The sequence below is a fragment of the Hyperoodon ampullatus genome (assembly GCF_949752795.1).
Source record: "Hyperoodon ampullatus genome assembly, chromosome: 9".
Taxonomy (NCBI): domain Eukaryota; kingdom Metazoa; phylum Chordata; class Mammalia; order Artiodactyla; family Ziphiidae; genus Hyperoodon; species Hyperoodon ampullatus.
Genome location: NC_136922.1, coordinates 60,057,366 through 60,345,723, shown reverse-complemented (window position 1 = coordinate 60,345,723; position 288,358 = coordinate 60,057,366). Strand labels below are relative to the sequence as shown.

The following is a 288,358-nucleotide window of genomic DNA, read 5'->3' as shown; positions in this document are numbered from 1 at the left end:
ATATCCTGTTGTCCAGGATTTGCTTTAAAAACTCCAGGGGAGGGCTTCCCTGGTGGCGCAGTGGTTGAGAGTCTGCCTGCTAATGCAGGGGACACGGGTTCGAGCCCTGGGCTGGGAGGATCCCACATGCCGCGGAGCAACTAGGCCCGTGAGCCACAACTGCTGAGCCTGCGCGTCTGGAGCCTGTGCTCCACAACAAGAGAGGCCGCGACGGTGAGAGGCCCGCGCACTGTGATGAAGAGTGGTCCCCACTTGCCGCAACTAGAGAAAGCCCTCGCACAAAAACGAAGACCCAACACAGCAAAAAAAAAAAAAAAATAATTAATTAATTAATTAATAAACTCCTATCCCCAACATCTTTAAAAAAAAAAATTTAAAAAAAAAAAAAAAAACTCCAGGGGAAAAAATAAATGTGCTGACAGTGTAATAAACCAAGATTAGCAAAATAGTGGTTCCTTTAACTGTCTGTTCTCCTTCTGGGTATTTTGAAAATTTCCATAATAAAAGTTAGTAAAACCAAAGTAGACAAAAATTAGTAATAAAAACTCACATATGACCTTCTGAAATAGAAACACATTACACATAGTGGTTGACAAACTTAGTGAAAGTTTTTAAAAATATTCAGTTAAAACTATATGAACTTTTAAATTAATCTCCGAACTTCAGTCCTGGAGGAAACTGAACATCTGAAGGGAAAAAATACATCTGATATTTTAATAGCTTCCAATTATTTATACTTCAGCTCAAATAAAGACTATCAGCTGGTTTACAGACCAGAAAAATATTATCAGCAATCTTTCCCGGAGGCAGAAGCAAATCCACCAATCTGTCAATTTGCACTCTTACAGTCCTCCCAATCTCCAGAATGCTTTACAGCTGAGTACCACTACACTCTGCCCAGGTGTCACTCACACCACTTTAATTTTTAGATTGTTTTAAAAGTTGGTTTCTAAAAACCTATGATCTTGGCTTTTTATTATATTAGAGGGGAAGGTATCTTTACCTTCTTGTAAGAGTTTATTTGGGGCAAAATAAACTTTAAAAGGCTAGAAGTGGATATAGCCAAAATTTTACTTAGTAACATACAAATTCCAAAAGAATGCAATCCAATAAACTTCACATGTGAGGCAATTCCCCCAAAGCAGTAAAAAAAGGAGCATAGTTACGATCCTTCATAAATATTTAACACCATTAAAAAGGTTGAAATTTTAATTCCAAAATACCTGTTATTTTTGTTAAGGAAAATATATTTACTATTTACTGGTTAAGTCTACACAAATGTCTGCAGCCATAATTGTAAACAGGTGTGTGCAATTTAACAATGTGATGACTAGAAAACGTAATCAAGTAATCCTTCAAGAAATCAAGTTTATCCTTGATAAGAACGAAAGGAAGGCCTGGCCTCAGCCCCTTTTCCATACCCAATTAGCACTCTGAGGGTAATCAGCCCATTTTTTTTGATTAACATGTTACTCAAATGATCTCTTTAAACACTTTGGGAATTGAGCTCCAAAACTATAATTAGTAATTGTTGCATGCAGCTTGTAGAAATTCTACAATTAGCGGAATGCAGAATCGAAAACAAGATTTATTTTCCCATCCCTGACACAATAGCAATTCATAACTACTTTGTGAAACCTAAAAATATATGTAGAGACGCAAGAGGGAAGAGATATGGGGACATATGCATAACTGATTCAGTTTGTTATAAAGCAGAAACTAACACACCATTCTAAAGCAATTATACTCCAATAAAGATGTTAAAAAATCAAAATCAAAAAATATATATGTAGAAAGTCAAATCTCACAGCGTTCTCAAACGAAATTATGACCAATAAGGTAATATATGTTTATCAGTACACACACACGCACACTAATCTCTTAACAAAGATTCCCCGAAACGACAAGCGCCTGTCGGGACTTGTCCACAACCTGCGGACCTCCGGGGGTGTTGGGAGGGAGAGTTGTGAAATCAAGAAAAATTGCCTAAGCAAAGACAAACGTGACTCTCCTCGGAATATTTAAGATCCCCCTTCGAGCACTAGGCGTAAGGCCATTTATAAGCAGACAAGAAAGCGTTCACTAATTCTGCAGCCCAGGTGAAGTCGGAGAGCCGGCCCAAACCGCTAACTCCGCCCCCAGCCCGCAGTCAGTCTCCGCCTCCTAATCCACTGGCGACTCAAACCAAAACACTTGGGCTTCACTCCGCACAGGCAAACCCGAGCGTCCCATCCCGACACGACCTAGATGTTTTCCCAAGCTTACCTGCCCCGGCAGCACACACGCTGCCCTCCAAACACTCACCCCAGAGTGGAGCCTCGGGCAAGACACTTTCTTCTCCGGGGGTCCCCCGCGTCACTCGCCCCCCCCCCCCCGCCAAAGGGCCCACGTCCCACACGGCTCCCCCAAATAGCGAAAGCCTACCCAGGGCCTCCCCGCCGTGTGGGGCGGCCACCCGTCGCTTTTTCCAACTCCACTGCTAACCGAAGTTGCCCACACCACCGTCACAATCGCAGTCCGGGAGGAAAGGTTTGTCTTCGGGAAGGAAAGCATCGTCATTCGGCAGCACCGTCACCACGGAGACCGTTCCCGAGACCGACCAGGCCCCTAGACGCTAGAGCAGAGGGACGTATCGAGCCCCCAAAGAGCTCCAGCGGGCGTCCGCCCCGCGCAAGGCGCTGGGGCGGGCCGGGGAAGGCGCTTACCGAGTGAGGAACTCCTGAGCAGAGGGGAATGTTAGAGAAGCTTCCGAGCCTGAGCCGCCATCAGCCGCCGAGCCTCTTCCGCCAACACAGTCTCCCTCTACCGACCTGCTACACCTCCCCACAAGGCCAAAAGCCGGCGTTATGTCACTTCCGTCCACGGCCCGGCCCCTTCCGCCGCCGCCGCCGAGCTGCGTCGGTCTGGGCCAATCGCTGAAACGCCAAGTTGGTCGCACCGTCTTTTAACCACCCTAGCTCCTGACGCCCTGCCATTGGACCCGAACAGATCCGAACCGGCCTTCCTCTTCGCCGTTTTCGCTCAGAGACCTTGTGGCAACCAAACAGGGTCCGTTTAGATAATGCATTTTTGACTTTTTAATTATTACTGTGACCGAAAGTTAAGTAACTTACCAGTTAAGTGGAAAGGGTAGCCCTGAGTTGTATGAATTAGTACCATGTCATTCCCTGGATCTTTAAAAATCTATCTAAGCGAATCCATTTATTTTGTGGATCGGAAAGTAGAGAACCATAGAAGCAAAGGAGGATCACGCGGCTGGGGCGGCGACCGCTCACTCCTGGGCTCTTTCCCAAGTCCTGGTCCAGTCCGGTGCTTACTTAACTACGAGGTTTTGTTCTCTGTAAATCCTCGGTTTCTCCTAGGAGATTTTTCAGTTCTAATGCTCTATGATTCTATTTCCGCTTGCTCCAGCACTGACCTCGTTCTATGAGTTGTTAACTGCTTTTGTTATCTGTTATTTTGTGTGCATGAATTTAGCCTTGTATTCTCTGTTCAATGATAATTGCTAAAGTCACTTTTTTATACATCTTACCATCCTAGAGTATGCATTCAGTTTAAATTCTAACTCCTCGGAAGCAAGTGTGTTCTGTTCTAATTCACTATGTTCCTGTGTTGCCGTAAAGCCCTGATCAAATTTGCAACATCACCAATGAAGGAAGGATAATAAATTAGATGAAGTTAAATGTTGAAGCATCTTCTAAATTCAGAACATACAAAATCCTCTTCAATATAATTTTCTTCCACATATTTTAAGATTACAATGCCTTTGATAATATAGGTTCTTAATATCTGCAGACTGATTTGTTCCCTATATATTGAAATCTTTGAACTTGGTATTGTTCTGTATATCATATTTGATCATAGATTTCAGAAGACTCTTTACAGATCATTTAGTACCAATCTCCATATTTTACCGATGAAGAAAATGGTGTGATAATATCAGTAATCACTCGTGTTACTGGTAGCAACCTAGTAGTAGTCTGTGTCTCTTAGGAAAAGTAAATATAGGGCCCTAGTGGTGCAGTGGTTAAAAATCTGCTTGCCAATGCAGGAGCTATGGGTTTGAGCCCTGGTCTGGGTGAGCAATGAAGACCCAGCGCAGCCAAAAATTAATTAATTTTTTTTAATTAAAAAAAATGTAAACACAGCAGTGAACTTTATAAGCACAGTTTTTCAGAAGTGTCACTCTTTGTATTTTTTAATCACATGACTAATTTGCATGTAATAAATTTCTCATTACCACCAATTTTCAGTTAATGAAATGAAAACAGTATGCTTAATAAAAGCCATAATTGGAAAATATTTTTTGTGCAGGTATTTTTACTTTATTTTGTTATTTTTAGTAATTTCTTGAATTTTTAGACTTTATTTTCCCCATGAAGGTATTAGTTCAGGAACTTTAACTTGCTTTAATCCCTTTAATAATGATCCCATGAATTTTAGACGGTGTTTCTCCCAGCAAGGTAAATATATATCCCTTAAGTACTTAATTGAATTTTTTAAATTAGCCTATTATATGTACAACAGTGTACTAGGAGTATAAGGGATATGGATCCACAATTCCTTATATGAAAGATCTGGGCCAGAGAGGATTTCAGAATTCAGAATTTTTCAGATTTTAGAGAAGTGTACTTGTGTTACATAATATCCCACAAGTCTGGGGCAGCACTCCATAATCAAGTTAATATTTTTTTCAGGACAAATTATGAATATGACACCACTAAGTAGGATAAATAAGAGCATATAATTTTCAGCTCAGAGCAGGTTTTTCAGATCAGGTTTTGCCAGTTTGCCCTCATGGGTTCAGGTCAAGTTTTATTGACAACTGAGTTCAGGTCAGGACAGGTTTTGCCACCAAATGTTAAGAAAACATTTGATTTTCAAAGTTTTTTGGATTACGAAATAGTGAATGAGGGATTGTAGACCTGATCAAAGAACTATTGGAAAGAAACTCCCTCAGCATCCCATGATATTTCTGGAGCAATCACAATTTCAAGCAGTTTTGAAGCAGTTGTCCTAACCTAGCTCAAACTATCTCACCTGTGTTTTGACTGGGAAAATATCTAAAAGACACCCTCTATTAGAAGAACTTATGACAGCAAAGGGAGGAAAATAAATAAATCCATGAAAAATGTGGGTGACAAAAGTATAAAATATAGTATAAAAATAAAGTATAGAATAAGATATTCGGAGATGGGAGAACTCATTATAAGCTTGTGTGAACAATACACTTCTCTTGGTGGAGGTAGGCCTAGACCGTTAAGTAGGGTTTTGATGAAGACATGGAAGAAGACTTCAAGTCAGGATATAAGAGCCTGGGCAAAGGAGGCATGTAGGGAGAGGATTGTTAACAAACAATAATAATTCCCATCTGTGGAGTACACAGTGCTTTCCAGTCACTGTGTAGATACTTAAGGTTGTCTCCACTCCTCACAGCAAAACCCTGTAAGGTTTTATCCTCGTTTTGCAGGGGAATGTGGGTTCAGAAAAGTTAAATAACTTGCCCATAATCCCAAAAAGGGCAAACCAGACTTGAACTCAAATTTATCACTCCCAAAGTTCCTGCATTTTCCACCAAGCCGTGCTGCTTCTTGATAAGTGCTTTTTTGGTCATTTACTATGTGCTCTGGGTTATACTAGGTTTATACTAGATACTCTGGGGAAAACAAAGAATAAACCACAGTTTCTTCCCTAAAGCTGCTTTAAATCTAGTTGAGATAGTACAAGATGGGACAGTGAAGTGTTAGATTTTGTAGGAAATGGACTCTGAGAAGTAAAGTGGAAAGAAGGATTGATACAGAATTATTATTATTATTATTTACTAAGGAAACTGGACTCAGCTTTGAAAGAGTAACAGGATCTGAAAAGGTATAGAAAGGGCTTATGTAGAGAGAATAATTAAAAGGGCACAAATGGGACAATTAGGTGATACAACATGGGTTGAAAATCAGAAAAAAATAAGTTCACATAGGCACGTTATAGAAGTATCATTACAGGTTTTGAAAGCATATAAAATGAGTTGTCCTCATCTTTTGAAACAGTGGCTTTCTTTAGAGTTTGTAGTAAAGGTTCCTATTGCTAGAAATGATTCTTTCCTTAAAAAATAACAGATATGTAAATGTTTGTTTAAAAAAGAGTGCTTTTAAAGACAAGATTTGAATAATGGTATGTTTTGGATAAACAGAGAAAGAGAAGATTCAGAACACTCTAAAGTAGGGTGGTTTATTTCCTCTTACCCTATGTTGGAAGATAGTCGATGTACTCTTTGATCCTTATAGCTTGCCTACCATTACTCTCCCAAATGTTTGAATAAAACTTTGCTCCTTTGAGTTGCATGCCAACCAGTTAAACCCCCTTTTCCCTTCTTGTTGCTGTCATCTGTTGATCTTCAGGTCACTCTTCCTCATTCATTGAAGACTGTTACCAAGTGCATAGTCTTCCTCTCCATTCCAAGCCCCTCAGAGTCTACTTGGATGAGATTAAAATTAAAAGGCTAACATCCTGGCCTTTTAATTTCTTGAATCCCTCATCTCCAATAATCTCCTCCACTCTAGTCCATATATTTCCATGTTCGTACCTTGCACCTTATCATCACCCAAAGTTGTTTCACTTTCAAAATCAAGTATCCTGCTCTGGGGACAACCTCTTGTTCCTCTAACTTGCTTATACAAATATGGCCACTGTAACTATTTCTCAAACTCATCAGGATCTCTAATCCATTAAGCTTTCTCCTTTTAATACTTCCCTCATTATCCAACTCAGAGTCCATGGACTATCATTTTATTAACATTATTTCGAATACCCCAAACTCCCTTTATTTTTCATCATGCAGATTAAGTACAATTTCCCATAACAAACACATCTACAGACTCTGGTCATCATATGCTTTATCACTAAAGGTTTTGTCTGGGATGCTAAGCAAAAACTTTGAAGTTAAAATCGAGTGCTTGGGGAAGTTTTCTGCACTATTGAAGCTGAATCTGGCCTCTGTACCCCGACACCGAATTGAATCTCAGAGACAGAGGTTTGGGTGAAGTAGAAAAGAATAGCTTTATTGCTTTGCCAAGCAAAGGGGGCCACAGCTGGCTAATGCCCTCAAAACTGTGTCCCACCTTGGAGAGGGTAGTGAGAAGTTTTATAGTAATGGTTCACACAGGGCATGATCAGTTTGTGGACATTCTCCTGATTGGTTGGTGGTGAGCTAAGTGGGAGTCAGCGTCATCAACCTTCTGATTCCAACTGGTCTGGGGTCTACATGCTTGTGGGCAGCACACCGTCATTAACCGTTAACTTCTCCCACCTGGTGGGATTTTCCATCTCTGCAAAACAGCTCAAAGACGTTGTGTGTATCCCTTGATGAGGAACCAGGACCTTGTCCCAAGGCTGCACTACTGTTTCTCTTGACTGTTTCTCCCTTGTCTCGCATCCCCTCCCTCCTTCCCCTGATGAACAACTGCCTGAATCTGCCCGTTGGAACTCTGGGTAGGTCATGGAGGCTGAATGAAGCCTATTCCCTGTAATCAAAGAAATGGGGAACACAGAAAGGCTTTTGTGCCCAGGAGCCCCACAGGGCCCTGCTCGGTATCACTATCAAAGAGAGAAACTATATAATTTATGATATTAAGAAACAGAGCCTGCAGTGGTTTATACTTTAGGAAGACCTTTGCCCCACCTGGCTCCTAACAGTATTCTTTGTTCCTTGTGCAATGAGGTCACTGGTATGTAAATATTCTCTAACCTTTCTTCCTTATCTTACTGAGAAGAGGAATAGCCAGCACAGTACTTTGAATTCTTAAAGTACTTATGTCAACAAGGTCCATTCCTCTGCATTTCTCATCACATACCTTTATTTGTTGAGTCACTTGCATAACAATGATACTTAAAATTAATAAAAGTTATTTTAAGAAAATGTTACTAAAATAATCTTTTAAAGTTTTAATTTTAATAAGCTTTGAATCAAAGTTTTAGGCTGAAATGTGTTTTTATTTCCATAGATCCTGTCCCCTCCCACCTTCTCAGGAAGTCTACATTATCTCTCTTATAGTCAAGCCCTCTATCTCCACTGAATCTTTCCCATTGTCTTTTCCACATGCTCAAGGTTCTATCATTTATTTTGTTTTTAATTCCCCAGCTTCATGTTGCCCTCCAGCTACTACTGCCTTTTTGTCTTCACCTTCACAACCAAACTTCTCACTAAAAAGAATTGTTTATATTTCACTCCATCATTTCCCACCCTTCCCCTACCCCACTTATTCTGGATGCTGCCCCCATCACACTAAAAGTAGTTGCATTAATATCATAACGTGCATATTGTGCTCTAGACAGGCAAATCCATCTTAATATTCATGCACATCCCACCAATGCTAACCTGGTATCTGGTCACATCCCATGATTTGGCTACATCTCAAGAGATCCATGAAAAGGAATTTGAATTTTGCCCGTGATTGGACAGTTCAACTGTTTACCTGATTGATACCCAGCTTGCTTCATACGACATTAAAACATTTTTGAGGGGTCCAGAAATTGGGAGGGGATGGAATTTGGAGATTATTATTGTGTAAATTATCAATGAATTGCCTCTCAGTTCTAAATTCACCCTTTTTTTTTTTTTTGTGGTACACGGGCCTCTCACTGTTGTGGCCTCTCCCGTTGCGGAGCACAGGCTCCGGACACACAGGCTCAGCGGCCATGGCTCACGGGCCCAGCCGCTCCGCAGCATTTGGGATCTTCCCAGACCGGGGCACGAACCCGTGTCCCCTGCAGCGGCAGACGGACTCTCAACCACTGCGCCACCAGGGAAGCCCTAAATTCACCCTTTTTACCTGCTCCGTGAACATGCACTAAGTCCTTTCAATATTTTTCCGTTGCCACCTGGAATGATTTAAGCCTTGTCAGAAGGAAGTGCTAGAGGGACATGAGGAAAGGATTCTGGGACTTCCCTGGCAGTCCAGTGGTTGACTCCGTACTCCCAATGCAGGGGGCATGGGTTCAATCCCTGGTCGGGGAACTAAGATCCCACATGCCGCGTGGCACAGCCAAAAAAAGAAGGAAAGAGGAGAGGATTCTGCTTCCTCATTCCTATGTACCCACTCAACAGACTCTTGCAGAGCCTACGACTTCAGTGTCCTGCTTCTGCAGCCCACTCAGCTTTCCCAGTGTCCAGCTCCTGTGGTGCAGGGGATTTTTTCTGTTGCTGATTCCTGCAGTGCATGGAAGCTGGCAGCAGCCAGCACCCAGTGTTCCCCTTTGGGCAATTTAGTGGTGGAGTGCCTGCAGTGAAATACTTCTTCATGAACAACTTTCCCCAGACCCTACAGGGCAGATTTCTGACAAGTTCCAAAACCCAGATTTCCAGGAAGATGCAGAATGCAGATTTTCAGCAAGTTCCACGTATATGTCCAGAAGGAAAATTTCAAGGTAAATTTCTGGCAAGTTCCAGAGGGTTTCACCACCTCAGCAACACCGGGACTTCTCTGTAAGATTGTCTGTGGGACTTCCTCATTCAGTGACCCATAGCCATGCCCTCTCCAAGGTCCGGATTTCAGCCCTGAAGGTGCTCTTATTGGGCATGTATCTCAGTCATGGGGTAGTGTCTGCTCCTTATATCTGCTATTCTTAGTCTTTACAGTTCTTTTCACTCCTTACTAGCTTAGTTACTCCAATCCCCTGTTATAGATAATAATTCTTTACAGTAAACTTTCTCTATTCAAATCATTGTATGGGAGGCATCCCTGGTGACGCAGTGGTTAAGAATCCGCCTGCCAATGCAGGGGATGCAGGTTCGGGCCCTGGTCCGGGAAGATCCCGCATGCCGTGGAGCAAGTAAGCCCATGCACCACAACTACTGAGCCTGTGCTCTAGAGCCCGCAAGCCACAACTACTGAGCCCACGTGCCACAACTGCTGAAGCCAGCGTGCCTAGAGCCTGTGCTCTGCAACAAGGGAAGCCACCACAATGAGAAGCTCATGCACCACGGCGAAGACCCAACACAGCCAAAAATAAATAAATAAATTAATTAATTAATTAATTTTACAAAAAAACACAAATCACTGTGTGGTTTCTCTCTACTGATTGGACCCAGACTAATGCAACCATTATAACCTTTCCTTTAGTTTCATCAGCCTAGATTATTTTTCCTTCTCCTTAAGTAATTCCTTGGTGAGTTAATTTAGTTCTGACCAGCTAGGGCTATTGCCATGTATCTCTTTGTTATACTGCAATTTTGGACTGCTACTTGATGATAATTATGATGCACAGGAGTTAGAATTTCTTCTGTAACATATTAGGTTGTAGAATTCAATGAATGATGATTTTTTAAAAATTTATTTTATTTATTTATTTTTGACTGTGTTGGGTCTTCGTTGCTGCTTGCGGGCTTTCTCTAGTTGTGGCAAGTGGAGGCTACCCTTTGTTGCGGTGCACAGGTTTCTTATTGCAGTGGCTTCTCTTGTTGCAGAGCACAGGCTCTAGGTGCATGAGCTTCAGTAGTTGCAGCACGCAGGCTCAGTAGTTGTGGCTCGCAGGCTCTAGAGCACAGGCTCAGTAGTTGTGGCACAGGGGCTTAGTTGCTCCGCGGCAGGCATGTGGGATCTTCCCAGACAAGGGCTCGAACCCGTGTCCCCTACATTGGCAGGCAGATTCTTAACAACTGCACCACCAGGGAAGTCCAATGAATGATGATTTATTGCTATTTAGCATTGGGTTTCCTAGATAAAAGAAATGACTTTATTCCCAGAAGAGATCATGGCCATGCTGATCCTGCCATGAGGACAAAAGGAAAAAATGAAATTATTACGAAGTACTGAATGTTGAGCATCTTTAGAAAGTGATTTATAATATATTTTATTAGTAAATTGTGAAAATTTACTTTTGTGATTGGTTTGTGTGATATAGCAAGTTCTAAGAAGCTGATAGTAGACAAAATTCCCCTTCCTAAATCCTTCTTTTTTAATACTTTCCCCACCCTTCCCAGGCTCAATAACCCCCACCCCTCAGGCAACAAACAGTCTAGTCCAAGGAAAACAAAAGAACTGATTGTCAATAAATTAATCTCTGTGACTATGAGGGACTTAATCCAAGTATGAGATTCTCAAAATAAAACTTGTGAGCATGAAGCAATGAGCATGTTATGGTAGGTTTTCTTGCATCCGTGGGGAAGATTTCTTTAGATACGGGACCCTCCTTGTGCTTTTAAAATCACAATTGCAGTCATTCCAGGAGAACCTTCTTTTACCCCATATCTTCTTTCAACTATCACCCTATTTTTTTCTTCCCTTCCCAACTTAGCTTCTTTAAAGACGAATCTATATGACAAGATAATATATTTGAGATATTAACCCATTTTTTTTCTTGGTATTTTCTCGTTCTATAGCTTGCCACTTTCCCAGATCTTGCTTCCTATCAAATCTACTAAGTTTGTTGCCTTGGGGAGGGATAGAGAAGGAAAATCTTTCTGCCATTTATTTTCAAAATTTCAAGCCTTCAGATGGGGAGAGAACTTAGGCCACAGAGAAAATGGCTTGAAGAGGAGCAAGGGGCAGGGAGAAAAAGATGGAGGGAGAACAGGTGGCATCGTCCTCCCCAACTCTAGAAATAGGTTTCTCTGGGCTGGAGAAAGGTGGAAGGGTATATCTAGGTGGACAAAATCACCCAGCCCGTCTAACCTTCCTGAGTCTCCAAATATCCCCTCCCCTATCTTTGTTCTGAGTAATCTCCCAAAATCCTGACAAAACTGAAATTGGGGGATTCAAAATAGAAATTGAATTTGTGGAATGTATCAATATGAAAACAGAGGGAAGGGGGCAGGGCACAACCTTTGAAAGAATGACATAGCCAGAGGACATGACATAAACTGATTAGAACCAAATGGGTCCAAGATAGCAGACAAGTCGACTTCCACTAGACCTTGAGCCTCAGCATACACTCATTGTAACACATCAGCAAGCTAAATGACACACTCACAGGCACCATAGCAGTTCCAAGGTTGACCATAACGTTCAAAGAGTGATTCTTATGATCAAAAAAGTGATTCAGTTCCTGGAAATCCCTGCCCCTTCCCAAAATAGCTAGAATCCTCCTCCCACTCATTAGCCTATGAAATTACCCACCCCTATAAAAACTGACAACCCCATACCCTGGTGCCGCTCTCACCTTCTGAGATAGCCCACACTCGGTCTGTGGAGTGTGTTTCTCTCTAAATAAATCCACTTCTTACCTATCACTTTGACTCTCACTGAATTCTTTCTGTGATGAGACGTCAAGAACCTGAGCTTCACTAAGTCCCAAAACCGGGTGTGTGATCTCAATTGGAAGACCATGGGTTTTGGCCGGGTTCGAGTCCTGGCTGCATGGATTCGAGTCCCAATCTGAGTTAGGGTGAGTTTGAGTCCTGACACATGGGTTCAAGTCCCAATCTGAGGTGCACAGTTTCAAACACATTTTTTTACAGACTTGAGTTTTGAGCAAATATTTATACTCTATGTGTTCCTTAACCCTGCATGTCCAACTTCTTCACTGACCATTCATTCCTCACACCATGGAGTATGCTCAAACCCTACCAGTCCACTGAAACTTCCCATGATAAGCTCATCCATAACCCTGAGATTTCCCAGCCTAATTTTCAATTCTCAGAACTTTTCAATCAAGAGGTTGATATTCTTTCTTTTTTTGGGTTGATATTCTTGATATTACTGTTCACTCTTTCCTTCTTAAAACTTTTTCCTACCTCTCCTCTATGACAGGATTGCATCCTCATCTTTCTTTTCTTTCTCTGAACGTTCCTTCTCAATTTCATTTGTAAGCTTCTCATTTTGCAGTTTCCTCCTTAAATACTGATCTTTCCCTGAGTCTAGGCTTCTGTCCCTTGAGCTTTAACTTATTTCCTATTATTAGTACTTATTTTCAACTGCCAAATATACTAATACTTTTATTAATGGCTACCAGATCTATATCCCAGTCCAGGCTTTCCTCCTGGCATTAGTTCGATATAGACATTGACACTCGGATGTCACACAAACACCTTAAACTCAATGTTCTTATTTTTTTATTTATTTAAAAAAATTTTTTAATTAAAAAAAATTTTTTGGCCATGCCATGTGGCATGCAGGATCTTAGTTCCCAGACAAGGGATTGCCCCTGTGCCCCCTGTAGTGGAAGCTTGGAGTCCTAAACACTGGACTGCCAGGGAAAGGAATTCCCTTAAACTCAGTGTTTCTTAAAGTGAATTTGTAATCCTTTCCTCACTTCACCCCACCTTCCCCTTTATTCACCTTCCGTACCAATCAAGGTCCTGGCAGGAAACAGATAATATGCTCAAGAAGTCACTGAAGAGAGTTTAGTGAAGGGTTTAAGAGATTATTCAATAAGGGTTCTCTAGCAACAGAAACTGTTATCCCTGCTATGCGCTCAAGGGGCCAGAGGAGAGAGATGTTACCTGCCTGTGGAGGAAGGGCTGCTTAACAGAAGCTGTGGCCAAATCCAACCTGATTTGATTTCAGGTTGGTTTTGTTTTTTCAGGCAGGGACCACAAGTTTATTAGGGGTCTGTACACACACACTGACAGTATCACACAATGACAGCACAGTTACTCAGTACACACAAAGGTGGCCTCTAAGGGCATCTGGGGCCTGGAGGCAGTAGGGTGTGGTCTCCTCTCTTGAGACCCAGATCCAGCTGGGTGCCTTCCTCCTGGGCACTTGAGGGAGGGGCTGTCAGAGATGGTGCTCAGGCATGGACTCCAGGGACTGCAGCCTCAGCCACCGTTTCAGCACCTTCATCTGGCTGGTCTCACAGATCTTGCTAGTCACCAACGACAGGTCTGTCACCGAATAAACCTTGGCTGTAAAAGCAGACAATTCACAAACATTGTCGCAATATTTGTTTAAGATCTCCACAAAGTGGTGGATAGCTGGGTTGTTGTCATGGACATCCACCCAGATGCAGAAGTAGAGACTGGCATAGTTTCAGTAAATGATGTTAAAATTCCAGAACTCCACAAAGTTGGTGTTTTGGCATCTCCAACAGTGACTCTGGTGGCATGCACCTCCTCTATCAACTTTGGTTTCTCATTGTCATCAAACTGCATGTACCACTTGACCAGATGTGTCTTGCCCACCAAGTTCTGGATGAGGATGAAGCAGATCATTGAGACCCCATGAAACCAGAAGTCAAAGTTCCCAGGTGATTTAGTCCACAAAGGTCAGCTTTCTGGGGCACAAAGCAGTGGCTAAAGGGTGGAGAATAGCTTGGTGGGGCACTTGGAGAATCACCAACACATTGTGTCAGTGAACGGCATCGCAACCATCCAGGCTCTCTAGCCAGAAACCTGGGAGTTTTTCTCAACTTTTCTCTCTGACTTGCTCTGTGATATCCAACCAGTCACCAAATCCTGTACATGTTACTTTCTGAATGTTTCTCACATTTATACCTTCCTTGCCGTTCCCTACCTGTGTGCCAGCTCAGGTCTCTTCTTACCTTGATAAATGCACACATCTCCATTGAGTCTCTCAGCTTCTAGCTTCAAACCATCCTTTCACATCAAGTTAAAACGAGGTCATCCTGGATTAGGGTGGGCCTTAATCCAATGACGGATGTCCTTATAAGAAGAGGGAAAGTTGGACACAGACACAGACACAACAAGAACACCATGTGCCAATGGAGGCAGACATGGGAGTGATGTTATCTACAAGCCCAAGAATGCCAGGAATTGCTGGCAAACCACTAAAAGCAACAGAAGAGGCAAGGAAGCAATCTTTTCTAGAGCATTCAGAGAGAGCATGGCCTTGGTAACATCCCGATTTTGGAATTCTAGCCTCCAGAAATGTAAGAGAGTAAATGTCTGTTGTTTTAAGTCACTTAGTTTGTAGTGATTTATTACAGCATCTCTAGGAAACTCAACATTCCACTTCCCCCAACGGTAATATTTAATTTAACAATAGCAAGGAAACTGACATTAGCACAATACTGTTTAGCTAGACTACAGGCCTCATTCAGATTTCATCCCAGATTATTATTATTATTTTTTTGGTCGAACCTCACGGCTTGCGGGATCTTAGTTCCCCAACTGGGGATTGAACCCGTGCCCATAGCAGTGAAAGCACAAAGTCCTAACCACTGGACCGCCAGGGAATTCCCCTGAGATTGATTTTTAATCATAGAGAAGTGTGCATGTGTGCATGCTCACACACACACGTAACACACTTTCATTGCTTTTAAATTCTTCAGTTTTCAGTTTAAAGTTTAACAATTGATAACATATATGACAGACAAAGAATTTTTATATAAGCACACCCTCAAATCAAGAAAAAGATTATCCAATGGAGAAAACAAGGTAAAAATGTAAATGGGCAATTCATAGAGGGTAAAATATAAAGAGCCAATGAACACACAAAAGGTGCTGAGTTTTACTATGATCAAGGAAATATAAACTAAAATCACAATGAAACATTTTTCACTATTAAATTGTCACAAATGTAGAAAACAGTTAAGAGAGAGAGATACTCATACTCTGTTAGAGAGGTGGGATGTAAATTGGTACAAAAGTTTTTAGAAGGCAATCTGGCAATATCTATAAATTTTAAGATGCTTGTACAATTTGACCCAGCAATTGCACTTCTAGGTCTCTTGGAAATACTTATACATATGCACAAAGAAAATGTCTAAGAGGACATTTATTGAAATATTGTTTTAATTAGGGACAAATCAGACAATCTGAACGTTTATCAGTAGGGGAATGATTAGATTAATTGCAATTGCCCTTATTACTCAGCCATTAACAGAATGAAGTGGACAATCATATACTGAAAAGTGAATGAAGAAAATAATGAAACAATGATACCAGAGAGGCTGTGTTTCATGAGCATAGGCATTATCTGGATTCATAATCCTGGCTCCACCGCTTACTACGTCTGGGAACTGGGATAGTTTAAATATACTTAACCTTGGAACTTTCGTTTCCTCAAAGGGAAATAAAAATAATAATGTTAGTCTCTATATCATAGGGTCGTTGGGGTCGCTGTGGGCATTAAATTAGTTAATTCATATAAACATATATTAAAGTGGTATCTGGTACACGGCAATTGTCAGTAAATGTTATTATTGTTTATGTAAAAAAGTCTGTGTACGTTATCAATACTTGAGATAGATGGAGAGATAGATAGATAGACAGATACATACATACATATTAAATTGTGACTTCCTCTGGGAAGGAGTGTAACTTTCACCTTTAATAACATCGACTTCTATATCAGTTGCAGAAGCAGTTGGCTTTTGTTACTGTTCTTCACCAATCAATATCTGAACCACCTTGCTATTTCTGGAGAATCCCCTACCTAATGAAGCAGGCCAAGCATTCCACTATAGAAACTGAAATGCGAGATTCGTGCTTTCTCAGACTCCCTTGTGGTCAGGGCATGGGCTACCCCAGTCAGATGCTTACAAAATCCATTCTGGCCCAGGAGAGGCAGCAGTTCGATGGCAGCTATATTCTGTCTCCAGAGGAAGACAAGGCAGCCATTGCAGCATCAGTGGCAGAACAAGCTGTGAGGTCGATGGGGACAGTGAGGAGTTCTCAGGACGTGGGGGGTAGTATGATTCTCAAGCTGTCCCCAAATCTGTGAGCTACCCATTACCTTTTTAATAAAAACCTTTTTCCTAAATTAGCCAGAGTTGGTTACTTTACTAGAAACTAACAACGCTGACTGATGAAGTATATTTGTGTGTGTGTGATTTTTTTTTAAATAAATTCACTTATTTTTTTGTTTTTGGCTGTGTTGGGTCTTCGTTGCTGTGCGCCGGCTTTCTCTAGTTGCAGCCAGCGGGGGCTACTCTTCGTCGTGCTGCATGGGCTTCTCACTGCAGTGGCTTCTCTCGTTGCGGAGCATGGGCTCTAGGCGCGCGGGCTTCAGTAGTTGTGGTGCACGGGCTTAATTGCTCCGCGGCATGTGGGAATCTTCCCGGGCCAGGGATCAAACCCGTGTCCCCTACATTGGCAGGTGGATTCTCAACCATTGCACCACCAGGGAAGCCCGTGTGTGATTTTTTTAATTGAGATATAGTTGATATAAGATTATATTAATTTCAGGTGTTGGTGGAATATATCTTTGGGATTTAAATCCTTCCCAACTTTTTATTATGAACAATTTCAAACATATAGTAAAGTTAAAAGAATATTAAAATGAACACTTGCATATCATTCACCCAGATCTAACAATTTGTAATGTTTTGGTATATTTGCTTTATCTGTGTATGTGTGTGTGTATATACATATATATATATATATATATATATTTTTTTTTTTTTTTTTTTTTTTTTTTTTTTTGTGGTACGCAGGCCTCTCACTGCTGTGGCCTCTCCCGTTGCGGAGCACAGGCTCCAGACACGCAGGCTCAGCGGCCATGGCTCACGGGCCTAGCCACTCTGTGACATGTGCAATCTTCCCAAACCAGGGCACGAACCCGTGTCCCCTGCATCGGCAGGCAGACTCTCAACCACTGTGCCACCAGGGAAGCCCTATATGTATTTTTTTGCTGAATATTTGAAAGTTAGTTGCAAGCACCTAGGAAAATGAACAATAATTCCACAGTATCCTCATGTATTTGGCCACAGCCAAATTTCCCCAAATGTCCCAAGAATGCCTTTTTCACCTGTTTTTTTTTTTCAAGCCAAGGCCCAATACAGTACATTGCATTTGATTATGTCTGTTCAGATTTTTTAAATGTAATTTTAAAAATATAAGGGAATATTATCGTCTTTGGTCCTTCTTTTATTGGTTTCTACCTAATGATTGAGAAGATAAATACAGGAACTAACAGTGATTAAACGCTAATCTCAGGTCAAGCTTATGTGACGTACTAGACATAACAGTATGAATAGGACTAGGTTCCTGACTCAAAGACTCAAGCCCTTCGGGTTTCTCCAAATGCATACAAGTAGTTGGTCTCTGTTTTAATCAGCTTAAGGAACAGATAGAGACAGGGGATGTGAGAGTTTATCATTTCCTAGACTCAGAGCTACATTATGAAGTGGGAGAGCTGAGCAGGGCTGGTTGCACGCGTCCAATAATTTATCTTCTGCTACTTTCTGAGTCTTGTACAAACCTCAGCATAGCAATCAAGAGCTGTCACAGCCCGATTCAAATCTAACTTTCCGGCCTCAACTCTCACCACTTCTTCTTACAGATCTCAAACTGGACCCACAATTTCTAGAATATGTTTCATGTTTTCCCACTTGTACATTTAACTGAAATGCTTTTTCTCTCATGTCTATCTTCAAATTCCCACCTATAATGCAAGGCTCAAAGTATATGCCGCACAGTCAGTGAAAATATTTTAGAGTCTACTAACTAGAAGAAAGTTTTTCTTCTGTGCTTTTGCTTGTATATCACTTATTTTGCTTATCAAGTGTTGTTTTATATTGTTGTATTGTGCTTTTCTCCCTACTCAGTAAACTCCCTGAAGGCAAGAACGTTCATTATTTTAGTTCTTTTCCATGCTACCTGTCACAAAGTAATCAATTTTTGTGGATTTGATTAAAATTAATCTTATATATTTGAGAGTGAGTCTATCAAAACACCAGGCATTAAAAGGAATTCTAGTGAAAATAAGATACAAATCCTTGATTTTATATATCTGGGCTTCCTCACATCAAACATCACATCCTGGGGAAAGCCTTCTGAGATCCTTTCTAAATAAGGTGTATTCACCCTATTATAATCTTTAAGCACCATATACCTTTTCTTTATCCACATTTTGTAAGTTTCTTTTTGTGATATCTCATTAACATCTTTCTCCATCACTAAGTAGAAAGTTCTGTGAGGTAAAGGATTCTCTTTAATCATTATCACAGCAAAATGCCTGGCATTTTATAAATATTTGTTGAATGAATGGATGGACAGATATTGTATTATCATGATGTCTAAAAATCAAAAGTTTATAAAGGACAATACTAATAACAATGTAAGAAATAGTCCCAGGAAAGTGACCAGATCCTTAACATCCTAAAATAACACCTGTATATCATGTTCTATGCAATGTGTCATTTTTGGATGACCATAATTTTTTAAAATTACATGTGAATTAATTTACTAGAAAATCAGTTTGCTATTTTTATAAACCTGTTGCTACTTATTCTAAGAATAGTGGGCAGTTTAAAAATACATTTTTCATATATATGTATGTGTATATTATATATGTGGTGTATATATATATATAATATTATGCATACACACACAGCCTTCTTTAATTGGTTTATTAAAAACTATTTTTAAATAGATTTTTATTGGAGTATAATTGCTTCACAATACAGTGTTAGTTTCTGTTGCACAGCAAAGCGAATCAGCCATATGCACACCCATGTCCCCATATCCCCTCCATCTTGAGCTTCCCTCCCACCCTCCCTATCCCACCCCTCTAGGTCATCAAAAAGCACTGAGCTGATCTCTCTGTGCTATGCTGCTGCTTCCCACTAAAAAGCTATTTTTAATTTTGTAAGAAAATTGCCTTGTAGCCTAGATCAATGATTGACACTGTGTCTTGTCTGAAGAAAGTAAGGTAAAGATTTAGCAATTACCTGGTTCATGTGATAAAGACACTTTCATTGACAATATAAAGCAAAAAATAAATGTATCTAAATGACCAGCTTATTTACATTGATCATATCTTCTGGGTGATTTATAAATCATCATCTTCATTATGAAGAAAGTAAGCCTAGTTATAGATTTTTCTTGTCTAAAACTTATCATGAAAAATAATGAAGAAATTTCCTTTTCAGAGCACTTTTAATACTCTCCACAAGAGTCTGACACCATAGACTGCAGTACAAGTATTGTCTTTGTCACACAGCTAAGGTCACGTGTTGTTAACATTCCTTATCAAGGGAAAAGTCTTAATGTGTGTTTTTGATTTTCATTCCTGACACTTAATTAGAATTAATGAAGTTACCCCATTTATAGATTGCAAGAGCTTCCAGGACTCCTGAAACTGCTAGAAAGCGTGATGAAATCAGTGACTTTTCTCACATGACGCAAGTGTTATCAGACACATTAATTCCACATATGTAGTTGAGAGTTTGTGTGCCTCCCTGTATGTGGAGAAGAGTCCAAGTGAATCTAAGGCATGATCTTTGGCAGCTTTATACAACACGATGGGCATGAAGAAAAATGTTTATAAAAGAACACATTTGAGGGCTTCCCTGGTGGTGCAGTGGTTAAGAATCTGCCTGCCAATGCAGGGGACACGGGTTCAAGCCCTGGTCCGGGAAGATCCCACATGCTGCAGAGCAACTAAGCCCGTGCGCCATGACTACTGAGCCTGTGCTCTAGAGCCCGCGAGCCACAACTACTGAGCCCGCGTCCCACAACTATTGAAGCCCGTGCGTCTAGAGACCGTGCTCCGCAACAAGAGAAGCCACTACAATGATAAGCCACTGCAATGAGAAGCCCGCGAACCACATCGAAGAGTAGCCCCCGCTCGCCGCGACTAGAGAAAGCCCACGTGCAGCAACGAAGACCCAATGCAGCCAAAAATAAATAAATAAAATAAATAAATTTATTTAAAAAAAAAAAGAACACATTTGAATCCCTGGTACCTCTCGGTGGGATCTCCACATTGTCAAACAGTAAAGGAATGTTTAGATACAAATAAATTATTCTTTCCCTGAATGAAGTCTCCTCTCTGGTGCATAATTACTAGATGTGTACTTAGGAGTTCCAAGTTTGAGTGTTTCATTTCTCACTTATGGGGTTCAGCTCACCTCTTGGCACCAATGATGCAGTAAACAACAGCTTCCAGATGCCCAAAGTATACTCCTGACAGCAGCCAGCAGATGTCTATGCGGATGACAGACATAGTGCCTTCACACACAGCTCCATCCTGGGCTGGCTGGCTTGATTTATGCACTTATTTGATAGCCGATACATATAAAAGAAGTCAATTAGTTTATATCTAAGATTTGAGGCATTTTATAGCTTTTTTTTTTTTTTTTTTGGCTGTATGTGGGCCTCTCACTGTTGTGGCCTCTCAAGTTGCGGAGCACAGGCTCTGGACGCGCAGGCTCAGCGGCCATGGCTCACGGGCCCAGCCGCTCCGAGGCATGTGGGATCTTCCCGGACTGGGGCACGAACCCATGTCCCCTGCATCGGCAGGCGGACTCTCAACCACTGCGCCACCAGGGAAGCCCCTTGAGGCATTTTAATAAGCAGCCATGAACACACCACCCAAACTTAAGAACTAAACATTATTGGGGTTTTTTTGCATCTACTTATAGGTTCTTCTCCTACCTCTTTCCTCTGCCTCTTTTTCAGTGGTAGCCACAATCTTCAATTTTTGTGTTTATTTTTCCAATGCTTAAAAAGTAGTTGTGGCACATAGGTATATATCTTTAAACTTTGTACTGTTTCATTTTCCTTGTTTTGTGCTTTATTAAAATATCATATTGAATTAGTCTTCTGCCACTTCATTTGTTTTTTTTAACCCAAAGCTATGTTTCTAAGATTTATCTGTGTTGTTGCTTGATGATAGCAAAACTTATGAACTCACTCTAAAGTCCTTGGATATTTGGGTTGCTTAGCGGGTTTTTATTTTTTATTTTAATTTTTTTGCCGTTATGAACAATGCTGCTGCAAATGTGTCACCTGGTGAACAGTTACAAGTTCTCTACGAATAAGGTCTAGGAATGCAAGGGTGGAGGTCAGAATTGCTGAGCCTCAGACTATGAGCAAGTTCAATTTTAGAAGCTAGTACGAAGCTTTTTCAAAGTGATTGTATCAATTCACACTCCCACCAGTGGCATGTAAGAATTCCTGTTAATGCATATCCTCACTAACGCTTGATATTTTCAGACCTTGTTTTTTACCAATCTAGTAGGTGTAAAATAGTATTGCATTTGGGATCAGTCCTGAGCTTTCTTCACCTTGCCCCACCCTGATGACATTCCAAGCCATCCCAGAGCTATGGATCTAGAAGGAATTGAAGAAGGTAGAGAGAAGGTGGAAAGTCTCATACTGAGCCATGAAGGCTCTGAAATTTGTGGAGATGATCCTTGCAAAAGCATTTCCTGTGAGACTCAAGTATATAACATGTACATTTACTTATTGAATTAATATTTTTAATTTCTCCTATGTGCCAGGTACTTTATCTAGGTCTGAATGAAACAGACAAGATCCTTGCCCCTGTGGAGCTTATATTCTGGTGGTGGTGGGGGAACAAACAATAAACAAATGCATATATAATACATAGTATCAGGAAGTGAAGACCAGCTTTGGGGTCACATAGGCCAGTGCTCAGTTCTGTTCTCTGCACCGTACCAGACACCTGACCTCTCTGAGCCTCAGTTTCATGTTTTATAAATAAGAATTAGTATCTTGCAGGGTTATTGTGAGAATGAAGAGCTCGTGTATAAAGGTTCCCAGTTTAGTGCTGAGCAGAAATGTTGGTATTCTCTCCTGCCTGGCCACTTTGAGGAGTGTCTGAGAGCAAAAAATTCAAGGACCTCAGGAGTGGGGCAATCTTATCTCCTAGATGGCTCCTTCTGGAGGCTGGGCAAACAGACCAATACTCCCCACAAATGCAAACAGAAGCTTGTGTATCTCTGCCGGCCAGCACCAGCCTGTTCATTTTCTCCTCATAACCTCTGATCACCTTCTTTCACTTACTTTAACTGGCTGTGAGACATAGTATTGAGTTCTATTCTTTCCAGCCACACTATACTCCTTGACATTTTTTCAGACACTCCAGATAACCGCATTTAAAAATTGATTTTAACAAACCAGTTAGTAAAAATATATATAAGCCAATATGGGAAAGTTGAACACTAATGAATATCGGATGATATCAAGGAATTGTTGATAATTTTTATGTGATAATGATATAGTGTCAAGTCAAAGAAAAGTATTTGTACCTTTGTAAATACATACTGAATATTTATCTGATGTCTTGGATTTGCTTTCAAATAATCCAATATGCGGGGGGAGGCTGGTGAATTGGCTGGAAGTATAGAAGCAGAGTGATGGTTACATGGGGTTCATTATACAATTCCATCTACTTTTGTATATGTTTAAATGTTTCCATAATAAAAAGTAAAAAATGAGGTAAATGTACCTCTGCCTCAGAATATGCTATGCACGTGCTGTTACCTCTGCCAGGAATGTTGTTCTTCCAGACAGCCACATAGCATACTTCCTTGATTTATGCTGGTCTCTGCTCAAATATTATCTCCTTAGAAGTGTTTTCTCTGACTACTTTACACAAGACAGCATCCCTCTTCTCCTGCTTTACTTTTCTAGCCCTTTATCCTCCTATGTTTTTCTTCAGAGTACTTCTCACTAACTGGTATTTGCCATATATATATATATTTCATAATTTGGCTGTACTGGGTCTTAGTTGCAGCATGCAGGATCTTCGTTGTGGCATGAGGGCTCTTAGCTGCGGCATGTGGAATCAAGTTCCCCAACCAGGGATCGAACCCAGGCCCCTTGCATTGGGAGCGTGCAGTCCTAACTGCTGGACCACCAGGGAAGTCCTTGCCATATTTTCTTTTGCAAAAATGTAGGCTCCATTAGGACAGGAATTCTGTTTCATTTTTTGCAATGTCTCCATGCCTTGAACAGCACCTGGTATGTAACATAAACAGCAACTGGCATGTAACATAAACAAATATAACCACTGAATGAATGTACATGTTACACAGCTTACAGTCTGCATCAAAGCCAGATCAGAATTCTTGCTATGCAGAGTTCCTTTATATGCTACCAATTGATCCTCTGTCCAGAGTTCTACTCCTGCTTTTAAGGATGGGAGAAAGCACTTCGTAAATGCTAAGGTGCTATATAGGTTTGTTATCATCATTCCCAATACAGTCTGGAGGCACTAAAAAGGAATAATTAGATCACTATGCTGAAGTCACCAGGTCTGCAATGTCTTAGAAAACCTTCTGCTGTAGAAATCAGCTCTTATCAAGGTAACTGCCTCCAAGCAAATGTATTCTGGCTAATTTAACCCTTAGAAACAGACCATTAGGATATTCTACAACTGGACACTGGAGTCTCCTTTTGCGGAAGATATGTAATCACTCCCATGCTTTGAAGAGCATAATTTTGGATTGCTTTTCTAATAGCAGTGAATTTACTCTGGGCTCCTTACAGCTGTAGACTGGTCCTTCTCAGGACCAGGTGTGCACATTCACGTGAAACTGACCCTGGTCACTGTCCATGGAACTGAGAAAACCAGGGTCCTGGCTTCACTCCCCAAATCACAGAGACTTGCAGGGTCCATGCCCCTAGTTCTCTTTCCTTTACCCTATTTAATGGACACTCTTAGCAGCCTTTGACTTCTTGCTCTTCTTTGGTTCCCCTCCTGGTTGTTCCCCACACCTCTTTTGGGAGGTTAATAGCAGAGACACCTACTGAGCCAGCAGGCCTTAAAGCTGCCCGTTCCACAAAGACCAGCCCACAGGCAGAAGGTAAACGTCACCAGCAAAACCTAGATGTCCTCTTTATGAAGCAAGAAATTTTGAAAAGCATGAGTTTATTTGAGGATTTCAAATTTAGCATATTTTCCTTCAGGAAAATAAACATATTTCTCCAAGATTCTAAGAACAATCTTATTGCAAGCATTATACATAACACATATGTACGTGATATCAAAGACCTTTCTTATCCGAACTACATTCATAATGGGATGTTATATAACTGTTGGGATGATATCTAAAAGGAAAACAAAATTTTAATCAGAGAAATTGTTAAATATAGTAAAGTTTGTGTAAATAGTGCTAACTAAGCACTTTCATAATGCTTGTTTAGCATTTGCTTTCAAGAAGATTTTTCTGCCTATCAGATAGATCCAGGATTAGATTCCCACATCTTGTTAAGGCTGACTAATGTGGACTCTGGCATTTTTTACATGTAAACTTTTATGGGAAAAAGACTGGGATTCTGAGAAAAACCTCTCCCATGTAATAATGATGCCTTATTTTCAATAGTTTCCATGAGAAAGGAAACACAAAACCAAAAATGCAGAGAGCATGACAAATGACCAACTTCTGTTCATGCAAAGGTAAGTCTAGGAGGAGACATGCAAGAGATGACTGAGGGGACAGGAATGTGATCGCAGTGGCCTTGGAGGAGGCCAGGAGTTCCTCCAGTGCTTTCAATCTCCCTCTAAGACTAAAATGTCACACTTCACATTCAAAATGGAATCATAGGGGACTTCCCTGGTGGTCCAGTGGTTAAGACTCCGTGCTTCCAACGTAGGAGGTGCAGGTTCCATCCCTGGTCTGGGAACTGGGACACTGCATGTTGCACGGCGCTGCCAAAAAAAAAAAAAAAAAAAAAATGGTATCGTTTCCCACAGGCACGTTGTCTGCAAGCCTTCCTCTTTACCTGCCAACTAATTCCTACAAAGAATTCTGAGCATGAAGGGCACTCAATGATCAAGAAACATCAAAGGACACAAGAAGCTAATCCACAGAAGGATGGCTGAATAGTAAACAGTTCATCATTCTCAAGATATTTGACATAGAAGTGTATTTTGTGCTTCTCTGTCCCTAGCTTAGATGAATTAATGCAAACTGTACAGGTATATCTAATGTATCATGAAATATTTCAGGCATTAAATGTATAAAGAATAATAAACACCCATTTACCCTTAATCCAGTTCAAAGAATAAAATTTTATCATTACAGGTGTAAGCTCCTATGTACCCCTTCAAAGATTGCATTCCCTTTCCTGCAAGGATAACTACTGTTCTGAATTGAACGTTTAACATCCGGTGTATTTCTTGAAAATTATATTTCATGCCAACCTGTGGAAGTTACAAACATACTCTTTCAATTCTAAAGCCCTAGGGCACTTTTGACATTGTGCTAAAAATATCTCTTATTGCTCTATTAAGTTAATACTAAAAATATTTTTAGCATAACATGAAGCTTTCTACACTGTATTATTTTAAATAAGTCAATTAATTGATAGTAAATATCTCAAGCTCAAGAATAAATGTAAGAAAACTGAGGACTCTAGATTAAATTTATAGTTTTTATTCTACCTTTATTTAAACTTAAAAAAAAAACAGCCATTCAATAGTAGAAGGAGCTTGGCCAAAGTCCATGACATGTATAATCAACTGACAGTAGCCAGAATGTAATACTTTAAAGGGACTAATAACTAAGGGGTGTACTCTATACTCTTTAAGGTGGATAAAATCTCCAATGAACTCAGCCTTATGCCTGACACTCCCTGGTTATAATTAGGCATGTTTCAGAGTTGTATGAATGCTTGTTAACTAGAGGGGCACCATTTAATAAATCTCTGCACTGTTATAGTCATCTAAGAGGCCTGTCTGCTAGACACCAAGTACTTTTGCCAAAGTGGTAGAACAATTGATGCACTTAGAAAGGGCATTGTTTTCAGCTAGCTCAGTAAAACATGAATGGGTCAAATGAAGCACAGTTTATTTTGTAAAGGGTCAGATCAATGATGCATTGTTGGGAGTCGGCAGTGAGGATAGCTAGAGTCTAGAGACTCGGTTTGTTGGTTTTCAGTTCCCAGGGCAAAGACCTTGTATTTTTAATTCAAGTCCACAACGTTTTCTTCAGAAACTGAAATCTAAGGAACTCTGAAAGCTGGCAATTTGTTCACAACTCATTTGATGCCAAAACCTCATACTGATCTGGACTCATTTAGTGGCGAATCATCACCTGCACGACATTAATTTATTTAAAGTCTTTATATAAACCAGTTACTGTGACTATTTATATGTTTTAGGGCAGAAATATTAATGTACTTGATTAGAGGGTTTTGCTCCAGACCCCCTGGGGGTACTATATAATACATAGAAGTACCATTTTATGTTATTTTATTTTAGAATTACCATTTTAAAACCCTAAATCTTATGAATTCTGGAACATAATTGGCCCTACAGGTTTCAAATTTGGGGTTGCTGAATTATAGTGGCTGTCACTGATTTAATAGCCACTGTGGGCTGGGCTGTCAGCCCTTTTGCTATTTCATTTTAGTCCCACATTGACCTATGATTGCAATAAGCATAGTTCTGCACCCTGGTTGTTGCATTAAAGCACATAATCAAATGTTTAATAAGATTTTTCCTGCTGCCTCTGATTTCTGGGAAAACCTCAATGCTGACAACATTAGGTGCTAAAACTGAGGAAAACAGGTGCTTGTACTTTCCACCTTCAATTCTGAAAAAAGGTGTGTGCCCTCGAACTTGCTAAAGACAAAGTTAGATTTGCTTCTCTAGCTATCACCCCATCACCAGCAGCTTGTATACAAAAACCAAAAAGTCTAAAAGAAATATCAGGATTGTGAGTTCCTTCTCTCTACCATGTTTTCCTCATGCTTCTTCCTTTCCCATCCCCTACCCACAACAAGTGAGGAGGACACTAAGAGAACGACGGGTAGATTCATACGTTTGAGAAGTGCCTGCAAGAAGAAGAGAGACATTTTCCAGCTGAAGTTATGATTATGCCCTGGAATTGCTGATCTGCCCTCTGTACCATTTGGGCAGAGGGAAAAGGCACTGGGGAGTGAGGACAAGGAGGACCGAAGGGACAGTCGAGGAGCAACCTGCTTCTTTGCTAAAGTAGCACAACCAATGTACTCAGACAAAGCACTCTCTTAGGCTTAGACGGTACAACATCAATTAAACTGCAGTCATTTTTTTAATTAGTCAGATTCCCAACAGGCATGGCATGGACGTGGGATTTTTCTCTGGCCAAGTGCACAATGAAAAAGATAGGCAGGCTTGAGCTATCTTGTGGGTATGCTACTCGAGAAGGCTGCCTTTGGGGCAAGAGGACCCCAGCATCAAGTAGGGTCATATGGGAGAGAAGAAGGAGTTGATGGACTTCAACATACATCAGGCTAGTTTATCCCAGATCAAAGGAACAAACAGCGGAGAGGTCAACGATAGAGACCCCCCACGAAAGAACCCCTATATATGTTCCATTGAACACCTGTTTCACAGAGAGCAGCCACAGTCAAGAGAGGACAACAGCCTAAGTAAGTAAAAAGGCATTTGCCCCCTTTCCCTGCTCTCCCTTTTGTCCTGGAGTAAAGGACTCAGGAGTCTGTGTGTACGTGGGGCTCACTTTCAGGCTTCTCTCATCTTGATATTCACTGTTATCCCCATGCTTCCCTCCAGCCCATCCCATCCTTTCCTCCACCCCTGACAGAGAAGTGTTTTTCCCTGCTGTGCGGCTCAAGCACGAACAAAAGAACATTGTCTCTCTCAGCACAGCAAAGCAGGCTGGAACTTTCCAGGGGAGCCTGGCTGAAGACAAAGAGACATAAACAAAGAAAACACAAAGTCCGTAAGTACAGTCAGGCTAACAAAGTACAGATTTCCAACCCCACAATAGCTAAACAGTGACAGGCGCTCAAGTGTTGTGCACACCCCCACTCTCCGAGAATCCTGTCCAGAGAAACTCGCTTCAGATCACCCACAAACCTTCTCTGCAGACCCTTCTTTGTCTCCATACCTTCTTAGAGGAGGGTTCGAAAGACATCCCGGCTGAACCATGGGTGATGCATACATGGGTTAAGAAATGGTACACTTCCTTAGCTTTTTTTTTTTTTTTTGGCTGTGTTGGGTCTTCGTTTCTGTGCGAGGGCTTTCTCTAGTTGCGGCAAGCTCTTCATCGCGCTGCGCGGGCCTCTCACTGTTGCGGCCTCTTGTTGCGGAGCACAAGCTCCAGATGCGCAGGCTCAGTAGTTGTGGCTCACAGGCCTAATTGCTCTGCGGCATGTGGGACCTTCCCAGACCAGGGCTCGAACCCATGTCTCCTGCATTGGCAGGCAGATTCTCAACCACTGGGCCACCAGGGAAGCCCCCTTCCTTAGCTTTTGAGTCAGACAGACATGAGTGACTTCATGAGAGTTACTTCACCTCTCTGAGCTTTATTTTTTTCATCTATATTGCACCTATTTTGTAGAGCTGTGAAATGCTCACGCAAATGCTTGTGTATGGTAAGAACTCAGAAAATGTTTGCTATTTACCAATATTCAGTGTAGGAAGACAATGCTGGACAGTTTCAAAACCACACGTCGTTGTCTTCCTTCTTCTCCTATATTTATGTTTCCTGCTCCCCTTTCTTTCTCACATTCCTCCTGCTCTCACAGAGAGGTAAAGTTTATTTCCTCATACCTGAATGCATGTAACAGTTTTCCCTATTAATTTGAACAAACCATATCAAACTCATCAATCCACTCTTAGATGAAGCTTGGCTTCTTAAAGTTGTAGCCTGGCATCTAGACCATAAGACCTTAGTACCACAACACATTATTACATCCTAGGACTAGACGAATATTTCCATCTGTTTCTTCTCTGAAGGACATCTTCATTTCCAAAACCCTGGTGGTGGACCTGATCAAGGTCAGCCACTCATCACACTTTCCCTGACTCATATGGCTCATGTTTGAGCAAGTAAACTGCACCCTTCTCATCCCCATCCAGGCAGACCCAGGCTCAAACCTTGGCTCAGTACTAAATGGCTAACAGCAAGTACTTAATCTTTCCAAGCTTCAGTTCACTCTTTGTGGAATAGTAATTAGGACATCACCCTAACAGTCTTTGAAGATTAAATAAGAAAATGTATGTCAAGCACTCAAGGTGGAGGCTGGCTCACAGTACCATGGGTGTAATAAATGGTGGCTGACAGCATCACTACATGTTTATAATATCACAATTACCTTACATGAACAATTAAGTGGACAATTTATATCAAAAGATCAAAACGGACTTTCTTTTACGTAGTCTTTCACCCACATAGAACCTAGTCTGTAAACCGGTGGTTCTCAACCTTGTGATTCATTTAGAGTCACCCGTTTACCTCTGAACCCTGATAAATGTCCTACTCATTTTAGATAGAAGTCCAAGTGGCACATTTATCGACCTGGGTACTATCGGTTTCCTAATTATGGTCCATCTTTATTGCCAACTCCAATCACATGATTAAGCAGAGTTTATTGCATTTAGTGTTCTTGGAAGCCTGTCAGTTAAGGGTAAAGAATTCGAATGACTATTAATAGATTTACGCTTCACACTCACATATTAGAGCTGGAGCCCCATGTTCCAGGCTGCCCTTCATTTCTAACCAAAGTCCCTATTGCAAAATAAAGCCATTTCTCCTCCATAGTAGGAACTAAAATGTTTGTTAAATAAGTGAATCCACTGGCAGAGGATGGATAAATGCCCCTCATGCTGCCATCTTGTCTGAACAATGAGTGGTTCGTGAATAGCAGACATAGCAGACTTTGTTTAAAATATACCAGTGGGAGGCAGTGCATTGAGCTTCTGAGTCTGACACACCTGGATTCGAGGTTTAGCTCTGTGTGACCCTGGGTAGGTCAGTTAATCTCTCTGAGCCTCTGTACCTGCTTGGTTGTAGGGAGGATCAAATGAGTTAATCAATGAGAAGTGTAGAGATTTTTTTTTAATATTTATTTATTTGGCTGCACTGGGTCTTAGTTGCAGCCAGCGGGATCTTTAGTTTCGGCATGTGGGCTCTTTTAGTTGGGGCATGTGGGATCTAGTTCCCTGACCAGGGATTGAACCCAGGCCCCCTGCTTTGGGAGCACGGAGTTTTAACCACTGGACCACCAGGGAAGTCCCGAGAAGTGTAGAGCTTTTAAAAGACAATCTTCTGTGGTGGTAGGATGAATTGGGAGATTGCGATTGATATATATACACTAATATGTATAAAATAGATAACTAATAAGAACCTGCTGTATAAAAAATATATACAATAAAATTCAAAAAAAAAAAAAAAGACAACCTTCTGGCTGTTGACCCTACATCTGTCCTTGGGGTTGCCCCACCCTCCTTTTCTTATTTTTGTTCACTATCTAGTTTCTCACCAGAGATTGCTCTGACTAGATCATATGTGGAGAATCATGCTTATTTCTGGGCATTTAAAAAGGACTTCGACCAGGATTATAAAGGCCAGAAAACTGGCATGTGAAAAATGGACTTTCAAAGTCCATTAGGTAAAAACGAAGGAAATATGAGTAAAGTGTGGACTTTAGTTAATAATATTGGATCATTAGCTATGAGAAATGTATCACAATAATATTAACAATAGGAGAAACTAGGTGTGGAGTAAGTGAGATTGCAACTTTCCTATGGATATAATACTATTCAAAACTAAAAGGTTTATTAACTGTTAAAAAATCTAACAATATCAAAATGATAAAAAGTAAAAAATTATATGCATGTTTATAATTTATTCCTATAGGTATATAGTAAGAACATGTCAGAATAAAAATGAAAAGAAAAGTTTTAAATAGATTTTAACCAGGAATAAGGAACACTTTGATGAGAGGATAAAATTGATCACTTTTCTTCAAAAATTTGCAGGTCTCTTTTTTTTTTTTTGCGGTATGTGGGCCTCGCGCTGTTGTGGCCTCTCCCGTTGTGGAGCACAGGCTCTGGACGCGCAGGCCCAACGGCCATGGCTCACGGGCCCAGCCGCTCCGCGGCACGTGGGATCCTCCCAGACCGGGGCACGAACCCGCGTCCCCTGCATCGGCAGGCGGGCTCTCAACCACTGCGCCACCAGGGAAGCCCTGCAGGTCTCTTTTGTGTGGAAGATAAGATACGGACTGTCTAGTACACAAGGCAGAAAAAATAAGTGGAAACTACAGATGATCCAGTTTTACCTCAGGCAATGATTAAAACTGTCCAAATACACACACACACACACACACACACACAAATGGACACATTCTGAAGTAGTATATGACCTCTTTGAAAGTTGTTCATGGAGATGGTTGATGAACACCCATCAAGTGGATGCTGCAATGAGTGTGTAAGAAGTTGTCCTTGATAACATTTTATGTATTTTATGACCGCTCCCTTTTCCTTATATCCATACATTTCCTTATGTTCTCCCTGGCCCTTTTCTACCTTTATCTTTTTGGTACATTAAGTTTCAGATTTGGAAAGGACTTTGGGGACCATCTAGTTCTTACCTGGTGTGTGAATTTTCAACAAACTTCTTGGCCTCTGGTATTATATGAAAACACATCACAAAGACTACCACTTGTTCAGCTTAAACCTTATTCTTTGTTCTTTCTTACACTGGTTCAAGATCCTCATCTCAGGCTTTCCCTGCTTTGACAACCTTTTTGGACACAATTCTCCGCCTCTGACATCAGGAGGCTCACAGTTTTGTTCCTGCCTCCCGCCACACACTGAAGCCATGGCTGGTCCTGCTGCCAGTAAAGTCCCAGGGACCTACTAGGCAATGAGGAAAAGAAAAACATTTATCACTGCCTGGCCCTAGGACTGACATCCAATCTCAGTAATTACTTTCATGCAACACTTATAATCTGGCCATGGCCTTTCATGTCCTTGTACATTTGCACAAATGGATCCTGAGAAATAAAACAGAAATGCAAGTTGAAAAATGCATCATGACTCACAAAACAGATCAACTGCACTGAACCATAATGTATCACACACACTGTCTAAGCTCAAACTGGCTGAACCCTAATTCCTCCTGATTCACATATTCCAAGTAAAACCGTAGATAAACTAACAACTAACTTTGCTGACTCATGTGTTCTATAGATAGGACCACTGGCTCTTCCAACAGCTCATCTCATTTACAAATTCTGCCCAGACCACACTTTAACTGCCACCTAAGACCATCTGATGATTAACTGCAGCCTCTAGCTAAGTAAATTTCCCTCCCAATCAAAAAATGGAGAGAAGGGCTTCCCTGGTGGCGCAGTGGTTGAGAGTCCACCTGCCGATGCAGGGGACACGGATTTGTGCCCCGGTCCGGGAAGATCCCACATGCCGCAGAGCGGCTAGGCTCGTGAGCATTGGCTGCTGAACCTGTACGTCCGGAGCCTGTGCTCCGCAACGGGAGAGGCCACAACAGTGAGAGGCCCATGTACCACAAAAAAAAAAAAAAAAAAAAAAAAAAAAAAATGGAGAGAAGACCTAAATAGACATCTCTCCAAAGAAGATATACAGATGGCCAACAGGCACATGAAAAAATGCTCAACATCACTAATTATTACAGAAATGACAATAAAAACTACAAATGAGATATCACCTCACACCAGTCAGAATGGCTATCATCAAACAGTATGCAAATAATAAATGCTGGAGAGGGTAAGGAGAAAAAGGAACCCTCCTACACTGTTGGTGGAAATGTAAACTGGTGCAGCCACTATGGAGAACAGTATGGAGGTTCCTTTAAAAACTAAAAATAGAGTTACCATATGATTCAGCAATCCCACTCCTGGATATATACCCAAAAAAGACAAAAACTCTAATTCAAAAAGATCCATGTACCACAGTGTTCATTGCAGCACTATTTACAATAGTCAGGACATGGAAGCAACCTAAATGTCCATCAATAGATGAATGGATAAAGAAGATGTGACACATATATACAATGCAATATTACTCAGCCATGAAAAGGAATGAAACTGAGTCATTTGTAGAGACGTGGATGGACCTAGAGACTGCCATACAGAGTGAAGTACTGCAGAAAGGGAAAAATATCGTATATTAACGCATATATGTGGAATCTAGAAAAATGGTACAGATGAACTGGTTTCCAAGGCAGAAATAGAGACACAGTTGTAGAGAACAAACGTATGGATACCCAAGGGGGAAAGCAGGGAGTGGGGTTGGGGAGTGGGATTGACATATATATACTAATATGTATAAAATAGATAACTAATAAGAACCTGCTGTATAGCACAGGGGACTCCACTTCGCTGTACAGTAGAATCTAACACAACATTGTAAAACAACTATACCTCAACAAAAAAAGAATAAGAAATAAAAGGTACATGCACCCCAATGTTCACAGCAGCACAATTTACAATAGTGAAGATATGGAAACAACCTAAGTGCCCATTGACAGACAATTGGTTTAAGAAGATGTGGTATATATAATATATACGATGGAATACTACTCAGCCTTAAAAAAGAATGAAATATTGCCATTTACAGCAACATGGATGGACCTAGAGAATATCATACTAAGTGAAGTCAGAGAAAGACAAATATTTTGTAATATCACTTACATGTGGAATCTAAAAAATAATACAACTGAATCTATATACAGAACAGAAACAGAATCCACAGACATAGCAAACAAACTTATGGTTACCAAAGGGGAAAGGGAGGGGGTGAGGGAAAAATTAAGAGTATGGGGTTAACAGATACAAACTACTATATATAAAACAGATAAGCAACAAGGATTTACTGTATAGCACAGGAAACTATATTCAATGTCTTGTAATAAACTATAATGGAAAAGAACCTGAAAAAAAAAAGTGTGCATGTATAACTGAATCACTTTTCTATACACCTGAAACTAACAAAACACTGTAAATCAACTATACTTCCATTTTTAAAAAGTAACCTTACCTATCACCTCCCTTTTGAGACACCATAACGATTGTGCTCTGCTTTGCTCAGTATGTACAAACCCAGCTTTGGATGATCAACAGGGTCCACTAGTGATTTTTGATGCAGAAGTTTAACAGTTCTTTTGCCTGGTCATGCCAGTTTCTTCTTGTTTCCCTAGCACACACCTACTCGTGCTTCAGGAATCCATTTAAACTAACACACCATTGTAAAGCAATTATACCCCAATAAAGATGTAAAAGAATTAAAAAAAAGAAAAAAAAAGTGTAAGTACACAATATCTTCCAAAATAAAAATCACTTCAGGAAATTCCCTGGCGGTCAAGTGGTTAGGACTCAGCACTTTCACTGCAGAGGACCTGGGTTAAATTCCTGGTTGGGGAACTAAGAGCCCCCAAGCCACGTGGTGCAGCCAAAAAAAATAAAAAGTAAAAAAAAAAAGTCACACACACAAAAAGAATCCATTTAAATATCACTAGTCTTCCCTGATTCCTTCTTTACCTTAGTCCTCAGCACCATTTGTTACCCCATACTGTGCATTCCCCATGCACTAGGCTCAGACTTCCATTCACTTTTCTCTCACTATATTTTCATTGTCTTATTTGTGTCTGCCCACTCTCTCCACCTTTCCTTAAGGTCAAGATCATTTCCATGCATCTTTGTATGTCAGCGTCTGCTCTGATCCTGGGCACAGAATAGGCACTGAATAAATAACTCTCAAACCCAGATTATTGTTCATAACAAAACTTGCAAACAGAGCTTTAAGGGATACCTGTGTTAGTTGTTCTTTCTTGGTCATTATCTATGTGTGAGGGAACATAATGTAGAAAAAATCTCTATAATGCCTATTCCTTTGTGGTGGGAAAAGTCTATATAAATCATGTACTGGTGGCAAGGGTCACAAGCACTGATGTAGGATTACAGGGACCCAGGTGACGGTCCTGGCAAATACTGTTAACAGTCCTCTTTGGCAAAGAGGAAAATCAATTGCATTAAACATTTTCATTAAAAAAACTATTTTAATTATTAAAATTATAAATGATATAAGTATTCAATACCACAGATAAAGCTTAAGTCCTCTTAGAAAACCATCTCCATCCCTATCCCGGCCCTACTTCTCCAGAGGTATTCATTGTTATTAATTAAGCATGCATCCTTCCAGATTATTTCTATTCATTTATATATATACATAGGAAAAATATAGTACTGCTTTGTGTATGTTGTTAATATAAATTTAATCATCAGTGTCTTTAGACCTTCATAAACATGAAGTTTCACACATGAGACACTAATGGCAAAAATTGCTTAAATTATCCTCATTTACTTGGCTCTGTTACTTAGCATACGTCTAAGAAAAAATGTTAAGAATTTAGCATACTCAGAGTATGTGTGTATTTTACACATAACATTTGAATACTTATATTAATAAATATAAATATGTTACATTAACCTTACATTCCCCAAAGATTATGACTGATTTCCAGTATAGTTTGGGGGAGTGTTGTGAAGATTTATGAGGTAATTCATTAAACTACTTCAGCTATTGAGAATGCGAACGCTAAAAGTAAAGCAGCAAGCTTTAAGTGATCAAAAACACCTTAAATGCATAAAAGCCATATATTGTCTTTAGTGGAAAATTGATTATTACTTAATAACCAGAAGGCCTGCATATAATCACAAAGTACTTATTCAGCACTAGAGAAATAATATATGGAGATATCACTTCTTTCTCAGTCACCTACATAAAACTTTAGTTTACCTATGTAAATGGGCCATCATTTCATGTAGAATTTTATGTTTTATGATAGGAAGATCACATTCATGCTCAATAATTTTATTTTAGCAGCTTCTTCAAGTTTTTCTAACCACCAAACACTGAGAATGCACTTCTTTTTTTTGTTGTTGTTGTTGTTGTACGTGGGCCTCTCACTGCTGTGGCCTCTCCCGTTGCGGAGCACAGGCTCCGGACACACAGGCTCAGCAGCCATGGCTCACGGGCCCAGCCGCTCCTCAGCATGTGGGATCTTCCCGGACCGGGGCACGAACCCATGTCCCCTGCGTCGGCAGGCGGAGTCTCAACCACTGTGCCACCAGGGGAGCCCAAATGCACTTCTGAGATGTATGATGAAAAAGTATCAAGGAATGATGAATTGATATGTTCACAGCTGGAAAGTATTAAGTGTTTGTGGTTGTGGACTGTATTTGCTAATAAACTGTTTTAAAATCTGCAAAGTTTTTAGAAATGCAATTAATATGCACATGAATAAGCATTCCAGGAAATCACCAGCGCAATATTGAAAAGTGATATGAATAAAATACATAGTCAGTGTAACTATTTATATAGCCCCTACCTTATGTGTGAAGGCATCGTCTGCCCTAAACATGTCTGGAATAGGCAAGGCACATTTATACCCAGCTGAGAGTTCATTCTTTCCCCACTTAACCATCCCAGTTAGTGAGCAGGCCATTGGAGATCATTCCAAGATCCAGGAGAATCAGTTAGCTTTTGCTTTCCACGTGAAGTCTGCTGGTTCTGAGAAGCCCTTCTAAGTAGACCTCACCTCTGGATGTCCTCTTTTAAAATGACTTTTCAGCAGATGGCAGTGCTTGAGTCCCTGATGACTTTGTGAAGTCATTACACCAGCCCTAAACTGCCATGTCTAGACTTTATAAGGTAATTAATATACAGGGACTTCCCTGGTGGTGAGTGTTTAAGAATCTGCCTACCAATGCAGGGAACACGGGTTCGAGCCCTGGTCCAGGAAAACCTCACATGCCGCAGAGCAACTAAGCACGTGTGCCACAACTACTGAGCCTGCGCTCTAGAGCCCACGAGCCTCAACTACTGAGCCCGTGTGCCACAACTACTGAAGCCCGCGCACCTAGAGCCCATGCTCTGCAACAAGAGAAGCCACTGCAATGAGAAGACTGCACACTGCAACGAAGAGTAGCCCCTACTCACCACAGCTAGAGAAACCCCATGTGCAGCAACAAAGACCCAGCACAGCCAAAAATAAATTTAAAAAAAATTTTTTTAATAAATAAATTAAATTAAGTTAAATTAAAAAATAATTAATATACAACTGACAACATAGCATTGTGTAAGTTTAAGGTGTACAAGGGTGTTGATTTGATCATTTATATATTGCAATATAATTACTACCATAGCTTTAGCTAACACCTGTATCCCTTTACAGAATTATCATTTCTTTTTTGTGATGAGAACATTGAAGACCTAGGCTCTTAGCAATTTTGAAGTATATCATATAGTATTGTTGACTATAATCACTATGCTGTGCATTAAATCTCCAGAACTTACTCATCTTCTAGTTGCAAATGTGTTCACTTAGTACCTTATTTTGTACCTTATTTTATGAGAGATAATAAACAATGAATATGTTTTAGTCTCTATACTTGAGTCCCTGTTACCCACAGCTGAGCCTAAGTCTAACTGATATAAGATTATAGATTGCTTGGGGTTAACTCAAATTTTCCAAGCTCACAGAGAGATTCAGTACTGTCGATAGTATTCTCCATATTAAAGAACAGGTTGTGAGGAGAGAGACTAAAAGACAAGGTGATTTAGTCAAGTCACTCCAGATTAATTCACTGATGGCCTCAGGATAGACAGATCTGACTCTGAAGACAATCCCCAAACATGTGTAACATCCTTTCTACATTTTGTCCTCCTGCCTAAACAAATAATTGTGATGCTTGTGAGAAACAGTAGGCTTTTTGCCAATTTTTCTAGCTGAGAATAGATGCAAAAGATTCCTTTTGCTAATCTTCCTGAGATGAACTCAAAACCCCAGGTTTAAATCCTTATATTTTTATTTCTTGTATTTTGTGATTATATGAGAATGAATTGCATGAACAAAATACGGAAGTCAATTTTGTTTTTCTTTTTGAATTCTTATCACTACTTTTGGTTCTTAATAACTATGAATCTCATCTTTTCATATTTTGCATTCCACAAACTATTTTATCCACAACGATAAAAAATATACATATATCTTTCCTGAGAAACACATTTTTATGTCCACAGACATTCTACTTTATGTTCATAAATGTATCAAGGACAAAACTTGCACTTTTCTACTTAAATTTTACTTAAATCTTGACAAATGGCACGTACACCTTTGGCTGAAGACTGCTTTTCTGTACCATCAAAGGAACTGGGTTGAGAAATAACCAAGTAGATACTATATGCTGTCTGAAACGCAACTTGAATCTTCTCAGGGTCAGTCTGTTTATGTTGGAAAACTATATGTGATTTTGAGTAAATATTAGCTAAGATGCTTTGGGATGGAAGTAAAAAAATGAATAAAAGTTAAAAGTGGCTTTAAAAATAACTTATTTTTGTCACACAACAAAAGTCCAGAAAGCTCGAAGATGACTTTTCTGCCATTTCTTGATCTTTATCCTCATTGTCCCAAGATGGTCTCCTGGGCTCCAAGCATCACACTTTCACACAATCACATTAAAAACAAAAAAGATGGGATGGGAGGTGGGGAGAAGAAACTTTTCTTTCTTTTCTTCTTTCCCAGAAATTCCCAGCAGACTTCCCCTTACATCACAGGCCAGAATTGAGGTCACAAGAGAGGTTGAGAATGCAAGTACTTGGTATTTTCTGCCTCTGCTGTGGGAGACATTTCTGCCAGCCGGGAAGACAAGGGAGAGGAGGTTGACCTTGGGAAGGCAGCCAACAGTGTCTGCCCAGGGGCTTTGTAGCTATGGTCACTGCATGTGCCTTGCTGGTTTCTAATGGCCAATGAGCAAAAATATGGAGTGTGCCATGTCACAGGGAGTAGGAGGAAGAGGAGAGTGGGAAACATCTGGCTGGTATAGAAAGGCAGGCTGATGAATTGGTAGCCTGCAAGAGTCAGAAAAGTTGTAAACTCTCCATAATCCACAAAGCCACTCAAGTCAGTAGGACAAATCAGCCAGGGTAATCAGCTGAATACTGAATACTTAATACTAAGCACTGAGTGTTCCCCAGGAAGACCTTACTGGATCTTTTCCCCACTCTCTGAAGCCTCACGCATATTGAAAGTGATCTTTCTGTTGAGATTTCCCCTCTTAATGGTTTGCCTGGAAGTTTACTCTGTATTTGTTTGTTCACATATTTTTATTTATGAGTTCTCATGCAATGCCGGAGGATCAAGGTCAGTAGGTACTTAGGAATTCACAGTTAGAAATCCAGAAGCCAATGGACAGAGCATGGTTTACTCTGTTATTAAAGATAATATGATTTCTCATTTGCTTTTATTAATGAGGACACCTTTCCTTACAGAATGCAAAGAATGGACACCATGCCAGATTTTTGTTTAATTCAGTAGAATTCCATCTTCCCAGCAGCCTCAAAAGAGCTATTCTCAGTATTTCCATTAAACCAGAACACAGCAGTGCAAGAGGGGGTTGACTGGTCATTGTACATTATAAATTGTAGACCAACATCTTTTGTTGTTGCTGTTAACAAAGGCATGATAATAAACATCCTAATCAAATTTAAAAGGCAAGCATTTGAATATTTTTAATTAGAAGGAATAGTACATAGTGCCACATTTAGTCAAATCTAGAGTTCCCTTTTCAAGCTTAAATCATAAATGTGGGCATTATTGCTTTTTACAATACACCATTGACAGAACACCAACTTTAAAGCCAATTAAAGGTTGGCAATCTTCCTACCATCGGCAAAGTAACACTTGTTAACCATTCCCCTTGTGACGCGTTTCGACATAATCACTGATTTCTGGAAAACGTATTTAGCACTTACGGATATTTTGAAATCTCTAATGAATTTCTTTTTATAGACATTTTTACATTTTACACTAATTTTTAAAGGTGTTCAGGTAGTTTAATTTTATACACTCAGATGGTGCATGTACCGAGATATTTATATGTGAATGACAAAATGTTAAGAGTTTGTAGAACTCTATAAATAATGGTTTGCTCAGATTTTAATGGTTCCATTTCTGAAATCTAATTGTACCCAAGTTCATTCAGGAAAAACTTCACATTAGACTCTGAATATGCAGGTATTGTTCTGCTTAATAAATTACAAGTTCTTGTCATTTAAGAACTGGTTAAAAAACAGAATAAGTAAATTCTTTCACAGTTGTTTACTGCAAATAAAAGTGTTTTGGAGACTTGTAAAACCTTTTTTTCATTTCATATGGAAATCATTTGATAAGCTTGGCAAGGATGTGACAAACAAATGAGCTAAGAACATTCAAGTTATTTTAGTCCTGAGTTACTAGCACTGAACAAAGAACTAGTTTTCACCAATTAAAGAACAGCTTGATTATATGCTATGCAAATGCTAATGGGAAAATGAACAACAGCTAGTTCTCACCTAGGTGTATTCTGGCAAGCTTCAAGTAGATAATATTAATTCAAGATGACACAATGCATCCAGATACTCAATATCAGAGATGTGATAACATTAAAACAAGATTATAGAACACATCTTGATATTCAATATTAGAAACAGGTAATATTAACACAAGATGATGCAATGCATCCAGATACTCAATATCAGAGATTTGATAACATTAAAACAAGATTATAGAAGACATCTTGACAGTCAATATTAGAAACAGATAATATTAACACAAGATAATACAATGTATCTAGATATTGACAGTAGATTGATTCTGGTCAAAGTAGGTGATCTTCACAAAATCAACAACCTTCAGATGTTACTTATATTATTTTTGCTTTTTGTCATCTAGTCACACACAAATTAGCAATACTGTACAGGATCAGAGGGTCATAAAAGGCACATAATTTAACACGTCTTTATCTTTAGCTATCTATTCCTTGCCCCACACAGTGTTTATGTCAGGACTACATATCAGTATAAACGTTTAATTGCCCCCCCCACTGCGTTTTTGTAAAAAACAAAACCCAAAAAACTCTACTGTTGTTATCATTACATGTTTCATTAAGTACCTATTGTTCATTTTGACTTTATAAATGGAAAAATTCTTCCACAGAAATGTGCTAGTTGTTTAGGAATACTTTTTTGGGGGGGGTGCTGCGCCACGTGGCATGCGGGATCTCAGTTCCTTGACCAGTGTTCGAACCCAGCCCCCTGCACTGGGAGCACTGAGTCTTAACCACTGAACCGTCAGGGAAGTCCCATAGGAATACTTTTTTAAAAATTAGAGTAAGTTTAAAATTTAAACTTAAATTGTAATTTAAATGTTTTTAAATGATGTTGATAATAGTGAAAAATCAGAAACAACCCACGTAAATAAATATTAAGGTTTGGGTTTCCCTGGTGGCCCAGTGGTTGAGAGTCTGCCTGCCGATGCAGGGGACACGGGTTTGTGCCCCGGTCCAGGAAGATCCCACATGCTGCGGAGCGGCTGGGCCCGTGAGCCATGGCCGCTGAGCCTGCGCGTCCGGAGCCTGTGCTCCGCAACGGGAGAGGCCACAACAGTAAGAGGCCCGCGTACCGCAAAAAAAATAAAAAAAAAAAATAAGGTTTGATTAAATATATTATCTTTTGGCATGGCAGGAACAATTAGTTGCCCATCCATGTCAATTAACCTTTATTTTTTAATAACAGCCTGATTTCATTCCGGGTATTTAGGGTGGCAATGCATCCAGCAAAAAGATTACATTTCCAGCCGACCTGAGAGTTAAATGTAGACTCATGACTAAGTCTTGATTAGTGAGATGGAAGCAGAGCTGGGCTTCTGAAAGGCTCCTTCAAAGCACTGATTCAGCCTGGAAGAGTTGGTCCTTTTGCACTTCTCCCTTTCTCCTTTCTGCTGATGTTGAACTCCAGCAGCCAACTTGGATCATGAAGTGACCTTGAGGATGGAAGCCCCTACACAGAAGATGAAGGAGCAAAAAGAGAAAAGAAGTCTTGCAGATTTGGTGGAGCATGGCAGCTCCATGGGCATGCAAGCTATGCTATCACACGAGGACCCTGCTCAGAAGGGCTCTGCATTGGCGGTTTCTACTGTGGCTATCTTGAAATTCTTAATAATTTTGTCTTTTTAAATGAAGTCTGATAGAATGACGGAGCATGTGTGTGAGAAGAGGGTTACATGCAATATGCTTGGTTGCTGTACCTTGTTGCCCCATTTGCATGAGCCCCATGAGCTCAGAATTCCCGTGGTCCCACAATGATCCAGAGTTCAGCAAGACTCAAAGTGAGTCCAAGGAAACCGCGTTACATCTACAGCTGATTAAGCCGGGGCCCTGAGAGCCCTGAGAGGACACACTTTTTGTTTGAACCAGAACTTGCTACTCGGTAAGAAGGCAATGGCGTTCCTAGAAATACGACAACCAAGGAACCCTGTTATATCGCTCCTTACTCATGTTATGTTACTTCCCTGTAATAGTCAACAACTTATCATGCAAAGGATGACATAGAAGGAAAAGAGAAGATAACCCAAAGATCCTTTTCCTTTCAGTCCTTTTTACTCAACAGTATGCTGAAGGTAGAGTGTTGGTAGAAGGTGTGTGTGTCAAGAACTGAAATAAAAACAATTGATTTCCTTTTGTGCAACATTGTTCTGGTAAGAACGGGGTACAAATGTTTGTACATGCTATGAATTATGAATGAATGTGATTTTAGTGATTCCACATACAATTTAAATGTTCCTCTATTTACTGGGTTTTTTTTTTTTTTTTTTTGGGTGGGGCCACATCATGCAGCTTGTGGGATCTTAGTTCCTGGACCAGGGATGGAACCTGGGCCCACGGCGGTGAAAGCACCAAGCCCTAATCACTGGACCACCAGGAAAGTCCCTTATATTTGCATTTAAATTGGCATTACTCAATATAAACATGAAGGGTACAACACATACTAATAACTTAAAATTTTATCTTTTTGTTACCTAGAATGACATTAAATGGAAAATAAAAAACACCATAACAAATCAAGAAAGAGATCTCAAAAGGAAAGAATCTTCTTTCTTTTTGGCCATGCCCCGCGGCTTGCAGGATCTTAGTTCCCCAACCAAGGATCAAACCCATGCAGTGGAAATGCAGAGTCTTAACCACCGGACTGCCAGGGAAGTCCCCCCTGTATTTTAGTACTTTTAACGTTTGCCCAACGAGCAGCAAGTTCATGCTGAGACACCAAGATTTGCAGCAGAGAAAGAGTTTATTCACAAGGCAGACAAGTCAGAAGACAACAGAACAAATCTCAAATCCGAAGCATCCAAGTTACATGCTTCTTCATGGGATACATGTTTGAAAATGGAGGTATTTAGCATGATTCGAAGGTGGGGTTTTGGGCCCTCTGACATCAGAAGGTCATTCATCAGACACCTGAGCAGGTCCAGTTTTAGGGTCGATGGTGCCAACCAGTCTTAGCTGGCTTGAACTGGACAAGAGCTGTCCAAGTTTCTGAAAAACAAATTAAGCCCCCCGTTACAATAGCAAGGTGTTATCTATAGGGTAGTTAAGGAGTCAAAAATAATTAAAACAGTTCAGAGAAGCAGGTTACAAGCAGAGGGATTTTTAACAAGCTGTTCCCTTACCTGCTGTTCTGTAGGACAAGCTCAAGAATTTCTGTTAGTCATCAGTTTCTGTTAACCCTGTGGGGCATGGTTTCAGAACTCTCTACTTCTTTTATTTTATTTTATTTTTTTTTGCGGTACGCGAGCCTCTCACTGTTGTGGCCTCTGCCGTTGCGGAGCACAGGCTCAGGACGCACAGGCTCAGGACGCACAGGCTCAGCGGCCATGGCTCACGGGTCCAGCCGCTCCGCGGCATGTGGGATCTTCCTGGACCAGGGCACGAACCCGTGTCCCCTGCATCGGCAGGCGGACTCTCAACCACTGCGCCACCAGGGAAGCCCAGAACTCTCTACTTTTTAAACGAGAAGACCCACATTCTCATTTTGCACTGGACTCCACAATTATGTAGCCAGCCTTGACTTCTTGGAGCCAACATACCATCTGTGATCTGCCTACTTTTGTGTTTAAATCACTGTTATTTTTTTATAGCTAAATCTAATCCTAAATGACACTTATAGTATACAGGGTAACCACTAACTTACTGCTAAAGAAGGATATTTGATTATTGGGAAAACTTAACTTTGATAGGTTTTTAAAAATGGGATACGCACAGTATGCAACTTAAAAAAAAAATCACAAACACATAAACACACATAGAAATAAAAGACCAAAAATAATTACACTGAAATGTTCATAGTGTTTCTCTTTAAGAATTGCGATTGTTGATGATATTTATTCTCTTATTGTGTGTGTGGTTTTCTGCATTTTTCAATCTTCCTAAAATAAATATTGATTATTTTACAGGTAGATAAAATTTAGAAAATTTACTAATGAATCCTGAACCAGTATAAAATTTACCATTAAATCTAGAAACTATGTAAAACTCAGCCTCATGTAGTTTTTTACAGTTTCCTTAATTTGGGACTTTTCAGATTATAAAAGTGATCCAGACTGGTTGTAACAACTGAAACAAAACAAAGTTACATAAAGTAAAACTGATTTCATCTCTCCATTCTATCCCTGCCATCTATCTAAGGTAAACATGTTAAAAGATTGACATGTATCTTTTCACAAATTATATAGTGGAATTAAGCCTATGTGATTTGTTCATCACACAGACACACACACATAGACAGAAAAAAAAAAGAGAGAGAGAGAGAGTGTGATTAATTTTGGGGTTTACTTGTTTTCCGTGAAATAGAATCCTATTATACACATTACTCCACAACTTACTATTTTTATTTACTGTGTCATAAACTTCTCTACAAGTCAAAAGATATAAATTTAACTTTATCATTTTTCTTATTTCACCATGCATACATGGAGACACATTTTACCCATTTCATTTTGGAGCATGGAGGTGTCTTTTAAATGTAATTTCTTCAACATTCTGTCTATAATGCTGTGGAGGCAGGAGGTAGTTTTGGTGGGTGGGATATTGCTTCTGAGTGAATTCCCTCTGCCAGTCTTGATCAGAAGTTCATGAAATAAATTTGTGTTTCCAAACGAAATACGTTATATTATCGTATTTCGATATGTTATCAAAATCTGATATGTTATCGTATTAAGTTATACTATCGTATTTCGATATGTTATCTCCTCGCCTCTACTTTCACATTCCATATTTCATCTTGTATCATACTACAATGTTCAGTCAGTCCCCTGGTTTGCAATTTGCTTTTTGGTGCATCCTCTTCTTACTCTTTAGAGGGAAACTAGATTTTGTGCCTTGAAGAAGTAAGACAATTTATAATTTAATATTTATCAGTTTAACCTTAGAAGCCTAGGCAAACCAGAAGTTTTCAATCTAGCTGTACCTGCTGAGGAATTCAGGGAGTTTTTTTAGGGCTGTGAAAGAATTAAAAAATAGATCATGTTGTTATTAAAATTTAAGGTCATTCCTACAAAACAGACTTGTAAGGCTTGTCTCAAAACTGACCAATTTGGGAATTTGGGTAGACAAAGTCTTGGTGAATTCTCAGTGACCTCAGTGTGTTTATTAGTATGAGTTCAAAGAAGAATCTGCCTGTCCTCAAGTGCATGTGCATGTGCTTACCTGCACTTAAATCTTCATTTAATCTGAACTGGCCAAGAGTTACTCTATAAACCAATGGTTTGTTAAAAATTTTTAAATATATTACATAAATAATTAAGTCTTTTCTTCTCGGTAACAAGTTCACAACTGCAATCATCTATTGATAATGAATTCACACCTTCTTGATTTTGCTTATTTATGGCTTTCTCATCATTAACAATTATTCACTGTTCTCTGACTTGCTCTGCAGTGTCTGCTGATGAGACTAGAAAATGTTCCTATCACCACAGGGAACACATAATTACCCTTTGGGGATTATTTTCTGAAAAATAAAATTGGTGGAGTTTTTACTCCCCAAACATTGGATAGAAAAAATCTTTACAGGATATAAATGCAAAATATAGATGAAACAACCATAACATTGAAAATATTGTGAAAACAAGAGAAATCCCTCAAAATCTATAGCTATAGTATTTTTAGAAAGCTAGATTTTTTTTTTTTTTTTACCCAAAGATATAGTTGGGCCACTTTGTTATTTTAAGGGCTGTGCCCACAATGCAGATAGAAAATTAAAATTCAGCAAAGAAAAATGAAATTAAAATGAACCCTCTATTCCAAATGCATATCAAGAAATTATTATTTCTCTCCAAGCCAAGGTTATGCCATGCTAAATGTGGTGACTAAAGAGGGCCTTGTCCTCAAGGACTGGGCTGGCCAGAGGCAAACTTGTGCAATAGGAAGTTTGTCCCTGGTACACTCTCCAAACAGCTCCCTTTGCCCTTGGTGGCCACCTCTTCTCTTTCCCTCTTGCTCTCAGAGGTCTCTCTGTCCCTGGCTAAATTTTGCTCTCAATTGACAGCTAATTAATCGGTAAGAGGGTACATTTGTGGAGAAAACTGTGCTTCTAAGTATTTACAACTTCTTTATATGTTTCAACATTTTTCAGTTATTAGAAACAGGGAGGAAAATTTTGGTAGCAGAAAAACCAGTTTGGCTCTGGGCCAGTAAACCTGTCTGGCAATTTAATAGAATCAAACCTTAGTAATGAATTTTGCATCTTATCGTGGTAAAAGACCCTAAAGATATCTAAGCAGCAGAGGTGGAAGGTAAGAGTTAGTAGTGCTTTTGTAATTTTGTTTTTCATAGAGTTGATTTGAAACAGTCATGGGATCCACCAGAGTCTGGAAAAATGGCTACTTTCTTCTTTGATATTTAGTGGAGGAGGGAAAAACCACCACCAGAAGAACTGTAATCAGAAAGTTTTGGTCTTGTGGGGATGCAAATATAGACTTCATTGGCTTAAATATGGGGAAAATGGAGTTTAAACACAAACCGCTTCCCACCTACAGCATAAACAAACAGGCTGAAAGACCCGGATAGAAAGCTTTAGTATGTCCTCAGGTCAAATTCTATATTTAACAGGGAGAAACCCACAGTTGATTAGACTCAAGAGTAATTAAATCAACAGAAGAAAAATGTTAGCTCAGTTAAGTATGAATTTTTACTAAGATGTTATGTTCTTTTACAACCTTCTTTTAAATGGGATGTTTTTCATAGTTAATTATAGCTGTAAGTTGTATGTATAGTTGTGTTTCCCTAATGAAGAGTTTAATTTGCTTTAGGTGGTTTGTCGGTTCTTACATGGGGATCTTCAAAATTCTTTGCATATGTAATCCTGAAAGAATTTTGAAAAACATAAGGCCCCTTGAACATTTTACATTGACATCTAAAAATGTTTTATAACATCTTAAGTTTTATAACATCTTAACTTTAAGTCATTGCAAAGTACTTTCAGGTGTATTGTAATTTGAACATATATTTTAACTTTGTTTTCATCAAATCCTTGGAGGTGTAGGTTTAGCTCATTCAGTTTATAGAATAAGTCCAATATATGAATATAACACTTTTGAAGCCAGTCTTCATTGTCAAATCAATCAGTTAAATCAGACTCACTGTCTATCATTTTAAAATTTAAACAATTGAGATGATATCCTTCTGAAGCCTAATTCCACGTAACAGAGACAGGAGATAGAGAAGGCATGGAGACTTGCCAAGAGTTGTTACCTAGATAAAATAAGACTTTAGTACTTTTTACTGAGGCTTTCTTTGCTTTTTTGGGGGGGAAGGTAGGGAATGGGAGGATGCCCCCTCAAGTGCAGTGCATGTCTAATTTTCCCCTTTTGAGTTGCCTTCGAAATTTTTATAGCCTGGAGCAATGCACCAAGGTAAGATTCAGGTAGGGAGAGAGATGTGTCCATCTTCTCTGAGGGGGGAGAAGGGTGAATGTGTAAAAGGAGACATTGGCAAGCCTAGGGAGGGGGCTCTCAGGAAAGGGACCTGTGGAAATTGAGAACTGGAGATTGGTTGCATTAAAACTATCCAGTCACGATGTGTTTTGGGAAAGTCTTCTCGTACCCTAGGAGCATGAGTACCCAGTTTGAAGTTGGCTTCTCTAAACCCTATTTGGAAGAGTACATGTGGTACAAAGATTCAAGATACAAGATAGCCTTCCAATGGTGAGACACTCAGACGGCAACAGGCATACCAGAAACTCAGTAGGACAAAGGGAACTACTTTGTTAATGCTTCCTATCATCAGAACAGCTCACATTCCAATCATATTTTGATACAGAATACAATCATATTTTATTTTATTTTATTTTTTTAATTTATTTTTTTTATTAGTTTCTGCTTTATAACAAAGTGAATCAGTCATACATACACATCTGTTCCCACATCCCTTCCCTATTGCGTCTCCCTCCCTCCCACCCTCCCTATCCCACCCCTCCAGGCGGTCACAAAGCACCGAGCTGATCTCCCTGTGCTCTGCGGCTGCTTCCCACTATCTATCTACCTTACGTTTGGTAGTGTATATATGTCCATGCCTCTCTTTCGCTTTGTCACAGCTTACCCTTCACCCTCCCCATATCCTCAAGTCCGTTCTCAAGTAGGTCTGTGTCTTTATTCCCGTTTTACCCCTAGGTTCTTCATGACATTTTTTTTTTTTAAATTCCATATATATGTGTTAGCATACGGTATTTGTCTTTCTCTTTCTGACTTACTTCACTCTGTATGACAGACTCTAGGTCTATCCACCTCATTACAAATAGCTCAGTTTCGTTCCTTTTTATGGCTGAGTAATATTCCATTGTATATATGTGCCACATCTTCTTTATCCATTCATCCGATGATGGACACTTAGGTTGTTTCCAGCTCCGGGCTATTGTGAATAGAGCTGCAGTGAACATTTTGGTACATGTCTCTTTTTGAATTATGGTTTTCTCAGGGTATATGCCTAGTAGTGGTATTGCTGGGTCATATGGTAGTTCTATTTGTAGTTTTTTAAGGAACCTCCATACTGTTCTCCATAGTGGCTGTACCAATTCACATTCCCACCAGCAGTGCAAGAGTGTTCCCTTTTCTCCACACCCTCTCCAGCATTTATTGTTTCTAGATTTCTTGATGATGGCCATTCTGACTGGTGTGAGATGATATCTCATTGTAGTTTTGATTTGCATTTCTCTAATGATTAATGATGTTGAGCATTCTTTCATGTGTTTGTTGGCAGTCTGTATATCTTCTTTGGAGAAATGCCTATTTAAGTCTTCTGCCCATTTTTGGATACAATCATATTTTAATACAGAACATTTAAGAGATGAAAAATCCTATAAGATACAAAATCATAAACCTAGAATCGTGGTGAATAAATAGCAGTGAGATTATTTACCTTTTTTGCCTCTAAGTAGCATAAGGCATCTTCTGACTTCATGTTACCACTGAAGGTTCTAAATTACTGTGTCACATTAAGTGAAAATTTAAAGTAATTCCACACATCAGAGAGTTGGAAAGCATGCAAACTTGTGCCCCACTGTGAGAACACCAATAATATAAAAATCTAAACTTCATAATAGAGAAGCTAGTATTTCAAAGGAATGCTTCAAAGGACATCCTTCAGCATTGCTTTGTGTTAAATATGTTTTCATTTTACAGTTGTTTCCTACAAAGAATATCTTTCCCTGTTGTTCTCTAGGAATTGTTAAAACACCCCAAAAAGGAAAAACTAGCCACGAGGAAGGGTCGAATCTCTACCAGGAGTGGATGTTTGGTGTTTTTGTTCTTTCAGCATTTCTGTCTTTCATCTTCAGGTAAGATTTCTCCATTTCCTTTGGAGTGTTCTCCTTTCCTCACTCCAAGCAGTTCTGGGCTGCCACTTATACTGCCCCCATCATAGAAGCTGGCATGTGATACAGGTCTGGTCGGTCATACTATCCCAACCTCCTGACCAAACACTGGCCCAGTGGTAGGCACATGACCCAAGCCGGGCCAATTAGAGTCCCTCCCTGGGATAGTTACATGAAATTGGGGCAATTCACCCAAACACAAAAATGCTGAGTTTTGTTGAATTTCTTATGGAAGATGATAAATAATGGAGCTTTTCCATTGGAGTTTAATGTGAAATGAAACCTAGCAGACCATGTAGATACAGTGGACAGCAAAAGACAGAAAGATGGGGGCTTCCCTGGTGGCGCAGTGGTTGAGAATCTGCCTGCTAATGCAGGGGACACGGGTTCGAGCCCTGGGCTGGGAGGATCCCACATGCCGCGGAGCAACTAGGCCCGTGAGCCACAACTACTGAGCCTGCGCGTCTGGAGCCTGTGCTCCGCAACGAGAGGCCGCGATAGTGAAAGGCCCGCGCACTGCGATGAAGAGTGGCCCCCGCTTGCCACAGCTAGAGAAAGCCCTCGCACAGAAACGAAGACCCAACACAGCCATAAATAAATAAATTAATAAACTCCTACCCCCAACAAAAAAAAAAAAAAAAAAAAAAAAAAAGACAGAAAGATGCAAATAAGTTAAGGACAGATACATTATAAAAAGGGCTTGAGCTTCCCCAGGCCCTGAACTGGTAGTCAAAGATTTACCTGCATCACGGGTAAATCTGAGACAGGGCGGCTCCCAGTGACATATGGATGACAGGGTCTAAAAACCAGAGGTCAACAAGTAGAACTTGCTGGGACAGATGCCACCAGAAAGTCCTGTTATATAACATTTAACAAGCAGAATGTGCATCAGCTTGTTTGCATTGATGGAATTTCCTGCATGAAAGGAGCTGTGTGTGAAAGGGGAGAGGGATGCTAGGTTTTCAGAGGAGGTGTAGGCTGGTGCGCTGTAAAGCTTTGCATAACTGGGAGCAAGCTGAGGTGAGGGTGATGTGTGGAGGGGTACTGAGGCAGTTGCAATACCTATGTTTCAACAGTGCCACCATGTGGTTGTGACACCAGCAACAGCTTAGCCCCAGCCTAATATGCCACCTTGGTTGAACAGCTGAATTTCTAGTTTTCTCCTCCGTAGGTGACCTAAGTGGGGCTAACCTCTCAGTCACTGAAGTGTATGGATTTCATATGGTGGGAGATGAGGAAAGGTTAGAGAGTGGGGATTACTGAGAAGAAGGATGTTTTCATGATATCAGAGAAGTATTGTTTGGATAACAAAAATAGGTGGGTCCTCATTTTGATCCCCCAAAGGGGAGTTTATAGATGTCCTGGTGTTCGTTTGTGCCAGTTTGCCAGAGCTGATTATTAAATTTTTAGGAATTTTGCAAGCTCGTTGTTAAGCAAAAATGTCGTGAAAAATTGACTACATATGTCAGATTTAATGACAATAGATTTATCAGGAAAAGAGTTAGCAGACTGGGATGCAACTCCATTTGTCAAATCATAATTCAATTGCAACCATATTTTGGCCACAGATACAAAAGTTTGGCAAGAGCAGTGTGTAAGAATCCATTGGCTATGTGGCAGTTACAATAAAAGTATATTGTATATTCTATTATTATTTGTAAATTTATGCTACACATTCTTTATTTTATAAAAATTTACAATAAACATATATATATATGCACACTCTTTTTCCCTGAAGAGTTGACTATTATTTACTAGCACACTACTGCTTATAGGTTATGTGTTTATAATGAATTGCTAATAATTACAAAATATAAATAATGCATCACGTCATTCCACTCACACCCACTTAGTTCCAGAGCAATACGATTCCATCCTGAGTCATACTCCATCAATGCTACAAAAAAGTTCAGGCTGTTACCAATACTTAATAGGAATACCCATTCAGTTTCCCTAAGTACTTTGTTGGTAAAGAGACAAGTGAATTCCTATGACATCTATGGTGCTACTTTAAAACCATCCTGAAGTGCTAAGTGACTAATATTTCTGGAAGTTCAAATTTATACAATTATATAAGAGGTTTGATCTCATCATGAGCTACTTTTTCCTTTTTCATGGAAAAAGTAGACAGGCAAATTCTTATGTATGATGACAACCGAAAAAATTAGTTTGAGACTCTGAAAAATAAGAAGGACTAGGGAGAGGCTTCCCACTTGAATGGCAAACTGTACACATGTATTTTGGTCTGGATGCAATTAAAATGATAGTAAAGGAACAAAAATCAGAAAAGGAAATAAAATTACATGAATGAAGAGAATCACCAAGAGATGAAAGATTTTAAAAATTTTATGGAAGTCAGAAAAGAGATGGAATCATGTGATGGATTAAACAGAGAGAAAGAAGCCACAACCCAGATACAATCAGGAGGGGCTGCAGTGGCAGTAGGAGTGAATTTGTCCAGTAAAACCTCAGAGATTTTCTGAGGTTGGAAACTTAGAGTCAAACTGTCAAGTAAGCAATAGAACAAGATACAGTCATCCCTCGGTTTTCAGAGAATTCATTCCAGGACCCCAGTGGATACCAAATCCACAGATGCTCAAGTCCCTTACAGTTGGCCCCCCATAATGGTGGATGCCAAAACCACGGGCAGGGAGGGCCCACTGCAAAGAAATTGAAGGACTCAGAAACTCCTTTTCTTAGGAAGTTACTTGATGTACTTGAGAAAAAACAGGAGCGAGGGAAATTAGAAAGAAAATGACCTGGAGTACAGAAAACATGGACCTAACCCAGGGTTCAATGAACAGAAATCCCAAATGACTGCTAGCACTGAAGGCCTAGAAATGTCTTTCCAAATTAGAACAAGAACTCAGTGGGGACCGAAAAGAATGTCTGTAATACGAAAAGAATAAATTCCATGCTATAGATAGAATAAATAAGGTGTTGGAAGTTATTTGGATATGGTGAAGAAGGCATGTTCCTTTTCCCAAGAGAAAAAAAAAGCAATTAAACACTCCAGAAAAATAGAGAAAACAAATAGTTGTGGTCCAAATAGTAATCAATCTAAAATGCACTATAATTTTGAGCAATTGGTAGAGTACAAGGAAAAAAATGTATTTGACTATACAAATGTGTATGCATTTTATATTTTAATAGCTATTACCAAAATCCCTTCTAAAGAGGTTCTATCAGTTTTGGCAATAACTATTAAGATATAAAATGTATACACTTTTTGACCCAGGTATTCCACTCTAGGAATTTATCCTCAGATTTATATTCACATCTTTGTTCAAATAGTTAAATTTATGGATGTTCATTTCATCATTATTTATAGTGGCAAAAAATTAGAATTGGTTAAAGGAATTGTGGTACATCTATACAATAGAATACCACACAGGCTTTACAAAGAATGAGGTAAATCTATAGGTATGATTTGAAATAATCTCCAAGATATAGAAAGTACAAAAAACAAGATGTTAGAAAAATGTGTACATTGTGCTTCTGCTTGAGTAGAAACAAGAATACACACATGTACATCTGTGAAACTTATTCTGTGGTTGACTCTGGAGAGGTTGAATGATGTCTGAAATGAGATGGACATTTTCTTTGTCTTTTTACACTGCTTGAATTTTACCATATGCTTGCTTGTAAAAATTGTTTTTAAGCTTTAAAACATTTGGAAAGTGAAACAAAATTAAAACTAACTCACCTTTTCACTTAGGATACTTCTGCCCAAAAGTAACAGAAAACCAGACTCCACTTAGTTTTTACTGGCTCATGTAACTGGGAATTCATTGGTTCACATAATGGAAGTCTGGAGAAGGGTAAGCTTCATGTTCAGCCTAGTTCAGCCTGTTAGGACTGTTTGTCAGATTCATCTTCACACTGGCTTTCTTATGGCAAAGTGCTGCCTTCACATATGCTCTCCTCAATGTCCAAAGAAAGAGTATTTTTTCCTGTGATTCTCTTGCAAGAACAAGGAAAACTCTTTCTCAGAAGTTTCTGCCTGTCTCTTCTCATTTCTTATCAGCCCAAACAGGTTTACTATGTTCTTCCTGAACCAGTCCCTGGGGCCAGAGGTATGCCATGTGCAGATCAGCTTAGGCCTGGGTTCCAGCACCAGTAACTATAACAAGGGACATAGTATTACCCTTAATTCAAAACAGTTTTTCTCTGGAGTTGGGTGTGACGGTTTCCCCTGACGTACATGAAAAAGAGTTGTACTGGTACCCAAATTAGGATGCTGTTAGGAAGGGGAGAGAAGGAAATGGAAATGGGTGTCTTGCAGGAAAACAACAATGACCATTACTCCCACCCTAATCTTCCTCAGTGCTATTACAAAAGCCTTTTTACTATTGCCTTCCCAAAATTATTCTAACTCATAAAACTATTGTCAAGGAAAATAAATTAATCTTCTGCAGCAATGCAGTAAAGCCTGGCCATAATGATCATGATATATCCTTTGAAAAGGTATAATTTAGGACTTCCCTGGTGGTCCAGTGGTTAAGACTCCATGCTTCCAGCAGCGGGCACGGGTTCAATCCCTGGTTGGGGAAGTTCCATATGCTGCATGGCCAAAAAAAAAAAAAGATGTAATTTATAGGAAGCTCTCCCATTTGTTATAGAATAGGTCATTTGTTAGGTTATCCTATTACTTAGAATACAATCCTCAGGGGAATAGGACTATATCCTTCAAGAATGTCAGGCTTGGAGAGAATATAGAATAATGCTCATCATGATGTATGTACAATAATTATAAACTCCAAAGTGGAATTCATTAGACTTAACTTTTCCTCACTAATGATTGGCTGAAAAGTAGCAATGTAAAAGTTACAGTAAGAAACCCACAAAAAGCCTGACAAATAAGCAACAGAATATTTCCTTGCTAATAATAGAATCAAGTTAAAATACTATGGACATTCTCTTTCTTCCAGATCTAAACCAATTTAGAGTAAATATTGGTATTCTCAAGGGAAGGCACAGCAATCCTGAACATTCTGGCTTATCTGTTTCTCATAGTATGCCTAGCAAAAGATGATATTCCTGAATGACTGCAGAGTGCAAGTAAAGCTGAAAATTTCATGGGCACCATCTACAAAACAGTTATTGTTTCGCCATATTTCAGACTTCAGAGTCCAATCGTGTAGGTCTCAAAAAGCCTGAAGTTTCTCCAGAACTGCATGGAATTCTTATAGGTAGGTTGCTGGAGAGGTAATCGAAGTGAATAATGAGTGAAACCCATAACTGTAGTGGATATTTAAATACTGGTTGAACAGAGTCATAGAAAAATTTCATAGTGTGAAGGCTGCTCTATTAGGGATAACTGCCCTATTAATAAGATGGCCTAAATCCGAAATAGTCTGGTATTTGGTTCATGGATTCTTGGCCGTGAGTTTAGAGGTGATGAGAAGTAGACTTGGACCTGTATTTGAAATGCCTATGGAGGGGTTACAAGTCTGGTGCCCCCCAAGGGTTCTGTAGAAAAAGAGTGTATTTGGTAGTCTATACTGTTCCACCACATTTTGCGGGTGCGTGATGCAGGGGTATCTTGCAGGCACATGGTTGAGTGTCCAGTGCTGGGTGAACAGACACAGGTGATATATAAACTCTCTTCACCAGTAGCCCCATCACCCTGAGATGGACACAGAGAAGAAGGAAGGTCTATGATTAAATTGCATGACTAGCAGTCTTAGGGGGCAGGAAAAGGAACAAAATAGCTCCTTGGGGATCACTGACTTATCTTTTGGCTGACAGTATCCTTTGCATTTGTCTGATTAATGAAAGAATTATGTTGCATATGCGACTATTAGAGTCCCTAATGAGTCAAATTAGTTCTCTTGAAAAGTCCCCAGTGGCCCTATCAGTTTGCATCCTGGCACAGCAGAAAGGCCCGGATCCAAGCTTGTCTGCCGGGACATGTAAATGTAACTGGCTGTAGTCGCACAGGAGGCCTTCCTTATCCCCAGTTCACAGTGCTAACTGTCAGGGTGTTCCCAGAGTTCTGCCGAGCATGGACAGATGTAGGGATTTTCTTTTGGTGGCACTGGATGAGTTTTGCCAATCCTTTTGAGTTCTCAGGACTACAGAGGGTTTTGAACGACTGATCTGGGATGGGATAGCTTTCTGATTTCTTAGTCTCAAAGCACATTGAAACCTAAAGTTCACCATTGGAAGAATTAAGCCTTGTCCTTAATTTCTAAGGGCAATAGCTGTTCAGGGTTTCATTCTGAACTTACTAAGTATGTCATTCTAACATACTAACATGAAGTATGTCTTTAAGGGTTAAAGGTGAACTTCATCGTGAGGAGCTACTTTTCTATCCTAGTAATTAAGTTCACGTGGTATTAGACGTGTGAAAGTACTGAACGTATATCAGGGCACCTGCCCAGGCATTTTCCTGGGACAGCGGCATTGGAAACATCAGTCTCTATTACCCCTACCAAGGGGTAGAGTACATTACAGCATCTCCACCCTCCTGACTGTTCTGGCAGTAGCTAGATTCTGAGTGGCCTCTTGGCCTTTCTCTTGAGCTGCACTGTCCAATATGGTAGCCACTGGCCACACGTGGCTATTTTTAAAAAAGTTTTTATTGAAATATCATTGATTTACAATGTTGTGTTAGTTTCGAGTGGCAGTAAAGTGATTCTTTTTTTTTTTTAGATTCTTTGCCATTATAAGTTATTACAAGATATTGAGTATAGATCCCTGTGCTATCCAGTAGGTCCTTGTCACATGTGGCTATTGAGCACTTGAAATGAGACTGATCCAAATTGAGATGTGCTGTAAGTATAAAATAGACCCCAAATTTCAAAGATTTTGTATGAAAAAAGAATGGAAATATCTCATTAATAATTTTTCATATTGATTCTATGAGGAAATGATTTTTAATATTGGTTATATAATATTTACTATTAAAATTAATTTCACTTGTTTCTTTTACTCTTTTAAAATGTGGCTACTGGAAAATTTACAACGACATGTGGCTCACATCATATTTCTTTTGCACGGTACTGTTCTTGAGGAAAGTCAGGGACATGGTTAGACTATTGAAAGTGTGTCCAGAGCCTAGAAAATCCGAAATCTATGACTCTTTCTCATGTCTGAGGAGGTTCGCTCGGTATTCAGGCATCTACAAGCGAATTTCTCAGGACTGGCCCAGAGATGAATATTCTGCCTCTATTTCATTCCAGGACTTTCAGCACCTCAGCTCATGTGAGGCAAGATCCAGGGAGCAAAGAAGTTTATTAATCTAGAGAGTCATAAGCATATTCTTAATTAATGCAAGAAAACAGTAGTAATATTTGTAACCAGTACTCAAACAGCTTCAATTGGGTTTGGAAAAATGTTTTTATTTGGACATGAGAGACATGCCCAAGGCTCTATCCTCCTTGGAGACCCAACTCTCTGATGAGCCTTTCGGGGCCCATTAATACTGGCTGAGAAGGAGGTTAGTGGATAAAGGTATCCTATGGTCACCATGTGCAGTCACAGAATTCCTGAAATACGGTCTCATTCTTCACAAGGATCATGGGACACCAGCAGTCTGATTTGAATTGAGGAGGGGGCCCTTCTTCAAGAACAGCTGGCTGTGTGTCGTGGGAACACTATCCACAGAAGCCAGCCTCAGCCACAGATGCACTTCTGAAAGGTTGCTTGGGTCTGTGTCAGTCACTTAGGAGAGATTAGACTTTGGCTGGCATCAAAGAAGCTGGGGTAATGGATAAAGTGAGGCCCAGAAAATTGTCATGGCACTGGCTTTCCAAGACAAGCACACACCTCAATGACCAGTCTCAGCCTTTCTTCCCTGGAATATCCTTGCCATGCTGTGGGGGCATCTGGAGAGCACGTGCCAGCCTTGGCTCTGTATCTTCAAGCATTTAATTCAGCTATGGACCAGGAGGGGTACCCTTGGGCACCAGCAGCATTTGGGATCAATCACCTCGGATCAAAACCCTCAGTGGACTTTACTTCAATCAGGTTCCTGCTTGTTTTCCCATTTCTGGTTTTCTTTCTCATTCACTGTCCAGCATAGACCTTTGGACTTGACAGTTATGTCTGGAAGCTCCAGCTTCAGGCTCTTGGCTCTCCCTCAAGGACTTTGCCTTAGACCTGTTCTACCAGATCTTCTTTTGTATGTTATCAGTTATTTATTTATTTTTTTAAATTTATTTATCTATTTATTTATTTATTTTGGGCAGCATTGGGTCTTCGTTGCTGTGCGCAGGCTTTCTCTAGCTGCGGCGAGAGGGGGCTACTCTTTGTTCCAGTGTGCGGGCTTCTCATTGTGGTGGCTTATTTGTTGTGGAGCACGGGCTTTAGGCACGTGGGCTTCAGTAGTTGTGGCACGTGAGGACAGTAGTTGTGGCACACAGACTTAGTTGCTCCATGGCATGTGGGATCTTCCGGGACCAGGGCTTGAACCCGTGTCCCCTGCATTGGCAGGCAGATTCTTAACCACTGCGCCACCACAGAAGCCCAACAATGTAGTTTATGTTGAACACCTTCTAGAGTCTGGAATTTTGTGTTAGGCAGAGAGCACCTTTGTGACCAGCTCCCAATGAAAACTCTGGGCACAGAGTCTCTAATGAGCATCCCTGGTAGATAACATTCTACATGTGTTAAATGCTGGGGAATTAAGCATGGCCTATGCGACTCTACCAGCAGAGCATTCTTAGAAGCTTGTTCTTGGTTTCCTCGGGAATTTGCCCCATGTGCCTTTTACTCTTGCTATTTTGCTTTGTATCCTTTTTGCGGAAATGAATCATAGCCATGAGTATGACTGTATGCTGAGTCCTGTCCTTCTAGCGAATCCCTAAACCTAGAGGTGGTCTTGGAGATCCCTTGACACATGAGGTAATATACTGAACCCACTAGAGGAAGACTTGAATGTAAATGATTTTTGGTTTGATTTTCTCTCTTAAAGAGTTAGAGGTTGGTAGAGACACAGATGTAGAGAACAAACGTATGGACACCAAGGGGGGAAAGTGGCAGGGAGGGAGGGTGGTGGTGTGATGAACTGGGAGATTAGGATTGACGTATATACACTAATATGTATAAAATAGATAACTAATAAGAACCTACTGTATAAAAAAATTAATTAAATAAAATTCAAAAAAAAGAGAAAAAGAACATTATAAAAAAAAAAAGAGTTAGAAGTTGGAACACGCTGATACACCTAACATTGCAGAATGTGGTTGGGAGACCCAAAGCACTAAAGCTGAGACTAACAGTATGTGGAAAATTGGCAGATGATGTAAACTTCTCAAAAGACACCAGCTAGGAAAGGTACACTCAAGAGAGGTCAGTGGAGGAAGGCCAAGGAAGTATTGGGGGATTCAGCATGGCAGAAAGAAACACAAATCAGAGGCAGGACCCTCCTTGAACAGAATCCAAGGCCATGTCCTAGAAAAGCAAATAGAGGGACAAGGACTGGTCTTGTCCCAGTCACAATGACAGAGTAGGTTAAAACCAGGAATTCTGTTGAAACAAAACAAAACAAAAAACTAGTATCAGCACAAGGAAAAACTTCTTTCTTAAGAAATACTGTTCTTGGGACTTTCCTGGTGGTGCAGTGGTTAAGAACCCACCTGCCAATACAGGGGACACGGGTTCGAGCCCTCATCCGGGAAGATCTCACATGCTGCGGAGCAACTAAGCCCGTGCACCACAACTACTGAGCCTGCGCTCTAGAGCCTGTGAGCCACAGCTACTGAGCCAGTGTGCCACAACTACTAAAGCCCATGTGCCTGGAGCCCATGCTCCACGACAAGAGAAGCCACCGCAATAAGAAGCCCGCACACCGCAACGAAGAGTAGCCCCTGCGCAGCAACGAAGACCCAAATACAGCCAAAAATAAATAAATAAATAAATTTATAAAAAAGAAAAAAGAAATACTGTTCTTAATAAAGCTGCAGTCAGAAGTTATTTTAGGGACAAAATGCTCACAAATAGAAGATTAAAAAAGGATAGAGGGAGTTATGAAGTATTTTCATATTTTTCCCTAGAAAATGCAAGTTGTTTATGTATTTCTATGGATAGGGTGAATTAGGTTTAGCACTGAATATTTTTAAATTACCAAATATTCAAAAATATACTAGGCCTCATTAGATTTACTATCTCACAGGAAACCAAGGTTTAATTTCCTAATGAGAAGGTGGACCCTGATTTTTTGAGAGACATAATATGAAAATGGACTTTGGAATCAGAAGCCTGTTTTTAGTTCTAGGTCTTGCTGCTAGCTATGTGATCTTGGACAGATTAATAAACTCTTTACACCCTAATCATCTCATCTTAAAATGCAAGTAATAATTATAATTACTTCATAGTGTTGTGAAAGGGCTACTTAAATTAATCCATATAAAGAAAAGAATTCACAGGGCCTGGCATATAGTATATGCTCAAGAAATGGTAGATGTTATTATTGTAATACGACATACTTCTTGTGCTCTTAGAAGGTGAGTTTATAGGATGTTCTAAATACTTGAGGGCTATAAAGATATGCCCTGCTAACTTGTAAATGAGATAAAATAAAACCTCTAAGAATTTAGAGCCATAAAATGAATAAAAAATGAATCATCCGAAGGATAGCTTGAAGGCTCAGAAAAGTTCAGTATAACCAGTTTGAAGTCATTACCATATCTTAAGAATGTGTCAGTCAAAAAAAGTGTTTGTTCATCTGTGGGAGGATAGAACAGTAGTTCCAGGCCTTTAGGTTTTATGACTCAGTTAAAAAAAAAAAAGGAGGATCTGATGAAGTGCTGCCAACTTTTCAATTTACCAAAGACAGGCATGAAAAAGATCCACCAGTCTGCTGCCACCATCATGGCATAAAAGAAAAGAAGCTTACCACCAAAAATTAATAAATACCATATTCTCAGAACAAACACAATTCTTCCCAGAAAGTCCACGGAGATATTTTTTTCTTTTCTTCCAAAACAGGTGAAAATCTCATTAAAGACAAGCAACACTCTCTTGGACCAGCCCTTGGGATAAGAAAAGAAGGATCACAGAGGGAAACATTGGTAGTGCCTGTTCTCCAGGGAAAAGGAAGCCTTACTGTCAGTCTTTGACCTTTTCCTTGTCCCAGTTGCAACACCATTTTTTTTTTTTTTTAATAACTTTATTTGTTTATTTATTTATTTTTGGCTGCATTGGGTCTTTGTTGCTGTGTGCGGACTTTTTCTAGTTGTGGCGAGCGGGGGCTACCGTTCGTTGTGGCGTGTGGGCTTCTCACTGTGGTGGCTTCTCTTGTTGCGGAGCACGGGCTCCAGGTGCGCGTGCTTCAGTAGTTGTGGCTCACGGGCTCTAGAGCACAGGCTCAGTAGTTGTGGCGCACGGGCTTAGTTGCTCCGCGGCATGTGGGATCTTCCCAGACCAGGGCTCGAACCCGTGTCCCCTGCATTGGCAGGCGGATTCTTAACCACTGTGCCACCAGGGAAGTCTGCAACACCATTTCTAATGCGAAGGTAAATATAGGAGACTTAGGCATCTGATTTTGAGTACTTCCTGTCACCATGGTCATAAAGTTGAAAGGACATTCACTAGACCTTTGATTCGTTGGTTTCTCCTTGTTTTGATTTCATGCTCATGAAGCAACCTTCTAAGTTCCACATAGGTCTGCCTACAGAGAGAGAATGAGTTGATTCCATGAACTTTAAACATTTCTGGTAAGTCACTGAAATGGCTTTTGATAACTTGGATTTCTATGTAGTTTCATCACAGGGGAGAGAATGTGTTAATTATGCTTACAGGGCTATTGCTGTTTTATTTCTCCCAGTAAATTAATAAATTTGCATTCAGGTGTCTACTTTGGTCTCTTGTGCATTTTAGACTTGTCCCAGTGTCTCAGGGCCTGATCACTGCTAGACACTGAGAAAAGGAAATTTCTAGGCTGTGGAGGCATCTGGTTTTCTTGTAGATAATACCATATATTACCGTTCCATTTTCAGAGTCATATCTCTCTACTGATGTTTACAAGGAACACATAAAGAATGACAGTGGATTTATGAGTCAAGGTACAAACTAAGCTGCTGCAATAAAGACATTCCAGACTATAGTCACTTCAATAGTCTAGGGTAAGAAGTCCAGGGCCGGCCTCGTGGTCCTGCTGCACAAGAGCAGAGGCCCAGGTTTCATGGAGAGACCCAGGTTCATTCCATCTTGTTTCACCATCCCCTTGGCAGTTTGTCTTTATCCGCACGGTGGAAATCAGCCTCCTCCATGTCTGGGGCCCCCTCCATGTCTGGGGAAATGAGAAAGAAAACGTCCAGGGCAAGGGACTGCAACTTTAAGGAAAGCCCCTAGAAATGCGCATGTCACTTCCACTGGTATCCTGTTGACCCCAGTTTAGTCACACAGCCATAACTGGCTGCAAACGGGACTGAGAATGTTCTGCTCAATTTTATGCCCTGTGACCAAAAACATACAAAACACTTTGATTTCTTTGAATAATTTGTCAGAATCTGTAAATGATCCCTGTGAAATGTGTCCTACCTGTTAATTTGTTAAAAATTTACATTGCTGGGACACGCTATGGGCTTGTGGCTTAGTTTTTAAAAACTAGCTTCAAGTTGTTCCTTTTTAAAACTCTTTTAAATGACAAAATATACCTACAAAAGAGTGTACGATATATATATAACAATATAACAATAACCTTATTATTGTTTAAAGAATAATAATAAAATGAATACTGGTATCTATCATGAATCTTAATAAATAGCACTTTGCTAATAGTTTGGCCAGTCCCTGTGTACCTCCCAGTCACCTCTGCCTCCCCTTCCTCCCAATCAGGGGTAACTTCTACCCTGAAATCTGTGTTAATCATTCTTTTGCTTTCATATAGTTTTACTACCTGTGTATATATTCATAAAAAGAAACACTCTCTGTTCTGCCTGCTTTGAGCTCTATATAAAGTTATTTATTCTTTTGTGACTCTCTCAACATTGCTTTTGAGGGTCATGCATGTTGACAAGAACAGCTATCTTCCATTCATTCTCACCTCTGTAATGGCTTTCCATTTTATGCCCAGACCACACTATATTTACCTGTTCTGTTGGGTTGTTTCTAGTTTTTTGCCATTTGGAACAATGGTGCTGTGGTCTTAGGAGGGCTCCTAATGAACATATAAATGCTTTTCTCTAAACTAAATACTTAAGAGTGGAAGTACCGAGTTTGTGCAACTTTACTAAGTAATAGCAAATAATTTTCCAATGTCATTGACTAATTTACACTCCTAGCTGTGTAAGAAAGTTCCTGTTGTTCCATCTCTTCATTATGATTTAATATGCATTCCATGATTATTAATAAAATGGCTGTTTATAATTTTCACCTTTTTCTGTTCTATTGGTTGCTTATGTTTCATGTTGCCTTGTGGAATTTCTAAAAATGTACTTTGATGGTTTTACATATTGCAAATATCTTTTCCCAGTGGCTTGTTTTTTCATTTTCTTTTTAGTATCTTTTGATGAACAGATGTTCTTAATTATAATGCTGTTGAGTATATTAATACTTTTCTTTATTGTTTGTGCTTTTGTGACTTGTTTAAAAATTCTTCCTTATCCCAAAGTCATAAAGATATCCTTCCATATTTTCTTTTTTTTTCTTTATGGCCGTGCTGAAAGCGCAGAGTCCTAACCACTAGACAGCCAGGGAACTCCCTCATATTTTCTTCCAATAACTTTAAAGTTTTGCCTTCCATATATAAGCCTTTGGTTTGTCTCGAATTGAGTTTTGTGTACAATGAGGTAGAGAAGGTAAAGAAAAGCAGAGAGAAGGAAAAATATCTATAATCCTACTTTTTTCCCCTATGCATATATGTATACATTTAATAAAATACAAAATTATAAAATATTGCAATAACAGTTTTGTGTCCTGATGTTTTCACTTAACATTATATTATGAGGCTTTTCTTATACTATACTACTAAAAATTCTTAGGAAACAATATTTTAAATGTTTTCATAAACATTCATAGATGTATTCTAGTTATCACTAGATGTTATTCTAGTTAGAATTAGGTTTATCTGTGAGTGACCCAAATCTCAAAATAACAGTGACTTTGAAAAAGACAGAAGTTGCAGCAACATGGATGGACCTAGAGAATATTATGCTTAGTGAAACTAGTCAAAGACAAACGCTTTGTGAAATCACATACGTGGAAACTAAAAAATAATACATATGATTCTATATACAAAATGGAAACAGACTCACAGATGTAGAAAACAAACTTATGGTTACCAAAAGAGAGAGGGAGGGGAAGAGGGACACATTAGGAGGGTGGGATTAACAGATACAAACTACCATAGATAAAATAGAAAAGCAACAAGGATATACTGTATAGCACAGGGAAGTATTTTCAATATCTTGTAATAACCTATAATGGAATATAATCTGAAAAAAATTGAATCACTATGCTGTACACCTGAAACTAACAGAATATTATAAATCAACTATAGTTCTATTTAAAAAAAGATAGTAGTTCATTTCTCTCTCCTGTATAAATCTGGATGTGGGCAACTCAGGCTGGTATGACAGCTCTTCTCCATGCAGTACTTGGGTATACTTGGGCACTCCTTTTATCTCTTTGCTCTGCCAGTCCTTGTCATAGGCCTGTGCTCATAGTCTAGGATAGCATGCCAGCTGTCACATCAAAGTTTCAATTAGCGGGATGAAGGAAGAAGGGACAAAGTGTATACCAAGTGCCTACTAAAGGTGGCTTATATTCTGCTTATGTCCCAATGTCCAGAGCTTAGTTGTATTGCCACACTTAACTGCAAAAGAAGCTGGGCAATTTAGTTTTTATGCTGACTAACCATATTTGTAGCCAGAAATTCTATTATTCTGGAAGAAGGGAAGAACAGACATTGGGCGCCAGTGTTCTGCAGTGTACATGTAACAGAATTCATTAATCTATTCCTTCCTTTTGTACATTGGAATTGTTCTCCTCTTTTATGCATAGCACTTATGTGAACACCTCTCTCTATATCTACCATTATTTCTTTTTGATTGATTTTTAGGGTTGTATCCTTTGGGTCAAAGGATGTGGTTTTTAAAAAAGTTTTTCAAAGTGCTTTTCAAAAACATTGGAGCAATGGATAAACATATTCTCAATATGTGCTTTGATCAAAGTTATACAGAGATCTGAAGAAGAAACATGCTTAAGAGCACACAGAATGCTACTGCATGACGATTCATTTCTCTAAGGGAAGAGTACTTGGAGCAGAAGGTCATTAATTAATCCAGGGCTTCAGTGAACTTACTGGTTATTTCCATATCATCTGGTACTAGAAAAGGGGAATCATGAGATAACAAGACCTATTAACTAGTTTCTCCCTCTGATTCGAACTATAAGTGAACTGTTATCGTATACAGAGGAAGTCTGACTCAGTAATAAGAGAAAAGGTTACAGCAACTTTCTTTCCCTAAAATTTTTTCTGCCAAATAGTCACCTTGGATGTTTGTGTGTTCCTGCCTTGATCTGTACTTAAACAATTATTATATGTAACTATGCTTATATTTTGGTATCATTCCAAATTTGTGTGGTTGCTGGAAAGAAAACCCACAGCTTTATTAACTAAGGCTCTCTATGTGCTTTCTCTCTGACTATAGGTCTTACATTACAAACTAAATGGGGAAGTATTTTTCTTTAAGTTAAATGAATTAAGGAGGAAGAATCCTGGGGATTGTTCAGTAATAAACCCCAAAGCTGTCTTGCATCAGCTCCCCTCCTTCAACTCAGCCTCACTATTGACTTCCTCCTTAACATTTAAATATACTTAAATCTCTTTTCTCTTTAAAATGAAAGCAAACACGGCCATATAAAAGAACGGAAGTTTGCCATCTGCAGCAACATGGATGGCTTTGGAGAGCATTATGCTAACTGAAATAGGTCAGACGGAGAAAGACAAAACGTTATGATATCACTGATATGTGGAATCTAAAAAATGCAACACACTAGTGAATATAACAAAAAAGCAGACTCACAGACATAGAGAACAAACTAGTGGTTACCAGTGGGGTGAAGGAAGGGGGGAGGGCCATTTTAGGGGTCAGGGAATCACGAAATACAAACTACTAGGTCTAAAATAAGCTACAAGGATATATCATATAACACAGGGAATATAGCCAATATTTTATAATAACTATAAATGGAGTATAACCTGTAAAAATTGTAAATCACTATGTTGTATACCTGAAACTTATATAATATTGTACTGCAACTATACTTCAATAAAAGAAAAAAAATGAAAACAAATGAAAAACTCCCTTGAATTTACTTCCTGCTAATTTCTCCTTTCCTTCACAGGCCATGTTTCCTGTGGGGGAAAAAAAAGACAATATTCACTGTCTCTGTTTGTCCATTTTGCCATTTGTCATTCACTCCTCAATCTATTGTGATCTGGTCCCACCATTTCACTGCAACTTCTCTCCTTTACTAAAGGCAACAGTAATTTTTAGTTGCAAAAGCCTTCAAAGACTTTTCTGTGCTTATCATATCCCTCACTTGATAAGAACTGGCACTGGAAATATTCCTTCTTTGAACTGTTCTCCTGCTTTAACTTCTCTGACATCATCCTGTCCTCATTTCCCTCCTTCTCTAGACTCTCCCTCTTGGTCTTTATATGCTCTAATTCTTCCACCCATACCCTAGAGTGTTCTCTGGAGTTTTATCCACTGTAGAAATGTTCGGAGGGACCCCATCTACACCCATGACTTTCATTATCATCTATTAGCCCATGACTTCCAAATATATACGCCTAACTTCAACTCTCCATCTGGCCAACTGCCCCGGACATGTCCACTTCAAACTCAACATAACCCAGTTCTCTGTTTTGGGAAATGGCACTTTCATCTACCCAGTCACCCAAGCCCAAAACCTAGGAGTCTACATCGATTATTTCTTCTCTTTCAAGTCTCCTTCAACTTCCAGAAGTAACTGGTACTATCAATTTTGCCTCCCAGATATCTCTCCTACCTGTCTCTTTCTACGTATGCCCACTGTCATTGCCAGCATGACTAGTTCCTGAGCATCTCTCATGTCTTAAGATAGTTTTACCTTATATGGCAGCCACTCTCACTACTCATTCTGCAGCAGAATTACTTGAGAAAATTAAAAACTAAATCCAGCTGCCCAATGACTCACCCCAGAAATTGCTTTGGGATGAGGCCTGGGCTTTGGTATTTTGGAAAAGTTCTAACATGCATTTGGGACTCCAAACCGTGGCTTTATGATCTTCGTAAATGAATTGGACCATACGGAAATAATCTGACTAGGAAACAGAGTGACCAAAGGCTACCAAAATTATGTCACGGGTCTCTGGTAATTATAGCCTTAAGCAAAACTAAATAAACAAAAGTAAAACCAAAAACCTCCATTATTTTTGTTATAATTGATATATTGAATATAGAACAAAGGTGATGTGCTGCATCCTCAATCACAAAAGGGCCAATAGGTTATATAAGCATATGACGTGAATACTGGTGAATGCATGACTTGTTCAAAGGCATTCTGAAGCCAGTTTTTAAAAACACTGTACAGAATCAGACTCACAGACATAGAGAACAGACTTGTGGTTGCCAAGGGGGAGGGGTGTGGGGGAGGGATGGACTGGGAGTTTGGGGTTAGTAGATGCAAACTATTACACATAGAATGGATAAACAACAAGGTCCTACTGTAGAGCACAGGGAACTATATTCAATATCTTGGGGTAAACCATAATGGAAAAGAATATAAAAAAGAATGTATATATGTGTATAACTGAGTCACTATGCTGTACAGCAGAAATTAACACAACATTGTAAATCAACTATACTTCATTTAAAAACTAAATTAAAAAAAAAAAGCACTGTAGTACATTTTAGGGACCATATTTTTCTTGGAGCTCCAGTTTAGTAACCTGTCTAGAGTCGTGTTCATATATTAATTTGCTCGGTCACTGTCTGAGGTTGACAGCCATTGTTGTTACTCTGTAGCTTTTCATTCTTCTTTGGATTAAAAAAAAAAAATAGTACCTACCATTATAATTAAATTTATTCAATAACCTTGTGTAGTCCATATTTATAAAGTTTGATAGTTATTGACCACCACAGTCAAAGGTAGACATGTAGCTGGAAAACACAAAATACTAGGTATGCTCTTTGCTACTGGAATATCATTGTTTCTAGGCCCTCTCAGATGCCAGAACAAGGAGTTGTATATGTATATACTAACCTGTGTATACATATACATGTTGGTAAATATGTATATATGTAACAAACTCTAATCCATTTATTTACTTATTTATTTTTAATAAATTTATTTATTTTTGGCTGCATTGGGTCTTTACTGCCGCACACAGGCTTTCTCTAGTTGTGGTAAGCGGGGGTTACTCTTTGTTGCAGTGCACGGGCCCCTCATTGCGGTGGCTTCTCTTGTTGCGGAGCACGGGCTCTAGGCACGCCGGCTTCAGTAGTTGTAGCTCCCGGGCTCTAGAGTGCAGGCTCAGTAGTTGTGGTGCACGTGCTTAGTTGCTCCGTGGCATGTGGGATCTTCCCAGACCAGGGATGGAACCCATGTCCCCTGCATTGGCAGGAGGATTCTTAACCATTGAGCCACCAGGGAAGCCCCTCTAATCCATTTAAACAAATGTAACAGTATGTACTTAGATATGCTCTCAATTTGGGACACAATTCGATTATTTTATCAATGTTTTATATTCCAAAATATTTTTGAAACTGCCTGTGGCAAAGATTGGTCATTGTCTTTCCAAATCCATTCTCCTTCCACCTCCTTCCACCCCTGACCCCCTGCCCTGCCCCACTCAGCTAAAAGACTACATTTCTAACCTTTCTTTGCAGCTAAGAATGGCTAAGTGACTAAGTTCTGGCCAGTGGGGAAGGGAAATTGTTGGGTGGAACTTACAAGGAAGAATTCTGAAAATGAGGACAGTCCACTGCATATCCCTTTCCTTTACCTTTTCTCCTCCTTTTCTGTTATCTGTGATCACCAGCAGCCACCTTGGATGGTGAAGTAATCATGAAGCTAGAAACCAGTGCTAGATAGTAAAACAAAAAGAGGAGCCTGGGTTTTTGATAACTCAGAGCTGCCATAATGACCCTGGTTTGTCTACATGTAGACTTCTTTTATGTGACGATAAACTAGACTGCTATCATTTTGCCGTTCTGTTTCATTCAGATAAACCTGATGCTAACCGGTACAATTTTTGAAAGTACCTTTAGATATAGTTTCTTAACCAAACTTTATCATTTTCTTCTTTTTTTAAAAAAATGTTTATTTTATTTTTTGCCTGCATCGGGTCTTAGTTGCGGCACACGGGATTTTTTTGTTGCGGCATGTGGGCTCTTCCTTGTGGTGCGTGGGCTTCTCTCTAGTTGTGGCGCAGGAGCTCAGTAGTTGTGTCCCGACGGCTTAGTTGCCCCGTGGCATGTGGTATCGTAGTTCCCCGACCGGCGTCCCCTGCATTGCAAGGTGGATTCTTAACCACTGGACCACCAGGGAAGTCCCTCGATCATTTTCTTGACTGCTTGTTTATTGTCTGTTCCCCCACCCTCCAAAAAAAAATTTCTTGAGGAAGGTCATTTATTTATTTTTTTCCTTCCAGTTTTATTGAGATATAATTGACGTACAGCACTGTATAAGGTTAAGGTGTACAGCATAATGATTTGACTTATATAAATCATGAAATGATGACCACAGTAAGTTTAGCGAACATCCATCATCTAATATAGATACAAAATAAAAGAAAAAGAAAAAAATTTTCTTTTCCTTGTGAGGAGAACTCAGGATTAACTCTCAATAACTTTCATATGTATCATATAGCAGGGTTAATTATATTTATCAAGATGTGCATTACATCCCTAGTACTTATTTATTTTATAACTGGAAGTTTGTGCCTTTGACTACCTTCATCCAATTCCCCTGACCCCCCACCCCCTGCCTCTGGTAACCACGAATCTGATCTCTTTTTCTATGACTTTGTTTTAGAAGCATAATTGACCTACAACACTATGTTAGTTTCTGGTGCACAGTATAGTGATCCTATATTTCTATACATTTCAAAATGATCACCATGATAAATCTAGTTACTATCTGTCACCATAAGGTCTGTTATTGACTATATTCCCCACACTGCATATTTCATACCTGTGAAATATTTTATAACTGGGAGTTTGTATGAGGAAGGTCATTTAGAACTGAGTCCTAAAGAGTAGGGGGTAGAGAATGGATATCAGAACTTGTGGTGGAAAAGAAAGGGAGAGAAAGAGAGAGAGAGAGAGAGAACCTGGGAGTTCAGAGCGATCTGGCAAGGGAAATAGTATTATTTTATCATGGAGGTGAGTGTAAAAGAATAATAGCTTGGGGAGAGATGTAAAAATGATTATATCGCATGCGCCTTGTTGGGAAAGTCTTTTTTCCTCTCTTTCCCAGATTCTGAGGATATGAATGTTAGATCTTTTGTTGTCACGTTCACCCCTGAGGCCATGTTTTTTTGTTTTGTTTTAGTCTATTTTCTCTCTGTTGTTGAGATTGGGTAATTTCTATTGTTCTAGCTTCCTGTTCACTGTTTTTTGTTTTTTTTTTCAGTCATTACATTCTTCAATTCTAAAATTTCCATTTATTTCTTTGTTATATCCTCTCTTTGCTGAGACCATTTTTTTCCCCATTTGTTTTAAGTGTGTTCTAACTGCTCATCACAATATTTTTCTGATGGCTGCTTTAAAATATTTGTCAGATAATTTTAACTTTTCTGTCACCTTTGTATTGACATTTTCATTAGTTTACACAATTCCTGGCTCTTGGTATGATGAATGATTTTGATTGAAACCTGGATGTTTTAGATATTATGGCACTCTGAATCTTATTTTAATCCCCTCTTTTAGCTGGCTTTTTCTGACACTGCTCTGGCAAGGGCATGGAGGAGGGCATTGTCTTTATATATTTATTTATTTAGGCTGCACTGGGTCTTAGTTGTGGCATGTGGGATCTTTAGCTGCGGCATGCGGGCTTCTTAGTTGCTGCCTGCAGACTCTTTGTTGCGGCACGCATGAGGCATCTAGTTCCCTGACCAGGGATCAACCTGGGCCCCCTGCATTGGCAGAGTGGAGTCTTACCCACTGGACCACCAGGGAAGTCCCAGGACATTGTCTTTGTTACTGCCAGGTGGGGATAGAAGTCTAGGCTCCCTATTTTGCCTCTGTTGACACCTATGGGGTGGGGGTGGGCCTCCTCATTACTGGCGGGTGGGAGTGGCAGTTTCAACTCCCCACTGGGCTTCCACTGACGCATCCCTAGCTAAGAGGGGTAGGAGCATTCCCCATGTGGCCTCCACTGACACCATGGTGGGGAGGGTAGTGGAGGAAGTCCAGCCTCTCCGCTAGGCCACTCTGACTCCACCCTAGCCAGGAGAGGGAGGGGTACCGCATTACTGTCAGTTGGGGGTGGAAGTCCAGGCTCCCCATGTGGCCTCCTGTGACACTTTGGGGACAGGGGTGGGGGGAGTATGTGTGGATAGGTACTTGTTACCATCCAGAAATGGGAAAAGTCCTGGCTCTTTACGTGGCCTTCTCTGATACCACACCAGTGGGACTGAGGTGTAGGGGGACTGAGGTGTTAGGATGTTGAGGTGTCTCATTATGGCCTTTAGCGTGTGGAAGCGGGCTCCTCACCTGGCCTTTGCCGGCATTGGTGGGAGTGGGGCCATAGGTTTTTATTATGCAGTGTTTGTCTACAGTAGTGTGATTATTTTCTAAAGGTTATCTGTCTTGCTAGGCTGCCCCTTTTTGGTCCTTTGGCTAAAGAGAGTAGCCTTTTACTGGGGCATTTTGGTTTGTGCCTCTTAGCAATTTTGGGTTTACGGTTTTTGGGTTCTCCAGTACCTAGTATGTGATATAAAAGGCGAAATGAAAACCCAAGAACTTACCTCTGTGTTCCTCTTTGGACCCTGTGATCTCTAGCTGGTATGCCTTCTTTTCTCCACCTTTCAGAATCTTCTTATTGTTACAGAGCAAGGGCTTGTGTGCCCACAGTGTGGAAAGCCAAACTCTGACTTGGGTGGGTGTTTGCAGCAAAAGTAAGGGTTTATTTGCAGGGTGCCAAGCAAGTAGAATGGGCAGCTCATGCTCAGAAAGACTTGAGCTTCTCGATGGCTTTCAGGCAAGGGTTTTTAAAGACAGTTAGGGTAGAGGGCTGTAGAATGCATGATCAGCTTCTGATCAGTTGGTGGTGAAGTAACAAGATGATGTTTTGGGAATCTCAACTTTCTGATCCCAACCAGTCTGGGGTCTACCTGCTTGCCGTCAGGGTGTAGTCACCATCCTCCACCTGGGTGAAGGTCTTAGTGTCTGTAGAGCAACTTAAAGATATGCATCAGATTGTTCTCTATATCCCTTTAGGAGGGAGTCCTGTGATTCTACAGTCCTAATCATTAACTGCTTGAGCCTGCTCTTTGGAACACAGGAAAGGCCTAGGAGACTAAAGCCTTTTTTCCCTACAAACAAGAAATGGAAGACATAGAGGGGCTTTTGTACCTGGGAAGGCCCCTCAGGGTCCTGATCAGGTTCAAACCCCCCTTTTTCTTTGATACTCCTCAATCTTGAGGGGTACAGGGGTGGGACAAGAAAGGGAATAAAGGTTTGCGTAGAGAGATTAATCATAGACTTACTAAGGGAATTCGGTTTTAGAGGGACTCAGTTTCATTATGTTTATTTTAGATATAATGTCTAGAGTTTTGTTGTACTTAGTGGGAGGAACAGAGAAAAATATATCCACTACATCTTCCCAGAAGCAGAAGTAAAGAGCCTATAATGCCTTGAAACACAATTTCAAGCAAAACTACTTGGCAATGACTTAGGGAGAAGTTACGGGGCCTTTCCAACAAAAACATCAGGAAGGCAATCAAATAAAGCCAGCCATAAGGAGTAACTGCCTTTTCAGATCCAATAAGATCTGTAAGCATTTTCAAATAGTAACAGTTACTTAAAAAAATCATAATACTTATGAGAAAACTTTTATGAAAATCCTAGAGCCTTAATTTATGAATCAATATAGGCCTACCACGAGGAGATATTTAAAACACATGATGTAGGAATATGGAGAAATTGTAACTTATCCCCTGGTCCTAGTTGAGCCAAAATCATCAAACTTTCAATGCTGCTCACTCCCTTTTCAAAGCCAGCACATCTGTTTTGTTTTGTTTTGTTTTTAAGAAAAGCAAATTAAAAAGGCCTCATGTGCAGCTTTATCTCTGCTTCCTCTTCTTTCTGAGTTCCTTCTTCTCTCCCCTTCCAGTCCTAGGAGAATGTTGTTCATAAGAGGCAGACTTTTGTAAAGAAATATTCATTTTCGAGAGGAGAGCCCTATAAACAACCTAGAGAAACAAAAACAGTAGCTCACAATAAAAATGACAAAAACCATCTGATTGGATATAAAATCTCAAGAGTATAGGGATATAAACCTTAGGAGCTGGGAGATCAATTGATATGTCGGCCTGTGTTGTAAATAGGTCTGCGATGTAGGTTCACATACTTGAAAGGCAGACAGCATTTCAGCAGTTAATTATAGAAACCTGTAGGGCTACATTTATTGGTTGCAGGAGGTCTATTCCAGCTAAAACTCAATAAACCAGGAAGAGAAGATCAGGTAGGAAATGCTCCAGAAAGCAATAAATAGATTTGGGTGGGGACCCAAATCTAGGAGACTGTCCCCAATATCTGAAATAATTTTTTCTTCCTTGTCTTCCTCCTTTCCTCGGGTTTTGGTTTGTGTGGAGTAGAGGGTTAGGGTGGAGAGAAAGGCAAAGAAGGGAACTGTTTCTCTATCAGTTACAAATGCGGATCTTACACTCTGAACTAGTTTTTGGAAACATTGCTAGCATGTCAAAAACACTGAGAGAGCCTCCTTGGAAATTATCCAATTCCTTAAGGTACTTTCAACACCTGTGAGTGACTGGGCAGAGGTTAAAAAAGGTTAAAGTCAAAGGTTAAAAAAGGTTAAAGTCGATTCTGTTGATTCTGCTACTCAGATTAAAAGGTTAAGAACAACCTAGGCACGTGAATAAATAAAATGAATTCGGGGAGTGGTTCCTATTGCCCTAGCCACTCCTCACTCTTTCCTCCTGTACTACCTTTCTGTAAAAACTGCAAGTCTTTCTTTGGTGTGCCCACAGCTCCCAACCCTTTCATGGGCTCAGAGAGGATGAGAACCCCGCTAATTATCGCCCGAGGGTTCAAAGATTCAAATCTGTACACCAAGCACGGATACAAGAAATGAATGTCTCCTTCTCTCTGACACACATACATATACAATACCTTCTGCATTTTCATTTACCTTTAGTTTTTACTTATGAAATGGATGCAGGATTTTCAAACATTAGAGAAATATATACTGGAATAGAGAGTGCAAGTTTCCAGCAATTCTATCCTTCAAAGAAAACAATATTAAGTTGTTTTCCTACAATTTTTCAAGTTCATGGAGAAACTTTTGGGTAAAATAAAACCAAATAATTTTAAAGTTATTGCATTCATGGTAGATTTCTGAATTTCATGAATGTTTCTCAACGAACAGACACTAAAAATACAAATGCTAACATCAAAAGACCCACGTTTTATTGAGGTTAAGAGTGGATCCCTGTACTTGGGAAGACTGGGAATTTTTGCTCTTGCTTAACTATTGCAGCAGCTGCCGCGAGTCAAAGTTATGCCCTTGACTGCAAGGAAGCAACACATGCAGTTACAACACTCCAAGGGGGCGGTTCTGAGGGTCAGACGCTCCAAGGAGGCGGTTGTGAGTGACAGCCGCCGCCTCCCACACACCCTTTGCGTTTTGATAAACAAGGAGATTCCAGCCCGCAGTCTTGGGGGCGGGGCCAGAGCTCCGGATGTGCTACTCCGAGAAGGCCTCCTATTCGTGGTTCGCAAAGGGCGGAGGATAGAGGAATTCTGATTGGTCTGCTTCCCTGTCCGTAAGGGGATTGAAGTCCCATGTCCCGCCGGGCCGCGCCTCGGCGCCGCGCTCCTCCCCTCGCGGTAGGTGCCCGCCCCGAGCGGCAGAGCGCGTGCGCATGCGGCCCCACGCCGCAGCCGATCCCGCCCGCCGCACCACGCACCCTAGCAGTCAGTGGGTGAGCTGGGCTGGGAGTCGCGGAGGTCACCGTGGGGAGGCGGGGCGGGGGCAGCATGGCAGCCTCCTTACGGCTCCGTGGAGCCGCCTCCGGCCTCCGGTACTGGAGCCGCCGGCAGCAACCGGCAGTGGCCAGCCTTGCAGCGGGTAAGGACCTCGCGCCTTCTTCCCCAGTCCCTCCTCCGGCCGCCCGCTTCGCGCGCCCTGACGGCTGAAGAGGTCTTTTCACCGGAGGCACTGCGGTTGGATCGGGGCTTAAAACCCAACATTTTGACTGGTTCCAAGGCCTGGCCCCTTCTGCGGCTCGCGCCACTAGTGCTTGCCCCCATTCTCCCCACCCAGATCTAGATGAATGGCGTTCGGCGTCCTTTCGGGACTTAGGAAGGAATGGGAAGATCTTGGGGTAGAGAGAGGAGCATTTGGGTCCGAGTCGTGCTTCTTTGGAGTTAGGGCTTTGAGGACAATTGGAGGGCCCACCCCCTACCCACCCCAGCGACCCCTGGCCTTGCAGCGCTGGCTGGCCTTGCAGCGCCGCGGGTGGGCGCGCTCTCCGGCTGCAGCCCTGATTTTTGTTTTAATAACCTTAATTGTTTCTGATGTTTTTACACAAGTGAAGTCTTACAAATCAGGTGATCAGTCTTTCCAGCAAAGTTTTAAGTCACCCTTGATCGGCCAGGAGGGCTTCCACCGCTTCTCTGTAACTGTGCTACCTGAAGATGGCACTTCTGTCAAATTATTAACCAGAATACTTTCAACGTTCTCAAAATTGTGGCCTGAACCTATCCTGCTTCCGTCCCCTCCCACCCCTCATAACATTATAAGTTATGGAAGCTAACCATCGATTTAGGAAGAGGCAGTTTTTAGACCCACAGAGAACTAATCTTTAATTTTTCAGATGGAAGAACCTAAAGCCCCTTGGATAAGTGAATTAGGATATTACAGCAGGATTCCTCTTTAATTGGAAAATTGGTTGATTTTTGGGGAAACTGCCATTGTCTTCCTGTAAAATTTTTAGTTTTGAAAATGCACTATTTAGCACTCTCATACTTGGGAGATTGAAAAAGCCTTGGTATTAATTTTTTCTGATCTTTACTTTTAAAAAAAAGCTGGGAATTGAGTTCTTAACAGCCTCCCTTCCTCCCCCTCAGTAAAAATCTAAGCAGAAGAGTGAATTTCCTCTCTGGCTTGAAAAGGGAAAGCTCCATACGATGGGAGAGAACAGATGTATGATACAGAATCACAGTAATGAGATACAAACTCACAGAAATTGCCAAACTTGAGTGTAACTACTGTTTGAGCTACATGTATTGAACTACAAAAAATGCCTCCTACATTGGAGATACTTAAAAAAAAAAAAATCACTCTTCTGCAGTAGTAAATGTAGCACCAGTTTTCACATGAATGCACAATTCTTTCACTTTTGATTAGTCAAGGAAGACATACGTGCTGTTTAGTGGTTTTACAAGGTGTTCTAACGGTATTTTAATGAACCCTTGAAGTACCTTTTAGAGTTACAGGAAAGTTCTTAAAATGCATGGAAGAAGAGTCTGAGGCCTGTGACTATAATAAATGCTTCTGTAGAGTGGAAAGGCCTACCTTGAAATGCTGGTAGACTACTTTGGCATATAATCTTGTTCTTTGACCCAAACACATTGTAAGAATATAGATTTATGACAAATTAAAAAAATTTTTTTGTGTGTGATGATTGTTTAAAATGCTTCAGTAATTGTTTTTACTCTGTGGAATTGTTTTAAACATTTTTGTTAATTGTAATTTACTACAAAAGTGTTAACTTTTTTGATGTTGGAGTCTTAAAAGAAAACTTATGTGCCAGTTTGGAGTCTAGGGACATTAAGAAAAAGAACTGTGTTCAAATAGTAACATTATTTAGTGTTCTGAATTTTGTGGGATGTTTGTCTCCATGATATGTTTAAGATGTTTATATCATATGGAGGGTAATATTATAAAGATCTATACAGTTATTTACTGTTTGAAAAAAATGAGATCTAAAAGTTGCTGGTAATAGCATGTCATACTTTTAAAATATTTAAAGCATCGAAAAGGAAATAGAAAAATGAGAACTATTAAACTAGACATACATTACTATTTTTTCATACATTACTATTTCATCACCATTTAATAAAAGTAAGTTTTATGTTTTATCTTAAAAGATAATTAAATTTAGTTTCAGACTTCTTTGTACAGACAAAAAAATGACAGATGTTGACCCTCTACTGTCATTTGATTCACTAACAAGTACAAGGAAAAATAATTTGTAACAGATCATCTTAAAGCGACCACCTGACCAAAAGTGGAATGGGAAAATTAGCCAGCATTATAGACAGAAATGGGAATACAGTTCTTTTTTATTATTGGCTCTTTGTGTGTGTACGAAATCTGCCTTCAAAACAGCATAACTCGTTGTGTAAATAAAATATATGCCATTTTTTTCCTCTTTACATTAGCTTCTAGGGTTGCACGTGAAACTCTGAAAAGCTGCACATGACTCTGGGGACCAAAAGTTGACCTTAAACTTGTGAAATTGCATAAGGAGAATACAGTTGACCCTTGAACAAAATGGGTTTGAACTGCATGGGTCAGCTTATGCATGGATTTTTTTCAATAAATTTGTACTACAATTGGTTTAACCTGAAGATTTGGAGCAGGCTGTGGAGGGCCAACTGTAAATTATATTTGGATTTTGTGAGGAGCGTCAGTGCCCCAACCCCACCATTGTTCAAGGGTCAACTGTATTTCTAAAATAACTTGACCCAAATAATAAAGGCCTTTATAGAGTAAGTCACTACCCTTAGTTTAGTAACTCTTAGCATTAAAGCAAAAAGAATGCTTATGACATAATATGTAATAAAGTAGGACACAAAGTTGTATATACAGTATAAAGTCTCATAATGAAAAAATGCATTCAGAAGACTGGAAGGGCTATACAAAATGCTAACTGATTATTTTTGTGTAGTGAGATTAACTTTTTCCCTTATGACTTTATACTTTTTCGTATTTTTCAGTTTTCTACAATGAATTACTTTGATGAGAGGAAAAAAAACCTTTAGAAATGTAAAATAATTAACCTATTACCAATTTTTGCATTTTGAAACTTAGAGTCGCCCGATTTTTGGTGGCACTTCATGTTACCAAGATATGGATGACTTTGTCCATGTCCCATTGGAGAAAAAGGTCATAATCTGTAAATTTACATCTATAAATTTAGAAACTAACTTTGCCAACTTTTCTGGCTAGTTTCTTCTTCCTCCTGGCTGCCGCTTAAGTAGTGGTACTGAGAGTCACAAGAGTTTGCTGATTAGATACAATCTTTTCTTTAATCTCTAGTTCATTTCCTATTACATACTCTGATTTTTCACAGCATTTCTAAATCTTTTACTTAGGGCTGCCAATCTGTGAACAGTCATTTGCAGAGAGATGGAGGTACCATAATTGGTTTAGGTAGTTTGGAACTTGACCATAGGTCTGGGAGGAAAGGATATTGGAGAGTCAGCCTGCAGCGTTTGCTTAATGGTTGCTGCAGTACAAATTACCTTTGCTGGATCCACTTTATCACTATCTTTACTCTTGCTTCAGCACTGACTTTTATCTTCATTTGATGAAAACTCTCTCTAGTTAGTAATTGATTCATATAACATTATTAAACACTCACTGTATGCCAATTTATTTATTTCATTTATTATAAAAGTTATATGCACATGGTAAAAACTCAAAAGGTTATAAAATGAAAAGTAAAAGAGTCTTTTCTCTAACTCTGACCCATCAGTCCAACTTTCTAGTTGTAACTGCCGTTTCTTAAGCATCTTACAGAAATTTGAAAACGTTTAATGCATATGTATTCTTTTTTCTCATATACTGTGTGTTACTATATATAATGCTCTGCATCTTGCTTTTTTTCACTTAATATAACATGTCCTGGAGATTTTTTTCCTTACACTTTTAGATAGATATATCACATTCTTTTGAACATTACAATTTCATTATATTGATTTTCTATGAAATATCAAGTACCTCGTTAATGTATATTTAGTTATTATAAATTAAGTGCCCTGTTAATGTGTATTTAGTTATTTATAATGTTTCTGTTGTTACAAACATTCCTATAGTAAACTATATTTTTGTGTTGTTCAGAGTCTATATATAGTAGAGGTCAGCAAACTGTGGCCCAATAGCTGGGTCCCTGTTTTTGTAAATAAAATTATATTGGAAAACAAGCACAGCCACCTGTTTTTATATTGTGTATATTGTGTATGGCTGTTTTAAAACTATAGTAGATGAGTTGAATAGTTGTGACAGAGGCCTCATGGCCCCAAACTGAAATTGTTTACCCGCTCACCCTGTAAGAAAAAGTGTGCTGACCCCTTATGTATAGTATAAATTCCTGGAAATGGAATTACTGGGTCAAAGAGTATGTACATTTTAAATTTAAATTTTATAATAAAATTCAAATGTAGATCCTTTTTTCAAATTGCTGTCTAAAAGGATGACATAAAACACAATTCTACAGTGTATGCGAGTATATGTTTTAGCAGGCCTTTCTAACCAAGCGTGAGTTTATCCAAGAAACACATTTGTCCAGCTGATAGGTGAAAATGGTATTACATTGCTTTGTTTTGCATTACTCTAGTTATGACAAGTTGAACATTTTTTCAAAGTTTTTTAAAAAATATTTTCTGTTAACTGTCATTTTGTGATTTGGGCATACTTTAAAACAATGGATTATTTACATTTTTTTCCAGATTTTAAAGTTATTTGCATATATAGTAAAGTAGCCCTATTTCTATCGTGTGTTGCAAGTGTTCTTCCTAGTTATTTGTATTTTGTCATGTTTGTGATTTTTTTTTGAGATGTGCTAAGTTTTCCCCCTTGTTTTATTATGAACAGTTTCAAACAAAGTGTTGAAAGAATAATGCCATGAACATCTGTGTACTCTTTGCTCAGTGTCAACGGTTGTTAACCAACCTTTTGCCATATTTGCTTTATTTCTTTCCAAGTATATTCATATCCCACCTGTATCTTGAAATTAAAATGCAGACACTATGACACTTTCAACCCTAAATGATTCAGTGTGAATCTCCTAAGAAAGACTGTCTCCTACATAACCAAATTACCATTACCTAAGACAATTAGCACTTCCCTGGTATCATCCTAATATACAGCTCATATTTAAAATTTCATAATTTTCCTTAGAATGTCATAAGACTTTTTCGCCCCCAAATCCAGATCCATTCAAACTTCACACATTGCATTCGGTTGATATATCACTTTAGTATCTTTAGATTGAGAAATGTCTTCTCTTGTTTGTTTTTTCTGTAAACATGTTGACTCTTTAAAAACAGCTTTATTGCAATGTCGTTGACTTACAATAAACTGCACCTGTTTAACATTTACAGTTTGATGAGTTTTGACGTGTTTATACCTGTGAAACCATCAAACCATCTTCACAATCAAGACAGTGAATGTATCCATTCACCCCTCCCCATCAGTTTCCTCATGCCTCTCTACATACTCAAACATCTATAATTGTACAGTTTCACTGGCTAGATAGATTCGTATCTTGACAGTTGTTTTTTGTTTCAGTTCTTTAAAGATGATGCCCTCCTGTTTTCTCACTGGCTTTGTTTCTGACAGGAAATCTGCCTTCATTCTTATCTTTGTTCCTTTGTACATAATGTCTTTTTTCTGCCAGTTGCTTTTGAGCATTTTGATTATGATGTGTCTTGGTATAGTTTTCTTCATGTTTCTTGTGTTGGGGTTCACTGAGCTTGGATGCATGGGGTTTATGGTTTTCATCAAATTTGGAAATTTTTCCCATTAGTTCTTCACATATTTTTCTTGTCCCCACTTTGCTCTCCTCTCATTTGAGGACTCCAATTTCACTATGTATTTGGCTGGTTGAAGCTGTCTCACTGCTTACTAATGTTCTTTTTATTTTCTAAATTCTTTTTTCTGTGTTTTGTTTTGGATAGTTTCTGTTGCTTTGTTTTTAAGGTCACTATCCTTTTCTTCTGTAATTATATTATAATCCAACCTATTGCTGTGTCCTTTTACTACTGTATTTGAAATATTTTTCATATCTGTCTTTTCTATAGCCACCAGTCTTTATTAACTCTGCCCTTACTGTGGACTGAATGTTTGTAACCCTCCAAAATTCATGTGTTGAATCCTAATCCCCACTGTGGTAGTATTAGGAGGTGGGGCCTTTGGGAAGTAATTGGGTTATGAGGGTGAAGCCCTCATGAATGGGATTAGTGTCCTAAAAACAGGAAGGAGAGCTTGTCCTCTCTCTCTGCGCTCCAGAGATACAAGAAAATGGTCATCTACAAGCCAGGAAGTGAGCCCTCACCAGATACTGGATCTGTTGCCTACTTGATCTTGGTCTTCCCAGCCTCCGGAACTGTAAGAAATAAATGCTTGTTGTTTAAGTCATCATAACAACTATACTATGGTATATTTGTTACAGCAGCCGGAATGGACTAAGACAGGCCTAGACAGTCACTTTTGTGTTGGTCTTTTTGCCTCCAGGCTCTTCCTTTAGTTCAGCCATTGTACACTGCTGCCTCATTTCTGTCCTAAAGCATGGGTTTGGTCAGGTCATTTCTCTTGCCCAGACCTTTCAGTAACTACCTGTCTTAGTCTGTTTGGGCTGCTGTAACAAAATACCATAGACTGGGTGGCTTATAAACAGCAGAGAACTATTTCTCACAGTTCTGGAGGCTGGGAATTCCAAAATAAAGGTGCTGGCATATTTAATGTCAGGTGAGGGCCCACTTCTTGGTTCAAAGACAGCCATCTTTTCCCTGTGTCCTCACATGGTGGAAGGGGATGAGGGAGCTCTCTGCGGCCTGTTTTGTAAAGGCATTAGTCCCGTTCGTGAGGGTTCTCCCCTCATGATCTAATCACTGCCCAAAGGCCCCACCACCAAATACCCTCACACTGGGAATTATTTTTTCAATGTAGAAATTTTGGGAGGACCAAACATTCAGTCTGTGGTACCACCACTTGCTTACAAAATACACTCAAATTGTTTAGAGCATACTTCCCAGCCTTCCACATTATGGTTGCATTTTTTCTTTCAATCTTAATCTTCTTGTTTTGTTTCTTTGTGCGTCCTGTAGGAAGAGTGGAGGGCACTTAAAAATGAAGAACCTAGAGTCAGATTGGCTGAATATGAATCTTGGCATTACAACCTTACAAAGTCTTGGGCATTTTATTTAAACTAACCAAGTGTCAGGGACCTGAGCTGGAAGATAGGCTTAATGATGGGCTGGGATGACAGTGCTATTTATAAAGTACTGAGTATAGTGTTTGGCATGTAGTAAAATTGCCACAAATGTTAACTTTTACTATTATTCATTTTTTCTTGGCTTTACTATTTCCTTGCATATACTCTTGTGCATACTTACTCCTTTTCTGTATGGAGCTCCCTTTTTTCCTACTCTGATTCCATTTGAAAGCCTACCCATCCTAGAATACTGAGGTCAAATGCTAGCTTTTTCAAGTTCCCAAACCAGATGAGTTCTTTAGTATCAGCATTATTTTTCATACTTTATCCTTCACTTTCATGTTTTAGTGTCTGTGTACATAGTTGTCCTCTTGTGTTTTAAGCTGGTTGAAAGCAAGGACTGTATGTCATTTGTGTCTTTGATGGCATCTGCCATGGTACATATGATAGTTGCTTCATATTTGTTGAATGTGTGAATGAATTATGGTTCTACCTTGCCATAGTTAAGTGTTTGACTTAGAGTGAGTTGCCTGTTAAAATTAACTGCATTTAAATAATAATATTCCTAGTTTCTGATGTTCTTAGTTAAATTATACCTTTTCAAGCTTAACACAGTAGTCAGGCATGCTAGTTGTTAGTATTAGAGTTCTCTTACAAAGTATACTTCTCATTCTGCTTCATAGCAAAATAAAAATTCAGTGAGGTGTCATTTCTCTGTCATTAAACCCCTTGTGAACCAGAAAGTTAGGCACAGGACTCCTATCATACCCAGCATGTTAAACTCAGCACTGGTAAGGCGATGATGCACAGGAATGACACCATCTTTAACAGAAATGTTAGAGACGGTCATGGAGTTCATAGGAATGATATGTGCTTCTGACCCAAGAAGACCTCTATTTCTTAAGCATTAGGGCGTCACATAATTTGCTTTTAGGAAATCTCACTACATTGAGATTAAGTTGAAGGAAGAGCAGGGATCCATTAGTTGGGAGGATCTGAAAAAGGGTGACTGTGATGAGTTGGTGCACTACACAGTTTTAAAACTGGAGTCCTTGAAAGAAAAAGGAAAAATAAAGCCGGGAAATGATACGGAAATGGGCAAGTGGAGTTATTTCTCTTTGTTCTCTCACTAGACCGTGAACTTTCGGAGGGCAAGGACCACATCTTGCTTGTGTCATAGTACTTCATGCAGTAAATACTTGAGTGGAGTTCTAAATCTAGAAATAGAGAAATCGTGTCTAATATTATTTTCATGGTGATGCGAAGCCTGTCTGCTCTGTTGCAAAAAGCATTACCTTGAATCGTATGCCCCAGTGTGATTTCAAAAAGCCTTTTGTAAAAAGGAAGAAGATCAAATCAAACAAAACCTGCATACAGCTTTTGTGTGTGTGTGTGTGTGTGTGTGTGTGTGTGTGTGTGTGTGTGAATTTATTTATTTATTTTTGGCTGCGTTTCTGTGCGCGGGCTTTCTCTAGTTGCGGCAAGCGGGGGCTACTCTTCGTTGCGGTGCGCGGGCTTCTCATTGTGGTGGCTTCTCTTGTTGCGGAGCACGGGCTCTAGGCATGCGGGCTTCAGTAGTTGTGGCTTGCGGGCTCTAGAGCGCAGGCTCAGTAGTTGTGGCTCATGGGCTTAGTTGCTCTGAGGCAGGCATGTGGGATCTTCCCGGACCGGGGCTTGAGCCCATGTCCCCTGCATTGGCAGCCGGATTCTTAACCACTGTGCCACCAGGGAAGCCCTGCATACAGCTTTTTAAGAATGATTTTCTTTTTCTGTAAATGGAGATGCCTCTTCTCTGAAAGTGCACGGAGTTGTTATCTCAGGGTCCTGAGACTGTTACCCTGGCCATGGAAAACCCATGGAAGTGTCCCCCTGCTCTCTCCTAGGACCCCATATATAAACTGGTGACTTTTGGTTGAAATACATTCTTCTGGGTTTAACATTTTTATTAAGATTGTTTTTTATACCATTGGAAGGGATGGTTTCTATAAATGTGGAAGTGGGAAGGTAAAACGTTTTCCCATTCTTGGACCTTGTCCAAGATACAGGTTTTATTGAATACTTCCAGTTTTTAATACACATTATTAGAGAAGGTAATATAGAGAATCTAGGATACTTCACTTAACAGGTAAAGTATATAATAGGTATTTAATAAATGATAACATTAAGTTTATTGTTAAAAATAGTAAAGGGGGGCCTCCCTGGTGGCGCAGTGGTTGAGAGTCCGCCTGCCGATGCAGGGGATACGGGTTCGTGCCCCGGTCTGGGAGGATCCCATATACCGCGGAGCGGCTGGGCCCGTGAGCCATGGCTGCTGAGCCTGTGCATCCGGAGCCTGTGCTCCGCAACGGGAGAGGCCACAGCAGTGAGAGGCCCGCGTACCACAAAAAAAAAAAAAAAAAAAAAAAAAAAAAAAAAAATAGTAAAGGGATGTTATAGAGATAGAAAGCAGAAGAGAGAATGCTTAAAATTTTATGATTGTTTCCTGGAGAACTATATACTCAGAAGTTAGTCTGCCTATACATTGTTGATATCTTTAAATGATCATTAGTTTAAAACTAATCTTTACAAAGGTTTTTTTTAAAATAGAAAATATCAAAATAACAATTGACTTCTTAATATTGAGTGAATATTTACAATAAAACATGTTATCTGCTCCTGTTAAAACTAATGTATTGAAATCAGTGTGTTCTAGGTCAATGGCTTCTAAGACTCCAGTTGGATTCATTGGAGTAGGCAACATGGGGAATCCAATGGCAAAAAATCTCATGAAACATGGCTATCCACTCATTATATATGATGTGTTCCCTGATGCATGCAAAGAGTTTCTAGATGCAGGTGAACAGGTAAGACCTTTTCTTAAGATGTTTTTAGATTTTGATGTTTAAAAATGTTTTTTAGATTTTGACATTCCACATTCAAATAAGTGACATCTTCTTAGAAGTATACACAATGGATTTGTAAAGTTAACTTGTTAATTTTATTTCTCTATATGTAATATTATATGTTATGTAAAATATGTGTACACACACACACACACGAGACCGTGTACTAGTAACTGAATTTAGAGTTTTTTCCAAGATATGAAGGAAATTCTTCTTGTAGAGTGGTAATTGAGGGCTGAATGTAATCCCAGAACTGGGTGAATACTAAAAAATTCCTGAGAAATATAGAAAAAGTTTAGAGAACAAATAAATAGTCAACTTCTAGGTAATAGACTTGAAATAAATACTGAGAAAATGCAATGTGTACCTAAAGAACAGGTTTAAGCAACTTAGAGGCTACTTGCAGATCTGGATATCCTCCATCTCCTTCTCCATCATGGTTTGTTTGCCATCTGGGGGTGGCAGCAGTGTTGTTTGAGGATGTGTGAGTATCATCTTGGAACTTTTCAGGGTAGGGTTGTGGCTGCTTATGCCCATATAGTCTCTGAATATTGACACTGTACCACCAGTGCAGCAGGTTTACTGATGACCTTAAGTAGCTTAGGGACTTAGACTTGTTGGAGAGGTTTGATCAGTTCTTTGTTCTGGGAAAGGTGGCTTTACCATCTTCAAGGATGGTAAGGAGTTCCAAGTTGATATTCAGTCTGGGATGGATTGTTTTTTGGAGGAGATGGATATTACTTTTTGGGATAACACATCTATTTGATGTTGACACTTTACAGTGGTTTCTATATTTATTTGTAAGAGTAACAACGGTACTCTAAACAGAGGAAATATCTTCAATTAAATACAGAATTTAATCAAAGTAATAACAGCATATTCTCCCGGCGTTTTGGAGAATAATGTTCCCAAAGTTTTCATGTGTGTGTGTGTTTATGAAAGATCACATGAATTTCTCTTCCTCTTTCTACCCCTTCTAGTAATACAGAGGTGGAAATTGAATGGAAACTGATTTACCCTGGACTGGGAAAGCAGAAGCTTAGGGCCTTTCAAATTGTGACCAGTGCCATTACTCTTCCCTCTATTCCTGTAACACTTAACAACTTGCCTGTGGAGAACTGAAATGGTCATCATCCCTTTGTGAATCTCTTTTCTGCTGCTTGCCAGATTTCCGGAGCTTCTGATGCTCTGCCTGAATTGCCTCATATTCTGAAGTTATCCTTGTACCTCCATTTCCCAACAAAATTCTTATATTTTTAGTGTTGCTAATTTTAGGTAGGTGTGAAGGAAGGCTACCTTAAGAATAAGACTTACACTTGAGTGAAGGAGACATTTACATTTTAAAAGAGAAAAGAAACTAATATTTAATGAGTACCTACTACGTGTCAGGTCTTTTACTAAATATTTTGTACATATTATCTAATTTTATCTTTGTAACAGAAGTATTTTCAGGAAACTGATGCTTGGAGAAGTTAAATAACATCCCCAAGGTTGCACAGTGAGTGAATGGCAAGAGCCAGGATCTGAACAAAGGTCTGTCTTTGACTTTGGAGCTTTAGCTCTTTTAATTACATGATGTGTAGTCACTAATTAATGAAATTTATGTATGAGACATTTTTAAGTGTATGTGTGGCGTCTTCCTTGATGATTCTGAAATGTAGCTACCTGTTACCTATTTATAAACTAGAGTACTAGAAAATAAACTGCCTGGATTTCTTTTGGATCAGTTAATGTCAGGCCAGTAATGATTATATACCACACCCTTATTTAATATGTTGTTTTGCACCAATGAAATTTGTTGGAATTAAGTAATAGTTCTCTATTATGATGGATTGTATAGTGAGTGGGTATACAGTGGGTTGAATAGTGGCCCCCCAAAAGATGTCCTACAAAATTCTTAGAAGAAAACATAGGGGTAAATCTTCATGACCTTGAATTTGGCAAAGGATTCTTAAATATGACACCCAAGATCATGAGCAACAAAATTAAAAATAAGACTTCATCAAAACTGAAAACTTTTGTGCTCCAAAGAACACCAGCAAGAAAGTGAAAAGGTAACCCACAGAATGGGATAAAATATTTGCAAATCATATATCTGATAAGGACTTGTATCTAGCATATATGAAGAAGTCATACAATTCAAACAGAAAGACAAGTGACTCAATTAAATGGACAAAGGATCTGAATAGACATTTCTCCAAAGAAGGTACAAATGACCGATAAACACATGAAAAGATGCCAATATCATTAGTCATCAGATAAATGCAACCAAAACCACAATGAGATTTCCACACCCACTGGGTTGGCTAGAATTACAAAGGCAGATAACAAGAAGTATGGAGAAATTGAACTGTCACACACTGCTGATGAGATTGTAATTCTACTCCTAGGTATATATGAAAGAGAAATGAAAACACATACCCACACAGAAACTTGTATATAAGTGGCAGCATTATTCATTATAGCCAAAAGATAGAAACAACCTAAATGTCCCATCAGTGGTAAACAAAATGTGGTATATTCATACAATGATATATTATTCAGCCATAAAAAGGGATGAAGCACTGACACATGAAAGTCCAGAAGAGAGAAATCTGTAGAGACAGAAAGTAGATTAGTAGCTGTTTAGTGCTGGCTGGGAGAGGAGGGGAAAGAGGGAGGCAGGCAGAGGGGAGAGATAGCTAATGGATATGGGATTTTTTTCTTGAAGTCATGAAAAGTTCTAAAATTGTGATGGTTGCACATATCTGTGAATACACTAAAAACCATCAAGTTATATACTTTAGGTGGGCAAATTATATGTTATGTGAATTATATCTCAATAAAGCGATTTAAAAAAAAGATAAATGTCCAAGTTCTAACCCCCAGTACTTGTGAAAGTGACCTTATTTGGAAACAGGGTCTTGGCAGATGTAATTAGGTTTAAGATCTTGAGATGAGGTCATCTGGATTTCAGGTGGGCCCTAAAGGCAGTGATGAGTGTCCTTACAGAGAGCCACAAGGGGAAGGCTGTGGGAAGTCGTAGGCAGACTTCAGAGTTATACTGTGGCAAGCCAAGGAACACCAGGGGCAGTCAGAAGCTAGTAGAGGCAAAGGAGGATCTTCCTTTGGAGGCAGCGTGGTGCTGCCTACACCTTGCTTTCATACTTGTGGCCTCCAGAGCTGTGAGAATACATTTCTGTTTTAAGCCACCGTGCTTGGGGTAACATTGCGGCAGCCACTGGAAACCAGTACAGCTAGAATCTACAAAATGGGTTTAGAACCTGCCCTTTCCACTTAGTATCTGCAATCTCAGGCAAGTTATTTAGTGTCTCTATATCTGTTTCCTCATGTGTGAAATAATAAGGATAATAATAATAACCTTTCTCAGGGAGTTGTTACGAGGATTAAATGAATTCATATATGTAATGAGCTTAAAATTGTGTATGGCACAGTAAACAGTGTGTGTGTTAGCTCTAAGTTCCCATAAGTCTTGGTTTCACCTCTGCTCTACCGAGCTATTATTCCGTTTCTAATGCTTTCTATTCACATGACAATGTCAGAGTCTCTCACTTCTTTGTGAAGAAAAGTTACTTTTTATTGCTTTGATCACTATGGGTTAAGGCTACCTTAGAATCTCTTAGCAAAACAGGATAGGACGTTCATTAATTTACTAATTTGACTGATGTTTCTTGAGTACTTTCTATGTGCTAGGTACTGGGAATATAGCCCAGAACAAAACAGTTACAGTCTTTGCCTTTGGGGACCAACAGGAGGTGTTAGATTATCAAACCACACAAATATGTGATTCCAAATTGTGATGTGGAAAGAAGAAGAGTCTCCTCAGTTTTCAGTAAAATCCTCATTACGTTGGCTGTGAGGGCAGTCAGGGACGTTGTCTGAAGACTAGACATTTAGGTAGATAGCACAAGAATAAGCAAAATTTATCCAGGTGAAGAATGGGGACAAAGGAGCAATTTTCTTTAAAAGTGGAAGCCTCTCTCTCCAGGTTTCTAGAGATTTCTACTTTAGGTCGACCGATACAGGTTGAGTACTTCCCATGTGTCTAGCAGTCCACCTAGTGCTGTGGAGAATAAAACAGGTTGAGTTGGATGTGGCAATGTATTAGATGTGTCTCAGGTGGCAAGACTAAATAATAGAAGGGAGTTTTTATTAAAATTGTATTTTGACAGTAATGTGCTGAAGCAGGTTTTGAGGGGAAAAATAATAAGTAACTCTTAAGAGTCATTTCATTTCTGATAGAGAGCTACATAAATATTGTGCTTAATCTTCGCTCACCTACAAACAGAAATGCTGTAGCCTGAAATAAAAGTCATGGAGACGAGATCTCTCGGATTCCTGGATAGAAATCAGAGGGTTCTAGGACACAGACTCAGTCATTAGATTTTCCTTCTTCCTTGAGATACATAAGTGGGTGTGGGGAAGGAAGGAGGATGGGTTCTGGGTGGCTGCCCGTCCCAGATTAGTGAAGCGTGAGACTCTCTTAGCTTCTGCCCACAGCTCCCAGCCCTGCCCCGCTCCCAGCACACGGTGGGAAAGTTGCGTGGGCGGTTCACACTGGGGCGGCAAAGCCTGGAAGGCAGAACCCTCTTTTCCCACGTCCCATCTCCCTCACCGCTCTGCTTCCTCTCAAGAGTCTTGACTCTAAGAGGTCCTCTGAGTATTGATTACAACAGCAGTGGAGGGCAGGAGAACGTGAAATTGAGATAAATGACAGGAGAAGGGTAAAGGGTAAGAAAGCTTTGGGCCTGAGGGGAAATATTCTGTCATAATAAAATGAAAACATTTGTTGATAAATGATTTTTATGCCGGCAGCTTAAAAACCGTTTTGAACAGCGGCAGTGTCATTTGAGCAAATGTAATTTCCTAAGACCCCTACATTAAAAGGTAATGTTAATTTGGATGTGTGACTTCTGATGTGTTAAAATGTCAGTAGTACTAATTCATAGCTATATTGTTTTAAAATGTTTGATAAAGGAAAAAGTGAGTTTCATTTTACTACTAAAAGACAAAGAGAAGACTTGGGATGAGATGGAAAAATATAGGTGAAAACTTCTTGCCATTGTGCACAATAGTGCAGTGAATGGATTAAGAGTTCAAAAATTCAGAGTATATTTGAGTTGACTCTTACATTTAAAGGACAGGTGTCCCTTTCTTTCCCTGATGTTACTATCTCAAGTGAAGTCGATGAAATGGCAGCCAAAGAAAACAGAAATGTTTTCCCTCAAAGTTTGCAGAAAATGTGGCTAGTTGATTTCAAATGTCAACTGTGCTTTCAGTGGGAAATTTGCAGGGAGAGAAAGTACCAAACTAGACATATCTGGATCAAAAAGCAATCAACTAGTTCTAAAGATCTTTGGACATCTCCATGAAGAAGTGCTTTTTCGTTTTTTTAAAAGCAAAAACTGGGGATTTATTGTTTCATGTAAGTGAAGAGTTGGGGAGTGGCCTGAACCCAGGCACAGCCGAATTTTGGGCACAGATGTAATTAGATCCGTTTCTGTCTGCTTCTTGGCTCTGCTTTCCACGGGCCGGCTCCTCCTTCCCCTCAAGGTGCAAGGTCCACCTGCAGTTCCAGGTGAAGTGCTTTAGGGTGTTACCACCCTGGAGGTTTTCCTTCCAGCTGTACCTAGTAGTAAAAAATACTACGTGGGTTATGAAGGAAATAAAAACTTGGACATGTTAAAATGCTTCACGTGCCTGACTGTATTTAATGAACTTATTTATACCTTTACATGTTAACCAATTCTATTAGGGCACTTATAATTGGTTTAATATGTTACTTGTGGTCATTCCCATAAAAAATTTACGGTTTCCTCTCTCCGTATCCCTTTATTATATCTTTATTTCTGTTGGAAACTCGGGTTTAACATACAATGCATCATTTCAACTTCTAGCATCTGTTCTAAGAATGTAACCCATGATAATTATCAGGCGTTTGGGTATTAGAAATCATGAATCAATAAATTGTGAATGTAGTGGTTTAAAAGCATAAACCCAGAAGGAACCTGGCTGCCTGAACTCAGATCTCAGCTCTATCATGTGCTGGCTGTGTGACTTTTAGACAGATTATTTAACTTCTTTGTACTTAAATTTTCTCATCTTATAAAATGGCAGTAGTAATAGTACCTTACTCTTAGCCCTAGGGAACCTGGCACATAGAAAGTGCTGTTACTACTACCACTACTGTTATTACTGTTAATGGTTGTTGCTTTAGTATCTATACCATATTTCTCCCAAATCTTCATTCCCCAACACCACACATATAAATACACCACTGTGTTGGCTGAGTCACTGAGTCCAGAGTCGTTGGGAATAGAATTGTAGACATATTTTTAAATGAAGGAGTGATGATAAAAATTAAAACCAAATTAGGAGATAAAGTGATTTGACTGCATCCCTGCTTAAGAATATATTCTGCAGAGTCCCTTGTGTCCTTTTATTTTACAGAAGATACCAATTTCTCTTTTTAAGCGGTAGCATTAAGGGCATGTGACTTGTGCTTTGTTTTCATTTTCATTGTCTAGGAATTTCCTTGGAGACGCCTCTGATTGGTGCCAGAAGTCTTGGGACTTATGCACCATTTCTGTTTGAGTTTTCTGGTTGAACTAGGCTTAATTGGATTCTCTTGTTTTCTCTCTAAAAACTTGGGAACCATCTTGTTGTTCCTGGGTTATAAGGCTGAACATGTTTGGTTAAGTAATTCTATTGAGATCTAATCTGGCATCCACTCAGGTTTTGTTAGATGAGAACTTTAAAAGTCTCTTGCTGAGTGGGCTTCATCATTGTTGACCACATGTTTCAAGATGTAGGCAAAAACCGTTTTGGTCAGCGTTTTAAGGGTAGTGCAATTTTGAAGCAACAGTATGCTTTTCTACTTGGAAAGATTAAAATACGCTGAGTGGCAAGTTTAACCAAGGTCATGTTCATCTTGTTTCTTTGCAAGTTTCTCTTACGCATTTGGTTTATGTGGAAGCAATGCTGAGCTTCGCTTATGTGACTGTTTTGCCTAGCAGAGACAGCGAGATTTTTCTCTTTATGTAAAACAACTAGGTTAACTGTTGTCTCCTTCCATTGGATATGTAAAAAGGAAGTGCAGTTACTTCAGATTACTCTGGGCCCTGATGCCCCCATCATTCCTCCCGTCACCCACCCAGCAAAGCAGATTTTGTCTTTAATCTGTCCAGTTGTCTAATCTTTATATTGTACACCTGCCATTGGTGCTTACTAGCATACAGATGAATCTAGTTGCAGAAATTCTTAAAGAGTGTAGATATTGTGAAGGGAACCAATCTCCTGTAATCAAAATTAAAATAATGGAAAAGTAGGGTCACCTTAATTCACAGTGGTGTAAGAACGAGGCAGTTGGAATTATCAAGAGATTTTTCTGGGATTGCCATGACAATCGGAGCAGAGCCATGTTCCAGAGTCAGCCAGATCAGCGACCGTCCACACACGTGGAGGTGTAGAAGAGTCCTGCTAATGCTTTACACTGGTACTGAGTCATTGCAGATGCTTCCTATACCATCAGCCCTTTTTCACAGAGTCCGTACCTTCCTAGAATTTAAGGTTACTAAATGTGAAAAATTCCCTTGCCTAAGTTTCCTTTCTACTTTGGAGATAGAAACGCTTAAAGAGAATCCAAATCACTATTCTTATTTTGTAGATCCGTAAACTGAAGCCAGAGAGGTTAAGTGATTTGTACAAAAGCACAGATGGTTTAGTGGCTGCGCTATAACTAAACCCAGTCTCTGGCTTCCCAAATTAGTGTTCCTTTCCCTCATCCATGCTGTCTTTGCTTATCCATTCAATTAGCAAATGTAACTGAAGGGACTCTAATTAGATGGCTCCTAAAGGCTTTTGTGGTGAGTGTCAGACTGGCAATAAGGTTTGTTTTTTTCCTGCCAGCTTTTGAGTCATGGCCAAATTTTGTTAGTCAGTTATTTCAAAGTCTTGAAGTCATCACATGGAAGGCAAGATGATTTGAATAACTGGACACACGTGTCTGTCTGTCTAATAAACATGCCTTCTGTAGTGCAAATTAGAGACGGTTATTATAACGTACCAAATATATATAGTTGTTACATATGGAGCAGTTGTGGCCAGTACAGTGGTGACATTCCAGCTATCACTGTCATTGTGTGTTTTTTTCCGGACCTGTGAGCTTTGACACTACTTTCCTATATATTTGAGGGGTTAGCAGTACTCTGGCAACCCAGGCATCCCAAGAAGCAGATGCTAGGGATGCAGGGGGCTGATTGGCCACCCCATGCACTTGGCAATTGCATGAATTGGCACTGCCAATTCATGAGCACAAGAAGCTTGGAGGTGTGAAGTATTCCTAGATCTGTGAGCTAATTGTTGGTGCCCCTGAGGGCATGTCTCAAGGAGTTATCTAGATGGAATTGAATTTCCTTCAGTGGAAGAGACTCTCAATTCCTAAGAGAAAGTCTGAAGTTGACTCTTAGACCTCAGGGCTGGCTTACTACAGTCCCTGAAAGATCAAGAGAGATGGAGCTGAGATAGAAGGAAAGGCAACTGAAAGGTATGCCACCATTATGCACGCCTTTATTACTTCATTTAAATAGGATGAACAGATGGGGCTCTCTGTGTAACCCATATTCTTGACACAGTCCAAGAGTAGAGAATTATGACTCCTATAGCTTTTCCTTTTCTTCTCATCTTACTGAGCTGTTTTTTTTCTTGAGGAAACTTGAATTGTTTGCCAGGAAATAGTTGCCTCTTTTCAAATCTCAGTATTTGTTTGAGTGTAGGAAAGGTTTTCACCTAACTTAAGTATTACTTTGTAATTTGATGGAAAAAAATTTTTTTCCATAATTATTTGTGGCCAATCCCCACTATATATCAAAATATACATATTGTTGAATGTGCCACTTTGTAGACTCTAAAATGCTGTATCGCCTTTAGATGAGAGAGACTGTCTTTTTTTTGTTTGTTTTTGGCTTTAGACTCTGAGGTGTTTAATATTATCATTTAGTACACAAAGTGCCAGGATACTTGATTATCTGAAATTTTAGAATACAACTTATGAAATTATGTTAAAACTGCATTTCTGTAGAATTTGATTTAGAAGCTGATAGTCTCTTATGGAAGAATGAAATGTAATTGCTTCTAGCTCATAATATTTAGATTGCACACTGTGTTTGGTTTCTCATTCTTTCATCAGCTGTACATCAAAGACAGAAAGAAAATGTTTCATTTACTTCCACCACATGAAAAGCAGAGGCATTCCCATTCCTAAGATGCTTATGTGCCAGTTCACATTTCCTAGTAGAAAAGACATCAGTTTCTAATGCATATGTAAATATTCCTATGGAGAAATTTTTGATTATCCTCCTGATAGTTCTTTGTCTTTTCTTTAAAGAGAGAAAAGGCTTTGGAAAGGAGCTTTTGTGATAATTGGGGTGATAGATTCTTTCTGTTAAAGGAGAGTTTCAGTCAAGAAGTGATCTCCTGGTCTCTTCTGGCCTCTTTGGTTGCTGATCAGCTGGCCAGGTGTATCATGGTGTATATATTCGAGAGAGCAGGGGGTGGTGGAAATGTGAGTGAGCGTATGTACACCCATACTTGTAAACATATGTACAGAGGATGGGCAGAGCAGCTTTCCTGTACAGTATGTTCACTGTCATCATTAAAGCAGAAGTCAGAATTCTGACTTCTGAGAGAGAGAGCGAACCTTGATGCCTGTTCGTATGTCGTTGTTGTATATATGGTTTCCACAGGAGACCTGACAGCTCATGCTCTCGGGCTTCATGATGGTACTCACATTCAGTGCAGTACATGCTTATGTCCTTGTCCTGACTTTTTATAAAACAGGCTTAAATTTTTTTTTTTCTTGAAAATAGAGGCTGGAAGATAGTGCTAATGGGGGCTTGAGAATTTACTTGTGGATTTTGCTGCCCATGAAATAATTGGTGTATCCTGTAGTTCAGCTACCAAGTCTGATATACTAGAATGTTTTTCTTAGAGCATCTACCAAAAAGTATGCTGTTTAAGAATCCAACTTAGAGGAATCCATGAGAAGTGTGTCTGTTCCCAGGACTGTTGGGTTTTGCCCTTTTCCCCCTCAACTCACTTAGCACTTTTTAAAGTAAACAGTGGATGTGATTCCATAGAAATTGCATCTGTATGTGTGAAGGAATGGACTCTATTTTAGGCAGTAAGGGTTTTTTTTGCCCTTTTTTTGTTTTTGTCTTTTGAAAACAAGGATTAGTTTTTATTCACTGTCACTATTATGGGCATGCATAAAAAGTGGATCCTACTTGTACTGTAGAAGCTGCTTGCATTTGATTTAAATAATGTGCCGTTGCAATTTTTTTTTTTTAAAGGTAGTGTCTTCCCCAGCAGATGTAGCTGAAAAAGCTGACAGAATTATTACAATGTTGCCCACCAGCATCAATGCAATAGAAGCTTATTCTGGAGCAAATGGAATTCTAAAGTATGTATTTCTCAACTGTAGATATGTTCTTGTTATGATAGTTTATGAATTTCACATTTGTTAGAACTATTGTGAAATAACAATTATGTTTGTTAAACTTTCTTTTACTGTTTTCTTATGTCTTAAAAGTGAATGGTGTGGTTTCTCTCATTGTAAAGGGTTTATTTTTTCACTGAAGTCAAGTATGTGACTTTGGGGAATAAATTTTTTTTGCTTTCTGTTTCTTCCTTTTAATCTTGCGTTAAACTTACATTGGTAACCTGTTTAAGAGATTTTTAAAGCTTGCATTTTAAACTGTACAAATGTTACAAGCATAATTTTCTTACGGTTTATAGAAATTCAGGAAGAGATTTCTATGAAAAATAAAACGAAGCATTGGAAAGAACACCATTATTAAAAATTTATTATAAAATAAAAAGTTATTGTATGTCCTTTGGGTTAGTACATCTGTAGTAAGAACTTTGAGAAGGTGGAATTAAAGATTAGCAGTAGCTCTTTAAATAATATATAATTTAGGTCAGAGTTTCCTACCCAGTAACTAGCTTCCCTGGCTTTGAGAACCTTTTGGTTAATTGCTACCTATTGCCAAACCCTTGTGGTTATATTAGGATGACAGCGGTTGAGTTTAGTTTTCTGGTCTTACTGATTCCAGTTCCTAACTTGTTTTGTTGTTGAAGTTCAGCAGAGAGCTAGAGCAAACTGGTAGGCTTTGTAGACACATGAAGGGCTCAAGGAAAGGGTTTAATTTCATGAAGCTGTAATACATGAAATTTGAGGTTTTGGGAAATTGAATTGCTTTGGAAAACTAGCAAACTTAGAAGCAACAGACACTTGAATATTAGGCAGAAAATTGATAAGATAAATGTTTAGATTTCAGGGAAAGTTGAAAGACTCTCATTTTGGATGGAGCCCTCAGGCCCACAGTGTGTGAGTGGTCCTGAGGTGACCTAGCTGTCTCATTACCTAGTCTTTTCCAATTATGGCCCTGTTTTACGTCTGAAGAAAAAGTTACTAAAAACTTTGTGGAGACAAAATCCTATGTTTATTAATATCCTTTACTAGGAATATGGTGGCCAGCAACCAGGGCAGTTTTGTCTAGGGAGTGCTTTGAAAGATTGTGGCTTTACATTGAACTGTAATTTGCTTCTCATGGGTAGTTCTTTATTTTCTTCTGGGTCAGGATCATTTCCCCACACGCTGTGCATGTATAATTTTTGAGACTATTTCCCATTTGCTTAAAGCTTTAAGATCTTAAAAATATTAATATCACAGAAGACTGGTAAACTTAATTCTTATATTTTTAGGGTATGTAAAGTGGAATTCCACATACTGAGGTGATCTATAACAGAGTGTGCTATTTCTTTTCTATGGAACATACCCAGCCATTGCATTTGGACCAGATCAATTCATATGTCTAAAATTGTTGTTTAAAGCATTTTGCGTGCTATTTTTTTCTGTAGAAAAAAATTTCTTTTTTATAGTTTTTAGCAATGATTTTCTATTTCCCCTTCAATATTTTTATTTATTCAGTTCTAACTTTCCAATCATGGTTATGATTAAATGTCCTCTGGGTTAGTTTATCTGTAGTAAGAATTTTGGAACGTTTGAATTCAAGGTTAGCCATAGCCCTTTAAATAAATAGTAATTTAGGTCGGTTTCCAAGCCAGTGAAGATAGGCATAGATTATAGACTGTAAGGGAACTATATAGGTATATATAGAACTGTTTTACTTTAAGAATGCCATTTAAATATTGATGTAAAATATGATATATGAGAAGACTGCTTCCCCCTTTTACCAATGTTTGTATATAAATTTACTGTAAAGAACAAAAAGTCTCTGTGAGATTTTATAGGTCCATTCCTGTATTTTCCTTTCTGCCTGTTTGATGTTTTATTTTATCTTTACAAAGTTGCAGTTATTAAAGAATATGCCATCCTAAAGCAAATGGCTAAATTTTAACTGCTTATGTTTATTCTACCTAGTGGAAAAGAAATGGATATGTGAAATTTGCAATATGGCTTGTTAAAGACAAATAAATTACTTTTTAAAGAGACCCAGCTACTTTACAAACAAAAATTTAAATCCTACTAAGTAGCCCTTTTAAAGTTAATAGGTGTTTTAAATTGCTTACATCTTAGCTTGCCTATATTATTATGGTTAGTGTGTATTTCACCTGAAACCAGAATTTATACCATATAGATTATTAGATTATTTTGGTTTCTTTGAAATAGTTCAAGTTTACTTTGAACTATAATTGATCTGAAAATGAATTTGAGATTTTGAACCAGTTCTAATAATGTTTTTAATATTAAACCAAAGACCTCCTTGATATCTGGTGAATTTTAGCAGATTCTGATATAGGTAGTTGCATGAAATGCTTATTCAGAGTTGTAAACTATATATTTTAAATTATAAAACTATAGTTTTTTAAAACAGTATTTCTGTTCATTTACTTAGAAAAGTGAAGAAAGGCTCACTATTAATAGATTCCAGTACTATTGATCCTATGGTTTCGAAAGAATTGGCCAAAGAAGTTGAGAAAATGGGAGCAGTTTTCATGGATGCCCCTGTTTCTGGTGGTAAGTGGTAGCTAAAATATATGCACATCTATTCTGTTTGTCATAAGTAACAGTTATGATTTTGTGCTACCCAAGATATATCTAGTTATTTTTAGAGCTATTGCAGATTCTCAATTTCCTCATTAAAAATAAAAACAAAGCAAAACTGACTTATGTTATTTAGTACTCTCAATATACAATGCTTTTTTCTAAATTCAGATAATAGGATGTTACAACTTTGAAGAGCTATGAATTTTTGGTTCAAATTACTGTGGGTAGGGATAGATCGATTCCTAGAAAATTTTAACTTTTCAGAACAGATTCAAGAAATAATTAGCCTGAATAATCTTGTAACTATTAAAGAAACTGAAGAAGTGGCAAAAAAAGAAAAAATAATTTCATAAGGGAAACATTAGATCCAGGTGATTTTACAGGTGAGTGTTACCAGAATTTCAAGGACCAGATCGTCTCAAATTTTTTTTTAAATTAATTAATTTAATTTATTTATTTTTGGCTGTGTGAGGTCTTCGTTGCTGCGCGCGGGCTTTCTCTAGTTGTGGCGGGCTACTCTTTTTTTTTTTTTTTTTTTGCGGTACGCGGGCCTCTCACTGTTGCGGTCTCCCCCGTTGCGGAGCACAGGCTCCGGATGCGCAGGCTCAGCGGCCATGGCTCACGGGCCCAGCCGCTCCGCGGCATATGGGATCCTCCCAGACCGGGGCACGAACCCGTATCCCCTGCATCGGCAGGCGGACTCTCAACCACTGCGCCACCAGGGAGGCCCGCGGGCTACTCTTCGTTGCAGTGCGTGGACTTCTCATTGCGGTGGCTTCTCTTGTTGCGGAGCACTGGCTCTAGGCACGTGGGCTTCAGTAGTTGTGGCATGCAGGATCAGTAGTTGTGGCTCACAGGCTCTAGAGCGCAGGCTCAGTAGATGTGGCGCATGGGCTTAGTTGCTCCGTGGCACGTGGGATCTCCCCGGACCAGGGCTCGAACCCCATCTCAATTTTATACAAACTTTTCCAGACAGTACAAAAAGAGGAAATGCTTCCCCAACTCATTCTGTAAGATGTGTATAACTCTGATAATTAAACCATATGGAAACATTATGAGAGAGAAAAACTGTAGGTCTACATCAGTCATGAATATAGAAGTAAAAACTTTATAAAGTATATTAACAAACTAAATCCAACCGCATATGAAAGAGATCAAACACTACAACCAAGTTTGGTTTATCTCATGTATGTACAGATGGCTTAATATTAGAAGGTCTATAAATAAATAAATTTCACCACATTGACATACTTAGAAATCATCATCATCTCAATCAGAGGATGAGGAGACCCACTAATAAAATTCTGAAAGCTTAATAGTATATAAAATACTAGTAGCAGGTATCTGGGTATTTTGGAATGGCAGGATTATGGGTATTATGACTTTCCATAATTTCCAAATTTTCCAACATTACTGTGTAATCGAATATAATATATATGCACATACACACATGTATTTGCATACATATACACATATATACATATGTAATTATAGCAATATAGCAGTAGACAATGGAGTAGCAATTTTATTCCCATTATGTTAAACTCGATTGTTGGCTTTGGGATTAAAAAATAGTAAAATAGGGCTTCCCTGGTGGCGCAGTGGTTGAGAGTCCGCCTGACGATGCAGGGGACACGGGTTCGTGCCCTGGTCCGGGAAGATCCCACATGCCGCGGAGCGGCTGGGCCCGTGAGCCATGGCCGCTGAGCCTGCGCGTCCGGAGCCTGTGCTCCGCAACGGGAGAGGCCACAGCAGTGAGAGGCCCGCGTACCGCAACAACAACAACAACAACAACAACAACAACAACAACATATATATATATATATATATACACATGTATAATAATTTAAATCAGTTTCTTTTTTTCATAAAGAACCTAATGGTCTTGTAAAGGTATCTTATATCCCAAACCACTTTTGAGTATAGGTGCAGGTATAAATAATTTTTAGCCCCTATAATTGTTATATTGACTTGGTTAAGTAGAATTTGGGGTGTAAAGATTTATAATGTGGTATGGATCTTTGATCATAAAATACTAATAAGCAGTTTTAAGCTTGGTGTTGGTATTTTTTTTGTAGAATGGATTTAATAAACTGAACAATTCTTTCTTCTTTGAGTGGTTCTGTGATTTAATTAAAAAATTGATACATGGTACATATGATCTTGCTGTTGGTTGATCTTCTTTTGCTTCAAGAGTATAGCCTGAAATTATCATTTGATAATTGAGCTATTTGTAATGAGGTGGATGGACCTAGAGTCTGTCATACAGGGTGAAGTAAGTCAGAAAGAGAAAGACAAATACTGTATGCTGACACATATATATGGAATTTAAGAAGAAAAATGTCATGAAGAACATAGGGGTAAGACAGGAATAAAGACACAGACCTACTAGAGAATGGACTTGAGGATATGGGGAGGGAGAAGGGTAAGCTGTGACAAAGCGAAAGAGCGGCATGGACATATATACACTACCAAACGTAAGGTAAATAGTTAGTGGGAAGCAGCCGCATAGCACAGGGAGATCAGCTCGGTGCTTTGTGACCGCCTGGAGGGGTGGGATAGGGAGGGTGGGAGGGAGACGCAAAAGGGAGGGATATGGGAACATAAAAAAAAAAAAAGAAAAGAAAAAAAAGAATGGATTTAATAAACTGAACAATTCTTTCTTCTTTGAGTGGTTCTGTGATTTAATTAAAAAATTGATACATGGTACATATGATCTTGCTGTTGGTTGATCTTCTTTTGCTTCAAGAGTATAGCCTGAAATTATCATTTGATAATGAAGAATACCAACTTGATTTTTTAAGTGTTATTTTAAGTTTTAAAAATAATATGGTCTTCTTTGGGATAAAACTTTGAAATTACTCCTTGTTCTTATCAAGCTGTTTTTAAACCTACTTTTGTAGTTTTAGAATGCTAAAATGTTAATTTGTAATAGTGAATACACTTGAATCTGTGCTATATTATAGACTGGAAGCTTTGTGTAGAGGTGGTTTGTAATAATTTATTGGTTGACACGATCATTATGAGATTAGCCAGTATATAATGGAAGCTTATGTTTGTCTTCTCATAGTTTTTATCTTTATATTTTTAATATGATGGATTAAAAATGTCTCCACTTTCTCAGTTAAAATAAAATAGAGGAAACTTTCTGTAAGTTACAGTTGGCTGGTTTAAAAATCATTATATTTTACCTAAATAAAATTAAGGAAAAGGGACCTGGAAAAAGCATAGATACCCAAGTTAGATACCCAAGATGGGACCACAATTTTATAGAGGTTCTATATTTGTCAGTCTTAAACATGGATTATTTGAGGTAATTTGAATAAAACCTTAAAAAATTTCCCCCATGTTTGTCCCTTTTCCCTCACCCCTCGTTTGTTGCTTATCTTAGACTTAAAAAAATGCATTTTTGTGTATTTATATAGAGCTATTACCTACAAATACAGTAGTATTCTAAAAATTAAAATAGAAACATTTTATACTCCTTATTCTGTGGTTAGCATTTTAAGGAGAAGCTTTTTTTTAACCTAGATGAATTTGAAGTTGTATAGATTTTTGAGATAGTGATTCATTTCTTTAGTCCAGCCCCTTCCTCTGCTTTCTACTAACTTTTATTCTGGGGAATGCAATGAAAAGAATCTTTACTGTATCATTTCACTAGCCCATGGAGTAATATATTGAAGGTTTTCCTCAGGTTTCATTATTGCAGCTTTTTATACATCATCCTTACTACAAATAATATAATTTTATTTAAGTTCCATGTGACTTTTTAAAAAAATCAAAAGCAAGTGATGCTTAAACTGCTATAATTATCATCCTGAAACCAATGTGAGTAACTTTTATACTTGTACAGTTAACACTTTGTAGCATAGATATTACTTTATAAAGTACTTTGGCATGCCTCAACTGATTTGGTGCTTCCTTTTGAAGCTGTCAAACTGTACATGCTTTTATCAAAGCCCACATTACATTATATTTATAGGCATTGATTCACTTCCTCCTGTAGAATTTAAGCTTTTTGAGTGCAGGGAGTAACACTTTTTTTTTTCAATTTTTGTTAAATATTGAATTTATATACAAAATATTTATAAAATTATGAGGGTACCAAGTATAAGTATACATCAGGCCCATGTGTACTCTCCTCTCAGTTTAAGAAATAGGGCCTTACTGTTACCTTGTGTGTTTCTTCTACTCTGTTAATACTTAATTTGACTTTTATCTTATATTCACCTCTATGGATATTTAAAGAGAGAGAGTAACACCAGATCTGATTTATACAGCTGATGCTAGGGCTAGAGAGGATTTTTAGTTCTAGAAATGGAAAATTTACGTTGAAGATCAACTAGAAATCTTATAGATGATTCCTGATTATATCCTAGGGGGAACCAGTGGAATTTGGAATTAGATTTGATGGTTCTTTAGTAAATATTCTTTAAGCAAGGAAGAAAGGAAATTGGTTAGTTCCTATAATTCTCCTACCACCTTTAGTTTCATTTTCTGCTGTACTTCTGTTAATAAGTTAAAAGAAGTTTACTTGGATATTAGGGAGAGCCTGGAACTTTAAAAGTAACTCTAAAAATGAAGGTCTTCATTTTTTCTTTAATGAAATGTCTTATACTTAAATTATTGTATTTATATAATTCTTACAAGATTATATACTGTTTTCTGATTATACATTCTAATCCTATTATGCTGACAGCACCTTGATTGCTGCTTTCATATAATAAACATTTATTGAGTACTTATATACTAGGTATGTTCTAGGTACTAGAGTTAGAGCTTTAAAGATAGTCAACATCTTTTGCCTCATGGAGCTTATGATTTGGTAGGAATAGAGAGAATAAACAAGTAAACAAGAATAATTTCAATGATAAGTACTATGAAGGAAAAAAAACACAGAGTAAACAGTTAAGGAGACAGAGACTAAGGGGAGGACCCTTTTACATAGAGTGGACAGGATGCCTTCTCTGGGGAGATGACATTTAAGCAGAGATCTGAATGTGCAGGTCAAGGGAAAGAGTGTTCTCAGTAGAGGGAGGTGCTCTGTGAGGGCTCTGAGGCATGAACAAGCTTGGTATGTTTGTGGAACATTTATCTTTGTATCCCTAGGATTTAGCAGATAGTTTCACTCGGAGTTAGTTAAACTGAATGATCTTTACACTGACTCCCCATATGTCTAATACCGTGCCTTTGTTTAACTGTTTGTGGTTATCAAACTAAAGCTAACCAGGCTCTCCAGTAGCCCATGACACTGGCCTCATAAGTATGATGCCCTAATCTGTTTATCTGTCTTGTGTAAATCACATCTTTATGAAAGTTGTAATCCTTTAATGTGAAATGTTGTTTAGTCACACCAATTTGGACACATACATTTTTTTTAGTATGGAATGGGTCTGCTACCACAGTGTTAGTTCCAATTTGATTAGCTCTCTTGTATAATGAATGCTAGACATAAAGCAAATTAAAAACTATTGTTTGCGAATAATGACTAAATACTGTTCAGTCTGCTCCAAGGGCATAACTACAGCACTTAACTGTGCTTGAATAATTGGAGAATAAGCTCACTGATTGCCTAGTATGTCTGTAGGTTTGCATAGAAACCTTGAGTTGAAGAGACTCTGAAGTGGCCCTTGTAGTTAGCCCAAGGCTCTCTGTGCTGGCAAGCCTCATAGATTTGCTAAAATATTGCTCCGGTTAGGGATTAATGTCAAAATTAAATAACTGAACTTGGGTGTATGTGTTTGTATAACAGTTCCCTACCAGGAAACCAGATTTAATACTCTACTTACTTGGCTGGGTTAAGTTTTAGTAATTTGTTTGAGATATTCTTAGAATATGGAATAGTAAGCACGAAACCTATTAAGGACTTTCTCTTAGAGAGCTAGACTTGCTTGCTAAATTCTTCAATGAAAGTCTCATATAGACTCCATTATTGTTTTTAAAATCCAGTGTGCAAGTCTTGGCCTTTACTGCTCACTGAACTGGATACCTACTGTTTTTCCACTTGACCTGTACCTAATTTATGGTAAAGGGAGCACAAAAACAAAAATTATTTATATTTTAGCACCTAACACCATTATGGTTAAAGGTCTATTGGCATTTCCATTAAAACATTTTCTTAGAGAGGTTTATAACTTGGCAATTTTACTTGGCTTTGGGCTGAAACATTGCTATTTCTGTCCAAAAGCAGATTCTTTTATCAAATTTCATATAACTGAATTTGCCATAGTTTAGAATGTGTGGAGGGGAAAGGGCTATCACAGTAGGTCTTTGATGCTCTCACAAGCTGTTTGATTACACAGTAGTATTGTGTGCAGTATTTATTCTTAGATTTTAGTCTTACGTCAGTAACATTTTCTTTTTTTAAATGTTTTGAAATAAGTTGATTTAACATGATTAAGATAATTCATTTTCATGGGTTCTTCCCTTTAAAGAATTGTACTACTGTGATGCTTTTTAGTTCTTTTAAAATGATCAATTCTATTATTTATTATAAAATTTAAAAGTACTTTGTGACATTGACTTCTGTCTCAGAGACTTGGATTATTCTATCTTGAAAAATATTAAAGTGAGCTTCTGCTTGGTCTGATTTGTGGTATTTAAAGTGTTTGTAGCTCAAGTAATTAAATTTTTCTTTAACTTGATTTAACGGACAGATCCATTTCCTCAGAAATGACATAAGATTCATCAGTACCAGTACACCCAGAAATGGGTTAATTATGATATCCACTTACATTTAACCATAATTTTACTTATCACCCTGATCCATTAAGTATCCTTTCTGTCTCTGGAGAACACATTTTGCCTGGGATTTTCTCCAGTTTGCACAAAGTGGTTCAGAAATGTTTGGTAAATAAATTCCAAGGATTTCTTTGAAATTAGTCCCAAAGAAGAGGTGCCCATAAAAACCTCTTTTTACATTCTTTGGCGTGCCTGAGACTCCCTTACAACAGTTGTCAGGGACAAGAGTCCCTATATAAGGTGTTAATGAGTTCTTAGCATGTTTAGAGAAGACTGCTGACTCACTGCCCAAGATAACATGGTTGAGGCAGCTTTAATAATTTGTCTCCTCAGAAAATAGTAGAAGAGTGGGCTAGAGAAGGCAAAGTGATCACTTCACTCAGTGCTTGTATTATTGCTATCAATTATTGTTAGTAATAATTATTATTGCTAACAAGAACCTAGTTTATTTCTAAGAATTTACTCTCTTGCAGTTTGCGATTCCCTCATCTCCAAATCTGCAGGCCAGATTTTAACTGCATTGCAATTTCCAGTCAAGTAACCATTACCAGAGTTGCTCTTGCCAGGCTCTGTCCTGTGGTGGAGGGTTCTCCTCACATGGGTCTGTTGGAAAGTGTGTGGATAAGGCAGTCGTCCTACCTCAAGTAATCCCAGGATATTTTTAATGTCCTTTAATTGCCATTCAGGATGTAAGTCAGACCAGACACAACTGGGTCTGGTCACATAGTTCAGGACTGCCTAGCAGTATTTATATAAAGGTGAAGTAGATTTAGTAAATAAACCTTCTAAAGCTATTAATTGTATATAATTTATTTTTCATTAACATCTATTGATTCCTAAGCAGTGTGAAATTAGTTCCAGTATCCCTTATGTCTTTATTGTGTTCTGTTCGTGATCCCTGGATAGCTCTTGGGGGTGAAGTGGGAGGATGCAGTGGAATTAAGAATTTGACAAGGGCCTTGTCATCACAATCAAACCATTATCAGACTTACTTGCAGTGTTTTAGATGTCTGGTTTTCTTAAAGAAAGTTTGCTAATGTTAGCAGTTGAAAAGTATGTTAAGTTGAGGTTAGGTCCTTCTCTGTATATATTTGCCATACAGTTCTGTTTTACTTGGGGTGTTTTAATTGTGAAAAATTTAAGTATACGTGCACACTTCATAGTAGCCATCCTCCCCACATGGCCAATGAAGGTATGATAGCCGACTCGCCATCTCCCTTCTGCCTTAAGTAATTTAACTTGACCTGAAGGTAGAGGGGTTTTGTTATTGTTTTGTATTTAGCTCAGATTATCTCCAGCGATGGAGAAATGTGGACTCTTTTAGAAGAGTATTAAGAATTTTAAGGTTTGTATCTGACATCTTTTTTTATTGAGTTATTGACTATTAGTTGTGGTCATCAGAATGTTTATCCACTGCAGTCTCTAAGATAGCATTGTTCGTAATGAGTTTTTTTTTTTTTTTTTTTAAGGTGTAACATTTTATTTATTTATTTATTATCTTTGGCTGTGTTGGGTCTTCGTTTCTGTGTGAGGGCTTTCTCTAGTTGTGGCGAGTGGGGTCCACTCTTCATCGCAGTGCGCAGGCCTCTCACTGTTGTGGCCTCTCCTGTTGCGGAGCACAGGCTCCAGACGCGCAGGCTCAGTAGTTGTGGCTCACGGGTCCAGTTGCTCCGTAGCATGTGGGATCTTCCCAGACCAGGGCTCGAACCCGCGTCCCCTGCATTAGCAGGCAGACTCTCAACCACTGCGCCACCAGGGAAGCCCCCGTAAGGAGTTTTTTTTAAAGTGAAATGTAATATGAGGCCAGGCATACAAGTGATTTTATCATTAATTATATTTCATTTCCACTAAGTCTTATGTGTAAGGGTAATACTTGTTCTCAAGTAGCCGACATTGTTAATGTACTATGTACATATATTAAAGAGTAGAAAAATATTCTTGGAAGACACTGAAATAGTTAATTTGCTTTTCCAGCCAAGATAGGTTTATAAAACTTTCTGAAAATTAAGAAGTGGGAAAGAATTTTTCTTTGCATTAATGCCACATTAACCCTTTACCTTAGGCTATAAAAATTTTCTTGCAGCAATTTTTCATTAGATAAGCAGCTAGCGGAAGGATAGTTGATTTATTGTAATTGTCAAATATCTGCAAACACTCAGATAGCTGAAAGAATTACTTTGACATAAAATCCTGAGATTTTTCTCTAAAAGTAAATGATAATTTTGAGAAAGGAGTAGGAGCAACAGTATAGTTCTGACTTTGAGATCTATAATCTTTAGTAGCAAACTTTTAAAAACAGCATTTAGAAATATTTGATGATATCTCATGGGCTTTAATTGGGCTGTACTTTTATATTCTTATTAGTACTTGTATAAAATCAACAGCTTTTCATGATTGAGCATTTACATCTTAAATCTTACACACTGCTCTGTTAGGAAACACACCCAGCAACACTGGGTATTTTGAAGTTAATAGGAATAGTCTATATTTTATGCAGAAAAGTTGCTTTATATAATATTCAAGGGCTAGTGGACAAGGGTGAGAGTGGTGGTAGAGGGAGGCAGGGTGGGCGCCTGTCGGGGAGTGAGAGAGCCATTACGCTGTCCTCCATTGTAGCTGGTAGTTTGGATTAAAACTGCAGAATTAAATTTTTTGGAATTGTTACTACCCCAAGTGGGAATATAAACTATATTGAACAAAATTTATTTAGCCTGTTAAAAAGTCAACCTAAAACTCTAGTTAATTAGTTTACATTATGACATCACTTCTAGTTGAGACTCAAACTTCTACTGAGTAAGCGGAGCTCTATCAGGTGAGCTGACTGCTACCCATATGGGGCTTTAAGATAATGATGAGTTTAAATTTCCTCTTAGAGCTAAGTGAGAATAAAACTGGAGGCAGTAAATACTCTGGGCCAAAGCCATTAAATGAAAAAGCTGGGAATTCTCCAGCTCTTGACTTAAATTGTTTGTTTATCAGCTGGCGCCTAGTCTGGAGTCAAGAGCTGGAGATTTCTATCTGTGACAGAACTTTGAAACTCTTGCAGGACACTTTCATTTCAACTTAAGGTAACTTGAGTTTATAGCTTTGGCTTTAAAGATTACTAATGATTTACTCATTTCCTTACCATTTAACCAGAGTGGACTTTTTCCCAGGAAGGGATCTGTGTTTATTTAGGGCCTTTGTCTGCGGAGGGATTAAAAGGCAGCCCACCAGCATTGTGAACTTGATGGTAATAAAAGGTCACCAAAACACACCATAAAAACGTTCTTACCATGGAATTAATTATACAGTGTAATTTTACAAAGCAGTTTGGTTACTCCGTCCCTATACCCCCAATTCTTAAGAATTTCACCTTTTAAAAATTAAAGCTTTCGTACAATTTAGGTTTTTGAAAAAAATGTTTTACTTCTTTTATGATATTTAAACACTAAGGAAATTGTCGCATGCAGTTAATTGCTTAAAATTTTTAGAGTTTTAAAATAAAAATTAGCTGTTATTGTTCAACTACGGGATGAATAACTTGTTTAGGAGGAAGGCAGAGTAGTCAAAAGGGGTGGTTGGTGTTTCATAGAACAGCTCAGTTTCTAAAAACCTAAGCCTTGTTAAAAAACTTTTTTTCTGTGCCACCAGGTGGCATCGCATCCAAACCTGCTTGTGATAAAGGGAGGATTTTAAAATACATTCTTTTTTGTTCAGGAGAGGTCCTAATACTTTTTCTAGATTTTGCTTTTGAAGTTAGCTTAAAAATACATCTAATATCAAGGTTGATTAAGTGTCTCTCTCCAAAGAACTGAAAAAGATTTCTGAACTCTGCAAGTGTTTGCTTTTACGTGGTTAATACTGAAATGAAAGTAAATTAAAATGTTGAAACATTTGCAGAGGATTGCCTTTTTTTTTTTTTAAATAATATGAATATTTAACAGTTGGCTATTTTTTTGGTTTTGTTTTACTTGTCTAAACACTCGAGAGAGGATCCCGCCTATAAAACCCTCACAAATGTTGCAGAAACCCCCCAGTGCAGCAAATCACTGCCCTACTCCCCTCGACACCCGCCCCAGCCCTTATAAAAAACAGTGTCAGCAGGTTTCACTGTATGGGAATTTTTAAAAAGAGGGAAAGAGCTCTGAAAGGTGCAAGTTGGTCCTTTTCACAAGCCTAACTATGAGATTCATTAGGCAGTTCATGTTCATGTCTTAAAAGCTGTTTTTGGGAAAGTAAATTCTTGGAGTTTCCTGTACTGGTTTTGAGGAAGTCTTTATAGTCTTTTGAATCAGCTCATTTTAAGAAAGTGATAATGTAAAAGCAGGAAAAAAAGGCTCATAAATTTTAATAAAAAAATTTTTCATTAAAATACATATTAATGTTCTATTTTATGAACTCATATATAAGTTAATAAACTGTACAGAAAACATTGTTTAATACAAGTATTCAGGTGCCACAGTATTTGTCAGAATAAATAAGGTTCGGTGTACATTCTATTGATTTTTATCCTTTTAAAAAATGTGTTCACTGTACAGAGAGATGTTTTTAATGCTTAGCTTTGATTAGCTTTGATTATTTATCAAAAAGCTTTATGAAATGTTGCTCATTTTATACACTCACCTCTTCCTCTGAGGCTTCTTAGTGTGTACAACCTGATTAAGAAATGTATATGTTTTCAGAGTAAATGTTTGACCTCCCACCTTGTTGTTCCCGCTTTTGTACACACACACACACACACACCCCTCCCCTTCCCTATATTTTGAATAACTCGATTGTAATGTGTGTTGTACTAAAACTAAAGACATTCGAACCTTTGGTACTACAAAGAAAACTTTGTTTTAAAAATTAGGAAAATTTTACATTTGAAAGTAGTCTAGACAAAGGTGCTCGTGACATTTGACACTGATTTTACTTTTAAACTTGATACAACAGTCTGCTTCTTAGCTTTGTTGTATGCTGATATTTCTACTTATTTAACATCAAAAAGCTGTAGTGGTTTTTCTTTAAAGATTGTGCCTGTGTTCTGGAATTGCCTCCTGCTGTCCATGAATTGCTTCTTGGCTTTTTTTGTTAGAATTTCTCACCAGGGTTTTTGTGAGCTATGTAGCCAACGTTAAGGGGAAAAAAAAAAGAATTTGATACAGTAGGCTGGATTAGTAAAAATTATACTTACCATTTATAATTATAATTGAGTCAGCTTTTATGTAATAAGAATAAGCACATGCAAATCTCATGTAATAATATGCATATATATTTATAATTGCCTACAGTGACTATTTTTCTACTTATTTCTAAAATATTAAATGACTTTTTTTGCTGAAACTCTAGAAATCTACTTTTTTATTAAAAATAATAGAAAAAAATCCTTGCTAGTTAGGGTGTGTGTAATTTAGTAATGAAGCATTAAGATTTGGGCTTCTCTCATTTCAGTTGGAAATACTATTGGTGTAAGTGAGTGTTGCCATGGGAACCTCCACATAGATATAAAAGGCAAGACTGTCTAAGTAGAGGAGGAGGGGCAATGTACTCAGATACCACTGGCCTAAATGATCTATTTTCTGTATGTGCTGGGGGTTTAGGGGGAGCTAGGATAAGAAGGGAAGAGAAAGTAGTACAGAAAGTAAATATTAAAAGTTAACATCATGTACTCATACTTTTGGAGTCTCATAGGTGGAAGTATTTTAAAATTTAAATGGATGAAATGTGATTCTTAATTATTTGTATCATTTGCATATGTTGGGGAGTCTTTGCATACCTTATTTTTAAAGTGTGTTGATGGAACATGTTTAACTTACTTGATTTTAGATAAAATATTTAATTCAGTGAAATTTTTTGGTTGGAAAGTTAGGATTTCAGTCTCTGAGATGGCTTTAATTATAAATTTTATTAAAGAGTTTAACATAATTTTTTTCCAGATATCTGAAAAAAATTTTTTTTAAACCATAACTTTGCTGACAAGGTGACAGTTAATGTGGCTTTCAAAGAAGAGCTGGCTTATAGACTTCATAGTATTTTTAATATTAGATTTTTAAAATTAAAGAAGTTTGTACTTTTCTATAAATATTGGTCAAGGAAACTGATTTACTGTATTTGCATGTATAATATTTTATGGTTTTCTAAAATAAAGAATGAAAATAGCAAAAAGCAAGCATCAAATCCTTTTATATCGCTTAGGAGCACATGTGTAGCTGCTGAAAAAGAGGCTGCTGTTATTTATGTCATAAAAACCAATGAAATTGTGCCAAACATGAGTTAGTGTGGAAAATGCAACATCATTATCGCAGTTTTATACACTATGGATTCTGGATGTCAGATACATGTGTAAAAAAAAGAAAAGACATTAACCTGACAAAAACTGTTTAAGCTTTACCTTTTTAGTCTATCCAGAGAAAAAGTAAAGCTGCCAAGGTAATAAAACATCCGGAAGTTTTTAAATTAAAAAGAGTAATTTAAATTTAAAAAAAGGGAGGGGGGAACGGGAGGAGGAAGAGGGGGAAAAGACCGCACACTGCTCCCCAGGCCTGGCTGAATCTGATGTAAATTAACCAGCAGTGGAAGTGTATTGTTTCCAACTGCTCACAAACAATGCTGGCATCTCCTGGGGTGGGTGGGTGTTGGGGTGTTGAGAAATGAACTGGAATGCAAAGAGTTTAGTCATCAGTGGATTCTGTGGCTTAAAAAACAACGGGAATGAGAGTAAAGAAGGAGAAAGTATGTTTCATATAAAATTAATCAAGTGAAACCTTCAAGTGGTGTGAAATAGTTCATAACTGAGAGAGAATGCTTAGTCTTCAGTAATCTTCAGTGTGATTTTTTTTTTTTAAGAGACTGCGTGAGGCCCTTTACAGTATAAAATGTTCAGCAACCAAGATATACCATGCTCACTTTCAGGTGTACTTTTGACATAGAATGTCAGCTTAGTTGTAGACTTGATTTCTTAACAAAAAGACAAAGAAAAATTTTATTTCTTGAAAAAATAGACAAGAGGGATAAAAAGTCAAGTTTATTAAAAAAAAATGAGAATGAAAGTAAGGGCAACAGCATCTGTGTTGTTTTTCTGTTTCAGTTTTTGTCTGCTGCTTCCCCTCCCCCCCCTTCCTTAGAAAAAACCTGACAATCTTAATGGAGTGGAAGGCATAAAAGTGCACATAGCCTTATCGATAAGTAGATTCAGAATATCTTTAATCACCTTAAAATTCATAATACAGAAATTTTTAGTAGAAGGCAACTAATATTTATTAAGTACCTTTGGTGTGTCAGGCTGTCATGCTAGGTGATTGTGTATTTTAAACCATTTAATCCTTATAGTAACTTCATGAAATGCAGATTGTCCTCATTTTTTTAGTGTGCAAGTTGAGGCTCATTTAGGAAGGGACGATATGACAACATGGAATTATTATAAGAATTAGCCTGATTCATAGCAAAAAAAGAAAACATTTTAGGTAGAGGACTTTAAGAAATTATGAAAGGTGCAGTACCTTCAAGTTTGGAATTTCTTTGGTTGCTAGAATAACGAAGGTTTTGATTTTTTTTTTTTTTTTGTAATTTAAAAACAAAATCAACAGAAATACTTCTTCATGCTCCATTGCTATCACCATTCAGTGGCACCCCCACCACCACGTCCCCAAATATAGGAGGAGTCATTAACCAACTGAAAGTCAACTTAGGTAATTTAAACCAATTTTGATTTTGGTCTTGTATGCTTGAATCTAGTCAACTACAAGAATAAAAGGGACAAGAAAATGCAAAACCAGAAGTGAAAACCAGAAGTTTTAAACCCTCTAAAATAACTTCCTTGGAAGATTAAAAGGAGCCAGAGGGTATCTTTTTAGCTATGTAGTTGATGTATTGAGTACACAGGACAGTTTCACATATGTTTACTCTTTTAACTTGTGTTTTAAAATTTTTATTTTCAAAAATAAATTATTTAAATGCACTTTTACAACTTGTTAAATACCCAAAATTGGCCTTTACAAAAATAATGAGTTTCAGTGTTCATGTATACTTTTTTTAGTATGTTTATATTATTCAACATTAAGACTTACGACTAACAGTGTATCAAAGTTTATTGCTCGATAATAATAAAGTACAGTATTTAGTCTGATTTGACATTATGACTATCATTATGTGTTGTACTGAAAGAATTATAATGTATCGGGAGTTAATGGTTTTTATTTTGTCATATTTTTAACCCCTCTCAATATGCACAATTCTTCAGTCATATTATTAAAAGAAATCTGTCCCAACAGCTTTTATAGAAGGCCTTTAGGAGTAGTGTTGGGTGTGTGTTTGTCTGTGTCTTTTGATAGTTTTATTCTAAAGTTAACTCTATACCTAATTCAGATTAGTTAAAAAAAAAAATGAACAAACCCGTACTCCTCATAGCTTAAGTATAAAACATAGGTTTCATTGAAAGCTGTAAGAAAATACGATGTTTATGACATTTTGCTTTGCCAGTTTTTCTCTGAATTTTGTAAAGATCAAGTGTGCTGAAGTGCAAAATGCTAGTATATATTTGGAAAACAAACTGAACCTCGCCTAAACCTCTTACTTTGCATATGCTAAGAGTGAGAATTTCAAGTGTGATATGTTTGGTTTCATCCTCATAGATTTCTAGCTTCAAGCATGATGGGCAGTAGTTTGGAAAGAAGAGTGATGAGTAGGCCCTTCTTCCCCTTATATTGGTGAGTTAAACGGGGAAAAAACAAACGTCCATTCTTGTTACTATAGCTCAGAACACTAAAGAAGAGCCTTGTACCAGTTCCCAGGTTATTTTGGAAGCCATATGTGAAGCTTCTTTCATTTCAGTTTGTTCTTATTCTAAGGATTACCCAGTTGTCTCCAGAAATGCATACTAGATGGATTGCTGTGAAAAGCAAGGATAGAAAAGTCAGAGTAGAGAATACTGGCAAGAAATTTCTGGAAAAAATTTTTTCTTAAGGATATTTTGACTCTGCTCTTTACTGGGCTGAAGTTCCAAGGGAATAATGATTATTGCTGGTCAGAAAATTGTCCAACTGGATAGTGATGAAAACTGGAATTTAGTCAAATGTAAGTTTTGTGTGGTTTTGCTCTTTTCCTGTTGTTGGTTGTATTGGAAGGGACCTTTAGTGGATCATCTGATTATAGTAAGGTCAAGATTAGCTTTGCCTGACTTCAGTGATGTTATCTTTTCTAACTAAAGTGGCCTGTGATAATGAGATTCTTCATGGAAAAAAAATGAGGAATTCTTGTTTTTTATCTGTGCATCAGTTCTAAGTGGTGATGTGTTTTTTGAACGTGGAGGTTGTGACTTTAAGAGAGTGAACTGTGATATTTCAGGAAGTATGCTAATGTGAACATATGACAGTGTTTTCATGAAGGGGAGGTGATATGGGAAAACTGTAGTAATGAGGTGAAGAATAATATGGAACCTAAAAGAACAATACCTGTTCTGTTTTGTTGTTGAAGGGAGAGAACTAGGGAATTTGTATATATTATCAATTATATGTAGATATGTAAAGTTAACAATAGGAGAAAAACAGCTTTGTAATGGTAACTTTGATGTCTACCCCTTATTAAGTATATTTGTAGTACAGTTGAACACCAGAATAAACTTCAAATAAATTCCGAAATAAGGAGTTGTTGACTTTTATTTTAATTTGTAGTATGTGTCATGTGGACATGAGAATCACAACTAGGGAATTAGTTTTGGGAAAAGGTACTGTGAAAATGAGCTGTTTGTGGTTTCACGCCCTAACCATTTACTATTTCCCGCTTACTTTCCATTGAGAATGATAGATGTGCATCTTTGTGGATGTGCATCTTCATCTGGTTCTTCTCCCCTATCTGGCCAAATAAAGACAATTAAGACATTATTTCCTAATGTCCAAGAAATAAGAGGTTATTTTTCTCTGTTATGTCCTCCACATCTTTTAGTAACTTAAACTCTGAATTTTTTTCCCTTGGCAACAAAAATGAAGGTGATATACCTTCCTTTTACTTATGTCTGAATTTTAAATGTTCTTGAATTTTTTTGTATGTACACAATGTGTACACAATGTACACAATTACAAAGAAAGGAACAAGCATCTATGTATGATTTTTTCGTGCAAACCTTTTTTGAGGAAAAACTTTTCTAAAACCTTCCCTAAAAAAAAAAAAACCTGATCTTTTGAGTCGTTGCTATTTAATTTTATTTGCATTATTATCCTTTCTCCTGCTTAATTTTAATCATAATTTAAAAAATGAATTAAAAGTGTAAATGTAAAGGATTCAAAATAAAGTTTAGGATGGAAAATTTATCTAATTGCATCTGTTTTTTTCTGTGTTTTCTACTGAAATTTCTTAAACTTCCTTCCTTTTAACCGTGCTTTAAATTAAACCCAAGGAAGGCATTTCATTAACTTTTTTCCTCTGGACCCCAAAGGTTGACTTATTGGTGTATATATACTCATATCTGAACACACATCTTTGATACGGTGTTTGGATTCTGAAGGGCTCCTTAATGATTCCTTCTCAGTAATGACCTAAAATGGATGGGATCAACCTCATATTCTCTTAAGATGTTCTGCATCTAACCTTTGTTTGACAGGGGTGATTATGTTGTATGTCCAGTTTGAGTTGTACCCACTTTGTCTTGGCTATGCTTCTAAGTGGGCATAGTTTTTGCTTTTCTTTTCAATGTTCACTCTACGTAATTATTGAAATGAAATGGTGATAAAGCTTGTGTGGGAAAGAAGTCCTTGTTTCCTGTCTTTGTTGGTGCTTGCGGGTTCCTAATCTCCTAAGAGCCTTGGGATGTAGATTTGTACATCACAACTAGGGGTGGGTAGTTTTTATGGCGAGGAAGAGGGAAAAAGATAGTATTGAAGCAATTCCTGTCTAGGTCTGCAAAGTGCAGATTGCATTTCTCTTTCAGTGGTGTTAGGTTTATGGCCCTTTTTTTGGAAAGTGCTATTAAGTGTTGGGAGACCTTTATCTTCCTCTGTTTTGTTGTAGCAGATGGAGTTGTCCTCTGGTGGTTTTGCTAGGTATGATAAATGTTGTACTAAAACTGCTTGGTGGAAGTTTGATCTGGAAAGATTACTATTTCTTTCAGTTTCCTGAAGAAAATGGAATCAAGAGTGTTCAAACTCTTGAGCAAACAAGCCCGTCAGCAGATCAACAGTAATAATGTGTACTTCTCATTGATGCTTGTGACTTTTCCCCCACCTTTAAAAAAGAAGGTTTAGGAATAAAAGCTAGACATGATGATCAGTTTTGTCTGAAGTAAAATAAGTGGTAAAAATAGTCAAACCTTTTTTCTCAGCGCCTACAGGGAGAGATGGCTGTAATGAAGGATTGTTCCTGTTTTATAAAAGAAGAATGAATGCAAAGCAGTTATGCAGTTCTCTGTGTTCATAGAAAGATTATTCATGGGACACAGTGTTGAAGTCTTTATAGCATAGCTATCCTTAGTTTTATGGCTAAAAAGACTTCCTGGTGCTTGTTTCTAATATTCTAAGAGGAATTTATTTCCCTCTTTGGCCACAGCTTTTTTAGTTTAATTCTGGTTAATTAGACTAGTAGTATTTTTAGATAATTGTGTAGTTCTAGCTTTTATGCAAATCTGTGGTTTATCTACACTGGAGTTGAAAGATATTGTCCACCACCTAGCTACTGTATTGAAGTAAATTTTGATTGATTGAATCCTCCTTACAAATAAACTTGTAGCTAAAAACACAAAGGAGATTCTAACCAAATTACCTGGCATTTGAAGACAGTTTCACTGCCAAGGGCACGAGTTAGATCCCTGGTCAGGAGCTAAGATCCCGCAAGCTGTGTGGCCCGGCCAAAAAAAATGAAGACAGTTTATTTCTTTCTTGGGTGATTCTTACTCTAGATTGGCTGTGATACATCTGGGAGTAAAGTTGGAGCCTGAACTGAGTCTGTGGCGGCAATTTGCAAATTTTTATTATCTTCACATTTCAGTTATTTGCATTAATACTTCCTTCCTTACATTAATATAGGAAGTTAAAAATAGATTGTAGTTTTTGATCTGAAACTCCCTCCTCCAGCTCCTTTATCTTTTATGTTCTACCTCTTAACGTATTCATAGCTTCAATAGTCCAGAGTAACATATCAAAGCATAATAGTAAGGGTGTCCACAGTCTTAAGCCCCTCTTTTTGCTGGTATTGGGGGAAAGAATAAGAATACTAGGTGGTCTCAGTGGTGTCTGGAGTGCACACAGGTCTTTGACTATGGTTACTGCATCTGAGTTACAGGATGCAAAAGAGTCTGGTTTGGGGGATCCTGGCAGGACTTCCCACCGTGATGTACCTGTTGGAAGATGATTGACTCGCAGCATCATATTCTTCCTTTTACTGAGGTTGCTAGGAGACTCAGAGCTAAGGTACCCAGTAGTAATCATTATTTCCCCCAATGTTCCCTTCTTCCATATGGTTTCTATTCTCACTTGTAGCTTTAGCTTAACACATATTTATTTATTTAGTCTGAACTGTGTGCTGCTGGGCACTGGGAATACAATGGTGAACGTGAGAGACCTGCTTTCCCTACTCTTAATGCTTATGATCTATGTGTTTGTGTCATTTTATCAACTATCTCAAAATCTTTTTTGGAAGTAAGGATATGAGTCATACAGATGGACTCAAGGCCATAAGGTTCTCTTATCACTTCTCTCACTCTCTTTTTAAAATCTTCCTCTGTGTACTTTTATTCCTGCCTTCTTTTCTAGTTTTTGCTTATTTTGTTCTTCAGTTATTTATTTATTTTTTAAAGGTAAAGTAAAAATGTTTATTTTTCTTATTCTTTTTTTAACTGAGTTATATAGTTGATGTACAGTATTATATAGGTTACAGGTATACAATGCAGTGACTCACAATTTTTGAAGGTTATACTCCATTTACAGTTATTATGAAATATTGGCTGTATTTCCTGTGTTGTACAATTTATCCGTATAGTTTATTTTATACATAATAGTTTGTACCTCCTAATCCCCTACCCCTCAGTTTTTTAAAACAAAGTGAAGGCTCTCTCCCGTTTCTTCTTAAAGCTTCTGTATATTGTAATTGAAGACTGCATCTTAATATTTAAAAAATATTTTAGTGCATGTATATGCATATGCACACTTGTTAAAAAAACAAAAATGGGATTCTTGCAACTTATTTTTTTAATGTAATTTAATATCTTTTAATATGTAATGGATTTATTTTACACTTTAATTACTACAAAGTACTCTATTACGTGGACAGACTTCTGCTATTACAAAAAAGCTACTCTGAATATTCTTGAACGTAGGTCTTTTCCTGTATATGCAAATTTATCAGAGAAATTCTAAGAAATGGAATAGCTAGGTCAAAGAGTATGTGTCTTTTCAGTTTTGCTAGACATTGCCAGTCTTTCCACCAAAGTTTGTACTTCCACCAACAATATAGGAAAGTATTTATTCACACTCTTGTCAACACTATCTTTACATTTCTTTTTTAATCTGTTTAAAAATGTCATAGTGTGGCCTTGATTTTCTTTCTTTCTTCTTTTTTTTAAATTATGAGTTCGTTTGAGCATTTTAAGAATGTTTATTGACCATTTATTTGTTTTTCTTTTTTCCAGTAATTGCTTCTTCCTGTCCTTTAGGCATGTTTTTATTGGATTCATTCCTTCAGCAGCTATTTGTTGAGTACTTAGAGGGTGCAGGGCACTGTTCTAGGCATTGATCTTTTCTAATTGATACGTATGAATGTCAGATGCTCATTCATTTATTCAGCAAATATTTATTGACCATCTACCATATATTAAGTACTAGTTCAGGCCTGGGAATACATAAATGAGAAAACACACACGTGTGTGTGCACACATGCTCTTAGGCTATATTTTTAATGAGTGTGAATATGAATATGTATATTCTGCAAATATCTTCTGCCAGTTTGTCCTTTCTTTATTCATTTTGTTTATAGTACTTTTTGAAATATGGAAGTTTTGAATTTATATGTAGTTGAATTTGTCAGTCTTACCTTTTATGCTTTCTGAGTTTTATGTCCTAGTTCTTTTACTTTTTCTTTTGTCTTTTCTCTTGGCTGCACTGCGCGGCTTGTGGGATCTTAGTTCCCTGACCAGGGCCCTTGGCAGTGAAAGCGTGGCGTCCTAACCACTGGACTGCCAGGGAATTCCCTATGTCCTATTTAAAAAAGCCTTACCCTCTCCAAGATTATAAAGCTTTTTTTTTTTAATTTCACATTTTTCTTTTAGTTATTTTATGATTTCCTTTTTAAAAAATTTTAATCTTTGATTCATTTAGAATTTATTATGGTGGAGGGAATGAGGGTAGAGATCCAAATTACTTTTTTTAACTCACTTAATGAAAAATCCATCTTTCCCTATTAATTTCAAATACTCTTAATTTCATGCACTAAATTCCCATATGTATTTGAGTCTATTCTGAGCTCTCTGTACTCTTCTGTTGATACCTTATTGTTGATTCTTTCCTAGGTAGGACATTTTAACTTTCTGTTGCTTTATTTTCCTGTCTAGGAGGTTAGTCTTCTTTCATTAGTCTTTTTTTTCCCCTCTCAGAATTTTCCAGACTACTTTTGCCTGTTTATTGTTCCAAATAGACATGAGAGGCATTTTATCATGTTCCTCCCAAAACATTCTATTAATATTTTGATTGGGATTGTGCTGAGTTTATGGATGAATTTATGAAAAATTGATATAGTTACAAAACTATTGAAGAGTAAGATTTACACATTATTGATTTCTTCTTTTATGTCTCTTATTAGGATTTTAAAGTTTTCTATTTGTGCACCAAATGTTTCTCGTGCAGTTTATTCCAAAGTCTTTTTAAATTTTTCTCACTGCGTTGTGTCTTTGTCGCTGTGCACGGGCTTTCTCTAGTTGTGGTGAGCGGGGGCTACTCTTCTCATTTGCGGTGGCTTCTCTTTTTGCGGAGCACGGGCTCTAGAGAGCAGGCTCAGTAGTTGTGGCGCATGGGCTTAATTGCTCCACGGCCTGTGGGATCTTCCCAGACTGGGAATCAAACCCGTGTCCCCTGCATCGGCAGGCGGATTCTTAACCACTGCACCACCAGGGAAGTCCCTCCAAAGTCTTTTTATCTTTGTTATTGTTGTTGGCAAACATGGAGCCCTTTCTTTTTGTATAATTCTAACTTGTTTATAAATATAAGAAGTATTGATTTCTATATATTAATTTGAATTCCACTTCCCTTTTGAATTCTCTTACGGTTTCTAGTGGTTTTTCAGTTGGTTCTTTTGGATTTTCCAATTCTAAAATAATAATTTTGTTTCTTTTCCAAATTTCAGATCTCTTATTTCTTTCTTAACTAATTACAGTGGTTAATACTTCCAGAACAGTTTTTTTTTTTTTTTTTTTTTTTTTGTGGTACGCGGGCCTCTCACTGTTGTGGCCTCTCCCGTTGCGGAGCACAGGCTCCGGATGCACAGGCTCAGCAACCATGGCTCACGGGCCCAGCCGCTCCGCGGCATATGGGATCCTCCCAGACCGGGGCACGAACCCGTATCCCCTGCATCGGCAGGCGGACTCTCAACCACTGCGCCACCAGGGAGGCCCCAGAACAGTTTTGAATAACAGTAGTGGTAACAGGTGCCACTGTTTCTGACGTTAATGAGAATGCTTTTATGGATTTGATCGTAAATACAATGGTAGCTTTTGGTTTGAGGGAGATTGAAAAACATGTTAGGGAAGTATTCCATTATTCTTATTTTAATGTGTGCTTTCGTTATTCATTTCCTCAACAGATATTTATTATGTTTCTAGTGTGGGTCAGACACTACGTTGGTACTGGAAAGTAAACAGTCAGAATAGGCACAGTCCCTGCCCTCAAGAAATTTATAATCTAGTTGAGGGGAGTCAGATGTTAGTCATATGATCACAAAAAGCTGTACAGTGGGGCTTCCCTGGTGGCGCAGTGGTTGAGAGTCCGCCTGCCAATTCAGGAGACACGGGTTCGTGCCCCGGTCCGGGAGGATCCCATATGCCGCGGAGCGGCTGGGCCCGTGAGCCATGGCCGCTGAGCCTGCGCATCTGGAGCCTGTGCTCCGCAACGGGAGAGGCCACAACAGTGAGAGGCCCGTGTACCACAAAAAAAAAAAAAAAAAAAAGCTGTACAGTATTTTTACTCCTGTGGTGCAGTGGGGATACATTGGGCTATAGGAGTATATACAGAGGGAGATTCTCTTGTTGGAGAAAGTAGCCACTGATTTGTGATCTTCGATAAGGGAATGAATTAACTAGGCACAGGGGAAGAACATTCCAAGCAGAGGGTGGCACATTTGCAGGGAAGCATGGTGTTGGACATTGCTGAAGAGAGGAGTTAGGTTGGACTATCAAGACCTTTTCAGTCATGCTACTTATTTTGTTCTCTATGCTAAGGAGAATGGGAAGCCATTGAAAGTTTTAAGCAGGGAGGCAGCACAATCGGATTTGGATTTCTAAAGGATCACAATAGCTACAGTGTGGAAAATATTTTAGAGGCAGGGTGAGGGTAAAAGCTGGGAGACTAATTGGGAGGCTATTGCAATAGGCCAGGCACAGGGGGATTGCAGTTTGAGCTAGAGTTGTGGTTGTGGAGTTAGAGAAAATGGTAACCTAATTGATTGTTTATTTGGTTGTGTTCCTAAAAGTATCTTAGATTTAGGCATTACAAGAAGTCAGTGTGTGAAATTCACCAAGAATAACTCAGGATGGGGGAAGCCAGGCGGAGGTGCAGCTTTTGAATAAAAAATATCCATGTTCATCCCAGTGGTTTGTTTTGTTTCTATCCTTGTCTTCTATTGCTTCTCATCTTTACTCTTTTGTTTCCTGACTTAAAAATCCAGTCTCTTTTCATCAGATTTCTCTCCTTTATTCTTCAGCATTCTTCAGCCGGCAAACATTTATCGAGCACCTCATGTGCTGTGTTCTCTGCTGGGTGCCGGGAATAGAGATGAGTGGGCCCTCAGAGTCATCATAATGTATTAGATGAGGCAGATGCATATTCATAAAACAACACATTGTACTAAATGTAACATAAAACATGCAAAATGAAGTTATTGATCCTTTTCGGTGGGGAGGATCTCATGGTTGGCTTTTTGGAATAGGTGAGGTCTAAATTACATTTTAAAAGCAAAATAGAAATTTGCCAGGGGAGAACAGGCAAAGGGAATATAGCATGTGCAAGGACACAGAAACTTGAAATAGCACAGTGTTTTTACTGAAATATGGCAGTTTGATATTTCTGGATTTGGGCGTTTCTGGTTGTAAATGGAGGGGGAATTGGCAAGAGATGAAATGGGCCAGATTGGCAAGACATTTACCGTGAAGGTTCTTCCAGAATCACTGCATTCAGAAAAGCATTTGTGTTGACTGGGGAGTAGAAAAGGCTAGCTGAGAAATTAACATAACAAAATATTTTGTTTTTAGAAGCTCATGATTTCTTTTTTTTTTTTTTTTTTGCGGTACATGGGCCTCTCACTGTTGTGGCCTCTCCCGTTGCGGAGCGCAGGCTCAGCGGCCATGGCTCACAGGCCTAGCCGCTCCGCGGCATGTGGGATCCTCCCGGACCGGGGCACGAACCCGTGTCCCCTGCATCGGCAGGCGGAATCTCAACCACTGCGCCACCAGGGAAACTCCATGATTTCATTTTAAAAAATGTCTTTTTGCCTAGTTAACAAGTAAGTTGTTAAACTGAGTTTCAAGAAGGCACATTTCGTTGTATTTTGTAGAAAATATCATCTTTGTAAATGCCTTATGCTGTGTTAACTATAAATGCTTGCAGGTAATAAAACTAAATAATGAGAGTGCCTGTGTCGTTGACTGGACGCAGTCATAACTTGCAATGGGCTCAGGGATTAGTGAGCTGAGAGGGCTCAGGGCCTGGAGAGACTTGAGGTTTGTGGAGAGTCTTTTAAATGATAATTCTGACTCTACTCAGTTAATCGAATTGGATAATGCCTCTATTCAGAAAAGATGAAAGCTAAGCTTATAAAAAAAATTTAACCTTAGATGAGACCATTTGATACCAAAATATGATGGTGTTATCATTTAAGTCACTTATGAAAAGGAAAACTAAGGCAGTTCTCTTGCAGTATTAGCACTTTTCCTGAGCTGTTTTCTCCTGTTAACCATTTCTCTGTTCCTTGAAAGAGCTCTTCAAGCACTGATACTAGCAGAGTGCTTCACTGGAAGGCTGGAAATATAATTTCACTTAACTGTTTCTGGTAGTATCTTCTAAATGTGATAAGAAAAATACTTTTCTAATTCCAGGTGCTAGTATTATGTCCAGACTTTGAGGAAAGTGATATTGCTAGTTTACAGAATTAAGTGAGATCCTTATCTAGGACTCTGAAGGAATTAACAGATACTTTCAGAATGCTCTACAACTGAGGTATAGATAGAGGTAAAGCTCTAAAGGGATCAGATGGGTGGTAGTTAAGTAATAGCAGATGTTCCTTTTAAAATCTTCAAACCAGAGGTCTTTTAAGAATGGTGCTTGTTTTTTGCTGACTTGATTCTGTGGGAAACCTTTATGCTTATGAAAGAATCAAGAAGAAACTATTCAGATGATTGCAGACCAGTATTTTTGCTTTGTAAAGTAGACAGATTTGCATAGAAAGGAAATTCTGATTTACTATAGTGGGGCAGCAGAGTATTTAATTACTGTATGAAAGCAAGTTGGGTGTAGTGAAAAGAACACTTACATTAGGAGGAATCTGAAGACAGGTTTAAGTTCCATTGTTTCCACCACCTGTAGTGTAGCTTTGGGAAAATAACTTGACTTCTCTGAGCCTCGGCTTTTCTGGGTATATATAAAAGTGGTGAGAGTATTAATACTGAGTCTATATAAGTTATTTATTTTGAGGCTTAAGTGAAATATTGTATGAGATGAAAACTCTTATTGGTCCATAAAAATAAAACCATTGAATTTCCAGAGTGAGCATATTCCTTTCTGTAATGCCATTTTTAAGGTCTGTGGTTCTTGTGAAAATAAAATAATGAGATTTCTGTCTTTCCTTTTTTTTCCCTCACCAAAACTCCAACTTCAGGGTCAAGTTTACCAGAATGTTCTAATGTAATCAGAGTGGAAGGAAAGATACACATTACTGTTTATTTGGGTATGTTGTATCCCAAATCAGATATCCGACTCCGATTCACAAAACAGGACTTCTAGAGCTTTGAGAAGAGGGAGCATGGTGCGATGGAAATTTCATGGGATTTGGATTCAGGATTCAAGTTCAGGTTGCTTACTAGATGTCTGGTCTTCAAGTTCACACATTTCCAGAAGTGAACCATAGAATCTCTGCCATAGAGAAAACTGCTCAGAGAACATAACTGTTTTCAATTTAATTTATGTGCTGAGGAGTATTTCCCCAGATCGTGTTTTTAGGATTGTCTTACACCAAGTGGTTGATTTCTATTTTTCTCTTAGTTTCTACAATAAATTGGAGGTAGTGAAGTTTAGGGTCAGTTTCTCTGCTGCGTACTAGCCATATGACCTTGAGCAAGTTATTTAATATCTCTGTGCCTCGGTTTCTTCATGTATAAAATGGATGTTATAAATAATACCTACCACATAGGGTTGCTTCTAGAGAAAGGTGCCTGGTCCATAGTTGCGCTCAATAGTGTTAGTTACTCCTATTATCATTAAAATCACATTGGGGGCTTCCCTGGTGGCGCAGTGGTTGAGAGTCCGCCTGCTGATGCAGGGGAAACGGGTTCGTGCCCCGGTCTGGGAAGATCCCACATGCCGCGGAGCGGCTGGGCCCGTGAGCCATGGCCGCTGGGCCTGTGCATCCGGAGCCTGTGCTCCGCAACGGGAGAGGCCACAACAGTGAGAGGCCCACATACCGCCAAAAAAAAAAAAAAAAAAAAAAAATCACATTGGAATTATAGATCTTTCACAGATCTTTCTTACATGGATTTACATCCCGTTAAACCATTGTAAGTTGAAAGTATAAGTTGAAATGCATTTAATACAACTAACCTACCCAGCATCGTGGCTTAGCCTTGCCTACCTTAAATGTCCCCAGAACACTTACATTAGCCTACAGTTGGCAGAATCATCTATTTTATAATAAGGTGTTGGATATCTCATGTAATTTATTGAATACTATACCGAAAGTAAAAAACAGTTGTGATTTGGGTACAGAAGGGTTGTTAGTGTACCTTCGTGATCAAGTGGCTCACTGGGAGCTGTGGCTTGCTGCCCTGCCCAGCACCACAAGAGAGTGTTATACTGCATATCGCTAGCCAGGGAGAAGATAGAAATTCAAAATTTGAAGTACGATTTCTACTGATTGCGTATTGCTTTCACACCATCGTAAAGTTGAAAAATATTAAGTCGAACCATTACTAAGCTGGGAACTTTCTGTATTAAGGAGAAAAAGGTGAAGTTCTCATTTAGTTAATACGAATTTGAGCAGAGTAGTTTAAGGGTGAATCCAAGTTACTGATTTTCTACTTTGTGTACAAAGATTTGGGGGAAATGGTTTTATAGAGGAGGAAAAAAATGTCTTTTATCCTCCTAGGTTTTCTGGCTGGGGCCCTGTAAATGAGACTGACAGAAGACAGATTAACAAGAGAAAAACATAAGCATTTCTTTATTTATTTGTTTTTTAAAAATATTTATTTATTTATTTATTTTGGCTGTGTCGGGTCTTAGTTGTGGCACATGGGATCTTTCGTTGAGGTGTGTGGGCTCTTTGTTGCAGTGCGCGGGCTTCTCTCTAGTTGTGGCACACGGGCTTAGTTGCCCCGTGGCATGTGGGATCTTGGTTCCCCAGCCAGGGATCGAACCCATGTCCCCTGCATTGGAAGGCGGATTCTTAACCACAGGACCACCAGGGAAGTCCCAAACATTTCTTTAATATCAGTTTTGTGAAATAGAGAACCTTCATGAGGAAATGAAGACCTGAAGAAGTGTTTAAACCTGATTGTTTTTATACTAAGTTTGATGAAGAGTGGAAAATCGTAGAGAAACATGATAGGACAAAAGGGTGTGAGTTAAGGATAGTAAACTGGGGTAAATGTAGCAAAGCCTGTTCATTCCGTTTCCTCTGTGTCTCTTTGTCTTTGGAGATGCTCCTTTCCTCTGGATATAGGGAGGGCACCTCTCACGTGAGGGTCTTACAATCTGTTTTAGGGAAAAGGGAAGGTCAGAGAGTCCTTCCTATACCTGCTGTTCTCATATTCCTCCAGTTTAAAATATTCAGTGTATCAATATCACACTATTTTGGGATAGTGTGTTCTGAATCCCATCGCCACCATAAAAATTAAAACAACTAAAATAAATCTTAGGTTTCTTCTAATCAAAGTATATACATTTTAATGATTTCTAAATGTAACAGAAATATACTTACCCTTTTTTATTAATTTGAATTTATAAGTAGAAATATAGCATGTTGATAAAAACATTTCATTAGATAAAAATACACATTTTCAGTATTACCTTTATTTCCTAACATTGCCATTACAGTGTTTATTTTTAACGTCATGACTATGGGATAGCTATTTGTTCTTACAAATACAAATGGTTTTTAATTTGCATACATAATATATTTATACTTTTATATACTTCAGTGAAATCATTTGTTTTCCATTTCAATTTTAACTTGTGTAAATTTCTTTTGAAATTTGTCTCTCAAAAGATAAAAGATACTTGATTTTTAAAATCATGATGAAGCATTTGAGAAGTGATTCTTAAGCAATACATTTTTAGGCCAAGCATATAGTAGGCACTGTGCTTTCCCCATTTGATCAAGAACAGGTAAAGCGGTAAAAATAATTAGAGAATATAATATGCTTTTATTTTTTAATTTAAAATTTTATTTTTTGGCCATGCCACATGGTTTGCAGAATTAGTTTCCTGAGCAGGGATTGAACCCGGGCCCTTGGCAGTGAAAACGAGGAGTCCTAACCACTGGACCACCAGGGAATTCCCTATTACATGCTTTTAGAGTGTTTATTCTTCAGATATAATTAAGGAAATGGTAGTAATTTCTAGAAGCAAAACTAGAGAATTATGAATTAAATAATCTTATCAGATAACAAGATAGTTTTGAGATATATTTTAAAGTACTATATATTTTATTATATATATTGAAAATAGTGTATATACCGATGTAAAAATACTGTATAACTGATATTAAAAATACTGTATCTGTATCAGTAGTTACCAAAATATTGCCTTGCATTTATCTTGGACTGTCTTTCCTTATTTCCTTACTTAGCTAGAAAATGAAGCAAAAACCCCACCCAAAATAAGAAAAAAACCCAGTAGTAACCCTCCCTCCCTTGTCTTTAGGCTTTAAACCTGAAATACGTTTTAAATGTGGCTTGTGCATGGCCAGCAGTGTCTTCATTCTTTCAGTTTTGCAGTCAACAGTAAATTGTTATTTTCAGAGTAAAGACCCTAAACTTTCCTGTACCAGAAACATTCCTTGGGGACTGAGGTCCAAATATCATTCTGTCACTCTGCAATATCTGTTTTAGCTACGTTTCTGTTGGTATTTGTACCACTGAATGATTCATAAACATTTACTTAGACCCTCTGCCTCCTAAACTGCTCTACTCAGAGCATAGAAACCACTAGTTTGGAAGTACAACTACTTGATACACTCATCTTTTTCTCTTACCTTCTCACTTCTTTAAAATGTCTAATTTTATAATGACATTACTTGGGTGAGACTCTTTGAACTATAGCTTTAGCCTGGTGGAATATTTTCTCAGGTGCTTTTTGAAAGGGTTAGAAATAGTTAAATGCCCTTGAATACTCATATCCCAAATAATCTTCAAATTATTGGTTGGTTAAAAAGAGGTGTTAAAAGAGAAAGAAACCTAATTGAAAGGGGAGGTGAAGAGGGTGCAGGCAAAGGAGGGAGGGTGTGCATGTCTGGGGGGTGCCTGGCTGGGGAAGGAGGAATGTAGACAAGGCAGTGAGCCATCAACATGAACTGTACCTGATGAAATTTCTTGTCACTTCTTTCCTTTTTATTTAAAAGTGGATATTAGTAAAAGTACTACTACAGCATTTTTCTCCTAATAATTCTTTTTTTTTTTTTTTTGGCCCAGTATAACTTGTTATACTAGATTTTTCTTTTGGTCATTAAGATTTAAATTTCACATTTCTAGTAGTAAAATCATCCCTGTCAAGTGTAGGGAGGCTATAGCTTTAACACCACTTCATGTCTGATTAGAAGGTTTCCTTTTGTAATTAATTTTCCTCTGAGCTTTTTGTGGAGAACCGTAGCCCACTGCAGAGAGGTTAGAATACTGTGGACTTTGGCTGTTCAGCTTTAATGATACAAGGGAATAGCAAAGCAAGAATAAATGAGGTACTTTCTGGTGAGCAAAAAATGTGAACTGACTGTCAGTGTGAGCTTGGTTCTAGGAGCAGTTAGCCAGCAGTAATAGGGCACACTTGAGTAATTGAATTTGCATAATAAGGCTTGCTGAGGAGATCTGACAGGCATAGAGATTTGTCTAGCTAGCGAGCTCCAGATGGACGTGACCACGCAGCAGCTGGGCGGCACGTTGCTCAGCATGGACAGCACCGCCCAGACTGGCAGCTGGACCCTGGCGACTGCAGGGCTGTGGCAGGCCAGCTGGTGGCTTCTGACAGCCAGTGGCCCTGTTAGAGAGCCTTTTCATAATGGCCTGTCAGGGTACGGGACCTGCAGGGACTGGCAGGAGAATGTCACAAGTCACCAGTGAGGGTTGTTAAGCTGAAGAAATCTGTCCCAGGGAAGTAGAGGTGGTCACTGTCGCAGGCGCAAAGCTAACGCCTCCCAGGGCGATTCCCCTCCTTTTCAAAGAGGACAGGCTTTTTTTAAAAAACACATTTGCTCTAGACTGCAGTCATTCTGGATTATGTTTTATTCTTAAAACTTTGAAACCAAGGTGGCCACCTTCCTGGGAGCACGTGTTGACTGTCAGTCGAGATGGAAGAGAATATTATTACTTTTTATGTTTTCCCTCTGTCTTTGCATACTGGCAACAAGGGCATATTTGTTTGGGGGGAAATTGGTGATACTTTAATGATTTATCTTGGATTTATTGCTCATAGGAAAAAAACCATATGTTTCAAGAACAAGCTGCAGAGAAAGTGAGTGAACTGGTATGAAGTTAGTTTGTTCAGGCCACCCCACCCCCACCCCCACCCCCACCCCCACCCCAGTCCTATGTCCAGGTGGACTGCATTTATGTGGAAGAATTATATAACCACCCATCTTCTCAGATTAGAACAAACATGCAGGAAGGCCAGCTCTGTGCTTGCTATTAATGAAGTTTACATCTGTGTTCTTAAGTTGAGAATTTTGCCGTCTTATAACACTTCTGCTCTAAAATATCATATAACTAGACAGTACAATTTTTTTTAAGGGCAGGAAAACTCTACTTAGAAGCATTTTTCAGTAAAATGAGAAATTTGCTGTTACTAGCCCCAAGTCCATTTACTTTCAGTACAACCGAATTCTAGTGAAACAACACAGTTCATACTGGAGCAACTGGGACTTTATGGCAGTAAAAACAGTCCAGAAGGTTACCATTTTAACCTTCAAATTAGCAAAGATAGAAAAGTCTGTTCTTAGCTAAGACAGGGGAAATATGTAGCCTCACTGACTGCTATTGGGGATGTAAATTATTTCAACCAATTCGGAGAACAGTTTGGCTGGATGCATCAAAAGCTTAAAAAAATTATGTAAAGTAATTTATCTAGTTATTCTGCTTTTAAGAATGTATCCCCCTGAATTCAGAATGTATGTAAAGATTTAGCTGTGAGAATGCACGTTTAGTGTTGTTCAGAACATTGGTTCCCATTGTGCCATCCGTGGACCCCAAGGGGGACCACGAGGTCAAAATTATTTTCGTAGTAATACTAATATTACAGTGCAGAAGGAATGGTGGGTAGAAGTACTGGCCCTCAGCACGAATCGAGACACTGGCATCAGGTTCTTCGCTGCCACCTGCATGCAATTTCACATAAGAATGGCCTTGATGAAGCAATACAAATTATTAATTTTGTTAAATCTTGATCTTTGAATACATGTGTTTTTTAAAATATTCCATGTGATAAAATGGAAAGCATACATAAAACACTTCTGCTATAACAGGTACTGTGATTGTCTTAAGGAAAAGTACTTTTGTGATTGAGTTGCCAGCTGAACTGTCTGTTTTTCCATGGAATATCATTTTTATTTGAAAGAATGACCGATAAGACATTTTACAGAAAAAGAACAAAGTGAGCCTGTTACTTCAAGTATTTGTTGCCAATGATTTTTCAAAGTTTTGGTTTACTATCAAAGAAAAATGTCCACAATTATCTGAAAAGGTTCTTAAAATACTCCTCCCTTTTTTAACTTCATACCCATATGAAGCCCACTTTTCTTTATATTCATCAACCAAAACAACATATATCTGCTTCTGCATTCAATCTGGTATGAAAATCCAGCTGCTTTCTAATAAGGCAGATTTAAAGAAATTTGCAAAATTGTAAAACGCTGCTACTCTTCTCACCGTTTGCTTTAAAAAGTCTTGTTATTTTTCATAAAAATAGTTAACATGTAATGGCTTTATTGTTATTTTTAAGTGAATTAAGGAATAAATATTTTAAAATTTTCTCAATTTTAATTTCTAATGTAGTAAATACTGATAGCTATAATCCACATAAGCAAAAGCTTTGGGGTCCTCAATAATATTTAAGGCCAGAAAGTTTAAGAATCACTGGTTTAAAATAATGACTACTTGGAAATAACCCAGATGTCCAGTAGGGGAGAATTGATGAGATTACATAATATGAATCAAAATGTTAAATGTTTGACATGAAAAAATGTTACAGTATTTTGTTAGGTAAGAAAAGCAGGCTATAAAACAATGTATACAATATTCCATTTAAAAATTATTATAAATATGTTTATTTCAAATGTATTCTGTAACACTCACGTATTAAGCAGTTGAAAGAAGGTAGAAAAAGTCTAAAAAAGTTGTAAGAATGTTAGGCTGCATCATGAGATACTGTTTCCTCCTGGCTTTTGATGAAAACATCTTGTTCTTTACTGACCAAGTTACCTAACTTGAAATTTTTTCCCCTTATTTTAAGAATCAGGACAATAATCGCTACCTCTCAAGTTTGTTGAAAGAATTAAGTGAGGTAATAATGCCTGGTATATGATAGTTGTCCCATGTATTTACTTCCCTCTAACATTTCTCTCAGCTCTAAAATTCTGTATGCCAGCAGCGTATCGGTGACATTCAGTGGCTAGTAAATCTTCCTCTGAAGTCAAAATAAGGGTCCTTTGAAAACAAGAAGACCATATCAGGTGACTGTCATCTTATTTTTTGTGGAAAAAAAAAAAACCTGTGGACTAATAGCTATAATACAAAAAGTAAATAGCATCATACACAAGCCTTTTGGTAAAGATAGGTAAGGGAAACTAGTATTTAATGAGCTGCAGTTACATAAGTCCTCAGCCAGGTACTTTTTTGTAAAATAGCCGGATGCTTTACAGACATTATCACATTTAATCCTCATGACAACTCTGTGAATTAAGGACTGTTGTTACCCCCATTTTACTGATGTAGAAATGGTCGAACAAAGAAGTTACAGAACATGTCTTCAGTCGTTTGTGGAGGTGGAGTAAATTCAGACCTATAAGGTTTGTGCTTTGAACCCTATAATATGCTGCCTCTGATAAAAGAGAAAAGAAAACCACCGGATGAACACAAGCAACAGCTAGCCTAGCTCCTCACTCTGGGAGATTCTGAGGCGGGGAAAACCTGGATTAAGGTTCATAAACTTCAAGATCTCTGGGTCTTAAAGACTTATTCCCCAGTGTTCAATTAAATTAAAATGACATATATAAAACACAGTGCCTGGTATATCATAATCATTCAGTAAATGGAAGTGAATTATTGATATAACTCCATGGCCAAGCCAGAATTTGGGTTCCTGGTCATAAAATAGGAAAAGAAAAAAATATCACTTTAAGTTCACAATCCTTTACTTGAAACTCTTGGAACCGTGAGTTTTGTTTTAAAGTTTTTAGGAAGATAATACTATATACTTAACCATATATTACATAACATCCCTAGCAGGGCAGGGCCACCCTCTGTAATCAAACACATTAATTATTTCTGCAGTGAAATATATGAATATTCACACTAAGCATAATATGTGCCATTAATATATAGAGATAAATAAAGACTATAAATATATAAATAACCTCACGTCAGTTCAGGTAAAGTTTTGCTGTCAAATGAGTGAAGAAAAAACCTTTTGCTTTTAGTGGTTTTGTAGAACAGAGTTGTAGGGATGGGATTGTGGACTCAAAGCATGCAAAATAATGTTTCAAGGAGAATAAAGAAGCATAGATTTCCTTACCAACTGAGGAACAGTCAAGTGGTTGTTCTGTTCAAAAGAGACCCTGCATCTTAAGTCAAAAGTAGTAGGTCTTTTTTGCCCCTAATTGCAGATACTAGTTGTATCCAAAGAGAAGAAAACAAACACCACTTCTTTTATCTTCTCTCATATAAATATGCTTCAAGTACAGTATTTCATCTAGAGGATCTGCCTTTATCAAAAAACCACAAGAAACCAAACCCATTTGGATTGGTCTCTTCTTTCCAGATTTCTTCTTATAATAGAATCTCTCTCTCTCTCTCTCTCTCTCTCTCTCTCTTCCCCCCCTCCCTCCCTCCCTCCCTCCCTCCCTCCTCCCTCTCTCCCTCTCTCCCTCTCTCCCTCCCTCCCTCTCTCCCTCTCTCCCTCCCTCCCTCCTCCCTCTCTCCCTCTCTCCCTCTCTCCCTCTCTCCCTCTCTCCCTCTCTCCCTCCCTCCCTCTCTCCCTCTCTCCCTCCCTCCCTCCCTCCCTCCCTCTCTCCCTCTCTCCCTCCCCCTCCCTCCCTCTCTCTCCCTCTCTCCCTCTCTCCCTCTCTCCCTCTCTCCCTCTCTCCCTCCCTCCCTCCCTCCCTCCCTCCTCCCTCTCTCCCTCTCTCCCTCTCTCCCTCTCTCCCTCTCTCCCTCCCTCCCTCTCTCCCTCTCTCCCTCCCTCCCTCTCTCCCTCCCTCCCCCTCCCCCTCTCTCCCTCCCCCTCTCCCCCCATGGTTCCTTGTCTGCACATTCCTTTTGACAGCTGTATAGTATTTCTCTGTATGGATGTACTATAATGTATCTTTTTTCTTATTGATTGGCATTTATTTCCACACTTCTGCTATTCCAAACAGTGCTACAGAGAGTCACTAAGACGTTGTAAGAACAGCATTATTCAAATGTGAAAAGATACCTGCAGAGTGAATTCCTAGAAGAGTTGTTCAGCCAAAGGTCAAGTCAAAATTGTCATCTTGAGGAACTTTGACAAATGTCCCTCTGTTGGGGCTATGCCTGTACTGCCCTTCCCCCCAACCTCCCGCAGGACATGTGAAGGCTGTTCTCCAGAACACTCACCAATCAGTGAGGTACCAGATTGTTTTATGTTTGCCAAACTGCTAAGCAGAAAATGGTGTCTTGGTGAAGGCTTAATTTGTATTTCTTTTTCTTTCAAAAGAGCTCAAGCCTTGTTTCATACGTTTAAGAGCTCTTTGTCTTCTTTTTTGTGAACTGTCCTTGTCTTTGCCCATTTCATTTTTGGTACCTGACTCACATATAAGGAAAAATAGGCTTTCAAGATGTAAATTGTAAGTATTTTCTTTGGTTTATCATTTTAACTTTGCTATGCAGATTTTTTCTTGTAGTAAAATAAATTTTTGTGGCTTCTGGGTTTTGTGTCATAGTTGGAAAGACCTTTTCCACACTGAGATGATTAAAAGAATGTCTCCCTTAAAAAAATGTCTCCCTCTCTTTTTTTGGTGAGAATGGAAAAATAATATTCTGTCTTGGTCTTTAAATACTGAAAGATGTGCAAATACTAAATTCTCCTGACCTGTAAAAAAGACTAAGATTATAAGCTATGTTTGGTTATTCCTGAACAGTAGTATTCAAGAAATTTACCTCTTGTAAAAGAAAAAGAATTGTGTAATTTTAAAAGAAGGGAGTTTCACATGTTGAGAAGACAAGCAATATAGTTACTGGCTGTGCCTGGTGGAACCAAGAACTGAAGCAGAATAGTAAAACAGCCTATTCTTTATCCCTGTCCTCCTCAAGTCTCACTTCTTTTCCTACTCACTTTGTGTGCCATGATACATGATTTTACACGATCAGCGCCCTTGCTCCTCTTTCCCTCTGTTGAATTTACCCCATCCCTGGCCAAATCCAACTGTTCTGCCATTCACTTGCCCTTGAGGAGCTGAACATGGTTGGAGTAAATGGATACCCATGTTGGCCTGGTTTCGCTTTTAAATTATTGAGTAATTATCACTAATCTCAAGTGGGCCCTTAAGGCTGCTTGGCAGTTCTTCATTTCCTTAGTTCATCCACCCTTTCCATTACCTAAACAATTCTTTCATACCTTCTCTTCTCTCTTCAGACTTCTGGGACCCTTCCCCAACATCAGCTCGTGCGCTTCCTTCTTAACTTTCACTGAGGAAATAGACAATCCTGAAAGAACTTCCACGTGATCCCAGCACCACATCTACTAGCCTACATGCATATTATGCATATATTCTGCCTTCCCTCCTGTCGCAGTGGATGAACCTGGAGGGCTCTATCTAAAGTTTACCTCTGTACTTCTGCTCTGATTTCTACCTGTCTTGCTTTCTCCCCAGTCAGAATCTCTAGCAGTTGTTCTTTGCAGTTGCAGTTAAGAACTACTCTATTAGAATATAAGCTCCTTGAGAGCAGAGATTTGTTCTGTTCTGTTCAGTGCTTATAACAGTACATAACACATAATAGTTATGCACCCAGACTTGTGTTGAATGGATAAATTAGTGAATGAATGGATCTTTCTAGAAAGAAAAAAGATATAAATTATAAGCTCTGAAAAGGACAAAACATACATACCTAATAAATCCCTATGTTTTATAATTAGAAGTTCAGATCTGTTCACCAAAAAATAATTGTTTTAAAGAGTTTTCTACTGAGTTCCTACGAATATGCTTATCTGAAATTTTTTCCTAGAATTTTTTTGCAGATAATTCTAGTTATTTGGATATTTTTTGGTTATTGAGAGCTGAGGTTTTTCTGATATCTAAGTGCTCAAGCCTTTTCTAATGGATTTCATTGGTGGCAGTTTCACAAATGAGTGGATCTGTATAAATCTGCTGCTCAGAAGGCCTGGGTTCAAATGCCTGCTCCATCCTTTTTCTCTCCTGTTAAGGAGGCAGATTCTATTGTGGCCGTAATCTAATTGATTGAATTTCTTTGATTAAAATCAGAAGAGTGTTTATTTTCCTGACACCTCTGTTTCATGAAAAGTCATAGGAAAAACAGTCACACATATTTCAATTTGTTCTATATCTCTTTTCCCTAAATCCTAATTTATAGAAATGTGGCTATTAGGACTTCTGTGTATTTTGAAAATGTACATGTGCAGTGTACATGCGTGTGGTTTAGTACAGAAGCATTATGGATTTTCATGGACTGTAACTCAACAGCATGGACTATGTTACAGAAATAGTCCCTGAGCCCTGTTTACTTACTGATGTCAGTCAAATAATATTAGGATAAAGACACTAGCTTGTTTTTTGGCAGTTGAATTTTTATTTGTAAAACAAACATAAAATGGAACTCAGGTAATTTCTATATGTATGCCATGGTAGATAGCCTAGAACAAATACCATTAGTGTGGTTAGTCATTTATTTGGAAAGCTATTGCCAGGGCAGACTTAGAGCTACTAGGGACAGAAAGCACATATGTAAACCTGATTGTAAAAATGGAGATACAGGGCTTCCCTGGTGGCGCAGTGGTTGAGAGTCCGCCTGCTGATGCAGGGGACACACGGGTTCGTGCCCCGGTCCAGGAAGATCCCACATGCCGCGGAGCGGCTGGGCCCGTGAGCCAGGGCCGCTGAGCCTGTGCGTCCGGAGCCTGTGCTCCGCAACGGGAGAGGCCACAACAGTGAGAGGCCCGCGTACCGCAAAAAAAAAAAATGGAGATACAGAGTAACTCAGCAATATAATAATGTAAATTAATGAAGAATTACTCCATTTATAGAAATTTGACTCAGATGTTTTAGGAAAGTATCTTTTGTAAATCAAGATGCAAGTATTTACCTCCATTGGTCTTTGTCAGAATTTTTCCTCCTTCACCTCCTGACTTTTTAAAAGACACAGTAAAAGTAGAATTTGTGAAACATTTCTAAATAGTAAGTATACAGAGATGCCATTTATATGTGGATCAGTGCTATTTATTTGTTCAGTTTTTTTTATTTTATTGGAGTATAGTTGATTTACGACGTTGTGTTTGTTCTGTTTTTCATTTCAACTTGTAGACTCTTGCCTCCATACTTTGTTCTTTTTGTCTGAAGCATTCACTCCCATCTAAAAACCGTTAGCATAAATCTCCTGAGAACGAGGACATTCTCCTGTATAAATCCAAGACTACTATCACATCCGAGAAATTTAACATTGATTCAGTGTCATCTAATATATAGCCCATATTCAGATTTTCTCAATAATCCCCCAAATAACTGGGCTTTTCCTTTTCTGTGATCCACTTTCTAATAAAGGTTCATGTATTACATTTGATTGTCATGTTTCATCAGCCTTCTTTAATGTAGAACAGTTCCCATATTCTTCCTTTAAAAAAACTTTCATGATGACATTTTTGGAGTCCAGATAAGTCATCTTATGGAAATTTTTCTCATTCTGGATTTGTCTGATTATTTCCTTATTATTGGTTTCAGGTTAAACCTTTTTAGTTACCATACAGGGCTTGATTTGAAAAAAAAAAGTTGGCATTCAATTGTAGAGAATCTTGACTTGTTCTGCCTATTCTCAGATGCTTTCCTTAGAGTCTCAATCAGGTACAAGGAAGCAGCAGTTGAATTTGTTTTTTTGTAGATACTGAAAACCTGGCATATTGTAAAGAAGAAAGTTTTTTTTTTTTAAGCAAAAATCATCTGTCCAATTTGTGATCTAATGAGCCTTTCTGAAACCTGATGGTAGGGTGTGTGCTTTTCTGTTACCTCATAGAAATCTTAAAACAGCAGGATTAAATAAATTCTTCTGAAATGCAAGTCATTCAGGTTTACATCCCATCAAAAATACCCATTGTGTAAAACAGAAACAGGCTGAAATGCAAGTGGATATACTACAATAATACCAAGAAAATGAGTATTTCATACCAGCACTCTTATACCTTATGCTCATGGTTGCAAATGGCATTCCAAAATCTGTATTTTTAGATTATTCTGAGCTTATCTCTGGTTAATTTTGAAACTTGTGTATAAGAAGTAAGAGTTTAACAGTGAACTTTCAAACCAAAATGACATCTTACTCTAACCCTGGTTTAGGATGTTCTCTGTTTAAGAAAATAAAGCAAATACTTTAAATAACAAATTGAACTTATAAAAACAGGTATCTCCAAAAAAATAGTTCCCTTCATTGTAACAAATGTTTATATTTAAGTATTGTTTTTAGCTCTACCTTTTCAGAACTCTTATTAACTTTCACTTAGCAAAACTTGCATACCACATTCTCTAAAAATACTTTTTTCGTCTAAAGATTTGTTTTCTGTATTTTCATACCGAGGAACAGTAGATGTTAATAACAGTGGGGAGTAAGTATTTTTCCTTTTTTTTTTTTTATTGAGGTCAGCAGTGTTTAGATTAATCAGGTTGACATTTCTTGCTGGTGGGTCATGAACTGTTGATAATAGCATTAAATGGTGATTCGGTTGTTGCAGAAGGTACAACTCATTATCCAGCTACTATATTAAATCATCATGGAAAACAACTGGTATCCCACACCAGTGTGTTCTGTAGAAATAGTAGATGAGGAAGTATGTATTTCTTTTGTTTATTGATACATCTTAAATTTATTGGAGGCTTAATCATGTTCTCTAAAGAAGCTGCAACATTGCCACTGCTTTAGAGAACTGGGATCAATACTTTGACTGATCTGAGAGGACAGAGGGTTGTAGAATCCTTTTAAGAACATACCCAAAGTCTTCTCTTCATATTGTGAACCCTTCTGAAAACTTGTCTGAAGAATGAGTATACCTGGGTAGCAACTAATAAATGCAAGTATGTTTACAGTCTTGTAAGTTGGGTTTAATTTTAACTTTTAGGCATATGGATATTTTTAAAAGATGTATTCATTTTAAGGGAGAGATGATACTTGGAAAGTTCACTTATGTACTATGGAAGTAGATTTCTTAAGAAGTGTCATTGTTAGAAAAACCTCTTTTTAAAGAAAAATTTTAAGAATTGGGCTAGATTTTTAAAGAACAGCTGCTAATCAACTACCTTTTAAGATAAACTTCAGTAGTTCAGTGTGCAGTGAATCTGAAGTTACTAGTCTCTTTGAGTTTTAAATTAAAATGTGTTTTCAGCACGTCCCATGTGTGTATAGGCAATGAAGAGTAGCATTACTATTGTATTAATGTTGATTTAGTTTCTGATTGGACAGTATAGAATGAATGAAGTCAGTTTCCAAGTAGTAATAAAATACCCCAAACACCCAGCTCAGGGTCATATATAGATGGGTGCTCAGTAACGATTTGTTAATGAATATGTGACACTTGGGCAGAAGCAGAAAAACTTACTTAGCACTTTGTATTTGTCACACAGAATGTATTTTAAGGAGGGACGGTAAAAGAAATATTTCCCTTTATAAGAAAAAGGAATATTAACATCTTTAGAGTAACAGCCTTATTTAGAATAAACACGTTCTTGGAATCTATGCTAACTCAAAGAGAAACATAGCGTTAGAAAATTACAGGCCACTAGAGGTCACTGTTTAGTAATCAACGTTTAATGAACCAGAACAGTCAGGAAAGCCAATAAATTACAGTGTGGATTTTTCTAATTATGAATTCATATTTAATCATTCAATGACAGGTTAACTGTGGCAGTGATTCTATGTGTTTTGCATATGTGCTTATGCTAATATACTATTTCTGAGATGCTGGTCCTCCATCATTAGAGTAGTATTGCCAAAGGCTTTGTTATCTAGTCTTAATTACTAATTATGAGATGTAATTAACTTTACCACCTTCACCCCTTTCATGGACCAAAAGTTCTTTTGAACTTAAAGTTCCACTGTAAATGAAAGATCCATTTATGTGATCATAGACGTAATGGTTCTGATCCATTCCACCCTCTTTCCCCTGTCTCAAATCTTCATGCTTCATTCTTGGTTTCTCTTGATCCCATCTCTGCTCTCTGTTTTGTCTCACCTGGTTTCTTTCTTCCCTCCTTTGGGCTCCTTTTCTACTTTAATGTGAATCAGCTGGTTTATTTACTCAGTGACTGTTTCTCCTCAAGCTTTCCAGCCTTGATTCAGTGAGTAGTAGAATGTGACTCTTACTGCATATGTTAAAGGCATCCCAGGGTGGGCGACTTGGACTGAACCAGCCAGCAAAGGGAAGACTGTGTGCGTGTGAGCAAGTGTGCTGTGTTGCTGCTGCCGCCACCACCACCACCGCTGCTCCAAGCAGATGTCTCTCCTCAGCCTGTCCAGCTCGGAATCCATTAAGGAAAAGGCAGATTTCCCTGCTCATGTGATAAAAATTTGTTTTCTTCCTTAAAGACTAGGCTGGTTGCCCAAGAGGAGGCCTCCTAATCACAGGGAAGAAAACGGAACACGTGCACACGTGTTTCCTTTTCTTGAAAACAATTCTGTGCATTCTGCTCAGAAAGCAGGTACCTCAGCGCTTTGCTGCTCAGACTTCCTCTGCTTCTTGTTGCCTTTACTATCCCTGCTCCTAGGCAACTGCTGAGTGCTTATACAGTCAGCCCTCAGTATCCACAGGGGATTGGTCCCAGGACCCCCTGAGGTTACCAAAATCCACCTGTGCCCAAGTCTCTTCAATAAAAGGCATAGAACAGTCGGTCCTCGGTACCCGAGTTTCCGCATTCACAGGTAGGAGGTGCCACTTGTATCCACTCAGTGTTGTCAGGGTTGCTTCTGTCTGCACCTGATACATTGTTCACCCAGGCCAGCCCAGTCTTCTCAGCCTGCCATTCAAGGTCCTCCAGAGTCTGGAGCCAACTAACTCTTCTACTCTTGTTTGTTACTACTTCTCTTCACATGCCTTGACTTCTAGCCAAACTGGACCCTTCACTATTTCTTAAATGTATATTTCATTTACTCAAGTCTCCAGTTCTTGTTTATACTTTTCTTTTACTGGGATTTTAATCTCTTCCTCATTTCCTATCTGTCAAATTCTAAGCCCAACATAGATGCCACCTCCTGTGATACTCTCCTTAGGTAGAGGTCACCCTTCCTGTGAACCACCGTAACATATAGGGCACTTACTATCCCACCTTGCATTGTAATGGCTTGTGTACCTGTGTTCTCTCCTCAACTACATTGCAGATCCATTGAGTCCAAGGATTCTTGGCAAATAAATTAAAAGTACTAAAATACAAACAGTTCTTATTAAGTACAAATAGTTCTTTATTAAATCACCTAGGGGAGAGGAAAATGTATTTTATTCTTTGAAATGATGTTTCTCATATTTGCATAGCTCTATTTATAAAGAGATTGAGAGTTTAGTTAAAAATAACCTTTTGCTTATAACAGCTACAAATTTCTTGTGTTTTTATCAAAATTTTAAAAAGTTGGAGGATATGTGCATTTTGAACTTGAACTGTATTCTCCAGCTCTTTTCAATTATTATTTCCAGTGACTGAATACATATGTAAATTCCATATTATTAGAGGAATAAAGTATGTACTTTATTATGATAGACACTAACTTACAGAGGGTTTATAAAAAGGTAAAGTGTTACCTGTTTGAATTTGGAATATACTTTTCCTTGGAAACATTTTCTAATATATTTAGGTCCCTATTTTCTACCTAAAATGTAGTCAACACAGAATATTCCTAAGTTACGATTAGTATCATGTTTCTGTGGGAAGTGATTTCAGAGATCCAGCTTGGAATGCCAGCCAGGATGCCAGCCCTTCCTGTTCTTTGAGAAAATCTACCTACTGCTTCTTCCTCCTCTTCCTAAGCTGTGGGCTCTAAATTTTCCTATGAGCATTTATTTACTCTTCCAAAATTTAAGTAGGTCATCTCTGAAGTGTTTTCCTAATTCTGTATTTCCATCACAGATTTTTTACTTTCTAGACCTGCATTTTAATCTATTGGACTCCTTAAATTAAACTCATTTTCTCAGTCAAGCTCATCTTTTCTATAAAACAAGTTCTTCCTCTTGATTCTCTATTTATAGTGTGCTGCAGTTTCAAATTTTTTAACTTTTAGGTTTAAACTCTGAGAACAGCACTGTCCAATAGAAATATAATGCAAGCCATATAGGTAATTAAAATTTTTCTAGTAGTCTCATTAAAAACATGGGAACATAATTTAATAATATTTCATTTAACCCAGTGTACCTAAAATATTATCACTTTAACATGTAATCAATATAAAAATTATGGAAGTGTTTTACATCCTTTTTTTCCACACTAAGTCTTTAAAATCTGGTGTTCATTTTACACCTAAAGCACATTAAGAAAACAATCGCATTTAAAATTGTTTTGAAAAGAATAAAATACCTATGAATAAATTTAATCAAGGAGGTGAAAGACCGGTACACTGAAAACTATACTTTAATGAAAGAAATTGAAGAAGATACAAATAAATGGAACAATATTCCATGTTCATGGATTGCAAGAATTAATACTGTTAAAATATCCATATTACCCAAAGCAATCTATAGATTAAGTTCAATTCCAGTCAAAATTCCAACGGCATTTTCCACAGAAGTAGAACAAATAATCTTAAAACTTGTATGGAACCACAGAAGACCCCAAATAGCGACAGCAATCTTGAGAAGAACAAAGCTGGAGGCATCACACTCCCTGATTTCAAACTATTACAAAGCCATAGTAATTGAAACAGTATGGTATTGGCATAAAAACAGACACTTAGATCTATGGAACGGAATAGAGAGCCCAAAAATAAACCCATGGTCAATTAATATATGACAAAGGAGGCAAGAATATACAATGGGGAAAGGACAGTCTCTTCAATAAATGGTGTTGAGAAAACTGTACAGCCACATGCATAAGAATGAAACTAGACTACTGTCTTATACCATACACAAAAATCAACTCAACCTGGATCAAAGACTTGAATATAAGATCTGAAACCATAAAATTCCTAGGAGAAAACACAAGCGGTAAGATCCTTGACATTGGTCTTGGTGATTTTTTGGATCTGACTCCAAAAGCAAAGTCAATAAAAGTAAAAATAAATAAGTGGGACTACATCAAACTAAAAAGTTTCTGCACAGCAAAGGAAATCATCAACAAAATGAAAAGGCAGCCTACTGAATGGGAGAAAATATTTATAAATCATATATCTAATAAGGGGCTAATATGCAATATATATAAAGAACTCACACACCTCAGTAGCAAAAAAACCAAACAGTCCTATTAAAAAGTAGGCAGAGGATCTGAATAGACATTTTCCCAAAGAAGACATACAGATGGCCAACAGGCAAATAAAAAGATGCTGAACATCACTAATCATTAGGGAAATGGAAATCAAAACCACAAGAACATCACTTCATGCCTATTAGTATGGCTAATGTAAAAAAGACAAGAAATAACAAGCGTTGGGGAGGGTGTGGAGAAAGGGGACCCTCGTGCACTGCTGGTGGGAATGTGAGTTGGTTCAGCCACTATGGAAAGCAGTACGGAGGTTCTTCAGAATGTTAAAATAGAACTCCCGTATGATTTAGCAATTCCACTCCTGGGTATTTATCCAGAGAAAATGAAAACACTAATTCAAAAAGATACATGTACCCCTGTGTTCATTTCAACAGTATTTTCAATAACCAAGATATGGAAATAACCTAAGTGTCCATTGATGGATGAATGGATTAAGTAGATGTGGAGATATCTCTCTCTCTCTCTCTCTCTCTCTCTCTCTCTCTCTCTCCTCTCTCTCTCTCTATCATCTATCTATCTAAACATACACACATATATACATACAGTGGAATACTATTCAGCTGAAGAAAAGAAGGAAATCTTGCCATTGTGACAACTTGGATGGACCTTGAGGGCAGTATGATAAGTGAAATAAGTCAGACAGAAAGACAAATACCATATGATCTCACTTATATGTGGAATTTATTTTTTTTCTTGCTGCGTTGGGTCCTCGTTGCTGTGCACGGACTTTCTCTAGTTGCGATGAGCAGAGGCTACTCTTCATTGCGGTGCATGGGCTTCTCATTGCGGTGGCTTCTCGTTGCGGAGCACGGGCTCTAGGTGCACGAGGTTCAGTAGTTGTGGCATGTGGGCTCAGTAGTTGTGGCTCGCAGGCTCTAGAGCACAGGCTCGGTAGATGTGGTGCATGGGCTTAGTTGCTCCGCAGCATGTGGGATCTTCCCCGACCAGAGCTCGAACCTGTGTCCCCCGCATTGGCAGGTGGATTCTCAACCACTGTGCCACCAGGGAAGCCCCCCTTTTAGTCCTTTTTAATAGTCTATATTTCTCTGCCAAGAATCTCTACCTTTCTGTTCTGTTGGGTCCATCCCAGAGCCATACAGCATGGATCTCACCCTAAACAGCATACCAGAAGCTTTAAGAACTTAACTATGGGGTAGACAATCTCCTAAGTGTCAGACTGGCTCCTGCTAATGCATATGTAGTCCAGTTCAAATAGCACCACTGAGACTTTGAAAGCTGAACTGACATTGAAACCACAACCCACAAAAGGTTTGCAGTGTGCAGCTTGACCCTAACCTGACCAATTGTCTGGTAAAGCAAACAGATAGACAAAAACCAAAACACAGTATTCTTCATAGGATTTGAGCAGGACCCAAAGTCCCATAGCATATAATATTCCAAATGTCTGTGATATGATGAAAAATTACTTGACATGGAAAGAACCAGGAAAATCTGATAAATTCTCAAGTGAAAAGACAATCAAAATGCCAACTCTGAGATTACCCAGATATTTCGTATCAAGCAGTGACTTTAAAATAGCTATCATAACCATGTTCCAAGAAGTAAAGAAATAGAAGCTAAAAAAAGAACCAAATTGAAATTTTATAACTGAAAAAAACAATAACTAGAAATTTGAAAAAAATCACTAAGTGTTCAAAAGCAGAGTGGATATGACAAAGGTAAGAGTCAGTGAAATCAAAGATAGAAATGACACGAATACAAAATTATTTGTTCTGAACAACAGAGAGAAAAAAGACTTTAAAACAATGAACAGAGCCTTAGGATCCTGTGAAATAACATCAAAAGGTCTAATGTTTGTGCCATTGGTGTTCCAAAAGGAGATGAGAGAGTGTGGTGAAGAAAAAAATATTTGAAGAAAAAAATGACTGAGAAAGTGACTGAAAGTGCCCCCAGTTTGACAAAAGACAAACTTATAAATCCAGTAAGCTCAGAGCCTGAAACAGAATAAACTCAAAGAGATTCATGCCCAGATATATCATAAACAAACTGCCGAAAATCAGAGAAAAAGAAAATTATCTTGAAAGGAGCCAGAGAAAAATGATGCATTACAGAGGAACAATGATTTGAATGACTTCAGAGAAACCATGAAGCCCAGAAGGCAGTAGAACAACATTTTTAGAGTGCTGAAACCAGAATTCTATATATGGCAAAATATCCTTCATGGGGCTTCCCTGGTGGCGCAGTGGTTGGAAGTCCGCCTGCCGGTGCAGGGGGCGCGGGTTCGTGCCCCAATCCCGGAGGATCCCGCGTGCCGCGGAGCGGCTGGGCCCGCGAGCCATGGCCGCGGAGCCTGTGTGTCCGGAGCCTGTGCTCCGCAATGGGGGAGGCCACAGCAGTGAGAGGCCCGCGTACAGCAAAAAAAAAATCCTTCATGAATGAAGTTGAAATAGAGACATTCTCAGCTAAAGGAAAACTAAGAGAATTTATCTCCAGCAGACCTACTTTAAAAACATTGTGTACTGCACATAATAAAATAACGTCCAAAATTTATGAAGCAAAAAAGAATAGAACCACAAGGAGAAATTGGTAAAGGTCCACCATAATAGTGGATTTCAGTGTACCTCTCTTAAGCAATTGATGATCAATTAAAAAAAAATGCAATAGATTTGAGTAACACAATTAACAAGCTTGATCTGGAGGATGTATATAGAACCTCATACCAGGAAATTGAAGAAGAAATGTATTTCTCAAGACATATGGAAAAAGTACTAAAAAGTGACCATAAAGTTGGCTATAAAGCAAGTCTCTAACTCCAAAGAATCTATATCTTATAGACTGCATTGTCTAACAACAGTGCAATTTAATTACAGTTAAAACCTTCTATACATTTGAAATTTAAAATCACATCTCTAAAGAGTTCATATTCTTTACTCAAAGAAGTCATATGAGAGAAAAAGAGTAGTACTCAACAATAATGGAAAAAATATATATTCAAATGCGATGCAGCTAAAGTAAGACTTCTGGGAGAATGCAAATGCAAATTTTGAATAGATTTTGAAAGTATATTATAAGGAAGCAAGCTGAGTATAGGAAAGAGCTCCTAAATTCTTTTTTAATTTTCAAAACAAAAATAAAACACATTTTGAAAAATAAAATTAAGTCAACAACAATAATAGAAAACAACCCAATTTAAAATTGGGCAAAGGACTTGAGTGGACTTCTCCAAAGAAGGTATACAAATGGCCTATAAGCACATGAAAAGATGCTCAACATCACTAATCATTAGGGAAAGGCAAATTAAAATCACAATGAGATACCACTTCACACTCATTATAATGGCTACTGTGGAAAAAACAAAACAAGATGACAAGTGTTAATGGGAGATTGGGATTGACGTATACACACTACTATATATAAAATAGATAACTAATAAGAACCTACTGTATAGCACAGGGAACCCTACTTAATACTCTAATAACCTGTATGCGAAAAGAATGTAAAAAAGAGTGGATATATGTATATATATATATAACTGATTCACTTTGCTGTACAGCAGAAAGTAAAAGCATTGTACATCAACTATACTCCAATTAAAAAAAAAAAAGAAACAAAAGAGAAAACTGAGTCTTAGGATTAGTGAACTAACTTACTGATGGACATTTCTTCCAATACTGCAGCTTATGGAAGGAGAGTGGACTGTTTTCTCCATTAAATTGAAACTATATATTCTCTAATTTATGGTTATCTTTAATATAAATTTTATTTTCAGAATACATTTTTGGTGTTAATTTAGTATAGTCCCTGAAGAGGGCAAGGAAAGAAATGCAGTTTACACCTTTGATCATGTGACTCTTGGTTTCACCCTCTAGTCAAGCTTTCAAGACATACACATACACACATGTATTTGACTTGAGAAGATAAACATGAGTTTTGCAAGGATGTATTTTTGTTTTATTTTGGTGAATACTGCTTAAATCTAGTCTCTAGATTTGGGCATAGTGGATACTTCCTGGTATATAATATTTATTGAATTGCCTTTCAGTTGATCGAGTGTTTTGTTTGTCTGTCTGTTTGTTTTTGTTTTTGGAAGCTTGATGGGGAATCATGCAATTGATTATTTTATGATATATGGCTTCTTTATCATTTTTCTTTGGTAAAAAATATTTTCCTGAACAGTGTACTTAATTCTTGTTGTATATATTTATATACGTGTGTTTGTGTGTGTGTGTATTTTTTAATTTAGTGGGTAAAATTTTTTTTTCTTTATTTTTTTTAATCCTACGATTAGCAATTGTTAAAAACAAGACAACAGGCCCAAAATGGAGTCACTTATGCGAAGCCCCACATCTCCAAACTGAGACTTACCTTAATTACAGTTTCAGCTCTCCCAGAAATTTAATCTTAAACCAGTCCATCAGGAATTGCCTGATCAGCACTAGTTAGGTAATCTGCCCAGTATACCCCTGATAATCACCTAAAGGAAAATGACCTTCCAAAAACCAATGTGCTGTTCTGTCTAGTATAAGTTCCTCGTTCCCACTCCCTTCCTCCTGTAAAATCTTTCATTTTGTATAGCTCCTTAGAACTCATTTTTCTGTCTTTTAGATTGGTTGCTGTCTGATTGATGAAGCATTGGATAAATCCAATAAGTTCTTTAAAATTTATTCCATTAAATTCTGTTTGTTGGTTTTTTAACACCAAACCCTTTTTTTTTTTAAACATCTTTATTGGAGTATAATTGCTTTACAATGAATGGTGTGTTAGTTTCTGCTTTATAACAAAGTGAATCAGCTATACATATATCCCCATATCTCCTCCCTCTTGCGTCTCCTTCCCACCCTCCCTATCCCACCCCTCTAGGTGGACACAAAGCACAGAGCTGATCTCCCTGTGCTATGTGGCTGCTTCCCACTAGCTATCTGTTTTACACTTGGTAGTATATATAAGTCCATGCCACTCTCTCACTTTATCCCAGTTTACCCTTCCCCCTCCCTGTGTCCCCAAGTCCATTCTCTACGTCTTCTCTTTATTCCTGTCCTGCCCCTAGGTTCTTCATAACTATTTTTTTTATATTCCATATATATGTGTTAGCATATGGTATTTGTTTTTCTCTTTCTGACTTACTTCACTCTGTATGACAGACTCTAGGTCCATCCACCTCACTACGAATAACTCAATTTTGTTTCTTTTTATGGCTGAGTAATATTCCATTATATATATGTGCCACATCTTCTTTATCCATTCATCTGTCGATGGACACTTAGGTTGCTTCCATGTCCTGGCTACTGTAAATAGAGCTGCAGTGAACATTGTGGTACATGACTCTTTTTGAATTATGGTTTTCTCAGGGTATATGCCCAGTAGTGGGATTGCTGGGTCGTATGGTAGTTCTATTTTTAGTTTTTTAAGGAACCTCCATACTGTTCTCCATAGTGGCTGTATCAGTTTACATTCCCACCAACAGTGCTAGAGCAAACCCTCTTTTTTTATTCTTTTTAAGTAATGTAATGACTTTCTTTCTGATATTACAGTGACCAGAACTCAATAGTATTTCATACATTGTATCATACAGATTTCCATGGCTTTCCTCACCTTCTGTTTTCATTGACAAATCAAGAAAAAAATTTTTTAATAAAATGCTATTCATTATTTCTCTTAGTCATTATTTTCTACGTTATAAGACCTCCTCTACCTCTCTTTGCTGAAAATTTCTGTCAGTTTGTTAAACGGCCATTATGTAAAGAGCTCATGGTCTAGGGCAAGCAAACAGGTAAACAAGTATAACAGAGTGATGTGATTGAGAACAGAGGGATGAATAAAGCACTTGAGGAGGATGCATAGACAGGCTTACTGAGTACTTGAGGGGATGGTGGTTGGATATAGCCCTTGAGCTGAACTTTTCAGAGTAAGTAGAGTTTTGCTGGCTAAGCAGAACCTGAGATGGGTGCTGGAGTAGGGAGTGCATGTGGATACAACATACCAGGAAGAGGAGACAGCATGAGTGTGGGAGGCAATAAAGATGTTCATCTTTTCTAGTGGAGAAAAGAAAGAGTCATCTGGTTTGGTTAGAGTGTCAGGTGTTGGGTGTCAGAGGCTGAGAACTTAATCTAGAAAGGTGAGCGAGACCAGACCTTGAAGGACCTAGCATGCCATGCTAAGAAAACTCCAATTTTGAGGTAAATTAGAGAGATTGAAAGATTTCAAGGAGACAAATAAGATGAATGGTTCTCATGGAATTGGTGAGAATTGGGTTCAAGGGAGTGTTTGCAGACCGAGGAAGACCAGCTAAGTTTTGCGATATTCTAGGTGAGAGATGAACAGAGTCATAGCCAGCGTAGTAGATGATAATGGAAAGAAAAGAGCAATTAGAGAAAAATAAAATGTATTTTGTTAAGATGGTAGAATAACTTCATGTTTTGATGTACTAGTTCCAAGTGCATGAAAATAATAGAATATTGTAATCAAATATATGAGAAAGTCAGTAAAACATAGTTGTGCTTTAAGATAAGATACATGTCTCCATGGGCCAAAAATAGAGTGGAAATATAGTGCACTGAGTGGCACTACAGCCATCAGCCAGCTAAGCTCTGAGTCCAGAAGCAAGTCCTGAACCTAGGACATGGGAAGACACAATTACAATGGTAAGACGAGGCACTGAACCAAGCTGCCTGCTGACTCCATGCCTGGTTCTGGAATGTCTCTAATATCCCACAGAGCAGGAGCTCCAACCCCCACCAGTGTAAGAACTGGTCTTAAACTGGGGGCCTGGGAGACCAAAAGAGTCAACTATAAAATATACAGGGAGAAGTGAGCACAGATGGCCAGAGGGAGAGGTGGGAGGGTGGGGAGTAGGGATTAAACAAAAAGCTCTCATTCTTGTGAGCCTGCAAACTGGAATTCTACACATGTAAAGAAAGAAAATAATACTAACCTTACCTAAGAAATTATTTTTAAATATTCTTCAGTAAGAATTAAAAATGAATCTAAGGAGAAAGGCATAAAATATAAGAAACAACCCTCAGCCATAAAAAGGAACGAAACTGCAATTTGCAGAGACGTGTATTGGACCTAGAGACTGTCATACAGAATGAAGTACGTCAGAAAGAGAAAAACAAATATCGTATAATATCGCTTATATGTGGAATCTAGAAAAATGATACAGATGAACTTATTTACAAAGAAGGAACAGAGACACAGACATAGAGAGTGGACGTATGGATACCAGAGATGGAAGGGTCGGGGGTGGGATGAATTGGGAGATTGGGATTGACACGTATACACCACTATCTATAAAATAGATAACTAACAAGAACCTACTGTATAGTACAGGGAACTCTACTCAGTGCTCTCTGGTGACCTAAATGGGAAGGAAATCCAAAAAAAGGGGATGTAAGGATGTATGTATACATGTAGCTGATTCACTTTGCTGTGCAGCAGAAACTAGCACAACATTGTAAAGCAACTATATAGTCCAATAAAAATTAATTTAAAAAAAGAAACAACCATGAACATGAAATGATTTTAAAAATCAAATCACAAACTTTAAGTACTGACTGTTTAAAAAACCTGTTTTTGTGTGTTAAAAAAAGATAAAACTAAAACTGGACAACACTAAGATTTGAGGTGTGAGTGTGGTGGGGGAGTAGAGTGGTGTCCCCTGGCTTAGAGCATGCTGAGGTTCACAATTGAGAAGCGAATAGAAACACTGAAAACTTTCAGATATTACTAGAAAATTTTATAGTTAATTTTGTATCTGTAAAATTTTTGAGGACTATCATCAGAAGAATAGAAAAGTGATTCATAGCTTCCAGAGCCCACAGGGGGGAAGAAAAGGATCTTAGAAAACTTTTTCCAATCCAACAGAAGGGGAGAGAAGAGGAAAAAAAAATTTAAGGAAAAAATGAAAGTGAATACAAAAAATGTGTTAGGAATAAATCTAATTACAATAAATATAAGCAAATTAAATTCATTTCTCATGAGATTGTAATTTAAAAATTCAGCTATCTACCCCCTATAAGAGACATACCGAAACATCTTTTTTTTTTCTTTTAACATCTTTATTGGAGTATAATTGCTTTACAATGGTGTGTTAGTTTCTGCTTTATAACAAAGTGGATCAGTTATACATATACATATGTCCCCATATCTCTTCCCTCTTGCGTCTCCCTCCATCCCACCCTCCCTATCCCACCCCTCTAGGTGGTCACAAAGCAGCGAGCTGATCTCCCTGTGCTATGTGGCTGCTTCCCACTAGCTATCTATTTTATGTTTGGTAGTGTATATATGTCCATGCCACTCTCTCACTTTGTCCCACCTTACCCTTCCCCCGCCCCGTATCTTCAAGTCCATTCTCTAGTAGGTCTGTGTCTTTATTCCCGTCTTGCCCCTAGGTTCTTCATGACCAGTTTTTTTTTTTTTTTTTTTTTAGATTCCATATATATGTGTTAGCATACGGTATTTGTTTTTCTCTTTCTGACTTACTTCACTCTGTATGACAGACTCTAGGTCCATCCACCTCACTACAAATAACTCAATTTCGTTTCTTTTTATGGCTGAGTAATATTCCATTGTATGTATGTGCCACATCTTCTTTATCCATTCATCTGTTGATGGACACTTAGGTTGCTTCCATGTCCTGGCTATTGTAAATAGAGCTGCAATGAACATTTTGCAAATGAAGCAATTGACAAAGGATTAATCTCCAAAATTTACAAGCAGCTTATGCAGCTCAATATCAAAAAAACAAACAACCCAATCCAAAAATGGGCAGAAGACCTAAATAGACATTTCTCCAAAGAAGATATACAGATTGCTAACAAACACATGAAAGAATGCTCAACATCATTAATCATTAGAGAAATGCAAATCAAAACTACAATAAGATATCATCTCACACCAGTCAGAATGGCCATCATCAAAAAATACACAAACAGTAAATGCTGGAGAGGCTGTGGAGAAAAGGAAACCCTCTTGCACTGTTGGTGGGAATATAAATTGATAACAGCCACTATGGAGAACAGTATGGAGTTTCTTTACAAAACTGAAAATAGAACTACCATATGACCCAGCAATCCCACTACTGGGCATATACGCTGAGAAAACCATAATTCAAAAAGAGTCATGTACCAAACATCTTTTAAAAAAAGAAAAGAGGTAATTCCCTGGCATCCAGTGGTTAGGAATCCGTGCCCTCACTGCCAAGGGCCCAGGTTCAGTCCCTCGTCGGGGAACTAAGATCCTGTAAGCCGAGCTGCGTGGCCCAAAAAAAAAAAAGGAAAGAAAGTAAGAAAAAAAAAGCTATACAAAAAGATTAAACATAAGGGGAGAGAAAGCACACTGAGAAAATATTAACCAAAGTAGAAATTTCAGATCAGAATCGACAGAAATTAGTAGCTGGATATAGACAGTTAAAAAGAAGTCAGATGACTGAAGTAGCATTTCCTGAGACATAGCTCCTGAGAAAACTAATTCTGAGGAGGTCTCTTTTTTTGTATTCAAATAAATTTGAGAAATGATGCATTCTTTGTCCCCCTTTTGGAACTATTCAAAGTGCATATTTGCATATTAAAGTAAGCCCTTAAATTCTTAGGTATCTGTTTAACTTTGTTTAACCCAGTATGTATTTGACCACAGAACCTTTAATCAGTCTGACAGACTGGGGTCAGGAGGGTAGGAAATTACTGGGGTAGCTCTCAAATTGAAAGAAGAGCTTCAAGAACCAGGGTTTTAGTGACTAGAATTGAGCACCTGATGCTGCTAAAACACTTTTTTTTGTCTTTATTATCTGCTAGTTTCTGCTGTGCTTTTGCTTGTCAACCTCATTATCTTTTACTGCAGACACTGTTCACCTGGGCCTTCAGTAACCTTAGCTTAGCAACTCAGGACAGAACTCTTGGTTTTGTTGGATTTCCTTGGCCCCATGGACTAGGTACTGTTTTCTTGAGGATGAGGTACCCTTATTGTCTATGAGAGCAACCCTTTGGCCAGAGAGGCAGGATTTAACAGAAGGAGAATGGGAAACCTTACTGGGCAGAAACAAACAACATAGCCACCATATCACTGTAAACATCCAAAAACATCCTGTAGAAGTAGTGTTCTGAGGAACTGGCCTTGAGAAATGTTGCCGTGGGGTTTCTAGTGTATGCGGATCGTAGTAATGTCCTAACTGAGAAAGGATGTGCAGAAGGAAGAACCAGGTTGGGGTCTGTGTGAGAGGAGGGCTGGGAGGACAAAACATGCTGAGCTCGTTAGATTGGACAGTTTTGGATTGGAAGATTTGGGGGCCAAGGGACTTCAACCCTGTCTTGAAGTTGCCTAGCCTAATGCTGTGGATTGTAGTAGGAGTTCAGTAATGCTGAATGGGTATGTGGATTACCTGTGATTAACTTGTCATTTTCACAGATTGGAACAGTTGGAGATGGGATTCATTTTATAGGAGAGGGCTCTAAGGCTCAAAGCAATTGATTTACCCAAAATAACACTGTCCTGTCAGAACTGGAGCTGGAACATAGGTCTGGTGTGCCTTCTCAAGGTGTTACACTCTGCAGGTTGTGCCCCGCTGAGGAGACCTGAATTGGGGGTGAAATTCAGTTTACTCTCCACATGCCAAACTTGGTGTTCTCACCTTCTTCTGTCTGTTTAAGGTAAAGCCTTTTTCTGATTTGGTCACCCAAAGGGGCTGCCTTTTTCTGGGTCATCTGCCCTGAAGGGTACCTTTTTACAGTTCACACAAAGGCACCATCATGTCTCATGCCTTTGGGTTAGAAGACGATTAAATAACCCTAACCCATTGGCCTAAATCTGGCTTCATAATTAGGCAAATCAGACAACCGTCACTCTGCTTCCAAGTCGTATTATCTTGGGATTATTGCCTTCTCTTGAATCTTGAAGCCATTTCACTTTGTTTTATATTTTCTCATGTTCCACATGCCTGCCCTTCCCCCCAACTAAGTCAAGCCACTAGGTGTTATTTTTATGTATGATGGCATGTGTATATACGGCATGTATAACATATTGGGATATTTTCCCCTGCTCCCATGTTTGTGGTTTAAATTTAAGTACCAATCTGCATGGACTTAAAATCATTTGCTTCTTTCTTTAGCCTGCGCTTTTAGTTTAACCAGTTCTTGATCCTAGACCTTGTGCTTTGATCAGTCTCCTTTTTCACCTTAACTCCTAGCTGACCTCTCATCAGAATTTGTGCATTTTTCTTTGGGGGGGCAACTTGGCCTAGTGGAATGAGCGTAATATTGAAAATTAGAGGATCCTAGTTTTGAGCCATTTGGCTCAACTGTGTACACTTACTTATTTCCCATTAACTGTTATGTATTTTTTAAATGGAGGTTATAAGACTCTAGTCTTCAATTTTCTCTACATAACTGCATTAATGATTTGTAAAATTCATTATATTGAAGTTAATATCATCTCATTGAAATACTCTGATCTTTTGGAGTATGTGAGAATCAGAATGCCACCAATTAAAAATTTTTCTTTAGTATTCTAATTAATTTACTTATTTAATTTAAACGTACAGTGGTTGCAAATACTAAACCATCAGTGATCTCCAGAACTCTTTTCATCTTGCAAAACTGGAACTCTGTACCCATTAAACAGTAGCTCCCTATTTCCCTCTTCTCCTTTCCCCCGGAAAGCCCATCTACTTTCTGTCTGTATGAATTTGACTACTCTGGGTACCTCATACAGCATTTGTCCTTTGGGGACTGGCCTATTTCACTTAGCACAATGTCCTCAAGTTTCATCCATGTTGTAGCACGTGTTAGAATTTCTTTCCTTTTTAAGGCTGAGTAATACTCCATTGTACTTCTGCACCGTTTTACATTCCCACCAACAATGCATAGGGGTTCTAATTTCTCACATTCTCGCCATTGCTTGTTATATTTCTGTTTCGTTTTAGAGTTGCCATCCTAACAGATACGAGGTTTTCTCTGGTATTCTTACAGAATAGATCCTGGTTCAAGTACACTGAGCCAGACTTGGAACTGACAAGTTGACTTTGTACTCAGCATCCTGAACAAAATGAAGCTGCTGGCTGTGAGTGTCGTCAGGAGGTAGTTTGTATTAAGAGGTGAGGAGGGAGAAGGCTGTCATCTGTGATAGGATGATGTATATGGCTTATTCTTTACTTTCAGGGAAAAAAAACGTAGGGCAAGAAACATTCCTTTCTGCCATGATTCATTCTCATGAAACCAGGTGAAGAGTTCTCATACCACTTACATCGTCAACATTCAGTAGTTGCCTTTACCACATATTTGGTCTCACAGCATTCAGTAAAAGTTTTGTTCTGTAGGTTTTAGTACTTGAAGTTGACCACAAATATAATGATTTTTTATTACTTCCTATAGGATTGTTTCTCTACTCAATAAGGAAATAGTAAGTGAGCTCTAAACTCTGTATAAACAGTAATGTGTCCTTGATCCTCATGCAGATCTGATAATTACCCTTTCTTAATATGATATCATGCAATATAGAAATGGTGGCAAAAGGGTACTGAATAACTAAGGGGCTGGAAAGAATGGCAGAGTGGACTAAGTCTGGCTTACCTTTGGAAGTGCCACCTCTTCAACTATGCCTGCCCCACAATTCCAGAGTCCAGATTCTCAAGGGATTCCCCAGTGGGTTCTGGAGACGATAATTCCCAGTTAGCTGAGTGTAGCTTGTTAGCACAGCCTTCATAATCTTTAGTTTCTTGCTATCCTGAGTTTACTCTGATTCGCTACCAGGTTATCACCTGGCCTTTTGCTTATTCCTCCTTATTACCTACCCTCCCTTCTTTGTCAGCCACCACTTCTTTTACCTTCCCCCAAAGTTATAACAGAACTCATGTGAACAATCAGTTCTCTATAAAATAGAGGGCGGATGATCATTATGCTTGTGTTTCTTCTCAAGCAAACTGGAGATGGAGGGGAACCCCAGAGGTTTGTGGAATATGGCAGTGATTGGATTACTCAATTTGGTTTATTAGCCTTTGCTATACTTTGTGATTGTTAATGCTGAATGCAAGGAATGTATAGAAAATGTACTGGGAAGTATCTGACTCCTATCACAGAAAAATGTTGCAAATTATGCAACTTGTAAAGAAAGTAAAATAGAAGGACATAAAGGCTGCAAGCTGTTTAATACCAGATTTCTTATTTGGCTTTTTAAAATGATTTTTTTTAAAGCTGAAAGATACATTATCTGCAAGATGGAGTTTTAAAAATTACATTCTCCCAAGACATCGTTAACTTTCTCCTTGGGCTCCAGTTCTGTAGCTTTTAGGAGGCTAGAGTTTCATAGCAAATCCAATGTTATGTACCATCTTGATCTGGGGTGGATGTCAGAGAATTGGTTTTTAAAGTGATTTTCAAAATAAAAGCAAACCATTTCATTCTCTGATTTACCCCACCCTTAAAAAACCCCACTCTGATGGCTTCTTTTCTGCGTTGGTCCTTCTCAAACCAGCCCAGCTCCATGCGGAACGTTCTGTTGCTCTTTCAGCATAAGCAGGTCTATTGTGATATTTATCTGAATTCAAACAAGGCTAATTAAAAGAGCTGCTGACAGTTGTTGTGATCTGACTTTGACTGCAGCTTGATGGTCATTATGGGTAAATAATGAACCAGGTCTGCAAATGTAGCAGCTGCCAACTTGGGATAGAAGAATGGCTATTGCTTCCAATTTAAGGATCTATCGACCACTTCCCTTCTCCCTGCAGATCTTCTGCAGAAAACTAATGTTTTCTGCTGCTGTGTATTGTGGTTTCAGCTGTTTCAGATAGAGCCTATAATTTCCTTCTTTAATATTTAACTTAGGACATTATTAGCTTTCAGAGTTAACAACTTTTCTATTTTGAAGAAGTTCAGCTTTGTCCTTGTGTGTGCTATAACTAGCTGACCAGCTGTAGTTTATTTGTATGCATTTAATTTGTATTATGTGGGAAACAGCTAGCCTGAAAGAGCAAGGTGCAGCTTTATGAAAATGTTTCAAAATCCTATGTAGATGGGTGTTTTGTTTGTTTTGTTTTGTTTTTAAAGAGATAGATGCATGTCCGTTGCTTCTGTTTTCTTATAGATGGACACCTTTTGCCAAACCTCAGATTTGGGTTTTGTTCACTGCATCAATGACTTATGAAATATTTTGATACAAAGCTTTAATTATCAGTTCAGAGGAACTGCAGTGACTTTCATTAAAATGCAGTACTGAATATATTGTCACTGCGTCATGAACTTTTCCTTATGCTATTAGCAAGTAGGAACAGGTGCATTAAAGGTAAGAGAAAAACACATTGCATTCATAGATTAATATACTCCCTTGCGGATTTCCCACACTTATAAAATAGAGCGTCTGGATTTAAAAGTCACATTCTAGAATTTAACACCAGCTAGTACTTAACAACACATGCCTAGCATTTGTTCACCTGCCATGGAAAAGGCTATCTGCCTTTGTAAAGGCTGAGGATACAGTGGTGCTTTGTGCATAATGCAGCAGAGCTTCGAGATCTTGCTGGGAGGAAATGATCCCAAACATGCCCCCAAAAGAAAAGTCTTATTTTGAAAAATAATGATGAAAAATTGATTATTTCTCCATGTATTTGTGTCTATGTTTATTTCAGGAAAAAACTAACTAAACTTTGTTTATCTGGCTCCAGAACAGTGCAGTGAACGTTTTTGCTTTTCCGTTTCCAGCTTGGATAATGCCAGAAATAGTGTTAACAAGGGGTTATGTTATGCTGGCTTATGTTAAACCAGATCACCCCCTAACATGTGCAGAGCCATTCATCTGTGTCACCAAAACCCAAGAGAACATCTGACATGGACTCTGAAACAGAAACAGTGATCACTTACAAATCAAACATGGCACGCTCTAAACTGATTGTGCACGGCAATCTTTTCTAGAAAGGACAACTAATTGAACATGATAAAGTGTAAAGTTAATTAACACCCTTAAATTTGTTGATTACTTTCACGAGATTATATTGTTCGTTGAGTAGCAGCTTTCTGTCCCAGCTGTCGCCTTTTTCAGCGAATGTCGCTGGTAAACAATAGAGACACCATAACAAGTCGTAAATGGTCCCTGTGACAGCAGCCCCTTGTGAGGCTGCATCTGTAGAAAATGATTAGAACAATTGCATTTTAAAGATGGCTCACATTGCAGCCCAAGTCCCATTGGCCCTCTTCTTGATCTCTTTTGATGGCAGGCTGGTTAAAACATTTAAGTTCTTTTGAGTAAATTAAGTGATTTACTACGTTTTGCTATATATCAATGAGAGTGCTTTGGTGGCAGGATTTTTACAGTATTAAAGACAAATCTAACTCGATTGTACTTTTTAGATTTCCATCTCTTCCTTCTCTGGATTTGAAGACTTCTTTCAAGAGTCATAGGATCGAAAATGATCTCCTTATTTGTGACTTATAAATGGTTATTCTAAGTTACCTGCACTTGCATAATAGTTTTTCTATCAAAACCCTTGATTCAGCTTCTCAGTAAGGCTAAATTCCATATTTCAGTTCGTTGCTACTGCTAGGCTAAAGTCTTCGACATGTCCAAGCTGAGTAGATCTACTTTTTGTTATATTTAAGTTTTTTATAACACCAGGGTAATAACTGTGTAAAATGTCTTTCCAATGTATTCTTTCATTTGAGCTTCAGATTAAGGATGGCAGGTGTTTTTATATCACCATTTTCAGATGGAGCAACCAAGATTGAGAGGTGTTGTAACTGGTCCAAGTGGTGTGACCTTCACTCAAGGTCAATTAACTCAGATCACAAGTTCATTTTTTAAGTCTTCATGATAATGTCTCCATACATGTGCACTTATGCTCATGCATGTTTATTCAGCAATGAGTGAAAATGCCATTATCACATGTGGAGAATCATGCTGCTCCAAATTTGAGCTTTTTTGATAAGCTAGAAAATATTGTCTTACTATTCTTGGTCATTTTATTGATCATTGATTTCTTCTCTGCCTACCTCCTAAAAAGACAATGAATGTTTATCAGACACATGCTGGATGCTAAGATTCAAACAGCTCATGCCTATAAGGATCTTATCAAGACACCAGAAAAATCATTGATTAGTATCAGTGCTTTATTAGAGGTATCACTAGGAATGTTATAAGAATAGAAGAAGGGGGTCATGGTCATGCACTGCTTCTCAGAGTTGACCTGAGTTGAGTCTTGAAAGATAAGCAGGAGTTAGGCAAAGAAGAAAGGGAAGGGAATTTCTTGCGAGGGAACAGCCCAGGAAAGGCATGGATGCATGAAAAGTCATTGCACATGACAGCCACTGTAAATGGTTTCCAGTATGCATTGCATAGTGGGTTTTGTTGCAGGGGGTAGATGAGGAAACCAGAGTAGTGGTTGGAGTTCATTGAGAAGAATATTAAAAATGAAATTATCAGAAACCATTTAAGGAGAAAGAAGAGAAAGTTATTGCTTCCTGCAACTCAAGAAGAGGGGGGAAGATACAGTGAGTTATGTAGTTCTCTTTTTTGCCGAAACATAAACATTTAAGTAGTTCAGAAAAAATAACTTTTACTTAATGGAAAAAATAGAAACTGTGAGACTATATAGAAATGGTGAGGAATAATGAATAATGTCTTCAGCCGCTGGTTACATTTATGTTAATGCATAACTTAAGACTTAAGCTTGTTTTGGTTCTTCTGACAAATAAAAATGCCAAAGATTAGGATAAACATAAATATTAGAATGAGGTTATTAATATTGACTTATATTACAGGTACAAGGCTAAGATTAGCCAGAAAATGATGTAAAGTGGGAACTGAGTTTTAGCTCAGTTTAACTTGAAAAAATTATCACTGCTTTTGATGTAAAAATATGAAGAACATTGTCCATTACTTCATTTACTGTCGCCTGCATAAAGTTCCAAATAATATTTTAAGCATGTAATTTAGTTCAGGGATAAGTTATGTTTTCCTTGAGACTGCTTTATTTCTCTCCCAAATAGGGTTTGCCAAAAAACTGAGATCTGTATTTGAAATTCATTGTGAAATCTTATGGTTTCATTTTGGTATTTGTTCTTAATTCTGATTTTCAGTTTTCTGATTGTTTTGTTCTGGTAAGCAAACTGAAATCTGTTGTAAAGAGAGGTAGGGTATTATGTACATTTAGATAACAGGCAGAACTCAGTGTCTGTATAAACAGCCAAAATTATTTGCTCAGTTCATGTTATTTGAAACTGCTCTGAACACAATTTACAAGTGGATTCATAATACCTTTATTTATTTATTTATTTTTTGTGGTACGCGGGCCTCTCACTGTTGTGGCCTCTCCCGTTGCGGAGCACAGGCTCCGGACGCGCAGGCCCAGCAGCCATGGCTCACGGGCACAGCCGCTCCGCGGCATGTGGGATCCTCCCGGACCGGGGCACGAACCCGTGTCCCCTGCATCGGCAGGCAGACTCCCAACCACTGTGCCACCAGGGAAGCCCAACAGTCTTTTATTGTGCATCATATTTGTGTGTCTTCCTTATCTCTTTTCCCATCTCCATACACACACACCCACACACCCACACACTGCCACCACCACAAACACTAGTTGTCAAACTCCTTGAGGGCAAGGGCTGTTTCTTTGTCATTCTCAGGGTTGAGAACCACTGAGAAATGGATTTCGAATGGTCACATTTTTTATGTCAACTATTAGTAGGAGTGGCAGGAAAGAAAGAAGGAAGGTAGTTTAGATAATGGAGGCTCCCTGTGATACCTTTTCTAGAAAGGGGAGGAGAGACTTAGAGACTTGGATTAGATTTAAAGTGCTTCTCTACTGTAAGATTGATTGAAATCAAACTGCTACCAAGAGAAGTGATAAATGTCTATCACTTTAAAAGCAGGGTAGTCCGCCACCCATTTTGAATGGTTTGGGCATTTTCCTTTTCATTTGTCTGTACAAATGAGTTCAGTTTTTCTGATTCTAGGGTCTTGGGAGAGAAACACAGAAGACATCATCACAGGAAAGTGTTAGATAAAGCATTAAAGGCAACCACAAGTCTTTAGGCTTGTCAGATTTAATTACCGTCGTTACATGAGAAAATTCATTTTCTATCTCTTTTCTCTAATCTGGAACATTTAATATATTATTTGTATAAAATGAAACATGCTGCAGTTTTGTGTATTAATATGATGTGGGAAAATGTATGTATGTGAACTTGAGAATCCCAAATTACAGAATTTCAAAAGCTTAAAATTAACTCAGTGATAATCTTGTCTGATCATCTCACTTTATAGGTGAAAAAACTTGCTAGAACGACAAATGCTTTGTTCGTGTCTCTAGGAGAGCAGCTCTCGCACGTACTGCAGTCACTCATTACCTTGCTCTTCCCTTCACCATTGCTTCCTCTTCTCTCTTGGAATGCATACTGCATTTACTGAGCATCTCTTATGTACCGGACACTGGGAATATGGGGTGAATAAGCCAGAGTCGCTGCTCTCATGGAGCTAATTTTCATGTAGGGAATACAGATCAGAAACAAATAGAGGTGTTAATATAAACAGGTGGTAATCAATGCTGTGAATAAAATTAAATCAGGAAAAGGGGATAGAGAGTGGCAGGATGCCATTTTAGATTGTTAGGTTGAGGGGTCAGGGACGGCCTCTCTAAAGAGGTGAATTTTGAGAAGAAACCTGAATGAAATAAAGGAAACAAGTCATAAATATCTAGGAAAAGAACATTCCAGGCAGAAGGAATAGCAAGTGCAAGGCTTTGAGATGGGAAGTTACTTGACCTGTTTCAGGAACAGCAAGGAGGCCAGGGTGGCTGGAAAGGAGAGAGCAATGAAGAGAATGGTATGAAATGAGATAGGAGAGGTAGCCAAGGGCCACATCATGTACCGCTTTGTAGGACTTTTGGATTTTATATGAGAGTGATGGGACACTTTGGAGTCTGGAGAGTGGGGAAGGAACATGAACTAGATTTATACCGTTGACCCTTGAACAACAGGAGATGTACTTATATGCAGATTTTTTTCAGTAGTAAATATTACTGTACTACACGATCCATGGTTGGTTGAATCTGCAGCTGCAGAGGGCTGACCATAAATAGACTCAGATTTTCACCTGTGTGGGGGGTCAGTGCCCCTCACCCCTGCATTGTTCAAGGGTCAGCTGTATTTTAAAAGGATGCCTCTGGCTGCTGTATGGAGAATAGACTTTGGAGGCAAGAGCTAAAGGGAGATCAGGTAGGAGGCTATTGCAGTAATTCAGGTGAGAGATGGTGATGGCTTAGCCCAGGTGGTAGTGATGGCTAAGGAGAGAAGGGGCTGGATCACAAATGTGTAACTTAAGGATCAGGGACATATGTTATTCATCTATAACCCTAGGGCTTACCATGGGCTTGATTCTTAGTTGATTAATTTTGCTGAATGAATAAAACCAAACAAATGCAGCATTCTTGTCATTTTCCCACGCTATGATGCTTTTGAAAGGTTTTACAAGAGGTCTTCACTGTAATCTTAATATCACTGGCTATGGACCACTTTAGTATTTCTCTTTTTTTAAAGATTTATTTATTTATTTTTGGCTGCATTGGGTCGTCACTGCTGCGCTCAGGCTTTCTCTAGTGTTGATGGGGGCTACTCTTTGTTGCGGTGCACGGGCTTCTCATTACAGTGGCTTCTCTTGTTTCGGAGCATGGATTCTAGGCACGCGAGCTTCAGTAGTTATGGCATGCAAGCTCAGTAGATGTGGCTCGCGGGCTCTAGAGCACAGGCTCAGTAGTTGTGGTGCATGGGCTTAGTTGCTCCGCGGCATGTGGGATCCTTCCAGACCAGGGCTAGAACCCATGTCCCCTTCATTGGCAGGTGGATTCTTAACCACTGTGCCACCAGGGAAGTCCCGTATTTCTTTTTTTTTTTTTTTTTTTTTTTGCGGTACGCGGGCCCTCTCACTGTTGTGGCCTCTCCCGTTGCGGAGCACAGGCTCCGGACACGCAGGCTCAGCGGCCATGGCTCACGGGCCAAGCCGCTTCGCGGTATGTGGGATCTTCCCGGACCGGGGCACAAACCCTCGTCCCCTGCATCGGCAGGCGGACTCTCAACCACTGCGCCACCAGGGAAGCCCAGTCCCGTATTTCTTAATCTGGACCAACCTGCTTCCATTATTTATAGGATTGGCTCAAGCCAGCCAATGTTTAGCCAGAGAGGCTAAAATTTTCCTGGAAAAGACAGTGGCTTAGGTAACCAAACAGGAAAGGACTCAAGGCATTATATAGGTGAGGATAAAACTCCCACTTTGCAGATTCAGGTTATAAAGTAGTAATGCCTTACATTTAAATAGCATTTTATATTTTATAGCATTATATATTCACAGCTACTCTATGAAGAAGTTATTAATGCTTTTCCTATTTTATACACTGAAACTTAGAGAAGTTATGTAATTTGTTTATAATATAATTTGTTTATAATAACAAATAACATAGCCAGCACATCCCAAAACCAGATATTTCATCTCTAGATCATTTACTGTTTGTTCCATGCTCATAAATTAATTTACTGAACAACTATTTATTGAATGTATCACGCACTGACAGATAAGGGAATGCTGACATAAACATGACCCAGTGCTCACCTTTTGAGTGCCTTATGGTGTCACGGAGGAATTGGGTAAGAAAGTCAAAGATTTTAATTTAATAAGGTGTATAAATGCTGTAATAAAATTAAGCACAGGACATATTTTGGTTTTGTATGTACAATTACTAAAATATAAGGTAAAATAAATACTTCTCCCAATATTCTTTTAGCTGCCTAATTCTATATTCTATATTTTCCTATTTTGGGGAGTGGACCTGAATTAAAATGGCACGGCAATGTAATTTATGGTTTCTTATTCATAGACATCAAAATATTTATATACACTGTCTTCTGAAATCCATGAGATGTCTTACACAGCTTTAGAGTTCTAGCTTTCTATATGTTATTTCAAAGCTCAAAATGGTTGCATTTATTTTGGGATAACTTAGTTCTTAATTTTGCCTTTGCAATGGGACTAGCCTTGATAGTGTCATATGGTTGAATATGCATGGAAAGTTAGAATTTGGTCCCAGGGAATGCCAAAACTTCAGAATTACCCAGTTTAGTCAGACACTTACATTTGAATGTAGATTATGATAAAGTTGGAAATAATAACCCCACCATAATGAGAGGAGGAAGGAGTGGAAATACCACAGACTTGTGAATTAAAAGATGAATTATTCTTTCTTTTGTGGTCTTCTCTTAAGTAACTTATTTCTTCTTTTTGAAGTACATGTTTGAACACGTGAGAAAGTACACCTGTCAAAAGATTAACCAGCTGAGAACCATTGTCAGCATTAATTTTCCTTTAATAAATGACTCTCTGAAGCTATTTAGTAGCCTGTAATCTAGATACAAAGCTATTGACCTGTGATGGATAGTGCTGGATTTGTTTGTAAGCTTTGACTTATATCGTCTACATAATTTCTCCAGGTCAGAGCAACAGGATTTAGAGTAAGGTTGGTTATGTGGTTCGAATTAAAATGGCCATAGAAATTGAGCAAAAATAATTGTAAAACATTAATGATCCCACCATCTTGGTGAAGTAAATTAGAAACTAATGAAATGACAGTCACTTAAACTTCAACATTATCAGAATGTTCAAATGACACAGATGAGTTAATTAAAAGCGTTTCTTATAATTGGGTTTTTGTACATAATCAGTTCCACAGTGTTTGAAAATATTGTGAAATAATGTAATTTAACCATATATAAGCATCTCAGGCTTTCATAACATGTGAGCACTTCCTCTGCCAACACTGTTTGGCTAACATAATGCTGACTTCTTTTGCTCTCAATAATTAGTTAAAAATAGCATGAACTGTAAAATAGAAAGGCTACTTGGTTTGGCAGTAGCAAAATATTCACAATTTGAATGAAATAAGGATCTCCTCATTTGGCTTTTTATGTATTAAAAACTGTATTTCATTGAATAAGTTAAATTCAAAAGTAGGCCATTACTTGTAGCTGTCTATATTCGAATGGCCAGGTTTGATACATAGTACAATTATGGTTTCTTTTTTTATATATATAAATTTATTTATTTATTTTTGGCTGTGTTGGGTCTTCATTTCTGCGCGAGGGCTTTCCCTAGTTGCGGCAAGCGGGGGCCGCTCTTCATCGCGGTGCGCGGGCCTCTCACTATCGCAGCCTCTCTTGTTGTGGAGCACAGGCTCCAGACGCGCAGGCTCAGTAGTTGTGGCTCACGGGCCCAGTTGCTCCGCGGCATGTGGGATCTTCCCAGACCAGGGCTCGAACCCGTGTCCCCTGCATTGGCAGGCAGATTCTCAACCACTGCGCCACCAGGGAAGCCCCAATTATGGTTTCTTTATTCCTAGCTGTACTATAAATAAGTTGTAAAGGCAAAAATTGTACTAATATAGCTCTTCCACACACTTTCCTGGTTGTGAACAACAAAGCCTAACTTGAAAATTATGAATGAAGATTTCTCTAATGCTAAAAGTAGTAATACTGCTCTCGGTTTTATTTTATAGTTAATAAAAACTTAGATGAGTGGAGTTCCCCCCCCACTTCCTTTTTAAGACAAGTCTAGGCCATATTTTCTGTGCTGAAGTAGAAGTTGCTTCTCCAATCATTTCCATTAGTGAACATACATCAAACCTTTGCTAAGGAGTGGCCAAACCAATGTTAAAATTTATTTCTTCTTCCTGACATATCACTAAGAATGAATTGCCCAAAAGGTGTACAGGCATACCTCATTTTATTGCTCTTCACAAATATTGGGTTTTTCCATTATACTGTATATAGAATGGATAAACAGCAAGGTCCTACTGTATAGCACAGGGAACTATATTCAATATCCTGTGATAAACCATAATGGAAAAGAATTTTAAAAAGAATGTATATATGTATAACTGAATCACTTTGCTATACAGCGGAAATTAACATGACATTGTAAATCAACTATACTTCAATAATTTATTTTTAAAAGACAAATATTGTGGTAACCTTGAGGTGTCAGATGATGCTTAGCATTTTTAGCAGTAAAGAATTTTTGAATTAAGGTGTGTACATTGTTTTTATAGACATAATGCTATTGCCCATTTAATAGACTACAGTATTCATGTGACTCTCACCTTATTGCAATATTCACCTTATAGGGGTGGTCTGGAACTGACCCCACAAAATCTTCAAGCTATGCGTGCCTGTATAGCAGGAGGGAAAAGAAAAATCAAATAGTATTAGAAAGTGCACATCAGAAGAATCAGTCTAGCTAAGCAACTGTTTTCTTTACCTTAAAGAATTTTTTTTTTTTTTTTTTTTTTTTTTTTTGCGGTACACGGGCCTCTCACTGTTGTGGCCTCTCCCGTTGCGGAGCACAGGCTCCGGACGCGCAGGCTCAGCAGCCATGGCTCACGGGCCTAGCTGCTCCGCGGCATGTGGGATCTTCCCAGACTGGGGCACGAACCCGTGTCCCCTGCATCGGCAGGCGGACTCTCAACCACTGCACCACCAGAGAAGCCCTACCTTAAAGAATCTTTACCTACAAAGAATCTTTCTTTACCTACAAAGAGTCTTTCCATCTGAAATGCCTACTTGTTTATGGGAGAAAGAGACAAGTCCCTCTCTTTGTAGATCTCATCTGTACATAGTGTGCAGAGAGCGAGTGAGTGAGCCAGAGACCCCAGATCCAGACTCAGGCAGCTGACCCCTCTGGCTGCTCCTATGCTGGTCAGGGCACAGGGCATCTTTTTTATATACTTTCTATTACTGAATAGGTTTCTCAGGAGACTAAGAGATGCACGGGAATAATAAAATTCACATTTTAAATCCCCATGGTACTCCATGATCGTGCCAAAATATTTGAGATGAATGCAGAGTTTGACTGAATCTGTATGTCCCCTTTGGCTTATAAGTAACCTGCATGATACTTGACAATTAAAATATTCCAAGAGAGGCTTATGCCTGACATAAATATAACTTGGAGGCAAGGTGTTTTCATTTGGTTTGAGGATTTTCTCTAATTTTATACTATACTTAAACACTTGAAGAAATGTATCCCTCTTCTTCTATCCCTTTACCCCCCAAACTGTTCAGGTGTGGGAGCTGCTCGGTCTGGGAACCTCACGTTTATGGTGGGCGGAGTCGAAGAAGAATTTGCTGCTGCCCAAGAGCTTCTGGGGTGCATGGGCTCCAATGTGGTGCATTGTGGAGCCGTCGGGACTGGGCAGGTAACGTTTGCACAGCAGTGACACTGACTTGATGATGTAGAATCAGCTAATGTTCATTTTTCTTTCCTGACCACAATTTGATTCCTCCTTACTCTGTTCAATCTGTGGATTCTTTGTTTGCTCAGATTTTCTTAAATTAATTTGGAATGAGTTAGTTTTCCATCATTCCTGTTGGAAGTAAGCAGAGATAAACCAATAATTTAAAAAGACATCAAAAGTTCCATCATTTCAGACTTTGACATATTTATCCCAGTGACCACAGAAATTATCCTTAAAACGGCTTCTGTATGAAGTGCTCGTGTTATCTGATTTGCTGTTATCTTCCCTCTAATTTTGTAATTGCTCGCCACAGCTCTATTTGTAGTACTGTCGGTTAGAAGCAACCTATGCACTTTAATCTTTTTCTTAAAAAACCAGACCATTTTCATTAAGAAATGTGTTATATCGATTCTCTAATCAGGTAGAGGTGAATGACTACAATGAACTCTGAAATCAAACTGGTTGTCCCCCTCCCACCCAACACACACACTATCACTCACTCCTCTTCATGCTTTGTCCTGGTCAGTGGTACCAGCTTTATCTTATTCAGGACTTCGGTATGATCTTAGATGTATCTGTTGTCTCCATTCCCTTGTCCAGTCAGTCTCCAGGTTCTATTGATTTTTGCTTCAGTGGCTCTCATTGTTGGCTATCTTGTTCATTCCACACATTACCTGGTTCAATCTTTCATTATCTCACACCTTGTTTACTGCTCACAGGGCCTAGTAGATCTCTGGATACCAGGTTTACCACTTTGCCAACATTGTAACCAAAACCAACTCCATCAAGATGCTTGTATCATCATAGGTTTCCCAGTTCTGACACTTTGCATAGATCCCTATTTCGTACCACGTCAAGTTTGGACACTAGCTTCTGTAGCTCTTGACCCAGTCTTAACTATCAAACTTCTCCTCATTCCTTAAAACCACTGCACATGACTGTTCTCAGGAATATCTCATGCCCTTGTGTATTTATTTTTTTCCCTGCTCTCCTTCTTTCCCTCTCTTGCCTATTTAAATCCTGCCTGGTCTTCTGAGAGATGGTTTCAGGTTCTGCTTCCTCTCTGCACCTGCCCTCAGTGATCTGGTTTCTCTGAACTCCTACTCTGTCTGTCTTACAGTTTCTACCATACAGTTTACCACTTAGTTGTGTTTCCTTGTTCATTGCCTTTTCATTTGGTGTGTTACTCCTGTTTCCCCAGTTAGAATGTCAGCCTCATTCCTGAAGGAGCAGTTGTGCCACATCAATCAGTATTCCCTGTTGTGCTTGCGCCCATAGGAGTAGCTCAGTCGCCACACTGCAGAGCTCTTCCCTAGGGGAAGAGGACCCCCTCCCAGTCTGCTCTGGGATCTAGTGTTAGGCTCAGAGGGAGGCTTGCAGCACCAAGTGCCTTTCCTCCTTTGAAAGAATCAACAGTTGAATGCTCTTACTTTTAGAAATGTGGAATAGGGTGAAGAAATCTTCCTGTGAGTTATAGCTTGAAAATAAAGATATTTAATATGTACTCAATTTATTTTCAGGCTGCGAAGATCTGCAACAACTTGCTGTTAGCTATTAGTATGATTGGAACTGCTGAAGCTATGAATCTGGGAATCAGGTTTGTTGAATAGTACATTTTCATATACTAACAGTTTTTATGAGCTTTCCGTTTTGATTTTCTGATGTTGAAAACAAATGTTCATGAGAGATAAATCCGTTGATCCAGGAACATTTTGAAAGTATTTCATTATTGAACTTTAATAGACTTTGCTTATTGGACGACCAATAGGACCCTGGAGAGCATGAATGCTCTCTGCCTAAGCCATAAAATGTATTGTGCTTTATATTTGAAGTTACATTATCCTTTTTATATGGGAGCTCCATTTCTTCTATTATGTTGAAATGCAAGAGACACTTTTACTATAAAATTTAAACAATCTCTGGTAGTGTAGGACAAATTTGTATAAAATACAGTTTTAGTGTATAGTGAATTCAGGTGTTATGCTACCATGTGACTGGTTTTATGTATCTATTTTAAATATAGTCCCCAAAATCTACACTAAAAGGGTTCTTGATTGTTTATTCTCAGGATAAACTGGATGGCATTCACGAAGCTGCAACTCGTATGCATAACTCTTTTCATTTTAACTTCCCTAGGGTTTTGTTACTTTACATTAAGGATATATCTTTTCATTGAAATAAAATGGCATTCATACTTTGCTGAAAGTGATTCAGGAATTCAGTTTTTCCTACGATGGTGATCATCCTTTAGAATGCTTAAGGTTAATGTCTTAATTTTAGCCTTTAATCTTTTGGGTTAGGAATGCTACATATGATTAATCACCTAATTAATTTTTTGGGTGTTTTGCATTTCATGAATATAATAAATATACATTTCTTACTTTAGAAAATGCTTAATGAGAAAGATGCTTTTACTGAGGTGTTTTCTTCACACGTCCCCAAACTGCTTGCCAAATATATCACAAATCAGAGTAGTGTTTCATACCATAGCTTTTGATGAAAGCAATAAGAAGAGCCAAAGTGCTTGAGATATTTTTTAAAACACAGTAATGGATTCACATTTCCTCTTAATTACCATATCAAGATGCTGTTGTTTTATTGAATTGCCCTTGTCTCAGATGTTAAACTGTCTTGACCTATTAAGTTGTCATGTTGTAATTGAGACAAAAGAGGAATTTGCTTTGCATCAGCGCTAATTGGTTTATCAATATCCTGTACCATTTACATTTTAAAATTGAATGTCTGTAAGATGGTAAGGCATATTTGTACAAAGCCTTAATAAAACTGGTGGTATATAAGAAGCTGTTCAGAGTGTTATGTCTGTATTGTAGCCAGTTTAGGCTATGGGTCACTTATCATAATTGAAAAACCAGTTACTAGTAACTTGTTTTTATGTTCATCCTCTAGATTAATTTTATGGAGGAGGAAAATGTAAATTTCTGGAACCAAAATTGCATACAAAATTAATTGGTGTTGACAGTAGGATTAGAGCATTAGTATGCATTTGCATCTTTAGAATTTTATTTTCATTTTTTCTGGATATAAATGAGTATATAATAAAAAAAGTAAAAGCCTAGGTTATACTATACTGAAATTTCCCTCTCTTTTTGCCAGTTTATTTTATATTCTGCTTCTTACTTTAAACGTCACTGGATCTAGAATGTTCCTTAGGCATCCTCTAGCATTCCTCAAATAATTTTCCTAGCAAAAGTCTTATTAGATGATCATTCTAAAATGAAGTTTTTGTACAATAAGTGCTTATGGAAGTCTAACTCCAAAAGCCAGCTAATAAAGAATAGTATGAAAATCAGTTGAATCAAATGAATAAAATGTATACAATGAAATGTATACACTGGCTACTAGAGCAAGTTTATTATCAAAGAGAAAAGAAAGTGATAAAATTCCAAACAGCAATATTAAGAGCAGAAGCAATAAATAGATTTTCCCTTATTGTTGGCCTTGATCCACTATTACAAAAACAATATTTAGAAATATGAAACTTTCAATGTTTAATTTTTCCAAAACTCTATTACTGTTACTGATGTATATGTGTGTAAATGAAATATTTACACACACACACACACACACACACGTATGTCTGAACACAAAGCAGGAACTCATTGTTTTTACTTAACTGTTACAATAATTTGTAAGTTTATGGTGCACTACATTGTACTAATGAATTGCTTATTTTCATGACATTAGGATTTTATCGGTTTATCTTACAGAGATTCTCAGTGGTTTGAAAGTCCTAAAAATGATTGCTTCTGCTATTGTCTTTTCTCCATGGTTTACAGACATGGTTTAAAATGACAGGAATGTTCTCTAATAGAGTATAGAGAGCGGCCACGATTTATTGAGCATTGCAAGGTGAAAGAGAAAATTGGCATCAGCAAGCATAAATTCCCAAGTAGTAAATTCCCACAAAGTAGTATAGCATCAGAGTGGTTCAGCCACATTTATATTCTGTTCACTCTGAAGTAAAAATTTTTTTAGAGAATTAATGTCAACATTTACAAATTGAGTTACCTATTCCTATGAAGTGATCGTTTCTGATTAATTTCATTCTCATAAGTCAGTGTCTTTTCTTGAACACTGATGTTTCCCTTTTTTAAATAGAAGAAAACCTTATAGTTTTAAACTCCTGTTGACCCTATGATCTTTTACAATGAGTGTTTATGGATGTTAGTGAGATTTTTAAATGCTGTAAAAAAGTAAAGCATAAAAAATATTGGTATACAACATATTTGGAAATTCTTTTTTACTAGAGCTTTCTGCCTTCTAATTGGGATCTATTTAGGACTCAGAACCTAGTTTTATGGTACTGAAAGGGCCTTACTTGCGTTAGAGAGGTCTTATTCCCGTGCACCACATAAGAATAACATTGGTAATGTGCGTTTTGTTTTTTTGTTTTCATTTTTGTTCTGGAAATTATGTTTTTTGTTTGGTTTGCTTTTTTTTTTTCAATATGGGTGGTATAACAAGTTATTTGCATTGCCAACAGGGCCCAGGCCCCTCTAGCAACAGCCATATTGTCTCCTTCCACCAAAAGAAGCTTAAAACAGTCAAACTTCTGGAAGGCCGTTCAAGATGAGAACTTTCCCACAAGCATAATTTTAGCTTCCTGGTTACTTCCCTAAGGAGGTGTTGCCGTTTCATTTAGGTGATGACTGAAACCTCTTAGTTGTATACCCTGATAGATATAACATATGGCAAAAGGTTTATAATAAAGGTTTGGCCAAATTTCTTATTAAACTGATAGGATGCCATCATGTTGGCTGATTAAGTGACTACCCATATGACCCAGTGAGACTCAGGGCAGTGAGTGTGGGTGTCTGTTGATGACCGCATCCCAGCTCTGTCACAGACTTAAGCTTTTCTCATCTGTAAAATGACAAAAATAATAGTATCTATCCACAGTAGCAGTAGTATCTGTTGTGAAGAGTAAATTAAGTCATCCATGTAAATCTTTTAAAACAGTGCCCGATACATAGTAGGTGCTCAATACATGGTAGTTATTGACGTGATGGTGGTGGTGGTTTGTATTTGAATTGAATTGTACGTTAATGTTTTTTTCTTTATAACACTTCTCACTGGCTAGCATTATATATTTATTTGTTTGTTTATTGTCTGTCTTCCCAACTAGAATGCAGGCTCTATGAGCTTTGTCTGCTCACCACTGTATCTTTTTTTAAAAATAAATTTATTTATTTATTTATTTATTTTTGGCTGCATTGGGTCTTCGTTGCTGCACGCAGGCTTTCTCTAGTTGCGGAGAATGGGAGCTACTCTTCATTGAGGTGTTCAGGCTTCTCACTGTGGTGGCTTCTCATGTTGCAGAGCACAGGCTCTAGGTGTGCGGGCTTTAGTAGTTGTGGCACGCGGGCTCAATAGTTGCGGCTCGCGGGCTCTAGAGCGCAGGCTCAGTAGTTGTGGTGCATAGGCTTAGTTGCTCCGTGGCATGTGGGATCTTCCCGGACCAGGTCTCGAACCCATGTCCCCTGCATTGGCAGGCGGATTCTTAACCACTGCGCCACCAGGGAAGTCCCTCACCACTGTATCTTAAGAACATCCCTGGCATGTAACAGGCACTCAGTGAAGATTTGTCAGACGAATGAGGTGGGGGTCGGGGGGCTCTTCCCCTGCCTCAGGTAAACGTTACTGGGCAGGTGTCTTAACTGGCCCACTCCTGGAGGGCAGGCACAGCCTCTTCTTAGATGACAGGTCTGCGTAAACATTGGTGAATAACAGAATGATTGATTTAAGTTGACATAGTCTTAGATGTTTCATTTCCAGATTGGTTCTGTGATACAAACATCTCAGTTTAGGGACATTGTTTGCTTTGTTCTTACATAAAACCAGACAGTATAGATACTTACAGAGACTATAAGGTGAACAAACTTTTTTGGCCCTTAAAAGCCTTGGTTACAGTGAAGGCAAACACTTGGCTTCTCTTTAATTTTTCTTATAGTTTATGCATCATTTTTACTTCTCCCAAAAGTTCATTTAAAATTCTTGCGTTTTAAAGGTGAGTGGATTTGACACAGTGACGTTTATTTGAGTTGCGTTATATATGCGGTCAGAGCAATGAATTCATTCTGTTTATATCAGAGAACATTCCAGCAATTGTAAAGCCACATGCATGCATGCGCACACTCTCGAACCACATCCAGTGGCAAGTTATTATGGGGACTGACAGACTGTCATCCTTTTGATGGCTTGAGCTGTATATCTCCTGAACAGCAATGGGGCTCTTATGCAGAAAGTATCATATGTTCCCAGCCAATTTACAGGGAAACAGCAATAACATTTTATCATGGTTGAGAGCCCAGTAGCTGCTTCCTATTAAACTTGCCCTTTCAGATACCTGTCTTGGATTAATTTGTTGATTTCAAATGAAACTCAGTCTTCTCCAGTGAAGCATGACGTTCTAGGATAGACTCCCTGAATGACAATTACTGTGTATTCTAGCTGGTTTCAGACCATTACAAGCCTTGGGCACAGTGGAAGACAGAGGACTTCAGTAACTGATTTTAATATCATGTCTAATTTTAACTGTCAGTTATATATATGCCAGTGAAAGAATCCTCAGAAAGATGAAATGCAAAACACTTCTAACTTGCTCTTTTTAATGATACACTTTGCTGTTGGGGGGTTGGGGAGGACTGGAGAGGGAGTAGACATCTCCTAAAGAGAATCAGCATGGTGGGGAAGCATCAGATTTGAAAAGTGAGCACATAACAACTGCCACCTCATTTTTGTGTGTGCCTGTCAGGATGCTTCTAAATAGTAATATGTTCACCAAAAAGGGTTCCATAAATCAGCGCCAGTATTTTTCCTTGAACATTCAAGAAAAATGAAATGTAGCGTTTTACAAAGGATAATAAGCTTTGCTCCCATTTTGGTGAGTATTATAGACAGAGTATGAATTTCTTTAGCAATAAAGAGTGTTGTGAGGCACTGTTGAGTCTAACCTGGTAGGTTATAAGGAGGGGGAGTATCTCTGCTGCTTTGAATGTAATGAGCCATTTTTAAAAATCTAAATTAGGAAGCCTGAATTATATTCCAAATGGAAGGTAAAGACAGTGTTTTGGGGTCTTTAAAAATATCCCCTGCTCATAGAGCACATTAGACATATATATTCTTGCATATTTGTGCTTAGACAATATATTTGCAGTAATAGCAAATTAACTAGTTGTTCATTTGTGATTTTACTTTTCACAGTTTTTCCCTAAGTGCATTGGCTTTATCTTTTCCTAAGTCATCTGTTACCATAGCATCCTGATAGCCTAATTATATTTGAAAGGGGAAAGGAAGCATCAGTAGCAAATTATACATGTAACAAACTTGGATCTTTATAAAAAGAATGAATGAAACCATCAGGTTTCTTTCCAGCAGTGTACAATTGAACAGAATGTATGACAGCTGATTTAGATGGAATCTTTATCAGTTATAATCTTAGTAAAAACTGCTCATTATAACACAGGCCACCATGTGAGTTCATCTTCATGGCATGCCATATAGTATTCCTTGAACCACAGCTGCTCCTTGAAAGCCTGATTACATAACAGTTGTATTATGTGGTAAGTCCATACACATTCTGGCTATTAGCCCTAGACCCTGCTCGAGCATTGGAAAAAGGTTTTACTCGTCATTCTATTCTGATCTGGAAATAGACAATTTTGAACACACAAGTAATAAGCAGCACCCCAAAATGCACAGTTCATTTAATATTTACATGTGTCTCTGTTTAATCTTTTTTTTTTTTTATTCTGGAAGGGATTGGTTTTAAGAAAAGGCAGAAAGTTTTATTTGAAACTTGATTCAAAGATACGTAGCAAAACTGTGCTTCCCAGGCTGCACTAAGATACTTGGAATAAAGTAATAGAGCATTTTAATTCTACTTTTTTTCTGGGTCCACACTGAACAGCCGTTTATGCCATCAGCTCAGTGATAGAACAAATGATGTTTCCGCTTGGGCAAGCTTTGTTTTATCAGGATCAGTAACCTTATCAGCAGTTGACCCAGAACTATAATGCATGTCTCTGAATAGATAGCATATGTCACAACTCTGTGCAGACTTGCTTCATAAGCAAGAATGTCTAATGAAGATTTAATAAATAAGGAAAAGTTTACAGCAAGAAATGTCTTCTTTTATAATGATAACTTCCCTTAAGCTCATTTTACTGCTCATGGCTCATCTCTTGCATTTATTCTCTCATAAGAGCTAAAGGAATAAACATACATATAAATGCATCCACATGGACTCCCATGATACATAATTTAACTGTCAATATTTCTTTCTGAAATACATCACTTGTGAGTAAAGACTGTAGAATTTAGATGATCATCTTGGCTTAAGGTTCTTATGTGACACATAAATGCAATAATGTCCAAAAGACTAGAAAACCCATGTGTGTGATAAACCAACAATACTTTTACGCAGTCGTATGTTATTTCTTAAGAGCAGGGTAGTGCAGAAGGTTTTCTCTCAGTGCAGAATGTCCTGGCTCAGAAATGTTTAATCACTAGCTTTTAATACCCTATAATTTAAGATTGGATTCTTCACTCTCATCAGTCTGCTTAGATATTTGAAGACATATCATAAATGGAGAGAGAAGATGGAGCATCCTCACACGTAAATAAGTCACACGTGACTTGTACATTTTGACATTTAACACTTCTTTTCTTTGACAGGTTAGGGCTTGACCCGAAACTCTTGGCTAAAATCCTAAATATGAGCTCAGGACGATGTTGGTCAAGTGACACCTATAATCCTGTACCTGGGGTGATGGATGGAGTTCCCTCGGCTAATAACTATCAGGGTGGATTCGGAACAACACTCATGGCTAAGGTATGGTAAAGGCAGAGACTACCCAAGAGAGCGGGGGTTGGGGGGGGATGTTTAGTGGTCTCGTTCTTCTTCCCTCCCTTCTCTCTCTCCCCACCTCACCCCACCCCCACTTCTCTCGTAACAAAGCATACGTCTATCCTAGAAGGCAAGATTACTAAAATAGTGACCCAGTCACTGGAAATTATTTAAAACTTAGCTTGGATAAAAACCTTTTATCTTGTTCATTTTTAATCCTGGCCTTTCAGATGAGATTTTTCTTTTGTGCTTGGGTTTGTTTGTAATGTGAGCTGGTAAAACGTTGTTTTTCATCATAAATTTACATTAATTTACCAAGCCCTTAGAATGGAAGCAGTAATAAGCATTTTCCGACGGTTATTAATATAATGACATTGGATATACATATCACAAAAGAAGAGAGGACCTTTCGCATGATGCTAGGTTTCTAAATACATCTTCCTACTTTAAGAATATATATATATTTATGTATAAAGTCATTTGAAATGCAAATTGTTGGCCTCCTCTCATTTGTGATCTCAACGTTAGAAAATACTTTTTAGACAAACAGACTTGTAGATTTTTGTGTAGAACTTATTCCCTACCCCACTCCCCACACCCCTGCCATTTACTTTCTGACAAAAGTAGTAATATGTACAGTTGTATACCGTATTCAGCTTACTCTCCTTCATTTCCCATGATGTTTCATCCATTCTACTTCTCGGCTGTGCCTTGAATTCACCCACTTGCCCTCTCTACCACTACCAGTACCTTGGCTGAACCTTGTTTAGATTCTACCACATCTGCCCTTAACTGGTCTCCTTGCCTTTCATTCTCATCTTCTTCTCCAGTTCATTTTCTGTGGTAAAGAGTGGACTTCCTAAAATGTAAAACCCTGATTATGTCATCTCTCCTGTTAAGTCTCTCTCGTGGTTTCCAGTTACTTGTAGATTAAAGTCCATCTCTGCACATTGTCTTAAAGGCCTTTGCTCTCCTCACCAGCTCATTTCTGCCTTCCCACCCTCCTCCTTTGCTTCAGCCACACCGAACTCGTTTGGCCTCTTGTTCCCTCTCCCTGGCAGCCCTCCACGCCTGCTCTTCCCTCAATCTGCCTCATTCTTCCTTGCCCCTCCAGCTGGACCCCTGGCGCATTGCTGGCTCACTTTAAATATTTATTGGATCAAGCAATGTTTGAAACTATGTTTCTTATTTTGTAGTTTTATTTCTCCTCGTGTTTCATTTAAGAAAGTATTTATTTTTATGCTAATCTGTACCTTGTATTTAGGTTTGCATATCCTCCACACAGGCTTTTGTAGTTGTGCTGTGTTGCTCTTGTTGGAAACAGAAAGTAGCTCCTTAAGTGGATTGTTTTCACAAAGCTGCAGGGTCGTTTATTAGGGCACACAGAAGAGTGAAAGAATCGCATTTATGCCCAGTTTGCTTTATGTACGTGTATGAAGTGGGTTGTGACCTGTTAGCTTATTTGGTTCCTAAAATACTGCTAATGGCTCCAACAGAGGAAGCAGCTAACAAGTAACCTGTAAGCAGTGCTGGCTTTATCTGGGGACTCTCCTCTACATCACACCTTTACTTCCATCGTTTTCTCCAGTGTCCCTGCCCAGGAAGAATCTGCTCCTGTTGAGGTCCTTTAAAATTATTTTCTTGATTATAAAAGATAGCATAAGACAGTACAGTAGTAAAACATACGGACATTCCTGTTCTCTTTTGCTCTTTATAAGTTGTTATTTCCCTTATAAAGAGCAAGATTTCTGAATTTTGCTTAAAATGAAAGCATTTAGAAAGGAACTTAAAAAATGCTTTCATCACCTCAGATAGCTGTTAGCAAAACACACCATAACTAATTAGACTTGTGTAGAGAATTTGATAGAGATTAAAGAAGTCCCCATCAGTGCTACATTGATTAAAGCAATCATACCTGCTTGGGCAGATCAGGTCTTTACTTACTAGGAGATATTTTGCTCAACTGCCATTAGATCTCATTGTGTTGGGGGAGATGATGTTAATGTGTCCTTGAAGTAGAGGCTTGTACATTTATTTCTAGGTCTTTTTTTTTTTTTTTTTTTGCGGTATGTGGGCCTCTCACTGTTGTGGCTTCTCCCGTTGCGGAGCACAGGCTCCAGACGCGCAGGCTCAGCGGCCTTGGCTCACGGGCTCAGCCGCTCTGCGGCATGTGGGATCCTCCCGGACCGGGGCACGAACCCGTGTCCCCTGCTTCGGCAGGCGGACTCCCAACCACTGTGCCACCAGGGAAGCCCTATTTCTAGGTCTTGACATCATAAAATTCTAATATATTGTGTGTATATAATCAGAACATAATCGATACAAAAACTAGATCTTTCTTCTAAACCCCACAACTTAGAAGTCTGTTTCTGATGGCCACTAAGGCACAAATTATGGAAAATTATGACCACTCTTATTACTCACCCAGTGTACCTGTGTCCTTGTAATACATAACAATTTGGTCCTCCATTAATTTGTTGAAACCTTTTGCAATTGTTTTATATATTTTTCCTGAACCACCCACTGAGCTCATGAATTCATAAATATTTTTATTTGATTAGTGAAGTGAGGTGTTTGTTTATTTTAAATTATATGTTACAAGCTTCAAAGGATACCTTCTTTTCTAACATTTCAGGATTGACAAGCCACTTAGGATTGTATAGACTAAATCACCTTTCTCTTTTTAGAATGTCCACCCTTTAAGGTAGCAGCCACCAAAGCTATTTTAGCTTCCCCTTTTTGGTTTCATTAGCTCTTATTTGGGATATTTACTTGCCCCTTTGAAAACCTCTAATAGCCTCTTCTTCTCAATAGCATTGTCTTCTCCTCGATACGTTGTGTTTACTCTAAGTTCTTATATTCTAGTTATACTACTAGGTTAAAAATTATAGGCAGTCTTTCTATGTAGATTTTCTGTCATTTTTAAATAAATGCATCTTGCAGATGTGCAGCAAAATGATATTGACGAAAGAGGCTTATCTGCTTGTCTGGGTATAAGCAATAATGTAGCTGTCCACATTTGTGAAGTGTGTGGGTAATAATTAAACTTGCTTTTTAGTGGAAGCTATAGAAGACTTTAAGGTTAAGTAGACTTTCCAAATCTGTGGGTTTACATGTGAAAATTATACAAGTAAGCACAAAATACTGTTAACACCTATATCATCATAGATATCCAAGAGGCTAGAGATTTAATCCATTCTTTAAACTTTGCTTATTTTTCCCTTGAATCATTTCCTCCTTTGAGTGGATGGTATCAATAACTACTCCGTTATCAAGGGTGTTCCTCAAAGAATACAAATAGTCCTCATCTTGCTTCTTGTCTTCCTCTTTCATTGCTTGTTGGCTTTTCCATTGATGGAGGAAATGAAGATGGTAATGGTAAGAAGGAAGTCTTGGTTTTGCCACTTGTTTTCAGCACTTATTTAATCACAAATAAAATGAAATGTGGGGAATATTGTTTCAGTTAACCATGCCTTCATTGTCTTCCATATACCCCCAGATGTTTCAAGGTTGGACAAGATTCCATTCTTAGAGTAGAGGATACCATTAACTACAGTTTAACTATAAAAGATTTATAATGTTAACTTTTGTCTATTTTTAGACAACCATAAGTTTTCCAAAACTCTCTGAATGAAACATTAGCTCTCAGAGATGTTAAAGTGTTGTTATGAAGCTGATTGTCTGTTGCACTTGAAAGAAAATCCAGCTTCCTTTCCAGACATCATAAAGCTTCCATGTTGCACCTCTGCCCATCCCCAGTCTCATTTCCCTCCCCAGCCCCTTGCTTATTCTAGTTCAGCCTCATTGGCCTTCTTACTGTTTCTTGAGCATCCAAGCCATGCTCCCCACCGCCAGGGGGCCTTTCCCTTGCTCTTCCATCTGCCTGAAACTCTCTGCCCCCTCACATTCAGATCTTAGGTCAAGTGTCTTTACCTCGGGAGGTCTTCCCTAAACATCTCATCAATCAGAACTCTCAGAACTCTCTTCCTTCCACCCCACCCCTTGCTATGTATGACTTTCTGACCCCTTACCCTGCTTTATTTTTCTTCAGAGCACTTGTCATTGTCTGGAAGTTTAGTATTTGTTTTACCGTCTATCTTCCACGCTGGATAGTAAGTTCCTGAGAACAGTGACTTGGTTTTATTATCATGACTGCACATCACCAGTGCCCAGCACACAGCAGTTGTTAAATATGTGTTGACTAAGAGATTGAATGGATATTTTCATCACTGATAATTTCATCATGCTCAATTTCATAATGGGGCTTGTCTTAGGCTTACAGGCTTCTGTAGATTTGAAAAAGCATTCCCCTGTGTGATCGCACCTGGATAGGAACACCTGGCCGAAGTCAAAACAAAACAGATAGGTTTTGTGGAGGAGTGGAGAGGCCACTCAGAAATCAAGGTTTCTCTCTGGAGCAGTTTTGCAGCTATAAGAAAGGACGTATAAAATATATATATATAACTTAACATCGTGCTTGTAAGTATCTTATTTTTTCAGGCTTCGTTTTTTCTTCTTTGAAACCCAAGCATTAGGAGCCACGGTTCTGAAGTGAGCCTTAACTACCAACCTCAATGTATTCCCTCCGCCCTTGTTTGACTTAGGATCTGGGATTAGCACAAGACTCTGCTACCAGCACGAAGAGCCCAATCCTTCTGGGCAGTCAGGCCCATCAGATCTACAGGGTGATGTGTGCGAAGGGCTACTCCAAAAAAGACTTCTCATCCGTGTTCCAGTTTCTACGAGAGGAGGAGACGTTCTGAGTTTGCCCTTTGGCTGTGGACACTGTTGGGAACCAAACTCTGTCTTGGAGCCTCTTATTATAGCTCACTCCACAAGTAAATGGGCTTAATCAAAGGTCACCTGTCTGCTTTTGTTTGTCTAGTTCACAGTAAACCCTGGGATTTTTCACCCATTTTTAACTGCTTATTCTTTTTTTAGTTTGTTTTGGGTTTTTTTGGGTTTTTTTTTGCTGTACGCGGGCCTCTCACTGTAGTGACCTCTCCCGTTGCGGAGCACAGGCTCCGGACGTGCAGGCTCAGCGGCCATGGCTCACGGGCCCAGCCGCTCCGTGGCATGTGGGATCTTCCCGGACCGGGGCACGAACCCGTGTTCCCTGCATCGGCAGGCGGACTCTCAACCACTGCGCAACCAGGGAAGTCCTGCTTATTCTTTTTATCTATTTAGCAAACACGTATTATCTGATTTTTTTTTTTCCTGCAAGCCACTGATGGTCTCTGCTAGCTAGCTGATTGACCTTTTTCAAAAGTTTGATTCCTGAGCATCATTAGCTAAAACATTGCCTACTTCAATCAGGATATTATTTACTCCACTTTACAAATAAAACCAAATTTTTTTTCCACAGGATAAAACCTCTCCTGGAGGAAAGAAAAGAAATCGGTGTGAGGAAAGGAGTTAGAGAAAGGGGAAGTATAGTGAATTACTCCCTGTGTCCCTCAGAAAGTTTGTCCTGTTAACCCAATGGTGGTATTTTTGCATTCTGAAGTTACCGGTTTATTTTCCAGGACTTGATAAAGCAAGAGAACTCCTTGCTGCATGCTGCGTAATTTGGACTCTGTTACATTACCTTGGTGTGCCCCTCTTGTAACAACTCGCAATACTCAGCAAACTTATTTTTTATATTTTTGCTTCCTTGTACATTCTTACTACATATTTTTTGACTTCAAAAGAATGACATCTTTAGAACTGTTTCAGAGCCTACGATGGTATGTGCTTTAGATAATTATTATATTATCCTAAATATAACCATATTATTTTGAATTCAAATAAATTTCTATGCTGATAATACTTTCTTGGAGTTTTTGTGTCTTCCTAACCATCTGGTGAACAGTCAAATGATCTGACAAACTGGTGTTGCAGACTAATGGGGAAAGGATGAGAAGAAAGGGAAGGGAGGGGAGGTCAAGAGGAACCGAGTGTGAACTGACCGGCGGCCACAGCCCTCAGCCTACTGCTCTGCCTGCATCCTTAACAGGAATTTGTTTGAGTGTTTTCTGGGTTGTGGGTGCTATAGGAATTTGGCCTGCAATAAATGGAATATGTCCCAGTAGGGAGCATAGTTGCCACTTTCCCCACCACAGCCCCTAGAAATACTTCAGGCGATTAGGCCTAGATACCAGATTTAGCAGAAGGACTGCTATGTCCATCATTTTCCTGGTGATCAAAAATTCCAGGCATTAGTATAAGTGCTGGGGCTGCAGTGATAAGCAAAACAGATAAAATCCTGCCCTTGTAGACCATAAATTCTGGTGTCTCGTATGTGTGTATGTGAGGAGGTGTGACAGACAAGAAATAAATGTTTAATGTGTATGTCAGGTGATAATCAGGACTAAAAGGAGAAATAAAGCAGGGTACGGGGGATGGATGGGGCGTCCTGGGGTATTTTATTAGGGTGGCGAGGGAAGGTATCTTTGTAAGGTGGCATTTGAGCAGAGATAGGAAGGAAGTGAGGGAACAAGCCATGTAGGTATCTGGGGAAAGAACATTGTAGGCATAAGGAACAGAAAGTACAAAGGCACTGAGGTAGGATAACAGCAGATAGGAGGGCTAACGAGGCTGTAAGTGAAGTGTCATAACATGAGGGAGGCCAGATCGTGTAGGACCTTGGAGGCCATGTTAGGACGTTGGCTTTTATTCTGAGTGAAACAGGCAGTGTGTCAGTTACCAAAAGCAAAAGCTAACTGATACACTGCCACCCCCCAAGTTTGGTGGTTTAAAATAACAAACGTTTATTATTTTTCAAGATTCTCATGGTGGGCTGTGTTATTCCTCTGACTGGGCTAACTCATTTGGAGCTGAAGGGTCTGGTTTGGCCTCACTCAGCAGGGACAGCTGGAATGGTTGGGGCTTCTGTCCACATGGTCACCCATCCTTCAGGAAGCTAACCCAAGTTTGCTGACCTGGTGGCAGAAGGTTCCCGGCAGCAACATAGGACAAGACCAAATGAACAAGTGCTTTTTAAGCCTCTGCTTGCTTAATGGCTGTATTGTCCCATTGGTCAAAGTCACCTAGCCAAGCCCAGAGTTAGCATGGGACAGGGACTACGTAAGAGTGTGGACACAGGGGCAGTAGGGGGGCCATTTTGCAAACACCGTAATATCACAGCCAGCCCATGGGAGATTTTGTTCAGAGGATTGATGTGCTCTGAGCTACTTTTAGAGGGATCACTCTGGCTGTGGTGTGGAGAATAGAGCCTGGGGCAAGGGTGGAAGCAAGGAGGCCAGGTAGGAGGCAGTTATAATAATCTAGGTGAGACGTGATGGTGGCTGGGACCAGAATGATAAAGATGGGAGGCAAGAAGTCGTCAGATTCTGAACGTACAAGATAGAGCCACTAACTGATGGATGGGGGGAGAGAGAAAAGGAGGAGTCAAGGATGACTCCAAGGTTGGTGGAGAAGGTGGAAGAAAGACCATCTTCTGTGAGAGCAAGATTGTAGAAGAAGAATTGAGGGAGGATCGGGGGAGGTGTAGGAGAAAAAAATCAGGAGTTTATTTGAGGTGCCTAATAGACATGTGAGTAGAGAAAAACAGGTCCAAGGACGAAGCCCTGTGTTACTCTAGCTTTTAATGGTTGGGAACATGAGGCAGAACCAGCAGATGAGACTCAGTGACCAGTAAGGTAGGTAAAAAACAGTTCTAGGAACAGTGTCCTAAAAGCCAAATGAAGACACACTTTAAGGAGGGAATGCAAATTTGTATCAAAAGCTACTGATAAGTTGAGTAATAAAAGAGCTGAGAATTAGTCACTTGGATTTGGTGAAATAGAAGTCGTTGACTCTGACAGGTGCTTTGGTGGAGTGTTAGAAACGAGATTGGGAATGAGAGGAGAGAAACTGGAAGAAGTGAATAGAGACAAATTTCAAGTTTTGCTGTAAAAAGAAAACAGACAAATGGGATAGATACTGGTAGGGAACATGGGGTCAAGGGAAGTTTAATTATATTTTTAGGTTGGGAGATGTTATGGGGTTATGCTGATGGAGGTGGAATGATCACATAGAGGGAAAAAGCAATGATGCCCAAAAGAGGATACTTGCTAAGTGGTATCTTTCAGTAGTTGAGAGAGGAAGGGTAGAAGCATGGATGGAGCTTTAAAAACTAAAACCCAGCACAGACACCATGTGTCAAGCTGCCAGCATCTTATGTGAAGGATAGAGTAGTATTGTAATTAATTATACAGCTTCTCAACAGAGAATAATAAATCTTAGTGCTGGAAAGTACTGACCTCTAAGCCTTACCCCTGACCTCTAAGCCTTACCCCTGTAAGTCACCCTCCTGACCATTAGTTTTCTCATCTATAAAGTTATCATAAACAGTGTAGCCTAATATTAATTGCTCTTTTGGAAACTTGAAACAAAACATGAGTCAAAGACAGTCACAGGTGTTGGCAAGCATGTGGAGAAAGTGGAACCCTCATACATTGCTGCCAGGAATGTAAAACGGTGCATCCACTTTGGAAAATAGTTTGGCAGTTCGTCGAAAGGTTAAACATGGAGTTACCATATGATCCAGCAGTTCTGCTCCTAGAAAGTGCTCAAGAAAAATGAAAATATACATCTGCACAAAAACTTGTACATGAATGTTCATAGCAACATTATTCAAAATAGCCAAAAAGTGGAAACCAATCCAAACGTCCCTCAACTGACGATTGCCTAAACAAACTGTGGTATATCCATACAATGGAAGGTTGGCCATAAAAAGGAATGAAGGGACTTCCCTGGTGGTGCAGTGGTTAAGAATCTGCCTGCCAGTGCAGGGGGCACAGGTTCGAGCCCTGGTCTGGGAAGATCCCACATGCCGCGGAGCAGCTAAGCCCATGCACCACAACTACTGAGCCTGCGCTTTAGAGCCCGCAAGCCACAACTACTGAGCCCGCGTGCCACAACTACTGAAGCCTGCGCCTAGAGCCCGTGCTCCTCAACAAGAGAAGCCACCGCAATGAGAAGCCTGTGCACTGCAACGAAGAGTAGCCCCCGCTCGCCACAACTAGAGGAAGCCCGCATGCAGCAACAAAGGCCCAATGCAGCCAAAAATAAATAAATAAATAGATAAAGAAATAAATGTATTGAAGTACTGATACACGCTACAACATGGATCAACTGTGAAAACAGATGCCAAGTGAAAGAAGCCAGTCACAAAAAGCCACACACTGTGATTCTATGTGAACTGTTGGGAAAAGGTGAATCTGCAGGGACAAAGTAGATGAGTGGTTTCCAGGGACTAGGGGAGGGGGGGAGATGGGAAGCGACTGCTACTAGGTATGGGGTTTCTGGGGTGATGAAAATGTTCTGGAATTAGTAGTGATGGTTGCACAACTTAGCGGATGTGTTGAAAACCATGGAATTGTACACTTTAAATGGTGAGTTTTATGGTGTGTGAAATAACTTTGAAAAAGAAACACTAAGGAAAAGTCACGAGTTAAGATCCTTCTCTATTGATAAGTGGTTCTCAACCAGGTTTTGCCCTGGGTGACATACAGCAATGTCTGGAGACATGGGGGGAGGGGATTCCACTGGCATCTAGTGGGTAGAAGCCAGGGATGCAGCTAAACATCCTACAGTGCACACGACAGGCCCCCTCAATCAGAATAATCCTGCCCCAAATGTCAATAACGGGGTTTGAGAAACCTTGCTCAGGTGTATATTCCACAAGTATCTTAAACTCAGTGTATCAGAACCCAAGCTCTGCATCCTCCCCAGCAGACCTGCTTTTCCTCCTGGTCCCTGTCCCATCCAGGTTCCCAGGAGCCATCCCTGACTCTGCTCTCCCCTCCACCCACTCTCCAAAGCGAATTCTAAATCTCTGGTGCCTACTTCACACCCTCATGGATTCCTGTCTAGAATACTTCTGTCGCTTTGTTGCTTCTCTTTTTTGTCCTAAGAGCTTCGCTGAGGTATACTTTTACATACAGTAAAATTTGCTCATTTTAAATGTATGATTTAGTGACTTTCAGTCATCACCACAATCCAGTTTTCCATCACTGCCACCCCCTCCCTGAAAAGTCTCATTTAGTCACTCGCATTCTCTCCCTCCCCCAACCTCGAAGCTACAGGCAACCACTAATCTTTCTGCCTCTGTAGATTCGCAGCTGCTTCTTGGGCACCAATCTGGTTCTTCCGCAATTCATTTTTCACCCCGCTGCATGGGAAGTGGAAGGCTGAAATTCACCTGCATCAAACTGTTTAGTCTTGGGTGCAGTGTGAACCCCTCAATTTCATGCTCTGGCTCTTATTTTACTTCACCAACGCTGTTGCCCTTTGCTTCCTCTATGGTACCCTGTGGGCAACAGGTTGTGAATCACAGCACTTGCCATTTCCCAAGCATGCCATGTTTCTCACACCTCAGGACCTTTGCACGTGCTGCTTCCTTCACCTGAAATGCCCTTCTCCTCCACTCCTGACTGACTGGCTCAGGCACCATATCATCTGAAAGGCCTTCTTTGGCCACCTCAGGCTGAGTCACTTCCCCTGTGTTTCCATAGCTCTTTGTTGATACAGCCTGCATCATAGGACTTCTTACATTATGTTTGCATTATGTTCATCTGTCTTCTACAACAGACTGTGAGCTCTTTGAGGGCATAGAATGTGTCTTATTCAGCTTTGAGTCCCCCTGTTGAGGACAGCACCTGGCATTGAATAAGAGCTCAATAAATGACCAAGTGAGCGGAAGCGGCGGCATTGCCTTTGTGTTAGGTCAACTACAAACTGCATGAACTTTTCCCTGAAAGATTCTTCCTTAGCAGATCAAGTTTATTTTCCTTTGGGTTATAAATGATGCAGTTTGCTACACACAGCAGTCTTGCAGAATGTGGATCTTTTACAAAGGTTTCTTAGTCAAAAGGTTAGCTTATGCTGTTTGACTGAAGAAACTTATGGGGTCAAAATACGCATTTTTGATAGCAAGCTTTACTCTCATGTTTTTATGTACTTTAAGCGTCAACTTGAATGCAGATAAAGCACACATATTCCCCTTTAAGGAGCACAGCAGTTCCGAATGGGATCTTTTATACCGTGCTGCCTAGGCCTTGAGGCATAAGGTAAATTTCATAATAACACAAGTTTGATTTATTCAAGGGGTTCTGTGAATAGTTAGGTGTTTGAGAGACTCTTTTGCTATCCTAGTGATCTGACACCATGTTGATGGAGCATATGCTCAGGCACAGCTGGGTCCGTATTTAAGTGAACCCCAAATGGTTTGGGTCTACTCTTTGGCCATTCTTCTCATTGCAGGGATTTTGATCTTGACTTGTTTTCTAAGCACTCAGAAATGTGTGCGATCTGTCTGCTTCCTATGGGGGGGATGGGGGTGGGGGTGGGGTGGGGGGGGAGAGAAAGGCAAACGCGGGCAGAGAATGGGGGGCGGTGTTATCCAGGTGCATAAATCCTACCCAGGCTACTGTCAGAAGCCTGCTGCTGCTCAGGAAAAGCGCACAGGTTACCACCAGCCTCAGCTGCAGTAACTGCCCCCTTGAGCATTCTCAGATGGCCAGCCAATGGGGAGTCATCTGCCTGAGTAGGGTTTTCAGCCATCTTTCAGTTCAATTGAAGAGGGAGCTTAAGGACATCATAGGGATTTGTAACGTTCCGTGCAAGGTGTCAGGCCCATAAACCAGCACGTCCATCGCGCCGATGTGCACGGGGAATCGTCTCTCGTCGGTGGCAGAGAGATTGAAGATGACCTTTTACTATTTAATTGTATTCATCATTTAATAATTCAAGAATACCTAAAAGGGATGAAGACTTCTTCATTCAGACTAGAATTTGACTCTCTCAGAATGTTAATAGGAAAATACAGTAAAGCTGAGGCGCTTTGCAAGCAGCCTGTAGGGAGTGACTTCAAGTGTCCTGGTTCCCAGAGTTGCCCCTGGCTGGGAGACAGGAGATCTGCGTTCTAGCCCTGGGTCAGCACTCACCTGTCTAATATCATGGGTCAGTTTCCTTCTGTTTAAATGAGGGCATTGCACTGATCTCTGAGGTTTGTTTTAGCTTAAAATTCTTATACCTCTTAGTTCAGGTTTTTAAGAAAATGTGAGGCATGTGCTTCTGACAGGTTTTGGACTCTGTCTGGTTAGGGATTATTTATTGCTCATATAGCCATTTCATGTATTAGAGTTTTTTATATATATATAGCTGGGAATAGATTCAGAGATCAATACATTTTTATTAATGATAGTCCGTCATGCCTGGTAAAGAGATGGCAAGAGAGCTCATCTAGAATGAGCCACTTGAATAAACCTGACACACATGCTTAGCTCCGAGCTGCATTTTGGCAGGCCTCTCTGTAAAATAATGACATTGGCAGAGGGAGAGACTATGGAAACCTTCCTCACAGCCAGACTCATAAAATCAAAGGGCAGGTTTGGGGTGTGTTTCTCAGCCTTGGCTGTATATGCAAATCCCGTGACTTTTTGAGTGTAGCATTTTATCTTCAAAAGGACAAAATTTGGCATTTGCTATAGTCATTAAAAATGATAAATGCCTAAAATGCTTGAGAGTTGGGATTATTGTAGGTTAGAACAAATATTGTTTCAGGACCAAACACTATCCTACAGTAGAAAACTTCTCACTGACATCGTCAAATCAGAAAATTAAAAAAATCCTTCATGATTTTCCCTTTAAATCATAGGAAATTGGGCATAATTGTCGCCAGTTCTCCTTATAAAAATGTACAGTCTGGCCCTTTTGGAGGTGGATTACTCCTCCTGACTCTAAGAAGAGATAGCTTTGTGCCCTGAAAGGCTTAACTCACCTCCAGATGGAGCTTCTCAGCCCCTCTGAGTAGAGCTCAGATGATATCAATTTCGCTATTCTTTTACATTTGTTTTATGCCTATTGAACTTAATTTTCATTCCATTTATGGATAGAACTTGAAATAATCTATGGTAATTTTAGACAATTTGAAGCTTTTCTCCAGAAACTTCACATTAGAGTTCCAACCTCAGAGACCCTAAGGGCAAATGTAGCTTTAATCCCTCTCTCCTCTTAATGACCTTAACCCTGACCCCAAGCCTGCTCTCTATAGTGCCAAACATGATTCATTCTCCTTGCTTGGTTTAGTTTTGTCCCTTTAATGAGCCAAGATGACCAGGGGAGACCTGATAGCTTATTTGTGCTAATATAAGTATGCTCTACTAGTTAACTCCTAACTCATTTATTTGGCTTTTACTTTTGCCTAGAATTGGCCCTTTGTCTCAGAGATGAAAAGTCCATATTTTAGACAAAGGAGATGCAAACAGTTAACATTAACAAGCCAGTCAGGAGACAGACACTACCCAGGAATGAAAGATAAAGCAAACTGCTCGAGAAGGAGAGAGTCTTTGTATTCTGTGCCTCTGCACACAAATATGTGTACCATGTTATAGATAACAGTACAAACGTTCATTAAGAACATATTTTATTGTGCAGTTACGCCCTAGTGTGCTGTTTCGCAGAAACACTTTCCTCTTCTGAGTTGTAGGAGTCATAATGTCTCCAGGTTAAATATATATATATATATATATATATATATTTTTTTTTTTTTTTTTTTTTGGTGGTACGTGGGCCTCTCACTGTTGTGGCCGCTCCCCTTGCGGAGCACAGGCTCCGGACGCGCAGGCTCAGCGGCCATGGCTCACGGGCCTAGCCGCTCCGCAGCATGTGGGATCTTCCCGGACCGGGGAATGAACCCGTGTCCCCTGCATCGGCAGGTGGACTCTCAACCACTGCGCCACCAGGGAAGCCCCAGGTTAAATATTTTTTGAGCTTGCGACTTTGCGGTCTGAATGTCTTATTTCTTCAGCCTCTGTAACGTAATTTCTGATCCTGTTTGTGTGTGCAGGAATGCTTTTTTGACATGGTTTTTAATACATATTATCTGATTTTTTTTTTTTCAATTCTGCAGTGGCATACCTGGGCCATCAAGAACGCTTGGAAAGTGATAAGCAGGAAGAGACTTTACGATAGGTTTAGTTCCCCTGTGGTCTGCCTCTCCACTTTCAGCCCAACTCATTTTGGGTTGGTAAGGGTCTTACCATGGGGTTCTGACAAATGTATTTTTATCCTTGTGAATTTATTCTTGCTTCAGTGTCCAAAACAAAGCACTATTAAAAATTGATATTACTTTGAACAGTGGCTTGATCCCTGATTATGGCCTTTCCTGGCCATCCCATTTAATTTCTGGCTGGTCCAACTAGCGGCATTAAAAGCTGCCTCCGGCTTCCCTGGTGGTACAGTGGTTGAGAGTCTGCCTGCCGATGCAGGGGACACAGGTTCGTGCCCCGGTCCGGGAGGATCCCACATGCCGCGGAGCGGCTGGGCCCGTGAGCCATGGCCGCTGAGCCTGCGTGTCCAGAGCCTGTGCTCCGCAATGGGAGAGGCCACAACAGTGAGAGGCCCGCGTACCGCAAAAAAAAAAAAAAAAGAGCTGCCTCTTCTGACGTTGCATGTTCCCTGAGTTGCACTGTGCTCATAGCAGTTTAGTCTGGCCCCTTTTGTAGGTCAGTGACACCCTCGAGCTTGTATACCTGTGTCACCACAAATCTTAAAAGATGCACTTTTCTTGGCAGCTTCATCCTCCTAAGATGAATTGGAGGGTGGGAGTGAAGGACAGGGTTCTGATCTCCGTGCTAAGACCAGGGAGGGCAGAGCCTCTGTCCTCCCGCACTCGGGCCCTGGGGAGACTGCTGGCTTGAAGGACTCTCTGAAAGAAGGATTCCATTAGTGATATTAGTCACACGCTGGCATTTTTGGTTTTTAACAACAATCTGCGTGTTATCTTTTGAAAATACCTGGTTGTGCTTCTCCTGGAACAGTACTGACAGCATCCCTCATCCATGGTACAGCTTGGCGTACTTGCTCTCTTCGGAAGAAATAAAACTTCAAAGAAAATTCTCCTCAAGGCAGTCAAAGAGTTACCTCATCTCCAGCTCTTTAGAGTTGGGGAATCTTTTCTTATGTTAGCCCTGTTATGCCAGATGGTTTCCTCTTTTTTTTTTTTTTTAAATTTTATTGACTGATTGATTGATTGATTTTTGGCTGCGTTGGGTCTTCGTTGCTGTGCGCGGGCTTTCTCTAGTTGCAACGAGCAGGGGCTACTCTTCGTTGCAGTGTGTGTGCTTCTCATTGCGGTGGCTTCTCGTTACGGCGGAGTACGGGCTCTAGGCGCGCAGGCTTCAGTAGTTGCAGAACGCGGGCTCAGTAGTTGTGGCGCACGGGCTTAGTTGCTCCGCGGTGTGGGATCTTCCCAGACCAGGGCTCGAACCCGTGTCCCCTGTATTGGCAGGTGGATTCTTAACCACTGTGCCACCAGGGAAGTCCCCAGATGGTTTCCTCTTAAAAAAAGAAATCATAAATGAATTCTGCATGGTCAGGTATTGTCATCTTTGCAGAGAATTTTCTTTGCATAATGTCCTATCTGATGGGCCATACTATGTATTATATGCTACATAATCTCCACCAATGTATGCTGTGGTCCATAAAACTGCCATACTGTTCTCAGAAACTAGTAATTCACAAAGTAAACCTGAGACAGTGCTGTTAATAAACACAGATTACAAACAAGAAGGTAGTAAGTGGAAATAATGCACTCATTTAAGAGTAATAAAGCCTTTGATCTTACTTTGAAAGAAAGAGTCTATGTTTAAACTCCCCATTCAGGGACAGCCAGATGCCCATAAAGAGCAGTGCTTTGCTTTGATAGAAAATCACTGAGGCCTGGCTAGCAGGTCTGGTTTGTAAACAGATTAGTTAAGGGCTCATCAGGACTGATTTGCATAGGATTCAGCAAGCCCCAGTCACTTTTTCAACCTTAATGAGCGATGCCGTTTCAGGTTAGAAATTACACCATTTTTTTTTTCTAGCTAGAAATCTTAGGTAATTACTTTGTGGGAGAGGGAAAGAATATTCATATAAAGTGAACCCTTGCTGTCAGCAGCTAATGGGAAAATGATGACCTGTTTTGCTTGCTCCAAATGGTGAAGGATATAATGAAGGACGTAGGTTATAAGTTTAAAATTGGGTTACAAAAAGGCTTTTCTCCCTTCCTATGTTATTTGAGAGATAAAGGAGGATTAATCTGAATTATCACAGAAAAGGTAACATGGAGCTGCAGACTCAGACCACAAATATTTATTTACCTTCAAAAGTTTCTGGAGGACCTCTTTGGAGCCAGGCTGTGTTCTACGGGCTGGGCTTCCCTCCCTCAGTGTTCAAGGCAGACAGAAGCCCTGCCTTCACGGAGCCTACCTTCTAGAGCCTACCATTATGGAGAAATGGGAACAGTAGAGGAAAGGAAGCACAAGTTCTAAAATCTCCGCTAGTTAGCAGCCCTTTGCTTGAGAGATAGCAAGACCAGTATTCCCAGAGAGAAAAGATCCTCTGATCAGTCTAACTGCACTTTTATTTTTGATTTTCAGAATAACTAGTAATTGCCTTGCTATCAGAAATCAAGAATATCTTCTCTCCTTAAATTTTGGAGTGAAGAAAATGTCAAAAGACAACCTTTGCTTACTCTGATCCTTGAATAGATAACAAATGGGCAGCTCAGTTAGAGACAACTGAGAACTTTGAAAATAAACAGTTTCTAAAGAAAATGAAATGATATCAGAAGTTTTCAAATCTGACCTTCCAAAAAGGCAATGAATTGATGGTGGGCAGTGGTCTATTTGGCTTGCAGCAGCATCGTTCTGCTTATGAGAGATGCTTTTAAGTATTGTAAACATTGGTGACACTAACTTGCTCATTTGGGAACTTGGGTTTAAATAATAACCTTCAGCCTCTGTGTCTGGCCTTGTCAAGGCCAAGGACCTCAACCTTACCCTGCTTCCTAGAAGCCAGATCAAATCAGCACACTCGTATAAATGTCACCTTGGAGACATTCCACTCTGAAAAAAAAAAGTTCCAGCTCTGGTAAGTGTTAGAAAAAAGTCCGGGGACAATTTCATACTGACTTGGCCAGGACTCCAGGTCCTGTCCAGGTAATTCAGATGGATAGGGGGTGTAAAGGGAGGCCGTGCCCTGTGTTTCTCCAGATGGGTTTGATTAGGCTGAGGAGAAAGAGGAGGTCTTGTTGAGTTGCCTGCTTGTGAAGATTGCTAGGGAGAGGGTTCCAGTGAAATCCATTTGTGACCAAGCAAGACACCTGTACTCCTTAGGAAAGCTGGGTCACGTGCATTCTGTATCTCTCAAGGGAACATACATGAGGCCTTGGAGGGCCTTACAGGTCCCTTTTCTGACACTCCCGTCCCCCGCACCCACACACATACACACACACAGTATTTCCTCATAGGGAGATCCCCCTCCAACTTGCCCTTTTCTACATCTCTCTCAGCTTCCACGGGGGAATACACCTGACGGCGTCTTTCAGGCAGGTGCACTTGCCTGGGAGGAGCCCTCTACGTGGGTACTGACAAGAAGGCTCCAACCTGCCTTTCAGGAGTCTTTGACATGTGGCAGCACCTGCATCCTAGATGCACAACAGTGGGAATCCTGGCTCCTCCCCCTCTTTCTATAGACATCTCTCTCCAGCTCACTTCTTCCCAGCTCAGGCCAGCCTGAGGCAGATCAGCAAGACCAGTGCCTGAGCAGCCGACCAGATGGAGCTCCATGCAGGCAAGGTCCGTTGTGGTTACGTGTGTCCCAAGCACCCAGTGCAGTGCCTGACACATAGTATAGACTCACTAGATACTGCATTTGTTGGGAGAATGAATGAATAAATGAATGAATTAATGAGATACCAGGTTTTTGTTATAAGCATCCCCAGTTTTTATTAGCAATACTCCGACACTCCCCCTCCTTTGGAACACCAGGAACAGAGCCAAAGCCAAAGCTCCTGTGGGCTCTGCTGCCATGGACTCTGAGCACGAGGGATTGGAGGGGTTGGAGGAAAGGGGACTGGCTGTGGTGGGGCAGGTTTGCCAGGTCTCAGGAAGCCTGAGCGGGCGCCATCTGGGTGCTGCCCCAAGCTTTGGAAGCTCTCCTGAGTTAGCAACAACGCTTAGCCCCTGTTATTAAGGGCCCCAAGGCCAATTCCAAGGCATCAGGATTACAATGTAAAACCACTAGCCCAGCCTCTGACCTATAGCAGATACTCAGTAAACGTCCCTGTCCCAGTACAGCTGTATCTGGATGCTGGCAGGTAAAAGCTTCGACTGGACTCACAGGCCCATTTCGTTGAAATGCTGCTTGGCTAATCACCAAGCTTAGGGAACATGGAAACCCATCGTAGCAGAAAGCCAGAAGCTTTGCTTATTCTCGTTTTCCTGGGTTCATAGACATGAGCGACATAGGTTTAAAAACCCACCTTTATTTTACAAACTTATAATCAAACTTTTGAAAATAATGATGAAAGCCATCCTTCATTCCCTCACTCACCTCCTGCATCTTTTAACATGGCAACGTTGAAGCAGGATGGTTGGGCCATAAAGAGGTCAGACCTGAGTGTGAATCCCTGCTTTACCATCTCCTAGTGTGTGACCTTGGACAGGTGACAGCCTCCCTCAGTCTCAGTTTTCTCATCTTAAAATAGGGATGATAACATTACCTACCTTATGGGGGAATTGAAAGGCTTTAAAAAGATAATATATGTGCAGCGCGTGGCACAGTGCCTGCCACAAAGTAAACACTTTGACCCAGTCATTTCATTCCTAGTAATGCATCTTAAATAAATAATGAAACATTTGTTTGTAATTCAGCACACAGAGATATATTTACAAGTGTACTCCTTCATCTTAGCTTGTTTTATAGTATTAACAAGTGGTTCGGTGCCTTTTCTGTGCTTTAGCCTCCTTCTCGGGCTCTTTCCAGCCAAGCTTTGTCAGGCCCAGAGTCAGCTGGTGAAGAGGTTTGGCTTTGGAGGTGGGAGAAAGGTATGAGGAACTACCACAGGACTATAGGAACCCCTGACTATAGGAACTTTCCCTACATCTGTTAAATTGTCAATGGAGGCACAGCATGGCCAGTGAAAATTATCCATCCAACCTTGCTTCTAGCTACCTATTGCCCTCCTAGTTATTGGAGAGAGAGTACAAATGATTTTACATAGGCAGACAAATATGATCCTAGAATAAATAATAGAGCCGTAGAAAATAAAATAGAGCTACTGTGCGCAGCCAGGAGAAAATGGGGTCAGGAATAGGGGAGAAGAGAAAAGTAAAGAGAGAGGTGCCTTTATTTGGCAGCTAGAGAGACAGGGGAAAGAATAGTGACTTTGGAGTATGGCAGACTTATATTTGAAAACCAGCATGGCATTAGCACACTAACATTTCTAAAGTTTAGTTTTCTTATCTTTGATATGGAAAAGCAGTTCATAGAGCTTTCTGGAGAAATAAATGAGATGAAAGAGTATATATAAAGCATGTGACCCATGGAAGATACTCAATAAAACTCAGTTCCACTTTCAAATATTTGGTCCTGTTGTCCCCTCAAGAAAACTGTGTGCTGTACAATGTGTGTTGATTTCAAATTCAGAGGACATGATCAATGTAACATCTTCAAAATTACTTTATGTCCCAGATGTGAATGGTCTGGTTTATATAGTTTGCATACTTTTCATTATCTTAGTGAGATTTTAAAGCATTTACCCTTGTACTAACCTTGTCGATTAAAGACCCTGTTGTTGATTGATTCAAGAAGAAGTTGGTTGAATAGTGAAGAAGTAGATTAGTGAGGCCAAGAGAAACATTTTAAAAATGTGATCTCATGAAAGGTGGTGCTTAAGCCTGCAATATGCACTTGTGTTTATCATCATGGTGAGTTGTGTTCACATCTATTGCATGACTGACAGAGGGCTTTGAAGTTTACTCAAAATCCAACTAAAAAGGCTGCTCAGATTAGGGATTGAGGGTGGCATAAAACCTGCTTTTACCCAAATGCCCCATGCAGATAAGCAGCAGGGTTGAGGGAGTATAAAAAACGGTCCTCTCAACTTGAGTCTTCTGTTTTACTTCCTTCTGTCCAGAGTATTTGCTAAAGTAATTTACAGTTTGGAAAGCTGTGATCACCCTACCTGAAGCACTAAAAATTCATGGTGAGGCTCCAGCTTATCACAGGCAGTAAAGGCTCACAAACTGTAATGGACTAAAAGAGCCATTGCCCAAGATACCACCGAGGCAAAGCCCTTTTTTTCCCCTTAAGTGTGTAGTCTACTGGATATTTTTAGAGCTCACATTTTTATATTATGCTTTTTGATTTCATTAAACCAGCTCCAAGGTTGTCTTTCATGTTTGCAGTAATGTACCTCTTGTCTTCCCTTTATTTCCCATCTCACTATTACCTCTACCCCAGCGGGGCTTTTTGGTGTTGGAAGAAGGTGTGCAGTTTGATCTTGCAGTTAGAACAGGAAAATACATGTGAGGAAGATGATGTTTGCATTCAGTCAAGAATTAGCCTTCTAATTTCAATAACAAAATATGCATCCCAAACTTCAGCAGCAGTGGAAAGCAGCATTGTTGGAAATGACGCAGCAGGAAACTTACTTGCTGAGTTTAGAATGATTACCAACTTCCATCATACTACCTTCTAGTGAAATGTAACAGTTTCTTATAAGAGTCATAGACATTATTCAAAGCCAATCTGTTTAGCAAATGATGGAACTTATTGATGCCAGAGAACAGATTTATTTAAAAACCCAAGAATTCTGGTCTAAAAAAAAATTAAAGAAAAAAAGATTGCCTCAAATATTACAGTATCCTGAAACTTCAGAGGCCCTTAGTCGTGTCACTTTTGACCATCTACATCCACTCTCTTTCTAAATGCCATAGAAAGGAAAAGGGCTGGAAAGTATCACTGATTTTGCTTCTTTACTGCCTATCTTTTGGACAGGTTGGAAACCTAGTCTTTGTTGGCTTTGTTTGGTTTAGGTTTTTCTTTCTTTCCAAGTAAGTAACAACAGTTACCTATCACCTGGCTCTTGTGGACCTAGGACCAGCAGGAATGGCATCACCTGGGAGCAGAACCCCAGCCGCACCCAGCCCAGACCTGCTGAATCAGAATCTGCAAAATAACAGGATCTTTTCACATTCAGGTCTGAGAAGAGCTGGTGACTGAGTAGTGCTCAGCCCATGCTGTGTTAGGGGATACCGTGTTAGGTTACCATAATTGCTTTATTTTTGTTTTGTGGTACGCGGGCCTCTCACTGCTGTGGCCTCTCCCATTGCGGAGCACAGGCTCAGTGGCCATAGCTCATGGGCCCAGCCGCTCCGTGGCATGTGGGATCCTCCCAGACCAGGGCACAAACCCATGTCCCCTGCATCGGCAGGCAGACTCTCAACCACTGCGCCACCAGGGAAGCCCACTGTGTTAGGTTATAATTAGTAAGTTTTTAGTTTGAAGTGGGTATTCTTTGGGAGCAGAAAACACAGACTGAGAGCACTTCCAAAAGCAGAAGGTTTACTGGTGGGATATACATGGACCTGAGCTGGAATCTGAAGTCAAGATCCAAGGCACCTCTAGGGAATGGGCTGCCCTCTGCTTCTACTGCCTCATAGCTTTGTCTTCCACTTGGCCCATCAGGGTCCCTCTCCGAATACTTTGTTCCATCATCACGTCCTTTCAACTTCAGCTCGTAATGGTGCCTGGTTTCCTCCATGTTTGCCAGATCAGCTTCTCAAGAGCTAGAATCTGATTGGCCCAGTTCAGTGTTCTGCTCCCAGCCACCCATAGTCACTGGCCAGCGTATGGACTGGACTCTTCGATCAGCTCAATGGGAGACAAATGGTCTGCATAAAGGCTGCTCCTTGACCGGCAGGCAGGGAGAGAGTCCTGAGAGGTGGGCTCCTGACCACCCATCAGTCTAATCACAGCTTTTAAGAAACACAGCATGAAATTCTGAATGCATCTTGGGCAAAAGCACTTACCTGCTTCCCAAGGCAAATGTCAGTCTGAGCCAAGACAATAGAAAACTTTCCTAAACTCATCTATTGCCAGACCTATTCTAGGGTAGGAAGGAGGGAAAGATGTGTATGGGGAACTGAGCATTAATTTTAAGATCTTCTGTGGGCCAGTTCATTTTAGAGACATATCATGACAAGATACAAAACTATGTACATGGGAGCCTGGTGAGAGACAGTCGCACTGGTTGAGATTTGCTGGGTGATTATTCAGAAGACAGGCCACCCCCTTATATTTCTTCCAAGAGCCTAATAGCATAGCTGACTTTATGAAGCCTGGAAGAAATTGCTGGAGAAAATTTTAATGTTTAAAAATTATTACTGAAGGATTTGAAATCTTTAAGAATTCCAGGAACTTGAGTATTTCTAGAAAAATTGTAAATCCCAGAGCAGATATATCAGCCATCTGGGGACCAAAATCTAACCCCTTTGACACCGTAACAAGGTAACCTGACTTCGTGGAAGCCCTGTAGTCTCATTTTAAAGGCACCGCCTGGAGTTGGTTACAGGCTCCAAAAACGGGGATGATTTGGTTTGTGGGGCATCTCTCTGCTGGTCGGGCCCCTCCTCCCTCCTGGCTCAGCCTGGACCAGGATGGCAGCAGAACTGATCCTGCTTCCTGTGCGCTCTCCCCTCCACCTGTCCCACCCACGGTTGCCCCTGCAGCCTTCCTGGAGCACAGCCGCAACTCTGGACCTGACCTGCTCAGCCTTCAGAGGTTGCCAGGCAGCAGCAAGCGTTTCCACTGCCCCAGGCCAGGTGCAATCCCACCTCTGCTTACCTGACCAGAGCCCCTGTCATTCTGAAGGGCTTCCAGCCCCGACGTCGCATGTCCCTGCCTAGAATCTCCTCTGATCTTCATCTACCCAAATGCTGCCCCCTTTCAAAGTGGGTCTCCGATGCTGCCCCTTCAGGATCCCCCTCCTGGTTCTCTTTCTCTCAGCAGCTGTGACTCTCACACGTCACTTCCCTTTTGGGTTTTGTGGGTTGTTCAACTTTAACTCAAAAAATGACATTCCTTTCCTGTTGGGTCAGAAGTCCCTTGAGAGTGGGGACCTTAAGCCTCACATGGAGCGCGCATGGTAGGAAACCAGAGGGGTAGCGTAAGGCCTGTAGCATCTGGACTCCGACTTCTGCCAGAATTCACGCTCCTGGTAGACTTACTCACTGTGGTTTGCGTGGCTTTGGACAAGTCACTGGCCTCTCCCAGACTCAGCTTCCAGATCCGTCAGGGAAGACAAGAATTGTACCCACCTCACAGGCTTGGTGGAGGATCACTTCTGAAGCACCTCTCAGATTCCCAAGCGCCTCTCACACCATCAGCTGCTGCTCTGGTGGTTACAGGAGATGCTCGGCAAATGCCAGGCCCCAGGCAGCTGTGGCACCAGGATGCTGGAGGCTCGGGTTCTAGCCAACTGCATTCACCTGCTCCTCCGTGAAGGCTTTTATAAGCGTCAAGGCTTTTATAAGCGCTGCTAACAGGCAAGATTGCTGTGTTTGAGTTTCACCTCCTCCCCAGTGCCTCACCTTCTGGAGGAGGTGCTAATGAGCAGTGAAATGACCACCAGGTAGGCTGTAAGGGAGGCGGAGGCAGAAGCAGGCAAGGAGCTCGGACAACCCTCTGCTAGATGATCAGCTCTGGGATCTGCCAGACCTAACATCCCGGAGCTCTGCGCTCCGTCCCACTTGGCACCGAGAAGAGAATAACTGTGCAGGGTCAGAGCAGCAGTTCTGGTTCTGGAGGAGTTCTGGAAAGAAGCCCAGGTCGCGCCTCTCTCTGTCTGGCCCTGTGAGTAAGCTCCCAGCCCCCAGCCTCCACCCCAGGCATCCCGGTGTTTTAATAGCTGCTCTTTCTCTCGAGCGGGTACCATTTTTATTGATCACCTTCTTGACAGAAATATTCAGCCACAGAATGTTCCTGGCAAGTGGCACACTAAGAGTGCCATCGGCGGTGCAGGGACTCCAGTCTTCTGTTCCAGGGCCATGGCCAGAGCAGGCAGGCCCAGGACTGGCAGTTTCCCAGGCACCCAAGAAGCCAGTGACCTCGCTCTGTGTGTGGGGAAAAGCGGAACAGGCGGGCTTCAGTGAGCCTTTCCCTCCCCTCAACCCACAGGCGAGCGCCGGGCCTTGAAGGGACAGGCCACCCCCCAGAGGCGGAGAGGTCAGTGGCTCTCAACACTGCTGCACGTGAGAACCACCCGGGGAGGTGTTTTTTAAAAATACAGATGCCCAGACTCCATCCCCAGGGTTTCTTTGTTTGTTTGTTTTTGTTTTTAATAATTCCAGCAACTGAGAAGCAAGGGTTCCCTTTTAAGCTGAAGTCCTATATAATTTTCAGTGCCCTAAATTTTCTTAAGAGGTGAATTTTGTTTGTTTGTTTATTTTTGGCTGCATTGGGTCTTCGTTTCTGTGCGAGGGCTTTCTCTAGTTGCAACGAGCGGGGGCTACTCTTCATCGCGGTGCGCGGGCCTCTCACTGTCGCGGCCTCTCTTGCTGCGGAGCACAGGCTCCAGACGCGCAGGCTCAGTAGTTGTGGCTCATGGGCCTAGTTGCTCCGCGGCATGTGGGATCTTCCTGGACCAGGGCTCGAACCCGTGTCCCCTGCATTGGCAGGCAGACTCTCAACCACTGCGCCACCAGGGAAGCCCCCCAGGGTTTCTTATTGAATTGGTCTGGGTTGGGGCCTGGGCAGCCATATTTTTTAAAACTCCCAGGTGATCCTGGTTCAGCCTGACTAGAGACCCACGAACAGAAACAAACAGCGAGGACACCGCTTGATATGAAAGAGAGCACAGGCCTCGGGGTCCAGGAGATGTGGGGACCCCCCTGGACCACTGATTAGCTGCCAGTCCCTCAGACAGAGGCCCAACCTCCCGGGTCCTTGATTTCTTTAATCGGCAAAGTGGAGGTGCTGATGCTGCCATCCGTGAAAGCTGTTGTGTAGTTAACTGAGGGAAGGCGTGTACAGCACTCAGCCCTTAGCAAAGTCTTCCTTTCTCTGTATTTGTAGGCCTACACTTTATAAATAACAGAGAATTCACTTAAGTAATAAAAATTGAACACACTCTACAATACTTGGTCTATACTTCTTTACCCTGTTGAGGTTCCACTGACGTTAAATCAGAGATTCTCAGTGGGGGAGGGAAGGAAACATGTTCCCTCATGAAGGCACATCAGAAAGCGGGTAGAGAAGGAGGCACAGTATACTTTGGAAAAATCATGAAATAGGCTTGACGCCAAGAGAGACATAGATGGGCTCTATCTCCCATGTTACCTAAGTGGCAGTCTTTTACAGTGGGCAGAGAGCATGCCTGACCTCTTCTGTGGAGGGAGAGGCTGTATCTTCCTAGGCTGTAGGCTATACAAAATACTTAAAAAGTTAGTGTGGGACAATGTTATTCATGCCTCTGCTTTGCTAGATGTGCAGAAATACGAGCGACCCACGGAGAATGGTCTCCTAACAAGTCTATGCTCTTAATACCCTACACCAGGGTCAGTAAACTGTGACCCAACGGCATGCAGCTTGTGTTTTCTACTGCCTGTGTTTTTCTACTGCCAATCTACTAAGAATGATTTTTACATCTTAAAACACTTACACAGACACACACACACACAAAATATGCAACAGAAACTTTATGTGGCCTGCAAAGCCCGACTGTCTGGCCCTTTACAGAAAAGTTTGCCAACCCCTGCCCTATGCAATACTGCTTCTGTAGCCCTGGCTGGACTAATGCCAAGAAGTAGATGAACCTGACTTATTCTAACATTTTCTGTAACCATTTGATTTTCTAGGGCTAGTGTCTTGCAGATTGAATTTCCTAGGAAGCAGACTCTGAGAGGTAGTTTAATGAATAGAATGCTTATTAAGGAATGCCTTTGGTATCATCACCTGTGGAAAATGGAGGAGGGGGGAGTTGGAGTAGATAGAGAAGCCAAGCTGTGATGCAGGCCCAGCAATAGACTCAGCCAATTCCACACGAGCTCTGGACATAGAATATCCCCTCAGAGTGTTCCCAAGTTGTACTGAGATGTCTGGGCCTTTATGCTCCTGTAACAATCAGTCATTGGATATCGGCCACTTGGGAAGGGGCCACACCTTGGGCCAGGTGGCTCTCTGGAGCTGAGGCCATCCCTGAAGGAACTGACAACTGAAGGCTGCCTGTCCAACACTCCCAGCAGCTGGGTTAGCAGATCTTTTGTTTAAGGCGGATCTGGGAGGTGCATTACTATGTCCAAGACATAGTACAAACATTCTAGGGCCATGACTGTGGAATCATTACAGGTGGGAGTGATTTTTCTAATCTCTTTATCCCCTGAAGTACTTAGCATAGAGTCCGGCAAGAAATAAGTATCTGATGAGTATATATTCATTGAGAGGATGGATGGATGCTTGGATGAGATGAATAAATTATGTAAGTTTAAGCATAAGGACATTGTTTTCTAGTTCTTTGGTCTTCCTTTCATGGTTCTTTTCTGCTCCCTCTACCCTCCCCTAACCCAATCCATTTTAAGTTTAAAAATCACCTAGTAATAAAATGCAAAGAACAGAGATGTTCAAAAATATGTGTGGAATGAATAAAAAATGAATCAGTTACTGAAAAGAATTTTAAATCTAAAATAACTTAAAGTTCTGAGTATTCCAGTGTATTTTGTTATAATTTTATTTTTCCTGAAACTCTCCCAAAGCCTCTATTTTTAAAAAATTTAAACCTTTATTAAGAAGTAATTCTTGCTTGTAAAAAAAAAAAAAAAAAAAAAGGAAGAAAGTATATAAAGTAAAAAACTAAGTCCTCCCTTCCTAATTATATTAACAGCATGTTTTGTGTTCTTTTAGATTTTTTAAATGTATATACTATCATTTACTTATATGTAGATGTGTCTATTTGTCTAAAATGGTATTATCAAATATTTTCCCCCCAAAAGCATATGATAGACATCCTGAGGTCACTATATCAATACTAAAGACTGTTGTTTCTTTAAAAGATGCAATGTCCTGGTCATATCCTCAGCCCCAAGAATTCAACAAAGGTGATTTGAATTGAATTCAATTTCTAAAGTTTGCTTCCCCAGAGCCTTTATTACTTTAGATCCCATGGGTTTGGAAGCCGGGTTAGGATGGGGAAAGAGCTACTAAGAACTTGCCTGAGGGAGAGGGGCTAGCAGTGTTGTTAAAATCTTGCATGAGCCATGAGGGGAGCTGGTGCTCACATGAGCAGGTGGAGTCTGGCAGATCTTCCTCTCATAGAAAGATGGAAGGAATGTGATAGAACTAGGATAGATCCCTCCCTGCCAGGCTTAGAAACCCCCAGTTGTCTAGGGAGTTCCCTGGTAGCCTAATGGTTAAGATTCTGAGATTTCACTGCCATGGCCTGGGTTAAATCCCTGGTCAGGGAACTGAGATACTGTGAGCCATGTGGCATGGCAAAAAAAAAAAAAAAAAAGGAACAAAAAGAAACCTCCCAGTTCTCTAAAAGGCATGAGTTCTATGGTACTCATCCTTAATCAGTGTCCAGAGGTCACTAACTGACATAGGCTTTATGGGGCACAGAAAACCCATTGTTTCTGATGCTTTCTTAAGAAGCCAGAAACCATGAAGCACCATGCCCTGAGGTCCTCAACACCACTACACTCACCTCCTCCCGAGACCCACTTCTGTTCATCATGAGCCTTGGAGAGGGAATCGCTATTATAGAATGCCACCTCATCCTCTCTCCTTCCAAAGGCTGTTCTTAAAATTAGCTTAAACAGGAAATTAATAACACTGATATACTTGACCTTTGAAAAAGAAACATTAGGTTCTCTTTCTGGTAGCTGCGAAACTCAGCACTAGCCACAGAAGTGTGTGAGTCACTCAGAAAAGGGGCCAGTAGCTGCAGATCTCACCAATTCAAGTGAGGGGGGCAAAAGGCAAATTAAAATGTTATCTTGTGGATGCATCAGCTTGGTTTCCCAGGTATATGGTGTGTGGAATTGCAGACTGTATTTTCCTTCTTCTCCACAGCCCCATGCAATAGAATTGAGGCAGTAGAACTGACTCACTACAGGCTTCCACCCCTCGGCCAGAATTAGACCTCAGGGAGGAAAAGACAGTGTGGTACGTACTCAGACATCAGGATTTAGTCTCACTTGGCCTTGGTTTGCTAGGAAATAGGCAACATCATGGATCAGTCTCTGACCAGTAAAGTGGGTGAAAGTAGATAAACCACAAAGAAAGGATCCTTGAATGGCTATCTACCCCAACTTTACCCCAGGCAGAAGTGATTTTCTACAGTTTTTGTTGGCAATTCTTTTGATATTCAAAGGAACAAAGAACAACTAACTCAATAATAATGACAAGAAACAGACAGTGGCCAATTACCCAATAACAAGGGTTAAACATATTTATAGGAGCCCTTTAAAAACTGAATTTCATAATAGGTGACAGACTTTTACTTTCAGTAGTGGCAGATAAGGACACTTGGATCAACTTATTTGTTGAGAACAATTAGAAAAGCTGGGCCAACTCATTTTTTAAAAAAAATCCGCTTGAAGGCATTAGAGAGTGAATAAGGCAGAAAAGAATTACCAGGTTAAGATTTGGGAGAAGATAGACACCCAGAGCAATGGAAACCCAGTGGCATGTAGGGTCACATCTGCCAATTACAGAAGAGGTGGTTGGGAGGTTGAGAAGCTAAGCAGGGCTCTGGTAGCCTTGCAGGACATGGGGAGACAGAAATTGGAGTCTATGGCTTCCCAAGGTGAGGGAGCCTAGTAAGCATCCCATAATTTGGATGATACCCCTAAATATCTATATTTTGGAAGTAAAGGTGACCAGAAGTAAACTAACTCTCAAAGAGTTGGAACCCTGGTTTCAAATCCTCTCATATCTGAGCTTGGATTGCTATGTCCCTAGTTATCATCCAGAAGCAAACATAAATCCTTTCTGAAGGAATGATAACATCACCCTAGACTTCAAATTCTTTCTACTGTTTTTCCTATCCAATTTCAGACTCTCAATCAAAAATAACCAGACACACAAGGAAAGAAAACACACATATAAAAATCCAGAGAAACAATAGACCCACAGAAACAATGGTATTATCCAGACAATGGAGGTATTAATGAAGATTTTAAAATAATCATGCTTGATATGTTCAAAGATATAAAAGATAAAATTGGGATTTTGGGCAGAGAAAAATGAAACTGTAGAACTGAAAATTTCAGTAACTGAACTGAAGAACTCATTGGATGGGTTTAATAGAAAATTAGACATAGCTGTATAGAAAATTAATGAACTGAAAGGTCACTAAAAAATATTTGGAATGATATTTTGAAGGATGAGGAAAGAACAGAAGAAGGAATAAGAGATATGGAGAATCTGTGAGAAGGTCTAACATAATGTGTAAGTGGAATCCCAAAAGTGGAGGAGAGAAATTGAGCAGAAGCAATTTCAGTGATAGTTGCTGGGAGTTTGAAAAAATTGATGAAAGACATCAAGCCACAGATTCAAGAATCACTACAAACTCCAAGCAGGACTAATACAAGAGAAACCAGACCTAGGCAAATCAGAGTAAATTTGTTCAAAACATCTTCAAAGAATTGACAGAAAATCACTGCCAGTTTAGAATCCTATACTCAGTGAAAATATCCTTCAAGAATGAAGGTGATTTTTCAGCCAAAAATGGATGAGTTTGTCACATGTACTAAAGGAAATACTAAGCAGTGTTCTTTACTCATAAGGAAAATGATCACATATGGAAATAAGAGGTGTAGGAAGGAATAAAGAGGAATGGGAAGTATAAGTATGTAGGGAACATAAATAAATATTGATTTTGAAGATGCTTTGTGGAATTTATAATATATATAGAATTAAAATACATGTCAGGGGCTTCCCTGGTGGCGCAGTGGTTGAGAGTCCGCCTGCCGTTGCAGGGGACACGGGTTCGTGCCCCGGTCCGGGAGGGTCCCACATGCTGTGGAGCGGCTGGGCCCGTGAGCCATGGCCGCTGAGCCTGCGCATCCGGCGCCTGTGCTCCGCAACGGGAGAGGCCGCAGCAGTGAGAGGCCTGCGTATCGCAAAATAAATAAATAAATAAATAATAAAATACATGTCAACCATATCATATGAGATCAGAAGTGGAAGAGGGATAAAGTAGTGACCTAAGGTTCTTGTATCATCAGAAGAGAGTAAAAATACAAAATAACATTAGACTTTTTAAAATCAAAGATGTATATTATAGTCTCTCTTAATGACTAAGAATAGTAAAAGAGTGTATAACATGATACATGCAATCACCCCCATGCATACATGCACGCACAATAGAAAAAAGATAGGACGTTCCGTCAAAATGTTAATTGTGGTTATATGTGGATAGAAACAACCTGGTTAATTTTTTCCTTGCTTGCCTATATTTAATTTTTCTTCATCTAACATGTGAAGAAGGGAGAATAAAGGGAGCCTTGTAATTTTATGACTTGTCTATTTCCCTTTTTAGCTCTTCTGAGCTAAAGCTAGATGATTAAAAGTAAAATTTGCCATTAATTTAAAGCCTGGAAAAGCTTCGGAGTAGCGGAGGAGAGCACAGCAACAGGGGTGTGGAGGGCAAAGCAGAGAGATTTTGGCACAGAGGATCGGTGCCCTCAGGCACACACCAGCCCGAGAGACTTGTCTGCTCGGCCGCCAGGGCGGGCGGGGCTGGGAGCTGAGGCTCGGGTATCGGCTTTCAGTCGGAGCGCAGGGAGAGGTCTGGGGCTGGCGGCAGGAAGAGACCCTGAAGGGGTTAGTGCTAGCCCGGAGGGAGTCCGGGGAAAGGGTCTGGAGCTACCGGAGAGGCAAGAGACTTTTTTCCCTTTTGTTGCCTGGTGCGCGAGGAGAGGGCATTCCCCTCCCTCCCCTCTGCCTGAGTGAGCCAGAGCCCCCGAATCAGCGGCTCCTTTAAACCCGTCCTGTCTGAGCGAAGAACGGACGCCCTCCGGCGACCTACGCGCAGAGGCGGGGCCAGGTCCAAGGCTGAGACCCGGGAGCTGTGAGAGCAGAGACAGGGAAATCTCTCTGTGCAGCCTCCGAGGCAGCGGATTAAAGCTCCACAGTCCATTTGATGTGCCCTGCGTCTGTGGAGTGCATGAATGGACAGCGAATCATCCCAAATTGAGGAAGTGGACCTTGAGGACAAGATTTAAGACTCCCCCCCCCCTTTTTTTTTCCTCTTTTTACAACGAATTATCTCAAATTAAGGAGGTGGACTTAGCAAGATTTCAGACTTTTCGCCCTTTTCCTCTTTTTACAACGAATTATCCCAAATCGAGGAGGTGGACTTGGAGAGCAAGATTTTTGATTTTTCCCCCTGCTCTCTTTTTGTGAATGTGTATGTGTAATCTTCTGTGTAAGATTCTCTCTGTATAGCTTTGCTTCCACCATATGTCCCAGGGTTCTTTCGGTCCGTGTTTTTTTTCAATAATTACTTTTTAATTTTAATAACGCTACTATATTTCATACTTTATTCTATTTTACTTTACCTGCTCTTTCTTTTTTTCCTCCCTTCCCTTCCTCCCTCCCTCCCTCCGCTCCTCCTTTCCTTCTTTCTTTTTCTTTCCTCCATCCCTCCCTCCCTCCCACCCTTCTTCTTTCCACTTTCTTTTTCTTTCCTTCCTCCCTCCCTCCCTCCCTCCTGTCTTTCTTTCTTTCTTTCCTTCCTCCCTCCCTCCCTCTCTTCTTCCATTCACTCTTCCTTTTGCTTTCATTCCTCCCTCCCTCCCTCCTTTCTTTCCTTTCTTTCCATCCTTCCTCCCTCCCTCCTTTCTTTCTTTCTTCCTTCCTTCCTTACTTCCCTTCTTCCTTTCTTTCAATCGCTCTTTCTTTCTTCTACTAATTATTTCTTTCTACTTTTTCTCACTGTTATTCTGAGCCGGGTGGATGAAAGGCTCTTGGTGCTGCAGCCAGGAGTTAGTGCTGTGCCTCTGAAGTGGGAGAGCCAACTTCAGGACACGGGTCCACAAGAGACCTCCCAGCTCCACATAATATCAAGCAGCGAAAATCTCCCAGGGATCTCCATCTCAACACCAGCACCCAGCTTCAGTCAACGACCAGCAAGCTACAGTGCTGGTCACCCTATGCCAAGCAACTAGCAAGGTAGGAACACAACCCCACCCATTAGCAGAGAGGATACCTAAAAACATAATAAGGCCACAGGCACCCCAAAACACACCACCAGACGTGGACCTGTCCACCAGAAAGACAAGATCGAGCTTCAACCACCAGAACACACACAGGCATTAGTCCCCCCCACCAGGAAGCCTACACAACCTACTGAAACAACCTTAGCCACGGGGGACAGACACCAAAAACAACGGGAACTACGAATCTGCAGCCTGCAAAAAGGAGACCCCAAACACAGTAACATAAGCAAAATGAGAAAGCAGAAAAACACACAGCAGGTGAAGGAGCAAGATAAAAACCTACCAGACCTAACAAATGAAGAGGTAATAGGCAGTCTACCTGAAAAAGAATTCAGAATAATGATAGTAAAGCTGATCCAAGATTCTATTTCCCAGATCCAAAATCTTGGAAATAGAATAGACAATATGCAAGAAACAGTTAACAAGGACCTAGAAGAACTAAAGATGAATCAAGCATCGATTAAAAACACAATAAATGAAATGAAAAATACTCTAGATGGGATCAATAGCAGAATAACTGAGGCAGAAGAACGGATAAGTGAGGTGGAAGATAAAATAGTGGAAATAACTGATGCAGAGAAAAATAAAGAAAAAAGAATGAAAAGAACAGAGGACAGTCTCAGAGACCTCTGGGACAACATTAAACGCACCAACATTCGAATTATAGGGGTTCCAGAAGAAGAAGAGAAAAAGAAAGGGACTGAGAAAATATTTGAAGAGATTATAGTTGAAAACTTCCCTAATATGGGAAAGGAAATAGTTAATCAAGTCCAGGAGGCACAGAGAGTCCCATACAGAATAAATCCAAGAAGAAATACGCCAAGACACATATTAATCAAACTGTCAAAAATTAAACACAAAGAAATCATATTAAAAGCAGCAAGGGAAAAACAACAAATAACACACAAGGGAATCCCCATCAGGTTAACAGCTGATCTCTCAGCAGAAACTCTACAAGCCAGAAGGGAGTGGCAGGACATAATTAAAGTGATGAAGGAGAGAAACCTGCAACCAAGATTACTCTACCCAGCAAGGATCTCATTCAGATTTGATGGAGAAATTAAAACGTTTACAGACAAGCAAAAGCTGAGAGAGTTCAGCACCACCAAACCAGCTTTACAACAAATGCTAAAGGAACTTCTCTAGGCAAGAAACACAACAGAAGGACTATACCTACAATAACGAACCCAAAGCCATTAAGGAAATGGGGATAGGAACATACATATCAATAATTACCTTAAATGTAAATGGACTAAATGCTCCCACCAAAAGACACAGAGTGGCTGAATGGATACAAAAACAAGACCCATATATATGCTGTCTACAAGAGACCCACTTCAGACCTAGAGACACATACAGATTGAAAGTAAGGGGATGGAAAAAGATATTCCATGCAAATGGAAATCAAAAGAAAGCTGGAGTAGCAATTCTTATATCAGACAAAATAGACTTTAAAATAAAGACTATTAGAAGAGACAAAGAAGGACACTACATAACGATAAAGGGATCGATCCAAGAAGAAGATATAACAATTGTAAATATTTATGCACCCAACATAGGAGCACCTCAATACATAAGGCAAATACTAACAGCCATAAAAGGGGAAATCGACAGTAACACAATCATAGTAGGGGACTTTAACACCCCACTTTCACCAATGGACAGATCATCCAAAATGAAAATAAATAAGGAAACACAAGCTTTAAATGATACATTAAACAAGATGGACTTAATTGATATTTATAGGACATTCCACCCAAAAACAACAGAATACACATTTTTCTCAAGTGCTCATGGAACATTCTCCAGGATAGATCATATCTTGGGTCACAAATCAAGCCTTGGTAAATTTAAGAAAATTGAAATTGTATCAAGTATCTTTTCCGACCACAATGCTATGAGACTAGACATCAATTACAGGAAAAGATCTGTAAAAAATACAAACACATGGAGGCTAAACAATACACTACTCAATAACGAAGTGATCACAGAAGAAATCAAAGAGGAAATTAAGAAATACTTAGAAACAAATGACAATGGAGACACGACGACCCAAAACCTATGGGACGCAGCAAAAGCAGTTCTAAGGGGGAAGTTTATAGCAATACAATCCCACCTTAAGAAACAGGAAACATTTCGAGTAAACAACCTGACCCTGCACCTAAAGCAATTAGAGAAAGAAGAACAAAAAACCCCCAAAGTTAGCAGAAGGAAAGAAATCATAAAGATCAGATCAGAAATAAATGAAAAAGAAATGAAGGAAACGATAGCAAAGATCAACCAAACTAAAAGCTGGTTCTTTGAGAAGATAAACAAAATTGACAAACCATTAGCCAGACTCATCAAGAAAAGAAGGGAGAAGACTCAAATCAGTAGAATTAGAAATGAAAAAGGAGAAGTAACAACTGACACTGCAGAAATACAAAAGATCATGAGAGATTACTATAAGCAACTCTATGCCAATAAAATGGACAACCTGGAAGAAATGGACAAATTCTTAGAAATGCACAACCTACCAAGACTGACTCAGGAAGAAATAGAAAATATGAATAGACCAATCACAAGCACTGAAATTGAAACTGTGATTAAAAATCTTCCATCAAACAAAAGCCCAGGACCAGATGGCTTCACAGGCGAATTCTATCAAACATTTAGAGAAGAGCTAACACCCATCCTTCTCAAACTCTTCCAAACAATATCAGAGGAAGGAACACTCCCAAACTCATTCTACGAGGCCACCATCACCTTGATACCAAAACCAGGCAAGGAGGTCACAAAGAAAGAAAACTACAGGCCAATATCACTGATGAACATAGATGCAAAAATCCTCAACAAAATACTAGCAAACAGAATCCAACAGCACATTAAAAGGATCATACACCATGATCAAGTGGGGTTTATTCCAGGAATGCAAGGATTCTTCAATATACGCAAATCAATCAACGTGATACACCATATTAACAAATTGAAGGAGAAAAACCATATGATCATCTCAATAGATGCAGAGAAAGCTTTCGACAAAATTCAACACCCATTTATGATAAAAACCCTGCAGAAAGTAGGCATAGAGGGAACTTTCCTCAACATAATAAAGGCCATATATGACAAACCCACAGCCAACATTGTCCTCAATGGTGAAAAACTGAAACCATTTCCACTAAGATCAGGAACAAGACAAGGCTGCCCACTCTCACCACTCTTATTCAACATAGTTTTGGAAGTTTTAGCCACAGCAATCAGAGAAGAAAAGGAAATAAAAGGAATCCAAATTGGAAAAGAAGAAGTAAAGCTGTCACTGTTTGCAGATGACATGATACTATACATAGAGAACCCTAAAGATGCTACCGAAAAACTACTAGAGCTAATCAATGAATTTGGTAAAGTAGCAGGATACAAAATTAATGCACAGAAATCTCTGGCATTCCTGTACACTAATGATGAAAAATCTGAAAATGAAATCAAGAAAACACTCCCATTTACCATTGCAACAAAAAGAATAAAATATCTAGGAATAAACCTACCTAAGGAGACAAAAGACCTGTATGCAGAAAATTATAAGACACTGATGAAAGAAATTAAAGATGATATAAATAGATGGAGAGATATACCATGCTCCTGGATTGGAAGAATCAATATTGTGAAAATGACTCTATTACCCAAAGCAATCTACAGATTCAATGCAATCCCTATCAAACTACCACTGGCATTTTTCACAGAAGTAGAACAAAAAATTTCAAAATTTGTTTGGAAAAACAAAAGACCCCGAATAGCCAAAGCAATCTTGAGAACGAAAAACGGAGCTGGAGGAATCAGGCTGCCTGACTTCAGACTATACTACAAAGCTACAGTAATTAAGACAGTGTGGTACTGGCATAAAAACAGAAAGATAGATCAGTGGATCAGGATAGAAAGCCCAGAGATAAACCCACGCACATATGGCCAACTTATCTTTGATAAAGGAGGCAGGAATGTACAGTGGAGAAAGGACAGCCTCTTCAATAAGTGGTGCTGGGAAAACTGGACAGGGACATGTAAAAGTATGAGATTAGATCATTCCCTAACACCATACACAAAAATAAGCTCAAAATGGATTAAAGACCTAAATGTAAGGCCAGAAACTATCAAACTCTTAGAGGAAAACATAGGTAGAACACTCTATGACATAAATCACAGTAAGATCCTTTTGGACCCACCTCCTAGAGAAATGGAAATAAAAACAAAGATAAACAAATGGGACCTAATGAAACTTCAAAGCTTTTGCACAGCAAAGGAAACCATAAACAAGACCAAAAGACAACCCTCAGAATGGGAGAAAATATTTGCAAATGAAGCAACTGACAAAGGATTAATCTCCAAAATTTATAAACAGCTCATGCAGCTCAATAGCAAAAAAACAAACAACCCAATCCAAAAATGGGCAGAAGACTTAAATAGGCATTTCTCCAAAGAAGATATACAGACTGCCAACAAACACATGAAAGAATGCTCAACATCATTAATCATTAGAGAAATGCAAATCAAAACTACAATGAGATATCATCTCACACCAGTCAGAATGGCCATCATCAAGAAATCTAGAAACAATAAATGCTGGAGAGGGTGTGGAGAAAAGGGAACACTCTTGCACTGCTGGTGGGAATGTGAATTGGTACAGCCACTATGGAGAACAGTATGGAGGTTCCTTAAAAAACTAAAAATAGAACTACCATATGACCCAGCAATACCACTACTAGGCATATACCCTGAGAAAACCATAATTCAAAAAGAGACATGTACCAAAATGTTCATTGCAGCTCTATTCACAATAGCCCGGAGCTGGAAACAACCTAAGTGTCCATCATCGGATGAATGGATAAAGAAGATGTGGCACATATATACAATGGAATATTACTCAGCCATAAAAAGGAACGAAACTGAGCTATTTGTAATGAGGTGGATAGACCTAGAGTCTGTCATACAGAGTGAAGTAAGTCAGAAAGAGAAAGACAAATACCGTATGCTAACACATATATATGGAATTTAAAAAAAAAATGTCATGAAGAACCTAGGGGTAAAACGGGAATAAAGACACAGACCTACTTGAGAATGGACTTGAGGATATGGGGAAGGGGAAGGGTAAGCTGTGACAAAGGGAAAGAGAGGCATGGACATATATACACTACCAAACGTAAGGTAGATAGATAGTGGGAAGCAGCCGCAGAGCACAGGGAGATCAGCTCGGTGCTTTGTGACCGCCTGGAGGGGTGGGATGGGGAGGGTGGGAGGGAGGGAGATGCATGAGGGAAGGGATGTGGGAACAGATGTATATGTATGACTGATTCACTTTGTTATAAAGCAGAAACTAATAAAAAAAAAAAAAAAAAAAGAAAAATGCAAAAAAAAAAAAAAAAAAAAAAATTAAAGCCTGTTTTTACACTTAAAAATATAACCTGAATAACTTTCCCTGTCATTAAGTATTATTATATAATATTTTTAATGGCTGTAGAATAGTCCATTGTATAGCTGCTCTATAATTTATTTAACCCTTTTCCTATTGTTGGACACTTGGATTATTTCCAAATTTTAGAAGTAATAAGTATTTCTAATGAGCATTCCTTCATACATGTTTTTTCCTGAGGATATATTCCTAGAGGTATAATTGGGGTCAAAGGGCTGATGAAATATTAAGTTTTTTGATTCATATTACTAAGCTGCCTTTCATTAAGGCTGTATCTAGTTGCTTTATAATTGACCAGTATAAGAGTACTGAGAATATGTAAATAATAGTTTTTAACAGTGTCTGTGAAAGCTTGAAGCTTGCTGTCCATGCTAGAGAATTATGCTCAACAGTGCAGGATTGTGTGGAATTCACAGAAAGGGAGTAAGTAGTCTGATGAGTTTGTGTTAGTCTGGGGAAGCTTCATGGAGGAGGTGAGGCTTGAAAGCAGGTAATTGACTGGTCCAGAGGTCAAGGAAACAGCTGATGTGAAGCAGAGGCCCGCCTGTCCCCAGTGGGGAGATGTCTCAGAGTGGCTGCAGGGGAGAAGGCACTTTGTGCTGCCGAGTGGAGCGGGAGCAGGCTGGCTTTAATGGCTGGGGATGGGGCAGCCAGCCCGTGCTGGACTGAGTAAAATGGGTGCCAGGGTCAGGGCTCTGGAGTAAGGCAAAGTCTTGATGCAAGGGACGTATCCGTGTGCTCATTTGACTCCCACACTTGATGATTCCTCAGAAATGGAAAGAAATTGGGGCTTTTCTCCCTTTCATTATATTAGGGGGAAAAAAACCCCCACCAACACTGCCAATTTGCTAGATATTCTTGGAAGGATAATAAAATAAAACTTTCCTCTTTCAGCAGAATGGAATTAGACTCACCTTGTTACAGATTGTGCTGCTACCAATTAAAAAGAGAGAGAAAAGAAACTCTGCTGAAACATTCTCCATTTTTCAGCTGCTTTTATTTAATCTATGTAGTTTAAATTCCCCAAGGACCTTAAACGAAATCGGCCACCAAATATTGAAAAATAAAAACAAACTGTTAATTAGAGGGATTGCAAAGAATGCTTTTCATTTGGTTTAGGGAAGTGGGGGAGTGGAGAGGATGTGGGATGGGAACCCCTTTAAAGGTGAGGCAGAAAGATGTTTAGGGCACCTTTCCTTCTCTCCAGGGATTTCAAAGTAAAGATTTGTAAAGACTCCAGGAATAGCCGAGACAGCGCTGGCTCTTGTTAAATCAGGTAGCGACCTCATTAGAGTTTGATGAAAACAGGCGGTCTCCCCGCTGGGAGAAGGTGCAAGGAAGCCTGAGTGGAGACCCGCTCAGGACCGCCCCTGAGGAGAGGCCCCACGCGTGCCCGCCGGGACCCGCAGCTGGGCGTCCTGAGCCCCAGGGAATGCCCAATGACGGCTGCCAGGGCAGATCCCACTCCCAGGAGCCTGCCTAGTCAAACCCCGCCGTTGCCTACACACAGTCCCCGCCTGCCTGGAAGCAGCCGCTTCTCACTGGGGCAGATCACCTGGGAACGCATCTGGCCTGGCAGAGGAAAAGGTGCCATCCCTGGGACAGCGGCGGGCAGCGGTGCCCTCTCCCGGTATGTGCCTGGGTACCGCGCGGCCGCCAGGTTTTGATCTCCACCCTGCGTGGCCTGGACTTCAGGGCCATGTCATTGAATTCAAAAGCAGGACTTTGGGAGTCAAGAAATGGAATCTTGGATTTTTAACTTTTGAGTTTTTGTTGTTTGTTAAGCTACTAAAGAGCATGAGGTGTATTGAGTGATAGTCACACTGCCCAGGTGACTATAGGTGACTTGCTTTTCCTCTTTGAACCTGTCTCCTCTCTGTAAAATGGGGCTAAAAATAAAACAGCTCAGAAAATGTTGTGAAGATTAGGTGAGATGATGCTGTTATCCATCTAGTAGGGGCCTGGCCCAGAGGAAGTGAGGGCAAATTAGGACTTATTCACACTCCAGATTCCAGGGGAAAGGCTACCTGGGTTGGGACTTCCACTGCAGTCAGGGGTCAAGTGAAAATTACAGGCTTCTCGTTAAAAGAAAAAATATATTTCTTTAAAAAAATTATGTAGGACAGGTGAATTCCTTCTGGGCAAATATGCCCAGTATGAGGTGGGATTCAGAGGTAAGAGAAGCGTGCAGTCATCTGTAGGACTCCCAGGCCAGGTGAGTATCCAATAGAGGAAGCCAGACCCCAGAGAAATCAGAGGAGCTGGATTTGATCAGCTACTTAGTGCCCTGCTGCTCTGGTTCAGGCCTTTGTTCCCTTGATTTTCTCTGCATCAAACCTGTGTACTGTTGTGGTAATTCTGGCCTATGTGGGAAGCCTGTGAACAATTAATGTAGGCACCGAGATGGGATATATTTATTTGTCCACACGATTTCAGTCAAGGGAACTTTCCACTCCACCAAGCTCTGCACACCAGAATTTAGAAGCCTATGCTTTAATTTTGCCTGATTCAGGGTCTAATCACTGTCCACTAGGTGACCAGCCTCTAGCATGAGTACTGCCCCTGTGCAATGGAGGTGCTGGCTCAGTCCATCAGAGTGGGTGGAAGGGGAAGGGGGTCCAGGGCTGTGACTTCTTCAGGGGGGTCACCGAGAGCCCTGATCATTTGCAGATGGACCATTGCTAAGGATGCAGTGTGGTCTTGGAGGCCATTGAGCCTCACGGGAAGGCTGCCACTTCTGGTTGGCTCCTGGGGCCTAGGCTAAGGTTCAGTTGCACCGGCAGCAACCCGGTGGCGGAGCTCATAGAGCCCCATGTGGTGTAGGCATTGCTTCTGCATGGGCAGCCTTCCCCTTCAGAAACAGGGAGGGTTTGGGGTGCAGGGCGGTAAATCATGCTTTTGAAGGTCACTCAGAAACCTCTCCTGCTCTCCAGGCAAGGCCTTCACTTTCCAGCACTTGCCAGGCTTCCTCACTCTCTCTGTATCCTTAAGATAGTCCTATTTTGCTAAAAATATGTTAGCAACTGACATCTTGGAAAAGAATGAATGGGATGAGTCAGAGTTTGATGCTTTGCCTCTTAAAATTCACATCCAGGTTGCCAGACGTCAGGAGTGAGAATGATCCTTGACGTGGACAGTTGGCCAAGCCACCCAGAGAGAGGCCCCTCCTCATCGTCAGAGCCCTCACCATGGAGCCACATCTCCTAGCTGAGGAAACCAAGGTAATGTTCCCCTGCGGCCCACCTTCATGTGGATCCTCCCTCCCTATTTCCTCCACATCCCTAGAAATCCTAGCTGTACATCATTAGAAACGTGATACCTAAGTATTACATTTTCAATCATGTGCTCACATTATTCCTTCAGCACCCACATGTGTCATTGCTGAATACTGTATAGAGCAGTATCCTTTGCTGTGTATTTACTGTGTTGGGATTTTTAATCAATTTTACCAAGTAATACATGCACATAATTAGAAACCGAACATGTCCAAAACAATGTATGACAAAGAATAGGCTCCCTTCCTCTGCCCCTCTCTCACCCAGGCTTTTGTTGCCCCTATACAAGGAGCAACCCCAGTTACTAGTTTTCCTGTGTCCTCCCAGAGCTAGTCTACATATGTACCAGCCTGTGTGTGTGTGTGTGTGTGCGCGCACGCATGCATTTATATACACCGTATCCTTTTTGAACTTAAAGAGGCGGTACACTGTAAGCATTGTTTTTGCATATTAATTTTTTCACTCAATAGTATATCGTGGAGTTTGTTTCATATCAGAATGATGTGCCTCACTCTGTGTGCCATAATTTAACCAGCCCCCTACTGCTGAAAAACTGTGTTGTTCTTACAGTTTTTCAGCAGTAAAAGATTTTTAAAAATGTTTTTAAAGATGTTTTCTAAAAGATTAAACTGTGTTATAATCTTTTGAAATATAAAGTATAGAGAATATTCTTGTGCATAGTTCTTTGGGTACAATAGACGTATCTGTGATTATATCTGTGAGTTAAAATCCTACTCTTAGATGGCTGAGTCAAAAGGCATACGTATTTTAAATTGTGACTGTAATGTTCTACGTGTTTGTTCACCTGACAGTGCATCGGGGGTAAGGGTTAAAGTATGACTAAGAGACATGTTATTAAAATAGCATTGAAAAGGGTGTTAAAGCAACTTTACACCGCATTGAAGAAGTATGGAGCTTTCCGCATGTAAACTACCCTCAGAAAGTTTCTGTTGCAAGAAAACAATAACAGCATTTATCAAATCCTTAAACTACATGTCAAGCATTGTGCTTGATACACATGATTTCATTTTACCCTTAGACTACCCCATGCAGAGTAATCTTCATCCCTCCTTTCAGGATGAGGGGACTAAAGCACAGAGAAGTTAAGTAACTCACCTACCACACTAATATATGGCAGAGCAAGGATTTGAACCCAGGCTGTGTGACTCCAGAGCTTGGATCTCAACCCCCTCGCTGCCCTGCCTTATATAATAAATAACGTGGGACACAAAGACACTCAGTCTGTGTGTACTAACGCTGCGGGAGCATTCCAACAAATACCGTATGTGAACAGAGTTCAGCCTCAGTAACACAAAATAAGGACAATGCTTATCCCAGCTTTGCTCATCCTGGTGGCCAAACCTTGAACGTAATAGTTAGGTTAGGCGTACAGATTGGACCTTCCAGGTCCAAGTGTCCATATAGTGTGGGTTACAGACTCTGAGTGTGTTCTTTCATTCAGGGCTTGTGCTCTGGATCCACCTCCACCGCTCTCCACACCGCTCTGTACCTGGAAAAGCAGGCCTCCAGGGGCTGCCTGGCCCAGGCTTCCTGCCCTCTGGCTTCTGGTTTGCTTTGGCCAAAGGGAGGTACTGGCAGGAGATCAAAGGTCAGGAGTTGAGAAAGGTCAGGGTACTTATCCCCCTGGCTCCTTCCTTCCAGGCTGCAGTCTAAGGCGTCTTAAATCTTGACATCTGCTTCTTGCCTCCAGTCACTAAATCTCAGATATTGCTTCTGCAGTTCTCTTAAAGAGGTCTTTTCAAACTGAGCCGTTGATTTCTTTGGAAGACTCTGTTTTCCTCTAACATGCTCTGGAAAATTCTGGCTCTGCCAGCAGAAGGCCTCGGTCTCTCTCTAAACTGAGTGTGTGTGTCTCCATCCTCTCAAGAAGAACCAGCATTGCTCTGCACACTAGGACAATAGAAGTGTTGTTTGTGGAAACTCCCTTTGCTGGAATCACTTCTTTCTTGTAACAGGGGTAGCTCGCCCTCACCTTCACTTTGTCCAGGCACAACCATCCTGTGCAAAGCCATTACCTGGCCCCTCATGAAGGCTTCTCTGGGTGTTACTCTCTAATCACTTGACCGCAGATTGTATTTTCAAAGATGGATACAGTAATATCTCCCATCCCCCATGCTCTTCTGCAATGTGACCTTGACAGTCTTCCCATCAAGAGGTGGGGTTTTTGTCCCTCTCTCCGCCTGCTTGGATCTGAGTAAGGTGGTTGTTGTTTCCACCAATGGAGTGTGGCAGAAAGGATTCGTTGTGACTTCTGAAACAGGCTCAAAACGCCAGTTGGCTTTGATCTGGTCTTCTTGAAATGCTCACTCTTCAAAGGTCCCCTCTTGGGACCCTTCCTCTCAGAACTTAGCTAGCAGGCTGTGAGAAGCCCAAGGGCAGTAGTCCAGCCCACAGTCCCAGTTGAGCCAGCCTTCCACCTATCCCAGCTCAGGTAGCAGACAAGGGAGTGAAGAGCCCATATGGGAGATAAATCCTCCAGTTCCAGCAATTCCAGCCCCTCGTAGTCCAAATCTTCCCAGATGGGGCCCCAGACGTGGTAGAGCAGAGAAGAACCATCCCCACTGTGGCCCTTCCAATACTTGATCCCTGGGATCCATGAGCATACTACATGGTGGTTGTTTTACACCACTAAGTTCAGGGAGGTTGTTATGCAGTCATGGTAAGTGGACCATGTTGTGTGCCACTGTGTGGTTACCTGGTGATGGGAGCAGCTGATTTGTTCAGAAATGCACAGCCCCCAGGAACCAAACTTTAAACAACAGCCCCTCTCCACTTCTATTTTAGAAGGAGGGGAGATAACGGAAGTTTGGATTTTTCTCCAAACATCGATTCAGTGATTTGAGAGCAAGTATGGGTATTTAAAATCAAAGGATGCTATAAACATTCAATATACTGCTCAAATTCCAGTGCTACTTTTATAATGTGGGGTTGCAGGTTTTCCTTCCTTTGCTGCAACTGTCTCTAATCTTGCAGCCATCTGTACCTGCTACGATGAAAACAGAACACCCCATGCCTTCTCTACCAGGTCCCTGCTCAGATTACATGCTTATATTAGGTTGAACCGTATGAAATTGCCATTTTGTAGGTCATAAATGGTTAAATCTCAGCAATTTCATGTGCATTTAATGCTAACCTTATCTCCTCAAACACATCTATCACTGAATTGTATTCTGAGGTTTCAACCTAAATGGGACTTGCTCTCTGCTTTCCTTTCCTGCCCCACTCCACCTAAATTGGATTATTCTGTATCACAGCATCTTGTCCTTTCCTCCAGAACATTTATCACAATTCGTAATTACATATGTGTTTATTATTTAATGTATAATACCCCAACTAGACTTATGTAAACGCCATGAGCGCTGCACATTGTTGTTTCCCAGCCCCTGGCATGGGGCCTGGCACATCATAGCCACTCAATAAATGTCAGCTCAATTAATGTATATACAATGTGGCTCTCTTCATATGCAGGCAATGTTTTTATTCTGTTGCCAGAGTATCCTGAAAACACTATGGTCCTTGTCATTGTATTTGGATCTGAATGTAAGCTCCTAGAGCAATGAATGGTTTCTAATCCTGACTGTCCATTAGAAACACCCGGAAAGATTTTGCAAAATGCTGAGGGGTCTGTCCTCAAATCAATCAAATCAAAGTCTCCAAGGAATGGGGGCGAGCCCAGGCATGGTTGAGAAACAGTTTTGGAAGACAGAGACCCCATCTACAGAGATCTCTATGCCCGGTGCTGTGAAATCATGACGCTTTCTTGCTGTTGCCCCATTGGGCAAGCTTCAGACCCCAATCAGGTAATTTTGTTCTCAGTCCCAGTTGCCTTCTTTGGGCACATTAGATATTGCCACCAACCAGTAAGCTTTTGAGAACCAATCAAACTTATTTTGCAAGCACCTTTTTCAGTGATTGTACCAAGGGGTGGCTTTAGCTTTTCCATAGCCTCAAACAGAGCCCCAAATCCACCCCAAATAAACATGAAGTCTAAATTAAAAGAGTGTGTGCTTCTAAGCAGACTCTGTAACCTCTCCTTCCAACAGTACTCCCATGCTCAGGCCCTTCCTGTAGAGAAATTCTCAAGCCATCGCATAATTTCCTTTCCTATCTTTTCAACTCTTAGGATTTTCCATAAGTCACCATTTAAGGGGAATCCACCACCACCACCCCCATCTAACCTTCTTACTGTCCTTCCACATCCGTTTGAATACTGAATACCCACTGTGTAGCCTTTCTACATGCCCAGGACCAGGTCTTACCCCCTCTAATGGCACACCAATAAGCTCACATAATGAGAAATTGAAAAAAGGTGATACGTGCTGTTTTAACAACTTGTAAAAGGCGTCATTGGGACACACTGAGGAAAATGATTAGTTATTGGTAGGAGGAATAAAGGAAGGCTTCACAGAGGTGGTGTTAACTGGACATTGATAAGTAGGAGTCCACTGGGCTGGAGGCAAAATGGGCAAGTGACAGGTGTCTGGGCAAATGCGAAACCTAAAAAATTAGAATAAACCCAACAGTCCTGGATGTAATCAAAATAAATCAAGCAGTAGATAGGTATACATCAACCCTTTATCCTGAATGTGGCCTCAGACCACAGAGGGCCCTCTCCTCGTTTCCTGAGAACAAGACATATTGTGCATTTGTTACTCACATTCACACAAAACAAATCCCATTTTCATAAACTTTATTGATTCCACCGTGCTGTTTACAGCTACTGATTTTATATACTCTTCTCATCAAACTGCAAGTTGATTATTTCACTTCATACATATTGTAGTAATTAGATTGCTTACTTTAATGGCATGATAGGTTTTGTACACTTTGCCAGTGACACTGCTGACAAAGCACAGTTTATCTCACTTTACCGCATTGTTCTTATTAATTCTTCCCCAGCCAACTAAGCTCTTTCTCTTGGGAATTGCCTAGGAGGCAGAAAGTCTTATTTCTGTCCCACTTTGGTATTCCTAGGGCTGAGCAGAATTTTGAATTGGTCTCACTTTCCAGTAAATTGAACCTGCCTGGTTCTGAATCAGGGTTTGTTTTGGTTATCTATTGCTGGAAAACAAACCATACCAGAACTTGGTGGCTTAAAATAACAACAGCCATTTATTGTCTTTCACATTTCTGAGAGTTAACCAGGCTCAGCTGGATGTTTCTTCTGCTCTGTGTGGTGTTGGGTGAGACTACAGTCATCTGGGGACTTCACCAGGGTGGAACTTCTAAGTTGCCTCCCCAATGTGCTTGGCAGTTGGCACTGGCTGGTGGCTGGAAGCTCATCTGGGACTGTTGACCAGAGCACCTTAGTTCTTCTCCATTCGGGTTTTCCACATGGCTTGAGTGTCTCATAGCAGAGTCTGGATTCCAAAAGGGAGCATTTCTAGCACACAAGAGAAACTGCAGACCTCTCCAGGCTCAGCCTTGGAAGTTACACAGTGTCACTTCTGCTGCTTTCTATTGGATGAAGAAAGTCAGAGGGCCAGCGCAGACTCAGGGTGAAAGGATATAGATCCACCTCTTAATGAGAGGAGTGGCAAAGAACTTGCAGCCATGTTTAATGCACTATAGGTATTTTCTCCTCTAGAGATCAATTTGCTTGCTGAGGACACAGTATACCACAAGATGTATCTCTGACATTGCCCAGTTGTTTCACAAATGTACGAGTCTGCTGCATTTCTTAAAAAATCAACTCAAAGGCCAGCATCATCCCCTCCTTTTTTATACACATCTTACTACGATGGAGAATAATCAGGCTCAGGAACTACGCTTCTGTTTACTCTTCTGGCTCACTGATATTGATGACCACTGTTAAATAAAAGCATGCTTGCATTTCACTTTTTCGTTTATATTTTGTCATTTTGCATTTTTGGTTGAATAATACTTCTATATCCTATTTTTTTAAATTAATTTGTTTATTGTTGGCTGCATTGGGTCTTCATTGTTGCACTCCTGCTTTCTCTAGTTGCGGTGAGCGGGGGCTCCTCTTCATTACGGTGCGGAGTCTTCTCATTGCGGTGGCTTCTCTTGTTGTGGAGCATGTGCTCTAGACGCGCGGGCTTCAGTAGTTGTGGCTCGCGGGCTCTAGAACGCAGGCTCAGTAGTTGTGGCGCACGGGCTTCATTGCTCCGCGGCAGGCATGTGGGATCTTCCCGGCCCAGGGTTCGAACCCGTGTCCCCTGCATTGGCAGGTGGATTCTCAACCACTGCGCCACCAGGGAAGCCCTAGAGCTCTTTTTTGATTCCAGTTCATAAAGGATATAGAAGTTTTTTAAGAACAAAGGTATAAACAAAAACACAGTTCGCCAGTTGTTCTGATCTGATGTGGAGATTAACTCTTAGCCATAACATTTGTCCAAGGCAACTTTTTTTCCTAAATATTGCCAGGTTTGGTCTAACATTTTGCGTAAATTCATTTATTCATTAATTCATCCATCATTCATTCACACGTTACCTTTTGGACATGTCCACTTGGATAACCCACTTTGGCACTGTTGCTACAGGGATGAATGAGGCGGAGGCCCTGCTTGCAGTGACCCCACAATCTGTGGAAGTGAAATGTACACAACTTTGTCTGTAGCACGCTAGACGATGATGAGGACAATGATGGTGTAAAGCAAAGAGTGAGGGAACACAGGCAAAGGGCAATCACCTCTGCCTAGGAGAGTCAGGGAAGGCTTTGCGGAGTGTGTGGGGAGAGTGGGAAATGCCAGGGGAAGGGGCAGCAGAGGAGCTGGAAAAGGGGGACTGGGGCAGATTGGGAACAGCATTGAATGCCACATTTTGGTCACGTTTCCTTAAGTGGTGGTGAGGGAGCAAAAGGTTTTTAATAAGCAGCCGATGCTGTCTTGAATGGTAATGTCTTTGGCAATGTTGTGTAGGAATTGAAGGAGCGTGTTTCAGGAAACAACCTATAGAAGAAACACACAAAGATAAGAATGGGCGGCACATTCGAAAATTCACAAATGGGCCAGTATCGCTAGGGAAGTGGAGGTGGCCTGGGAAAGCCAGTGGCAGCTCACGAGGCCATTGCAGATGTGTGCCCAGGCACCCTCCCTTTGGTCCCCAATCTCCTCCCTGGGTGCCTAGGCCCCCCAGTGCGTGTCTCTGTACCCCATGGTTTCTCCTGCCCACGGTGTCATAACATGATCGGACTTCCTTCCCAGGCTACCAGTCCTTCTTGGCTCTTCATATGCTCCGTGCATGTGGGGCTCCTTGTCAGAGCCATTGTCAGATACATTTCCTCTGCCATGCTGCCCCATGGCACATCTACCTCCTGATAAGCCCCTGATCCCTTGTCTTGTGGGAGTAGAGGGGTCCCAGAGCTCCTGGCTGCTTTAACTTTCAACCTCTGAGGAAAAAACCCAAAACAACCCAGAGTTAAGATCTCAAAGCCCTTTATAATCTGTTAAGTTGTGTGCAAACAGTATTATTGCCATCATTATGAGTTCCAGAATTCTGCAAATCCTTGGTGGTCAGGAGCCTGTGTGTTTTTCATTTCCTCTAAGGCACTTGGCATGGTCCTTTGGTGGTATATATGTCCTCAGTAAGTAATGATGGTAATGAATAGTGATAATGTATAGTTTATTTAATCTCTGCGTTTACCCTTTCCAAGCATCAGGGTAATTTTTCTTCCAAACATTGGGGTCTGTGGACAATTTTAAGAGGTGCACTGAGGTTCAGAGTTCTTTATTGATCCTTTTCTTTCCATTTTGGAATTTTAATGAAACAGCCACTGGCCATTAAAGCCCGCATATCATGAGAGTGTAGGAACGAAATTAAAGATGAGAAATTATTGGGACAAGGAGATACCACTTCATCCCCATTAGGATGGCTATAATTAAAAAGACAGGTAAAAACAAGTGTTGATGAGGATGTGGAAAAATTAGAAACTTCATACATTGCTGATGGAAATGTAAAATGGTGCTTTTGAAAATTTGGCAGTTCCTCAGAATGTTTAACATAGAGTTATCATATAACCCAGAAATTCCTCTCCTAGAGATGTATCCAAGAGAATTGAAAACATATTCACACTAAAATTGATACATAAATGTTCTCTAAAGTACTAGTGATAGTAGCCAAAAAGTGTAAACAATCCAAATGTCCAGCTGATGAATGGGTAAGTAAATGTGGTACATACATACAATGGAATATTATTCTGCCATCAAAAGGAATGAACTACTGATACATGCTACAACATGGATGAACCTTGAAAGAATTATGCTACATTAAAGAAGCCAGTCACAGAAGACCACATACTGTATGATTTTGTTTATATGAGATGTTCAGAAAAGGCAACTCCATAGTGACAGAAGGTAGAATAGTGGTTGCGAACGACTATGTCAGGCAGGGAGGGAGACGGGACAGTGACCACTAAGGGGTATGGGTTTTATTGGGAGGTGATGAAAATGTTCTAAAATTGATTGATGGTTACATAACTCCCTAAATATATTAAAAACCATTGAATTTTACATTTTAAGTGGGTGAATTGCATGAAGTGTACGTTATATCTCAGTAAAGTTCTTTCTAAAAAATAATTAGTGTGAAGAGAGATTTATAAACATTTCAACCCTTGTTAGTGTTCACCTATCTTCTAGTTCTGACCATCCCCTCCATGATGACCTCCTCAACTCTGAGAGTAAAGTTGTGACTCCTGCTACAATTCTTTCCCTGTCCCTGCAAGGGACAGTAACTGTGGTTCGTATCCAGCTCATAGACTTCCTTCCTTCCTGAGTCCTCCGCGGGCCATCCCCTACTTCTGCAGCATTAGCTCTGGTCCCTCAGGCTCTATAAATCACACTCTCCATTCTTCCCTCTCACTTTAAAGTGATCTGAGATACTTTGTATAAAGGATGAGGCAGCACATAAAAATAACTAGTATTGTACTGATTTTTCTCATCTGGTGGTTTGGGGGAAACATATTTGTAAAATTCTAGCAAATGTGAGAAGCCACAGAAAATTACCTCTCATTCAGGTGGAGAAGCTAGATTTTTAATTTTGTTTTATTGATCAGTGAGGTAGGTACAATGGTATTTTACTTCATAGTTTTCCTGCAGGAGCGACATTCACCCATCCTGCTGCAACTGCCAGGCCAACTTAGCTAGCGGGCCATTCTACGTGTGCCAGAGGCAGCTGCGGAAAAGGCAGGCTCCTGGATTCCTGGGCTGGCAGCTCCATCTCCCCAAAGTGCAAATGCAACCTGAAGTATATGACTTCCTAAGGGAGCACTTTGTTACAGACAAGTTGGAAGAGTCTGTTTGACAGTTGAAGTCAGACCATTTTGGTTTTTACATAAAGATAGTTAAACATCGCTTTGACAGGTTTATTCTAATTTGGTAAAGGCAATAATTTTATGGGATGGTAACCGTTTCCTCGCAGTCCTGATTGCTGCTGTTACTCTTGCATTTTCTTCTAATTGGCAGATTGATAGGCTCCCAAGAATTTGCTCAAAACCCATTTACAGGAGAAGAAAGACCAATCAGAGGAGCTTGCCTTCTCTCCTGAAAGATGAGTTCTAATAGTGTGGGTGAAGGGGCTATTTTTACACACATTTTACAAGTGATTTCTGGCATACTCATGGACTTTTTACCTAAATTTAATTTGTAAGAAAGTAATAAATGTGCTTAGTTTAAAAGTCCAATACTACTACAAGACTTTGAAAGAAAAACAGCAACCCTTTCCCCAACCGACCCCCTCCCCCGATTTCTTCTTCCATGAGATTCCAGGAAATTCCTTTCATCTCTTTAGCTGTACCTCCTGTTATTTACCTTCATATTTCTAAATAGCAATATTATACTGCTATTTATTTTTCAGTTACAGCTACTACCCATTAACTTCCTGTCATGGAAATCAGAATTCAGCTCTCTCATGCTCCTCCACCTTATCATCCTTGAAATTCCTTTTTCTTCTCTTCTCTGTTGGATCCTCTAATTTTTGTTTATTTGTTGTGACTGATGTTGTTAATCTCATGTCTTGGTCTTTCTTAACTACCTTGTTTTGGTGGAGCATATCCTCTAGGAACTTTTTGAAAAGTGACACATGGGAAATTCCCTGGCAGTCCAATGGTTAGGACTCGGTGCTTTCGCTGCCGTGGCCCCGGGTGGCCCAGGTTCAATCTCTAGGCGGAGAACTAAGAACCTGCAAGCCTCGAGACACGGCCAAAAAAAAAAAAAAAGTGACACATGGAAGATACATTTTGAGATCTTGTCCTTTTTTGCCATCATATTTGATTGAAAGCTTAGCTGGGTATGAGATTCTAGCTTGGAAATTATTTTCTCTTAGGACCTCAAAGGCATTATTCCATTGTCTTCTAACTTCTGGTACTGCTATTGAAGAGTCTGATACCATCCTGGTTCTGCATGTGATCTGTTATCTGTTCTCTCTGTCTCTCAGAGCTTTTATTCTTTATCCCCAGAAATCTATAATATCTTTGATATCTATCAATATCATTGTTGTGGATTATTTTCATTCATTGTATTGGGCCTTTGTGGATCTCATTCAATCTGAAAAATATCCTTCAGGAAAGTTTTCTTATGTAATTTCTTTGATAGTTCCCTGGTCTGTTTTATTTGTTCTCTATCTTTCAGATATTAGACTTCCTGAATTGATTCGCCAGCTTTCTCTTCTCCATACTTTTCCCTATTTATACTATTTTCTGGCTGAGTTAGTCAGTTATCTTCCAATTCTATTACATTAAAATTTTCTGTTATCATGTATTTAATTTCCCAGAGCTTTCTACTGTACACTGGATATTCCTCTTTTCTAGCATCTTGCTATTTCCCTTCCTCTCTGAATATAACAATCATTATTCCCTGAAGTTTTGCCCTGATCCCTGCATTGCCTCTGTGTCCTTTACCATACTTGCATCGTGGGACAGATAACTCAATGTGCAGCTCCAACATGGCTCGAGCCGAATTAACATGAAGAAATCACTATTGAAATTTTCTTCTTTTTGTTTCTGGAGATACTGCACCATACCGAGTCTCTTCCTAATATATTTGACCCCTCCTCCCTCCCATCAATGCATCCTCTTCTCTCCTTCTTTAATCGAGGGGCCATCATTTGATGGATCTGCTACTCTTCTATTTCTAAATTTAAAAAGAAAACCCCCCAACTAGGAGCTTTCCTTATTCTCATAGGTTCAACTAGTAGCTCTGTGTGGATCTATAGTGCTTCAATCTCTATTTCCAAACTGTTCCGTACACAAGACTTGGTTCTATATGCATACTGCCTATCAGACGTTTCCCTTTGAAGATTCTGACACAGTTCAAATGCAACATGTTTGCACCAAACTAACATCAAACCAATTTTCCACAAAATTAATGTCTGCTCCCAGTAGCATCTCCTTCACTCAGCCTCTCAGACTTGGAACTCGAGAACCAGTCAGTCTTGCCTTTAATCCCAATAGCTGGCAACACTCAGCTGATGCTTACTCAGAATTTGAGAGTGTTCTACATGCTAGAGACTGTGGTGAGGTTGATGCTATGACAGGTTTGAGTCATGGTCTCTGCTCAAGGTGTTACAGTCTGTGATCTGGAAGTGCATGAGACTCAAGTTAGGGGTGTGTCTATGCATCTTCTAGATCACTACTGTTGCAGGTTGGGCTCTCCAGGAAGCAGACTCTGAGGTGGAGATTAGTGCACAGAAAGTTTGGGGGTGGTGCTCTTGAGGTCAACACCCAAGTAAAGGAGGAGAAAGAAGCAGGAGTGGGCAAAGGGAAAAGTTGAGCTGTGCTGTCTTTGTGGTGGCCTCAGCAGATAGACACTAAGGGGAGTTCAGAAGCTGGGACAGCAACTCTTCAGAGAAGGAACCAGGGCTTTATACTTCCATGGACCAGTCATTGGATGCAGGCGACCTTAGGAAAGGGGCTGACCTTGGACAAAGCAGCTCCCTTTAGGAGAGGCAATCCCCAAGGGCTTTCTGTCAGCAGTGGGGAGAGCCACACCTTCATCCCTGAAGGGACATGTGGCTTGTGGTGCTGCTTCCTGGCATCCACCAGATCTGTGGACTTAAGCATAATCTTGGTCAGCTCAGAGACAGATAACAAATAGTCAGAGGTTGGTTGACTGAGTAAAGAATTCAGAAAGAATGAGGTAATCTTTCATTCATTCATTGTATTTCATGCCAACTGAACCCACTCAGACTGCATTAGGTATTAAAGATAAACTGATAAAATTCACAGGCTCAGCCTTAAATAAGCTTGCAGTCTGGTAGGGACTACCAAAAAGTAAGCAAATACTATAATACCATGAGAATTATAAAACAGAGGGTTATGGACTAAAAATGCATTTTCAAAGAAGATTTAGGACATGAAAAATACCAAATGAAAAAAGAGAATACAAACTGTTTAAACAGATTTGTTTAAGCATATTTTCCAGCATATGTTTTTGTTAAACCAGTGCTAAAAAATCCCTTGCAATCTGACTTGCAAACTTTCTGAACTATTTTTAAAAATTACCATTCACCTAGAAACACTACATGCACTGAACTGTTACAGGCAATATTGTCCTTGTCTTTTTTGTAGCTTTATTTTTTTTCCTTCTCTAAATATGTAAAAATGTATAAATATATGTATAGAAAAAAATTCTGGAAAGAAATTCATCAAACTATTAACAGTACTTATAACCCCAAGTTGTTGACTTTTGTCTCAATTTTTTTTCTCCTTTAAGCTTGTTTTTGTTTTTTCTTTTTTTTTGGTCTTGACCAAATTTTCTACTATAAGTCTGAGTGACTTTTTTTTTTTTTTTTTTTTTTTTGCGGTACGTGGGCCTCTTACTGTTGTGGCCTCTCCCGTTGCAGAGCACGGGCTCCGGATGCGCAGGCTCAGTGACCATGGCTCACGGTCCCAGCCGCTCCGCGGCATGTGGGATCTTCCCGGACCGGGGCACGAACACGTGTCCCCTGCATCGGCAGGCGGACTCTCAACCACTGCGCCACCAGGGACGCCCCTGAGTGCCTTTTATAATGAAAGAAAAAGGCTTTAAAATACAGTGTGAAAGTGTGACAAAGTCATGTGAACGCAGAAGAAGAAAACTCAGAGCCGTTAAGTGAGGGAGAGCTTCTCAGAAGAGGCATCACCTACGCCACGCCAAGCATGGAAAGTGAGTCGGAACTGCCAGGAGAAGGGAGGGGGCTCACGGTGCCTGTGCTTGAAGGACCTTTCAAGCAGAAAGGATGAAATGTGCCCCTGCCCCTGGATGTGAAGAAGCATGTAGGGTGAACTGCAAGTTCAGAAAGTCTGCGAACTAGGGAGCTTTTGAGTGGTGAGAGACGAGGCTGGAAGGGCAAGAAGCAGGCAGATCGTGAAGGGCTGGAGGGACAGGAACGTGGACTTCATCTGGGAGCCCCAGGCAGACGCTCCCACCACACCTAATACAGCTGAAGAGGACCCATGGCCGAACAAGGTGTTGATTAATGATTGCTGTTTTGTAAAACTCATTTAGAAACAAAAAGTGATTTAGAATGAAAAGCTTCATGCGTGACATAGTTTCCCAGCCACAGCAAGGTGACCTGACTCAGGCAGGGAGATCAGCCTGCTGAACGTGGAGAGAAGACGATTTAGACACGAACACCTGCATGCGCGCACGCCCACACCCCCTTAAGACTCTAGCATCTGTATTTTGAAAAGGAGAAGAAGAGAGCCAGCCCAGGCTCACTTTGCAGACGTCACAGGTGAGCACCAAGCTTCTCAGGTAGCCCTTACCCATGACTCTGCACTCTCCACAGGTCACTAACAGTGTTAACTGTTTGCAGCCTGGGAACCCATTACAAACACATGTTCGGGCCTTCCCTGTCTAAAGCTGCAGGGATGCGTTTTGCTGAGCATTTATCTTCCCTTTGCAGAGCTCAGCACCTCTACGTGGTGTGTGCCAGCTGGGCTGGGCTGCCTGGGGAAGCCTGGAGATCTGCCTTTTTCTAGGGCACCTTGGATAGCACCCACGCTGTTTCCTGTCCCTGCCTCCATCCTCGGTGTGTGTGTGTGTGGAGAACCAGTGGGCACCGCGGGCACCGCTTTTGCTCCTGCACCGGCCTCTCCTCCTCCAGCCCCACCAGCGCTGCCTGGTGGACTGTTACCCTCTCTCACTCAGACAGTTGCAATACTTCTCACTGCAGCCCTGCTGCCTCCACCTGTTCTCCACTCGACCACCTGGACGATCTCTGAAGCAGAGAAATGAGGGAGTCGCCTGCTCAAAACCTGAATGACGCTGATTACCTCTGGCAGAGTCCAAACTCGCCCGCCCTGTTTTCCGGGCCCATCACCTACTCACGGCCCTCCACAGTCTGGCCTCAGGCTTCCCCTGTGGACCCATGTGGGAGCACTTGCCATCAGAGACACAGACATCGCAGGCTCACCCCTCACAGCCCCGCTTATTCTGTAATATTTTCACCTTCTTCTCTGCCAGGGTGTGGTGGGAAGTATGGACTTTGGCATCAGCCCAACCTGGGTTTTATTCCAGTAATAGCATTACTGAGTGTGTGATCTAGGATAAGATATTCAATCTCCCTACAGTTCCTCATTTGTAATTCAAGAACCTTACTCTCTCCTTCCGGGAGCTGTTGTGAGGATCAGATCAGATAATGTTTGTGCAAAAGAATGTGGGAGGGGGCTTATCCTGTTGCCTTAGCTTCCCAGTGAATCTCCGGGGTGGCCATGAGGTGATAAGGAACCCCACGTGAAAGAATAGAACAAGACACATTCCTTGGGATTTACAAAGAGGGGCCTACGAGATCCAGCAATCACGGCCCCGAAAGACTGTGTGAGAGAAGGCTAGAGAGGAAGTGGACTTCATGAGGTTTACATATTAAATTTGCCCAGTAACCTCATCTCCCTGGAGGTGAGAGGGCAGAATCTCTCTCAAGATAGAGGGTGAAGCTTTCCGCCATAAAACCCTCCTCAGAAAAATTCCCCTTTCCCCTCTTTCGGTGCCTAGTTGAGACGTCAGCCTCAACATCCCTCTACAGAAACAAAGATGTTAGTTAAAAAATCATGACACCACAACACATGAGCTGTCCAAGGGGAAAATGTAGCAAGAGGCAACCAATTACTACCAGAGCAACTGGGTGGTGGCCAATGTGGTTGCAGCAGCCAAAGTGTCTTGTTTCTCAAAAGCTCTGCTGAGAATTTATTGCCCATCTTCTTCTAGTCAAGGAAGGTTCGTTGTAAGGTTGCCAGCTTGCTCAAATAAAGAGAGAAGGATATTGAACAATTACAGGGGCAGCTCATGCAGTCAGGCACAGCTGGTCTTCATGGGGATTGCAGATGGGAACTGGGAAGCCAGGAGGGATCCAAGCAGATCTAAACCTGACCCGAGTCTGAAGTTTTGTTTTAGTCTGGTGTGGACTTTGTCATACCTGAAATTGGGACTGGTTTAATAACTGCAAGTGAGAAGGAAAGATAGGAATCTGATATTGTCGAATTTCTGAGAGACTGTGTTTGAAGGAAATAAAGGTGTTTCTAGACTGAAGCCTAGTTCATTGGGCCCCTTCAGTAAATAAGTATATCCAGTATGTAAAAACATCTAGAATAGTGTTTGGCATATAGTAAGTGCTCAATAATTACTAGCTGTACTAACAATGGTTATTATAGTATGATCACCCAGTGCCTGGCACAGAGTATTATTATGAATTATTCAAGGGCATATCTGTCCCTCCACTAGACCAACACTCCCTTTGTTCCATAAGTAGTAGGTCGGGTAAGAGCAACCTGCATGAACATGATTCTCTGTACCCAACAAGGATGAGCCACGATACACACAGAAAATAGTGGGACCTGGAGAGCTTGATGCGCGACAGCAGAGCGTGTGTTCATTGGCTCTGACCGACTACTGCACCGACATGCTGGAGTTCTGGATTCTCTTCAGATACAACTTCTGACAAGAAGCAGGGGCAAAAAGATGTAAGCGAGAGAGGTAGAAGGGAAGAGAAAGGACATTTCTAGGTGGCCTACTACATGCCAGGGACTGCGCTGGGCCCTTTACATTTGTTATCTCATTTAACAAGATGAAATAATGAACAAGCGCAAATGGTGGCTTTTATCACCCTCATAGAACATGGATACATTTTAAAAATGTGAAATGCTGGTCCAGAGAGCTCTGAGCCTTTTTTCTTCCATTATAATTCTTGTGTAAACATGAAACAACACAAGTTTAAAGATGGAGCCTCCCGGGCTTCCCTGGTGGCGCAGTGGTTGAGAGTCCGCCTGTCGATGCAGGGGACACGGGTTCGTGCCCCGGTCCGGAAAGATCCCACATGCCGCGGAGTGGCTGGGCCCGTGAGCCGTGGCTGCTGAGCCCGCGCGTCCGGAGCCTGTGCTCCGCAACAGGAGAGGCCGCAGCAGTGAGAGGCCCGCGTACCGGAAAAAAAAAAAAAAAAAAAAAAAAGATGGAGCCTCCCTGGACACAAGCATAAGAGTTCCTAATGTAATCAAAATCCTCTTATTTATTTTCTTGCCTAAGTGGCTTCTCCCAGGAAGACAGCAGTTGCATTTCCTTCGTTCTGTGTGGCAGTAGTTGCAAATTAATGTTCTCTGCCATCAAAACAGCTCTACACACTTCTGCCAAAGGTAGTTATCTCATCTGATAACAGGTACAGCCTTGAGACGGTGGAATTTTAAACCCCAGATCTTAGAAAGTCTGGGCAATTAGCCACTCACTTGCAGAAAAGAGTGAGGAAGGGCAAGACAGCAGTAAAAAACTTGTATGACAGTTGTTGTTCCAAATAATATCTGCAATTATGCTTCTAGATTGTTCTCTCCATCTATAGGCTAGAGTAAGTGAATTGAGGTGGTAAATAGGAGGAAAAAGAAGGCAAAGAATGGAAAGGTGATGAATAATTAGCAAGCTCTTAGCTTAGCATTCCAGGTGGTGGGTATTAGCTGGAGAATGCCTTCACTTTCAAACAGGGATCGGAAGGCATACGCCTAAGAAAAAGCTATAGAAATGTCACTTGAGAGAGAATTTTAGAATCAAGATATATATGAAGCACATTAAATGAAGGATATACTACAAGATTAGAATTACATCTGTACACAAACCCGTAGAATTAAGTTATACCAGTATAAAAATTTGTTGAATTAAATACATAGGGTTTTTTTTTTTTTCCTATCTGATATTTATCAGCCAGAGTGTGTTTTTCAGTTTAGAAATTGCTTGTGTGAAAAACTACTGGCTCTAGAATAAGCATTTCTTGGCATGGATCTTAGCATGGTTGTATCTGGAAAGAATTTGCTTCCAGAGACCTGGCTGGAGATAGGAGGTGAATTCAGTCATAAATACATCTACATGGTTTGGTTCTGTAAAAACTCCATGTACCCTGTTAAAAGAATATTACTTTATCTTTCACTACTTGTGTTGAACAATTCTAAAACCTAACTGTCTTGCTCATCTGGTTTCAGGTTTATATGGAAAAGTGGGTATAAGAAGTCCACTTAGCTCAAAGCTTGTGGCATGTGGGGTTAGAGGCCTCCAGTTAGTGTCCCAGATTTGCCCCCAGTGGCTCTGTGAGTAACATTGCCTCAGCAGACTCATTGGCTGCCTACCGGGTATTCACTCTCTTCCTGCTCCTCACTTCAGAAACACCATTTTGCCCACAGCAGCAATATGTCCAACTCAGAATACTCACCACCCAGGACTCCTTGCAGCCAAGGATGAGGCTTCATTTACTAACCTGTTGAATATACTCTCTTATTACAACTGAGTGATCTCCTCAATTGCATGCATGGTTCTAGATTTTATTCTCAGGATATTACATTAAAAAGGAAATAGTGTGGGACTTCCCTGGTGGCGCAGTGGTTAAGAATCTGCCTGCCAGTGCAGGGGACACGGGTTCAATCTCTGGTCCAGGAAGATCCCACATGCCACAGAGCAACAAAGCCCGTGCTTCACAACTACTGAAGCCCGCTCGCTTACAGCCCGCGAGCCACAACAAGAGAAGCGACCGCAATGAGAAGCCCTCACACTGCAACGAAGAGTAGCCCCCGCTCGCCGCAACTAGAGAAAGCCCGTGTGCAGTAATGAAGACCCAACACAGACAAAAATTAATAAATAAAATAAATAAATTTATTCTTTTAAAAAAAGGAAATAGTAGTTTAACCATGACTCCAGTAAAAGGAACCAGGGTAAACTTCCTCTTGCCCATCTTCTTGTCTACTTATCTGAAAAGGAGTCATTCTAGAACTAAGCTCCATTTGATGTGTGGCATCAGGGAGCCTTGACACTTTAGGGTAAGATTTCTATCAGAAGAATGAATCAGGGTTTAAACTGGGAAATATTCAATTCAGAAAAAAATTTTAAAGTTTTACAAGGTTTCAAATAGTGTTCACTGTTGACTATCTTTTAAAAAATTGAAGACCCCAGGATCGAAGAATCATAGGTACTTTTTAGTTTTCTTTATACTTCTCTATGTTTTCCAAATATTCTACAATAAAGATTTACCACTCTATAACCAGAAAAGAAAGATATTCTGGAGTACAATGAAAGGGATTAGAGAAAAAAAAACAGGCCTGATAAATATAATTTCCTTAGAGAATAACATTACATAAAATAATATTAATAAAAATAAATGTCAGCATTGACATTTTCATCAAATATGCTTTTGAATGTCAGCTGAAATTTGCTTCTATCATGTGTGCATTCCAAGTAACTGAAATATTTAACGTCTGAGGATTTAATAACATACTCTGTAAAATTCCCACTGATCTAATAATTTTTCTCCGTATGGACAGACAAGAGAAGCCCATTATCTTCAGTGCAGGATTCTGCTTACATAAATAGCCTAAATCATGGGGCTGGAAACAAGAACTGAGCAAGTCCAAATAACTCCCGGCTAACACTCGTATGACATTTGGTTAGGGAAGATGTCCCAAGAGGAATGTAAACTATTTGTAAACATCCTGTTACTAAAACTTGGACATAAAAAGAATGACAAATGGACTGGATTCAGCAACTTGATTCTAAGCACGCATGAGTTTGGCTCCCGTGAATACATTTTTGGCACATACTATTTTTCATGTTCTCTTATGTGGATATTGTCCCTACCGTATGAGGAAAGATCAGTCAACATTTACTACTTGTCCAAGAACAGGTTGAGAGCAATCAGCACCCTCACTGCTGGCCCTGCGGTCGAGCAGAGTGAGTCACAGAATTCTCATTCCTTGCTGAGTCTCCCATCCAGTTTCCCTCCAAGGCTCACCCCTGGGGACTGATTACAACCATCTGCTTAAGAGCTATAACTCTGACCAAAAGCATTAAAAGCTACAAATTGTTAAACAGAAGGAATACAAGAACAACAGGGCAAAATGACTAGATCTCAAACCATGCTTGGAATTCATTATCCCCAAACAGCTTCCAGTGCATCCAGCTGAGATCTCAGAAGGTACCAGTCAAGTGGCAAGGGAGTGATGGGCTGAGGCTTTCTCCACTGGAGTTGGACCAGTCCATGTATGGGTCCAGGAGCTTGGACACAGTGTTCGAATGTCACTGCTACATTTTCTCTGCTTACAGTCCAGCTCCATTTGGGAGAAATTGTGGAAGGGCTTTTTTTTGGTCTGGGTAGTTTCTTTATTGGCAGATTTACTCTTTCAAGATATTTTTAAGGCAAAGGAAGTGTAATAGGAAACCTGCAGCATATTAAGAGTTAGATACTCCCTTGGAGAAAGTGGAATGATTAAGTGAACACTTTGAAGCAGGCAATGTGTGATCAATATGTGGAGAGAGAGGATCAAGACAAGGAAATCTTTACTAGAAAGAGACAAGAGAAGAGGATTTCAGTGTTAACGCCGTTTAAAAGCCAGGCGTTCCTCTGATAATGAACTGTAGCTACAAACCACAAGGGATAACTGCCTATTGCTTTATTAAAAAGTAAAAAGATGAGAATGTCTAGACAAGAAAAATATTAGAGATCATGTCTTAAATGTTCTTGTACTGGAAAATAGAAAACCTTATACAGTTCCTTCTCACTTTCCTGCTTTTTTACAACCAAAACCCAAGAGGTGAGGAATTGTGGAGGAAATTTTTCTGGGACCCAAGGCCATTCCCACATAAAAGACAGGCAGGTGCTTCAACATGCCTGAAGCCTTCCTTCTCATCAAAGGAGATAAGACAGTAGGTGCTTTGAGGGTAGGGTCAGTATCCGAATTTTTTTTTACATCCCCTTCTCCCCAAACACTGTATTAACCACTGAGAAGCCTCTCAATAAACACTAGATGAATTGAGTTGAATTGAATTGAATTGTAATAACTTGGGTTTTTGTTGACCTTGTTCTTTAAGTCATATTTTCTGTCAGTTGTTGTTTAGATTTGGATCTCAGTATGAATCGTACACAAGGCTTAGGAAAGAGGAAAGAAAGATGGAGAACAGGGACTGATGAGTTCGGGATAACGAGAGTGAAATATGGTCTCGATTGCACCCATCTGTTAAATGAGGAAGATGGACGAGGATGACCTCTAAGTTCTTTCCAGCTTTAACACATTATGAGCTTTGCTACATCTCCCATCTCATTGATATTTTTGCTTTTAGCACCTCACAATTCAACCCCTCTCTGAAATACTGCATTTTCTATTCATTCCATCACTATTAATCTAAAATATTGGAATGTCCAACAAAGATGGGCTTTAAAATAAAGTATTTATTAAATAAAATATAAGACATCCCTATAACAGAATACTATTGACAGTATGGCTGTTAACATACTGACGTTGTCGCTAGATGGCCATTTATTAAAGTGGAAAGTTGTTTATAAGTTTAAAAAAGTTAAAAACCATGATATCATAGTAAAGGAAACCCTGGAATATCTGGAAAGAGATTCACCAACATATGATTATCTCCCAATGGTGGGATTATGAGTGACTTTTATTTTTTTTTGGATTAATGCATTTTCTAATATTTTTACCATGAACATAGATTGCTTATGCTATAAAACAGGAAAGAAATAAAAGACTGCATCTCAAATCATCCTAAAAAGATTGCTTGGGCTATTCTTAAACTTTCTATGGAAAGTGATCCCTTGCCCTCCATTTATCCATTCAAGGCTTCTTATTGACTTCACAGCGAGCCTGCAGATTTCCACTTGACCCAGAATTGGTCCTCCAGTTTGCATCAGCTCCACCTTCGCTAAGTCTCTCCCCAAACACTGCCTCTTCCCATTTCTTCTGGACTGGATCCAGTCAGCTTCTTCTAGGTTCCATCTTGTGTCATAGAGATGAAAATAGGCTAAAAGCTCTATTCCCAGACTTCTCTGAGGCTGTGGTTCAATTTAGGTTCTGCAGTGAGATGCTCTTGCATGAAGATTAGAAGGCAGGAGGAGACAGGTGCTATCTTCCTGCAGTGTTGCTGCTTAACACAGACACTGACACTGGCTGCAGCAGCCCAGCTTTACCAGCTCACGTGTGGTGGGTGGCTCTGGAGTGGCCAGATTGGTGGCAGTACAGCCTTGGCAGTTTCCTGATCTCTGCATCACAACTACTGTAGTGTGACCTTGAAGCCAAAGTCCAGCTGAAAGAACCCCTGACTTATTCCTCCAGTCCTTCCAATGATACTGTGGGCACCTAACTCCCTGTGTTTCATCTCTTTCTACTTGACATGCCTGGAGTGGTTTATTTTTCCTGCATTGAAACCTGAGAGATACATCATCCAGGCAGAGTCTATTGGCCATGTAAAGCCTGGCTCACATCCCATCTTCTCCATGAAGACGTCACTGAAGAGTGTGTAGGTCTACCTAATACTAGACTAGAGCTGAGGAAACAGACTGCTGAGGGCTCCCTTGCAGGGCTTCAATTTGTTTTCTATTTGGGGTTTCATTATAAGATTTCCTTGAACAAAGTGTTCCTTATCAAAAAGAGCTCTGGAATCCACTGGACAACCTTAAGACCAGAATCTTCTTGCATAGAATATGCTATTTCTTGTAAAATATCTGTGATGTTGCAACCAAAAGGAATACAGCCAAGAATGGGGTTCATTCTAGGCTTTCCTTGAGATATGGGACTTGCACGTTTCAATGCGGCTCCTTTTAGACATAAAACCCCACCCCTCCCACTTCAGTTAAGCCCTGCCGCATCTTCAGTGAGACAGGAAACAGCTGCTCATCATCCTCTCTTTAGCATCCTCTCGAGTCTGTGCAATCTCTCCTCCCCACCATTTTCATATTTTTGTGCCTATCTAAAGTGAAATTTGAAGATTTCTGCAAAAGGATTGATGATTTATATCATTTTGTGCATTGGGGCTGCAAGAAAATCGGCGTCTAGCGAGATCCTTACTGTGTGCTGTCCCATCACGGTAAGGATCAAAAATAAGAGCTTGAAATAGAAATGCCTCTTCTTCACCCATAAAGTTGAGTAGTTCATCTGACATACATGCAAAACTAATAGTTGTAGATTTAGTACATTTGTCTGTAAATCTGAACTTGAAGACCCACAAAATAATTTTGTTTGGATCCTATAGAAGTGGGGATCACCACTCGGTCCCCAAAGATGTTATAAAGAAAGAACAGTATGATAATAATGATTCATATTAACACACCTTTTATCAAAAGCATTCTAATAACTTTTTAGACTCCATGTAGGGATGACATTGGGTATTTCTGCTCATCATCATCTTTGGGGTGAAGTACAGCAACTGTTTAATGATGCAAGGCCTGGTGATCATAGTGTTGGGAAGCACTGGAGAATCTAGTCACCAAAAGAAATGCTGAGAAGCATAAAAGTAACTCTGGGCAGTATTACATATTTTCTAGGGCCTGGGAGAATTGTTTCAAGTACCATGGACTCTTTAAATACATCAAGTCAATCTCATATATGAGAGAGGCTTCCTTTGCCCCTATCCCTCCTAACTTTCTGGAGCTTTTGTTTGGTTTCAACTCAGAGGAAGACTGTTTCCTTCCAAAGAGGCATCTCATGTGAGTTTGCATTTTCTTTATTTTTAATTATTTAATTGAAGTATAGTTGATCTACAATATTGTGTTAGTTTCAGGTGTACAGCGCAGCAATTCATTTTTATATATATATTCTTTTTTTTTTGGCCGCTCCGCATGGCTTATAAAATCTTAGTTCCCTGACCAGGGATTGAACTCTGGGCCAAGGCAGTGAAAGCGCCAAGTCCTAACCACTGGACCACCAAGGAACTCTTTTACATATGTGTGTATATATATGTGTGTGTGTGTGTGTGTATTCTTTTTCAGATTCTTTTCCCTTATAGGTTATTACAAAATATTGAGTATAGTTTCCTGTGCTATACAGTAGGTTCTTTGCATTTGCATTTAGACTTGGGATTTAGGAGGCAGGCACACCAAATAACTAAGTCAATGCGTGCCAAGAAAATTAGAAGAATGTAGCATTATTATTATTATTATTATTTTAATTAAGTGTAATTGCCTTATTAATCCTCATTTGCATAATACTTGGTAAAGCACTTAGCTAATACATGGCTATATTTGTAATTTTATTCACCCAGAATATTTCTATTCAGCATTTATATAGCACCTATTGGTTTATGATGATAATATAGTAGATTCATGTTTCTGTTAAGGCTTAAGTGAAAGAAGTTGAAAGCCAAGTCCATTATATTACCTTCTTATATAGAACCTTTCATCATGAAGGATTCCAAATTGCTTTACAAAGTACAGTGAAACCCTTTTACAATGAATTCCTAAGGGGGCAGCTACAGTGGTGTTAGCTGCGGCATTTCACTGCAGGAGCACTGTATTCAGCATTATGAGACTGATGGGGAAGGGGCAGATTTTACAACCTTATAGCCCTTGGGACCTCAGACCATGTTATTTGCCAAGGTGTCTACAGTCCAGAGCAAAGGAAAAATTAAACTCTGCTATTGACCTATTATTAGATGAAATTTTAGTCTTATAATATAAAGAAAGTATGCACAAAAGGAAAACATTTAGTGCAAAGGAAAAAAAAAACACCTTAATACAATAAGTGAGAAATGCATCATATGTAGAGAACGTGCTAGTAAATACCAAGTATTTGGTAACTACCACATTTTCTCAAGAACACAATTTTCCTTCTTTTAAATTGTTTGTTCAAGCATAACATTCAGAGAACTGCACAAACCACAAAGTGACAACTCAACGGATTTTTCACAAAGTGAGCCCACCCATGTAACCAGTGATCTGTTGAAGCAACAGAATGTTACTAGGACCCCAGAGATCTCCATATGCAACATCTCAGTTATTACCCAATATTCTAAAGGGAACTACTTTCCTGACTTATAACACAGTAGGTTAGTTTTGCCAGTTTTTGAATTTTATGCAGATAGAATTACACAGTATATACTCTTTTATAATGCCTTCTTTTGCTCATTTTTATGTCTGTGAATTTATCACATTAACTGTATATAGCAATAGTTCATTCACTTTGATTGCTGTCTAGTAGTCCATTGTGTAAATGTACTGTAAGGGAGGAAAAATATTTTTACTGTAAAGAAGGAAAAATATCTTTTTCCTCTACCCTTGTAAGTTCTTTTCTTTTTTTTTAAACATCTTTATTGGAGTATAATTGCTTTACAATGGTGTGTTACTTTCTGCTTTATAACAAAGTGAATCAGCTATACATATACATGTATCCCCATATCTCCTCCCTTGTAAGTTCTTAACTGGGACCCTGTAACAAAAGACAGGTTAACAAGAGAAAAGCATACAGATTTATTTAATGTAAGTTTTATGTGACACTGGAGCCTTCATAAGGAAATGGAGACCTGAGGAAATGGTTAAATCTGGGTGTTTTTATGCTAGGTTTGATGAAGGGTGGAAAGTCGTGAAAAGATATGATAGGACAAAGGGTATGAGGTAAGTGCAGTAAACTGGGGGAAACTTAGCAAGGCCCATTCATTCAGATTCCTCTCTGTGTCCCTTCATCTTTAGAGATAAGGATGTTCTTTTCCTCTGGATATTGGGAGGCCATCTCTCACTTGACGACATGTGAGAGATGAGAGGGTTTTTATGACCTACTTCAAGAGGAGATCAGAAGGTCCTTCCTGCACATGCAATTTCTCAGATTCCTTCAGTTTGAAATATTCAATATGCCAAGGTACCATATTTTGAGGTAGTGTGTCCTGAACCCCATCAGTACTATAATTTATTTGACAAAGGATACATACGCAGAATATATAAAGAACTCAGATCTTTAAGAAAAAGGCAGGCATCCCAATAGAAATGAGGATAAAAATTTGAGCAGAAATTCACTTCACTTTGACAGAAGTGAAAAGGTGATCAATCTCATTGATTATCAGAGGAATGCAAATTAAAACCAGAAGATACCACTATACTTCTAGCAGAAGGGCTAAATGGAAAAAGGCTAGCAATACTGAATGTTGGGAAGGTGTGATGATTCTGGTTGGCATGTAAAATGGTACAACTACTTTGGAAAACTGTTTGACAGTTTCTTGAAAAGTTACACCTACCTCACTCCTAATCCTTCTCTAGATATTTACCTATTTACTGAAGATAAATGAAAATATATATTCATATAAATACATGTTAAAAATATTCATACAACTTTATCCATAGTAGCTTCAATCTGGAAATAATCCAAATGATCATCAATAGTATATTGGATAAATAAGTTTTTCTTCTTTTCAATAACTCAGAAATAGCTTTTTTAGCAAGCAGAAGGAAAGCAATAAAAAGGATCAGAGAAGAAATTAATGAAATAGAGAACATAAAACAGTAGATAAAAGCAGTGAAGCCAGGAGTTGATCCTTCAAAAAGATCAACAAAAATGGACAAACTTTTAGCTAAACTAAACAAGAAAAGAGAGAAAACTCAAATTGCTAAAATCAAAAATGAAAGAGGGATATTATTACTGACCTTACAGAAATAAAAAGCATTATGAAGGAATACTATGAACAACTGTATGCCAGCAATTTAGATAACTTAGATGAAACAGAAAAATCACTGGAAAGAAATGAACTACCAAATTTACTCAAGAAGAAAACAGAAAACCTGACTAAACCTAAAATAAGTAAAGAGATTGAGTTGAGAATCAAAAACCTCTCACAAAGAAAAGCCCAGGCCCAGATTTCTTCACTGATGAATTCTATCGAACATTTAAAGAGTAATCAATACCAATTCTTTTTTTTTTTTTTTTTTTCTTTTGTGGTACGCGGGCCTCTCACCGTTGTGGCCTCTCCCGTTGAGGAGCACAGGCTCCGGACGTGCAGGCCCAGCGGCCATGGCTCACGGGCCCAGCCGCTCCGCGGCATGTGGGATCTTCCCGGACCGGGGCACGAACCCGTGTCCCCTGCATCGGCAGGCGGACTCTCAACCACTGCGCCACCAGGGAAGCCCTCAATACCAATTCTTCACCAACTTTTCCAAAAAGTAGAAGGGAAGACTTTTCAACTCATTCTGTGAGGCACTTTAACTTTGATATCAAAATCAGACAAAAGATATCACAAGGAAAGAGAACTATAGAGCAATATCTCTCCTGAATATTGACCCCAAAGTTCTCAAAATACTAGCAATATATAAAAAGATGATATACTATGCTCAAGTGGGATTTATACCAGGAATTCAAGGTTGGTTTAACATCTGAAAATCAACTAGTGTAGTACACCACACCAATAGAATATGGACAAAAACTACATAATCATCTCAATAGATACAGAAGAAGCATTTGACAAAATTCAACACCACTTTTTGATAAAAACACTCAACAAACAAGGAATAGAAGGGAACTTCTTCAATCTGTTAAAAGACATCTATGGAAAAGCCAAAGCCAATATCATACTTAATGGTGTAAAGCTGAATGTTTTCCCCCTAAGATCAAGAACAAAACAAGGACGTCCACCCTTACCTTTTATATTCAACATTGTACTGGAAAGTCCAGCCAGGGCAATTAAGCAAGAAAATGAAATAAAAGTTATACGGATTGAAGATGAAGAGATAAAATTATCTCTATTTGCATGATCTTGTGTATAGAGAATCCCTAAAAATCCACTAAAAAACTATTAGAACTAATAAATGAGTTCAGCAAGCTTGCAGAATACAAGATCAACACACAAAACTCAATTGTATTGCTGTATGGTAGCAATGAACCAACCAAAATTATATTAAGAAAATAACTACATTTGCAATAGCACCAAGAAAGAATAAAATACTTAGGAATAAATTTAACAAAAAGTTATTGTTTAGTAGATTTAACAAAATTATGCACGCAAAACTCTTTTTCTGAAACCTATAAAATGTTGCTGAAAGAAATTAAAGAAGACCTAAATAAATGGAAAAGCATCACATGTTAGTGGATCAGAAGATGTAATATTGTTAAGGTGTCACTATTCCACAAATTGATCTATAGATTTAGTACAATCCTTTTCAAAATCCCATTCTTTGTGGAAGTTGACAAACTGATCCTAAAATTGATATGAGAATACAAGGGATCCAGAACAGCCAAAGCAATCTGGAAAATGAAGAACGAAGTTGGAGAACTCTCATGTCCCAATTTCAAAATGTACTACAAAGCTGTTGCATCCAAGACATTGTGGTATTGGCATTAATGGTAGACATATAGATCAGTGAGTAAAATTGATAAACCAGAAACAAATCTTTGTGGAAACAAAATAACATAAATAAACATGTATGTCAATTGATTTTTTTTTTTTTCGGTACGTGGACCTCTCACTGTTGTGGCCTCTCCCGTTGTGGACACTCTCCGGACACGCGTGTCACAGGCTCTGGACATGCAAGCTCATTGGCCATGGCTCACGGGCCTAGCCGCTTCGCGGCATGTGGGATCTTCCCAGACCGGGGCGTGAACCCGCATCCCCTGCATCAGCAGGCAGACTCTCAACCACTGCGCCACCAGGGAAGCCTGAGAACCATGACTTTTATACTCAGTCAGTAGCTTGTATCTACTTTTTGGAAAAAAAGTAATGTTATTTGTTAAATCAGCATTCAGATCCTTGACAGACCATCTTTGATCATTTTTGCATCAGATATGTAAGAAGCATATCGTCCTTTGTGAGAAGAGAAACAGTACTTTTAACTTTTTACCCTTTTTATTGTTTAAATTTTTAATTATTAGCATACAATGACTTTATAACAATAATAAAAGCAAAACAAAGCCAAAAAAGTTAATTTTTAAAAAGGACCTTGCTTCTGCAAGATGCTCATTCACCTTCACCTGGATATAATTTCTTAATTTCCCTGTCTTTACATCTGTATGTAGGTATAAAAAAGAAACGTTCACAATCCTTGGCATTTGCCATGGAAAAGGAAGAAAGTTCTCTTCCAAAATCCCCACCCACATTCCCCAGGCAATTGTGGGTGCCATAACTACTTGGAGAAACCCTATTAGCTTGCAAAGACTACCATACTTTTATCTAAGGCCTTAAAATTTCTCATATAGTTCAAGGTGGAGACTTGAATTCACTCTTGGGAGTTTGAGCTCCCTGAGAACAAAACATTTAAATAGACATTTGGTTATTTAAAGATAAAATCCAGGGACTTTCCTGGTGGTCCAGTGGCTAAGACTCACGCGCCCAACACAGGGGGCCCAGGTTCGATCCCTGGTCAGGGAACTAGATCCCGCATGCTGCAATGAAGATCCCGCATGTGGCAATGAAGATCTTGTGTGCTGCAACTAAGACCTGGTGCAGCCGAATAAATAAATAAATAAATATTTTTTAAAAAGATAAAATCCAAATCAAACTCTGAATTAGAAGTTTCATGATAAATAGTTCTGGACAGTAATATGAGGAATCTATGTATTATGGGCTGATGTTTTATTCAATCTGTTAAAAAGAGAGAGGAAACTAGTCCTGAGAACTCCATTTGGGAGAAGTAAGAGGGTCTGCAATGTGGGCGTTGGGTGGGGGGAGGGAAAGGCATGAGGAAAGGGATCCAGTGGGCAGCCTCCCACAAGACCAGGGACACTGGACCCTTAGAGTGGTTCTATTTGAGATCCAGTTTTAAGCTTCTCTTCCATGATTTACAGTCTTAGATTTCTTGAACACCAAGAAAACGTCTGACTGAAAGATATCAATTTAGAGATGATTGTTTGATGGCCATGTAGTACACCAGGTGTTCTAGATTATGTAGGTTTTCTCTTCTTCAAGCCAACTTCAAACATATCTTCTTGTACCATATTGTTTTGGCAGACTCTAGGATTATTTCCACTGAGTTTGTTTTGGTATAATACCCTCTGCTTACATTGACAGACATTCAAAAAACAGCCATATGAGAGTCGTTATTCCTTTTACCCTTAGGATACTCCTAAGTGCAGTGTTTCTGACAGGATTCAATGTCCTCTACATAAGGATGAGTGTGTAAATTTTCTTTCAGACAAAATCCCAGAAAGATCTTTTATTGCCCAGAGAAACTGATACTTTCCCTCATGGATAAGGTGTATCACATATATATTATGTTTTCCCTCTTGCTTTGACTGACAGGAAGCTCAGAGCCAGATTTGCCACTCAATTTTAATAATTACTGGATCAAAAGGCAGCATATCTATGTTACACTTTACCCTTGGTCTTGTTCTTCTATTCTAGATGTTTTTGTGACGCTGGTTTTAAAAATCTACTTAAGTTTTTTGATTTTATACTGCTTATCCTCATAAGCTTCCTCAGATCTTTGGTAAAATCGTCCAAGTATGTGTAAATAAACAAAATAATGGAACAACTTAAGGTAATCAGTATTATCTGGAGCTACATGGGACTTAAGAGATGATCTAATCCAATTCCCTTATTTTATAAATGAGTAAAAGAAGACTCAGCATGGCTAAGGAGAGTGAAAAACCATCCTAATTTTCCTGAGACTGAGAAGTTTCCAGGGACTCAGGACTTTCAGGGCTAAAATCAGGATTATTCGGGTGCCCTGCTGGGTTAAGTGGTTTTCCTAAAGGCACACAGCAGTGAATAGCAGAAATGGCACCATGGACCAAGCCTCTGGCCCGGTAATGTAGCTCTTTTCCCTTATTAAATGTCATCTTAGAATGTGGTTTTATGAAAGCCAGAGTTGAAAATAGGCATCTAGAACAATTTGGTGTCCATTTCTTAGTTATTATGTTTAAATTGTTTTTCTTTCGCTTTTAGGTTTTAAACCTAAACCTTTTCATTTTTTATAGGGCGTTATACTTGACGCTTCTCTCTTGTGTACAGTTGTACCCATAGCTAGAAAGTTCTAAGCATTCCCTGAAGATAAAGTCCTCATCCTCATATCTTCCTTTGCAGAGGAGGCTGAGGATGAGCTTCTTGGGGGGTGAAAAAAGAAATTTCCCTTTGTTTCTCTCCTCCAAACGCCCACCTGTGTTTTCCAGGGCAGAAGCTGAAAGCCCAAGAACTTACATTCACAATGGAGCTATACAAAATCATGTGATCTCCTATGTCTTTTTTCCAATAGAATATTGCCCATTTTGAGGAAAGAAAACCAAAAATATCTCCTTTCCCCACTCTTTTTACTTCCTCAGCCAGATCTAAGGAACTGAAAATTACCTCTAGTGGTTCTCTGAGCAAAGCAGCAGCTTTTACAACTTACTGTGGAAGCAGATTCTAGAAAATTTTTACAGTCTCAACTTACACCTGAAACTATTCTTTTTTTGGTCCAATATCCAATCATTTAAACCAGTGTTAAGCAAAACTTAGCACATTTAAAAATGGAAATCTAAATAGTTTTCCTGCCAGTTTGGGGGAAAAATGAAAAGTGCAAGATTTCTAGGGGAGCCAAGATTGTTCTACTTCCCCCTTGGTACAGGGTTCCTCTGGGTGCAAAACAAAGTGATCCTGTGTCAGAGTTGATGACGGTGGTTACACAGGAACCTCTCAGCGATGGCACTTCTGGCCTTCATTAGGAGACCAGGCAGTGTCCCACTCCTAACGTGGCTGGCTGCCTCGGCTGTCTCTCAAATGGAGATTTAATAGAACATATATATAGACAATGCCATGTAATCCTCAAAAGACTCTTGTTTTAAACTTTAATTTTGCTTTATCTTATGAGAACCTATGTAGAAAGAGAAAATAAGTCAGTACTCAGCCCCACTGCCCAGTAGCCAAAGTATTCACCCTGCCAGCCATTTCTTCCTCTCTCCCTCCCTTCCTCCCTCCCTTCCTTTTTTGAGAAAGGGTGTTATAAATGTGGGGAGAAACTATATTTAGATTTTATTAGTTCTCAATCTTTGATTCTATTATTGCTTCCCCATTTTGGAATATATTTCTTGATGGCTGGAAATGAACACTCCTGATGGTATCTTTCAATTTCAAAAACAACTGTGAATCTGTGGTGGTATGCTTGTTATGCTTGTTGTAGATTATCTCTAGTAAGGAGAACAGTCACGGCAAGCATCTTGGTGTGGATTTGTGACTGTCCTCACCACTTCAGCTCCACTTGCCACACACATTTATTTAATATCTGCACTGTACCAAGTACTGTGCTTGGCACCATGAAGGTTCCGCCTGCAAGGAACTTACAATATGGGGGAGAGAAACAAAAATGGCAGCAAGTTGGAGTGAAATAAGTTCTAAACAGAATTGTAAACAGCATGGTTTTTACCTAATGGTGGTAGTGATAGAGGTGGTGGGTGTGCATCTGTGTGTGTGTGTGTGTGTGTGTGTGTGTGTGCGCGCTGCAATTAGAGAAAGCTTCCCTATGGGAAAGTGCATTTAAACTCTTAGTCATTTCCCCACCACTCTTGGGCTAGCATTCTCTCTGGGTGAGAATACATGGCTACCAACATGCTATGGCCTAAGGGGCTCCAAAAGCTCCATTACCCAGAAATGTCTTTTCCCAGGGGCCTGTTATGACACCTGAAATCCCATTATTGGGCTTAGTCTTTTAACTCAAGATGCTGAAACTCCAGAGAACACAAGTTAAAAATGTAATTATGGTCCCTCTGGGAGAAACAACACATTTCACTGTTGGGCACACATGATATCACTTAGTTTATCAGGTCAGCTAGTTATCACCTTGGAAAGTGAAACAGAGGGTAGGTACATTTTACTAGTTTCCCCCAAGAAGACATTTGGATCTTGTAGCAGTGCCATACACATGGTAGGGTCAAGGAAGGAGGTCCATAATATAGAAGAGGGAGACTGGAAAACACACTTCACTCATGAAACACAAATGTTTTACTTTCTTCACTGAGTGGATTATAGGGGGCAGGGATAACACTGTCAGGATGCATTATGGGTGTGACTCTGCAAACAGTAGAAACTTCAGGTCATCAGGGGACCCAAGACTGGCGAAGAACACAGGGCCCACACTCTTCACCAAGTCTCATAACCAAAGCCTCTGTTGATTGGCTACCTAGCATCCATGCCTCTGTGCCTGCCCTGAGGTACCCAATTTTTAAAATCTGTTGGCCATTTCTTGCCCATGAAGCCCTTGTGCTTCAGGAGAACCTCCTCCTTTTCCCATCTTGAGAGATGGGACCTGATGAGTTTAAACAAATTTCACCTATCCCATTCCTCTGACCAGCCACCAACTCATGGGTGGGCACGTGACCTGAGCTGATCCAATGGGGTGAATTTCCAGAGCTTTGCTTAGCAATCTCTCACTTACTGTACGAGAGTGAAGAGGCAAGCAGCCCAGATTATTACTGGAAGCCATTATTTGAGCAGTAGGTGAAGCATCCTTCGACTTTGGCCAAAGCTGTAACTGGCAGTGCAGAGAAGTGGAAAGAAACTGGATTCTTGAGGACAAGGTAGAGCCTCTGGATAAGGAATCCTGAAGCTTGCCCCTACAGTTGTCTTGTCAGGGACACGGCCTATCAAATACCCTAACAAGTATGGTCTAAGGACCAGCAGAATCAACATTACCTGGGAACTTGCTAGAAATACAGAATTTCAGGCCCCATCCTAGACTTATTGAGTCAGAATCTGCATTTTAATAAGATCCCCAGGTAATTAATGTGTACTTTAAAGTTTAAGAAGTACTGCCCAATATAGTATAATCCCACTGACTTGGGTTTTCTGCTACTGTTAACTGAAGGCTCCCTCACCTGGTGACTCTAGGCTTCCCTGGTTCTGTGGTCTCGAGTAGTCTCTTTCTGTTTCACCACAGCGGACTCCCCCAGTCCCCCACCCCACACTCCTTTCTTCTTACCATTGTCCATTTAGACAACCATCTGGAGATGTCTCGTTTTCCCTGCTGACCTCTTAATCTATTTCTAAAACATCCAGCAGATATGTTAGCTGGACCAATTCCAAATGGTTTTTAGAGCAGCGAGAGGGAGTTTTGTACTGACTAGCAAAAGACAACTTTACTATTTGTTTATTGCAAGGGTCAGAAGGTTAGCTCTTAGCACACCAACGCAACTCTTTGCAAGTGATTTCTTGCTCTGGCCACCAGAGGTGTAGAGTTTCTGAAATACTTGGGAGACGAAGATTCATTGGTTAGTTCCATTGTTGTGTCTGAGCTTCAGAGGAAAAAACTTTTTAGGCAGAAGGGTATAAAAGGATCCGACTCTACTCATTTATTTGCAGGGGGGCAGTGGTGGGTGGTGGATGGGAATCCCATCAGAAAGCTTACTGATCAGGGCAGCACCTGACAGATGGTCCATGCTTAATAAATGTCATATCACTGGTGCCTGCTTTAATATAGCCATGGCAGTGATGCCCATTTCAAGAGGGAATGGCCTAGACCATTTTCCCATCAGCTAGTGCTCTTTCTGAGATACAGGCAATAAATACGGTACAACCCACTGGGTGTCAAGTTGAAGGAGTAAGTTGTGATTTTTTGCATTGGATTCCACACAGCGCTTAAGGATTTTCTAAAGAGGCCCTTGGCCTGGAACTCAGAGGCTTGCTTCTCTCTCTGGCCCTGCAATAAACTGGCCATGTGGCCTGGGGCAGGCAGTCAACTCTACCTCCTAGGCCCGCAATCTCTTCCACTGTCAAAGAGAGGACAAGATGGCATGGCTGCGTCCCTTCCAACATTCTAGGAACCCTGACTCTGCTCTGGGTCTTTTTCTTTTTGGCTGCATCGGGTCTTAGTTGTGGCCTGTGGGCTCCAGAGTGTGTGGGCTCTCTAGTTGTGGCGCACGGGCTTAGTTGCCCCATGGCATGTGGGACCTTAGTTCCCTGACCAGGGATCGAACCCACGTCCCCTGCATTGGAAGGCAGATTCTTAACCACTGGACCACTAGGGAAGTCCCTGCTCTGGTCTGTTTCTATAGCATTTTTCTCAGTAGTCCTCCTTAGAAGTGATTCCATTTTAGAAAACTCCCTTAAGGGAAAAGCAGAGCACAGAAAAGTGAAGGGACTCACCCTGTGATCTGACCATGAGAAATAAGCAGAAGATTCTAGAAAAGTTCTGCTTTCCCTGAAACCAACTTAAGATCTTGTCATGTGATTATATTTGTCTCGGGTGATTCACTGGGACTAGGAACAAGTCCATAGAAGAGTTCAGCTGATGGCAATAAGTTTATCCTTGTTCATGAGATCTAATTTTTAAGTAAAAATTCTAGATTAGAATCTGGTTTCCTTGGTCTAAAAGGATGTTGTTGACTTTAAAGATAGTTTGTATGATTCACCTAAAGGTCTGAATGAGGACAGACAGCTGCCTCCCTGGGTCTTAAGCCGCTCCCTCAACTGAATGGTGTTTTTTCAATCCTGCATTTGCGTAATAGAACCAGTTAGCAGACCAGCCAGTGCGTTTGCTCTGGGGGGGCTATTCATCCAGGTCATAATGGAAGGAAGAGCACCTGGTAACATCGCCAAAGCAGACTTCATTTCCCTTTGTCATTGCAACTGTAAAATAACTTTCAAAAACCCAAATTGCTATTGAGAACCAGATAAGGCAGTTCTCACGTCTCCACCTCAGTGAGTGACAGTCTCATTTCTGCTTAATTGAGCAGCAGTCAATTACTTTTTGTAGCGGAGGTGGTAGCGTTGGCCTGTTTGTCACGTGAGTGAACTGGTTGTGATGGTGGGGGTAGCAGTGGCCTCGCTCGCCTGCTGGTGCTCGGCTGGTAATTCTGCTGCTGGCCCACACACACCGGCTCGGCAAAGAGTGCTCCCAGCGAGCACTGCTGTAACTTGTAATTGCCAAAGGAAAGCAGAAAATAATCACTGAGAGTAACTGTGTTACACAGTGGCTGCCCTAGCAGCAGTCAATCACAAACAGCAAGAATTCCATAAATGGTCCCTCTTAGGCTGACACAAATAGATTGAATTTCTTTTCTTTGCTGAAAAATCTCAGCATTGAATTTAATCAATATTAGCATATGACATGGCTATATTAGACAATTGTTGGCCTTCACACAGACTCTAAAATGCTGTCAATTACCCTGCTACATTCTCTTTCTCATTAAAAAAAGGGGGGGCTATTACTACAGAAATAAGTGATTGTAGGCTAAGGGACAGCAGCTGTTTAATTTTTGTCTTAATTTTAGAATTCTGTCAGACTGTCATTTAAAAAATCAAACTCCAGGTTAACCATATGTAGGGAACTGTTTAAGTTAGAACAAAACAGACATGTATATGTTTCTTAAATAAAAAAGCAATGGCTGTTACTAAATGTTTGTTATGAATCCCCTTGAGTCCCAGCTACACAGGTCTCAGCTGTGTTTCTGGGCAAGCTCCTTGGCCTCTCCATATCTCAGTTTCTCCATCTGTAAAGTGGCAACAATAGCTTCTACCTCATAGGGTAGGTGTGAGAATGAGATCAGATACACACATACGGGATGTGCACAGTACAGTGCCTCATATTACGTAGTAAGTGCTCTATTATTTGTTTGCTATTATTATTATTGCACATTTTCCACTCATTAAAAACTCTTAATTGCAATAGTTAAGGAGAAAAAAGGTCATGTGATACCCGGAAGGGTAAATATATTTTTCAGTCTTCCTAATTTGGTTTAGCACACGATGGAACCTAGGCTGCAGTGGAGCTCGGCTGGAGGAACAAGGAGGAAGCGGAGGACTGGGGTAACTAAGAGTGTAGGGACTGGCCACTTTCACCAGCAGAGGCCTTAGCAAGGGCAGGTACATGGCATCCTCTAAGCCCGGAAGGAAGGAGAAAAGGACCAGAGAAAGGGAAAATTGTGGGCGTAAGTGGAAGTCTGTTGAAGGAGCTCATGTAGGGTAGTCTTTGTCTGGCAGGGCGTGGTTCTCAACCCTGGTTACACATCGGAGTAACCCAGGCTGCTCTTCAACCCATTACATCAAAATCTCTGGGGGTGGGATCCAGGCTTGGTATTTCTCACGCTTGGGTGATTCCAATGTGCAGCCAGGGTTGAGAACCTCCGCACTGAAGAATAGGGGCGAGGAAGAGGTGGAGGGTTGAGTGCATCCTGAGTGGAGAGAATTTCCAACTGCTCCTGTGGGGAATGCTCCAAAGAGTCAAAAAAAAAAAAAAAAGGAGATGAATAAATAAGTGCTGAGCCTGCATAGCACAGGGAGATTAGCTCGGTGCTTTGTGTCCACCTAGAAGAGTGGGATAGGGAGGGTGGGAGGGAGATGCAAGAGGGAGGAGATATGGGGATATGTGTATACGTATAGCTGATTCACTTCGTTATACAGGAGAAACTAACACACCATTGTAAAGCAATTATACTCCAATAAAGATGTTAAAAAAAAAAAAAGTGCTGAGTTGTAGTGATGGACCATCTGAGACTAGATAGCATGTCTTTGAAGAAGAACTCATTGTAGTTGTTTCTTGGCAGCCTCAGTTGAGGTTCCCTTGGTGTGTGGAATGTAGAAATGGTCAGCATACAAGAAACAAGGAATTTCTTGGAAAGATAAGGGAGTATCTCAACAGAAGCCAAGAGAAGTGAGGCAGCCAGGGCAATGCTAGGGGCCTCAGCATCAAGAGGTCAGGGATCCTCTCTCTAAAGTTTGGCCATCAAAGGCTCAAATCAAGACCTCTGTTCCAATTTCAACTTCCTGGGAGAGAGAATGGTGGGCCCAGCACGGGCCAGTGGACCAATCAGCTGCAGCCAGGAGACAAGGGCTCACAACGGCTGGCAGCCCACCCGCTGTGTACTGGAGACAGTTCCCAAGAATGGAGATCACAGTGAGCCTGACAGACCCGGCCAGAGGGGTCCATGACCCCATCTTCTCTAATGACACTTGACATCTTAGCAGTGGGAGTGGAGAAGACCGACTCCAGGGGTCTCCAGGGCTGTACATCATGAAGGCGGGCATGGTAGACCAACTGCTATCGGTCAGGAGACAAGGGAAGCCATGCAGCTGGAGACGAACTGTGAGGATTAAGGATCAGTGATTGTAATGAGGGCAAACACATACTTAGTGCTTATGAGCTAGCTACTGTTCTATGTGCTTTACGTGTTACTAAATGCACTTAATCTTTACGATAACCTTATGAAATAGTGCCATTGTTACCCTCATTTTTCAGATGAGCAGACTGAGGCACACTGTAATTAGGTAACTCACCAAAGGTCACACAAACTCAGAAAGTCAGGCTCCAGAGTCTATGTTCCTGTATGTTCCAAAACACCACACTCGTCTAAAAAGATAGGAAGTCCTGGTGATGCTTAATGAGGGTGGGGTACAGGAAAAGTAGAGGGTAATAATGATGTGATGGGGAACTGAATCTGAATTTAAAGTCTTGGAGGGAGAAAAGTTCCAAGGGATGAAGAACCCACGTTGTTGGGTGGCTGACATGAGTGTTAGGAAAGTGGACATGAAAAGTTGTATTTAAAGTGACTCCATCAAATGACCCTTATTATAACCAATCTGTAATTATCATATCATTATCTGGATGGTGCTCCTGACACACCAAGCGTGAACTCTATTTTGCTGTTGACCTTTTGTTCTTCATAAGACTGTGGGTTCCTCATGGGCAGGGACCACCCAGTTGGTGCTCTAGAAATGTTCTTTCAGTGGATCTAAATTGAGAGTTTATTTCCCTCCACCTCCATTCGCTGGAGTGGAGTACTTAGCCTGATATCAGAGAAATTTACTAACCAAGAAATTCTCCCCCTCCATACTCCATGTTCTGTTAGTGCTGTCTAGCTGTTCCTGCAATGATTTCGTTGCCACTGAGACTGTGATTTAATTATTCATAGTGTGACAGATCATTTGAAAGTTGTTAGTTGCTGAGGAAGCACATTCGAGATGTGAGGGGAAAAAAAGCCTTTACATTTTGCTAAGTTTCATATCCTCTGTGAATACTTTTTAGTGGGAAAGAACTTACATTCTAAACGATTACCCTGCAGATTTATGAAATATCACAACTAGGCGTGACAATGAAAATGTGCTTAACTGTCTCCAGCAGTGGAAAAGAAATGATATATTTGGAGACCCTGACTCTATTACCGGCACAACGTAGAGAAATGCTTTACCTCCCATCACACCCAGACTGCATCCACCATCCTGTGTCTTCCACACCCCAGCAGAACGTGAGGTAGACTTGACTGCCCTCAGGCCACTTGTGCTGGGGAGCCTGCACTCTGGGACTCAAACACTGCTGGGGACAACAAGACCAGGGTTAAGGCTACACTTGGTAAGGGAATCAGGCTATGACTCAGTTTGTTGACACAGCCATCTAAACAGTTGCCCTGACACAGTTAGATGTACCAGAACACCTTGTTCCTCAAAGTGCTGTGGACCAACAGTGTCACCTAGGAGTGTGTTAGAAATGCAGAATCTCAGGTCCTTCTCTAGACTTACTGAAGCAAAATCTTCATTTTAACAAGATCCATGGGGATTCATATGCACGTTGCAGTCTGAGAAGCATGGGCATAATACACTGGTCAGTCAAGAGTTCTTTAAGGGCAGATTCGGTGCCATTTGTTCATGTTATGTCTCATGCCTAGTACGGTTAGTGGGAGCTCAGTTATTTGTTGTACTGAATTGGAGAATGTAGAGAGGCTGTAGTATAAAAGAAAAGCAAGGAATTTTCCTTTGTTCACTTCCTCAGCTGATATTTATTGAGTACCTACCACATGCCAAATATTGTTCTAGGCACTTGGGGTGAAGTGATGAGCAAGACCCACCAGTGCCTGCCCTCATAGAGCTTACCTTCCCAGGTACACAGTAAATGAGCAGTAAGAATTTCTCCTCGAACCAAAGTGAATAGGATCTTTTGGTTATTGGATACTGGAAGCTTAACAGCTCTTTGCTAAAAATAAAGCTAGCCACATTATTTTTCATCTAGTCTTCCTCACTGTTTCCTCTCTCTCTCTCCACCTTTGGAAAAAGGCATGATTTTTAGTCGTTATCCTTACTGGCAGCAATGCCACTTTTCAGTTGTATTAAACATCTAAATCAGGAGTTTATAATGGCTTTTTGATACTTTTCATGTTTCTCAGCTTTCTATTTAAGCTTCACGGCTTACCCTGTTCTGTATCCTGCAGAATATAAGCCTGTGACCACTATCAATTGTACCATCTCATGATGTTGCTTCTGTAACAGCTGGATATCTGACAATCACAAGAAAGGAGAATTTTAAAATGTCCCTTTCCTGTTTTCACATGATCTTGCAAATCTTGGGACTCTGAAACATGACACCTGAATTGAACCAACACATTTTTATGTAGAGAGTGTGTCACTTTTTTCTTGGTGGGAAGGTATGGAATCCATCTTTTCACAAAAGTGGTAGAGATAACATCTGGCTTTGGGGGAGTTGCATAATATATTTAAATGAATTCCTTTTCTGTTTAAACTGGCTAGTTAGAGGGGTTTCTGTTGTCTGCCACTGAGAACACTGACAGCTATCTATTCAGATGGTTTTGATTATTCTATGTAATTCTCAAACTTTTTAGTTTCAGGATCCCTTCACTTGTTTAAAAATTATTGAGGATTCCAAAGAATTTTTGTTTATGTAGGTCGTATGTATCAATATTTGCCATATTATATCTTTAAAAAAATTTAAATATATCTATAAATTCATTTAAAAATAACAGTAAACCCATTTCACGTCACCATAAATAACATATTTTTATGAAAAATTACTACACTTGCCAAAACAAAAACTTAGTGAGAAGAAAAACATATTCCTTTTATTTAAGCAAGTCTCTTTGATGTCTGGGTAAATTCAAGTCAGCTCAATTTTTGTATCTTCTTCTAATCTGTTGCAGTATGTTGTTTTGGTTGAAGTATATAAAAATGTTTTACTCAGATATTAATAGGCTTTCAAGTAATTCCAGACGTTCTTCTTATACTACACCAAAACTCGACAAGTTGTACTTTCTTAAATGTTACTTGCAATCAATGAACTTTTTATATGCTATTATATTAAAATTCATTGATATCTCTTTCAATTTGATTAAATCTTTTACCCATGCATGAGTTTGAAACACCACACATCGGTCATTTGAAAAATACACATTCAGCATTTCATTATATAATATTAAAGAAATCATATCAATTATTATCTCTAATCTCATCAGAAAACTCTTGAAGTACTGGGAAGCTATCAAGCTCCCAGGAGCAAATACAAGTTTTCTAAAATTTTAACTTTCACTTGAAAGACCAAATTTTATCATTGGTAACAAAAGCTGTCATTTGTTTTGCTTGAAGTGACAATCTCACTTTGTTCAATTTCAAGAGGAAGTCTGAAAAATTCCCAAGTCTGGCTAATTATAGCTTATTTGTTGGTTGTCCTTTCAAGTCAAAAATGGTATTTCATGAAAAAAGCAGCTAGTTCAACTTCCAACTTAATTGCACACATGCCTTTCCTCAAGACAACTGTCATACTTTGTTACACAGAATTGCTTTATGTGAACTTTCCATTTCATCTCACAGAATATTAAAAGGATGTATATTCAAGAGTTAAGATTTAATAAAACTAATACTTTTTACTGCATTACCAAGGACATTCTTAAGCAAAACTGGCTTTTTTTCCCCTGAAAGTATGTGGTGGTTTTTAAAAATATGACTATTTATATCATTTTGTGCTGCTACCTGGATACCTATTACTGCTTTTATACTATGAGTGCAAATGTCAACACAGTGCAAAAGGCAAATAAGGGCTTAAAGTTATTATGAATATAATTTTGACCTTGCAGACCCCCGAAAGAGTCTTGGGGACCCCCCAGGAGTTGCAGACCACACTTTGGAGACTGCTGATTTATGCAAAATGCTTAGCATAAAGTTGTGAGGTCAGAAGGGCTTAATAAATAATAATTATTATTAGCTTATAAATGGAGGATGAACACAAGAAAATCAAGAACAACTAAGGAGAATGTTCCTCCTCTCCACCCCTACATCTAAATGGTTAATGTTATAGACTGAATTGTGTCTCCCCTGTCATGTCAGTGATCACCCCCATATGGTGACAAAGTGGGTATAGAAGTCTCAGGCATCAGAAGCAGACCCTACAATGTCTAGCAAAAAAAAAAAAAGGATGTTTTTATCCAGTCATCATCTCTTTTACGAGCAGGAAAAACATTTTCCACATTCCCTGCACCCACACTCTAACTTCTCCTCAGATCTCATGGGCCACATCTGGGACCATGACACAGCTGGGACCATGCAGGCATGTGACCATGTCTACACCAATCTGGCAAGAGGACTGAAGCCACCAAACATGACTCCCCTCAGGGTGCCAGGGCAGGTCCAGCTTCCTCTGACAGATGATCCAAGGGAAAAATAAAGGGCTGTTTTGGACCATCCTCTGTATCCCGATGAATATTTGTGATTATGCTATAATAAGTTTATAGTAAGTCTGCACGTCAGACCCTTTCACTGTAGTGTTACTCAAGGCACATTGCCAACAGTGATTCCAAATGACCTTGCCATTTTTATAGCTGCTGGAGGAAGGAGGCAGTCACCTGGTGAGAGCCCACTACTCTGTCCCCGAAGCATCTTCCAACTTGCACCCTTAGGCAAGAAAGGACAAACATTATGACCCAAACTGTAGCGGCTGCCCTCCCTGTCCCATCCACATCCCTCTAACCCCGCCATCTCAGTATGCTCCCAAGAAGGCCGACTTCCTGCTGCCAGTCCCTGCATCTCCAAGCCCAAGGGCTCTTTCTGGAACTGCGCAAAGCTCTCTGCCAGGAATTAACAACCCCTCAGCAGCCTTCAATCAATGGCTGACTGGTGTTGGCGTCTAAATAACCGGGTTCACCAGCCATCTAGTGGGCTAGTCCTGAGATGTGTGTCCTATACCATTCCCCAGGATTAGCTCCAGTCACTCACTGTAACATTTCCTTCTCCCTTGCCAGTGTTTCCTACCCCTCCCAAATAAGTTACTTGTGTTTGGATCCTTGTCTCTGGGTCTGCTTCTGGGGAGACTCAAACTAGGACACAAAACATCCTATATTATATAAATCAATCTGGACTTAGAGTCTAGAGAATGCCTAGGGTAAGTTTCAACTCCATCCTGAACCATGAAAAATAAGAGGAATTTGAACCAAACTGGGCATATGGCCTGACCACCATAGGTGCTGGCGTCAGAATCAGTTTTGAGTCTGCTTGTCTAATTTTATAAGCTCTCTTAAGAGAGTTGTCTTGCCAAAGTGTCTTCATTAAGCATGCTCCCCAGGAAGTCAGGAATCTATATTATATTTTGGGGTGAAGGTTGGGGGGTACCCAAAGACAAAATGACTTCCTACTTACACGGGCAAATAAATATAGTGCAAGCTGTATGTATGAAAACTGAAAAACAGAGAAGTAATCAAAGATGGAAGTGGGTCCACAGCTTTGTCCTTAAGAATATGGACCCTAGCTAGTGTCTGACCTGTAAAAGGATTTCCGAGAGTGTTCACCTAGCTTTTGACTAATTAGGTGCAAGAAAAAATCTAAAGGCAATAATAGAGTGTTGTAAATGCAAAAGGAAGAAAATCTTTAAAACCTCTGTATATGATTTTTGTCCAATTTTCCATTTCTACCCATTGTTCTCTGTTTCTCACTAAGCTAAGCATACTCATTGTTAGGCATTTTTTATAGCAGTTCCTTGTTCTCTAAAGTGTGTTGCCATATTTTTTATGTTTTTCCTCACAACAGTGGTAGGCTAGGTCAATATCATTTTCTCTGTTTGAGGAAGAGAAAAGCAAGGCAAGCAAGAGGGGAAATGTCATCAGTTCAGGTCAAACGAGAAGCTACCAAGAAACTTCTACTGACCCACCAGCCTGGGGGTAAAGCACCTCTGGGCACCATCTATGTAAACAAGTTCAGAAAGGCCAGTTACTCCCTTCAGGCAATTAAAAACTACTAAATTGGAAAATAGAAAGCCTTTAAAAAAAACTATCACTACATTAATGACGTGGATATTACTCAGAGTTCTCCAAGACTCTGTCAGCCTTCAAGAACTGACCTCTCCTCTCTGCATTTGACAATACTTTGTCATCATATCACAAGTGTTTTTCTGTTCAGTGCTGTCTGCCTAGTCCCTTGCATGATCTCTGGCACATAACAGTAGTTCAATATGAACTATTAAATAAATGAATAAAGATTTTGTAACAAACATGGTGTGTGTGTGTGCGTGCGCGCACACTTAGTAAAAGGGAGGGGGAGGGTCCAACCCCAAGCCTACGCCTAACTACCAGCAAAGGCAGGCAAAGTCTCGGGGGCACCTGAGGCTTTCCTTGAAGAAAGACTAGACTGCCATAATCACAAAGTGTCTTTCTGGGTACCGCAAAGCCATGTCACTTCCTGCACAGTCCTTACAAAATTAGTTCTCTTTGAAATTCTGATTGTTTCTCCCTGTCGTAGCTCTTGAAAATATGACAATGGGAGGCTCACGAATAAGCCGGTCCACTCTGTTGACCACACAACAGAAAGATCTATTACATCGGGTGCTAAGGGGGATAAAAGCAAGCAGAAGGCTGCACTGCAGAAGCCAACCATCTTGAGCACATTAGCACATACATACATATTTGCAGAGCTCATTCACATTAAACCGATTAGAACTCCTTTATGTCCTAAAAGGTTCCCATTTAGCCACTAATAATTTGTCCATTCACAGTGTTTATTGAACAGCTATCAGGTGCCAGGTGCTAAACCAGGCACTGGTTGTATAGAGTACATCTACTCCCACATCACCAATGTTTCAGGGATCCTTCAAAGCTTCTGGTCCACTGATCATGGCTTATCTTTCCAGGGCTATTATATATTCGTCACTGTTATTATAAAGTAACTATTATTACTATAGTTGGTAATGAGGAAGTATAGACAGATGCTCTGTCCACACTTGATCTAATCGCATTACATTATTGGTGGACATTCCCTATTGCCTAGTGGAGGAAAGGCAGCAGCAAAAGTCATGTCCCCATTTTGGTCCTCAGTTTCCTTATCTGCAACACGGACAGTACCCTGGGCAACCAGCAAAGCCGGCACTCTCGGCGGCAGCGTGCTAAGCTCAGCCTCGCGCAAGTTTCTTAGCTGGTCCTTCCACCCCTCCATCACCTGCACTGTCCTCAGGGGCCTCCCCCTAATCCACGAGGCAGGCTCATATTGAGTAAAATAAAGAAATCACTGTGCTTGGTGCTTCTCCCCACTGAATGCTTCATTATAACCCATCAGAAAAGAAGTTAAACTAAACAAATGCTCACTTTCCTTTTCTTCCCCCACCCATCAGTCTCTGTCTGCTTGATGGAGAAAATATGGCTGTTAATAGCCTATAATGGAACAAACATTTGCATAACTGTTACCTCAGAGCCCATAACTCTGAGCTAATTGGCTGATGGTGATTAAAATGATTAAGTGATTGTAATTTATATGATTAACCAATTAAACCGTTCTCCAGTGATTGGCTCCGGGTAGGCCTCGAGATGTGCGCTTGTCTCCCAGCACGAAGGCTAAGCTGAACGGTGTTAAATGTTCTTTCAGATGCTGAGTCGTTCCTCTGACCAGGGGCGAAAATGTTTTACACCCGGTAGTTGAATGTTATCACATTTAATGGGTGGTACCAAAAACCTCAATGCCTGGCATAAAAGAAGCGGAGACAGGGTAATGACGCTTTAATGTGGAGGCACAAGGTGGGTGTGCTGTTCCCCAGTACCACGATTATTTGCAAGTAGCCCATGTTCCCCTAAAATGATAGAAAGACACAGTTAAGACCTAGGACTCCGGAGCCATGTTGGCTGGTTCCAGCCCTAGCTCGGCCGCTCACCAGCTGTGCTATGTGATCAAGGTATTTAACCTTTTTAAGCCCGTGGATTCTTCTCCTATAAATAATATTCTTACCTACCTCTTAAGGTTATTATGAAGATCAAATTAGATTTCACATATTACACTCCCAATAAATTTTAGTTGCCATTGTTACTGCTATTTTTATCATGATTTTATTACTTCACTGAAATGTAAGCTCCAAAGACATCCTCACTTTTCTCTTCCTGGTGTTCAGCCTGGTGCCTGGCACATAACAAGTACTAAAAATATGTGTCGATGATCAAAATTATAACAGCTCTAAACTCGCCCCAAGCATTTTTCTAAATGTTTCACATTCATTAATAAAGGTGATCCTTGCAACCACTGGGGGAGGTAGGTACTATTATCATCTTCTGCATTTCAGAGGTGAGGAAACTCAGACAGGGAGGTATGTTCACTTGCTCAAGTTCCCACTGCTAGTGAGAGGTGGATTTGAGAGTGAGGCCTACATTGGGGCACCTCTGTAACTAATAAGTAGGAGGATGTTTAGACATTTCCCTCAACCGAGGTGAAATGTCGTTGCCAAGTGAGATTAAGAAAACAACATGTTTCCTTCCATTTACTGTTTGTTCCTTCCAAAAAAACTGGTTAATTTGCCTGGTGACATATTTCAGGGACTTGGCAAATTTGGCAAGTGCGATAAGCAAGAAAGAACTTGAATTCTCAGAACCAGGTAGGCACAAAGCAGAAATTGAACATATTCTTTGTTAATCTGTTAGGTAACTGTTCACTGTAATTCAACACGGCCACCCCATCCCCTTTTCCCGTCTGCCTTCTTTTTACCAGCAAACCACTTCATTCTCTCTGTGCCCCAGGCTAGGCTCCAAGACTTCCCAAGCTTTTAGCCACCAGGAGGTCTGAGAGACTCAGCTGGTAGCTAGACGGCTGACTGTTGGTTTTCAGGCTACAATTTGTTAGAAAGTGGAAAGAGAGGCAGGTAACTGGCATCACTATTCTGGGAGCAGTGGCCAGCATTCCAAAGGCAGCTACTTGTGTCTTTCTCCCAGGACTCTTCTGGTTGTTAAATGTCAGAATAACAAAGACAGCAAGTGTTTTACTTCCACTTAAAGAATAACATTCAGTGGTGCCATAGCTTCTACCAGGGACGAGGATTATTGTACTTCGGCTTCTGCTATTACTGTAATAAATGTGGGTACGAGGCGAGCTGGAATTTCCCTACTGAACCCAATGCGCTATTGGTTCCTCAGCCACTTGACTTAGTTCACCTTCTTTTCCTGACTCTTCATCTCCTCTTCCTTTTATCCCCTTTCCTCCTAGCCCAGGAATTGATCTTTTCTCCTCTCTCTCTCTCTCCCTCCTTCCTCACCCCATTTCTTGAATATGAATGCTTGATATTTTCATGGGACAAACTATGGTTTATCCTGATGTACCTGGCCATTCAGTAGGGACTGGTGCATGCATGTTTTTTTTAATAACTCCCATGGTATGGAAGTTGGAATTTTTATTTGTTAAACTAATATTGAAATTGACTCCACTTTCTTGGTGTTACGTTGGTGGGACTTTACTTAGGTTCTTATTTTTTAAAAAACATTAATGTATTTTTCATATTAGAAATTTTACAGAATATAGAAAAGGCAAGGAAGAAAATAAAAATCACTTTGGCATATCTTCTAACATTTTTCTTTCCTTTAAACCCTCCTCTACTACAAAAAAGTGGGAAAATATATTTAAATCTGAAAGACTGTGCTCCATGTGTATGCGTGTACATAAAAGGAGGGATGGGTTTTGGAGAAAGCCCTTCGTGATTCACTGGGCTTGAAGAAATATATCAAGATATTTGACAAATTCAAATTATGGCTGGGTCGCCACAGCACTAAACTCTGGATCCCTGATCTTTCCAGGGTTTAGGGAAACCAGTCTCTTGTTATTGCATGGGAGAGAGAAAAATCCAAGCTCTGGCCTTGGCAGGTCAAAGCTATTCAATTCATCTCTAAATCTTTACAAATCCAAGAGTTTCCCTGAAGTTATCATTCACTCTGAACTTGTCCATTGCTTTTCGTAAAGGAGAGGAAAGAACCTCACTTTGGTTAAACGTCGGCTCCTATGAAACCAAGCATTGGCAGGGGGCAGAGTCCATAATTGATTTTCTGACAGGTTATAAAATATTAAAAGATGGGAAAGTTTTAGACCTAATTTTTAGGTATCCGTCTGAAGCCATGTCCAGCTGGCCTGCAGGATCAATGAAATAACATTACATAGAAATGCTGAACTCATACTCTCCTGGCTAATCTATATTTCAAAGATGAGACTGAGCTCTTAAATGACCTGCACATAGAGTAAGCTGATCCCCAGTTTAAACCTCTCATTTGGAACCTGGTTGCAAAAATTAACTATTTCAAGGAAATGAAAGTCAACACATCCCTGAAGTCTTGGCAGATGGGGAGGTGGGAGAGAATTAGGACAAACCAGGTAAAGGACGCCAGTAAAGCCCACAGGGTGTTTTGTCGATTTAATGTCACTTCTTTGTATGATCTTTGACTTTTTATTTTACATATTCTGGTTTGGGGGAGTATGCATGGGAGACAGCCTTTATGTTTACTGGATGTTTCCTCCAGGGTAGCATTATGGAAATGTGTCTACCTTTATGTGTAAATGAGGCCTATTCTAGGAAGGATGGAGGTGTTTTTCAGTTCCTTTAGCTCCATCACCGACAGGAAGTCCCACCTGAGGAGCACAGGAATTCAGGAAGTTTAGGGGTTTCAGGAACAAGATGTGAATCAGGGGTGTGGTCTCAGGGCTTCCAGTCCAGTCTTCACTATCATTTGTCAAGTGACCTTGAAGCAAAGGGAAAAATTTTGGCCTGAGGTAAATTTGGTTAGGGATTCCATTTAACTGTTTCTAAAAACTGTCTCTTTGTCTTACCTCTGAGGCTAGGTCTCCCTAAAATGCATTCTACCCTGTAAATGTCCTAACCCTCTCAGAAGGTTCTCCTGAAGCTTAGACCAGAAGATTCAAAATTGCAGCCTTCCCCAAGGCTTCAGGCATATCTCACTGACCTCTCTGTGATCTTGGGGACTCCTCACACTTGGGCATAGTATTTAAGTGCTCTTTCCTCCTTTCTCCCTCAGCCCCTATTGCTATTTCTCCCATTTCTTACAGGCCCCCTGCTCTACCCACCCCTGCCATGACCATGAGCTCTTTGAAAGCAGGCATTGGGCCTAGCTTATTTCTATTTCTAGAACCTAATGTAGCACCTGGCACCATGACCATACGACATGTATTTAGTTATTTTATTTTCTAGCTCCCTATTTAGAGTATAAGATCAGCAAAGGCAGAGTTTTTTGCTAGATTTGTCTACATCTCCATCCCCAGGATCTAGAAGAGTACCTGGCATATAGCAGGTGCTCAATAAACATTTGTTGGATGGATAGATAAGTGAATGGATAAATAGATAAGTGGATGGATAAATGGACGGACAGATGGATGAGCTGAGATCTAATGCAGTAGTAGAAGTGTAATCAAGGTGCTATGGGAATGTAGTTCCAGAGCCATTTGTTTTGAAAGGGTTGAGTCGAATATTGGGAAAGACTTGGCTGAAGAGATGCAATTGGAGCTGGGCCTTAAAGGATAAGGGAGTCTTTGCTATTTAAAAGTGAGGAACAGGAACTGAGGTAGAGGGGAGAGTGTGGTCAGGGCAACAGGGCAAAGTCTGGAGATATCTTTGATTGTTGCAACTGGTCGGGGTACTAGTGGCATCTACTGAGCAGAGCCCAGGGATGCTGCTAAACATCCTACAGTGCATGGGACAGTCCCCACAACAAAGGCTTACCCAGTCTAAAATATTGGTAGTGCCAAGGGTAATACAATCAATAGAAAAATTAATAGACTAGAGGTAGCAGGTCCAGGAAATGTGTGTTTTTGCTCTGCTGCAAGCAAGACCTTAATCCAAGAGTGACTCCTTTGAGTCGCTTAGGCGCCAAGAGGACTTCAGAGTTTGGATGACAGACACCCTGAGGCACTGGCCTAAGTGCATCTGGCCTTGATCACCTAACTTGTTGCAATTAGATGAGTGCCAACAGAGGGCACTGTTAAATTAAAGAGATAATACAGATAAACTGGCCAGTGTTGTGCTTGTCACAGGGTGGCACTCCATAAATGCCAGTCCTGCCCCTTCTTTAAGAACTTGTGCTGATAGCTCTTTCTGATTCCAATCCTAGTTTCTCCAAGGAGCACTTCCTCAGGTGTCTACTCAAGTGTCCCCTTCTCGGTGTGGTCTTTTCTGGCTGTGTATCTGAGATGGAAGCCCTCCCCTCACACTTCCTATCCTCCTCTACATCGTTTCTGCATCTGCCATACTCATATTTTGCTTATGTGTTTATCATGCATCTCTCTGTGCTAGAATATAAGCTGTATAAGGGCAAAGATCTTTGTCGTGTTATTGCTGTGTCCTCAGCACCCAAGACACAGCCTGGCATATAGCTGATGCTCAATAAATATTTGTTGAATGAACAAATGAAACAAATCCCAGTTCCCAGTAGTCAGAGAAAGTTGCTATTATATGCTACGTGAGAGTTTGCATTTTTCTATTTTTCTATGATCAGTATACCATGAATGTTTTGTGAGTGAGCAAAAGGGAAAAAATTCCATGAACTGCTGAGGTCAAATTTTCTCTTGAAAAGAGGTAAGGTGTAGCAGCCCCTACGGCTCTACATTCTTCTAAATGTGCAGGAAAGATGCTCAAGGCTGATTTTGCTCACTCTCCCCACTCTCTCAGCAGATCCCTGTGCAGGGAGGCGGGCCGTCAGGCCCTATCAGCGCTGCTGGCCTCATAATCAGATTTTAATGACTGTCTGCTTCCCTTCCTACATGTTTATAGTCCTCAGCACTCTGATTAGGTTTTTGGTCCCACAAGATAGTTAAAAGCCCACAGTTTGCGCTGGGTGTTTTATTTTTTTCTAAGTTAAGTGAGCGGGTAAATGTCCCTTTGATCTTCTCGCTGTGGATGAGAGCTGTTTGTGTTTTTAGGGCCCTCACCAATTATGTGAAATGGACGCAGGACTGGGTTTGAGGTTGGCCTTCTGGGTGGTTCAGAAGTCCCTCCAAGGTTTTTGTTCTTTCTCCTCCTGTCTCCCCCTCATCTCAGGTACTGGAGGAACAGAGGAAAAGAAAGCAGCAAAAAGCTCTGGGAAGAAAAAGGAACTGATGGTATGGGCTAGGGGAGAGTCAGCTTTCAGAGCTGGAGTTCCAGGAGGTAAGAAGTGTTTCTCTCTGTAGGGCTGCCCTCACCTTTGATTGTGTGAGTTGCTAGTGGTGGGGAAAGCACAGAGCTTAACTTGTCATCCCCACAGAGTTTGGTAAGTAGCTCCATGGGAAGGCCAATAAGGAGGAGACTGTCCCAATCATCTGCTGGGCTCTATTTGCAGCTGAAAGGAGTGACCAGCAGAACTCTTGTTATTGTACTTATTCCAGCAATTATGTGTACAAGAGGGATGAGGAACTGTGGGGACTACGGAAATCACATAATGTCTCTGGGGCTCCCCAGTTGTGTCAGGATTGAAATATGAATGCCATGCTGGCTGGTGACTTCCTTGTGGCGTGTATACATTATCCCACCCGTGCCACAAGTCGCATGCAGTAGCACTTCATTATTTTAATTAAGGTTATTGCAAGAGTAATCATCATCGCCGTCAGTATCAATCATCAGTAATTTTTCCGATTATGGCCATACGTGGTGACAGTCCATGTTGACAGTAAATGATAACACCTCTGGCTTGAATTGACACTTCATTGGACTTTGCGAGGTAGCTCTGAACACTCCTGGGCTTGCTATGTAAAGAACTATTTATCTATGACAAAAGCTGGGTCTATCCGATATTTGTTTTTGCTTCCCAAATGGATAAGTTCATAATATTTGCAAAATTCATCCTTTAGTAGATGACAGCCACAGAGTCCAAAACACATTTAGAAAGAAGTTATATGCTCTGAGCTCAGGGCTGCAGCATCACAGCCATTCCCCAACCTGTCCTAAATGTGTATTAGTTGAGTTATAGCTCTTTCTTCCAAATGGACATGGGAAATGAAGTTGTTTCGATTGCAAAATGGCTCTTGGCAGTTTCCTATTTCTAAGTGGAAGCAGGGGGAAAGGAATCTGAGGGAAAACAGCTCCACTTCCCTTTATAACTGGCTCTTTCTGGCATCCCACATGATTGAAATTCTTCAACATTTAAATAAGGTTTCTCCGAAACAACAATAACCTAGTTGCTTATTATTTTTGTTACTGCATTTCCATGGTTTAAAGTACTCCCTGGTCTCAACCATTTGTGCTACAAATAATTTTAGTTGAGCCGAGAAACCCTTGACATTTTAGAAATTACCTTCTATTTATAAGACTTTAAGAAGGAACCTTCCTGGCAGTCTGACCTCTGTGTGATTTGGCCTTTTTCTCCCACTACTTTGAGTTTAGTTTTTTTTTTTTTTTTTCATTGAACCAAATTACTTTCATTCCTAATTTAATTTTTTGCAGTAGCAAATAGAAAGCCAATTTGCTATGTTCATAAAATCCCACACAAGCTATGAAATACCCAGACTCCTTCGACTCACACTTATCAGGAAGCTGCTCATCTCAAGTCCATTCCATTAAGGTTGATGAAATGGGTTCTGGGAAGATTACTAATGATGAGGGCTTAAAAACGGAGGCTCTATCAGGTTCTAAAGTATCCTTGGGGGTTCATGGAAGTCTTTTGAATAGTGAAAATTTTAATTTGCATTATTTATTTTCCCCAAATATCACAAATCGTTCTGGTGTACGCCTTGTTAAGGCAAATTTCACTTTGATACAAATAACAAAATACTGTGCTTTGTACAGTGCTTTCACACTCATTGTCCTCTTTGCTCTTCAAAGGAACCCATTCTTTCATTCAGTGAATATTTATAGATCACTTTCTATGTTCCAGGCACTATTCTAGGCACTCCAGATATAGTAGAGAGCAAAACACTTCGTGGAACTTACATTTTAGGGGGAGACAAGTTTTAAAATAAAATAGAAGTAAACAAAGTATGTTTGTTTGGTGTTAAATGTTGAATGGTGCTAACTGAATTGTAATAGAAAACAAAAACTAAGCAGGGAAGGGGAACAGGGAGTGCCAGGGTGGGAGGACCTCACTGGTAAGATGACATCTGAACAGAGACCTGAAGGAGGCAAGGGCAAGAACAACCTTCCAGGTAGAGAGAACAGCAAGTACAAAGGCCCTGAGGCAGGAACAGAAAGGAAACCATTGGGTGTAGAGTGAAGTGAGCCAGGTGCTGATGGTAAGAAAGAAGATCAGAGTGGAAGCAAGAGTCCCATCCTATAGGACCTTGAAGGCCAGTGGAAAGACTTGGCTTTTACCCTAAGATGGGCACACTGGAGGGCTTTGAGCAGAAGAATGACCCAGTCTGACTTATGTTTGAAGGACCAGTCTTATGGCAATGTAACAATAGGTTGGGAAGAGGGCAAAGGCAGAAGAAAGGAGGTGGGTTAGGAGACCACTGCATTTATCAAGAAAAGATGACAGTGACTCAAACCAGGGTGGTAGCAAGGGAGGTGCTGAGAAATAATCAGTTTCTGGATATTGAAATGAATTAAGGAAAATGTTATTTAGTCCAATTTTAAAGTGAGAAGACAGTCTCAGGGTACCTGACTTTCTCAAGAATATAAAGCAAGGGTGTAACAAAGTTGGGTTTGAAACCAGACTTGTGGGTGAGTCCCCCAGTCCACCCCGTGCCACTGCCACTGAATACAGCCCAAATATCCACCTTGGGCCTCAGAGCCATGGTCATGTTCTCATTATCATAATAAATAAGGAATCGGGAAGAGCAAGAGCTCTCCAGTCCCCTGGATACCTGTATGACTAATGCTACCTGACAAGTAGCAGGTTGGAGCCTAATGAATGGCTGGGAGAACGAGGAACAGGAGCATTTGCTTCTGGGAGAGGAGAGGTGCTCGTTAGCGGTCCAGTTGCTCAGATGGTTCAGGCTCTTGTTTCAAGCAGACCCCTGCACCACCGGCTACCTTTCTGCAAACAAACAATGCTACTATTGCTTTGGGGCCCCATGGCTTTAAAAAAAAAAAAAACCTAGGTGAGAGTCATATAACATAAAATGAACCATTTCAATTTTTAAGTGAACCATTCAGTGGCATTTAGTATGTTCAAATATTGTTCAAACACCATCTCCATCTAGTTCCCAAACATTTTCATTGCCCCGAAAGGAAACCCCATTTAGCAGTTCCTCCTCATTCTTCTCTTGCCCTAGGCTCCGGCAACCACCAATCTACTTTCTGTCTCTATGAATTTACCCATTCTAGATATTTCCTATAAATGGAATCATACAATATGTGGCCTTTTTCTGTCTGATGTCTTTCATTTAGTGTAATGTTTTTGAGGTGCATACATGTTATAGCATGTATCAGTATTTCATTCCTTTTTCTTGGCTGACTAATACTCTACTGTTTGTCTATACCATCATATGTTTATCCATTCATTCGTTGATGGACGTTTGAATCCCCCTCTCGGTTATCGTGAATAGCACTGCTATAAACATGTGTATACATGTGTTGGTTTGAGTACCTGTTTTCAGTTCTTTGGGGGGTCATATGGTAATTCTATGTTTAACTTTTTGAGGAGAAAAACAAACTGTTTTCCACAGCAGCTGAATCATTTTCATTCCCATCATCAGTGTACAAGGATTCCAATTTCTCCACATCCTAACCAACACTTGCTATTTTCCTTTTTAAAAAAAAAAAAAAAAGTGGGCTTCCCTGGTGGCACAGTGGTTGAGAGTCCACCTGCCGCTGCGGGGGAGACGGGTTCGTGCCCCGGTCCAGGAGGATCCCACATGCCGCGGAGCGGCTGGGCCCGTGAGCCATGGCCGCTGAGCCTGTGCGTCCGGAGCCTGTGCTCTGCAACAGGAGAGGCCTCAACAGTGAGAGGTCCGCGTACCGTGCAAAAAAAAAAAAAAAAAAAAAAAAAAGTGTTAGCTGTTCTAGTGGGCGTGAAATGGCATCTCACTGTGTTTTTTTGTTTTTGGGGTTTTTTTTTTCGTGGTATGCGGGCTTCTCACTGTTGTGGCCTCTCCCGTTGTGGAGCACAGGGTCCGGACACACAGGCTCAGCGGCCATGGCTCACGGGCCCAGCTGCTCCATGGCATGTGGGATCCTCCTGGACTGGGGCACGAACCTGTGTCCCCTGCATCAGCAGGTGGACTCTCAACCACTGCGCCACCAGGGAAACCCCCTCACTGTGGTTTTGAATTGCACTTCCATATGACTAATGATGTTGAACATCTTTTCATGTGCTTGAAACAAATGTACAAATGCCTGTTTAAAGTTTTTGCCCACTTTTTAATTGGGTTGTTTTTTTTTTTGTTGGGTTGTAAGAATACTTTATATATTTGGATACTAGACTCTTATCAGATAAATGATTTATAAATATTTTCTCCCTTTCTGTAGGTTGTCTTTTCACTTTCTTGATAATGTCCTCTGATGCACAATAGTTTTTAATTTTGATGAATGCCAATTTATCTATTTGTTCTTGTCATTCATGTGCATTTTACCTGGTTTATTTAAATCAATGTTAATGGCAACAATAACAACAACTTTAATAATAACACTGAACACTAACACAGAAGGAAGAAGTCATAGGAGAGCATCTATGAGTTTTTCCTATTTTAGATCAGGATCTGGGGCAAACATGGAATTTCCCAAGCTCAAAATGTATGAAGCTGTAGACCTCAAAGTATTCCTCTCTATAATCTCTGTTATGATGTATGTCAGGCTGCCATCACTAAAGACCTACAAAAATAATAGCTTAAACCAGAAAGAAATTCATTTTTCTGTCTCGTGTCAAAGGTAGGATGTCTCAACAGGGTCAGGATCCCAGGCTGCTTCTAATGTCCTGTTTGCCATCCTTAACACATGGCTTCCATCATGTGGTCTGAGATGGCTGTCCCAAGCTACGGTCACATCAGCATTCCAACCAGCAGGGAGAGGAAAAGGAAAGAGGTTATGTTCCTTCCCTTTAAGGATAAGTCCCAGAATTTGCACACATCACTTCTGCTCACTCCCATTGGCCAGAACTTAGTCACATGAACCCCCCAAGGGAGACTGGGAAATGTGATCTTTAATTCAACAGCCATGTGCCTAGATAAAAGCTCTGTAATTACAGAAGAAAATACATATGGGGGGACAAAAATAGAGTCCTAGACATAGAACCCCAACTTTATTAACACACTCAGAATAGCAGTCTGAGCTGTGTTGCTAAAATTAGGAGGAACAGAAAGGAAACTTCCATTTTCACCCTATAGTTACTTTCCCACCCATTAAATGGGTCTCTCCCAAGGTCTCTTCAGATGACTTGGGAAGGAGGACTAAAGCTTGGTACTAAGATAAATCATCAGGGAAAGGACTCCAGTAGGTACAGGGAAAAAGAAGAAGAAGGAAATTCATTGGTGAGCTGTTTAAAAGACACATAATTGATGAAATAGTGGAGAGGAGCCGTGTGTTTGTATCAGTGTCCCTTTACTGTGGAAGATTTTGTGGGCAGAGATTTCTATCTGGAAGACAAACCAACAAAACCCAAACAGATGTTGCTTTCGTGCTTTAGAGCTGTTAAGTGCTTTCACAAATTTTTTTTCATTGGGTCGTTACAACAACCTTATATAACAGAAGTGTGCTCTTCCATCTCACCTCCATGATCAAAGGGAATCTCTGAGGTTAGGAAGCGTCTAGCTATTCGGGGGCAAAGGCAGGATTCAAATTCAGCTCCCCCTGACCCCATCTTGTATTTATTCACTGCAGGGCTTTCCCAAGGTGCTTTGCTCCAACCATGAGCACAAATGAAGCTCATGAGCCAAACCACCTGAGGCCTGAAGCCTGACATACCTTCCAGGAGGGCCTAGGGGTCCTACCCACAGGACTTCCATCTTTCTAGACCTGCCGTTAAACTCAGTAAAGTCTCGGAAGGCTCCTGGAGTGTCAGTCTCACTCTGCCTCTCTGGCCCACTGCAGGCTGGTATAGACAGTGAGACAGCAGGCTAGAGAAAGAAAGATGCTGGGGTGAGTGGTGTTGGCAAACATGCTGTGAGGAACCCCAGTGCCATCTTGAGCAAAAGAGGAGTTCATGGCCCTGGATTCACGTGGAACATGCTAACCAGGGCCCCTGTCAGGGCTTGGAGTCAGAGGTGGCCACATGTACATCCTGACTATTTCCCCACAAGCAAGTCCATTCCTCATCTCAGCAGACACCTCAGAGACACACTGGACACTTTGTATTGGCTTCCTGAAAAAAAATACAATGATATAAAACACCTTGTCTAATTTTTTTCCTCAAGTTGTTGAGAATTTTGATGACAATGGGAGGGTATGACCCGACGTTGCTTATCTGGGGGCCAACATTGCTTCAAGGAAAAGGCAAGAGATTTAAAGGTAGAAGTCCTGCTGCTAATGGACCATGTGATTTCGGCAAGTCATTTAAGCTCCCTGAGCCTCAGTTTTCTCACCTGAGTAATGGAAGCTAATAGTCACCAAAAGAGCAATAGCACACATCTATTGGGAAGTTCAAAGAGCAAATAAGAAAATAGGTGAGGAATTGCTTTGTAAACTGTTAAGTGATACACAAATATTAATTATTATTACAGTATAAACCTGGCATTTAAACGTCAGGCCAACATAAAGTCAGAAAGGAATGTAAGTGAAAGAGAAGTTCAAGGACAACCATAAAGTCATCGACTGGGCTTCAGTCCTAGTTTGCTGACATGTCTTTCTTCTCAAGGGGTCCGATGTCAATCCTGGGTGAGAATCATTAGGATGATAGACAGTGACTGATAACCTCACCTCCTTATTTTTCTAAAAGTTTTTCAAAGTACTTTATTCAACTTTTCACAAAAATATCATTCCTGTAAGCATCAAGAGATTTTTTTTTTTTACAGTAATAGAGGCTTATTTGTTCATTCTCAGGCAAATAGATTTGGGGATCCTGGTAATTTCAAGACATGAAAAAATTTAAAGGGACAAAACATAGAGCATGGGAAAACCAGTTATTGTACAAATCACAACAATTTTAAAAATGATTTTTCCCACGTAGGGATTTCTGTTACATGGTCCTCTTTCACATTATTTTTAGTATATGTTTTTAAACTCTTTTTCTCAGCAATTTTGGATCAGATCAAGGTCTAGGCTTATACTTATTTTAAGCCGTTCTGAAAATGAGGCATCCAATAAGATATTTGAAGACAGGGGAATATAAACCAAACTCTTAACAGCGGTTACCTCTGAGGGGGGTTGGAGCAGACCTTAGGAGGTAGAGGGCTCTATTGCTTCTTGACTTTATTACAGTGAGCACATACTTTAGTCAAATTACAAATAACATACATTTATAAAAATAATAAAAATAGAAATGAATTGTGTCAGAAAATAAATGTCTAGACGAGTCCTCATATTATCTGGCAAAAAATAGCATCAACTTAGAATCCCATTTTAACTCCCTAACCCTTCTCCATGCCTTCATTCTCCTCCCCTACAACACAGCGACTTGACAAATCATTGAAAATTATTGGAAAATTTGAGGAGGAAGGCGAATCCAGTTTTGGTGTAGGTAATTATATTGACGAATCTGAAACTGAAGTCCACTAGACTACAAACTCCTGAAGTGCAGGGGCTTTTATGTTTCATTCTTTAAATCATTCATTCATTTCATCCTGTAGATGTTTATTGAGTGATAGGTACTATTCTATGAACACAAATAAAGCAGCTAACAAAATGGATACAAATCTCTGCCTACATTGAACTTATTTTCTAGTATTGATGCATATAGTCTTAACAAAAATTTGTTGAATAAGTGAATTTGTTAATAAAAAATTATTGAACACTTACTATGACCCAGGAATTATTTTGAGCTTTGAAGCTACAGCAGTGAACCTGACAAAGCTTATATTCTATGTGAGGGGAAGACAGACATAAAACAAATAAGTCAATACATCAATGTCAGATGGTAAGTTGTATACAGCTTGGCCAATGGTGCTGATATTACTTCCTGTGTATACAACTGTAGCTTCAGAAATGGGGAAATTCGCAGACCTTGCTTGTTGCCTACTGGTTTAGGTCTTTGAACTTATCGTGACAAATGGAACTAAAATTCCATTGACATCATGTGTGGCATTGAGTCAAACCTCTCATTCTTTTGTCCAGGCCTCCCACAAAGGTGGCTTCCTTAGGAGACTGTGGGGCAATATCTTAGTTTTCCATTGCTGTCATAATAAATTATCACAAAAGTAGGGACTTCGACAATACAAATTTATCATCTTACAGTTCTGGAGATCAGGAGTAAGAAATGGGTCTCACTGGGCTAAAACCAAGGTGTTTGTAGGATCATTTTCCTTCTGGAGGCTCTAGGGTAGAATCTATTCCCTTGCCTTTTCCAGATTCAGGAGGCTTCCCACATTCCCTGATTCATGGCCCTTTCCTCCATCTTCAAAGCCAGCAACATTGAGCTGAGTCCTTCTCACACTGCCAACTCTCTGCTTCTCCTTTTCCTGCCTCCCTCTTCCACTTTTAAGGTTGCTGGTAATTCCACCGGGCCTGCCTGGATAACCCACGATAATCTCCCCATCCTAAGGTCAGCTGATTAGCAACCATAATTCCATCTGCAACCTTAGTTCCCTTTGCCACACAGCCTAACATATTCCCAGGTTCTGGGGATTAGGACATCTTTGGGGGCCATCATTCTACCTACCACTAGCAGGCTAGAAAGGAAGGAGATACTTTTCTTCCTCAGCTCTTATCCCCAATTTCTAGCACAGTGTTGAACATCTAGGAAATGCTGATTTGTTTATATATAATGCTGGAAAAAAGAACAGAAAATGCCACACTCTCCAGAACTTGGGAAACGTGGAGCCTGTATTTATTTTCGGAGCCACATCACCTTTCCTGGCTGTCTGTCATAGGGGGCAGCAAGCTCATTAACTCCCACAAGCAAACTTAAAAACTTTCTGCAGAAAGGTCTTTAATCATCTGCTCTGTGTTTTCTCAGAACTGCTTAAGTATAGGAAAGATTCCTTTTAGCAACAATCTCATATCCCTTATCTTAATATTATTCCCTTTTGTATAGTACTTTACAGTTTATAGAGCACTTTCACGTACTCTCACTTGACCCTCATGAAAACTGTGTCAGGGGGAAGAGCAGGGAATATAGCTCTTCCCATTTTAGCAGTTAGGAAACTGAACTTCAGGTTGGAAGCATGACTTATCCAAGATTGTGAAGCCAGGACTTGGACCAGGTCTTCTAACACCAAAGCCTACACCCTCCCCATCACAACATGTTATCCCCAGGAGTCATTTCTCATTTCAGGACTGGAGTCCCAGGACCAAGTTCCATCTTATCTACATAATCATCATTGCCATCGCCACCATCACCCTCATCATCACCATTCTCCTCATACCATCATTTTCATCATCATTGCTATGAATTTCCTCAAAGTTATTCATCAGAAGAAATCTCCTTCACGTGTCAGTAGACATCTTTAGCTCTGTCCACAAGGGGGAAACCATGACTGAGCTTAGAGCCTCACTTTTTGATTTCTGAACATGTTAGGAAATCAGTCATTCTGATCTCTGTCCCTGTGAATAATCCCTCTATCCATCTTCCCTGGTGACACCCAGATTCAGTCCCTACATGGCTGAAAAAAATTAAAGTGATCCCCAATCAAGGTCACCAATACTACCAGCGTCAGTATGCATCTCTGACATGCCTATTCCAATTATCTATGGTTGCAAAACAAGCCACACCAAAACCATTTTATTTGCTCATGATTCTGCAATCTGAACAGTGTTCAGCTGGGTGGTTCTTCCTTCAGTCCTGTTGGTGGTCACTCATGTGAGAATGAGAATGACAAAGACAAACAATATCTCATTATTATTATGAAAATAGTTTTGACCTTACATCTAGAAGGGTCTCAGGGATCACCTCCCAAAGGGTCCCTGGAACCTACTTTGAGAACCACTAGCTGACCTATTTTTGGCTCTTCATTTTCAGACTGGACCATGGCTTGTCTGGGATGAGGGATACCAGTTAGCTCTGGGGAAAATCTCTGAAGTCCTGAGGGTGCTAGGGAACTTTCCTAATTGTCAGTGAGCAAGAGCAATCAGTGCCTAGCCTGACTGACGTCACTAAATTCAGTTTCCAATCTCCAGAGTGACTTAGCCTCCTTCACAGTGCTCTTACATGCAGACTCCAGCTAAGAGGTAGCATCCAAGGGAGAATTCCTTTCATTTTCTTACAAGATCTATGGAATTTGTTTGGAGTCAATTTTTTTCTCATCAGAATTTAACATTTCTGCTATCCGGCCTGAGCCTTGGTCCATGGTAGATCTTCCATGACATTTGCCATATTTTCAAAATGTCTCTCGGCAACATCACCCTTACATTTATTAAAGGGAGGAAGGGTTGAGCATGCAGCTCTTATTAAAACCCATGGCAGTCACACTGCTATGAAAATTTAGTGGTTAGCTAATATAAAAGTCATAAAATGTTTGGGGTTCTGAGGACTTCCATAAGCTTACAATTTTAGGTGCCCTGAGATGCAATTTCTGAGCAATTTCTTTGATCTCTGGCTGCCCTGGTAAATCATTTATTAGGGCAGCCTTTTTAAACAGAATCCTCTCAACCTCTCCCACAAGATATATAAAATTACATACTCTGCAAACAGTCATCAACCTCCTGCACTTACTGTATTCACTGATTACAAACTGATGGAGATGTGAGGGGTTTTTTCAGCCAATTCTTTTTTTCTCAGAAATTTGCAAAAGAGATAGTGATGATGTGCTACATGATGCCAGCGTAGCTGCCTGAAATTTCCAGAATGGGACACACAATACCATGAATGCCATACTTCAGTGGTATTTGTTTTTTAAAGACTATGATATTTACAACTAATAGAGTTCTAAGCCTTTCTGGGTCAATCTCCAAGTCAGCCTGCTCATACCGGACTTTGTATTTTCCTCCTCCTCTTTCCCTAACCTGCTTAATCATTCTATCTGCCCTGATTTTTAGGGACTCCAAGTAGAGAGGGGACTAGTCATCAGATCTCCATAACCACCCCGCCCCCACTCCCCAATAATCAAGTATGATTATTGATGTGCTGTGTGACACCAAAAACTGAAAGAAGCATACATGTGCCTCAGTAAGGAACAAGTTAGCTTGCCCTTAGATGGGCTACTGTACAGTCTTTTAAAAAAAATTTTATTTTTTGGCTGCGTGGCATGTGGGATCTTATTTCCACGACCAGGGATTGAACCCACACCCCTTGTGATGGAAGCACAGAGTCTTAACCACTGGACCATCAGGGAAGTCCCACTGCAGCCTTTTAAAACGAATGCAGTAACTATAGAATTGAGAAAGTGAATACACAGATGTTCACTGTATGATTCTTTAAACTCTTCTGTTTATTAGAAAATTTTTGTGATAGAAAGTTGGGCAGTAGGGAGAAAATAGTGTAGACTAATAGATGATATTATGAAAACCAAGGTAGATTAAGTGAAAAAAAATAAGTTGCAGAAGAATGTATGTAGTATTATTCAGAGTTTTTCAATTTTTGAACCATCATTTGTGGATCTACCTAAATTTAATCCCCTAATTTCTTCTTTTATCACACATAATTCCATAATGAACATCTTTGTTCACAGTCTTTTTACACACTTTACATGCTATTATTTCAGAGTAACATCATAGATGTTTAGAACTGGGCCTTACGACCATTATTAAGGCTATAGATTGATATTTTTTAAAATGCCTCTGGAAATGTTCTTCCAATTTTTTCTTTACCAGAAATCCCACAATTTAATAAGCACCTATTCCGTGTCCATATTATTAAAAATACTAGGGAGAACACCTCATCAAAATGCCTGAGGAGTTCCAAACACTTCTCTTAAGCCACTAATACAATAACAAATACGTACTGAGTGCTACTTACTACATGTCAGGCCCTATGCTGGGTGTTTTACAAGCAATGTCCATTGTCAAATTCTGATTTGCTGCTGGAACTTGAATCTGAGTTATTTCTTGGGGGAACTGATTTTTAAAAGAGAAGCTAATCTCTCTGGCCTTCCCAACTCTCCACTCCCACCTTAATTTTAAAAAGAAAAGAAAACGATGAGTTCATTCCTTCGCATACACCCAGCCCTCCCCTTTGAAATGGGGACTTCTTTCCCTGTGGTTAGCATTTCAGTACCAAGATAAACACCCTCTGAGGCTTTCTGCTGGAGATGCAGCCAAGCTCTTCCACCTAATTGGAAGAAAGTCAGTGAGGGCTCTGTGGAATTCCTGAGCCTAACTCAGAATGGATTAGTAAACTGAGAATGAGCGAAATCACAGAATGTCATTGATGGGCAGAAAAAAGTATGTGGATCCTTTCAGGATAATGCAAATGGAAAACCTTATAAAGTAAAATCCAGCTGTTCTTTTTCCTGAGTTTGATGAAAGACCATTTTCTATTATGTCACTTAAAGATTGCTGTTATGTAAAAGCTTGCATGAAACATGCATTTAGAATTTAGTTCCAGGATACTTTTTATCTTTTTAGGGGATTGGCAGGCTTTCTTTTGGAATGAAAGAACTAAGGAAGATCAGAGACAAAACTGATGTTTAATCTCAACATCTATTCCTGTTCATGATTTATAAGTTTCTTTCTTCTTCCTTTTCTTCCTCCTGATTTTCTGATTTTAATTTCTATTTTACTAATGATATTGTATAGGTGCCTTTAAGATACTTTGCTTCAAATCATTTTTAGAAGGGAGCCCAAGATATAAATAAGGTAGTCTTGGCTAATATGCTGCCTTTGGTGTCTGTGCACTTACAGCATGCTGAATAACATGCGTGCTTCCCCTTCACCCGTTCATTCAACAGAGATTTACAAACACAGGGGAGCAGTGTAGGGCAGTGGAAAAGGACATAGAATCAAACAGTTTCCACCACTTATAACCTGTGACCTCCAGCAGGTCATCTAATTTCTTTTTGTTTTGGTTTCCTCCTCTGGAAAATGGAACTGATAATAGTGACATTCTTAATTCTTAACCTTAATAATGAAGATAAAGATAATACAGGAAAAGCACTTAAAACAATGTCAATACATAATGTCTCAATAATATTAGCTTTCATGATGATCACTATTTGTTTTATTATTTATGGACTGAACTGTGTCCCTCCCCAAAATTCATATGTTGAAGTCCTAACCCCCAGTACCTCAGAATGTGACTGTATTTGGAGAAAGGGCCTTTGAAGAGGTAATTAAGTTAAAATGATGTCATTAGGGTGGCCTCTAATCCATTGTGATTGGTGTCCTTATAAATAAGAGGAGGAAATTTGGACAAAGACATATACAGAGGGAAGACCATGTGAAGACACAGGGAGAAAGTGGTCATCTACAAGCCAAGGAGAGAGACTTCAGAAGAAACCAACCCTGTCAACACCCTGATCTACAGCCTCCAGAATCTTGAGAAAATAACTTTCTATTGTTTAAGTCACTGGATTTGTTGCACTTTTTAATGGCAGCCCTAGGACACTAGTACAGATACCTACTATGTGCCTGGTTGTTTCCCAGGCACTGAACATACAGTGGTGAAGATGACAGACGAGGGCTCTGCTTTTATGGAGGTTACATTCTACTGGAGATAACTAATGAACATGTAAGCAAATCTGGGAACAGCATAATTTTGAGAAATGATAGATGCTATGAAGAAAACAGTAACGATGACATGAAGGTTGTGACATGGGTGATGGTGCATCTATTCAGACTAGATGGTTGGACATCAGGGAGGACCTGCTCATGGACTGACAAGAGGAAGCCAGTGTAGGAACGCAAGCTCCAGAGCGTCCCAGGCAGAAGGAACGTGTTTGATCTGTTGGAAGATCAAAGAGGTGGACACTGTGGCCAGAGGACAACGAGGGAGGGGAGGTGGCAGGAGAGGAGGTCAGAGAGGAACAGGGCCAGATCACACAGCGCCTGCAGGCCAAGGAAAGACGTTTGGATTCATATTTTAAGAGCTTACTCTGCTGGGAGGAGAATGAATGAGGCGGCTGGAGTGGAAGCTGGGAAAGCAGTCAGAAAGATGGACTCGGGGAGAGTGGTGAAGACAGAAGGAAGAAGATGGATGGATGGATTCCAGATGTATTTTGAAGGAAAAGTTTATAGAAATTGTTTGTGGATTAGATACAAGGTGGAGGGCAGGTGAATATCAGAGAGATTAAAAAGGTGCTTGGTTTTTAAATTGAACAGCTGCATGGGAAGTGGTACCATTCGCCGATCTGGGGAAGATAGCAGAGAGTAGGGGAGTGGGGAGCAGTTTGGGGGTGGAATTTAGAGCTACACCGTGGCCAGAGCGTGACCAAGATGCCTATTATACATCCAAGTGGAAATGTCAAGGAGTCTGTTAATACTGGAGTTAAAGCTCCAGGAGATTGAGAGCTAGAGATACACATTTGTGTGTCAGCCATGGGAATGGATAGGATCACCTAGGAAGATGCCAGAGCAGAAAACCTGGGACTAGGACAGAGCCCCTACGTGCTCCAAATTAAGAGCATAAGAGGAGGATATTGAGAAAGAGCCATCAGTGAGGTAGGAAAAGAAGCAGGGGAGTGCACGTCACAGGAGTGGAAAGGAAGTGACTACACACACTGACACCTCATTCACGTGGACACATGATGGTAAGTACTTCAGAGAATGCATGTGTGTTCCCAGAGGACTCACACACACGTGCGCACACATCCTGAGGGCTGTGTGTCGGTGTATATAGTTATAGAATCCAATGCTTCTAGGGTTTGAAGCTCTTTTTAAAATTACATTTTACACATCAGTAAACTTGTAATGCAGGAACTGCTTTCTTAGGGTTATTTATATCCCTGGGTTGCAGAAGGATTTGTCAGGAAATAATATGAATGTTATTTATCTGACTGTTCAGCTTTATTGACTACCACATTTCACATCCTTCAGTTCTTTTTGGCAGAGGAGTAAATAACACTGCTATTAACCTCTAACACCAGTATAAAAATAGGCAGTTATTAAGGGGTAAATATTACTTTGACGATTATTGCCCCAGTCTGCTTTCTCTGGGAGATGTAATAAATAAGGCCTCTCGTGGGGTCCACAAAGTTCCCAGTTTTGTTGAGGGAGCTGGCAGCTCTCCTGGCTACGGGCTGTGATTTGGAGCCATGTGGAGCCGATAGAAAACACTCCATGAGCTATTGCTTGTTCCTGGAGGAAATCAAGGCAGCGTTAATGTCAGAGCTGAAAGTATCAGGTTAAGGTTTCTACCGGGAGTGAATTAGAGAGGGCTGAGACCCTGCCTAAATGCCCAGAGAGCTGGGTTCAGCAGCAGGTGAATCTGTAGAAGCCTGGGGTTGGTTATGTCACCCAGCTGATGAATCCAAGCTATGGCTGTAGAAGCTTAGGGCCCAGAGTTTTCCTTGGTCAGTATTAATGAACTGGTTAACTGGCAAGTTGACTATAGGAAGTACTCCGTCTTGGAGGTAAAGAGATGCAGAGTTATGGTAAAAGGTAGAGAGAGAGTCTCAGACTGGAAGCCAAGAGCTCGAGCCTGTAGTCTCAAAGCCAGCCTCCAGTTGTGTTAGATTCTGGGCACGTTCTTTACCTTTTCATCCATAATAAACAAGGGGACTGAAATACATGGTTTCCCAAGACCCCTCCAGTCCAGAAATGCTTCGTCAATCACCCACTTAGGGCTGGCTGGTTGAGTCTACCAGGTCTGGGGAAAGTCATAGTGAGTGGTGAGCCAATAGCTGCCCACACGGTGAACATGACTGAGCGCCACAGCCAGAGCCAGCAACCGCCTTGTCATCTTACACAAGGTGCCAGCAAGAGTGGGACCCGCGTGCTCAAGCAACCGCTTGCTGTAGCCTGAACGGAGAGCCACTTGGTTTTGCAGCTCTGCCAGGGGTGCTGTAACATTGGCAATCATTGTGCACTATTATTTGCTCTCCAGGACTAAATTTTTTGTCTTCAAATATGATTTTTGATCTTGTTTTAACCTCTGATTGCAAATGTGAAAACGTGGGGGGGGGGTTTTCCTCCTTGAAAAGCATTTAAATCCAGACTGCATAATTGAAAATTGGTTGGAATGTTTCATGCAGAATGAGAAGCATGCATGCTTCATATTGTGCAGGAGGTTAACTTCTGAAAAGCTGCCTTGATGTGAATGCATTCTAGAAACCCACTATTTAACGGGAGATTTTGTAAAATGAAGGGTCCAATATTAATTTAGTTTGTGTGTTTGGAAAGCCTGCGTTTTCACACATCAGCGGTGGTAGAGGTGGTGATTTGCAGTAAGGCACGGTTCTGCTTTCCTACATATACACTACACTAAAATAATTGAATGTAGTGTCACTCAAGCTACTTGCCTCAGTAAGACAAAACTTTAGGGGATCTTGGCACCTCCATTCCACTTAGAAAGCAAATGATGCTTATTCAAGAGAATTTTATTTATAAAACAATAGAAATATGCACAAAAGGGTGAGGCATATAATGTCATAGACACACTTGGCAGAAATGTCAGCAGAACAGCTTGGAAATCTGGGCCTCATTGAATTTTCCCAGGATTTACTATTTTATACTACAATGTTAATAGACACTGTGCCAGTATTTCCTGAAGGTTGTAAATTGTTGCTAGGGGGCATTTAAAATCATTATGAGGATCACTTCGACTGGTTAGTTACCCCTAAGATAACCAAAAGAAATGTTCATTTTGGTAAAAGAAAAGATAATTGTGTGTTTAAGAGTAGCATAGGTTGTAAACACATATATCATACACATATGAGATGGGAATGGAGCACATGGAGAGAAAAAATAGAACTTGGAGAAATGGTGGGAAGCAATCACAGAAAGGTTGGTTGATCACAGAGGGAGGGAGAGGTGCTTCCCTAAGCACAGAACTCTTCACTGATGAGCAACCCTGCCCATCCGCTGCCCAGTCACGTAAGGCTACACTAGGATGATACAGCCAGTCTGTGGAAAGTTGTAAGTCCTGGCACTGACACACTGCCAGGGAGTCCAGCCCTTCTGACCCAGCAGTGATCACAGGAAGTGTTCCTGTTGCTATGGAGATTGTGGCTATAGTGCTCCTTGGCATGAACTCCTCCCAAGAACTCCTTTCTTCCTGTCTCCACACTCCTTTTTCTTATTGGACCTGTTCTGTTCTTTCTAAAAGCAAAACAAAACTTGGTTTGTCCATGGTTCCTATTCAAAAATGAGCAAGGATTCAGACAGGACAGTGGCAGTAGGCCATGGGGACCCTCCTGAGAGAGAAGTCATTTTAAGGGAAGGAGAACCCTGACCCCTGGAGCTGTCCAGAGTAGTTTGGGACAAGTGATTCTGAAGACAAGGTCGTGTCTTTTACCCAGAATTGTCTGCTGGCTGGAGCCCCCACTGGGATCACTGTGGGTCCTTTGACTGGGGGCCAGGGGTGGGGTCTCAGTAAAAACAAACAGAGCTAATTAAGAGAAGGAGAGAAATATTTGTGAGCCCATATGACACCTTCCTAAGACCGCCCCCCACCAAGAACTATCAAGGGACTGTTGGACACATTCATGGGGTCTCCTTCCAGAGGCAGCAGGGGTGCTGTACACCTGGAAGAACTGGTTTAAACAAGAGCTAGTGGAATTCAGGTTACTGTTGTTATGGAATCCATTTGTACTCCAGGATGAGGAGACCTGGAGAAACCAAGTCCCCGTTGTCAAACCAGATGCTTCCCCAGATGCACTGGTGCACAATATTTAGATATAATGTCATTGTCACAGTGTGGTCCTTGGGCTGGCAGCATCACCACCACCTGGGAGCTTGTCGGAAGTGCAGAATCTCAGGCCTCACTCTACACCTACTGAATCAGAATCTGCGTTTAACAAGGTCCTATGCACATTACAATTTGAGAAGCACTTCCCCAAAGTAGTGGCCACACACCAGAATTATATAGGGAGCTTAAAAAACGATTGATACTTGGGTCTTATTCCCAAGAGATTCTAATAGTGTGTCCTGGGATCTGAGATTTTTACAAAGCTCCCTATTTGATTTTAATATGCAGCCAGGAAAAAGAACTAAAGGAAGAATTTTTTCAGAATCCATGCCAGCGGCCATTTGCCAAGTAACCTATAGCGGGAGCCTCTTGGCCATCCTACCTATTTTCAGTTGGTTGGGTACATTCAAATTAACATGTTTGCATTTATAAAATGTTAGTTGTGATTTGTGATTACAATTACGGGTATATTTTGACTTTCACAACAGAAATATTATGAAAAGTCACGTGCAATGACATGTTTGTAGCTTGAACCATATTTCACACAGGTATATTAACATTCAAGTCCTTTATCTAACTTTACACCCTCTGTTAGTCAATATTATAGTAACATAAGACACACTTGTTATTTAAAGAATCCTTTTTGTAAAGCAGGTCACCTATTTATAATGTAACAGTCCTACCTATTTTTTCTAAGATTAAATTTTCATACATTAGGCTTCTTTGATATGAAGGGTTAACAAACACCTCATGTGTATGTTATGTGTACAGTCTCATATTTCATGACCTTCTCTCATGGCTAAGAATGTAGTTCCCATATTTGAACCTCAAACTCGACCAGAATGAAATCTTCCTTTCTCTCTGCATCTCTGCCAATGTCACTCTGTTAGAGTACCTTCTTTATCACTCTATTTATTTCCCTCCTACCAGACTTTATGCTCCTTGAAGAATGAAAAGATCAGTGATCATCTCAATGGTGTGTCCATGCGAGGTGCTCAATAAATGTGTGCTGAGCCCATGCTGGGTGAACAGAGTGCAAATGAACAGAATCCGAGGGGACTGTGTGATGTCCTCAGCATCTCCACTGGCTGGTCAGGGAGGCAGCGTTGCCCTAGTCAAGCACGATGATGGGTTGGATAAGCCCATCTCCCCAGGCTTCCTGCTGCTTCCCACCTTCTCTCCCTGACAAATCTCTGTCACTTGCCTGTGGGTACCAGCTCCACCCTCTGCAGTCCTTGCTGGCTCTCACTCAGCAAAAGAATAGACTCTCCCCCTCTACACAAACATTCAATCTTTTCTCATACACCTCCAAAGAAGGCACACATGTAGGGAAGGCCCAGGTGAACCAAAATAAACAAGCTAGACAGGATTTGTATCTGCAAAATCTATGTGGCCAGGACGTCATCTGACTTGACCAGGTAGTACTGGGCCATTTTAGGACAACCATTGTCAAAATTACTAATGTCATCCAAATTTGACCTTGAAGTGAAGTTAATGCTTTGAATGTCATAAACAGTACTTACTGATGGAAGGAGAAAAAGAGAGAAGGAAGAGAGAGGGGGAATGAGGGAAAGAGGGAGGGAGGGATGGAGGGAGGAGAGAGGGAGGAATTTGCTCTTATACTCAGAAAGCATTTTGCCTGGTGAAACTAAGTGCTGAATTACAAGGAAAACGTTAGAAAATACTCTGATGCTGAAAACTGTACATAGAAAGATGAGTAAAGTAACTTATTTTTCTAAATAGTTGATAGAAAATAAAATATCGCCAAATAGTGTTGCTTCCCACAGTAAATATGTTTTTTATTGGGTTGTGCAGAGGAGGTTAGGAGGGGTGGGTCACCCTAAACTTCTGGCTGGACTGGTGGAATTTTAAAACCGAAGGAAATACAACTCTCCAGTTAGGCAAAAGGAAACTTTTGTATTCGTGTTTTTCTTTAATGCCTCGTTCTATCACTGGTCTTTTTCTTGTCAATAATTTTGACAATGTAGTTAATGACTAGATTTTTCCGTTCAAAATTGCACATGTGGGGCTTCCCTGGTGGCGCAGTGGCTGGGAGTCCGCCTGCCGATGCAGGGGACACGGGTTTGTGCCCCGGTCCGGGAAGATCCCACATGCCGCGGAGCGGCTGGGCCCGTGAGCCATGGCCACTGAGCCTGCGTGTCCAGAGCCTGTGCTCCGTGACAGGAGAGGCCACAACAGTGAGAGGCCCGCGTACCGCAAAAAAAAAAAAAAATTGCACGTGTTTCCCTACCTCAAGGGTAGCTTTGTTTTGTGGACAATGATATGACCCACACGCTAAACAAGGGCAAGCTCCCAGTTCTTTGCTCCTTTAGTGCCTTTATGTTCCACCCACAAGGTGGATCAGAGGGTCAGACTAGGAATGCAGAGGCAAGCTTAAAACAATCATTGATTGGGCCTTGAGAAATGAAATGCCCCCCCAAAGTTGAGAGAGTCTCCTAATAGCCATATTCCTGTTAGGTGAGGAACCTAGTCAAGGCATCTGTGCTTCTCAATGGGGGTCAGTGTGCCACACCCCACCCCAACTCCCCCACCCGCCATGTGTGACAGAGTAGCAGGACCACAGGAAGCCCTGGGATAAACCCAGTGAATCTTGGAGTACTAATTTACCTAAGATATGAAAGAGGATTGGAGTAAATGTCCTCCATCCACACTCATGCCCTTCCAATCCATTTGGTACAACATCAGTTTTGTCAAAGTGCAAATCGGACCCCTCATGCTTCCATTTAAGCCCCCTCTTGCCCTGTGGGTACCAGCCTACATGATCCACTCCTTCCTCTGGTTCCCACCTCATCCTTGGGCCCTCTCCTTGCTTGTGTCCTGCCTCACAGTCCTTCTCTCAGTTTCTCAAACACCTCGCTGTCTCCCCTGCCTGGGGCCTTTGCTTCTCAGGTTCCTTCTGTGGACAACGTTCTACACTTCCCCTGGCTGACTCCGACTTATTCTTCAGCTCTTTAAATGCCATTTTCTCAAGGAAACTTTTCCTAACCTCCTCATTAGGTCAGATGCCCCAGTTATATGCACATAGAGCACCCTGTACTTCTTTCTCCTAGCACTTATGTTACTTGCAATTCATGGGTTCACTGATTAATTCATTTCGATTGTATGTTGAATGCATATTTTGTTTACTAGATTGTAAGCTTCTTAAGGGCAGAGCTCATTCTATCTTGTTCAACATTATAAACCTAGCACAGTGCTTGCTACATAGTAGGCGCTCAGTAAATACTTGTTGTTGATGTTTGATAAATAAGCAAATAAAGTGCCATTTTAACCCTGATGCTAGTCTCCCACAGAACTCTAATCCACCCAGGGCAGTTGATCCCACCTCTCAGGACATATATATGAGGCTCTGACCATGTGTCCAGAAGGAAAAGGCAACTATGATGGTAAAAGAAAATCAGGGCCGTCAGGATTAACAGGAGCCTTTGTACACAGCACAAGGGATACAAATAGCTTTAGAATCATGGAAAAACAATGGCTTTCTTTTTTTTAAATTATTATTACAAATGTATTTTATTTATTTATTTATTTATTTTTGGCTGCGTTGGGTCCTCATTGCTGTGTGTGGGCTTTCTCTAGTTGCATCGAGCTGGGGCTACCCTTAATTGTGGCGTGTGGGCTTCTCATTGCAGTGGCTTCTCTTGTTGCGGAGCACGGGCTGTAGACGTGTGGGTTTCAGTAGTTGCAGCACGTGGGCTCAGCAATTGTGGCTCGCAGGCTCTAGAACGCAGGCTCAGTAGTTGTGGCACACGGGCTTAGGTGCTCCGTGGCATGTGGGATCTTCCTGGACCAGGGCTCGAACCTGTGTCCCCTGCCTTGGCAGGCGGATTCTTAACCACTGCGCCACCAGGGAAGCCCCAACAATGGCTTTCTAAAAAGAAATAAGAAGAATCGAAGAAGGAGAAGAGAAATGCCATGTGGAGAATTGGTGAGGAACATGGGATCCCTGTGGTGCTGATGCAGCTGAGTTTCCCGGTAGACCGTGGTAGGGGCTGCAGGATGAGGGAAGGGAGAAGGGGACTCTGAGGGTGACAGAGGGACAGCTGGGAGCCTCTGACATTGGCACAACAAATCCATCCAGCTGAGTTAGCTCC

The 288,358-nt window shown here is 40.0% G+C and overlaps 1 protein-coding gene across 1 annotated transcript; it reads left to right on the top strand.

Moving 5' to 3' along the window:
• Positions 1-75,265: 75,265 nt before the first annotated feature.
• Positions 75,266-180,457, top strand: HIBADH (3-hydroxyisobutyrate dehydrogenase; the record flags this gene model as incomplete). Its single annotated transcript, XM_079711642.1, has 8 exons — positions 75,266-75,356; positions 85,135-85,295; positions 95,684-95,793; positions 98,252-98,373; positions 166,653-166,786; positions 168,346-168,422; positions 175,523-175,679; positions 180,299-180,457. 8 exons carry the CDS (start codon positions 75,266-75,268, stop codon positions 180,455-180,457), a joined length of 1,011 nt encoding a protein of 336 aa, XP_079567768.1.
• Between the last annotated feature and the right edge of the window lie 107,901 nt (positions 180,458-288,358).